The sequence below is a fragment of the Solanum verrucosum genome, unplaced genomic scaffold, assembly GCF_900185275.1.
Source record: "Solanum verrucosum unplaced genomic scaffold, falcon-dt-bn FXZP01000222.1, whole genome shotgun sequence".
Classification (NCBI taxonomy): Eukaryota; Viridiplantae; Streptophyta; class Magnoliopsida; order Solanales; family Solanaceae; genus Solanum; species Solanum verrucosum.
Window position 1 is genome coordinate 293,998 of NW_026020027.1, and position 273,565 is coordinate 567,562.

The following is a 273,565-nucleotide window of genomic DNA, read 5'->3' on the forward strand; positions in this document are numbered from 1 at the left end:
TAAAAGTATATATAATGATATTGAAATAGTTGCTCTGAATTTGATAAGTTGATATAACGATATAAACAACACACAACAGTAGATTTTGCATAATGTAAAAGGTTTTACCGCTTGGTAGACTTTAGAATGTTCAATAACGAGAGAATAAAAATAGAAATGAAAATAAAAACGATAAATCTAAGAATAATAATGTGGGTTCATGAAAATCGTCAAGAAATAAATAAGTCAACAAAATAGATAGTCACCTAAAAAAGAATGCTACAATTAATTTAACACTATATCATTTCTCAATTATTTCAGCAACCTCCATATTAAATTATAAAGTAAACCGTTACTATTATATTTTCCACACAAAAAATTCTTTTCAAATTTATCAATGCATAATTTAGAAAATAAAATATATATTTTCAAACAGTTACCATTATGTATCCTTAGAAAAATTTAGGGTCCCTAAAAAATTTGGGCCCTAAGCAATTGCTTTAGTAGGTATGACAATGGGCAGGACACATTTGGTCACATACGGGGCAGGGCGGGTTTTTAAATATGCGGGTGTGGTACGGGTGCGGGACGGATCTAAATTAAAATATTTAATTTTGTGTGGAGGCGGGGCGGGTTAAGGTATTTTCTTTAATTTTCCTGTAAGGAATTTTATTTATATATGTATAATTGACAATTCAAAATAATTAAAAGATATATAAAAAAATTACGGTCAAAGTTAGACTTGTTTGAGTCTCAAAATCCAAAAAAGTGTCACATAAATTGAGACAGATGATGTATTATAATATTCATATTTTTTTTTTGTTCATGATTATACGTGTTTAAACATCTGGTGAAAAATCAACGTTTTCAAAAATAAAATAAAATAGCGTAATCAACATAGCTCTTCGTGAAATGATTGAGATTTCTCTGCTCTAAATTGAAGTTCTTGAGAATAGAAAGAAATCTTTTTAGGAGTGATCGTTCTCATAGATGAGCCGTGCAATATGCAAATTCAAATTCAGTCAAATTTTAATGTAGCTATCAAACATCGAATAAAAAAAAAGTCAAAAAACAATAGTGTTGGTTTTGTCGATTGTCATCAATCAATGCATGCCTTCTTTATTTTATGATATGATAATATGCTTTGGATTCCAACTTTAAAATTATAAAATACTAATTTAGGTTTTTGGTAAAGGACATATATGAGCAATTCACATCACATAAGTAGTACGACAATTATTTTTATTAAAAGGCATACGAAGTTTCCTCAACTAAAATTGTGATTTAAAAAATATATATTTGTTGCCATGAATTAGCGTTGAATTATAGAAAAAATCTTATTACTTGTGGACTATTTAGTTACAAATTAACATATGTTTTTTTTAATAACCGCCTCTTTACCTTTTTTTAAAATAAATAATCATATGATATTTTGTGTTAAGTCCCCCCATCAGTTGTAGGATGTGAAATTGATTTTTATTTTTTTTTAGAAAATTCCTTAAATAGAGCTATTTGTGGTCAAAATTATGAAAATAGTGAGATTTTGGTTAATTATGAAACATATTAGTATTTTAATTTTAAAATGTAGCAGAATACACAGTATTTGTGCTCATAATAATCGTGAAATACATTATATCCACGCACACAACAATAGTGATAGACATTGTATAAGCGCATGTATAGTGGCGTTAGCCACCTTTATTCGTCGGAAAATTATACCGTATATACAAGTAAAATGATAAACAAAGTGGCTAAATAATATATTTTGGATACCCTTGACACAACAATATGATGTAGCCTAGTGATTTTAGGCGCCTTGAAAGTGCAAAGACACACAAAATTAATGTGTTCGTTTGTTCGAATCTCACTAGTAGCAATTTTTTTCCCACTTTTTAAGAAGAGCAGGGCACATGTAATAAGTATATCTCTTCCTAACTATATCCATACAAATAATAAGTATATTCACAAATATCTGTTATAAAACCCCAAATTATCACTATATTATATAAAATTTTAAAACTACCACTATTTAAGGAAAATATAAGGCCTTAGTTTATTGTGTCATTTAATTTTTATATAAGTTTACCTAATTGTTGGACACTTGGACTCCATATTATGCAATTTGCAAGTCTTGACATACAAAGGAATATCTAATCATAATTAAGTAAATAAGAATATATATTGATCAGAACTTCAAATTTAAAGCGATACTTATTATTAAAAAGAATTTCCACATATCATTGCACACTTAAAAATCACTCGATACAAGGCGGAGCAATTAGTACATGCTCCTTATTTACTAGTAGAAAAAATAAAATAAGAAAAAACATAGCTAGGAATTAGCATTATAAATCAATAAGTCATCATAAGTCCCTAGTCATGTTATACAATTCTTAAAAATCCAACCTGACTTCTAAAACGAAAGTATTGAACATAGGCAAGGAAGAACTCCACAACTTCACTATTTTCACATTATTTCTCTCCTCATGAGTTCAACCTTTCTTTCATTTAGTTTAAACCAACCATGCATCCAAAATGAAAGGAAAATCAGCTTAGGAAATAACTTGTAAGTTGTTCGATTTGAATCCATCCATCATTAATCCAGGACTCAATCTAAACATGAGTGAACAAAACTCCATGTGATTGAGAGCTCCATCTCCATCCAAATCTCCTTCAATCAACATGCAAAGAAGTTCATCATCTTTCAATTCACTCAATCCCATCAATAATGTGTTCCTTTTCAAGCTTTCAAATGTGATGAGCCCTATACTTACATCCATTAGCAAGCAAAAACCATTGTATAGTTCTTCCATGAACCTTTCAACCCCCAATGTGTCAATCATTGAAGGAAAATAATCTTCAAAACCAAAAGGGTCCTCATAATCAACCGCGTCCATGCACGAGATCATTGTTGGTGGAGTTAGAAATTCTGACAAGAGAATGAGTTGAAATTACATAAGAATGTCATGCTTGGCAAAATTAGGTATTCTGACAAGGGAAGCTGAAATAATGCAAGAACGTCACACTAAATAAGATTTGAGCAGAGTTAAAAATTTATGACAAGGGAAGTAAAAATAATGCAAGAACGTCACACTTAAATAAGATTTGAGTAAAATTGAAAATTCTGACAAAGGAAGTTAAAATAATGCAAGAACGCTACACTTAATACGATTTGAGCAGAGTTAAAAATTCTAACAAGGGAAGTTAAAATAATGCAAGAACGCTACACTTAATAAGATTTGAGTAAAGTTGAAAATTCTGACAAAGAAAGTTAAAATAATGCAAGAACGCTACACTTAATACAATTTGAGCAGAGTTAAAAATTCTAACAAGGAAAGTTAAAATAATGCAAGAACGCTACACTTAATAAGATTTGAGTAAAGTTGAAAATTCTGACAAAGGAAGTTAAAATAATGCAAGAACGCTACACTTAATAAGATTTGAGTAAAGTTGAAAATTCTAACAAAGAAAGTTAAAATAATGCAAGAACGCTACACTTTATACGATTTGAGTAAAGTTGAAAATTCTGATAAAGGAAGTTAAAATAATGCAAGAACACACACTTAATACGATTTGAGTAGAGTTGAAATTTTTTACAAAGGAAGTTAAAATAATGCAAGAACGCACACTTAATACGATTTGAGTAGAGTTGAAAATTCTGACAAAAGAAGGTAAAATAATGAAAGAATGTCACCTTTTACCTCTGCAATAAAAGCTTCCCTTATGCCAAACTTGAAATTTGAACTGGTCGAGCTTTCTACAAAAAAAAAAAAAAAAGAAAAGAAAGCTATGCAACCTAACACCTTTTACTATACTGCAAAAGCTTCAATTGAACCTTTTTAATTAAAGGTGTTGCAATCACCTCGATAAATATGAGAGCCAATGTAAAAGTAGTCCTTTGCGCAGCGTAAGAGAATGTGGAAAATATACTATATATTGTGAATGATTAAATTTGTTGTTACCAACCTCAGGATAATAGTAGGGGAATATGATAATTATATTTATATATATAATTATATATGTTATATTTTGTTGGTTATAATTGGTAAAAGTTCACCTTCCTGGAAGTTACATGGAAATTAGAGGAATCATAAATCATTTGAAACAAAAATTGTCTTGTGATAAAAGAAAAATAGTTGTTTTTTAATTTTTAGTGAGTATTTTGTACAGAAACATTCTTTTCTTGTCTTGTTTTTTTCTATTAATTCAAAATGTTAAAGATGTTTGTGGACAAAATTATATTGGTCCCTCACTTATAATGGAAGCAGAACGAATCTGAAAAGATTATATTATTGTGATTTGAATTATTTTGCATCGATATAAAGTTGAAATCTTAGAAATCATGGATCAACATATACATGCATTGATAGTAATGACAGAATTAGAATTTTTTTTATAAAGAATTGTCACAATATAAAAACAGTAGACAAATAAAATAATGAGAGTTAATCTGTAGTATACATACATAAATTAAAAATTTTGCTTAGTTAAATAGTGTAATTTTTTTTTGATTGGTTGACTATACAAAAATTATTTATGTAATTAATCAGGTTAATTCGTTAAGTAGTTAAAGACAATTAATATAGTTGATAACTATAATGTCTTGATCAGCTTGTACGCACGCACACAACTCAACTAATTTCACAAGGCATGCATCTGGTTCCTCCCACTAACATAAATATGAGATAACTCTATCCGGCGAGACTTGGATAAATAAGAAAAAATTAATTACATCGTGTTTAAGTAGATTCATGGTGTCTTCAATTGAACAAAGTGACCATGAAACTAACTGAAATATGAACTCACAAATTAGAAGGCAACTTGTAACACGTAGGATCATTTTTCGATTTGTGCATATTATTCATGTCGATATCTCTTAAAAGACTACTTGTGACACTTAGGGACACGGAGTAAAATAAACATAATTAGTTTTTTCTGTATCGTTTTAATTTTATCGAATGTCTCCGAAGAGACTACCTGTGACATGACGATGTGATCTTTTTTGCCTTTTTTTTGTTTTGAAAGGACAAGTAAATGGAATATCTAAAATAGTAAAGATTCCCTAGCACAAACTTCTAAAAAATGGATTGGACAAGACATCATTATTAATCACTATAGTGTAATTAAACGTTTCGAGTTTGAGTATTGAGAAAAAAATCGTTTTTAATATGCAGTGCTTTAAAATTAGACTTATTTCGTACAATTGATCCTTTGGTAAGGAGTACATTACTTTTAAGGTGAAACTTAATTATTTGGTACAATTAATTAAATTGAATCAGTCAAACTTCAAAATGAATACCGATCACCAGATAGGAACCAGAAAACGATTGAATAAGAGATAGGGTACCACATCAGGGTCAGAATTTCCTTAGTCATAAATGGAAGTTTCATTGAGGCTTCCTCCATGATTCATTTTTCTAAATAAAAAAACATGTGCTTGCTCCTTGTATAAGTGGATGACAAAAATTATTCCGTGATTTTTGTCTCTTCTGAGTTTTAAATATTTTAAATTTTGAAAGATTGAAAAATATTTATTCGTATCGATATTTACATCACATTACTTTACAAGAGTTAAATGATAAGTTAAGCTATAATTACATATTAATTAATCATGATTGAGTCATAAAATTGTATATAAAATATACTTGTCTTGTAAGTGAGTAAATTTATTTCCATATGAAAGGTAGGTAGAATTTTTTTTTCCTTGGCACACGACTGCAACTCTGTTTCTCCAAGACATCGCCTCTAAAAAATGATTAAAAAGAAAAAAAAAACAATTTAATACACTAAGCTCTTACTATGCACATAATCCAAAATAGAATCGAACGTAACACCGAATCATATTAAGTCGAATGCACCTAGTATTACTTTGCATTTCTACAAAAGACTGTTTCCATAATTTTAAATTTTTAATCTTCTAATCACACGACTGCTACTCATACCATTGCTCCAAAAAACCCCTTTTCTAAAAGATAATTATGATGAAAAAGTTAAAAAAAAGGACAAATTTACAGACTCAATTCATATTTCTTAGTAGCACTTGGACTTGGTTGAAGGTAACTAGAATTCGTGGTCTTTCTATAAAACTAGATATTTGTGCAGTTAGTTGAAGGTTGAGTTGTTTAATTACCTAGAGGAGGATCAACTTTTCACTAAGTATATATTTTTTTTTATTGCGATCAACATTTACACACAACTAATTTCATAAATACCACCTCAACTAATTTTTCTTAACTCACTTCATTGATTAGAGCTTTTCTCCCAACATAACTGATAGAATTAATAAAAATATATTCTATTGAACAAAAGTAACCATAAACTAACTGAAATTTTAACTCACATAAATTGGGAATGTAACTTGTGACACTTTCGGAATTGGGACAATGAATAAAATGATTTTTTTTTTTGTTTTCAACAGATAAACACTGAAGATTCCCTGGGACAAACTTTGAAAAAAGGATGTGACAAGACATCATCATAAACCACCCATTAATTAAACGTTTCGAGTTTGAGTTTTCAAAAGAATAATTATTTTTGATACGTTATGTTTTATTCTTAAATAGGGCTTGTCTAGTATGATTGATCATTTAATAGGGAGTACGTTACCTTTTTAAGTCCAATTAGGTAAATACCAAAATAGATATCAACATCAGATAAAAACATAGAAAACGATTGAACAAGAAATACATTTTCTAGGTTCATACATTCCATTAGTAGGGTCTAACTTTCATCATTTAAAAGTTGAAGTTCATTGAGGCTTCCTCCATGATTAATTTACTAGGGTTAAATGATAGGTTAAGATATAACAATATATTAATTAATCATGGTTAAGTTATAAAATTGTATATAAAAGACATTTGTAGAGTACGTAATGTTTGACATAAATATCGAGTGTGAGTAAAAAAGAAAGTCTATATGAAAGGTTAGTTAGAATTTTTTTCCTTGTCACACAACCACCACAACTCTTAACGTTGCTTTAAGATATCGCCTCAAGAATCATAAATCATTTGAAAAATTTGTATGATAATAAAATGTAGGCATAATATATGAATATGCCATTTAATTTAGTTTAAACTGATAGTTATGCATATATAAACATTAAAATTTGTATAAAATTAAATAAATAGACACATCGTCCTATATGACATCATACATGACAATTTTGTGCCCTATGCGGCAATCTATGTATGTTATGTCACGTTGGACGTGTGTGTCTATTTATTCAATTTTGTACAAATTAAGTCTTTATTTATGCACACTCAAAGTTTAAATGTATATATTTAAGTTAAGTCAAGTTAAAAAATATATTTACGTATGATGCCTAAAATATTACTACTAGTTTTTGAGTGACTGGTTTGTGCTGAATTTTTTTTTTTTTTTCCTTTTTCTGTTTCAAATGATAAAGATGTTTGTGGACTGTGGTAGAAGTTATATGGGTCCTTGACAGTATGGTGGGGGCAAATTTGGAAAGATTGTCTCAATTCGAGTTGTAACTCGGGAACGTAAAGTTGGAATTCCTAGTAATCATGAATCAACAAGCACATTCTAGGACAACTCATGTTGCAACCAATAGTTAGATTTTAAATATATTCATTGACGGTATAAATAATATTTGTATAGTCAAATCATTTCTAAATATTTAAAGGCAATTAATATACTTGATTATAGCTATACTAGATATGGGAATTCGTGCTAGCACGGATTCAATATATGTTATTTTTTTAATTTCAATTTATGTAACACAACTAGAATTCAGAGAATCATCCAAATCTTTATATGATTTTTAAATATTGTTAATTGTTAATTATTGTGATTTATAATACTTTCTTTTACATAATTTTCAAATAATTTATATTACTCCTTAGTCCTAACCTAATTTTTATGACACATATGGAATTTCGAAAGTCAACCAAACTTTTATATATTTTCCTTACATCTCAGGTTGTTAGTTATTGTGATTTATAGTGGGATTTACATCATTTTAAATAATATATATGTTACATTTTTCCCCCAATTTATGCGACACCGTTAGAATTTCGAGAGTCGATTGAATTTTTTTTTATGTAATTTAAATATTTTAAGTTGTTAATTATCGTGATTTATCAAACTTTTATGTAATTTCCAAAAGACTAAAAAATAAGATAAATAAATTAAAACGAAAAAATACAAAACTTACATAAATGCCTTGACTAGCAATAGACAGGTCGATCGAGAGGTACCTGCTTCTAGACTTCTCTATATAGTAAAATATTATTTAGATCAACTAGAACGCCTTCGATTAATTTTATGAGCTACTTGCTTAGTTCCACCAATGTAACACAAGTACGGGGTAACTTTTTTTTTTTTGGTAACCAACAAGATTGTATTAATGGTATCCATTACATATCCAATAGCAAAGTCATGACCCAACTTGACTATTCTAATAAAAACAGAGACAACGATAACAAAGGAAAACTAAGCTAGCAATCTAAAAAACGAACTGATGAATGGCTTGCATAGTTTTCTGGTTGGCCCTAACACAACAAATATAAGCAATCTCTTTGGCTACAGATTCCCAAGTTCTGCTTTCCTTCTCAAAGACTCTGTGGTTCCTCTCAATCCAAATCGCATAGACATACTCAGTATACACCAACGTAAAGATTTGGGCAGCTGGAGTTTTCCCTTTTGCAGCATCAATGATTCCCACAGATCTATTGTAATAACTTGCTCCAAATCTGTTGACGGTAAGGACAACTTGTATACATATGATCTCTGGATTCAATATGAAGTTGGCACAGTACACACTTCAACTCAATATCTAGTCCCCATTTTCTGAGTCTATCAGTGGTGCTCAGTCTGTTTTGCAGCTGTAGCCGACTGCCTTTGGCCTGGCAAAGTTTTGAAACATCAAGCACTTCCATTGAACTCTCTGTTGGGGCCGAAACACGTGAAAGTATAGTTGCCTGATCATACTTTTGCTCTGCAAGACTGTAGGTTGAAACTGTGAATAATCTTGTCTAGCCTCCAAAATTTTCTTTACCATCCAACAAGCTTGTTGGGAAATGATCACTTCTTGAAAAGTAGGAGTGCACCCATTTAATCCATAGCTTATCTTGTTTATGCTCTAGGTCCCAACAATGTTTAGCAATAGCAGCCTTATTCCATGAGTGAAGATTAATCAAGTTGAGACCAGGGGTAACTTTATACATGAAGAAAATCACCTTGTGTTTAAGTAGATAATTGTGATGTCTCAGTCATCTTAAACGCGCCTCAACTAATTTTTTAAGATACCTGCTAATCTACTACTGCCTTACCGGATAACTCACTACAACAAGAAAAGTGCTTTAGCGGCAACAACAATTGCAGCTATAATAGCAGGCAAGTAAGCACTCCAACTTTGAGAGTGCATATAGACACATCAACTTGATATCAAGTGACATCTAAAGACTCAAACTCTTCTCCACTGTGTTTCGTGGACATCTGATACTAGCGTGATATATAAATTTTGGAGGTGCCTCGATGATCATTTTGTTGTTGCAATTGAGACAAAATACAGTGTCTCATTTCACCTATTTTCCACTGGAAGTTAAGAAAATTAAGTACTACTATTAGAGTGGCATTCCAAGGTAGATGAAGGGTGATCAAATGTGTATACATGTAATAAGAACAAAAAAGTTTCAAACTCTTGCACAAGAAGATTTATTTCCCAAAGCTCATGAAAGAAAGTAAATGGTGTAAAGGGTTGACATACATTAAAAGAGGCTGCGGACCAAGAAGGAGCCAACGGTATATTGAAAACAATCTCTCTACCTTCCAAGGTAGGGGTAAGGTCTGCATACACTCTATCCTCCTCAGACCCCACTTGGGAGAATATACTAGGTATAGTGTTGTTGTGGGTCGAGAAGGGAAACTAAGAAACTCCGAGGTTTAACTACAATGTAAGTGGGGATCAAAATGTCAAGAATCACAATCATGTCTTAACAAGCAAAGACAGTGCTCTTGACAACTATCACACTGAGCACTTGTAGTTTTTAGCACACACCCGAGATTATATGACATGGAGATTCTAACTTACATTGATTCAACGCGTCCTTCAGATGACATCATGTAAATTTTATACATTCAAACAATACTCTATCATATATATTCAGCAGTATCATATTGTTGGCATGAATGGCGATCTATTCACTGATTGGCTTCTTTTGAGCAATCACAAATATATATGACCACAGAGACACTTACAAAAATTGACACTACAAAGAAGAGAACGTTTGATGGAGAAAGAACAGAAAATGAGCAAAATTATTGACATGCACAAAGAAAATCTAACCAGAAACTACAAGAAAACTGAGATGTCAGTAAATTTTTAGTTTGAATAGGAAAAACAAACACTAAGTTAGCACAACTCAATGAAAATCGAAGAGCAAACCCCCGAAATTTTACTTCAGCAGCAAAGTCACAGATGAAATTCACCAAAAAAGAAAAGGGAAGAAGACAAGAAGAGACCAGCATGCAAGAAAGCTAGAAAAGTAGAGCCCTCATGCATATTTACTGTGATAAGATTTCCCTAAAGCTAGAAAAGGACTTCGTAAATAACGATCAATAAAAAAAACTACAGCTTCTTGATAAGAACTGGAATTTCAGCCACCTAATCAAAGATAAGTCAAACCAGCGAGTTCTATCAAATTCAGTAAAGCAGACCTATGAGGTTCAAAGATCACTAGACACTTCACACTCGTTTTGAACTCGGCAATTTTGAGCTGAGATTCACTTTTGAACATTAAGAATGCAAAGTTTGAAGATCTATATAGTCAGAAACATACCTCCAATTAACGGTCATCTTCATCAAGTAATTTCCTATTGAAGAAAATGATGGAAGGGAAGTCATTGTAACCAGTCATCGCAATACTTCCCTATCATGGATGACGTTGACAGAGCTCAGTTACACTAAAGTAATACAGTTGGAATCATGTCATAGCAAAGAAGACCTCCTAAGCTTTTACTTCTTCCATCCAACTGCAACCAGGCAATTTGTTGTATCCCTTTTCTTCAACACCTTTTCTCAACCTCTCAGCATCATCCCACCTTCCCGAAGAAGCATAAATATTTGCAAGAAGAGAAAGATATCCAGAACTGTCAGGTTCTAACTCAATACAACGTGTCGCTGCAATCTCTCCAAGCTCTAAATTGTTATGCAAACTGCAACCAAGAAGCAATGCACCCCACACACCAGCATGAGGCTGTATTGACATGCTTTTAATCAACCCATGTGCTTCTTCTAACCGCCCTGCCCTACTTAAAAGGTCAACTACTATAGCGTAATGGTCAACTGAGGGAGCAAGACCATACTTCTGTAAGGAAATAAAACAACGGTATGCTTCTTCTACCATTCCAATGTGACTGTAGGCAGTCAATATCCCAGTGATTGTGACTATGTTTGGGTTAATTTCAGCATTCATCATCTCATCAAACAACTTGATGGCATCCTTAGCCCTACCATTTATTCCACATCCCAGTATCATGGCAGTATATGCTACCAAATCTTTCTTTTTCAAGCCGTGGAACAGCTTGTGAGCTTTATCAATACTTCCACATTTTGCATAAAGGTCGATCAAACTAGTGGCCAAGAAGTCATCCATTTGAATTCCAGTTTCATGAATGAACGACTCGATCCAAGAACCAAACTTTAGATCTCCCAGCTGAGAACAAGCTGAAATAGCACTTGCCAAAGTCATTTCATCAGGTTGCAAATCTAATCGAAGCATTGCATTGAACAGCTGCAGAGCCTCTTTTGCCCAGCTGTTTTGAGCATAACAAGCTATCATGGCATTATATACTAGTTGATCTTTCTTATGTAATTTTCCAAAGAGTTCCTCAGCAGATTCAACATCTCCACTTTTTGAGTATGCTGAAATCAATATGATATATGAAACATTGTTCTTTTGGCCCATTGCCTCAAAGAAACTACGTGCTAACTCTATCTTCCCACAATCTACATATCCGCTAATCATTGCATTCCAAGAGGCAGAACTTCTCTCTGGCATCTGTCTAAACAATGCATATGCCCGCTCTATATTCCCCATCCTCGCATACCCATAAACCATGGAGTTCCACGAAATAACATCTTTCTCCGGCATCTCATCAAAAACACTTTGTGCCATTGTTAAGTCACCAGATTTTACATATCCACCTAGCACTGAATTCCACGATACTATATTTTTCTCAACCATCTCATTAAATATGCTTCGGGCAAAATCCATATTACCTACTTTCGAGTAAAAATCTACTAGAGCTGTCTGCACATAAACAACATTACAAAAACCATACTTATAAACTTGTGCGTGAATCGATATCCCACCAGACCTATACAAAATCCTTGCACAAGCCTTTAAAGCAGACGATACAGCAAACGTGCTCGGACTAAGTCCACATCTCTGCAGTTTTCCATATAAATTAACAGCCTCCCTGAACTGACAATGCCTAGAATAGAATCGGATGGTAGACGCCACCGAGAAGACATCTAAATTTTGCACATGATTGAGGACTAGTTTAATATAGTGTGAGGTATAATAAGAGTAACTACTTGCAGAGTTGATTATCTGCTGAACTAGCAAGGACTCAAGATCCAAAAGACCATTAACAAGTATTGCAGCATGGATTTGCTTTGTTTGGTTGATTGTCATATGCTTAGCCAACAATATAGCAACTTTAGACGCCAACATCGCCAAACATTTAGGGTTTTGGGCAATAAATGCCCAAAATCACAACTACGAAAGCAGAAAATTCATAGTAGTAATTACATGTTCCGAATAATGTAAATTACTTACATTTTTAGTTCATCTCTGCCTTGTTGCTTCTTGGAATCTGCAATAAAATTGTCAAATAACATTGTTGCAGATCTTGATTATCAGATCTGTATTTGGAGCTGTCTGTAATGGCGGAAACGTGACGGGTCTGAAATCGGGTCAAAACGACCCGGATAGAGGTTGAAGATGAACTCTGGGTTCCAAAAATCCAAGGCTATAGTTTTGGGCTTAAATTAGGCGAGCAAACATATATTAGTTAATTGTATAACATACTATAGTTTAATAAATTATTTTTCGTCACTAACATATAATCATATTTACGTGGGTCACGTTTAGAATTTGTATAATTTGATTTCTAATTTTATATATTCAGAATTTGTATATGCTTACCCTAGCTATTTGTATACGATTTATTTATCTTGTTTGTATATGATTTGTTGATACATTTGATTTGTATAAGTTCTGAAAAATTCCTAAATGTATAAATATAGAATTTGTATATACTTACCGTGTTTGTACATTGACAGAAATACCCAAGCAAACGAAACTATAACTATGGAGCGTAATTAGACAAATTGTACCTAAGGAGGCTTATTAAGTTTAATCTCTTTGATATTTATGAAAGTTCCTCGACGTATAATGGGCCATAGTAATGACTTTGTGAGGAAGTTTTTGAATTGGTGTTTAATTTTGAAAAAATTACGTGGTGTAACATGTTAGAGTTTCAAAGCGTATGTTGGGATATCGAAGTGGTAGGTATAGTTTCATTCTAAACTGGAGATCTTGGGTCCAAATCTTGGAAATTGAGACACCTTTGGTGGGGAGCTTGTAACCTCCAAAATGGGATTTATCTGATGCGATCAATTCGATTAGCTTCCAAAATAAATACCAAATATCAGATAGAAAATAAAAAAGGATTGGACAAGAGATCCATTTTTTAGGTTCATCATTCAATTTCTTTTGCCATGATTTAAGTGAATTTAAAAAGTATCTAACATTTTTTTTTGGCTTTATTGAACTTTGAATCCTAAGATTGCATCGATGAAACCTCATCTTTCATATACACATCAACTTATCTACTAGTTCATGTCATTCTTGTGCGCGGTGACCATTTCAATCTTTTCTATATCGTTTCAATTCTATCGAATGTCCCAAAGGAACTTTAGAGTAAAGAATGAACTAGAGGAGCCCCAATATGTTCCAACTCCTCAGAATAGGCCATTTATGTACATTACAATATATAAAGAATGATTAAATAAAAAAAGACATTTTGGTGTACTAAGCTCCTGCTATGCGTGAAATCTTAAGAATTGACTTGAACCCTTGACCTCCTGGTCACACGATTGCAAGTTCATAATTTGTCTATCTTGCCTCAAGAATTGTTAGTGAAAGTTCATTGTCAGTAACACATCTTTCATCAGTTGATTCATTTGATTGATTAGTTGAATCCCTCTCTATAAAGAAACCAGGCTGCTTTGGTTGAGGCAATTCCACACCATCATTGCTCAACCAGAACACTACTGATGCCATTGTAGGCCTGTCTTCTGGGAGTTTTTGTACACACAATAAACTTACTTGAATGCATCTCAACACTTGTGATTCAACATATGAGTCTTTTAAACATTCATCCATTAGTTCCAATGCTTTGCCTTCATTCAATAGTAACCATGCCTGAAATATTTTTTACGATAACACAGTTATACAAATGCATTTAGTAAAAAGAGGCTACAACGGTGACTACTACAATGCCTCGGTCATCATGAGTTATACATTTGCATTAGTAAAAGAAAGGCTATGTGGACTAGTACAACGCCTCAGTCCCATCTGCATTATGAGGATTCGTCATGAATTGACTAGTTTTATGCTTGGCTGCTAGCCTATTGTGACCCTTTATAGAGGCTTGGGAATGGAAATGTGAAGCTATAACAACTACTACTACAACACCTCGGCCCCAACTGTATTATGAGGATTCGTCAACTAGTTTTATAATGGCTTCTAGGCTACCGCAATCCTCTTCCTTTATGGGGGTTTGGGACCGGTAATATGAGTAACCTCAGGCAGGTCAAGTTTTTTAATGGAAAACAGGCTATAGCAGCTACTACAACGCCTCAGTTCCGACTGTATTGTGAGGATTCAACATGAACTTACTAGTTTTATACTGGCTGCTACCTTGCTGCAACCCTCTTCCTTTATGGGAGCTTGGGACCGGTGATGTGAGTAAGCTCAGACGGGGTCGAGTGTTTAGTAAAAAAAGAGGCTAAAGGGTAAAAATTTAGTGCTATATGTACTTACATGTCCCAAAAGATTATGATGATGACTCAAATGATGAAACTTCCTGTTCTTTCTGCCACTGACAATTTTGAGTAAAAGCACGCCAAGGCTGAAGACATCAGATTTCACTGAATATTTCCCATCGACAGCATACTCCGGAGACATGTATCCGCTGCACAATGCATCAAATTTAAGTTGATCAACAACAAACAAAAACATCTATCATAGAGGTTGTTTATAAGACCTACTATGTTCCGATTACTCGCTTTGTTTTTCCTTCCATTTGGTCTGCACCAAATATCTTAGCTAGACCAAAGTCAGAAATCTTTGGATTCAAGTCAGTATCCAACAAAATGTTGCTGGCCTTCAGGTCCCTGTGTATTATTCTTAATCTTGAGTCCTGATGAAGATAGAGAAGGCCTCGAGATATTCCCATCGCGATTTCATAGCGATTTCTCCAAGAAAGTGATTCTTTTCTGCTTGGATCTGCAATATGTAAAATGTCAGTGAATCCTCATTCATTCATTTATTAGTTGGTTGCTCAAGTCCTCCAAAAATGCCTCCGCGCCCATGTTGGATCTTCCAGAAGTAGTGCATCTTTTGAGGATCCGACACTGGTGCAACATCATTTTTGGAGGATACGAGCAGCATAGTATAAAGGTGACTAGTCGAGAGAACCGGACCAAAAATGAAATAGTCCAAGCTATTGTTTGGCATATACTCATATATCAGCATCCTCTCTTCTCCTTCAAGGCAACAACCTAAAAGCTTGACAAGATTCCTGTGTTGTAGTTTGGATATCAGTATCAGTTCATTTTTCAACTCTTGAAGACCTTGTCCTGAGTATTCCGAAAGCCTCTTCACCGCTATCTCAGGTCCATTTTGTAGTTGCCCCTGAATTTTTTTTCAAAACAAAGTGTTAAAGATGCCTTTTTTAAGCTAAAATTCGACGATGGGATAGTTATTGTACCTTATAAACAGGTCCAAAGCCACCTTCTCCAATAATATTAGCAGAAGAGAAGTTCTTAGTGGCGTTAGCAACAGTTACTAAATCGAACAATGGTAACTCCATATCGTCTGCTCCAACTTCCCTACCTGTAAAATGAGCAATCAATTGGTATAAATGTATACATTAGCCAGATACAAATAGAACGTTAGCAACACGATCTTTTGATAACGATGAACAATAGTTGTTTACCTTTACTCTTTTTTCTTCTGTGGAATAATGCACACCAAGCTAGAAGGCTGAGGATACAAGTCGCGGCTACTGCTGATACGATTGCAATCAGCCTTGACTTCTTTTTCTTTCGTTTCTTGTCTGTCGATAAGTTAGTACATAATCAATCAGAAAATTCCAACATTGTCATAACAATATGATTCACATTCATGAGTTCCCAACAAAAATTTTAGGCCATAAGAAACAGGCAACGTTCCATCTTTGAGTGAGAGAGAACAATGCACCAACACACATTCATAGATGTTTTTTCTATTGACTGAAGACCCCACGAGCTAACTATCAAGACTTTTGACTATCTAGATACATACTTGCTGAAATTTTACATACATGTTTTTCGCCACGTTCAACAAGATCAAGTTAGAGAAACGAAAAACAGTAAGTAGTTATTACCTACTTCTGAAGCAGCCACTCTCACAAACAGGTCCTGCTGATTTGGACTAAGTTCTCTGATATCGATGAGGTCTCCGAACCAGAGTAAGCATCCACTTCCACCATCTCGAACATCCATATTTGAGTAGGCTGTACAGTTACAATCAGCCAAGCACAACTTTCCGCATTCCTCAAGTCCAATGCTCTCGTTAAACCATGATTTCCGCGTATCAGGCACTTTAATCCCCGTAAACTTCCTAAATCCATCTTGCTGACACACCAACGGAGTCCTCCTAACACATCCACTAGACCAGTCAGCTGCATCCCATTCCTGTGGATACTTTGGCTCGAAACCCCTCAGACAGTCACACGGGGGCGAGTTGTTAATAACACATCTTGCATAAGGACCACACAACGCGAAACGATCACAGTTATCAAACTGTGCTGTCAAATAAAGGAACCAACTCTGCGTACGATCGATCCAGGTATAGTGATTTATCAATCCTCCAGAGGTTAGTACCACCCTGGCGAGCAGTGATCGATTCTTAAGATCATATTTGTAATAAACTTCCTCCTGATTCAGTACAAAACCGAACGTAAAATACGTATTCGGTTGCAAACTAGGACTTGCACTAAATGCTAAACCATTCCAGGGACCTGAACTAAATGCAATTGATGAACCTTTCCATACAAATAACTGTGGATACCCCTGAACATCCATCCTGTCAACAAATTCACCTATAGCAGGATCATCAGGACTCTTCCACGACGATATGTACCAATCCAGGCCTGTTACCAAATTCCGCCCGAGCTTCATTCCAGGCAACAGAGTATCCCCTGGATAATCGAAACTCTGCCAGGCGAAAAACTCAGGCCTGTTTTCATTTTCTTCCCTGATGGCAAGATTACCTGATATCAGATTACATTAGATTAACTCAATATTTTCAAATTAAAATTACAATAGTTCAAAAGTACTACTACTACAACAACAACAACAACATAAACAGAGTTTGTTTCCCATAGACCCTCAGCTCAAGAAAAACGTTTTTAGAAAAGGTTTGAAAGAAAAGCAATAATACAACGTTAAGATGAAAATATTGAACAAAAAAGTATCCACAGTACAAATTTCAAGAATAACCAAAGTAAAAGAAACAACAGCAGTAATAACTATACGAAAAGTACTATAAATTGCAGTTCTTCTCATATCAGTATGGTTAAAAAATGGGATAAGACACTAGTACCCCTAGACTATGACCGAAATTCCATAGACACACCTTAATTATACTAAGGTCCTATTACCCCGAACTCATTTTTTTTTTGTAATAGGACCTTAGTTTAGTTAAGGTGTGTCTCTAAAATTTCGGTCATAGTCTAGGGGGTACTTGTACCTTTTCCCTTAAAAAAAACATGTTAAAATGTTGATCAAAGTTCATTCAGTTTAATTCTCGAGAAACTAAACATGACAAGTATTTCAGGACTGAGCTTCATTCCAGGCAACAGAGTATCCCCTGGATAATCCAAACTCTACCAGGTGAAAATCTCAATTCTATTTTCATTTTCTTCCTTGAAGAAGATTACGAAATCAGATTAAATTAGATTAACTCAATATTTCAGAAACGAAACATGACAAGTATTACCTGAATCTAACAATCTTGCTATTGGATTCTTCAAGATTGTTGATGAATTCGTTGACCAAATCGTCACGTTAGTACTATTAACAAGTACTAAGATTCCATCAGGATTGATCATCAACACACCTGAACTATCACTCAACGGATTATTTCTATTAGCAACCCAAACAATGGTTCCAGTTGATATTTTCTTGTACCATATACCAACATATCGATTTGTCGAATTTCCAGGCCTGAAAAATCCAAGTTCATAAACACCACCTGATGAAACAATTGTGTCACCATCTTTAATAGGTTGATCAATAGTTATGGTGTCTAATGCTAGTACAATTGAAAGAAAATTGAAGTAAATGAATAAAAAAGCTAGAAATTTCATGGATTCAAATTTTTGATGCTAATTCTTCTGGTGTGACTTTTGATGTTATAAAAAAACTTTATAGTATAATAATTGATGGGACAAAAAATGTATAGTATAAAGTGTTAGGTTGAAAAATGTTGAGTTTTTGGCCAAAAACATCCTTTATCTATACTCAAAACTTAATGTACATCCTTCAACTATCATATTGAACAAAAATCATCCTTAATATATTCAAAACTTAGCAATTTTCATCCTTATGTGAAACTTCTGTTAAAAACATTAACTGACCCAATCTCATGTGCAAGTCACATGACTACAAGCATCCTAAAATATGTCCACTGGTTGTATTATGTTCTTCTTCTCAAAGCTGAAGCTTTTTTGAGTTAATTTTTTACCGGCAGAGTTCGTAGGAAAGAATTTAGAATTCTCCGGCCGGCTTAATAAAAATTGTAATATAAGTTGCTTTGTACAATGAAGGTCAATATTGGTTGTTCTTTTGTTGCTATCATGCTTTGTTTTTCATAATTATTTGTGGTAACTTTCTTACGGATGTAATTCAAAGATCCCTTTCATTTATTTCTTTTTCGTGCATTTCTTATCTTTTAAGACTATTTTCTTCGACATGAATTTGTTCTTACTGCTCTCTTCATTTTCACAAGACCCAATAATTTATTCTTAAATTATTGTTAAAAATTTCCGATCACAAGAACATCAACAAATCTCATTGCGCCTTATTTTTATTTAGTCTCACACCTTTCTTTCTTCCTAAAATCAATACCCAAATCAATATAATCACAGTCCAACCATTCTGCAGAAGAAGAGTCGTCCTAACTTTGTTGTTTTTTTCCTTTCTTTTATTGTTCATTTAGAATCAACAAATTGGAATAGCTTTAAGAATTTTAGCAGAACAAAGAAAATGGCTTGTGATGGGTTTGAGGAACTTGATATTTGGGGTGTAAGAGTCATGTGACTTGCACATAGATGGGTCTGTTAATGTTTTTAACAGAAGTTTCATGAAGGACGAATCTTGCTAAGTTTTGAATACATTAAGGATGATTTTTGTTCAATATATTAGTTGAAGGATGTACATTAAGTTTTAGATATAGTTAAAGGATGTTTTTGGCCAAAAACTCAAAAATGTTCATTTCTTGGATGGCAACATGTTTTCATACTAGAAGTAATATGTCATAAGACATGTCCAATTAATATCACTTTTGGTCCCTCTATTATTAATAAATTCTATTTTGGTCTTTGTAGATATAGAACTCGACATATTTAACCTTTAGCTAGTCGAAATGTTTAATGTTGGTCCTTTTATGTAGGAAAGACGTTTACTTGGGTTTGATGTGCATAAGCCAAGGTTTTTTTTTTAGAACAACCGATTTACCTTCACGAGGTAGTGGTAAGGTTTGCGTACACACTACCATTCTCAAACCCCACTTAGTGGATATTTCACGGGAAAGACGTTATATTTGGACTATTTATACAAGTATACTACTCTTAGATATGAAGTAACAATAAAAAGTTTAACATAACGTAAGAGTGATTATCATTGGCGAAATTAGAATTTTCACTAATGGAGTTCAAAGTATGAAATTGTAAACACACAAGGAAATGAAAGGGAATTCAATGTCTACTATATATACTTTAAAAATAATTATAACCATATATAAATACTATAATATTCGTCGAAGGGGATTTGGATGAACCTCTTGGCCCTATGTAGCTCTGCACTTAGTAATTACATGACGAAATGGTTAATAATTTTGAGAATTTGTAAATATTCATAAGTAAAGATCAGAAGTGCATATTTCAAGTAAATCTAAGGTTAAATATGTTTAACAAAATATCACTAGGACAAAAATAGAATTAACTAATAATTAATTCAGGGACCAAATTTGCTATTAATCAATAAAAAATTATACTATATGAATTGAGGTCAATTGCTGCTGCTTTAATTTATTGCACTTCTTTGCACATCTTTTTTTTTCTTTATTTTCTTTGATCAATTTAATAATCTTACTTGTATTAATTGGTCAAATTGCAAGTCTTATTTTGACTTGATATTAATGAATTGTTACTTTTTAAATTTAATTAGTTGAGAAGAATAAAGGCGGCTATGAAGTTAAGAAAATTGATTTAATATTAAGTTTTTCTTATTACTATTAGCATCGTTTAAATTGTGTTTTAATTTCGGCAGAAAAAAGAGAACAACGGATAATTAAGATGTGAAATTTGTAAAAATGTGATAGTTAAGGTGTTTTTTTTTACCATTATCTCTATTCTTAACAATGCATTTTATAGCCACGAATATATTGTGACATATCTGAGACCAGAAATTTCAAAAATCTAATTTTTTTCATCAAAAGAATTCATCTTTCTTTATTTAGTAAGTTTTTAAGTCAATATTTATACCCTAAATTGTCATTCTATAAGGAATTTAAATGACATATTAAAGATCATAAAATTCAAGCATTGTTTTTGATATGTAAATAAACACTCTTTTAAGTTAATACCACAAGTTCTAATATATTTATTACATGGTTAAACTTTGTGCCACGTCAAACTAATATAAATAAATGAAACGAAAGGAGTATTTTCTTTCTTGATTATCATGTTCAGTCAAATCGTGTCTCATAAAATAAAATAGATAGAATAATTAACTAGTAAAAATCACCCCCTTCATTTCATTTTAATTGTCATTTTAGCTTTAAAAAAAATATCTCAAAATAATTGTCACTTTAGAAATTTTAGACTAAAGTTAACAATTATTTTCAGTTATATTCTTGTCAATAAATAGGAATAACTTAATAAATTATATATATTTCATTTTTCTTAATAAACATAAAAATATGTAAAACGACAATTAAAACGGGACATGAAAAGTAGTAATTTTATCATTTCTAGTAGTGATTACCATATGAATGTTTTTGTCTAACCCTAGAAAAATAATTTCCACTAAAAAGAACATGACTTTTTTCTTGCACTCATGTCAAAAATTTATATATATAATCTGTTAATATTTCTTTTCAACTAATAATTCTTGAAATATCTCATATTTGACTCTATCGCTCACCTCCCATCATTACCTCAAAAAATAATTTTCTAATATACATCACCATTTTAAAAATGCTAAAAATCAATTTAGGAAATCGACCTTTCGTTTTTAATTATTTTTTAAAAGAAAAGATTAATTTTTGAAAGTTTTTTTTAATAGTGAATTAACTTAATTATTAAAAAAAACATATTTAATTAGAATAGAATGTGAAGAAAGATGAATTGTTCAAAGTTGTACACCTTTGACTTCCTAGTCTCTACAGAACAAAATCATCCCCTCTAGATCTTCTTCATCCTCCTAGTCTTTTCCTCCTCCCCCAATCATTGACTTTTGATGGATTTTTTTTATTTATGCACTTGTTCTTTTTTAGGTTATTATTTAGATTTTGTCTCTATTTTTAAAAGATTTGCATATATGACGGTAGATATCAAAATTTTGTAGAATTCTATAAGACGAGTTAGATTTATTTCAATTATGATTCTTGAAGGATACTTTACCCTAAACTCAAGCTCATGTCTATATAAAAGTTCCATATGTTTCCTTGAGAGGCATCTCAAAAATTTCATAAATTCATGGATATTGATCAAAATATGGTCTCCCACATTCGAGAAATATGCTACTAACAGCCCTTGAATCACGAAAAATTTCAGAGAGAAGACTCAAGCAAGGAACAAAATTGTACCAATACTAGTTATCAATAAAATATTCTTGTTCCTTCCTATTTTTTTCCTATGCGTGAGTAATAAAGATTATATTCAATATTTGAAATAATTCAACCATACAATTTTCGATATTTTTCCATGTGTGTAGTGCTGTCAATTTCAATTGGGCTAATTTTATTTAGTTGCCTCTTTTTGTTTGTTTTTCACAGTTCTTTTGTCTATATTTGCATTTTTTCTATTTAAAAAAAAAAAATTATTTTCATTTCAATGGCAAGCATGCCAATTGATTGATACTGATTTCAAAGTCTTTTTGTTGACCAAACTGTGACAATAAGTCGATACTGCTTGCATAAAATTCTGCGTACGCTACTATCTCTATCGAGCGTCCAGCAAAGTGATGGTGGATGGAGGATGGCAGTGACACTCTTCATAATAGATGTCATCTGACACTACTTCGTAAAAAAAAAAAAAAACTTTATATAGTGTGTGTAAACAATGTTTCCTTAAAAGTAATATGCATATACATAAATCATAATACACTATAACAACAATTTATCCAGCGTAGTCTCATAAGTGGGGTATGAGGTCATTTACACTAGTATAATACACTGTAAATACTAATTCGTGAGGAAATAAAAGTCGAATTGTGATAGTAGGCCGATACTGGTTATGCAAAATCCTGTGTACGCTACTGTCTATATCGTGTAAAGTAAAAGTTAGGAGCAATTCACAAGGAAGTAAAACTGTGACAATAGGTCGATACTGCTTGCACAAAATTCTGTGTACATGCTATCGAGCATCCAACAAAGTGATGGTTACATCGTTGACAGAACAAGGTGTTTGGTCACTCCATGAATATCCAGTGGCATCATCTATGTTCCTTTCTGTGAAAAAACCTGGTGGTTTTGGTTGTGGCAAAATGCCTTCATTTGTCAACATTAAAACCACAGAAGACATGTTTGGCCTGTCCTCTGGACTTTGTTGAACACATAACAATCCTACGTGTATCGATCGTTGCAATTCAGATGTATGACATGATTCAACCAAGTTAGGATCGACTATTTCCGATGATCTTCCTTCTCTATGAAGCATCCATGCCTGAAAATTTAACATGTTTTAGCTAACAAATTCACATCCAAAACGAGTCTTTGTTTCCACTAATGACGAATAAATCAAGAGTGTGAAAGTTAGTGAAGAGAGAAAGTAGTTCCTCCGAGTTATTCAAAGATCAAATGCTTCCGCTAAACCTCAGTCAAGAAAATATCATTGACTCATGCATACTTTCTTGGCTACGACGAGCAGAGGCGAAGCCAGGATTAAGATTTTGGGGGTTCTAAATTTCCTTTAGAACTGTCAATCAATTTTGTTAGGGGTTCACAGATTAATATACATATATATTTAACTAATTTTCTAGTACAAATACAGGGTCTACAGAAAAAGCTACTGGGTTCGTCCGAAACCACGAACCCCCACCTAGCTTCTCCTCTGGCTACGAGTCAAATAATGTCGAGAATGAAATTTACATATTCTTGGAGTATGGTACTTACATGTCCAATGAGGTTGAGATTGTGGTCCGGATGAATGAATCTTCTGTTCTTCTTTCCGCTTACAATTTCTAGTATCAATACGCCAAAGCTAAAGACGTCTGATTTTACTGAGAAAATCCCATCGACTGCATACTCCGGGGACATGTAACCACTGCATAAAATCATTCACACGATTACATAATCTAGACAACAAAATAGCATGTAATGACACAAAATTTTGACAATCTTACTATGTTCCAACCACTCGATTTGTATTGTCTCCCGTCTCGTTCCCTCCAAAACTTCTGGCCATCCCGAAATCTGATATCTTTGGGTTCATTTCAAAATCAAGTAAGACATTACTAGCTTTAAGGTCTCTGTGGATGATTCTTAGCCTAGAATCTTGATGAAGGTACATAAGTCCTCGAGCAATCCCGTTGATGATGTTGAAACGCTTAGGCCAATCAAGTAATGTGCTCCTTGTTTGATCTGCCAGAAGATTTACACCGTCAGTGTATATAAGTTAAATAAGAGGTCACTGATATCAAAACTAGTTGATGTATTGAATGAACCGGTTTGCGTTTCATGTGCAAAACTAACCAAAGATAAATAAATCCAGGCTTTTGTTGGGCATGTATTCGTACACCAATATCTTCTCTTCTTCTTCGACGCAGCATCCAAGAAGCTTCACAAGATTTCGATGCTGAAGTTCTGCGATGCAGATGACTTCATTCTTGAACTCATCGTTTCCTTGTCTGGACGTTTCAGAGAGCCGCTTGACAGCTACTTCCTGTCCTTCTTCTAGCACTCCCTGAAAACGTGCACTTACCGTTAGAAGTTCCAAAACAGAAATGGAAATACTTTAATCATATCAAAGAGTATCACTTGTGTTCCATTCACTGCTTTTTGTTCACCAATCGACATCAGCAGAATTAGGCTCACAACTTCTTAATCATTCTATTATGGCACTGACATACATATTGATATTCGTAATGATAAAAGAAGTGACATGGATTTTCAAATTTTCAATATCGTCTATGCATTCTCTATATAGAGCACGTTTGATAATGATCAAGTGGCATTGCTTAGCCCAACCAATGACTAATCATGATTCCTTTAATTGAATCGATTCAGTTTTCTCCCATGAACTAATTGTGTCAATGGATTAGTTCGACCCAAAAATTGAGACAACGAGTGTTATTACGTAAATAAAAGTTGCTTCTTTGTGGAAATACTTACCTTGAAAACTTTCCCAAAGCCGCCTGCTCCAATCTTGTTCTCAAGTGAAAAGTTATCGGTAGCCTCCATTATTGTGGACAAGTCAAAGAGTGGTAGCTCCAAAGCTTCACGACGAATTTGATTGTTTTTATCTTTGTTATTGTTGTCATCCAATTTCCCTACAACATTTTTCATACAAGTCGACATTTCAGACAGCAAAGCTGAAAAGAAGAGCAAATCATAGCGAGAAATGACATTATCTACTTCGAATTTGTTATGTTTTAGCTTACTTTTTTCTATGAGCATTGTTTCCGCCCTCTTTTTCTGTCTACGAAGAATCAGGCATACTCCAACCACTAGAAGAACTGTTGCAATCGATAATGGCAAAGCAATTGCAAGTATAACTCTTTTCTTTCGATTTGATCCATCGATAGGACCTGCAAAAGTTCCCATCCGAAATGATTAGATAGTTATTTAGTACCCGTTACTATAGCTTTAAACACTAACATCGATCAATCAATTCAATGGCATCAACGTCTAACTTACTTATCTCAGAAGCAGCCATCCTAATATAGATATCCTGTCCTGATTCCGATAGCTGTCTGAGGTCAACGAGCTCCCCAATCCATAGCAAGCACCCGCTTCCTCCATTACTGATGTCCAGATTAGTATATCCCATACATGAACAATTTCTCAAGCAAACTAACTTACATTCATCGAGTGTCATAGTCTCGTTAAACCAAGAATCCCGAGTATCTGGCAATTTAACACCAGAATACTTTATAAATCCATCTTCTGAACAATTCAATGGATGATTTCGGACACAACCACTTGACCAGTCAGCTCTGTCCCAATCATCCGGATGTTTTGGAATGAATTTATCCAAACAACGACACACAGGATCGCTAAAGATTGTGCAAGTGCCATATGCACCACACAATTTGTAAGTGTCACAATGATCTGCATCCACGGAATGGTAATTAACCCAACCCTCTCTCTTTTCTAACCAAATCATACGCATCGCATCACCATTAGGTGTTAGCACTAAAGTAGTAAGCACGGATTTATTTACTAGTTCGTATTTGTAGTAAATTTCTTGATTGTTCATGACTAGGCCGAAAGAGGTGATCGAGTTGTTCACCATGTTTGGTGCTCCACTCCATCTAAGACCATTCCATGGCCCGGCTCTATAAACTACATTAGGACCTTTTCTCATAAGGTCCTGTGGATAACCTGTAGGATCACAATGATATGTATAATCCCCGGGAGCAGGATCATCGTCGCTTTTCCATGACCTAAGATACCTGTTGTTGCAGACATAATTAAACTAAGTACATAAAAGTGTGTTCTCTCGCTTGACATTTTTAACAATTTTATCTTACCCATTACAACCTCAAACACTGCCCATTATCAAAAAAACACCTTACACATACTCAGACATGTTGAAAATATAATTAAGTAAATAAAGCAGTGCTTGCTCTAACAACTTAATCTTTCATCTTTTAGACGAGATGACTCACACAATTCAAAAAACTTACCTTTCTAAGCCGGTCACCAAACCATAAGCCCCCAAAAGCCTTAAGGTGGCCCATAGGGTCCGGCAAAGCAAACAATACCTTGACAGTTGTATCTTACCAATTACAACCTCAAAGACCACCCATTAAAAAAAAAAAAAAACACCTTACACATACTCAGACATGTTGAAAATACAATTAAGTAAATAAAACGGTGCTCACTCTAACAACTTAATCTTTCATCTTTTAGACGAGACAGTTCACAATTCAAAAACTTACCTCTCCAAGCCATAAGGTGGCCTAGAGGGTCGGGCTAAAGCCGACAATACCTTGATAGTTGTGCCATTACAAACTTCAAAACCACCCATTATCCCCCCCCAAAAAAAAAACTTACACAAAGTGTACTCACTCCAACAACTTCATCTTTTAAACGAGATGATCACACAATTCAGGAACTTACCTTTCCAAGTCGGTCACCCAACAATAAGGTGGCCTAGAGAGTCGGGCCAAGATTGTCTTGACAGTTGTGCCATTACAAACTCAAAGACCACCCATTATCCCAAAAAAAAAACACTTACACAAAGCGTACTCACTCTAACAATTTAATCGTTTAAATGAGACAGTTCACACAATTCAAAAACTTACTTTTCCAAGCCAGTCACCCAACCATAAGAAAACTTACTTTTCCAAGCCGGTCACCCAACCATAAGGTGGCCTAGAGAGTCGGGCCAAAGCAGACAATACCTCGACAGTTGTGCCATTACAAACTCAAAGACCAAAAAAAGAAAAAACACCGACACAAAGCGTACTCACTCTAACAACTTAATCTTTTAAACCAGACGATAACACAATTCAAGAACTTACCTTTCCAACCCAGTCACCAAATCTCTTCCAAGTTTCATACTTGCTAACAAAGTATCACTAGGATAATCAAAACTCTGCCACAACAACAACTCATCATCATTTGCATCTTTAACCACAAAATTCCCTGTATCCAACAACTTAGCAACTGGATTTTTCACACTTATTGAAGAATTAGTACTCCAAATAGTGTCATTAGTAACATTATTAATCAAAACAAGATAACCTGGTTCAACAATTTTCAAGATTCCAGAAATACCCTTTACTGGAATTTGTCTATTTGCAACCCAAATTGGTGTAAAAGCTGAAATCTTTTTGTACCAAATACCAATATAACGATTTATTGATGAACTATTTTTGCCTGCAGAAAAAAATCCCAATTCAAATGTTCCATCTGATGAAATTATTGTTTGACCATCTTTGAGAATTTGTGAAGTTGTTAATGTGTCACTTTGAGAGTTAATTTTTTGGAATAAGGATAAAATTGTAAAGAGAAACAAGAAAATTTTGTTCATTTTTTTTTATGAAAATCAAGATTCAAAATATGAAAATTTTGTTGTATTAGACAGGTGATTTGTAGTGGTAGTACTATTTTTGATCTTGTTGTTGGACCAATTAACAAGTATTATGGTCAAGAGTAGTTAAAAGAAGTTCACACATGGTAGAGGACGGAGCTAGGGGAGTGTTCGTGAGTTCGGATGAACTCAGTAGCTTTTTTGCAAATCTAATAAAATTGATTGACAGTTCAGTGGTAAGGAAGGAATCGTGGACATGTTTTTCACGCTAGATTTAGAGCCTTCAAATTCTTAATCCTGCTTCCGCTTCTGTACATGGGGCACGAATACAATTTATTTCATTAGTTTAAATTTATGCCGAGAAATTTCAATTTTAGAATAACACATTTTTTATATTAAAATATTTTATTTTCAAAATTCGAATATCTTTGTTTGATTTGGAGGGGGTGAGAGTGGGGTTAGAAGGACCGACAAAAGTCAAAATTGCAATATTTTTGTGGGTCCAATTGATAATTAAAAATGATTAAGACTAATTAGGCAATTCACACAACAAAAGACCATTCGTCAAGAAGCTAAAATTTTAAGTTGAAAGATTATTAATTTTAAGAAATATATATATTTTATAAGGTATAAAATAAATTATTTGTATATATTTAATAAATTTCATAAATACAAAATTCATCGAATCTGTAAGTAGAATGGTAACTCTACATATGTCATAAGGGTCGATGATTTCTCTTAGGCTAATTTAGACGTCCAATAGATTTTTTAGAAATATTTGATTGCGAGCTCAACTATTACTGTATATTAACTTTAATTTGTCATAAAATTTATAAACTTTAAGTCACAAATCAAACTCTAAAGAATAAAAGTACAAAAGAACAAACAAAGAAAAGGATTACTATTTAAAATAAATACGTATGTAATTGATTCTGAAATCGTTTTTAAGTCATGCCTACGTTTATAAATCTATCCACATCTAAACGAAATAAGCGCAACGACTAAAGTTAGGCTTTGTCAAAATCACATTTATTCATGCGTTGAATTAGCACTATTTGCACCAAAGGATTTTTTTTTTACTATATAAATTAAGTCATATTCCACTCAGGATAGCAACGTGAATATTAATTAATATCAATACCTTTTTAACCATTTCACACAAATGACAAATATAATATTAATTAATATCAATACTTTTTTAACCATTTCACACAAATAAAAAATATAATTTAAATAAATACGATAATTTTCCTTTTCTATTGAAAAAATCATGACGAACGTGATTACGGGGAATTAAATTAAATAATTAAATAGTGTGCCAGAAGATTTTTGTTGAAAATTATCCACCAAATTACCTTGACTTTGATTTGGTCAGTAAACTTGGAATTAATAAATGCTTTTCATTTTATATATATTTATATTTGTGGAAAACAGTTGATTCAGCATGAAGTAAAAGCTTTCCAATATATATTATAAAATAATCTAATCCAAAAATCCTAATTAAATCCAATGTTGAATTGCAAACTGTAATAAATATTTGGTGATAGTTTAGATAAGAAATTCATATACATATACTTGATAGTTTAGAGATGAAAACTTACAAATTCCGGATACTTGAGATGTGTTATTGATCCTTCACTAAATTTTTTTTTATAATAGTTTGGAAGATTTGTGGGTTTTTTCTTAACAAAAGTAGATATAAACACATCACGACTCGTCTTATCAATTATCGAAAATCTTCATGAAGTGAATGTATTTCCTTTTTCCACAGTTCAAATATTCTTGCATAGCATATTTTGTGCTTAGGATGAGAACATGCTAATAAACTAAGGGAATTTTACACAAATTTCATAGTATTAAGAGCTAATTACATCACATCCTTACTCTTTTTCAAATTACAAAAATTCCTTAAATTTGGTGGAATCCATATACATCCCAAAACATCCTGATACATCGCGTCCTGGTTTCAGATACATCCTTCAACGTCTCTATACATCGCATCTCAGTTTCAGATTCATCACTCAACGTCAAGATACATCGCGTAAAGTGATGTATCCGATCGATACAACGTTCTGATACATCACGTACGTCCCGATACATCGCATAAAGTGATGTATCCGAGGATATGCATTTTTGTAATTTTATAAAATGGTAGGAAATTTTAGAGAATATGATCAAATAAGTTGTTTACTTAGGTAATTTTTCTTTAAATTAACGGACTAATTAACATCTCTTATAGATGAATATGATCCAATAACTATTTCCTACGACCTCGAAAGTGCTAATTAGCCTCTCTTTTCTGAATAACTGATAAAGTGAATTTCGTATATCGAATGACTATATAAAAATAAAAATAAATTAAATTTTTTTCAAAAATAAAATTCAAAAGGACGAAAATACCCCTAATAGTTAGGAAAGGAACAAAATATCGAAATTGGGTGGCAATTTCTTCAAATCAAAAAAGCAACTTCGCGTTAAGCTCACTGTTTCTAGTTGTATTCCTATGGCTTTTCCCCTTCCCAGAAGCCCCTCTTCACCATCCAAATCTCTCCTATATATATATTCTCCAACACCCTTTTCCTCAAACACAATCAATTCTTCATTCATTTCTCCAATTTACACTTTCTTCAATGGCTAATTCTACTTCAAGAAAATCCAATTTCAATGATTGTTTGCCTCTTATGGCTGAAAAACTTGGTGGGGATGGTTTAATAGGTGAGCTATGTAAAGGGTTTCAGCTATTAATGGATAGGGATAAAGGGGTCATCACATTTGAGAGTTTAAAGAAGAATTCAGCTTTGTTAGGGTTGCAAGATTTGAGTGATGATGATCTTAAGGGTATGGTTAAAGAAGGGGATTTTGATGGTGATGGAGCTCTTAATCAGATGGAGTTTTGTGTGTTGATGTTCAGATTGAGTCCTGAGTTGATGGAGCAATCTCAGTTTTTGTTAGAAGAAGCTCTGCATCAAGAGTTTGTTGATTCTGACTTTTCATTCTAACATTTAAATATAAAGATTGTTACTTTATATTGTTACTTTTGTCTTTTATACTTAACTCTAATGTATACATTGCAAAAACATATACAGAAAGTTGAATTAATGGAGAAACAGCTTGTTTAATCAGTTCTCTTCAGAGTACTTTTTCAGTTTTCCTAATTATTGTAATCATGTTAAACTATTTGTTGCCTAATATGGATGAGAAAAACTAAGTGGGGATGGTTTGATTGACGAGCTGTGTAAAAGGTTTCAGTTGTTGATGGATAGGGATAAAGGGGTCATCACATTTGAGAGTCTCAGTTTTTGTTAGAAAGAATCTCATCATCAAGAATTCAACTTTTCGTTTTAACTTTCGTCGTTTTATACTTTTCTCTATGTGAACATGTAATACATTGCAAAAACGTTTACTGAAAGTTGTACTAATGAAGAAACAATAGGTTTAATCAGTTCTCTCAACTGTCTCTACTGATGAGTATTTGTTACCTATTTTGTCTGAGAAATTACGTGGGGTTGGTTTGATAGGCGAGCTGTGTAAAGGGTTTCAGTTATTGATGGATAGGGATATACAAAAAGTTGTGTCTATGGAGAAACAACTTATTTCATCAGTTCTCTGTACTGTCTCTGCCAATGAGTCATGTTACTTGTTTCCTTATGATTTAACCATTCAATATCCGAAGCTCAATTTTCCATAAATTCTAAGCTGGAACTTCTCTTAGAATTTTCTGGTAATGCACATGATGAGGATATGAAAATGAGCTTTAATGAAGAACTGGGGATTCATATAGCTGACCACTTGTTTGGGATTGAGGTGTAGTTGTTGTATCTTTCTCTTTCTTTCTAGTTTTGATGCTTCTTATGAAAAATCACTAGTATTACAAGTCAATGACATTTATTTCTCAGCGTGTGGAATATTGGTATATGTAATTGGAATGAGTTGAGAGGTCAATGAGTCAGTATCTCACTAGTCACTATCCGCAGAAGTAAAGAACAAGCTTACAGTAAAGACCAAGTCAATGGCATTTCATAGTCGTTGCATTGATGAACTAATAGACATGCCGGTCAAGAATAACACTGCTGGTTTGATAAAATGATAGCTGTCAATTTTACACTTCAATCTGATACAGTTCTACTCTAAGTGACAGCAAAATCTTGTGGCTATTATCTCATCGAGATAAGAGCAGAACATCACATTTTATGATAAAATTCTTATAGTTATACACTGAATTATTGTAATCATGTTCAACTATTTGTTGCCTAATATGGATGAGAAAAACTAAGTGGGGATGGTTCGATTGACGAGCTGTGTAAAGGGTTTCAGTTGTTGATGGATAGGGATGAAGGGGTCATCACATTTGAGAGTCTCAGTTTTTGTTAGAAAGAATCTCATCACCAAGAATTCAACTTTTCATTGTAACTTTTGTCGTTTTATACTTTCGTCTATGTAAACATGTAATACATTGCAAAAACATATACAGAAAGTTGTACTAATGGAGAAACAACAGGTTTAATCAGTTGTCTCAACTGTCTCTACGGATGAGTATTTGTTACCTATTTTGTATGAGAAATTACGTGGGGTTGGTTTGATAGACGAGCTGTGTAAAGGGTTTCAGTTATTGATGGATAGGGATATACAGAAAGTTGTATCTATGGAGAAACAACTTATTTCATTAGTTTTCTCTACTGTCTCTGCCAATGAGTCTTGTTACTTGTTTCCTTATAATTTAACTATTCAATATCCAAAGCTCAATTTTCCATAAATTCTAAGCTGAAACTTTTCTTAGAATTTTCTGGTAATGCACACGATGAGGATATGAAAATGAGCTTTAATGAAGAACTGGGGATTCATATAGCTGACCACTTGTTTGGGATTGAGGCGTAGTTGCTGTATGCAAAATCTTTCTCTTTCTTTCGAGTTTCGATGCTTCTTCTTCTTCTTTCTTATGAGAAATCACAAGTATTGCAAGTCAATGACATTTATTTCTCAGCGTGTGGAATATTGGTATAATTGGAATGATTTTAGAGTCAATGCGTCCATATCTCACTAGTCACTATCCGTGGAAGTTAAAGACCAAGTCAATGGCTAGTTGTTGCATTGACGAACTAATAGACATGCCGGTCAAGAATAACACTGTCGTTGAATAAAATGATAGCTGTCAGTTTTACACTTCAATTTGATACAGTTCTACACTAAGTGACAACAAAATCTTGTGGCTATTATCTCACCGAAATAAGAGCATGATCACACATTTTATGATGAAATTTTTATTAGTTATACACTGAAATGTCCTAAAAGTTTGCTCAGCCTTCAATTAGTCTTATATACTAGAATACTTCACTTACTTTCATTGAGTAATCATTAACAATTCTGTTACTAATAGACTTATTTGAATCTGTGTATTGTGATTACATAAAAACTCTTTTAACTTGCTAAATGCATAATCTTATAAAGATTTCAATCCAATTTCGAACTACTATTCTTGTAAGTTGACGTTATAAACCCATGGAAGTTCTTTGGCTTATTTCCTATTGTGCTTGTTCACTCTGTTTACTGGGGAGAATATGTGCAGTGCCCCATTGCATCAGTCGATCTCAAACTCTAATTGATGGCGAGAGTTTGGCTTCTGAAGGGGGAACTTTTGAACTTGGTTTCTTTAGTCCAGGCAGTTCAACACACCGGTACTTGGGCATTTGGTATAAGAATATTCCCATCAGAACTGTTGTTTGGGTGGCAAACAGGAAAACCCCAATTAAAGATGGTACGGAGTATTCACGATAAACAGCAGAGGCAGTATCGTGGTTACCAGTAGGACTAGTGGTGATATTTGGTCAACAAGTTCATTCAAGGATGCTAAATCTCCTGTTTTACAGCTTTTAGATTCAGGGAATCTTATCCTAAGAGATGAGAAGGGCACTAACTCAGATTTCTATCTGTGGCAGAGCTTTGATTACCCTTCTGATACACTGTTACCTGGAATGAAGCTTGGATGGGATAGAGCTTCATGAATTTCCCCAGGCAGTTATATGGAAGGCCTCCAAGAAGTACTTCTGCAGTGGTCCATGGAATGGAGAGCGATTTAGTGGTGCTCCTGCATTGAGGGTGAATCCGGTATACAATTACAGCTTTATATCTAACAAAGATGAAGTGTACTACACCTACCAGCTGAAGAAAAAGTCTGTCATTTCAAGGTTGGTTTTGAATGATACAAGCTCTTCTCGACAGCGGTATGTGTGGGTGGAAGCTGATCAAGCCTGGAAGCTCTATGCATCAGTGCCACGTGATTATTGCGACACTTATGACCCTTGTGGCACTAATGGAGTTTGTGTAATCAGTGACTCACCTGTTTGTCAATGCTTGGAAGGTTTTGAACCAAAATCACCAGATAGCTGGAACTTGATGGACTGGTCGGAGGGATGCATTCTTAGCAAGCCATTTAGCTGTCAGAATAAGGAAGTTTTTTTCGAATTCTCTGAGCTGAAACTACCAAATACCACCAAATCTTGGGTAACTGGTACTATGAATCTTCAAGAGTGCAGGGAAGCATGCTTCAAAAATTGTTCGCGTATGGCTTACTCAAACTCAGATGTTAGAGGACAAGGAAGTGGATGTGTCCTTTGGTTCCACGATCTTCTTGATATTTGGCAGGTTCAAAATGGAGGCCAGGACCTGTATATACGAATCGAAGCTTCAAAACAAGGTACGTGTTGTTAACAAAGTCTTTTTCCTTTTCTTTTTGTGGATCTTGTGTCAATCTATTATTATACTAAACCTATTTTTCTCTTTAACAGCTGGAATACATGTGGTCAATGCAGTCTTAATTAGTCTAATCACCGTGGCTGTTCTTTTTGGGTTGGTTCTCCTCTGCTACTATCTTTCTTGGAGGAAGACGAAGGTTAGAGGTGCGTGCAGTAAAGCTACTTCAGCACAGTTTTTCTTTTAAAATAACAAACTGGTTTACACTAGAGCATTAGTGATGGAACTTACATGCTTGTTTCTTATATTTCTAAGCCAGGATCCTATTCCAAAAATTTGGATGATATTTTTCCAACCACTGTTTTGGTAACAGGGATAAGTGGACAAGTTGATCGGACCAGTGAAGGCCCAAAAGAAGACCTAGAGCTACCCTTTTTTGACTTGGCAACAATGCCTAATGCTACTGATAACTTTTCATTGAACAACAAAGTTGGTGAAGGAGGGTTTGGACCTGTTTACAAGGTAAACTTCCAAATTTTGAGAGTTCTGGTTGGCAGCATTACGGCCTGGACTTCTGGTTTGGAGGCTTGCTTAGATGCCGTGTTTCTTGTTCTCTTGCTCTTTCTGTCTACCTTCTTTTTATCTGTAGAAGAAGGGCTTGGGAGTCTCTATGTGTGAGACATTGGATTGAGAAATTCGTTGGGTTTTTCTAGTTGAAACTTAAATTGGGTTGTCAGTCCTCACTTTGCCAACATATTTGTTGCATTTGACTTTCATATAGGACATTTATTTTGTGTTCTCCAAGGAACAAAGAATTATCAAGAACTTAATATAATCTGATTTTGGACCTTGCCTAGGGAATACTAGTAGATGGACAGGAAATCGCTGTGAAGAGGCTTTCCAAGAGTTCTGGACAGGGATTGAATGAATTCAAAAATGAAGTGAAGCTGATAGCAAAACTTCAGCATCGAAATCTCGTAAAGCTCGTTGGAAGTTGTATTGATGATGAAGAGAAGATGTTGATCTACGAATACATGGCTAATGGGAGCTTGGATTCTTTTGTTTTTGGTTTGTATCTTTAGAGAAGAGTTCCTATATCTATCCCGTTAGCCCTGAATGAGAGTTTTAGTTAGAGAATTGGACTAACTTAACTCTAAACTGCTAGATCAAACAAGGCGGAAACAATTGGGCTGGTCAAAGTTCTTCCAGATCATCGATGGAATTGCACGGGGGCTTCTCTACCTTCATCAGGATTCAAGATTGCGAATTATTCACAGAGATCTGAAAGCAAGTAATGTGTTGCTTGATGCTGAGCTGAACCCAAAGATTTCCGACTTTGGTTTGGCAAGAACCTTTCAAGGAGATCAGTGCGGAGACAACACACAAAGGGTTGTCGGAACTTTGTAAGTTTAAACAGGCCATAAATTACATCCATGACACATCCATATCTGTCATGTAATTTTATTAGCTGATCATTTGCAGTGGCTATATGGCTCCGGAATATGCGCTATATGGTCTATTTTCAGTAAAATCTGATGTCTTCAGTTTCGGTTTGCTATTGTTGGAAATCGTAATCGGAAAGAAGAATAGATGCTTCTATCATCCACATCATCATCACGGTCTTATAGAATATGTAAGATTTGAAGAAGTTGCAGTTTCTTCGTTGTTTGAATAATTCATAAGTGGGAATAAGTACTCCAACTTTGAGAGTATACATCTAGATACCTCAATTTGGTCTCAACTAGCCACTTAACACTCCAACTCGTCCTCACTATGTCTCATGGATACCCGATGTTGCTGACACAATGAACACAAGTTGAAATGTCTAGATGTGCATACACAAAGTAATTGGAATGCTTAATTGCCAGTTGAAGCCAAGTTTGAATGTTTTGTTTTTGTAATATGCCTTTTCTTCTATATTCCCTTTTCAGGCATGGAGAATGTGGACGGAAGGGACACCCCTCGCGTTAGTTGACTCCTCGTTAAAGGACACAAGCTCTATGTTGGAAATATCGTGGTGCATTCATGTAAGTCTGTTATGTGTCCAGCAGATTCCGGGAGACAGACCAAATATGTCGGTCGTGGTTCTAATGTTGAATGGAGAGAGTACACTACCACAGCCAAGACAACCTGGTTTTCTGAGAGATGTGATGCCAACTGATGTTACTTCTATCAGGTCTGATAATGACTCTTGCACTGCAAATGAAATTACATTTTCCTCGTTCGGGGCTCGTTAGAGAACTTCTAACGTTATTAAAACTTGTTTTGGTTTCGTTTTTACTTTATTTGATAACGAAGATGACATGAGTTGAGCTTAAATGAAGCAGTAAAGATTCAGATAGTCGATCCCAAGTGTATTCCAACTCTAAATACAAACTTCCATTTATCTACCACAATTGTTCTTGGTTTTCATTGTGCAATTTTCAATTGTTGTTATAGATTCAAGAAAGTGGAATGAACACTTACCTTTGGGTGAAAGTTATTTTCCTCATCGAACGTTGCTTTAAAAATCAAACTCCCTCTTCGACTTTGAATAATAGGTCATTTCTAATATTGTTTTTTTCTCTTGAATTTTACTTTCTTCATCAAGAAAATCCAATTTCGAGGACTTTATTTGAATGTTTAAATGATCTCGTATGACCACTTACCATTTGAACCGAAGGAAATTACTCTACAAAGATTTCATGTTGTATTTACATTTATGTTGTGTATTTTTTTTTAAAGTAATAATCTCCTAGAAAAAGTCGTATAATTACAATAACATTTGTAATGGATTATAAAATCAAATTTCTCAATCAGATGGAATTTTGTGCCTTCAACATTATAGATTGTGGTGGGATAGATAGGATCCCTCCATGCTACAGAATGTTTTTTTTTTCTTTAATTTAATTTATACGACACAAATTGAAATTAATAAGAACCCCAATACGAATACTACACTCCAACGGAAAAACTCTTTCACAAAGAGTTTCAAAGATGCTGACTTTTCCTTATAAACTTTTGTCAATACTCTTCAACAAGGTTAATGATTTAAAATGCATCTAAAATATCTCGATTTTTTGAGTTTTATACCTAGACATAAGTGTACGAGTTTCCTATCTCAATTAGCATCAACTATAATCAAAACACGTATAAACAATCACTTATTCCCTTTTCTTAATTGAAATATCACCTTTATTTAGTAGTAAAAAGGAATAATTAATAATTAAAATGTAATTGAAATATCACCTTTATTTAGTAGTAAAAAAGAATAATTAATAATTAAAATATATTTAATATATAATTGGTGGTCCGATATGAAACACAAAAAGACTAAAATATAAAAGTAGGAAAAATCTTTTTGGCCAGAAAATTTAGCCAGAATGATATTTTATCTATATTATTTTATCTTTTTAAATATTTTTACTCTTTTAACTTTAATATCTTTTAACTAAAATATTGAAAAAAGATCAATTTATTTTAAAATTAAAAAAATATTATAATTTTTTAAATTTTCTGACCATTTAACACTTCCCATAAAAATATTTGGCCTTTCGAAAGATTGACTTTTCATTGCAACTTTTATTTTTATTACTTCAATGTAAACATGTGCATTGAAGACATACATCTCTTTTGACTTTTCGAATAATATAATAGCTTCACATTATATTTAGGTAATTTCTATTTCGTCAAGTTTAAATATAATTTTCTCCGTCCAATTATATAATAATTTTTAAAAAACAAAATACTTGGTGCTTACCAATTAATATTAAGGAAAAAAAATAATTAAGTTTTTTTTAACAATATTTACTATGACAATAAAAAAGATATCCAAACAAACACGCTATTATATCATTTACAACAATATTTCATTGTAAACCAAGTTTTCTATGAAATCAATTTTTCATTTTATGTTATTATATATTTTCTATAATAAAAGTAAAAAATATCCAAACAAACAACGCTAGATCCTATATTCTTTATGGAGCAACTTTCACATATAGCAAACATAAAAATCATTTTTGTACGTTATAGTTGTAGTTTACATAATTGCGCTCCATAGCAAATTTTATGTTTGTTATGAAGCTTTTGATTTGTATAATTCGCTATTATATTATATGTTCTCTATAAGAATAACTAAAAAAAGGGAATTTTACACAAATCTCATAATGTTAAGAGATAATAAATCTTATCCCTATTTTTTTCAAAACAAAAATCTCTTAAATTTGGTGGAATACGGATATATCCAAAACGTCCCGATACACTGCGTCTCGATTTCAGATACATCCCGATACATCGCGTATCAGTTTCGAATACATCACTCAATATCCCGATACATCGTGTACATCCCGATATATACATCGCGTAAAGTGATGTATCCGAGAATAGGAGATAGTAGGGATTTTTGTAATTTTTTGAATGGTAGGAAATTTTAGAGAAAATGGTAAAATAAGTTCTGTATTTAGGTAATTTTTCCTTAAAAATTATTTGAATAAATGACGCCGTTATAAGGATAATTTCAAAAAGACAAATATACCCCTAATGTGTGACAAGACCAACATTAGAAATTGGGAGGCAATTTCTTCCTCTTACTGTCAGGCTAAGCCAAAGCAAAGGCAATTTCGCGTTAAAGACTCTATCTTTGCTGTATTTTCCATGGCGTTTTCTTCGAAACCCCTCTCTACCGTCCAAATTTCTCCTTTATATACAATTCTCCACAACCCCTTTTCTTCATCAATCAATTTTCTGACCAATTCCAACTTTTATTTCTTCAATGGCTACTTCAAGAAAATCCAATTTTAATGATTTTTTGCCTCTTATGGCTGAAAAACTTGGTGGGGATGGTTTAATTGGTGAGCTGTGTAAAGGGTTTCAGTTATTAATGGATAGGGATAAATGGGTTATCACATTTGAGAGTCTTAAGAAGAATTCAGCTTTGTTAGGGTTACAAGATTTGAGTGATGATGATCTTAAGGGTATGGTTAAAGAAGGGGATTTTGATGGTGATGGAGCTTTGAATCAGATGGAATTTTGTGTTTTGATGTTCAGATTAAGTCCTGAGTTGATGGAGCAGTCTCAGTTTTTGTTAGATGAAGCTCTTCATCAAGAATTCAACTTTTCATTGTAACTTTTAAAGATTGTGACTTTTTCATCTTTTGTTATACTTACACATTGAAAATATATACAGATGATACTATTGTTGTTGTTACTGTTGCTTTTCTGAATGCAATGTCGTTTTTACTTTTTTCATAACTATTTTGATTCGCTATACTTGAGACGAAGGGTCGTTTGAAAACAACCTCTCTATCTCCAGGAGGGTAGGGATAAAGTTTGGGTACACTCCATCTCTGTTCTCAAGATTCCAGAAAACTCGTGGAATTTCACGGAGCATGTTGTTGTAGTATGTGATATTCTTACCTTTCTAGCATGTTTTAGCTATGTTTGAGTAATAATTTTAACTTCTAATTTTTCATCTTACTCTAAATAAGATAAATTTATAGTAAATAACTTGTTCAACAAAATTGTAAAATTAACAGATCATCGATCATATGGTGAAATGTTCAATGTGAATTCACGTTCGAAAGATATCATATTGAAGTCATACAATTATGACTTTGACATGGTTTTATTTTGTTTATCATATTGGATATTTCGTTCTTTTATTTGGAATTCTTCTTTGACACCTTTACTATAGATTAGATGTATTTGGTCCTCAAAATGGATTGCGATTTTTTATTTTTTTTTCTTAATACATTTTCCTTTCTTCTCAAGCTGTCATGATTTGGACTCATCATGCTACTCATTGAAAACATAAATGAGATATATCATCACATAAAATAAAACGAAAGAATATTTTTATTTAATAATAGGGAAAATGCATAAGTACCCCCTAGTCTATGCCCGAAATTCTTGAGACACACTTAACTTTTACTAAGGTCCTATTATCCCCCGAACTTATTTTTTAATTAATTTTTTACCCCTTTTCGGCTTACATGGCATTATCCTTGAAAAAATTGTCAACACGCGCTTGACCCACAAGATAGTGTCACGTAGGCCGAAAAGGGATAGAAAATTATATATAAAATAAGTTCGGAAGGGTAATAGGACCTTAGTAAAAGTTAGATGTGTCTCAGGAATTTTGGGCATAGATTGGGGTTATTTATGCATTTTCCCTTAATAATATTAAAAGTATTTTACAAGTTAAAAAAGTCCAATCAAGAAAAAAAAAAGCTTTAATGAGTGAATAATTGAGAAGTTTGCAAGTGCAAGGCAATAAATCATGGGGCATGTCATATATCCATACCTAAAGAATAGGGAAAAAGTCAATTATTGCCTTGTTTTTCCTCTTTGATCATTTTTAAACTTGGTTGAGCTAGTCAAACTTATTCACTCATCATTCCTTTTCTTGAATTTCCATATTCCAATTTGATCACATTTACTTTAGATTAAGATCTAAATTAAATTAACTAATTAAAGTGGTAAATAAGTACAAGTATTTCCTTCTATTCAATTTTGTTCGTATAATTTTGTCTTCACACGTAATTTAAGAAAGAAAAATACGATAAACAAAGTAAAACATAAAGCATCTGTTGTCCGCTTTGGCCAAAAGTCTACCGGGTTTATGGAGGAAATTATATTCAATGATTTAAAAAAATGAATAATCTTGAACTTTTGATCTTATTTGCTCTATGTGCAATCGTGCAAACCTTCAAGGTCAAAAGTGTTGTCTATGTGGCAAAATTTATTAAATTTGAAGTTTTGTTAACGTGCAAGTAGGATTAAAAGTTCAAGACTATTCACTTTCAAGATTGTTCTTATAAATCACTCCGTTCATGCCATCTTTAAGCTCAAAAGTTCACGTATCACATAAACTTCTATTATCTTTTATAAAGTTTTTCACTTTCCTCTCCTATTTCCATGTGTGATCACCTAATAACTTGTTTGGTTGGTTGTTACATATCGTCCCATAACATATCATGTTTTTTAATTGCATAATATTGTTTTGATAAATACAAGTAAATTATATCATCTTTTATTGTTACATATTATCACACATCACCAATCTAAAAAATAAACTTACAATATCATAAAAACAGGGTACAAAATAAAGTTATTATTAAAATCGTAGAAAAACTAATAAAATAATTAAAAAGTGTGATGAGATGAGTAAGATCTCAAGTTCCAACAATAAGAACAATTTTTATTTTGTTAAAAAAGATGCCCTTAGAAATGAATCCCACAATATGCCAACGTAATTTAGAGGGATAGACTCGAACATTCTTTTATTCCGTCCTAAAATTTAGAATCCCAATTTTTTAATCTGACCTTCCGTGAGACTGCGATAAAAATGGATCCTGCAATGTGCGGAACGGATTTAATTGACGGTCTTTTAGCAACTATAAATATAAATATATAAACTGAAAAGACAGTTGTGGTTCTACAACTCTGCTCTCAAATCTTCCTTCCAAATCGAAAATGGCTACCAAAATTTACATAGTGTAAGTAAATTTGTTAAATTTTCAGCTGTTTATTGAAAAAAAATTGATAATAATTTTGTTTTGCCTGTTGATTTTGCGTTTAAATCGGATGAACTTTAGTGTTTTTAGTTGATTCGTTTTTTGTTGAATTCAATTTAATTACCGATTTAGCGTTAATGATGTTAATTACATGGAAATCATCATTATTTAATTTAGAGTTTTAGTATATTGATTGAAGGATCAGATTTTAGCTTAGCTGCTGCTAAATTTGGGTAAATTATTTGTTAGATACAGTGAGATGATAAATTTGTGCATTGAAAAATTAATAAATTATTATTCCTTATAGTTTGATATTAAGGGCAGATGTAGTAATTGACAAAATTGTGCATTGAATTGATTTAGTTTGATATTAAGGGTGGATGTAGTGTTTGAGTAGCTGATGTGGTTGCACCCTGTGCCTCAGCTTGAAATTATGTGTGAAGTGGCGGATCCGGGATTTTGAAGTTGTGGGTTCTGGAGGATCCGGGATTTAGACAGTGTGGGTTGTGAAAGATCCCGGATTTAGATGTTGTGGTGGGTTCTGAGTTCAGAGTGTGTGTTCTGGAGGATCGAGGATTTAGACGTTGTGGGTTTTGGAGGATCGAGGATTTAGACGTCGTGGGTTCTGAGTTCAGAGTGAGGGTTCTGGAGGATCCGGGATTTAGACGTTGTAGATTGTGAAGGATCCCGGATTTAGACGTAGATTTAAACATTGGGGCTCTGAGTTAAGAGTGGGGGTTTTGAAATATAAATTTAGCTGTTTCCCATGTATACATATTGGGTTTTTAAAAGGCACAGGTTATGCTGAACCTGTATAATCTTTCTGGATCCGCCAATAGATATACGGAGTTGAAATAAAACATTATATATGATAGGCTCCCTCATTGTCACAATGTAATAGCGGGTGTGGTAGTAGTCATATTTGTTTGACATTTGTGATCTAAAGATCAATCTTAGAAAGTCTGGCCGTTATTTTCTCTGGAGTAGTTCCTGGCAATGTTGCTCGGACTTTGCATAAATGTCACTGGGTGCATGTTGGATCCTCCTAAAAGAGTGCATTTCTGGAGGATCTGACATAGGTGCGGCTGTTTTTGTAGAGTCCGAGCAACATAGCTTCCTGGTACGTCAAATTGTTTAATCAGTGCGCTACCCCCATCAACTCTTGGTTCCTTGCTCTGGGTCACCTTGATCTCTAGGTACCAAAGAAAATAAATGGATTGCCACAAAGAAATTACTGTATATTCAACTAGTTCAGTGTAGTATCTATATATTATAGGACTCATCCAAGTAGTGAATTCACAAAAATCTAGAAAACGGAAGAAGAGATTAGAAGTTGTTAAATTTTTAAACGAAGTCATGTGAAGTTAGATTTGTCAGATAGCTACCAGTATATGGGTAATAGGTGTTAATCTGAAATTTAAAACCATCTTGAATCTAATTCCCTTTTAACATTTTTGTTCGTTTATGGATTTGGTTTCATTCACCTTACCTGAGTGTTTAAAATGATTGCATAAACTTAATGAAATGTCTATCCTACAATTCACATGTTTGGGAAAGAAACACTCTTATGTTTTCATGGGGATTTAGTGGTTTTCTATTTGTTGGTCATTGGTTTGATGACAGTCTGCACTATTGTGTCCACAATTCCACATTCAAGATTATCTTCCGACTATGTATCCCAATCTAATGCCAATGGAGTCAGAGTTCTTCAGAAGTTTATTCATGCACTCCCCAAGATTTGCCTTATATCAAAGAGGATCTGGCTATAGTAAATGTTTTTCCGCCACGTGGTACAGCAATAATGTCAATATTTACCGAGTTTAGAACCTAAGGTTGTAGTCTTAGCTAGAGTTGCAGGGAGCATTGACTAAGAAAATAGAGATGAATAGCATTTGGAGTAAAGGGATCATGAACTAATAGATGAAGTCTGAATGAGAGCTTTGATGCAATTCAATTTGGCAACATAACAAGTGTCCGGAGGACAAAACACAGTTTAATCTGATTGGAGGAGGGACAGATTGCTATCTTCTTAAAATTTACAGTAATATGAGTTACTACAAGCCTTTTATTCCTCATCCATTGAATACTGATAGCTGACATTTTATTTCTTCAACAGATATTATTCAATGTATGGGCATGTGGAGAAACTAGCAGAAGAGATAAAGAAAGGGGCAGCATCTGTTGAAGGAGTTGAAGCTAAATTATGGCAAGTAGGTGTTGCTTTGTCTTTTCATATCTTTCCGTTTGGAATGGAAAATACATAAATCTTATCTCGAGAGAGTATCTGCAAGTCTTTGTCATCTACTAATAATGAGCCAGGAAGTACAACAAGTTGGTAGTCTTAGTTATCACTTTGTTTTGATTACCGCCTGACAACTCTATAGAGGTTTTCTTACCAAGGTGGTTCCATGTTGAGAGGAACCATTTTTGTCACTTAGGTCAGTTGGACCATTTTTCCAACAGTTAGTAAGAAGGGTATTTTTTATCCATTTTGCTAGTTGGAGGGAATTTTTGAGCCAAAAACGCAACTGTAGGGGCATTTTTGAGCCAAAAACATAACGGAGGGTAAAACTGAGCCATGTTGATTAGTTTAGGGGTATGTTTGGCCCTTTTCCCTTGATTTAAAAGCTAAAGGGGAAGTATGAGAATCAGTTAAATTTGACTAGCTTTAAATCATCCTTGTTCTTTAGTATAAGTGTTTTGCTATTGGAAGGTGCAATATTGCCGTAGCTTAACTTAGCATGGCTAAGAGTTGTAGCTTAGTTTCTTTTATATATACCTATAAGGGAATAAGCTTTATTGTGTGAAAGTTATTGTAATGGAACTCCATAAAGCTATCGGACTCGTTCTTCTTGAGTGGTTGTGGACAGGCTGTTTTGCCAAACCATGTAAATCTGATCTCTGGAAAGGAAAAGTTTTCTCAACTGTCACGAAACTAAAGTGATGGGCTGAATGTAAGGACCGTATTTGAGTAAACCAAATTGGTGTAAGCTGATGAAGGAACAACTTGGTCTGTGCTAATTTTCAAAATTGTTTCTTCAGACTCTGGTTCATATTTATTTTTGGTTGTTTTCTCCCTTTTTCTCGTCTTTGTCAGTAAGGAACTGAATAAGGAGTAAACAAACATAGAAATTAGGCAAAGCTTAGAAAAGTCCAGTGCCAGTATTAAGGCGACAGAATGAATTGGCCTATGCAAATCTTTTACCAAGTTTATGTGCTAATACGAAGTCAGTCGTCAAGCTTAGAAACTACTTGTTATTGAATTTTGGAGATCGCCCTCTTTCATGTGAATAATAGCAACTGGATCATTTTCTATGCCCTATTCTTACATGTTGGAGTCCCTAGCTTTGCACATTTCTTAATTATATTCTTCTGTTAATGAAACATACCATTTTGTGGTACAGGTACCTGAAACGTTATCAGAAGAGGTGCTAGCGAAAATGAGTGCACCTCCAAAGAGTGATGTGCCTATTATAACACCTCAAGAACTTGCTGAAGCTGATGGTTTCGTTTTTGGATTCCCTACAAGGTTCGGAATGATGTCCGCTCAGTTTAAAGCATTCCTTGATGCAACTGGAGGTCTATGGAGAACACAACAACTAGCTGGCAAGCCTGCAGGCCTATTCTATAGCACTGGATCCCAAGGTGGTGGACAAGAAACAACACCGTATGATCTTATTTCACATAAATCCATATGACTAAACATGATAAACTGTCATTCTCTTCCTTGGTATTGTTTTTAACCCGAGGTATATGATAGGTTGACTGCTATAACTCAGCTTGTTCATCATGGAATGATATTTGTACCCATCGGATACACATTCGGTGCTGGCATGTTTGAAATGGAGAACGTGAAAGGAGGAAGTCCATATGGAGCTGGAACATTCGCTGGTGATGGCTCCAGACAGCCATCTGAGCTTGAATTGCAGCAGGCACATCACCAAGGTAAATACATCGCTGCCATCGCCAAGAAACTCAAGGGTGCACCCTAATTTCTCCTGCAAAGACATTCTTCTAATACAGAATTTATCTCTGTGATTGTCAAAGTCTACTTTTTTTAATTGGGTATGGAATCTGTATGTATCTGATTACTCTGTAATTGTGTGTCAAAAGTACCAAATATATATCTTTAATGGTTGCAAATACAACACAACTTGAATATTGTTTATAGTGAGTGATATATTGAATGTAAAGTCTCGTCTCTCGTGGCGTTTTGGATATGAATGAATAGAAGTTGTATAAGTTCAGAAGATGGAGTTATGTATGGATATGGAAACAAAATTGAAGTTTTGTGAGTGAAAACTCGAAAAGGTAATTGTTTATAGTGATTGATTGATTGAATGTAAAGTCTCGTCTCTCGTGGTGTTTTGGATATGACGAGAAGTAGTATTTGAACTTCAGAAGAAGATGGAGTTATGTTTGATTATGAAAACATAATTGAAGTTTTGTGAGTGAAAACTCGAAAAGTGTTACCTTGTCCACAAGTTATGGTGGCTGGACAATAATAATTTCACCATTTTGCTAAACTGGTTACACCTTACAAGTCTTGGAAGAACTGGAAAAAACTTATTTGTGTTTATTCAATTGTTCACAAGTTTTGTTGGATTGATAAGACTTGGTATTTTTCATTCTACCTATTTTATTAAAGGGAAAAGGCTTAAATATGTCATCAAACTTTGAGAAAAAAAGTTCCATCTATGTCATCCGTTAAAAGTTTGGCTCAACTTATGCCATCCGTTAAAGTTCATTTATGTCATTTTCTTTTGAGAAAAAGGTTTATCGATGTCATTATTTGTTAATCAAAAACAATCGTTTTGCAAAATCATTTTTTACACGTGGTATGATTCGATCACGTTATTAATTAAATTATTTTTTAAAAAGGAAAATACTCAAATATGTTATCGAACTTTGAGGAAAAATTCATCTATGCTATTCGTTAAAAATTTGGCTCTGTGTCATTTCAGTTAAACTTCTCTATGTTGTTCAATGGACAAAACTTGTTTACTATTTTTTTTATCAAAGGGTTACAATTTAATTATCAACCCACAAAAAGCACACTTGATTAAATTGGTATAATATATAAAATGTAGTTTTTAATATAATTTAAACTGAGTCCTTCAACTTTAAATGTGTATATGTAGACACTTAAACTTGTATAAAATTGAATAAATAGACGCATCTTACATGACAATTCGTGTGAGAAACACTCGAACTGATTTGTATTATGTTATGAAGGATGCATATTGTGTCATGTTGAACATGTGTCGACTTGTTTAATTATATACAATTTAAACGTCTTCTTAAGCATATAAAAAATTGAAGGGCATAGATATCTGTTGAGATAAGTTGAAGGGCACGTTTATATATTATTAGGGAAATAGCCACATTTAAATGTTAAAATAAAATGCGGATAAAATACCCTAATATGTGAACCACATGACATGTTTAAGACCACATGATTAAAGGATATTTTGATACATTACATATATGCATAATACATAAAGGTCCCTTTAACTTGGTCTCAACTGATATCTATACCATCTACCGTGGGTGTGTATAAGTAGGTATTTTAACTTGTATAAAGTTGAACAAATAGACACATGTATGTTACGTGGTGTCCTACATGACAATCTGTTTCCTATGTAGAACGTGTATTATGCCAAGTAACTAGGATGCATGTGTCTACTAGTCAGTTTTACACAAATTTAAGTGTCTACTGGTACCGCCAAAATTGAAAGACACTAATGCCAGCTAAAGCTAAATTAAATGATATATTTATATATTATGTGCTATAAAAATCGTTAATTTAAGATTACCGGATTTAAACATCTGAGTAATAACTTTAAAATAGTTAACTAATATTTGATAGCAAAAGTTTAAAAATGGATATTTACCTACTTCAAAAATCAATGATGAAGATTATAGAAAGGGTGGATTTTTGTGGAAAACAGTAGGTCATATATCCCTAGCCTTTTCTATTTTCTACATATATATAATCAACTTTCATCATGATGATAATATATCCCTTTTACTAATATCAAAGTAAAACCCTAAATTAATCATTAAAGAGAAGACCTTAAACAATTGCAAATTTCATAAATATTTATATATTAGAAGAAGCAAATATATATATATATATATATATATATATATATATATATATATATATATATTGTGATGATGTCTGAATGAGGTGATGACCAAAAAATAATAATAAATTTTTTATCGGTATCGATGTTCGACAAAATCTAGATTCACATATGTAAAGCTTTTTTCAGGGGCAACACTTTTAAAAGGAGTTTTTCCATTCGCAAGGGTTCGAACCTAAGACGATATCTACGATTAAAAATAGAGGGATCTTAATCATCTTACCAGAACTCATATTGGTGACCAAAGAGTGTTATAATTCCTTATCTTCTATTTTATATGATACTATATCATTTCTTGGAAAAAAAGAAGAGAAGAAGAAGTCTCTTCTTTTTGTTTATAAATAGTATTTTAATTTTTTAATATCAACTATCATGACTTATAAATTTTTTAATGTATTTTTAAGTATGAGAAATTTATTCAAAAATTTTAAAAGATTTTATGTCTGAATTCGCACCGACTAATTTTACAAATATTAGACAACCCAACCATCTATAAATGGTTGTCTTTGTCATAGGTGAAAGCTAAAATTCTTGAAGTATTTTAGAAATCTTTTTGGGCCACACATGTTCTAAGTCCAAAAATTTCTTTCCACCAATTTTCTTATCATTAATTTCTTGACATATTACACAATTTTCTTTTCTTCTACACAAATTAAGCATGAATATGAATATTGATTGACAAATAAATAGAATTTTGAGAGAAAATTATTTTCTAACTTGACAAAAAAACAATCAATTAGGATGTCTAAAGTACCCTTGAGATATATGTATAGTTTTCTTTTATACATAAACTTATAATATAATTATTATTACGCTATCAGGTCACATAAAAATACAAGTATTATTCATAATAAGCGGAATTTATAACATGAACAATAAGGTAAGTAACACACTCCGCTACAACGAGTAATTCAAAAGAATTCTCCGTCTTTCCCTCAAATTATATTCTATTTTTTCCTAGATATTCAATTGGACATATTACTTCTTTGCTAGTTCAATTTGCATCTATTTTTTTAAATGGAGACTCTTATTCTTATCAAATTCTTTATAATTCAAAAAATAGCTTACTTTACGCACTTTCGCACTAAACATAAAAAAGGTATAATATTCTCTCTTAACTTTTTTGGAAAAAAACATTATTTGCAAAATTCAATTTTAATAAATTTAATTGATAAAATAAGAGTCTCCACTCTCTCCACTATAGTAGATATTGTCAAATCAATTTTGAAGTACTTAATGGTTTGAAAATATCTTGGCCTTCCTTTTACTTAACAAAAGTCAAATAGCTACTCATTTATTTTTAATCAGATCTCTGAGATTAAATTTTGAATATTGAATCATATATGATAAAATGCAATTTATTCTTTTAAGTAAAATTCTCAGCATAAATTTAAGACATAATACATAAGTATATTCGGTAACTTGACGTCGACTGGCATGTATGACTTTCAATTTTGATTGTGCACAAGTAGACATTTAAACTATTCAAAAAGTTGAACAAATAAATATGCACATCCTACGTGACAATGGTGCGTCTACTTGCTTAACTTTTGGATAGTTTAAGTGTCTAATACTTATACACACCTAAAATTGAGAACATAGATATCAGTTGAAGTCAAATTAAAGAATATATTTACGTTCTAGGCCTAAATTTAATTTTTTATTAAAAGAAACAAGAAAAAAAATATTAGGTCTTATAAGGTGTACGTTGAAATCAAGAGCTGCGTGAATGTGATAATAAACAATGAGGTCCTATAATTAATAATTGCCGGTCAACTATATGACGGTAAATTTATTTATGAAAATAGTATGAATCGATCTGTTTGCAACAAATTTTAAATATCTATAAAATTGGTTTATGTTCGAAGTTGTTATCATAAGAAGAAAAGTGCATAACATATATTGAGACAATTATTGAATTTTAGATCATGTTAAAGATAATTTGAAGACACAAAAAAAACAAGGAAATTAAAACTATCTAATTAGACAAATATTCCTATCATATTTATTAATTCTTTATATAATTTGAAATAATTATATATTCTCTCACTAATTAATAAGTTCATACCAGATTTCAAGTTAGATACACATAAATACATGTATTTTTGCTTTCAGATACACTAAAATAGGAAGGGAGGAGAGCGAGACAAAAGGGACACAAACGAGATTCACAGATATATGTGAATCAAGATACATGCATCTGCATGGAGGGAGGGAGAGTTGAGAGCGAGGAATAGCGAGCAACATAGGAGAGAGGCGAGCAAGATAGTCATATACATGTGAATTAACTTGAATAAAGTGTATTTAGATCAAAATACATCTAATTTTTTGAGATATATATTTGAACGTATCAGATAAATGTATCAAAAGTCCGATACGCGCCAAAATTTTTTATAGGAAGAATGTTAGAGTCACTATCAGGCTCTGACTCTTAGGTCTTCAGTGTGGGGCCCAATAAGCGTGCTACCGTGTGGGGTCCATCCTTTTGACTTGCAAATTTCAAATCCTAAAGTCAAAATATGTAATTCTAATATTATTAAAATAAAATAAAAAATAAAAATTAGACATGAGGTATTAATGACGAAATAGGTAGTAACTTTGTTTTTTACCAAGGGTGAGTTGATGAATGATGAGGACGGAACAAACAGAATTAACAGGCTTCTAGATTGATAAGTTTCTGAAGATTTGACGTACATAATAATTTAGACAAATCTAACATTAATTACAACAAAGTAGGAAAATGAAAAGTTTTAGAAGGTAATATGTCACAAATTCTCACGCTTTGAGGGATAAATCTGTATTGCCTAAAGCTCAAAGCGGACAATATTTGAATCAAACAGGATTGATAAACTTCTAGATTGACAAACTTCTGATGCTAGGATGCATAATACCTTAGACAAATCTCATATCAAATTGAAAAGAAAAAGAAGTGTTTTAAAGATATATCACAGTTCACATTCTACATTTAGGCACTTTTGAAGCTCAATATGACGTAGCCTGAATTTGTCTCGTAACCCTACTAATTATTATTGAAGAGTTTGATTTCTACTCCATCCGTTCATTTTAACTTGTCATAATTTGACTTGATATACCCATTAAAAATAATTATTGATATTTTACTCATACTATTCCCTATTAAATGATGTCTTGGAAAATAATTTGGAAAATAAGTATTTAATGCTGAGGGTAAAAATGAAAAAAAAATATTGTCTTTTCTTGATATGTCTAAAAATAAAAATCTATTTTAGGAATAAGTGACAAATAAAAGCAAACGGAGGAAGTAATAGTTTCCTTGATCACAATTTTTTTCATCTCTGATTAAAAATTTCTACTAAATAGTTTTTTCTTTTTCTTTTTACAAATATGGTACAAATTGAATCTTATTGACTTTTTTCATCTATTTGTTTTTATATTTTTAATAAAAATTCTGATTTCACGTTGATATTATTGATGTCAATACATTGTCAGCTTCTTTGAGGACTACTAATATTATGTCTTCTGTGGACTCAAATTTAGTGGCAAAAGATATTTTGCATTGACTTCTTCCACTATCCTCAAAAAGGAATAAATTATTGACTTGTTAATTTATAGTTATTAAGATAAATTTAAAAATTTACAAAAAGTTTTGGCCATAGTATATAGTGGTGAGTTTTAAATTGATCCTTTTGACAAATTATACACTTCTTACTTTTATTTATTCCTTTTGATCCACTTTAAATATAGTTTAAGATTTAAATTTCTATTATATACATTGACAATAATATATAGTTTTATAGTGAATTTTAATCTGTAATAACGAGTTAGTCATCATTTTAAGGGAAATCCAATTATTGTTTATCAAGAATTTAGTTATAGTATATTAACTAATAAATTACCTAATTATTTAAGTATTTTCTGCAATATATATTAATATATATTGACATTGATATTATCAAAAGAATACTTACTATAATTTTAAAAATAAGATAAATTATCAGCTATAATATAATATGTAACTTGACATTGATATTATGTAATATCAGACAAAATGTTTTGTGGATATGACGTGTAAGTTCTTGTCTTCAATTATCAATGGTCTGTTGGAAAGTCTATTTGGAATTGTAATTATTTTTATGATGCGTTCGATGTTTATTTTGAAATTATATCGGAAATTTTTACTTTGAAAGTAAAATTTTCTTATTAACATTGACTTTATATCTCAATTTTAAATTTAAAGTATCTGATTAAGAAAAAGAAGTGATACTTATCACACCATCACAAATATTAGTTAGGTTAAAACTAGGAATAAAACTATTAGCTTTTGAAACTATACCACATTATTCTTGATGTTGGAGAAAATTAATAACAAAAGAGTCCAACTATGGGAAAAGACAAGACTTCTTTTGAACATATACAATTATATATAAAGTAGAGTCGGAATTTAAATTTTAAAACAGTGACTAATAAATAATAATTGCGTTTCAAAGTTAATATATGTATATATTGAATAAAAGAATTTAACATAACTATACTATTTGAATAAACATTACAAGAGTCAGTTGAACCCAATATCTAGACTTCTATCAACTTTTATACGTTGTAATATATAGTCATCTTATTTTTAAGATTATAAATTTTATATTATAAATAAAAATTATATATATTATGCAAAGCAAAGAAACGCCAACAAGTTCATATCTTGCCATAGAAATATATGTATATACAAGGTTAAATTTCATATTATATTTTCTATATGTATATACAAGGTTAAATTTCATATTACATTTTCTTTCTTTTTTTGGTATATTTTCTTTTTTATATTTTGTATATTTTAAATGAAAATTCTGGCTACTACATGCAATGAATATTAACTTTTGAAAAGATAATAGTAAATACCATCAAAAAAGGAAAAAAGAAACAAAGAAGTAATTAATTGATGTATGGCTAAGGATGGAATACAATATTAATTATTTCCTAAGAAAGAAGTCTAATCACTCATCAAAAGTCAATCAAAATTTTGGTCATTTCTCAAAGTCTTAAAAAAATTCAAAATAATTTCATACTATAAATAGCCACATGAATTGAAAAGATAAACAAAAATTCATTTCAACTTTTTTTTTTTTAATATATAAAAATAACCAAAAACCACAAGTGTAAAGCAAAGAAAGAGTTCCAGAATAAGAATCTTGATTCAATACCACAAAGAAAGAAAAAAAAAAGGTAACACAAGAAATTTTCTCCTTTCCTACACTTCTTTTATTGTTCTTTTGTCATTTCTTGAAAATCGCGAAGAGGATTTTTCGATCGGAGGAAAGGGGGAGGAGAGCTGCTATCAGTATTGGAAACATTCTTTTTGCTATGGCGGAAGAATTTCAACTAGGGGGAGGGAATTGGTGGGAAAATAATACGTCCACATCATCAAGAAATAGGTTCGATAGTAGTGGTTCATCCATTACACCTACAACTTCCACATCGGCCACTACTACTAACTATAGTAGTAATTGGCCAATAGAAACTGATCATGTGGACATCAAACCTAGGACTTTCTTGGATTCTGTGTCGGTGTCTCAATCTTCTGGTCATGATGATAGAGGTGGAGGAGAAGGAGGAGTTGGCGGCGTTTTATCTTCTCAAGATTCAAATTTCCAAATTATGGGTTTAGGCCTTACTTCTCAACCACATGATTGGAACCACCAATCTTTATTGTAAGTACGCGTGATCGTCTAATTTAAATAGTATTTTAAATTATTATAAAAAATATATTTTTAATTACTTAATTATATTATGTTTCAATAATTTTCTAGTTTTTTTTTTTTTTCTCCTTTTTAGGAATTATGAGGACTCTTCATCACAAATGAATATTAGGGGTTTTTCATTACCTCAAAATAATTCAATATTTAGTCATTCATTAGTTGATAATCATCAAGTGTTGCATTCGTCTACGACGAATTCTTGGTCTAAATTTCCTCAATTTCTCCGAACACCGCCTTCGTCGGAACAACCTCCACTTCCGCCACCAGCACCGCCGTTGCCGCCACCTCACAGCCAGCTACATTTCTCAAATAATACTCCATTTTGGAATGCAAGTGCAGCTTCCATGACTGATGTTCCATCAAGTTTATTTCCTTCTAATTTGCATAATATTCCACAACTTCCCAATAACACAACAATTGATGAGAAAGCAAAGGTAATTGTAGTTACATTTTTTTGGCTGTGTTCGGTATCTGTTTTGGAGTTTCGTCTAATTTGAATTCACTGCATAATTGTAATTGCATAAAATGCTCCTTATTAGAATTTTTTTTCATTCATATTGTTCGAGTCTGAGAACTCTGATTATATCTCATCATAATCCTATATGATAACTGTAATTACTTAATTATACTTTATCTCAAGACGCCCCTTCATGATATATGTCTAATTCTTTTTCATGAACTAAATATGTAATTTTTTAATTATTTTTTTTAGATTTTTAGGTGGAGTTATTAGATATTGAATCACTTATATGTTCTGATATCATTTTGTTGAATTGTGAAATCATATCACTTACTAATAAACTGACAAATATATAACACACATTCATAATTATGTCTCAACATTAAGTAATTTCATAATCTAAAGTTAACGGATTCAGAATACATAAGTATGATCTATTATATATTTACGTATATTTTAATTTTTATTTTTTTGATATTATAAGTTATTTGACTTGAAAGTAAAGGATTCAGTTGAACTTGTTATAAATTTAATAGTTGTATATAACCATTAAATTTGATTATTTAGGGAATGATTATTATTTTTATGGTTGATTAAATTAATACATGAAATATGATTTTTATTCTTACACTAATTTTGCAACAGAATATGGGAGAGGTTAGAGATATAAATAAAATTATATCAAAGAAAACCACCAGTACTGAAACATCAAATAAAAGACCAAGGAATGAAACTCCAACTCCTTCCCCGGCTTTTAAGGTATATACACTGACAATATAATTTTTATTTTATATTATTGAAAAATTTTAACTTGCAATAACAAGTCACTTATTATTATTTTCATATTATTATTAGTGCGCGTTAGGGTTTAAAATAATTTTATTTTTATTGTACCATATGTTATTTTTCTAAAAAAAATTAATTTATTTTTCAGGTGAGAAAAGAGAAAATGGGAGACAGAATCACTGCACTTCAACAATTAGTCTCACCTTTTGGAAAGGTAAAGCACTGAGATTTATTTTATTTTTCATTTTCTTAGTATTAAATGAACGTTTGGACATAAAAATTATTTAATATTTTTATAAATTTAACATAATAATTAAAATTTGGAGTTAGGTTTAGATATGCATATACAAATTAGAGATGATTTTAAATTTTTATGAGTGATTTGGAGTGAAAAAAATATAAAATCAACTTTTTAATGTTTTTCAAATACTGAAATGTATAATAATTTTATGTCCAAACAGTTTTCTATGATAATATTTTTAAAAAAGCACTTCATTTTAATAAATATTTTTTTTTGTTCTTCCAGACAGATACAGCTTCTGTATTATCAGAAGCAATTGAGTATATAAAGTTCCTTCATGATCAAATTGGTGTAAGTTTCTCAAGAGCCTATTATTTATTTATTTATTCCTTTTAAAGGTGTGTTTGGTACAACGAAAAATATTTTTATTTTTTATTTATTTTATTGTATTTGGTACGTAAATAAAATATGTTTATCTTAAAAGTATTTGTTTATAATCTTGACAAATATTTTAGGACGGAGGGTAGGGTGAGGGGTGATGGCATATATGGGTGGAGCCACCTTAGGCTAAGGATGGTCTGGTGCACACTCTTCACTAGAAATGAAGTGGTCATGTACGAATATTAAATGTTAATTATTACGAGTGTATATTTGATTTTGCACACTCTTAACATAATTGAAAAGAATATTTGAACATTCTTCGTCAAATTATTGACTCTGCCACTAAGTGATGAGATGGGGGCAATGTAGGTGGAGGTAAAGATATATTATGTGTGTTGGAGAGTAGAGAAAATATGATTAATGTAAAATGTTATTTGTAGAACTTATTTTCGCTACATTATTTAGAAAAAATATTTTTAAGGTAATTATTTTTCTATAAAAAATACTTTTTAAAGATTTTGATCAATCAAACATAAATTTAAAAACTCCTCTACTCCAAACACACAAGTTTCTCCCTGTATATATATTTTTTTAAGTTTATTAGTGTAAATTTAATATGTGCGATCACCTCATGTAAAAGCCATAATTATTAGTAAGAGTTAATTTTAATTATTTATTATTATATCAAAACATGAGCCAAACACGTGATTTTTCTCTTTTTATGTAATGCATGAGCGGCAATGATACTCGAATCCAATCCCTCTATTTTATACTATGATATTACATTGAACTATATGATTGTCTCATCTAAAAATCGAAGTAACTAAAAATCTTTTTTTGAAAAAATTATTTAATTATATTATAATCATTGAGTATTCTTGTTAATTTCTTTCTCTCTATTTTTTTTTAATGTAAAATTACAGGCATTAAGCGCCCCTTATATGGAAAGTGGAGCATCCATGCAACATCTTCAGGTACTTAAAAATATATACTTAATCAGATTATTTATAAGATAATTAAAATAAATATATATTATTAACGTTACGATAATGTAAAAAAAATTCAAATACATTATATATGTTCCTGATATATATATAACTTAAATCTTTAATTACCGTTAAGGATTATGATAATTGAATCGATATATAGGATTTTTATTTATTTTTAATCAGATATTTCGAATTATTACAGAGTGATATTAAATCTGAAGATGTTGGAGAAGGAAGAAATAAAGATTTGAGAAGTCGAGGATTATGTTTGGTACCAATTTCAAGTACTTTTCCAGTAACTCATGAGACCAATGTTGATTTATGGACACCTACTTTTGGATCAACTTTTAGATAATTTAATTCCGTCGCAAATAGTTGCGACGAATGAATATTTCCGTTGGAAAATTCAACGGAAATGTTCGTGGAGGGAAATGAATTGACTTACTAGATGGATTCAGAATATGAAATTGGCGATGCATTAGTTGACATCCAATGTTCATGGCATTAATGGACTTGTTGAGGTACTCCTCGAATTGCGGATTCAAAAGCTTTTTAAAAAAAAAATAGTGATTTTTTTCTTGTACGTTGTTTGGACTCTTCAAAAATGTTGTTATATTCATGTTAGATCGAATACATAGTGACAACATTTTTGAAGAGTGCAAACAACATAGATTTTTTTTTTTAGTTTAAGTTGTATATTACACCATCAATATAAGGAATAAATTCTACATTATCGAATCATTTTTATTTGTTAATATATATATATATATATATTAAGAAAAAAGGTTGAAAAAGGGTGATGATGAGAGGAGATTAATTAAAGTAAATGGTGAAAAAAGAATTAAAGAAAAGGAATGACACTTTAAAGTGATTGGACCAATTTCAGGCAAAATGATGCAACTTTTGGCCAATATTAAGGACCATTATAGTTATATATATTATAGTATCACAAAAGTACACGTCAGTCTCAAAAAAGTTAAAAAGAATACTAAAAGATTTTATCGTCAATTGATTAATTTTATGTTGTTTTATCTGTCCATTATAAAAGTGCAATCTTTCGCTTTTGTGGAGAGTATTAGAAAATTCATCACAACTTAGTTGATTCTATGTTGATTTTGTATTTATCTGCTAATTATAATGTGAAATTCTCTTATTTATTTAAACTAAAACCGACGATTTGAGCAAATTCACACCAACAAAATTATAATACTATCTTCTTGTACAACTAATTGAAGAACTATGAATTGATGTGAATTATTTTAGTCGTTTATATATAGAAGAAATTTAATTTGTTGTTTGTAGCTAATACTGTAGTTTGAGATGATTGGCATAATAATGTAAAGTAGCTTTAATTATTTTCCCTTTTTTGCATAAAAGAAATAAAGGAACAATAGAATTTTTCACAGAATAAAGTTGTGTGTGGACTTAAAGATCAATTGATTGGAAATCTACAACTTTTTTATAATTGTTTATATGTTTGGAATATATTAGTGGAAGTCAGAAGATTTGGCTCCATCTCAACCCCCCCCCCCCCCCCTCCACCCTCCTATTAAAATAATATTATTTTAGTTATTTAGTGGGAAAAAAAGCTTTTTTAAAAAACAAACTAATTGTGTAATGATCGATTTGGTGCGACTATATTATTATTAACTAACTTTTTATTTCTCAATTTATCTTGGCTATTAACTAACTTTTTATTTCTCAATTTATCTTGGCCGAGTGTCTAACGATCTTATTTTATCCTATCTTTTTATAATCTTTCTACTTCATATCCTATTTCTATCTTTCTACTTTATATCCTATTTCTATTATTTTTCTTGTAGGTCTGTCCTTCAAATTAATAATGTGCGACTCTTTAACGATGTAAACGATACAATCTATGCCAACATTGAATTCACCAAAACAACACAATATAATACATCATGTGTGACATTCTTTAACAACGTAAACGATACAATCTATGCCGAAATTGAATTCACCAAAACAACACAATATGATAGATTATGAAACGATATGTAACAACCATTTAGTTTCAACCAACACTTCAATTCATGATTTTGTTCCATTGCATGCTTCTAGGAACCCATTTCGGACACACGGACCGAAGTAGCTCAACACAACGATCAAACTTTTATTTAGGTATGTAATATATCGAGCGTAACCCTATTGGTGAAAATTCTGCCTCTGCCACTGTAACTGCATGTACAGTAAGTATCCATGGATAGTTCAATTCGTGTTGTTCCATTGCTTTCTTCCAGGAACCCATTTCGGACACACGGGACTGAAGTAGCTCGACACAACCCTCGAATTCAATAGCTCAACATGTGGTGCAAATTTAACGCACCGTGGCGTCTTGTATTGGTTAATGGAAGCCCCTAATAAGCTAGTACAACAATAGTCCATGAGTTTGTCAAAAGTACCTGTTTCCACTATCCTGATTTCAAGAGGCCCAATGGATTTGTCAGACGTACGACCCTGGCGGTAGACGCTGTTGAGAGATTCTTCAATGGCGAGGCAACACTCTTCAAGGACTGAAGGAGGAATCGGGGAAGAGGCGTTGACGTTTAGCTCCCAGAACAGGACATAATGACCTGGAATAGTAGCAGTATCGACATAGCTGGTGTAGTCCATTACACGTGCATCAAATGGCATCAGATTGTTTGCTGCATTTTTCACTGCATTTTGTAGCTCAATTTCATTAGTCTTATCAGAATCGATGCTCAAGATCACATTTTCCCGGCGTATAAAGTTGAATTGAGGCGCGTTGTTCTTGTATCCAGCAACCCGAAGCACATCACCCACTCTGTATCTATACAGTCCTGAAAGGATACATCCAAGAAAATCTAAACATTAGCAGACATATAAAAAAGAACATTTCATTTGGCAATTGAAAATTACCAGAATATGTGGTAACAACGAGCTCGTACTCCTGGCCAATCTTGACATCAACCAAATCGACCAATTGTTGTTCGTCTTTCTCATTAAACGGTGTGTGAATGGAGATAGAATCGATGACTTCATTGCTCCTGTGAATTGGTAAGAACTCGAAATAGGCTACGATGGGAATGAGTGTGTAAGATACTTCACTGGGCTTACAAAGGGGGTTCAAGTTGATCCCAAAGAAACATTCTGAGGAAGCATACGCAATACTGACAAGAGGGAGGCTATTGCAGTAATAATCGAGCATTGGTAAATATTGAGACATGGCTCCAGTCACGACTACGTCCACGTATGTGGTATTAGGCCACAGCCTAGTGACGATCCCTTCCCATGAATCCTTGCTGCATTCAGCCTCGATGAAATCAGCCAACTCCGAGTCTGGTTTGAGGATTTTCATCACAGCCTCTCTTACTGAAGGATCAGTAATTTTGTTGTTAATGGTTCCTGTTCGGATATCGTTACATAGTAGAGACCAGTGATCCTCCAAGAATCGCATAGCACGGATGAAGGCGTATGCAAAAATAGAGCCAACACGGATGACTTCTCTGTTTTGGCAGAGGCCACAAAGCATTTGGGAGTACATGCTTTGGTAAGAGTCTAGGCAGAGAATGGATTCAATTGGACTCGTATAGGGCGACACATGACTATTGCTGTTTTTGAAATGACTACTCTTGTAGACACTAGTTAAAATAGGACGAGCTAATAATCCTCCGGGGGTCTTGGCTTCAGACTTTATGAACATGAAATACATTCCTTTGCCATTTCCCAAATCTGGAAAAAATTGGCTCACCACAGACATCATAAGGCCGTAAAGTTGGTGTCTCCTCCCGTTCTCTTCCTCTGTTGTTGGTATCAATTTTCTCTCCCCTCCCGACGTCCCAGAACTGCACATTAAAATGCAAATATTAGGAATCATGCAAGAGCCACAAAACCATAATGTGATACTCCCGTTGTTTCACTTTATGTGATACTTCTTCCTTATTAGTCCGTTACAAAATGAATGACAACTTTCCATATTCACAAACAATTCCACTTTAGACTTCTCATTGTACTCTTAATGACAAAATGTCAACGACATGTTTAAAACAACAAGTTCCAAGATGCTTCGTAACTTTTATCAAACATCAGCTGTCAAATACCATCATATAAATCAAAACTGATAGAGGGAATACTAATCTATTAAGATAAGTATGGTCATTTTTCATCTGAAAAGTAAAAAAGGGAGTGACCTTGTAAAGAATTCAGATATGGGCTGGGAGCATAGGATTGGAGATCTATCGCCATTAGCTATACGGTTGATATCGGACTGAATATCTTCGTACGTGATGATAGGCACGACTTTCTTGAATGTTTCTCTATCAGTATGACCATTGAGATTAAGGCGTTGCAAGTACTCAACGTTGGCATTTCGAATGAGGATTTCATGAAGAACTCTCTCTTGTACCTCATCAACATTACTAGTCACCTCTTCAATAAACTCAAGATTCTTCTTGTTTTCCTCTGTCATGCTTCCTTCTATATTGAATAAAGACTTGTAATTGTATCGATCACATTAGCACCTTACGGACTTCTATACGTGAACCCGAATTTAGTCTGGCCCCAATACAGGTACCAGACACCAGATAGGAAACCAAAAAATAGAGTTTGTGCACAAAAAGAGATTAAGCTGATCATTGTGATAACTTGCTATCAAAGATCATGTCAAGTAAATTTTTTGCATCAACTCAAGGATGGCGATCTCAAGTACTAGTAATTAGGTTCAATATTGAATATCCATATCATGGTCCAGTAAATTAGCGACTCAACTAAGATAGATTCAATATCGATAACAACAGAGGCAAATCTAAAATTTGAATTGTGTGTGTTAGATTCTAGTTCATGATTCTTATCACAACTCATTCGATTTACTATGTCCGCAATCAATTGCTTGTGCTTACTTTCAACTCATATACGAGGTCCGAGCTAAAGCTACCTAGTTCACATAAACCCATAAGTCACACTCTAAAAATTACTCCCTCCGTTTCATTTTATATGGCACCATCTAACTTGACACAATGTTTAAGGAAAAAAGGAAAACTCTTGAAATTTATGGTCTAAGATAATCCATATTTGTGTGATTGTTTTATTAAGCATAATAGAAGAATCTTAAAGTTAAATTGTTTCAAATTATACTAAGATGACTTTTTTTTGAGACAGACTAAAAAAGATAGGTGTCACATAAAATGAGACAGTGAGAGTAAATAATAAAATAAAAGCTAAATTCAAGATCTCTTTCTATCTGTCCAAGTCTTGATAGACAGAGTTAGCAGATCCAAACTGGCTTGAACAACACGAATATAAAATAATTTTTTTTAAGAAGAAAAAAGTTAAAAACAGGCTTATATTTCAACAATAACATATATACCATGTAATTTCACGAGTAGAATAAGAGATAGAATATACGCAGACCTTATTCTACCTTCTTCATATCAAATAAAGCATATCAAAAGAAGATCTAAGAAGAAATAATAAATATAATGTACCTAAACACAGAGTTCATATCAAATAAAGCATATCAAAAGCAGATCTAAGAAGAAATAATAAATATAATGTACCTAAACACAGAGTTCACCACTGATCTTCAAATAATGCTGTAGATTTCAAGTTAACAACAAAAATAAACTGAGGATTAGTAGTAATTTTTATGTTTAACTAAGAAATAAGTAAAGAGATTTAGCAGGAAACTCTCTAATGGTTTTGCATTAAACAACTTTTTTTTCTTCTTTGCAATGAAGTGGTTGGTGAAGATGTTATTATATAAGTTTTTCTTGCAACGTGGACTACGACTAAAACATCCACATCTCATTGATTTTTTTAAAAATTATCTTTAATTTCAATGTATTATTTTTAGTCTAATGCATATTGCATTTTGTATTAAAAAATTATCTTTAATTTCAATGTATTATATTAAAAAAACAGTCTAATGCATATTGCATTTTGTATTAATAAGATACGAGGAATGATGGTAAGTAACATAGACGTACAATCTAATATAATGTAAGTATCAATAATTGATTCGAATTCATGATCTATAGATTATACAAAGGTGATTTTACCGTCACTTCAATATTGCAACAACAACATATCTTCCACACGTGAGATTATCTTCCACCCAAGTAAAAGCATATAAAAAAATTAAGTAAAACAAATATAGTAACGAAAAAGTTATGTCCAGAACAATAAATTAAGAAGTAAATAATACCACACCGACAAAAAATATTGATAGAAACAGTAGGTGCACCGCTAAAGGAAAAAAAAATATAATTATGTAAGTGCACCATTAAACAAAAGAAGGAAAATATGTAAAATAATGATCTTGTCTTCTGGTTCAACATGTAACAAAGTGGGCGATCACCGTTTAGTCTTCAGCATAAATTTCACAAATAATATTATACAATCATATATTTATATAAAAGAGAACCTTATGCCTGCCTATGTGGCGCTACCACAAATCAGAATTCCCTTTTAATTTATTTTCCAAAACTAGCCTTCCCTTTTCATGAAAAGTTGTGACTTTTATGAAGTGTTGTGACTTTAATGAAGAGTTGCGACTTTTATGAAAAGTTGTGACTTTTATGAAATGTTGCGACTTTAATGAAGAGTTGCGACTTTTATGAAAAGTTGTGACTTTTATGAAGAGTTGCGACTTTAATGAAGAGTAGCGACTTTTATGAAAAGTTTTGACTTTTATGAAAGGTTGTGACCTTTCTGAAGGGTTGCAACTTTTCCAAATAGTTGTAGCCTTGCTGATAAGGCACCATAAACATTTGTTCACACTACTCTTTGTTGTCTATAAATAGAGAGATTTCTTCTCATTTTAAAACAACGAAAATTTTGAACCTCTTCTTCTTCTTCACAATTAAATATTTGTGTACTTTGCTCATGTTGAGTGGCTTACTGACACCATTGCTTATGTTACAGATCATGATATGTATTTTTACAGTCATTAATTTATGCTTATGTTATTAAGAATAAATTATAAGATGTAATAATTTTCATTTTCCTTTACATTATTAATGTTTGTTACTACGTAATCTTGTATGTAAGATAATAGAGTGTTTTAATTTTAATGATTTGGTAGATTTTATAATTCTGTGATATTAAATACCCGCGCAAAGCGCGGATAATTTTACTAGTTTTAATATAATCTAATAAGTTGATTATTTTTGTTAGTTAATTAGTTCAAACAAAAATCATTCTCTTTATAATTTGAAAAGTTGCTTGAACTCATTTATTAAGCCATAGGAGATTTTAAAGGCATATTTCCGTATTTACGAGCCAGTTTTTAGAAATTATACGATTTTTTTGGTTTTTAGTGTGTATAAGTCCATTGATTTGGCGCCTCAGAGCACCCAAAAATTTTTTCTGAAAAAACTTTATGAGGACCTCCGTAATGAGTTGGGGAAGCATTACGTATAGTTCGACCACTTTTTTCAGGCGTATTTTTGCATTTACGAGCCAACTTTTAGGAATTACACATTTTTCTTGATTTTTCGTGTGTATTAGTCCATGAATCTGGCACCTCAGAACACTCCAAAAAGTTTTCTTAAAAAACTTTATGAGGACCTCTGTAATAAGTTGAGAAAACATTACGTACAGTCCCATCATTTTTTTCAGGCATATTTTCACATTTACGAGCAGATTTTTGAGAATTATGCAACTTTCTTTGTTTTTCGTATGTATTAGCCCATAGATCTAGCGCCTCAGAAGCACCCAATTTTCTTTTCTGAAAAAACATTTTGAGGACCTCGGTAATGAGTTGGAGAAGCATTACGTACAATCCCACCATTTTATTCGGACATAATTTTGCATTTACGAGCCAACTTTAAGGAATTACACGATATTTATTTTATTTGGATTGGTTTTTTGGTTTTTCGGATTGGTTTTGGATTAATAAATTAATGTTTTTGGTTTGGTTTCGGATTTTAAAAAATAAAACCCGAAAAACCAAAAAACCAAATTATATATATATATATATATAGGTTTAGAATTAAGTTGGAATTAACTACTTTTTTCCCTTTTTGGTTATTGCCTTTCATGATGATTACATTTATATTTTATGTTTGAACATCTATAATAGGTATACTTATAAGTATTGTGTTTTAAGTTTTACTTATGATTTATATTAGAAAGAATATTTAAAGGATTTAATATTATTACTTTGGTTATGTTATTAATTAATGACATAACCGAATAACCAAACCGAAAAAAGCCGAACCGAATAGAGAAAAAATCAAACCAAACCAAATTTATTTTGGATCGAATTGAGTTACACTTTTACAAAACCAAAAACCGAAAAATCCAAACCGAAAAACCAAATGCACACCTCTAGTATTAGCCCACGAATCAGGCACCTCGGAACACCCAAAAGAATTTTCTAAAAAACTTTATGAGGACCTCGGTAATGAGTTGGGGAAACATTACGTACAGTCCCACTATTTAAGGAAAGAAGGAAAACTCTTGAAATTTATGGTCTAAGATGATCCATATTTGTGTGATTGTTTTATTAAGGATAATAGAAGAATCTTAAAGTTAAATTGTTTCAAATTATACTAAGATGGTTTTTTTTTTAGACGGACTAAAAAAAATAGGTGTCACATAAAATGGAACAGCGGGAGTAAATAATAAAATAAAAGCTAAATTCAAGATCTCTTTCTATCTGTCCAAGTTTTGATAGACAGAGTTAGCAGATCCAAACTGGCCTGAACAACACAAATATAAATTAATTTTTTTTAAGAAAAAAAAAAGTTAAAAACAGGCTTATATTTCAACAATAACATATATACCATGTAATTTCACGAGTAAAATAAGTGGTAGAATAGACGCAAACCTTATTCTACCTTCTTAATATCAAATAAAGCATTCTAAAGCAAATCTTAGAAGAAATAATAAATATAATGTACCTAAACACAGAGTTCACCACTGATCTTCAAATAATACTGTAGATTTCAAGTTAACAACAAAATTTAATTGAGAATTAGTAGTAATTTTTGTTTTTAACTAAGAATTAAGTAAAGAGATTTACCAGGAAACTCTCTAATGGTTTTGTATTAAACAACTTTTTTTTTCTTTGCAATGAAGTGATTGGTAAAGATGTTATTATTATGTTTTTCTTGCAACGTGGACTAAGACTAAAACATCCACATCTCATTGATTTTTTAAAAAAATTATCTTTAATTTCAATATATTAATATTAAAAAAACAGTTCGATGCATATAGCATTCTGAGTTAGTAAGATATGAGGAATGATTGTATGTAACATAGACAATCTAATCTAATGCGAGTATTAATAATTGATTTTACGGTTTGAATTCATGACCTGTAGATTACACGGAAGCAACTTTACTGTCACTCCAATACTGCAACAACAACATATCTTCCACGCGTGGATTATCTTCCACCCAAGTAAAAGCATATCAAAAAAATTATATAAAACAAATATTGTAGCGAAAAAGTCATGTCCAAAACAATAAATTAAGAAGTAAATAATACCATACCGACAAAAAATAAATAACAAATAATACTAAAATTGATGAATGAAACAGTAGGTGCACCGCTAAAGGAAAAAAAAAATATAATAATATAAGTGCACCATTAAACAAAAGAAGGAAAATATGTATTAGGTGAAAAATGATCTGATCTTCTGGTTCAACATGTAACAAAGTGCACCACCCCCCATTTAGTTTTTTTGTAGCATAAATTTCAGCAAATAATATTATACAATTTTAATATTGTCTAATAAGTTGATTGTTTTTGTTAGTTAATTAGTTCAAACAGAAATCATTCTCTTTATAATTTGAAAAATTGCTTGAACTCATTTATTAAGCCATAGGAGATTTTTAAGGCATATTTTCGTATTTACGAGTTAACTTTTAAGAATTACGCAATTCTTTTGGTTTTTAGTGTGTATAAGCTCATTGATCTAACACCTCAGAGCACCCACATTTTTTTTCTGAAAAAAACTTTATGAGGACCTTCGTAATGAGTTGGGGAAGCATTACGTACAGTTCGACCACTTTTTTCAAGCGTATTTTTGCATTTATGAGCCAACTTTTAGGAATTATGCGTTTTTCTTGATTTTTCATGTGTATTAATTAGCCCATGGATCTAGCGCCTCAGAACACCCAAAAACAATTTCTAAAAAAAATTATGAGGACCTCCGCAATTAGTTGTAGAAGCATTACGTAAAGTCCCACCATTTTTTTCAGGCATTATTTTGCATTTACGAGCCAACTTTTAAAAATTACGCGACTTTCTTGGTTTTTGTGTGTATTAGCCCATTGATCTGGCGCCTCGGAGCACCAAAATCTTTTCCTAAAAAAACTTTATGAGACCTCTGTAATGAGCTAGGAAAGCATTATGTACAGTCCCACTATTTTGTAGCTCGAATTCATTAGTTTTATCTAAATCGATGCTCAAGATCACATTTTCCCTGCGTATAAAGTTGAATTGAGGAGCGTTGTTCTTGTATCCAGCAACCCGAAGCACATGACCTACTCTCTATCTATACAGTCCTGAAAGGATACATCCAAGCATTAGCATACATGTTGGAAAGATATATGGAAAAAAAGACTGTGTCAAAAAACATTTCATTTGGCAATGAAAATTACCAGAATACGTGGTAACAACAAGCTCGTACTCCTGGCCAATCTTGACATCAACCAAATCGACCAATTGTTGTTCGTCTTTCTCATTAAGTGGTGTGGGAATGGAGATAGAATCGATGAATTCATTGCTCCTGTGAATTGGTAAGAACTCGAAATAGTCCAATGCAAGTACCAGACACTGAATGGGAAACCAAAAAATGCATATGATGTACATATCTTTTGCATCATGTCAAGGGCGACGATCTCAAGTTCTAGTAATTATGGTCCGCTAAATTAGCAACTTGACTAAGATAGATTCAATAGTCAATACTGATAACAACATAGACAAATCTAAGATTTCAAATTCGTATGCTAGATTCTAGTTAAAATTCTAATCACAACTCATTTGATTTAATGTGTTCAAAATAAACAAGGTCCGAGCGAAAGCTACTTAGTTAAGATAAACCCATAAGTCACACTCTAAAAATTAAAAAAACAAAAGCGAAGTTCAAGATCTCTTTCTATCTGTCTAAGTCTTGATAGACAGAATTAGCATATCCAAACTGGCTTAAACAAAACGATTAGAAAAAATAAAAAAAATCAATTAAAAACAGGCTTATAATTCAACAACAACAAAAATGACATAGCCAGTGTAATTCCACAAGTAGAATAAGAGGATAGATTATACACAGACTTTAATACCTTCTTCATATCAAAGCATATCTAAAAAGAAATAACAAGACATAAAGGGATTAGATTCCATCAGTTGGTTAAATTAATTTGGAAAAACAAAAAACAATGTACCTAAACACAGATTTCACCGCTGGTCTTCAAATAATGCTGCAAATTTCAAGTCAACAACAAAATTTAATTGAGAATTAGTAGTAATTTTTATTTTTAACTAAGATATAAGCAAAAAGATTTACCAAGAAACTCTCTTTTTAAACTGTTGGGAAAGAGGTTTTGCTTTATTTTTTTTTATTTTGTTTTTTCTTGCAACGTGTACTACGAGGAAAACATGCACACCTCGTGTAGTCACTTGGATAAATATCTTGTAGAAATTAGATATTTTCTTATAGATGTACGAGATAATTAGATATTTGTAGTCCAGATTCTTAGTATCTAGAAACATCCCTACATGATTATAAATACGGTGGCATTAGACATTTGTATTCAACTCAAAACAAAGACATTTCAAAGCATTCAAGAATTGTTCCAAAATCTTTTCTCTGTTCTAGCTTCCTCATCTTTTAGTTGAATTTTCCGATCTTAGTTAATGATCTTGGGCTACCAAAAGGTGTTCCGATTTATACTTTACTTCTGCTATTCTTTACAAGTATTAGTGATCGCTTTAACGGTCCAAATTCATGACCTATAAGTCACAAAAGCAATTTTACTCATATCCTCTCACACCTTCTTACCGGAACATCTGTGAATTTCCTCTTCATCTCAGTCTCATCTCCCTCATTTTGTCTGTCACAAAGGTCACTCTTACCTTATTCCGAATAACTTTGCTTCTAATCCAATCTCACCTAGTAATATTCCCACACATCAAAACTAACAATCATACTAACCATGTAACAACCTATCGTCTACATGTGGGGTTTGAGAGGATGGTGTATATGCAGTCTTTATCTCTACCTTATGAAGGTATAGATGTTGTTTTTGACATATAGATCTTCGACTCAAGTAAAGCATATCATAGAATACATTAAGAAACGTTATATGATATAGTATGATAAATTAAGAAACGTTATGTAAAAACCATCCAATATCTTCAACAGTTCATTTCATGTATTACATTGCTTGCTTCCAGGAACCCATTTCGGACACATGGGACCGAAGTAGCACAAAACGGCAATCAAACTATTATTTAGGTATATAATATATAGTAGTAGATCACGAACGTAACCCTGTTGATGAAAATTCTGCCTCTGCCACTGTCACTGCCTGTGAAGTAAGTATCCACGGATAGTTCAATTGGTGTTGTTCCATTGCTTACTTCCAGGAACCCATTTAGGACACACGGGACTGAAGTAGCTTGACACGACCCTTGAATTTAATAGTTCGACGAGCGGTGCAAATTTAACGCACCTTGGCGTCTTGTATTGGCTGATGGAAGCACCTAAGCTAGTACAGCAATAGTCCATGAGCTTGTCAAAAGTACCTGTTTCCACTATCCTGATTTCAAGAGGCCCAATGGATTTGTCAGATGTACGACCCTGGCGGTAGACGCTATCGAGAGATTCTTCAATGGTGAGGCAACAATCTTGAAGGATTGAAGGAGGAATGGTGGCAGAGGCGTTGATGCTTAGCTCCCAAAACAGGACATAATGGCCTGGAATGGTAGCAGTATCCGCATAGCTGGTGTAATCGACTACACGTGCATCGAATGGCATCAGATTGTTTGCTGCATTATTCACTGCAATTTGTAGATCAAAGTCATTAGTTTTATCAAAATCGATGCTCAAGATCACATTTTCTCGGCGTATAAAGTTGAATTGAGGCGCGTTGTTCTTGTATCCAGCAACCCGAAGCACATCACCCACCCTGTATCTATACAGTCCTGAAAGGATACATCCAAGCATTAGCAGACATGTTGGAAAGATATATGGAAAAAAAGAATGTGTCAAAAAACATTTCATTTGGCAATGAAAATTACCAGAATATGTGGTAACAATGAGCTCGTACTCCTGGCCAATCTTGACATCAACCAAATCGATCAATTGTTGTTCGTCTTTCTCATTAAGCGGTGTGGGAATGGAGATAGAATCGATGAATTCATTGCTCCTGTGAATCGGTAAGAACTCGAAATAGCCCATGGTGGGAATGAGAGTGTAAGATACTTCACTGGGCTTACAAAGGGGGTTCAGGTTGATCCCAAAGAAACATTCGGAGGAAGCATACTTAGTACTAACGAGAGGGAGGCTATTGCAGTAATAATCGAGCATTGGTATATACTGAGACATGGCTCCAGTCACTACTAAGTCCACGTACTTGGTATTAGGCCATAGCCTAGTGATGATCCCTTGCCATGAATCCTTGCTGCATTCAGCCTCGATGAAATCAGCCAACTCCGAGTCTGGTTTGAGGATTTCCATCACAGCGTCTATCACTTTAGGATCAGTAATTTTGTTGTTAATGGTTCCTGTTCGGATATCGTTACATAGTAGAGACCAGTGATCCTCCAAGAATCGCATGGCACGGATGAAGGCAGATGCAAACACTGAGCCAACATGAACGACTACTCTATTATGGCAGAGGCCACAAAGCATTTGGGAGTACATGCTTTGGTAAGAGTCTAGGCAGAGAATGGCTTCAATTGGACTCGTGTATTGCGACACATGATTATAGCTGCTGCTGAAATGACTATTCTTGTAAAAACTAGTTAAATAAGTACGAGCTAATAATCCTCCGGGGGTTTTGGCTTCAGACTTTATGAACATTAAATACATTCCTTTTCCCTGTCCCAAATCTGGAAAAAATTGGCTCACCACAAACATCATAAGGCAGTAAAGCTGTGATCTCCTCCCGTACTCTTCCTCTATTGTTGGTATCAATTTTCTCTCCCCTCCCGACGTCCCAGAACTGGACATTAAAATGCAAATAATAGGATCATGAAAGAACCACAAAACCATAATGTGATACTCCCATTGTTTCACTTTATGTGATACTTCTTCCTTATTAGTCCGTTACAAAATGAATGACAACTTTCCATATTCACAAAACAATTTAACTTTAAAATTTTCATTCTACTCTTAAAGACATGCTTCTATATTCACAAAAATGTCAACGACATATTTAAAACAACAAGTTCCAAGAATCTTTGTAACTTTCATGAGACATCAGCTGTCAAATACCATCATATAAAACGAAACTGAATCGAGAGAATAGTAATGTATTAAGTTAAGTATGGTCATTTTTCATCTAAAAAGTAAAAAAAGGAGGGACCTTGTAAAGAATTCAGATTAAGGCGTTGCAAGTACTCAACGTTGGCATTTCGAGTGAGGATTTCATGAAGAACTCTCGTTTGGACTTCATCAACATTGGTAGTCACCTCTTCAATAAACTCAAGGTTCTTCTTGTTTTCCTCAGCCATGTTTCTTTCCATGTTTTATAAGGACCTGTAAATGTATTACATTAGCGGTTTACGGTCTTCTCTGCGTAAATTCAAATTTAGTCTGGCCCCAATGAAGGTATCAGACACCGGATAGGAAATCAAAAATAGAGTTTGTGCATAAAAAGAGATTAAGCTGATCATTGTGATAACTAGCAATCAAAGAGCATGTGATGCAAAATTCTTGCATCAAGTCAAGGATGGCGATCTCAAGTGCTAGTAATTAGGTTCGAAATTTAGTATCCATATCATGGTCCAGTAAATTAGCGACTCAACTAAGTTAGATTCAATATCGATAACAACAGAGGCGAATCTAAAATTTGAACATTAATTTGTGTGTTAGATTCTAGTTCATGATTCTTATCACAACTCATTCGATTTACTATGTCTGAAATCAATTGCTTGTGCTTACTTATAGTGAAACTTTCAACTCATATACAAGGTCCGAGCTAAAGCTACTTAGTCACACTCTAAAAATTACTCGCTCCATTTCATTTTATATGACACCATTTGACTTGACATAGTATTTAATAAAAAATGGAAGACGCTTGTGTCACGCCCCGAGCCTACACCCTGGACGTGGCCGGCACTCGAAGACCATTGCTGGTCCCAAGTGAACCCTTGGCCTGACTTTCTTAACTCAGCGGAAAGCTAACTCAACAGAATAACTCCATGCAATGCAAGGACATAAAAAAACTTAACTGATAAAAATCTTGCCAAAAAGGCAACTCGAGTCCCAAAATAGCATAGTTACATATATACATAGATGAGAAGCTCAATACTAACTGACTGACTGTCTATGAAGCCTATATAATACTGAGATGGATGTTGAGACAGACCCCGCAACATCCTGACAAAACAAAACTAGAAACACCAAATAACAGAGTCCTCCGGAATGCAAGGAGGCTCACCACTGACTCTGAAATGCTCAACTGGATCAACGGCGTGCCGGGTGCTAATCCTGGGTACTTGCGTCTGCATCGTCATAAGATGCAGGCCAACTGGCATCAGTACATTGAATGTACGAGTATGCAAGCTGGAAAGTTAAGCAACATAGGCTAGAAGGAAAACTGGTAGAAACTGAATAACTTACCTGGCTCAACTCAACTCAACCTGACCGACTCATTTCAATATAATGCAATTTAAAACAAGGGCAATATAAAGAAAAGCTGTTTAAAACCTGTTATAAACTCTGTGTGTATACAAAGATACAATAAGCCTGAGATGTATATAGAAATACAAATGAACTGATGTATATAAAAATACAATACTTTCTATGTATAAAAATACAATAACTGCTGTGGGAGTTTCTCTAACCGACAACTATCACATAAGAGCTATAGTGATGATACAAAGATCGACCTCACGCTGCCAAAGCATCCTATACCCGGCCAAAGGTATAAGACCTGAACTGCCTAATGGATCCACTAGTCTATCTGGAAAAGGATTCATCTAAAAAGTATGATCATTTTCTACCCATGGTGGCTAACATGGTTCAATGGGGGTTGTGGGTTCCTTGAACGCTCCCCCAACTCGATGCTCGATACTACTCCCAAAAATGTACTGGCTCTTTTGTTTTTTTTAAACATATTTCTTCCTGCTGATTTGAGATAATTACTCAAAAACTTAGCTCAAAGACTATCTTGGAAATCTCAGTTTCCTCTTTTGCTTCATTTAGAAAGCGATAACTCTTTTTCTGAAAAACTAGCCCGAAGGCTCTTTGGAAATCTCAGTTTCCAAAGCTTGTTTAAATGTGAAAACATTTATAAACTTATTTGGGAATACATAGTCCCCATATATTTCTTTGAAGAAAAGAACTTCAAACCTTAGCTTTACTTTTAAAACAACTTCTTTCTTTAGTTTGAGATAATTACTCAATGCTTAGCCCAAAGGCTCTTTTGGGATCGATGTTCCCTTTTCTTGCTCAAATGTGTAAAAACATTTATAAACTCTTAGGGAATACTTAGTTCCCTTATAACTTTTGAAAAATGAAATCAACTTTATACTCTTGACTTAACTTGAAACTCGATACTCTTTGCTTGAATTGAAACTCTATACTCTTTGCTTGACTTGAAACTCTATGCTCTTTACTCAACCTAAAACTTGAGCCTTAAAATGAAGTTAAAACGTTCAATGAAGACTCTTGAAAAGTTTGAAGACTTGCTTGACTTACTTCTTAACTTCTAAGCTTGGCTCTAACTTCACTTGACTTTGATCCTAACTCGCCTTGAATTTGATTATGGATTCAAGGTATATGATCACACGTTTATGGATGAGTTCTTGACGTTAAGACGTACTTTGGAGTGTTGGAAACAACTATGAAACATAGGTACAATACCTAGGAACATGTATGAAAAAGTGGGGAAGGAATGGGAAGACTTGGCGCTCTGAGAGGCGCGGAGCGCCAGACCAAAAACTTCAGAAGGGTCTGGTTGGGGCTCTGCTAGGGGCGACGCACCAAGGGCTGGACCTCAGAGTCCCCTTTGGGGCGCGCTGGCTGGCGCGACGCCCCAGCCCTTTTCCCCGAAAATTTGACTTTTCTCCTTCATTTTTCCAACTCTAAACCTCCCTTACCTTCAATGGTTTCAACCCCAAACACTAAGGATCATAAAATACCTCAACATACTAGAGATTCAACTCAAAAACACAACCAAATCATGTCTCAAATCAACAAGTACTTCAACAACACAATCAACAACATCAACAACACCACCAACAACTTCAACAACTTCAACAACTTCAACAACACAACCAATCTTTTTCTCATAAATAAAACGAGCTTGGCGTGTGGGGGAACTACCATGGTGATTAAGTTCCACTTTAGTTGGTGTGAAATGAGCGGATTCTGGGATAGGAGGTCTTGTCGGTATGGAGAGCTAGAATCCTTATGTCAGCTTGGTTGTTCAAAAGACTGTCTCTTTACCCCTTGCATCTTCATCTTTTCGAAAGCCCAGACCCCCGACGATATCCATGACGATCTTTGACGAAACCTTGCTTGATCTTCTCTTTCTCCTCTTCCTCTCCTCTTCTATCAAAATCCCTAATTCTCACTCTCACTCTTTTAAAATGAGAAAATGTGATCAAAATCAGTCTAACACACTAATATATATCCAAAAGAAAAGGCTAGGGAAAAGACCAAAATGCCCTTAAAATTTCCGGACGGATTCCCTGCCAACTGCCCAACTTCCAAAGGGCATAACTCACTGATACGAACTGAGAATCAAGTAAACTCGGTGGAGTTGGAAAGATCATTCCACGAGCTTCGCAAACATAACTGGAACTACACCTAAATCATCTTGAGCTAGAATTTATGGCTGTTAAAAGTTGGCCAAAAACTCACTTTTTCCCATACTCAGCTAAATTTCCAGATTTTTAAATTCTTTCCAAAAATGACTATTTCCAATTCTAAGCCTCTTCATAGTTATTTCAAATTGCCGGATGTTACAGCTTGAAATTTATGTTCTAAAATAGTCCTTAGGTATTTGTGTGGTTGTTTTATAAAAGATAAAAGAAAAAACTTAAAGTTAAATTGTTTCAAATTCAAGATGTATTTATATCTGTCCAAGTCTTGATAGACAGAGTTAACAGATCCAAACTGGCATGAACAACACGATTATAAAGTATATTTTTTTAAAAGAAATATAATTTAAAAACAGACTTATATTTCAACAGCAACATAATACAATGTAATTTCACGAATAGAATAAGAGGGTGGAGTATACACAAACCTTATTCTACCTCTTCATATCAAATAAAGCATATCAAAAGCAGATCTAAGAAGAAATAATAAATATTAAGGGATTAGATTCCATCACTTGATTAAATAAATTTGGAAAGAAAAATAATGTAAACTAAACACAAAGTTCACCACTGGTCTTCAAATAATGATGTAGATTTCAAGTTAACAACAAAATTAAATTGAGAATTAGTAGTAATTTTGTATTTTAAACTAAGAAATAAGTAAAGAGATTTACCAGGAAACTCTCTAATGGCTTTGCATTTAACAACTTTTTTTTCTTTGCAATGAAGTGGTTGGGAAAGAGGTTTTGCTTTATGTTTTTAAAATATTATGTTGGAATACGAGTGAAACATCCACATCTCATTGATTTTTTTAAAAACTATCTTTAATTTCAATATATCATATTTTTTTAAAAAAATAGTTCGATAAATATAGCATTTTGTGTTAGTAAGATGTGAGGAATGATGGTATATCAAAAGGTGTAACATAGACAATTTAATCTAATGCAAGTATTAGTTATTGATTTTACGACTCAAACTCTTGATCAACATATAATATTATACAATTTTAATATTATCTAATTAGTTGATTATTTTTGTTGGTTAATTAGTTCAATCAAAAATCATTCTCTTTATAATTTGAAAAATTGCTTGAACTCATTTATTAAGCCAGAGGAAATAATAATTACTATGACCTAACCCCTCCTTGTTTAGATTTGGATATAGATCTTTGTTTAAATTGAACATAAACCTTTTTAAAAAAAAAATAGTACTACTTTTTATTCTTAATCAGAAGTCTCTAATTTAAATTTTCTTTCGTATGGAGTTGCTTTTATTAGGAAGGGAAGCAGGCCTATTGGACTTGCTTTTCACAATAATGGATTTACTTTAATTCTTTCCCAAGCATCTGGTAATTTAAATTTTATCGGGCCCCAATATGGATACCAATCGTTGAGTGAAAAAAAAAACAGCAAAACATATGAAATTTGAAGAAAAAAACATAACAACACAATATAGTCCCACAAGTGACGCCTGGGAGAAGGTAGGGTGTACATATACCTTACCCCTACTGTTGTTGTGAGGTAGAGAGATTGTTTTTTTTATAAACCCTCGGGGTTTTCAGAACATGATTTGAAAGAAATGCAAGAGTAAAAATATTTAAATTTTTTGAAAAGAAACAATAAAGTTCAAAGTTACGACCAACCTTTTCTTTAGTAATCATACAACGAAGATGACTTTTTCCATTATATTATAAATTTATAAAAACATATGAAACAGATGATTTGATGTCAGGAAAGCAACATATGTATAAAGAATGAAACGCATTTAAGAAACAATACGTAACAACGGGACCGAAGTCACTCAAAACAACAATCAAACTTTTCTTTAGGTATATATAGTAGATCGCGAACGTAATCCTGATGGTGAAAATTCAGTCTCTACCACTGCTAGTAAGTATCCACAGATAGTTCAATCTGTGTTGTTCCATTGCTTACTTCCAGGAGCCCATTTCGGACACACAGGACTGAAGTAGCTCGACACAACTCTCGAATTCAATAGCTCAACATGTGGTGCAAATTTAACGCACCGTGGCGTCTTGTATTGATTAATGGAAGCACCTAATAAGCTAGTACAGCAATAGTCCATGAGCTTGTCAAAAGTACCTGTTTCCATTATCCTGATTTCAAGAGGCCCGATGGATTTGTCAGACGTACGACCCTGGCGGTAGACTCTGTTGAGAGATTCTTCAATGGTGAGGCAACACTCTTCAAGGACTGAAGGAGGAATCAGGGAAGAGTCATTGACGTTTAGCTCCCTGACGTGGAATAGTAGCAGTATCGACATAGCTGGTGTAGTCGATTACACGTGCATCAAATGGCATCAGATTGTTTGCTGCATTTTTCACTGCATTTTGTAGCTCAGTTTCATTAGTCTTATCAGAATCGATGCTCAAGATCACATTTTCCCGGCGTATAAAGTTGAATTGAGGCGCGTTGTTCTTGTATCCAGCAACCCGAAGCACATCATCCACCCTGTATCTATACAGTCCGGAAAGGATACATCCAAGAAAATCTAAACATTAGCAGACATGGAAAAAAGAACATTTCATTTGGCAATAGTAGAGACCAGTGATCCTCCAAGAATCGCATAGCACGGATGAAGGCGGATGCAAAAATAGAGCCAACACGGACGACCTCTCTGTTTTGGCAGAGGCCACAAAGCATTTGGGAGTACATGCTTTGGTAAGAGTCTAGGCAGAGAATGGATTCAATTGGACTCGTATAGGGCGTGCTGTTTTTGAAATGACTGCTCTTGTAGACACTAGTTAAAATAGGACGAGCTAATAATCCTCCGGGGGTCTTGGCTTCAGACTTTATGAACATGAAATACATTCCTTTGCCATTTCCCAAATCTGGAAAAAATTGGAACACCACAGACATCATAAGGCCGTAAAGTTGATGTCTCCTCCCGTTCTCTTCCTCTGTTGTTGGTATCAATTTTCTCTCCCCTCCCGACGTCCCAGAACTGCACATTAAAATGCAAATATTAGGAATCATGCAAGAACCACAAAACCATAATTAGATACTCCCGTTGTTCCACTTTATGGGATACTTCTTCCTTATTAGTCCATTACAAAATGAATGACAACTTTCCATATTCACAAACAATTCCACTTTAGACTTCTCATTGTACTCTTAATGACAAAATGTCAACGAAATGTTTAAAACAACAAGTTCCAAGATGCTTCGTAACTTTTATCGGACATCAGCTGTCAAATACCATCATATAAATCAAAACTGATCGAGGGAATAGTAATCTATTAAGATAAGTATGCTCATTTTTCATCTGAAAAGTAAAAAAAGGAGTGACCTTGTAAAGAATTCAGATATGAGCTGGGAGCATAGGATTGGAGATCTATTGCCATTGGCTATACGGTTGATATCGGACTGAATATCTTCATAGGTGATGATAGGCACGACTTTCTTGAATGTCTCTCTATCAGTGTGACCATTGAGGTTAAGGCGTTGCAAGTACTCTACGCTGGCATTTCGAGTGAGGATTTCATTAAGAACTCTCTTTTGTACATCATCAACATTTCTAGTCACCTCTTCAATAAACTCAAGATTCTTCTTGTTTTCCTCTGTCATGCTTCCTTCCATATTTAATAAAGACCTGTAACTGTATCGATCACATTAGCACCTTACAGACTTCCTGGCGTGAATTCGAATTTAGTTAGACCCTAATGCAAGTACCGAACATCCGGTGGAAACCAAAAAATAGAGTTTGTGCACAAAAGAGATTAAGCTGATCATTGTGATAACTAGCGATCAAAGATCATGCATGTCAAGTAAATTTTTTGCATCAAGTCAAGGATGGCGATCTCAAGTGCTAGTAATAGGTTCGAAATTTAATTAGCGACTCAACTAAGATAGATTCCATATCAATAACAATAGAGGCGAATCTAAAATTTGAACTTTGTGTGTTAGATTCTAGTTCATGATTCTTATCACAACTCATTCGATTTACTATGTTCGAAATCAATTGCTTGTGCTTACTTATAGAGAAACTTTCAACTCATATACAAGGTCCGAGCTAAAGCTACTTAGTTCACATAAACCCATAAGTCACACTCTAAAAATTACTCCCTCTATCTCATTTTATATGACGCCATTTGACTTGACACAGTATTTAAGAAAAAAAAAAGACTCAAATTTAAAGTTAAATTGTTTCAAATTATAGTAATATTGACTTCTTTTATGGGGCGGACCAAAAAAATAGGTGTCACATAAAATGGAACAACGGGAGTAAATAATAAAATAAAAGCTAAGTTCAAGATCTGTTTCTATCTGTCCAAGTCTTGATAGACAGAGTTAGCAGATCCAAGCTGGCCTAAACAACACGATTATAAAAGAATTTTTAGTAAAAAATCAACAACATATATACCTTCTTCATATCAAATAAAGCATATCAGAAGCAACTCTAAGAAGATATAATAAATATAATGTACCTAAACACAGAGTTCACCACTGATCTTCAAATAATGCTGCAAATTTCAAGTTAACAACAAAATTAAATTGAGAATTGGTAGTAAATTTTTATTTTAAACTAAGAAATAATTAGTAAAGAGATTACCAGCAAACTCTCTAATGGTTTTGCATTAAACAACTTTTGTTTTTCTTAGCAATGAAGTTGTTGATAAAGATGTTATTATTATGTTTTTCTTGCAACGTGAACTACGAGTTGTTATCAATCACAATCTGAAAAAACAGAATCAGAAAAAGATCAAGCCCACTGAATGCACAGTGTCCCCTTAAGGAAATTATTCCCCTCTAGTATCCGTGGTTTGATTTGGAATATGTCCTCCCAGGATAGAATGATCTCAATCACCAGTGTATTGATACCCAAAACTCTGGTGTCAGCGAACCACTCAACAACAGTAAAGTACACGAAGAAATTTTGTGCAGAAGTAAAAGAAGAAATCAGAAAAATTTGTAAGGAATAAGTCTGAGGAATCAATGTATTTATAGGCAAGAGGAACTGGTTCCGAAAGGTTGCAATCCTTTCAGAATCCACACGACCATTCATAAAAGTTTGCAACCTTTCAAATGGTCATGGCTGTTTCTGAAAGTTGCAACCCTTTCAGAACAGTCACTTCCCATGGCGGGAAATTCAAATAAAACGGGAAAGATTTAAATAAAACGGGTCGCGCGTGGATCCGAGTCGGGTCGGGCCAATTAACTAATTAATTGAATCGGTTAATTAACTAATTAAAACGTTGGCCATTTAATTAATTAAATAATTAATTAACTAAAATAATTAAAACAAACTTTGTCCAAAAAATAATCTCTCGATCGATCATTTTTCCAAATCCAAATCCAAATCCGAAGCCGAAGACGACGGCGCGAGGGGGGTCCCTCTTTCCAACCCTTTTAACAGTTAATAGTAGTGTTTCTATATTTAAACTCTCATATTTTTCTTTCCACCACCGATGAGGGACAAATGTCTTTTCAATGTCTTTTCAATAAAGCATAAGAGGACTTTTCAAGTTCTCAACTTTCCAAGTTCTCAACTTTTTCAAGTTCCTCTTTCATCTTCCCTCCATTTCCCATTAACTCTTGCTACATACCCAACACGAGTAAAACATCCACATCTCATTGATTTTTTTAAAAAAATTATCTTTAATTTAAATATATTATATTAAAAAAACAGTTCGATGCATATAACATTCTGTATTAGTAAGATACGAGGAATGATTGTATGTAACATAGACAATCTAGTCTAATACAAGTATTAATGATTGATTTTACGGTTCAAATTCATGACCTATAAATTACACGGAGGCAACTTTACCATCACTCCAATACTGCAACAACAACCTATCTTCCACACGTGGGATTATCTTCCACCCAAGTAAAAGCATATCAAAAAGATTATGTAAAATAAATATAGTAGCGAAAAAATCATGTCCAGGACAATAAATTAAGAAGCGAATAATATAATATCGACAAAAAATAATATGATAACTGAAACTGAAAATAACAAATAATACTAAAATTTGATGAATGAAACGGTAGGTGCACCGCTGAAGGAAAAAATATATATAATAATATAAGTGCACCATTAAACAAAAGAAGGAAAATATGTATTAGGTGAAAAATGATCTGGTCTTCTGGTTCAACATGTAACAAAGTGCACCATCACCATTTAGTCTTCAGCATAAATTTCAACAAATAATATTATACAATTTTAATATTGTCTAATAAGTTGATTGTTTTTGTTAGTTAATTAGTTCAAACAGAAATCATTCTCTTTATAATTTGAAAAATTGCTTGAACTCATTTATTAAGCCACGGGAGATTTTTAAGGTATATTTTCTCATTTACGAGTCAACTTTTAGAAATTTCGCGACTTTCTTGGTTTTTAGTGTGTATAAGCCATGGATTTGGTGCCTCTGAACACTCAAAAAAAATTCTCAAAAAACTTTATGAGGACCTCTTATGTGTTAGAGAAGCATTACGTACAGTTCGACCACTTTTTTTCAGGCATATTTTCACATTTACGAGCCAAATTTTAGGAATTACGCGTTTATCTTGGTTTTCGTGTGTATTAGCCATGGATCTGGCGCCTGAGAACACCCAAAATAAATTCAAAATATATGAGAACCTCCGTAATGAGTTGTGGAAGCATTACGTAAAGTCTCACCATTTTTTCCAGGCATATTTTTGCATTTACGAGCCAACTTTTCGGAATTACACCACTTTCTTGATTTTTTTGTGTAGGCGCCTCGGAGCACCAAAATTTTTTTCCTGAAAAAACTTTATGAGACCTCCATAATGAGTTAGGAAAACATTACGTACAGTCCCAACATTTTTTTCAGGCATATTTTTGCATTTACTAGTCAATTTTTAGGAATTACGCGACTTTTTTTTTTCCGTCTATACTAGCTCATGGATCTAGCGCCTCTAAGCACCCAATTTTTTTTCCTAAAAGAACTTTATGAGGACCTCCTTAATAAGTTGGTGAAGAATTACGGGTACAGTCCCACCATTTTACATATTTTCGCATTTTCATGCCAATTCTTAGGAATTTGAAACTTTCTTAGTTTTTTGTGTGTATTAGTCCATGGATCTTTCTCCTCAGAGCACCCCAAATTTTTTTCTAAAAAAACTTTATGAGGACCTTTGTAATAAGTTGGGAAAACATTACATACAATCCCATCATTTTTTTCAGGCATATTTTCGCATTTACGAGCAACTTTTGAGAATTATGCGGCTTTCTTTGTTTTTCATGTGTATTAGCCCATGAATATGGCGCCTCAGAAGCACCCAAAAAAAAATTCTAAAAAAAACTTTTTGAGGACCTCAGTAATGAGTTGGAGAAGCATTACGTACAGTCCCACCATTTTTTTCCAGACATATTTTCGCATTTACAAGCCAACTTTAAAAAATTACACGACATTCTTGATTTTCCGTGTGTATTAGCCCATAAATCTGGCACCTTTGAATTTCCAAAATAATTTTTTGAAAAAACTTTATGAGGACCTCGATAATGAGTTGGAGAAGCATTACGTACAGTCCCACTATTTTTTCCAAGTATATTTCCACATTTACGAGCCAACTTTTAGAAATTATGCGCTATTCTTGGTTTTCGTGTGTATTATTGGCCCATGGATCTGATGCCTCAGAGCATAATGTGTCGTGAACTTATAGCATATTCAACGCCCAAAACAAAAGATTATTGCAAGAAATCAAGCATGTTTTTATAGATATGAAATTGGAGCAGAGTTGTTGAAGAGTGAAAGCTAAACGAATGCACCCGTGAAGTAACTTGGAAGAAGCAAAGCACCAAGTGTGACTGAACATATGAAACACATTAAGAAACAATACGTAACAACCGTCCAATATCTACTAACAGTTCAATTCATGTTACTCCATTGCTTGCTTCCAGGAACCTAAACTTCTCTTTGAACGTAACCCTGTTAGTGAAAATTTGGTCTCTACCACTGCTTGTAAGTATCCGCAGATAGTTCAATCTGTATTGTTCCATTGCTTACTTCCAGGAACCCATTTTGGACACACGGGACTGAAATAGCTCGACACGACTCTCGAATTCAATAGCTCAACATGCGGTGCACTTGTATTGATTAAGTCCATGAACTTGTCAAAAGTACCTCTTTCCACTATCCTGATTTCAAGAGGCCCGATGGATTTGTCAGACGTACGACCCTAGCGGCAGACGTTGTTAGCATGATAGACAACGAAATGATTGTATATATTAATGTAATTATATAGTGATATAAATTAGCATGATCATATACATTTGTTGTAGAATCATATGAATAAATATTGTGATAGAATAGCTGATTTAGAGGGATAGCAAGGCAAATTTAGAGGGATTCAATGGCAGATTTGTATAGATAGAATAGCTGATCTTTAGGGATAGGAATGGCGGATCTTTAGGGATGTGTAATCTTTATTTTCTCTATATAATGGAAAGACTCTCTCACTTTGAGGAGCATTCAGCTGAAAATTGACATGGTATTAGAGCCTTCTCTTGGCTGTCTTGTTTCATAGAGTCATCTGTGGTTCCTTTTTAAAAAAAAATTGAAAATCTTGGTTTTTGGCTACCTCCTGGGAATTTTGTTCTAGGTCATTCTAGTTGCTTTCTTGAGTCTTTGTAGTTTTATAGCTATTCAAAAAACAGACATAGCAGAGTTACTTAGAGGCTTGTCCAAAGGTGCAGCGTAGTGATCAATGAAGTGGGAGTTTGAGTGAAAATCAGCAACAAAGACTCCTTTATTAACAGAACAATTAAACTATATAGGGAATTTAGCCTTCAGGCATTCTTAGTAACCCATAATTCTGTCCAAAAAATAGAAACATACAGAATTCGAAGAAGATATTATTTTCACACAACAAATCTATACCTTACATTAAGAAATACCTAATCTCCAAATCTCTAATTAAATAAACTGCTATTAGCTATACTGCTGTAGTAGAAAATATAGCATTCGCGTCAAGTTAAGCTGTTACAAAATAAAGCTATTGCCATAATATGCCAATAGATTGTCCACCAAGGACTCTTCCGCTTTGAGGTCGAAACGTTTGAAATACTTTTGTTATATGCCAATAGATTGTCCACCAAGGACTCTTCCGTTTTGAGGCCGATACGTTTGCAATACTTCCGTTATAATAATTTGTTACATTTTTATTGATTTCCTTCTATTTGAAATTACGTTTATTATCTCTTCATGTTCTACTACTTTTAACAAGTTTCTTCCTTTCGGCAACACCAAAATTGGTAACATTTCTCCACCTTGGATTAACTTGCTTCATTTAATGTGATATTTATACTAGGCATAATACATATATTGGCCCCTAAACTTGGCTTCAAATTTTAACTTTGACCTCCAACTTTCATAATGCACAAATAGGCACTTTAACTATCCTACCTTTAAATAAATAAACACGCGATTTTTTGAGCCAAAAGCGTGAAAGGCAAGCGCTGCCACGTGTATTAGTGACCCACTCAATGGCTGCCAACTATTCAATGCATGTGGGCCCGTTTTCCTGTCTATTTGACACCTTTTTAATTTGCCATGCATTTATTTTAATGGATATGGACCCCACCTCACTAATTCCATTCCCTTCTCTTTATTTTTGCCTCACAACTTCTTCCTTCACTTTCATTTTGTGGTAAATTAATATTTGAAAATGTCAATTATTCAATTTATAATTTATTTGTCTTATTTCTTTTTTTAATTTATGTGTATTCAAAGATTACATTTAAGATACTATAAATTATTAGACTTAATATTTAAAAAAATTTATTACAAATTTGAAAATTACGTAATATACACTATTAATTACAATAATTACTAATTTAAAATATTTTTTCAATCTAATAAGAGCCTACAAACACACTATACGTTATATTTAAAAGTACTATAAATCATAATTAAAATATATTTTTTTTAGAAAATTTTTTGTTGACTCTTGAAATTCTATCGGTGACACATGAATTTGAATAGATGGAACAATATATATTATTGAAAGTTAACAATACTATAAGTTATTCGAAAATGACGTTAATGATTTTTATAAATTATAACAAATTAGCAACTAAAATATTTTTGAAAAAACATACAAAAAATTAGTTGATGAATCTGCCACCACACCGTGGACATGTATGCTTTTTGTGATTACAATTGAGTTTAAGGGTTATTTGGTCATTTAAGGATTTTTCTTTAAACTTCAAGCTTTATTAATAGTGATGTATTCATTTTAGAGTTAACATGAACATTTACTACCATATAAATATATAAATTTTATTCAAATTTAAAATTTTAAACTATTTATTTAACGTCAATTAAAAATTAACTTTTAAATTAATTATTAGCACGGGCTCTTCATCACTAGTATATAATATAATAAGCGGTAATAGAGAGGACGTTGGGGTCGACACGTGTTCCTTTTTCCTTCTGGACAAAAAAAGACTATACAGGCAGGAGGTCAACCTGTAAAAAAAAAGGGGGACCCATATTTTACTATTGAAGGCTGCGTGTTTCTTTTAAATTTCTTTTACCATACTAAATAATTGTATAAAATATTATAAATCACGATAATTAATTACTTAAATATTTAAAAGATATAAAAATATATAAAAGATCTGATTGACTCTTCAAATTTTACCGGTGACGCATAAATTCGGACAAATGAAATAATATATATTATTTGAAAATTTCTTAGAAAGTACTATAAATTACAGTAATTAACAGCTAGAAATATTTCAAAGACAAAAAAAATTGATTGAATCTCAAAAAAAAAATTTAGTACTACACGTGTTCCTTTTTCCTTCTTGCCAAAAAAAAACTTCATTATAATTTTTTTTCGTAATAACAAAATTTTTTATTAAATGTCACTTGCATTTTGCAGTAAACAACAAATAATGCAAAAAAGAGGGGAAAATTGTTGAAAAAAATATAAAAAGGGTTTAATTGTCCTTTCAGTACTTTTTTTACTGTTGACCCCCTGAATTTTTTCATCTGACGCGCCTAATTTGAGTGTATTTCACGCATTTTGCCAGGTAGGATCCGAGTGTTTTTTTGTTTAAGTTTTGGATAGTTAAAGTGCCTATTTGTGCATTATGAAAGTTGGAGGTCAAAGTTAAAATTTGAAGCCAAGTTTAGGGGTCAATATATGTATTATGCCTTTATACTATTGTTAGTTGTAGTTGCTCGGTTTTAAAATTAAAAAAGAAGAATTAGTTTATGCTTGGTGAATATTATATTCCGAAGCATCTTTATTGTTAGACCAAAAGAACACTAATTATAGAAAAATAAATAGCATCTACGTCACAAATATACATAGTAGTAGTACATCCTAGCTACTACAACAATACAATGACAAGTCTGGAAGAGCTCGAGAATCAGTGCCTACCAATTAGTAAGTTGAAGAAATATGCAACAGAATGGGTGATTAAAGTCTTAGTCATTCGACGGAGTTTAACAAAAGAGTATAAAAATGCAAATGGTGAGGGTATTCGTTGGCAACTGATATTAGTCGACGAAGAGGTAACTCTATTTTAATATTTTATTATATTCATTACTTAATATGTTGACTTCTTTTGCGATTGTAATGATTATGGTCCTTACCACAGGGTACAAAAATACAAACGACTCTTTTCAACAAAGATGTTCATGCATGGAACAAGTCTTTTCAACTTAATCAAAGTTACTACATTATAAATGGAAAATTAAATGGAGCTAAACCAAACTTCTTATATGTGCATTAGGACCTCGAACTAGCATTTATGAACAACACAGATGTCATTGAGGACAAAAGCCAATTTAAGACTGAACAATTTTCGAATGGATTTATTTCATTTGATGAAGCAGAAAAAATCACTAATGGGAGTTTGTTCGGTAAATTTCACTAAATGTTTGTTGTTTGCTCCATACATAAACAAAATCAGTATTTTGTAACACATTGTTTTGTTTAGATGTGGTCTGTATTTTACTCACAGTAACAGCACTAACTGGAGAAGGACGAAACATTAGACGTGAAGTAATCGTTACAAACGAAAGGTAACATATACTTTCTAGGCATCCTACATATAAATATTTCACTTTAATAAACATTTATCATAAAAATATTCTTTGTTACATATATAGGTATGATCGAAAAATCATGACTTTATGGGGAGACTTCGCTCAAATCGAAGGTCAAATGTTACAAAGCCTTGAAAGTGACAAACCAGTGCTTGCCTTTTGTGATGTAAAATCAACCATTTACCAAGGTATAAATCTCCACACTTGATATATTTGAGTCATGTTTCAAACTACATAAAAGTATCACTGAATTAATTACTCCTGTCAAAATAGGGGATTTTGTCCTTTCCACGACTCCTGTTGAATCCTTCAGTGTTCGTTTCACTGGAAAAAATTATTCTTCTTGGGAGTTTCAATTTCAGTTGTTTGTCACTGGCAAAGAACTATGGGGCCATATAGATGGAAGCGATCCTGCTCCTACTGATGCAACAAAGCTAGGTGAATGGAAGATTAAAGATGCTCGGGTGATGACATGGATTCTACGGTCAATTGACCCTCTTATTATTCTTAATCTCAAGCCGTACAAGACAGCTAAGGCCATGTGGGATTACTTACAAAAGGTTTACAACCAAGATAATAGCGCAAGACGCTTTCAGTTGGAGTATGAAATTGCTAATTACTCTCAAGGAGGTCTTTATGTTCAAGATTATTTTTCTGGATTTCAAAACTTATGGGCTGCATTTACAGATATTGTCTATGCCAAAATACCTACTGAATCCCTATCAGTGATTCAAGCAGTTCATGAGCAAAGCAAGCGAGACCAATTTTTGATGAAATTACGCTCCGACTTTGAGAGTGTTCGCTCTAACTTGATGAATCATGACCCGTCTCCCTCTTTGGATGTTTGCTTTAGGGAATTACTTCGTGAAGAGCAACGTTTTGTCACACAAAATGCTTTTAAGAAAGAAAATGATGTCACTGTTGCATTTGTTGCTCAAGGTAAAGGAAAGGGCAGGGATATGAGCAGAACTCAATGCTACAGTTGCAAGGAATATGGTCATATTGCTAGCAATTGTAGCAAGAAGTTCTGTAATTATTGTAAACAACAAGGACACATTATCAAAGAGTGTCCCACGCGCCCTCAAAATCGTAGGATCAATGCTTTTCAAGCTAGGATAAATGGTTCCACTGATGATAACCCATCTTCAGGACAAGTTCTTACTCCTGAAATGGTACAACAAATGATCGTGTCAACCTTTTCAGTATTGGGATTACAAGGTAATGATGTTACATCTAATTTTTGGATTGTTGATTCAGGCGCTTCCAATCATATGACCAACTCAACGAGCATCCTAAAAAATGTTCATAAGTATCAAGGTCCATCACAAATACAGATTGCCAATGGTAGTAATTTACCCATTACCAAGGTTGGGGAAATTACTCCAACTTTCAAGAATGTTTTTGTTTCACCAAAGCTCTCAACTAGTCTTATTTCAGTTGGACAATTGGTAGATAACAATTGTGATGCGAATTTTTCTCGTAATGGTTGTCTTGTGCAGGATCAGGTGTCGGGGACGATAATCGCGAAGGGGCCTAAAGTTGGACGATTGTTTCCTATACACTTTTCCATTCCTCATGTTTTATCTTTTGCTTGTACTTTTACTGCTAGTAAAACTGAGGTTTGGTATAAGCGTCTAGGACATCCAAATTCTGTTGTGTTGTCTCATTTATCAAATTCTGGTTTATTGGGAAATAAAAACAAATTTTCAGTTGCTTCCATTGATTGTTCTACTTGTAAATTAGGCAAAAGTAAAACTCTTCCTTTTCCTAATTTTGGTAGTCGTGCTACAAAGTGTTTTGATGTCATTCATAGTGATGTTTGGGGAATTTCACCAATTATTTCTCATGGTTATTTCAAATACTTTGTGACATTCATAGATGATTATAGTCGGTGTACATGGGTGTATTTTCTTCGATCCAAATCTGAGGTATTTTCCATGTTCAAGACATTTTTGGCTTACATTGAGACTCAATTTTCTACATGCATCAAATTATTAAGATCTGATTCTAGTGGAGAATATATGTCTTATGAATTCAAAAAATTCTTGCTTGACAAAGGGATTGTCTCACAACACTCTTGCCCATATACACCACAACAAAATGGAGTTGTTAAACGAAAAAATCGGCATCTTTTAGATGTCTTTCGTACTTTATTGATTGAGTCATCTGTACCATCTAAATATTGGGTGGAAGCTTTGTCTACTGATGTCTATTTAATTAATAGATTGCCATCTAAAGTGCTAAATCTTGAGTCTCCATATTTTCGTCTTTATCACCAAAATCCTAACTATAGTGATTTTCATACATTTGGTTGTGTTTGTTTTGTGCATTTGCCTCCTTCGCAAAGCAATAAACTTTCTGTACAATCTACTAAATGTGCTTTTATGGGTTATAGTACTTCACAAAAAGGTTTTATTTGTTATGATCCATGTTCTCACAAATTTCGTATTTCTAGAAATGTTGTTTTCTTTGAGAATCACTATTTCTTTCCTACGATTGTAGATTCATCTTTTGTTTCTCCTCTTCTTCCTACTTTTGAGGATTTATCATCTTCTTTTAAGAGGTTTAAACCTGGATTTGTGTATGAACGACGTCGGCCAACTTTACCCTATCCCGACACTGATCTGCTGCCTGAAACTGCACCACAACAAGAATTTGAGAATTCTTCAAGATCTGGTCCTCTTGAGCCTACTCGGCGATCTACAAGAGTATCGCGTACTCCCAATTGGTATGGCTTTTCCTCTACTTTATCCAACATATCTATTCCATCTTGTTACTCACAAGCTTCCAAGCATGAATGTTGGCAGAAAGTAATGGAGGAAGAACTTTTGGCTCTTAAAGAAAATGACACATGGGACATTGTTTCATGTCCGCCCTATTGGATGTAAGTGGGTTTATTCAATCAAACTTCATTCTGATGGAATTCTTGATCGGTACAAAGCTCGATTGGTTGTTCTTGGTAACAGACAAGAGTATGGGGTGGACTATGAGGAGACTTTTGCACCCGTAGCCAAAATGACTACAGTACAAACTATTATTGCCATTACTGCTTCACAAAACTGGTCTCTTTATCAAATGGATGTCAAAAATGCTTTTCTCCATGGTGATCTTAAAGAAGATATTTATATGAAACCTCCACCTGGTTTGTTCTCATCGCCTACATCAGATGTGTGCAAGTTGAAGCGGTCTTTGTGTGGATTAAAACAAGCTCCAAGAGCTTGGTTTGATAAGTTCCGGTCTACTTTGCTACAATTTTCTTTTGAGCAGAGCAAATATGACTCATCTTTGTTTCTTCGGAAAACATCTACAGGTTGTGTTCTTCTTTTGGTGTATGTAGATGACATTATTATCACAGGAACTGATTCTTCACTAATCACTAGCCTCCAACAGCAGCTTAAAGATTCTTTTCATATGAAAGATCTTGGTACTCTTACTTATTTTTTGGGTTTGGAAGTTCATAATGTTGCTTCAGGTGTATTTCTAAACCAACACAAATATACTCAGGATCTGATTTCTTTGGCTGGTCTTCAAGTTTCCTCCTCCGTAGATACTCCACTGGAAATGAATGTCAAGTATCGTCGTGAGGAAGGCGATCTTCTTCCTAATCCAACTATATTTCGACAATTAGTTGGGAGTCTAAATTACCTTACTATTACTCGGCCTGATATATCTTTTGCAGTTCAACAAGTTAGTCAATTTATGCAAGCTCCCCGTCATCTCCACTTGGTGGCTGTTCGTCGCATCATTCGGTACCTTCTAGGAACATCTACTCGTGGATTGTTCTTTCCAAGTGGTTCTCCTATTCGTCTTAATGCTTTTAGTGATTCTGATTGGGCGGGATGTCCTGATACTCGTCGTTCAGTCTCTGGTTGGTGCATGTTTCTTGGAGAGTCATTGATATCTTGGAAGAGTAAAAAGCAAGATCGCGTGTCAAAATCTTCAACAGAGGCTGAATATCGATCCATGTCTACTGCTTGTTCCGAGGTTGTATGGCTTCGTGGATTACTTGCTGAGATTGGATTTCCCCACTCTCATCCTACTCCTCTCCACGCTGACAATACAAGTGCTATTCAGATTGCTACTAATCCAGTTTTTCATGAGAGGACCAAACACATCGAAGTGGATTGTTATTATATACGAGAAGTTGTAGATAAAGGAGTCATTACTCTTCCACATGTGTCCAGTGATCTTCAAATAGCTGATGCGTTTACAAAATCCATGGCACGGCAACGCCATCAGTTTCTAGTAGGCAAATTGATGCTTCTTGATCCACCAGCATCAATTTGAGGGGGGATGTTAGCATGATAGACAACTAAATGATTGTAATATTAATGTAATTATATAGTAATATAAATTAGCATGATCATATACATTTGTTGTAGAATCATATGAATAAATATTGTGATAGAATAGCTGATTTGGAGGGATAGCAAGGCAGATTTAGAGGAATTCAATGGCAGATTTGTATAGATAGAATAGCTGATCTTTAGGGATAGGACTGGCGGATCTTTAGGGATGTGTAATCTTTATTTTCTCTATATAATGGAAAGACTCTCTCACTTTGAGGAGCATTCAGCTGAAAATTGACAGACGCTGTTGAGAGATTCTTCAATGGTGAGGCAACAATCTTCAAGGACTGAAGGAGGAATCGGGGCAGAGCCGTTGACGCTTAGCTCCCAAAACAGGACATAATGGCCTGGAATGGTAGCAGTATCTGCATAGCTGGTGTAGTCGACTACACGTGCATCGAGTAGCATCAGATTGTTTGCTGCATTATTCACTGCATTTTGTAGCTCGAATTCATTAGTTTTATCTAAATCAATGCTCAAGATCACATTTTCCCTGCGTATAAAGTTGAATTGAGGCGCGTTGTTTTTGTATCCAGCAACCCGAAGCACATCACCCACCCTGTATCTATACAGTCCTGAAAGGATACTTCCAAGCATTAGCAGACATGGAAAAAAGAACATTTCAATTGGCAATTGAAAATTACCAGAATATGTGGTAACAATGAGCTCGTACTCCTGGCCAATCTTGACATCAACCAAATCGACCAATTGTTGTTCATCTTTCTCATTAAGCGGTGTGGGAATGGAGATAGAATCGATGAATTCATTGCTCCTGTGAATCGGTAAGAACTCAAAATAGCCCACGGTGGGAATGAGCGTGTAAGATACTTCACTGGGCTTACAAAGGGGGCTCAAGTTGATCCCAAAGAAACATTCTGAGGAAGCATACGTAGTACTGACGAGAGGGAGGCTATTGCAGTAATAATCGAGCATTGGTATATATTGAGACATGGCTCCAGTCACGACTACGTCCACATACTTGGTATTAGGCCACAGCCTAGTGATGATCCCTTCCCATGAGTTCTTGCTGCATTCACCCTCAATGAAATCAGCCAACTCCGAGTCTGGTTTGAGGCTTTTCATCACAGCTTCTCTTACTGAAGGATCAGTAGTTTTGTTGTTAATGGTTCCTGTCCGGATATCGTTACGTAGTAGAGACCAGTGATCCTCCAAGAATCGCATGGCACGGATGAAAGAAGATGCAAGCACAGAGCCGGCTTGAACCAGCTTTAATTTGGCTCCAATGCAGGTACCGGACACTGAATGGGCAATCAAAAAATAGAATTTGCACAGAAAAAGAGATTAAGCTGATCATAGTGATAAGTGGCAATTAAAGTGCATATGTTTTGCATCATGTCAAGGGCAGCAACCTCAAGTTCTAGTAATTATGTTCGAAATTTAATATTCTATACCGATAACAATATAGACGAATCTAAGATTTGAACTTTGTATGCTAGATTCTAGTTCACGATTCTAATCTCACCTCATTTGATTTAATGTGTTCGAAATAAAATTGCTTGCTTATAGTAAAAATTTTAACTCATATACAAGTTCCGAGCTAAAGCTACTTAGTCAAGATCTCTTTCTATATGTCCAAGTCTTGATAGACAGAATTAGCATATCCAAACTGGCTTTGACAACACGATTATAAAAGAACATTTTTTTTATAAAAAAAAATCAGGTAAAAAACAAGCCTATATTTCAACAACAAAAAAACAACATTGCGAGTGTAATTCCACAAGTAGGATAAGAGGGTAGAGTATACACAGACCTTAACCCACCTTCTTCATATCAAATAAAGCAAATCGAAAAAGAAATAACCGACATAAAGGATTAATTCCATCACTTGATGAATAAAATTAGGAAAAAAAATAATGTACCTAAACACAGAGTTCACCACTGGTCTTCAAATAATGCTGCAAATTTCAAGTTAAAAACAAAATTTAATTGAGCTATAGTAGTAATTCTTTATTTTTAACTAAGATATAAGTAAAAAGATTTAGCAAGAAACTCTCTTTTTAAACTGTTGGGAAAGAGGTTTTTCATTATTAATTTTTTTTGTTTTTTCTTATAGATGTTTGAGATAATTAGATATTTGTAGTCCAGATTCTTAGTATCTAGAATCATCCCTACATGACAAAAAATACACTGGCATTAGACATTTGTAATCAACTCAAAACTAAGACATTTCAAAGCATTCAAGAATTGTTCCAAAATCTTCCTTCTCTGTTCTAGCTTCCTCATCTTTTAGTTGAATTTTCCGATTTTATTTAACGATCTTGGGCTAGAAAAAGTTTTTCCGAATTATACTTTTCTTCTGCTATTCTCTCAGTCTCATCTCCCTCATTTTGTCTGTCACAAAGGTCACTCCTACCTTATTCCGAATAACTTTGCTCCTAATCCAATCTCACCTAGTAATATTCCGATACATCAATTTCAACATTTTCATTTCGACTATTATCATCTTGTCTCGAAGCCGATATATACAAAACTAACAATCATACTAACCATGTAATAACCTATCGTCCACATGTGGGGTTTGAGAGGATGGTGTATGCGCAGTCTTTATCTCTACTTTATAAAGGTATAGATGTTGTTTTTGACATATAGATCTTCGACTCAAGTAAAGCATATCATATAATACATTAAGAAACTTTATATGATATAATATGATACATTAAGAAACGTTCCGTACAACCATCCAATATCCACCAACAGTTCAATTCATGTTATTCCATTGCTTGCTTCCAGGAACCCATTTCGGACACATGGGACCGAAGTAGCTCAACACAGCAATCAAACTATTATTTAGGTATATAATATATAGTAGTAGATCACGAATGTAACCCTGTTGATGAAAATTCTGCCTCTGCCACTGTCACTGCCTGTGAAGTAAGTATCCACGGATAGTTCAATTGGTGTTGTTCCATTGCTTACTTCCAGGAACCCATTTAGGACACACGGGACTGAAGTAGCTTGACACGACCCTCGCATTTAATAGTTCGACGAGCGGTGCAAATTTAACGCACCTTGGCGTCTTGTATTGGTTGATGGAAGCACCTAATAAGCTAGAACAACAATAGTCCATGAGCTTGTCAAAAGTACCTGCTTCCACTATCCTGATTTCAAGAGGCCCAATGGATTTGTCAGATGTACGACCCTGGCAGTAGACGCTGTCAAAAGATTCTTCAATGGTGAGGCAACAATCTTCAAGGACTGAATGAGGAATGGGGGGAGAGGCATTGGCTCTTAGCTCCCAAAACAGGACATAATGGCCTGGAATGGTAGCAATATCTGCATAGCTGGTGTAATCGACTACACGTGCATCGAATGGCATCAGATTGTTTGCTACATTATTCACTGCCTTTTGTAGATCAAATTCATTAGTTTTATCAAAATCGATGCTCAAGATCACATTTTCTCGGCGTATAAAGTTGAATTGAGGCGTGTTGTTCTTGTATCCAGCAACCCGAAGCACATCACCCACCCTGTATCTATATAGTCCTGAAAGGATACATCCAAGCATTAGCAGACATGTTGGAAAGATGTATGGAAAAAACGAATGTGTAAAAAAACATTTCATTTGGCAATGAAATTTACCAGAATACGTGGTAACAACGAGCTCGTACTCCTGGCCAATCTTGACATCAACCAAATCGACCACCAATTGTTGTTCGTCTTTCTCATTAAGCGGCGTAGAAATGGAGATAGAATCGATGAATTCATTGCTCCTGTTCATCGGTAAGAACTCAAAATAGCCCATGGTGGGAATAAGCATGTAAGATACTTCACTGGGCTTACAAAGGGGGTTCAAGTTGATCCCAAAGGAACATTCCGAGGAACCATACACAGTACTGACAAGAGGGAGGCTATTGCTGTAATAGTCAAGCATTGGTATATATTGAGACATGGCTCCAGTCACTACTACGTCCACGTACTTGGTATTAGGCCACAACCTAGTGACGATCCCTTCCCATGAATCCTTGCTGCATTCAGCCTCGATGAAATCAGCCAACTCCGAGTCTGGTTTGAGGATTTTCATCACAGCCTCTATCACTTTCGGATCAGTAATTTTGTTGTTAATGGTTCCTGTTCGGATATCGTTACATAGTTGAGACCAGTGATCCTCTAAGAATCGCATGGCACGAATGAAGGCAGATGCAAACAGTGAGCCAACACGAACGACTTCTCTGTTTTGGCAGAGGCCACAAAGCATTTGAGAGTACATGCTTTGGTAAGAGTCTAGGCAGAGAATGGCTTCAATTGGACTCGTGTAGGGCAACACATAACTATTTCTGCTTCTGATAGGACTACTCTTGTAAACACTTGTTAAAAGAGTACGAGCTAATAATCCTCCGGGGGTTTTGACTTCAGACTTTATGAAAAAGAAATACATTCCTTTTCCCTTCTCCAAATCTGGAAAAAATTGGCTCACCACAGACTTCACAAGGCCGTAAAGTTGAAGTCTCCTCCCGTGCTCTTCCTCTGTTGTTGGTATCAATTTCTTCTCCCCTCCCGACGTCCCAGTACTGCACATTAATATTAGGAATCTCACAAGAACTACATATATATAAATCAAAACTAAAACGAGGGAATATTAATCTACTAATTTGATAAGGTAAAAAGGAAGAACCTTGAAATGAATTCAGATACGGGCTGGGAGCATAGGATTGGAGATGTATCGCCATTGGCTATACGATTGATATCGGGCTGAATATCTTCATAGGTGATAACAGGCACAAATTTCTTGAACGTCTCTCTATCAGTATGACCATTCAGATTAAGGCGCTGCAAGTACTCAACGTTGGCATTTCGAGTGAGGATTTCATGAAGAACTCTTTTTTGGACTTCATCAACATTGGTAGTCACCTCTTCAATAAACTCCAGATTCTTCTTGTTTTCCTCAGCCATGTTTCTTTTAAGGACCTGTACTATATCGATCACATTAGCGCCTTACGGACTTTCCAGCGTGAATTCGAATTTAGTCAGCAATTAAAGTGCATATGATGTACATATCTTTTGCATCATGTTACATTTTTATATTTTGTAACAATTTGTCATCCAACTTTGAATATTCATAAGTCGACACTTTAACTTGTATAACATGAGTGCTATATGGCGAGAGGCGAACCCAGAATTTGAAAACTTTGGGTGCACCAAATATGATCTCTAAGTGCTTAAAATAACAATAATGATATAGGCTCTAGCTAGATTCAAACCCTAGTCTTGCAGGTGGCCTCTTTGCCTTGTACCAGCAGCACAAGAGCACTGATATGTTCCTCATAGGTGCACTGTTAATTATATCGATCATAGTTTCTGCCAGTTTCTCAAAATAGATATACATATATACAAATGATTTTTTTCGAACTTAACGGGAGCACGTGCACCCCCACTGATAAAGGTGGGTCTGCTTCTATATGTGGCATAATACATGTGTATTTTTTTATTTTTTTTAAAAAAGTGTCCTTTAATTTTTTTTATGTTATATTTGATTTTCTTCACTTCAAAACTTATTTTAAATACACGACATTTGAAATTAAATTTGAAATCAAATCAAAAGGAAAGACGAAGAATAAATAAATTCAATGGAAAAAAAGAAGAAGAGAAAACAATGAATGAAGGTAAAAAAAAATGAAGAAAAAAAGTTGAAATACAAGGCAAAAATATCTTTAAAAATTACGTGTTTTGACTTAATTTAAATACAAGATAAAGAAAATAAGAAGATTTTTTTAAAAAAATTAAATTTAAATTCTATTAAAAATTTTAAAAAATAACTACACGGAGAGATTTTTTTTAAAAAAATTAAATTTAAATTCTATTAAAAAATTTAAAAAATAACTACACGGAGGACGCGTGTTGTACAAACGTAACTAACTTATTTGGTTGAAGGTGTCACGTCAGCACACAAAAGGTGCACAAAAATACAGAAAAAATGAGTTTAAGGGAGTGGTAGGACCCTCATTAAATTAAGGTGTGTCGTAGGGATTCTGATCAAAACTTAGAGGGTACTATGCATTATCCCCCTTTATCTATCCAAGTCTTGATCAATTAAGTTAGCATATCTAAACTGGCATTGAAAATACAATTATAAAAGTAATATTAAAAAAAAATACTTAGACTTCAATAACAACAAACTCCACATATAGTATCTGAAAAGAATAAAGATTCCTCGACTCAAGTAAAATATTAAAAGAAGGTCGAAAAAAAAATACTATCAGATATAAAGGTATTAGAATTCATGACTTGATTAAATATAAGTAAAGAGATTTACCAGGAATACCTCTAAAGTCTTTTTTTTTTTTTTTGTCCTTTGCTATGGATTGGTTTAAACTCTGGAGAAAAGGCTTTGCTTTATTTATATTACAACATGCACTGCTGGTGAAATATCCACCTCTCGTTGATATTATTTTTTTGGAAAAGACACAAGTACCCCTTACAGTATGATAGAAATTTTAGAAACATAATTTAACTAAACTAAAGTTCTATTACTCCTCTTGAACTCATTTGTTTTGTAATTTTATACACGTTTTGGCTTACGTGGCACATTCCGTGACTCCACACAATTGATGCACGTTGGAGATGTTTGGATGTCACATAAGCTAAAAAGGTGAATGAAATTACAAAAAAAAAATGGGTTCAGGAGGTAAAAGGACTTTAGTTCAGTTAAGGTGTGTCTCTGGAATTTTGGTTATAGTCTAGGGGGTACTTGTGCCTTATCCCTTTTTTAGCCAACAAATAGTAGTATAAACAGGTATTTATTGTGTCTTATTATAAAAGTCACAACCTTTCAGAAAAGCCACTATTCTTCAATGTGAAAAGATGTCTGTTGTTAATATAATATAAATAAATATAAATATAAAATAAAAAGACATACTAAATTGAGTGTTTTTAGTAAGAGGTATTGTAGTAATTTAACATTCAAGTTAGGCGTACATACTTTTAAGATAGTATAGATAGATATAGAATATATATGGATAGACACATAGATATAGATATATATATATATATAATAGATAGAAAAATAGATAAATATATAAATAGATAGACAGATATAAATTATAGTACTCCTTAAGGGTCGTTTGGTAAAGTGTATATAAGTAATGCTCAACGGAGTGTATTATTAATGCTTGCATTAGTTGTGCATAGATTATTTCTTATGCATTGTTGGTTTGATGTATTAAAAATCATATGCATTGTAAAAATATTTATTTACAAAAATATCCTCCATAATTATGATAAAAAAGATGTAATTTCAAACAAAAAATTATTAATATTTATTATAATTATAAATTATATTATTAATTGTAAAATGAAAATTTAAAATAAAATATCATTTTTGTTAAAGAACATGTTACATGTGATAGAAGAAAAGAAAGCATTAATTACTGTTAGGTGTAGGCCAAAGAAAAGAAAGCATTAATTAATTACTCAATTAATTTAAGTCCACTCTATATATAAGGCCAGTAATGAATTAGAATTAATTGTGGAAGCAATATATTTTTAAAGTTTTCTAATTTCAAGATAAACCTTCTTATGTATCACTCTTGTAGCTATCTTAATTTTTATTTCTCGTTTTCTCTTGGCTTATTGTCTAGGAATTCTATTTTATCCAAGGTTTTTATTATATCTATACTTCGTACTCTATTTTTATTTTTATTTTGTAGGTTTATCCTTCAAAGTAATGATGTGTAATATTACATAACAACATAAATCGATATAATGTATTCAAACATTACATTAATCAAAATAACACAATATAATACATATATTATGAAACTATATATAACAGACATCATAAGGCCGTGAAGCAGTGATCTCCTACTGTGCTCTTCCTCTATTGTTGGTATCAAACCTTTAGCAAATATTAAGGACTTAGGACTCACTTACGAGAACTACATAACCACAAGGATAATACATAAATACGTCATTTAATTTGGCCTCAGCTCATATTTATGCACTCCAACTTTAGGTGTGCACAAGTAGACACTTAAACTTGTATAAAGTTGAACAAATAGACACAACATGTACTACATGGCATCCTACATGACAATTTTCATCCTATGTGGTGTCCTGTGTGTATTATGGCACGTAGGACTCATGTGTCTAAGGGCTCATTTATGTAGTATGTCAAACCATAATGAGACACTATTCCTTATTACTTCGTTACAAAATGAATGACAACCTTGAATATTCGGAAATATTTTAACTTTAAACTTTCTATTTCACCATTAGTGACATGCTTTTATATCCACAAAAATGTCAATGACATGTTCAAAACAACAAGTTCCAAGAATCTTTGTACCTTTGATAAGACATCAGTATTGGGTTCGAAAGTGATTAAAGCGTCATGCGGAAGCTTAAGGCTATAAATTAATTGGTAACAACCTATCGTCCACATGTGGGGTTTGAGAGGATGGTGTATGCGCAGTCGTTATCTCTACCTTACGAAGGTATAGAGGTTGTTTTTGACATATAGACCTTCGACTCATGTAAAGCATATCATATGATACATTAAGAAATGTTATATGATATAATATGATACATTAAGAAACATTACGTAACAACCATCCAATATCCACCAACAGTTATTCCATTGCTTGCTTCCAGTAACCCATTTCGGACACACGGGATCGAAGTCGCTCAACACAACAATCAAACTTCTCTTTAGGTATATATAGTAGATCACGAACGTAACCCTGTTAGTGAAAAATCGGTCTCTACCACTGCTTGTAAGTATCCGCAGATAGTTCAATATGTGTTGTTCCAGTGCTTACTTCCAGGAGCCCATTTCGGACACACGAGACTGAAGTAGCTCGACACGACTCTCGAATTCAATAGCTCAACATGTGGTGCAAATTTAACGCACCGTGGCGTCTTGTATTGATTAATGGAAGCAATTAATAAGCTAGTACAGCAATAGTCCATGAGCTTGTCAAAAGTACCTGTTTCCACTAACCTGATTTCTAGAGGCCCGATGGATTTGTCAGACGTACGACCCTGGCGGTAGACGCTGCTGAGAGATTCTTCAATGGTGAGGCAACAGTCTTCAAGGACTGAAGGAGGAATTGGGGCAGAGGCATTGACGCTTAGCTCCCAAAACAGGATATAATAGCCTGGAATGGTAGCAGTATCGGCATAGCTGGTGTAGTCGATTATATGTGCATCGAATGGCATCAGATCGTTTGTTGCATTTTTCACTGCATTTTGTAGCTCAAGTTCATTAGTCTTATCAGAATCGATGCTCAAGATCACATTTTCCCGACATATAAAGTTGAATTAGGCGCGTTGTTCTTGTATCCAGCAACCCGGAGCACATCACCCATCCTGTATCTATACAGTCCTGAAAATCTAAGCATTAGAACACATGTTGGAAAATATATATATGGAAGAAAGAATGTATCAAAGAACATTTCATTTGGCAATTGCAAATTACCAGAATACGTGGTAACAACGAGCTCGTACTCCTGGTCAATTTCAACATCAACCAAATTGACCAATTGTTGTTTGTTTTTCTCATTAAGCGGCGTGGGCGTGGAGATAGACTCCATGATTTCATTGCCCCTGTGAATTGTTAAGAACTCAAAATAACCACTAACGAGAGGGAGGTTATTGCTGTAATAATCCAGTGTTGGTATATATTGAGACATGGCTCCAGTCACGACTACGTCCATGTACTTGGTATTAGGCCACAACCTAGTAACGATCCCTTGCCATGAATCCTTGCTGCATTCAGCCTCGATGAAATCAGCCAACTCCGAGTTTGGTTTGAGGATTTTCATTGCAGCCTCTCTCACTGAAGGATCTGTAATTTTGTTGTTAATGGTTCCCGTTCAGAATCGTTACATATTAGAGACCAGTGATCCTCCAACAATCATATGGCACGGATGAAGGCGGATGCAAACACAGAGCCAACACGGACGACTTCTCTATTTTGGCAGAGGCCACAAAGCATTTGGGAGTACATGCTTTGGTTAGAGTTTAGGCAGAAAATGGCTTCAATTGGACTCGTGTAGGGCGACGCAGGACTATCTCTGCTTCTGAAATGACGACTCTTGTAAATACTAGTTAAAACAGGACGAGCTAATAATCCTCCGGGGGTCTTGGCTTCAGACTTTATGAACATGAATACATTCCTTTGCCCTTGCCCAAATTTGGAAAAAATTGGCTCACCACAGACATTATAAGGCCGTAAAGCTGTGATCTCCTCCTGTTCTCTTCCTCTATTGTTGGTATCAATTTTCTCTCCCCTCCCGACGTCCCAGAACTACACAAAAAAATCACCCTTCAGCAAATAATAAGGACTTCGAACTCAGTTACAAGAACTACAAAACCATAATGAGAAACTTTTTCCTTATTTGTCCGTTACAAAATGAATGACAACTTTCTTTATTCAGAAATGATTTAACTTATAATTTCACCCGTAGTGACACTCTTTTATATCCATAAAAATGTCAACGACATGTTCAAAACAACAAGTTCCACGAATCTTTGCATCTTTCATAAGACATCAGTTGTCAAACACCATCATATAAATCGAAACTGAAACGAGGGAGTAGTAATCTACTAATTAGAAAAGTATGCTCATTTTTCATCTAAAAAGTTAAAAGGTGGGACCTTGTCAAGAATTCAGATACTGGCTGGGAGCATATGATTGGAGATATCGGGCTGAATATCTTCATAGGTGATAATAGGTACGAATTTCTTGAACGTCTCTCTATCAGTATGACCATTCAGATTAAGGCGTTGCAAGTACTCTACGTTGGCATTTTGAGTGAGGATTTCATCAAGAACTCTCTTTGGGCCTCATCAACATTAGTGGTCACCTCTTCAATAAACTGAAGATTCTTCTTGTTTACCTCAGCCATGTTTCTTTCCATGTTTAATAAGGACCTGTAACTGTGGTACCGGACACTGGGTGGAAACTAACAAAATAGAGTTTAGCTGATTGTGATAATAGAAATCAAAGTAAGCCATAGACTTGATCTCTTCATGAACTTGATTAAATAATTTTTTACAGAAATAATGTACCTAAACACAGAGGTCAATAGTTGTACTAACCATTTAACTAATCATATCACTAATATAATACTAACAACTTGTAGAGCAGTTAACCCACACAACTAATACACTACACTAGCTACCAATAACAAAATAATATTTTATCTGAAATATGCCATAAAATTTGTGTGTCTATAAAAACTTGTAGTTAAGGTGAAGAAGTTTAAGTTAAATCAGAAGTCTTAGGTTTGAGCCTTAGAAGGGAAGAAATCTTGTTGGGAGCGCCGCCCCGAGAAATAGGGCCTACAAATTGCAAATCCGGAGCTCCAATATTGGCACAGAACACCAGGTTAGAAGGGGAAAAATAAAGTTAAACACATGTAAATGATTATCTGACCATATCTTTTGTCAAAACTTAACATGTATATTTTTTTAAAAAAAACATGTCAGACAGATGGGAAATATTATTATTATTATTATTGCAACTTTCTGCAATTAAGTAATGATCTGGCCATGTTGTTTTTTATTCTTTGTTGATTTGTACATTTCTTTTCTTTTTGATAATCGAAAAAAAATTCGAGGGTCAATGACGTATGGTTAGAAACTTGGTGATAATAGGCTCACCCCTCTATCTTTCTCCGCTCATGAAAAGGGCAGGTTACCATAGATTAAAAGCATTTCAGAAAGAAGAAAAAAACAGCAACTTTCTGTAAATGGTAACATACTTCTAGTGCCTAAGGCATTAGTCTACTGGTAAGAGCACAACGCGTGGATGTATGAGCACATCGCATCACAAATTCGGATTTGCTAAATAAATTAATGTTATATTAATCAACTAATAGTTCACATTTCAGAATCCAGTTGTACCTGAGAATAAACAAAAAGAAAACAAGATAATTGTGACTTATGAGCACAGATTTAGATTACTTTTGATCCAAATCCAGATCAAAATTATCAAAAGGAAGATTTATACGTAGTGAAACATATTTTTGTACTATCAGAGACAATGCTCAAAAAAGATGGACGTGATATATTTACGAGTAAATACTGGATTCAGTTGAACCTATATATACATTTTGTTCACCTTTTGTAACAAATCATTGACTCAGATAGGTCTTCAGTAATATGGAAAGAATTATACCTGAGGTACCAAACAGCTTGAAGAAGGCCTCTGATTGTAGTATCGTGGAGTTAAACAAGAAGTGTCCTCAGTTCATTGAAGAGGTCACAACCAATGTTGATGAGGTCCAAAGGAGAGTCCTTGCGGAAATCCTCTCTAGAAATGCCAACGTTGAGTACTTGCAGCGCCATGATCTCAATGGTCACACCAATAGAGAGATATTCAAGAAAGTCATGCCTGTAATCACCTACGAAGATATACAGTCTGATATCAACCGAATAGCCAATGGTGATAAATCTCCAATCCTCTGCTCCCAACCCATCTCTGGATTCTTGACAAGGTTTGTCTTTACAAAATGTGCATCTCCGTTTTAATAGTGTACTACTACAGAGATAAAGGTCAAAAACACACATGAAGTATCACATTTTTGCAAGTTTTCTACGCGTTTCCTACCTAAATTATCACCAACAATTTATCAAAACATACCTTGACTAAATATTTGATGTATTAGAACTGAATAAATAATTATTCTATAATAAATACTACATTTAAACATATGGTTAATAGTATATATCCCAACAAGTGGACATTGGGTTCCTGGACACAAGCAATGGAACAACATTCGTAGGTGATATCAGACTGAATATGGGCTGGGAGCATAGGATAGGAGATCTATCGCCATTGGCTATACGGTTGATATCAGACTGAATATCTTCGTAGGTGATGACAAGCACGACTTTCTTGAATGCCTCTCTTTCAGTACGACCATTCAGATTAAGGCATTGCAAGTACTCAACGTTAGCATTTCGAGTGAGGATTTCATGAAGAACTCTGTTTTGGACTTCATCAACATTGGTAGTCACCTCTTCAATAAACACAAGATTCTTCTTGTTTTCCTCAGCCATGTTTCTTTCCATGTTTAATAAGGACCTGTACTGTATCCATCACATTAGCGCCTTACGGACTTCCCAGCGTGAATCCAAATTTAGTCAGCAGTTAAAGTGCATATGATGTACATATCTTTTGCATCATGTCAAGTGCTAGTAATTAGGTTCGAAATTTAATACTCCCTCTAGTCTCTATCCCAATTTATATGATTTACTTTTCTTTTTAGTCCGTCTCAAAAACATTACATCCTATGTGGGATCCTACATGACAATTTTTATCCTACTTGGTGTTTTATCTATATTATGGCTTACAGGACTCATGTGTCTACTTGTTCAACTTTATACAAGTTAAAGTGTCTACCTGTGCACACCCAAAGTTGGAGGGCATAAATGTGAAATAAGGTCAAGTTAAAGAGCACATTTATGTATTATGACTTTTTATATTTAGTAACAATTTTTCATCCAACTTTGAGTGTTCATAAGTCGACACTTAAATTTGTATAAAGTTGAACAAGTAGACACATGAGTGCTATATGGCGAGAGACGAATCCAAAATTTGAAAACTTTGGGTGCACCAAATATGATCTCTAAGTGCTTAAAATAACAATAGTGATATAGGCTCTAGCTAGATTCAAACCCTAGTCTTGCAGGTGGCCTCTCTGCCTTGTACCAACAGCACAAGAACACTTATATACTCCTCATGGGTGCACTGTTAATTATATTGATCCTAGTTTCTACCAGTTTCTCAAGATAGATATACATATATACACATGATTTTTTTCGAACTTAACGGGTGCACGTGCACCCCTACTGATAAAGGTGGGTCCGCCTCTATATGTTGCATAATACATGTGTATTATTTTTTAAAAAAATTAATTAAAAAGTGTCCTTTAATTTTTATCATTTTAATTTTTTTATGTTATATTTGATTTTCTTCACTTTAAAACTTTTTTTAAATACACGACATTTGAAATTAAATTTGAAATCAAATCAAAAGGAAAGACAAAGAATAAATAAATTCAATAGAAAAAAAAAAGAAAAGAAGAGAAAACAATGAATGATGGTAAAAAAAAATGAAGAAAAAAAGTTGAAACACAAGGCAAAAATATCTTTACAAAATTATGTGTTTTGACTAATTTAAATACAAGATAAAGAAACTAAGAAGATTTTTTTAAAAAAAAAATTAAATTTAAATTCTTTTAAAAATTTTAAAAATAACTACACACGTGGAGGACGCGTGTTGTACAAACGCAACTAACTTACTTGGTTGAAGGTGTCACGTCAGAACACAAAAGGTGCACAAAAATACAGAAAAAATGAGTTTGAGGGAATAGTAGAACCTTGATTAAATTAAGGTCTGTCGTAGGGATTCTGATCAAAACTTAGAGGGTACTATGCATTATCCCCCTTTTATCTATCTAAGTCTTGATCGATTAAGTTAGCAGATCCAAACGGGCATTGACAATACAATTATAAAAGAAATATTTAAAAAAAAATACTTAGAATTCAATGACAACAAACTCAGAATAACTCCACAAATAGTATCTGAAAAAAATAAAGCTTCCTCGACTCAAGTAAAATATTAAAAGCAGGTCGAAAAAGAAATACTATCAGATATAAAGGTATTAGAATTCATGACTTGATTAAATAAATATGATGAGAAAATAATTTATGGACCTAAACCACAGAGTTCACCACTGGCCTGCAGATTTCTATAAAAATTTGAGTAATTTTTAATTTAACTAAGAAATATAAGTAAAGAGATTTACCACGAATATCTCTAAGGCCTTTTTTTGTTTTTTTGTCCTTAGCTATGGATTGGTTTAAACTCTGGAGAAAAGGCTTTGCTTTATTTATTTTATTTTACAACATGCACTGCTGGTGAAATATCCCCCTCTCATTGATATTCTTTTTGGAAAAGACACAAGTATCACTTACACTATGATCAAAATTTCACAAACACATTTTAACTAAACTAAGGTCCTATTACTCTTCTTGAACTCATTTGTTTTGTAATTTTATACACTTTTTGGCTTACGTGGCACACTCCGTGACTCCACGCAATTGAGGCACGTTAGAGATTTTTGGATGCTACGTAAGCTAAAAAGGTGTACAAAATTATTTTTTAAAAAATGGATTCAGGGGTAAAAGAATTTTAGTTTAGTTAAGGTGTATCTCTGAAATTTCAGTTATAGTCTACGGGGTACTTGTGACTTATCCCTTTTTTTTGGTATGTTATAGCCAACAAATAGTAGTATAAACAGATATTTATTGTGTCTTATTACAAATGTCACAAACTTTCAGAAAAGTCACTATTCTTCAATTTGAAAAGGTGATGTTGTTAATATAATATAAATAAATATAAATATAAAATAAAAAGACATACTAAATTGAGTGTTTTTAGTAAGGGGTATTGTAGTAATTTAACATTCAAGTTAGAGAGTTCATACTTTTAATATAGTATAGAATAGATATGGATAGACACACACACACACACACATATATATTAATAGAGATAGAAAAATAGATAAATATATAAATAGATAGACAGATAGATAAACAAATATACGGAAAGATATACAAATATAAATTGTAGTACTCCTTAAGGGTCGTTTGGTAAAGTGTATATAAGTAATGCTCAACGGAGTGTATTAGTATTGCTTGCATTAGTTATGCATAGATTATTTTGGCATAATACATATATTGGACCCTAAACTTGGCTTCAAATTTTAACTTTGACCTCCAACTTTCATAGTGCACAAATAGGCACTTTAACTTGTATAAAGTAGAACAAGTAAACACACGAGTCCTACATGGCACAATACACGTAGGACAAAAAATGACATGTAGGATGCCATGTAGGACATGCGTGTCTATTTGTTCTATTTTATACAAGTTAAAGTGCCTATTTGTGCACTATGAAAGTTGGAGGTCAAAGTTAAAATTTGAAGCCAAGTTTAGGGTCCAATATATGTATTATGCCGATTATTTTTTATGCATTGTTGGTTTGATGTATTAAAAATCATATGCATTGTAAAAATATTTATTTACAAAAATATCCTCCATAATTATGATAAAAAAGATGTAATTTCAAAAAAAAATTATAAATATTTATTATAACTATAAATTATATTATTAATTGTAAAATAAAATATCATTTTTGTTAAAGAACATGTTACATGTGATAGAAGAAAAGAAAGCATTAATTAATGTTCGGTGTAGGCCAAAGAAATTAAAGTAGAAATTATCTCATTTAACAGCTGCCCACAGAGGGGAAAAGATATTTACCAGGAAACTCTCAAGTGGCTTTACATTTAACAACTATTTTTTTAGCGTCTCACGGAAGTAACTTTACCGTTACTCCAATCAAATATACACAACCTCCAAATTCTAATAACCTAAACCGCCTAATTTCTTTGCTTCATTAATAGAACATTTTCTAATAACTACAACCAACTAAATTTTTAATAACCAAACCCACATTTCTTGGCTGCATATTTCTCAATTATTGCATACCCAATGGTAGTTACATATACATTTATGATGGTTATTGCAACATATTTTTATTTTCTTCATGAAACGTTTCTTAAGATTAATTAACATATTTGAATATATTTTCAAAAAAATACTATTATATATTTGTCATTTTTTTAGTTTGATTTTATGAAACTTATATCCTTTCATTTATTTATTATTTTTCTCTTTTATTTGCTATAAATATTCACCTTTATATCTCATATCTAACTACCTATTCAATTGCTACTATTAATATATATCTATATTTATAACTCTCATACTTTTCATATTCACAACCTCTAAATATTTAATTTAAGATAACTTTTGGTGCTCCTCCAATTTTATTTATATAAATCATCTTCTTTGTTTCATGAGATCCTTAGGTACCCTTTTCATTCTATAGTTAAAGTAGGAATATTTGACCAAACTAAGCCATTATATATAAAACAATTCACCAAAATATGTTTTTCTAAAATTTTACAAAACTAGTATAAACATATTTCACAGTAACGTTTTAGGGTATATTTTATTTTTTTAAAACTAACGGCGTTAGATTGATATACGTTACTCACAGTAACGTTTTACTCCTAAAACGTTACTCACAATAATGTTTTATAATACATGACTTTTAGTCACGTTTTACTAAAAGAGGATAGTCTTTTATTAGTGCAGTTGTGTTAATTTTCAGTTGTGCGTCGATTTCGTTGCCCTTCTCCACTTAACAATATATATATGGGACTTGGTTCACTGGCAAGTAGGCGAACAACACTGTAAAGCAAATGACTTTACTTCGATTCCCCATGTCAACATAGAAATTAGAATGAAAGGACATGCAAGGTGAAGTTAAAAGAAGAAACAACTTAGAACCGTAACGTATATCAACCTAATGCCGTCAGTTTTAAAAAAATAAAATAGATCCTAAAATGTTACTGTGGAATACGTTTATACTAGTTTTGTAAAGTTTTAGAAAAACATATTATTTTGGTGAATTGCTTTATATAATGACTTAGTTTGGTCAAAAAATCGTTAAAGTAGTGAAACATTTATATCATTTTTGTTCTATTGATTCATTCTTTAGTTTGACTCAAAAAGAAGGATCTTGAATTTTGATTGGCTATGATAGAAGGAGTCGACAAGAACTCGGAAAATTATGTACTATTTTTGTATTTCTATTTACATCTATATATATTGTATGATTAAAGTCTTAACAAAGATGAGTACATTGTATTTTGTTGTGTTTTCTATCTATTAGACTTTTGAAATTTAATTTTCTATGAATGTTTGATTGATTAATCATTTGTGGTATACATAAATACGTCATTTAATTTGGCCTCATCTCATATTTATGAGCTCCAACTTTAGGTGTGCACAAGTAGACATTTAAACTTGTATAAAGTTGAACAAATAGACACACACGTCCTACATGACATCCTACATGACAATTTTCATCCTACGTGGTGTCTTGTGTGTATTATGTCATGTAGGACTCATGAGTCTAAGGGCACATTTATGTATTATGCCAAACCATAATGAGACACTATTCCTTATTACTTCGTTACAAAATGAATGGCAACTTTGAATATTCAGAAATATTTTAACTTTAAACTTTCCATTTCACCATTAGTGACACGTTTTTATATCCACAAAAATGTCAAAGACATTTTCAAAACAACAAGTTCCAAGAATCTTTGTATCTTTGATAAGACATCAGTGTTGGGTTCGAAAATAATTAGGGCATCATGCGAAAACTTTCAATTGCAAATTATAAGGCGATAAATTAGAAGACACATAAAACTATACTTGTCACGCCCCGAGCCTACACCCTGGATGGGACTGACGCTCGAGAACCATCGTTGGCCCCAAGCGAACCCTTAGCATGGCTTAACTTATAGCGGAAGACTTAAAACATTAATACAATGATTCAAATGCACTTTAAAACAACTGTCTCAAATAAACTTAGAATGTTAACGATAAACATTCAAATTACCCAAATTGGCAACTCAAGTCTTTTAGCAAAACATCTTAAATACAAGACTAAAAACCTCACATTTAACTGTCTATGAAGCCTCTAAATACTAAGAGGGGTGTCGGGACAAGACCCCCGATCATCCTAACAACTGACTAATAAAGCAAATAAAGGGAATCCTACGGAAGCAAGAAGGCTCACCAACTGACAATGAGTGCTCAACTGGATCAACGAGGCGCTGGATGTTGATCTTGGTTACCTGTATCTGCATCATTAAAAGATGCAGGACAAATGGCATCAATTTATTAAACGTACGAGCATGCGATGGGAAAACTACACATGACATAAGCTTGAAAGGAATCTAAAAAGAACACTTATCTTAGCTTTACTCAACTCATGAATACTCAACTCAAATGCGAAGTAAAACAACAATAAAAGTGTAGTTTATACAAAGCATTTAAAACAGTAGATGACAACTCAATGTAATTAAGAAATACACTAACAACTCAGTTTACATATAAAGTAATATAATACTGTGGGAGTTTCTCTAACCGACAACCATCACTATTAGCTAAAGTGATGATACAACGTCTCACCCACGCTGCCAGAACTGTCTTATACCATGCAATGATATAGAACGCCTCAACTAAGTGGATCCACTAGTCAATGCTAAAAAGCACTTAGAAATCATCTAAAAAGTATGACCCTTTCTTACCCACAAAGGCTACATGGTTTATGGAGACTTGAGTTATTATGAACTCGTCCCTATATCGGTGCTCAATACTACTCCCAAAATATATTCAGCTCATATGTTTGAATAACAAAAACTCTTTTTGTGATTTGAAAAAATTACTCAAAACTAGCTTAAAGACTCTCTTGGAAATCGGTGTTTCCTTTCTTGTTTAAATGTGAAAACATTTCAACTCTTGGGAATACTTAGTTCCCATATAATCTTTTGAAGAAATGAAACTTTACTTTTACTCTTTACTCAACTCAAAATTCAAGCCTTAAAACAAAGTTAAAACATTTGTAAAAGACTTTTGGAAAACTCTATGAACTTCTCTTGACTTGACTCTTAACTTTCCTTGAATTGAATTATGGATTCAAGGCTCATGATCTCATGTTTGTGGATGATTTCATGATGTTTATGCGTACCTTAGAGTGTAGAAATCAACTAGAAAACTTAGGTACGTTGCTAGGGAACTCAAACGGAAAGAAGTGAGAAAAAGTAGAAGACCTGGCGTCACTGGTGCTCTGAGTGGCGCGGGACGCCAGAGGGCAAACTTCAGGACTGAAGTTGGGGAGCTCTTGCTGGCGCAGCGCCCCAGGAGCAAAATTTCAGAGCCCAAGTTTGGGCGCTCTGGTTGGCACGGCGCCCCAGACCCCTCCCCATAAAATTCCCGAATTTTTTTACTCGTTTTTCAACTCTGAACCCTCTAGATTCGAATGTTTCCTTACCCAAACGCTTAGAATCGAATACACAACCAAAATGTACAAGAAACAACCCATAAACAACCCTAAATCTCATCAAACTACCTCAAGAACTCCTCCAAAACTCAACAATCAAGATTCAAATGAAACTTAAACAAAAATTCATCAAGAACTCATAATCTTTTCTTTCAAGAACACAATTACGCTGAATTGAATCATGATTGGAGCATGGGTGAACTAACCCAATGCTATGTGATCTCGCATACCTCGTAGGGATCACCCCTTGACGAAATCCACAACCTTAGCTTCAAAGAACTTGACGACTCCTTGTCTCTTCTCTCAAAACCCTAACTATTCTTGATGAAACGTAAATTGAACCAAATCAGTTTAGACCCCATCTTAATTACCAAAAACGAAATTAATTAATTGGGTATGGAAAAGACCAAAATACCCTTCTAAAATCCGGTTTTGACTTTCCTTATCTAGACAGCCCAACTTCAATTGGACATATCTCTATCATACAAACTCAGAATCAAGCAAACTCGGCGGCGTTGGAAAGATAATTCAAAGATCTTTCCTACGGTATCTTGTAGCACACCTAACTCATCATGAGCTAGGAGTTATGGTCGTCTGAAGTTAACCAAAACTCATCCTTAGCTTAATTTGTTAAAACTTTCCAAATTATTCATTCTTTCCAAAAATGACTCTTTCTAATTCTAGATCTTTCAAATAGCGAGGTGTTATAATACTACAAGACATAATATTATTATATGAAATGGCCAATTGTCCTACATAATTAAAAACTAATAAAAAAAACATTAAAACTGTAGAGAGTAAAATCTCTCCATAAATAAAAGTCTCTAAATGACTACATTGTAGATTCTATTGTATTTTTCTATGAGAATAGGGATCTTCAATTTATAAATCTCCAAATTTATCATTTAAGGAAAGAATAAACCAAATATGGAAGAAAATTATATTTTCCTTTCAAAAAAAATTCAAGCATTTATGGTAATACTTTGATTTTCTTTTAAGGAAAAATTAAAACTCAAACATGGTAAGAAAATCAAGGCAAAATCCTCCCCATAAACAAAACTCTCTAAATGACTACATTGTGGATTCTATTGTATTCTACTATGAGAATATGAATCTTTAATATAAAGATCTCTAAATTTTTCCAGTAAGGAAAGAATAGACCAAATATGGAAGACAATTATATTTTCCTTTCAATAAAAGTAAAAGCAATTATGGTAATGCTTTAATTTTCTTCAAGGGAAAATTAAAACTCAAATATGGTAAGAAAATGAAAGCAACACCCTAACCATCAGCTGACAAACATCTTCATATAAATCGAAACTAAAACGAGGGAGTAGTAATCTACTAATTAAGGCGTTGCAAGTACTCAACGTTGGCATTTCGAGTGAGGATTTCATGAAGAACTCTCTTTTGGACTTAATCAACATTGGTAGTCACCTCTTCAATAAAGTCAAGATTCTTCTTGTTTTCCACAGACATGTTTCTTTCAAGGACTTGTACTGTATCGATCACATTAGCGCCTTACGGACTTTCCAGCGTGAATCCGAATTTAGTCCGCAATTATGATGTACATATCTTTTGCATCATGTCAAGGGCTAGTAATTAGGTTTGAAATTTAATACTCCCTCTATTCTCTATCCCAATTTATATGATTTACTATTCTTTTTAGTTCGTCTCAAAAACATTACACGTTTTCATATGACATAATACATAAATATGCCTTTTATCTTGGCCTCAACTCACATTTATGTCATCCAACTTTGGGTGAGCACAATTAAACACTTAAACTTATATAAAGTTGAACAAATAGACACACGCATCCTACATGACAATTTTTGTCCGTGGTGTTCTATCTATAATATGTCATATAAGACTCATGTGTCTACTTGTTCAACTTTATACAAGTTAAAGTGTTTACTTGTGCACACCCAAAGTTGGAGGGCATAAATGTGAAATAAGGTCAAGTTAAAGAGCACATTTATGTATTATGCCTTTTTATATTTAGTAACAATTTGTCATCCAACTTTGAGTGTTCATAAGTCGACACTTAAACTTGTATAAAGTTGAACAAGTAGACACATGAGTGCTATATGGCGAGAGGCGAACCCAGAATTTGAAAACTTTGGGTGCACCAAATATGATCTCTAAGTGCTTAAAATAACAATAGTGATATAGGCTCTAGCTAGATTTAAACCCTAGTCTTTCAGGTGGCCTCTCTACCTTGTACCAACAGCACAAGAACACCCATATACTCCTCATGTGTGCACTGTTAATTATATCGATCCTAGTTTCTGCCAGTTTTTCAAGATAGATATACATATATACACATGATTTTTTTCGAACTTAACGGGTGCACGTGCACCCCACTGATAAAGGTGGGTCCGCCTCTATATGTGGCATAATACATGTGTATTTAAAAAAAAGTGTCCTTTAATTTTATCATTTTAATTTTTTTATGTTATATTTGATTTTCTTCACTTTAAAACTTATTTTAAATACACGACATTTAAAATTAAATTTGAAATCAAATCAAAAGGAAAGACAAAGAATAAATAAATTCAATGGGAAAAAAAAGAGAAAACAATGACTGATGGTAAAAAAAATTTGAAATACAAGGCAAAAATATCTTTCAAAAATTACGTGTTTTGACTTAATTTAAATACAAGATAAAGAAAATAAGAAGATTTTTAAAAAAAGAAAAAAATTAAATTCTTTTAAAAAAATTTAAAATTAAAAAAATAACTACACACGTGAATGACACATGTTGTACAAACGCAACTAACCTATTTGGTTGAAGGTGTCACGTCAGCAACAATAGGTGCACAAAAATACAGAAAAAATGAGTTTGAGGGAGTAGTAGGACCCTGGTTAAATTAAAGTGTGTCGTAGGAATTCTGATCAAAACTTAGAGGTACTATGCATTATGCCCCTTTTATCTATCTAAGTCTTGATCGATAAAGTTAGCAGATCCAAACTGGCATTGACAATACAATTATAAAAGAAATATTAAAAAAAAATACTTAGAATTCAATAACAACAAACTCAGGATAACTCCACAAATAGTATCTGAGAAGAATAAAGCTTCCTCGACTCAGGTAAAATATTGAAAGCAGGTCGAAAAAGAAATACTATTAGATATAAAGATATTAGAATTCATGACTTGATTAAATAAATTTGATAAGAAAATAATTTATGGACCTAAACCACAGATTTCACCACTGGCCTGCAGATTTCTATAAAAATTTGAGTAATTATTAATTTAACTAAGAAATAAGTAAAGAGATTTACCAGGAATACCTCTAAAGCCTTTTTTTATTTTTTTGTCCTTTGCTATGGATTGGTTTAAACTCTGGAGAAAATGTTTTGCTCTATTTATTTTATTTTACAACATGCACTGCGGGTGAAATATCCACCTCTCATTGATTATTTTTTTGGAAAAGACACAAGTATCCCTTACACTATGATTGAAATTTCAGAAACATATTTTAATTAAATTAAGGTTCTATTATCCCTCTTGAATTCATTTGTTTTGTAATTTTATACACCTTTTGGCTTACGTGGCATACTCCGTGATTCCACGCAATTGATGCACGTTGAAGATGTTAATGTCACGTAAGCTAACAAGGTGGACGAAATTACAAAAAAAAAATGGGTTCAGGAGGTAAAAGGACTTTAGTTTAGTTAAGGTGTGTCTCTGGAATTTCGGTTATAGTCTAGGGGATACTTGTGCCTTATCCCTTTTTTAGCCAACAAATAGTAGTATAAACAAGTATTTATTGTGTCTTATTATAAAAGTCACAATCTTTCAGAAAAGTCACTATTCTTCAATGTGAAAAGGTGTTTGTTGTTAATATAATATAAATAAATATAAATATAAAATAAAAAGACATACTAAATTGAGTGTTTTTAGTAAGGGGTATTGTAGTAATTTAACATTCAAGTAAGGGCATTCATACTTTTAAAATAGTATAGATAGATATAGAATATATATGGATAGACATAGACATATATATATAGATAGATAGATAGATAGATAGAAAAATAGATAAATATATAAATAGATAGACAGATAGATAAACAAATATACAGAAAGATAGACAGATATAAATTGTAGTACTCCTTAAGGGTCGTTTGGTAAAGTGTATATAAGTAATGCTCAACGGAGTGTATTAGTAATGTTTGCATTAATTATGTATAGATTATTTCTTATGCATTGTTGGTTTGATGTATTAAAAATCATATGCATTGTAAAAATATTTATTTACAAAAATATCCTCCATAATTATGATAAAAAAGATTTAATTTCGAAAAAAATTATAAATATTTATTATAACTATAAATTATATTATTAATTGTAAAATGAAAATTTTAAAATAAAATATCATTTTTGTTAAAGAACATGTTACATGTGATAGAAAAAAAGAAAGCATTAAATTCAAGATCTCTTTCTATTTGTCCAAGTCTTGATAGACAGAGTTAGCCAATCCAAACTAGCATGAACAACATGATTATAAAATAATATTTTTTTATAAAAAAGTATAAAAATAGCTAATGTCATTCTAGATAAAAGGGTAGAGTATACGCAAACCTTATCTTACCTTCTTCATATCAAATAAAGCAGATCTAAGAAGAAACTATAAATATAATGTACCTAAACATAAGGGTGGCTACACCACTGGTTGTACAACTGGAAAGTTGTCCTGTCAGTGGGTTGGTGAAGTCGTCAGCGTACTTAACTAATAGGAATGGACGAGTTTGTTTGTCCATTGGTCAAAGATTATTTTTGGTTGAAATAATCAAAATGACAAACAACAAACAAATTATTCATTCAAAGTGAGAGATATCAAGCATCAAACAAAATATACAGCAAGGGACCTGATCAACGCAAGAAGTGCTTTTTGTGCCAACTGTTTGTTTTGAAAGCTTGTATTGTGCTAAAATTATAGGATTCGTTTCACTATTGTTAGAAACGTTTTAAATCTTTGTGTGAGTCATTGTAAGAATATCGTTAGAGTTAACTTTGTGTCTTACAGTTAAAGTCTATATTAATCAGTGAGGGTTAGTATAGTGGGCAATGGATGCATTGCTTAGGCACAATAAGTAACAGATTGTATTACTTAGTGTTGAGATTAAGGAGTTAATCTCATTGTTTGGTTGTAACCTGTGTTTCACTTTTGCTTGAGAATATTAGTGAAAACAGTTGAAAATCCTGTGTGAGCAAGGAGGTTTCCACGTAAAGTATCGTGTGTTCTCTTTACTTCCAGTATTTACTTTTGTGCTTCTTAACTGTGCCAAAGGACATGGTCCTGTCATAATTAGTGGACGCATACATTCCATCAGCCGATAAAATGTAATCTTGAGCATTGATTCTGACAAGACTGATGAAGCTGAGCTACAAAATGCAGCGCACAATCTGATCTCATTTGATGCAAATGTAACAGAGTACACCAGCTATGCTGACATTGCCACCATTCCAGGCCACTATGTCCTATTCTGGGAGCTCAATGTGAATGTCTCTACCCGAATTCCTCATTTAGTCTTTGAAGATTGTTGCCTCACCATTGAAGAATCTCTAAATAGGCTTTCCGGTGAACTCTTAGGGTTAGCACATCTTAGCACAAGATACCTCAATGCCAAACATACAAGCTTAAAAGATACGTTTTCAGATTTAGAAAGTTGTCTTTCTTTTTAGAAACGAATTAAAATAGAAATATTACCATCTAAATGAAACGAAGGAAGTGTTTAATGTGACAAATTTGTTCATAATAAATATTTTCTTCATAATCCATATACAATCATGTCTGTTCATAACATACATGTTCCAAGTTCAAATTTTAATATTATACATGACCTAACCCTCCTCACTTGGATTTTCACATTGTGGGATCTTTCTAGAAATATAAACGTATTTTGTTGAGGCAATTTCCCTCGTATAAAAAACATATTCAAGATGCACTTGTGGACAATGGGCTATACAGTTTTCACCCCAGGACTTCCTGGTGTGAATCAAATTTTAATTGGGCCCACCAACCGTCGAGTGGGAAACCAAAAAAAAAAGTAAAATATATGAAATTTGAAGAACACAACAACAAAAAAAAAAAAACACCCAACATAGTCCAACAAGTGAGGCTTGAGGGAGGGAAGGGTGTGCTCATACCTTAACCGTAATGTTGTGAGATAAAGAGAATGTTTTCGATAGACCCTAGGTTTTTCAGAACATGGTTTGAAAGAAATGAAAAAATAAAAAGTTATGATGAAAAACATTGAAGAACGAAAGTACTGACAATAATAATATTAGAGAATTTTGAAGAAAACAATAAAGTCCAAAGTTACGACCAACCTTTTCTTTAGTACAACGAACATGACTTTTTCCATTATAAATTTATAAAAACATATGAACCACATGGTGATGATGTCAGGAAATTAAGTAACATATGTATAAAGAATGAAACCACACTAAACAGATAGGAAATATTATAATTGCAACTGTTGGCAATTCTATGATGATCAGGCCATGCTGTTATTTTTTATTCTATGCTGATTTGTTTATTTCTTTTCAAAGGTCAATGTTGTATGGCTTTAGTCTAGTGGTAAGAGCACAACGCGTGGATGTATGAGCTCCTCTGTACTCACAAGTCCACAATTATCAAAAAGAAAATTTATGTGTGGCCTTAAAGTTGTAAGTCTTTGAAGGTCACTGAAACATACTCCATTTGTGAACTATCAGAGACAAGTTTACATACCTAATTCAGTTGAGCCCATAGTCAATACACTCCATCTGTCTCTGCTTTTAACATCGCGCAAAACGTCCTCTATATAAAGCTACTTCAACCTTCCTCAACACACATACTATACATTTTGTTCACCTAGTAACAATATTTTTACTCAGCCAGGTCTTTATTAATATGGAAAGAACCATACCTGAGGCATCAAAGAGTCCGATGAAGGCCACTGAGGGTAATATAGTGGAGGAAAACAAGAAGGCTCTTCAGTTCATTGAAGAGGTCACGACCAATGTTGATGAGGTCCAAAAGAGAGTTCTTGCTGAAATCCTCTCTAGAAATGCCAACGTTGAGTACTTGAAGCGCCATGATCTCAATGGTCACACTGATAGAGAGACATTCAAGAAAGTCATGCCTGTCATCACCTATGAAGATATTCAGCCTGATATTAACCGTATAGCCAATGGTGATAAATCTCCAATCTTCTGCTCCCAACCCATCTCTGAATTCTTGACAAGGTTTGCCTTTTCGAAATGTGCATCTCCATCTCAATAGTGTCCTATTATAAAGTACACAATTCACATTCTCTGTATCTCATAAAGCTCGTTCTGGCGTGTGTATTCTTTGTCTTTAATTTAAGCTGAAGTGCATTCTTTATGTGCAGTTCTGGGACGTCCGGAGGGGAGAGCAAATTGATGCCAACAATTCCAGAAGAGATTGGGAAGAGATTTCAGCTTCGCGGCCTTGTGATGTCTGTGATAAGCCAATTTGTTCCAGATTTGGAAAAGGGCAAAGGAATGTATTTCTGGTCCATAAAGTCCGAAGCCAAGACCCCAGGAGGATTAACAGCTCACCCTGTTTTAACAAGTATGTGCAAGAGTCCTTATTTCAACAACAACCGGTTTAGCCCCTATGCAAACTACACTAGTCCAGCTGAAACCATTCTCTGCCCAGACTCTTACCAAAACATGTACTCCCAAATGCTTTGTGGTCTCTACCAATGCAAAGAAGTCCTCAGCGTTGGCTCACCCTTTGCATCCAGCTTCATCCGTGCCATCCGGTTCCTAGAAAAGCACTGGTCTCTACTTTGTAACGATATTCGAATGGGAACCCTTAACACCCAAATTACAGATCAGTCAGTGAGAGAGTCGGTGATGAAAATCCTCAAACCTGACCCAGAGTTAGCTGATTTCATCGAGGCTGAATGCAGTAGAGATTCATGGCAAGGGATCATCGCTAGATTGTGGCCTAACACAAAGTATGTGGCTGTTGTTGTAACCGGAAACATGTCACAGTATATACCTACCCTTGATTATTACAGCAATGGCCTCCCTCTTGTCTCTACCATGTATGGTTCCTCAGAATGCCACTTTGGAATCAACTTGAACCCCTTTTGTAAGCCCAGTGAAGTCTCTTACACCCTTATTCCCACCATGTGCTATTTTGAGTTCGCACCAATTCACCGAGACAATGGAGTCATTAATTCTATCTCCAAGTCCAAGCTGCTTAATGAGAAAGAACAAAATCAATTAGTTGATTTGGTTGATGTCCAGATTGGCCAGGAGTACGAGCTTGTTGTAACCACATATTCAGGTACTTTCAAATGCCAAACAAAATGCTCGACTCGTTACTTTTTTACAATTTGTCTGTCCAACATGTCTGCTAATGATTATTTTGCTTGGACTTGTGCCATTTCAGGACTCTATAGATACAGGGTCGGTGATGTGCTTCGAGTTGCTGGATACAAGAACAATGCACCTCAATTCTACTTCATATGTCGGGAAAATGTAATCTTGAGCATTGATTCGGACAAGACTGATGAAGCTGAGCTACAAAATGCTGTGAAAAATGCAGTGCACAATCTGATACCATTTGATGCAACTGTAACCGAGTACACCAGCTATGCCGATACCACCACCATTCCAGGCCACTATGTCCTGTTCTGGGAGCTCAATGTGAATGGCTCTACCCAAATTCTTCCTTCTGTCTTTGAAGATTGTTGCCTTACCATTGAAGAATCTCTAAATAGCGTCTACCGCCAGGAACGTGCCTCTGACAAATCCATTGGGCCTCTGGAAATCAGGATAGTGGAAATTGGGACTTTTGACAAGCTCATGGATTACTGTGTTAGCGTAGGTGCTTCCCTTGACCAATACAAGACACCCCGATGTGTGAAATTTGCACCCCTTGTTGAGCTATTGAATTCGAGAGTCATGTCCAGACACTTCAGTCCCACGTGTCCAAACTGGCTTCCTGGTAACAAGCAATGGAACAACATGAATTGAATGGCTAGTTTGGTGTTTCAGACCACAAGAATTATAATAAAGACTTAGCTTCTCTTTATTGATCTTATTTTGTGTCATCGTCTCTTTGCTTTTGCTATAGTCACAATACTCTTGAATGAGAAACATGGTTACTTTGTTTCATCTAATTTTTCTTAGCTTTGTTGTTCAGATGTATGTCTTGCTATCAAAAATGCAATGAAAAATATATATTACAATAAAAATTCTGTTTATCACAAAGTTTTCTTTAAAATAATTCATCATCAATTTAATCCATCTCTTGTGGACTTATGATCAGATGACATAAGTTTGTATGGTTTTCAATATGGTGTCAGGATCCATAGTAGCATCAACCTTAAGTATCCCTTCTGCTTCATCAATCTGAAGCAAATCCAGTTGGGTCTGCAAGGGCTTTGCAGGCATGAAATGCTTTCCCTCAGCTGCTCTCTTGACCAGCCGAGCAGCAAGCACTTCATCCCCAACTTCCAACAACACGAATTTAACAATTCTTGCATAAGAACCTGGTTCATAATTTGGGTCTGCAGATCTAAGGATTTCCCTGTAGTCAGATGCCATTTTCGGAAAACTTATGACACAATTGCAAGTGCTTGATGTTGAAAGCATTAGATGATTATCCCCTTCAGATATGACAAGGTTCTGCGCATCTCTCAGATCCTAAAACACAGGAAATATCAGCAGTACATCAAGAATTAAGATTCAGTTAAGCTCTAGCCTTCTCAAAATTGCCACGAAAATGATGTACTAATATCAGTAAGTCAAAATCACAGTTGTCAAGAATGTTTTGAATCTGATATTTCTAGGAAATAAAAGTAGCATTCTTTCAAGCCACCAAGTTTAGATTGTAGTAACAAACTCGGAAAAAGACAAAAATCCTTCTCCACACTAAGGATTTCATGCATTGCACTCCCACTAATATATGCAACAATGTCACAAACACCTTCTTGATGGAGGTTGAAACAAGAAAATATATGCAATAAATGCTTCTTTATTAATAACCGTGGAGTCCGGACCAGCTTGTCCGCACCTCAGACATATCGAATAACTCTATGAATCCTGAGACCTCATCGTTCTAAACCCACTTAATTGATCACCAAAACCTGTCGATTTTCAGTACCCAAACTTTAATTTTCCACTTGGTCCAGTTCAAAGCTACTAGCAACAACAACATACCCAGTGTAATCCCACAAAGTGGGACTAGAGACGGTAGAGTGTACGCAGACCTTACCCTACCTAAGAAGCAACACATAATAACAAAAACAGCACATAGTAACAAATAATACGATTATCGAGCTACAAGGAATCAACATATAGTAAAAGAAATCTAAGGACAAGAAACTAACTTTGCCAAAATTTCAACTGTTTCAACTTCAATGATCAATGAAATCATGAAAGTTCTATTTTTTATGGTCTTAATTTTTCCGATAAAAAAAATTTCAGAAAACTTGTTAACATGATAAACAGATAATGATGCATATTAACTTGATAAAATCATTAAATTAATCATAAAAATTGAATTTAATGGTTTCTTTATTAAGATAAACTAGCAAAAAGAGCTGAAACAAAATCTATAACTCGTGTAAAGGAACTTACAAACTTAATTTCGCCGGAAAAATGAACAGACATTAGTTCGCCGGAAAAGGAGAAAAGCAAGATAACGTATTTCGCCAGCGAATACAGAAGAAATATGAAATTAATTTGTATTTTTGGGTCCCCTTTCTATCTAACTTGGGCCTACTACTTGAATCCAATTGGAGTCCACCAATTTTAAGACGGTGCTTACAATTCGAGCAATCTCTTTTGTCAAGTTTCACAAAAGGCTTAATATTTTTGTTGTTATAATTAAGGCAAGTGTCTTAATTTGATTGAACACAGAGTTTAAGAAAAGCATAATATATAAATATGTTCTTTAACCAAAAAATAAATATAGAGATTAACCAACCTTTTTTTCTCTTTGAATTGAACAGACTTTGCAATGGTACTAACCATTTAACTAATCATCACTAATCTAATACTAACAACTTGTAGAGCAGTTAACCCACTCAACTAATACACCACACTAGCTACCAATCAGGGGCGGACCCACGTTGGTTCCAGGGGGTTCACCCGAACCCCTTCGGCAAAAAATTACACTGTATATATACGGTAATTTTCTGTATTTATGTTGATATATATATTTTGAACCCCTTCAATGACAAGGAGAAAGAGATAGCCCAGTGGCAAGTAGGGGTGTGCAAAAACCGAACCGACCGATAAACCGAACCGAAAAAAGTGTTATTGGTTTATTGTTATTGGGTTATTGGGATAACGGTTATTTAATGGTTTTACAAAAAAAAATTATTGGGTTATCGGTTCGTTATTGGTTTTTAATATTGGGTTATTGGGTTAACCGATAACCCATTAAGAATATAATAATTTATTATTTTAATTTTTAGTTATACATATATATAATATATTAAAAAAATATTAATATAATTAGTAGTATATTAAACTAAATATATAAAACCCTACGCAATAATTAACACTACTTAACAATTAACTCTCCTCTCTACTTTTAGTTATTTAACCTTTAGGTTTTACTTTTTAGTATTACTTATTTACTTTAGTTAGTTTATAATTGACTAATATTAGGTTTTGCACGATTGTAAATATCTGCAATTTGATTAACATTAGGAATTCAAATTGTGTGTGTGTGTTTTTTTTTAAATAACGTAAGAACTTCATTTAGTTACCATAAGCATGGCCTCATTTGCTACTGTTTTGACTTTTGTCTATGATTTGGTTTTATTTGATTCTCTTTATTGCATAAAGGGGACCTCGTTTTATATATATTATGGTGATCGAAAATTAACTAAGTCTTTGTTGTGATGACCAAAATACAACAAGTTGGTCCTTGTTGTCCCGTTTGGAATGATTATTTCGATGTATGCGTATCGCGTCAAATTATTGGATAAGTCATATATTTGTTTTGAAAGCATTTTCTTATTGGTTAAACCGAAAATCGAACCGTTAAAGACCTAAAACCAATAAACCGAAAACCGGTAACAAATATCTTATTGGTTTGGTTATCGGTTTAGCATATTTAAAAACCGAAAACCGATAAACTGAACCGATAATACTTATAACCGAATCGAACCGACCGATACACACCCCTAGTGGCAAGTTCCTTGAAAATCAAGTCTCATGTTGAGGGTTCGAATCCCTGCATTAGCGTTTTATTTTTTTCTTTTTCACTTTCAGTTTTTTTTTTTTTTTAAGGTTTCAGTTCCGTTTTCACGTTTTTTATAGTTTTTTTTTTTTATAAAACATGCTAAAAGTGTGGTTTTAAACCCAAAAAAATTCAAGAGTCCGCCTCTAAAACTAAATACTACTACTTTCTTGAAATTTTATTTTGTTGGCTTATATATACACATTTATACTTTTATTTTTCGAACCCCATGAATGAAAATCCTGGGTCCGCCACTGCTACCAATAACAAAATAATATTTTATCTGAAACATGCGATAAAATTTGTGTGTCTAATAAAAACTTGTTGTTAAGGTAAAATGTGAAGTTCAAGTTAAATCAGAAGTCTCGGGTTTGAGCCCTAGAAGGGAATTGTTGGGAGCGCCACCCCGATAAATGGGGCCTGCAAATCGCGAATCTGATTTTTTCAGGCTCCAATATTGGTACCGATCACCAGGTTAGAAAAAAAAAAGAAGTTCCACGTGAAATTTGAAGGGGAAAAATAAAGTTAAACACATGTAAATGATTGTCTGACCATATCTTTTGTCATAACTTAACATGTATATTTTTTAAAAAAAACACGTCAGACGGATGGGAAATATTATTATTATTATTGCAACTTTCTGCAATTAAGTAATGATCTGGCCATGTTGTTTTATATTCTTTGTTGATTTGTACATTTCTTTTCTTTTTTGATAATCGAAAAAGTTTCGAGGGTCAATGACGTACGGTTAGAAACTTGGTGGATAATATAGGTTCATCCCTCTATCTTTCTCCGCTCAAAAGCATTTCAGAAAGAAGAAAAAAACAGAAATTTTCTGTAAATGATAGCATACTTCTAGTGCCTAAGGCATTAGTCTACTGGTAAGAGCACAACGCGTGGATGTATGAGCACATTGCATCACGAAGTCGAATTTGCTAAATAAATTAATTTTATATTAATTAACTTATAGTTCACATTTCAGAATCCAGTTGTACCTGAGAATAAACAAAAAGACAAGAAGATATTTGAGACTTATGGGAACAGATTTTTAGGTTACTTTTGATCCAGATCCAGATCACAATAATCAAAAAGAAAATTTATATGTAGTGAAACATATTTTTGTAGAATCAGAGACAAAGTTCAAAAAGGACGGACATGATATATTTACGAGTAAATAATGGATTCAGTTGAACCTATATATACATTTTGTTCACCATTGTAACAAATCATTGACTCAGATAGGTCTTTAGTAATATGGAAAGAATTATACCTGAGGTACCAAACAGCTGGAAGAAGGCCACTGATTGTAGTATCGTGGAGTTAAACAAGAAGTGTCTTCAGTTCATTGAAGAGGTCACAACCAATGTTGATGAGGTCCAAAGGAGAGTCCTTGCGGAAATCCTCTCTAGAAATGCCAACGTTGAGTACTTGCAGCGCCATGATCTCAATGGTCACACTGATAGAGAGATATTCAAAAAAGTCATGCCTGTAATCACCTACGAAGATATACAGTCTGATATCAACCGAATAGCCAATGGTGATAAATCTCCAATCCTCTGCTCCCAACCCATCTCTGGATTCTTGACAAGGTTTGTCTTTACAAAATGTGCATCTCCGTCTTAATAGTGTACTACTACGTATAGAGATAAAGGTCAAAAACACATGAAGTATCACATTTTTGCAAGTTTTCTACGTGTTTCCTACCTAACTATCATCAACAATTTATCAAAACATACCTTGACTAAATATCTGATGGTGCGTGGTGCACTCTTTCTTGGTTAAAAATGGTGCCAAATGGCACTCCACGCGGATAATCAAAGGAATTAATTGGAAAAACAAAAAACAAAAGATAATGGTCAAATCACACTAAAGTGATGTTCGAGAACTTACCATTATCAAAAGAAAACTATCAGATGTTTCGAGTTTCCAACCTAAACTATTGTCAACTATTTATCATAACACGCTTCGATTTTAATGAATTAGTTGCCATATGGATGAAATCTTGTGGGCAAATTAACTTGTCACACACTTTTTGCGATTGTATTCAAACACTTGATCTAGTCAGCTTCGAGATGTGTTTTGATAAATAAATTGTGATAGTTCAGGTAGGGAAACACAAATACTTGATAGTTCAGGTATGAAACTCTCAAAAAAGAGATACGTCAGATGTGGTTGTGACTATTACTCAACTATTATGAAGTACACAATTCACATCATGTGTATCTCCTTTAAGATTTTCTCGTTCTTGAATGTGAATCATTTGTCTTTAGTTTCTGCTAAAGGGCATTGTGTACGTGCAGTTCTGGGACGTCCGGAGGGGAGAGAAAACTAATGCCAACAATTCAAGAAGAACTTGGGAAGAGATTTCAGCAACGCAGCCTTGCGATGTCTGTGATAAGCCAATTTGTTCCAGATTTGGAGAAGGGCAAAGGAATGTATTTCTTGTCCATAAAGTCTGAAGCCAAGACCCCAGGAGGATTACCAGCTCGTCCAGTTTTAACAAGTATTTACAAGAGTCCTTATTTCCACGACAGGCATCGTAACCCTTATACAAACTACACTAGTCCCGCTGAAACCATTCTCTGCCCAGACTCTTACCAAAGCATGTACTCCCAAATGCTATGTGGCCTCTGCCAGCACAAAGAAGTACTCAGGGTTGGCTCATACTTTGCATCCAGCTTTGTCCGTGCCATCCGATTCCTAGAAAAACACTGGTCTCTACTTTGTAACGATATTCGGATGGGAACCATTAACACTCAAATTACAGATCAGTCAGTGAGAGAGTCAGTGATGAACATCCTCAAACCTGACCCAGAGTTAGCTGATTTCATCGAAGCTGAATGCAGTAAGGATTCATGGCAAGGGATCATAGCTAGGTTGTGGACCAATACCAAGTATGTGGATGTTGTTGTAACCGGAAGCATGTCACAGTATATACCTACCCTTGACTACTACACCAATGGCCTCCCTCTTGTCTCTCCCATGTATGGTTCCTCGGAATGCCCCTTTGCAATCAACCTGAACCCGTTTTGTAAGCCCAGCAAAATCTCTTACACCTTTATTCCCACCATGTGTTACTTTGAGTTTGCACCAATTCACAGAGATAATGGAGTAATCAGTTCTACCTCCATGTCCAAGTCGCGTAATGAGAAAGAACAAAATCAATTAGTCGATTTGGTTGACGTCCAAATTGGACAGGAGTACGAGCTTGTTGTTACCACATATTCAGGTAATTTCAAATGCCAAACAAAATGCTCTTCTCCTTTCTTTTTTACAATTTGTCTATCCAACATGTCTGCTAATGATTAGTTTGCTTGGACTTGTACCATTTCAGGACTTTATAGATACAGGGTGGGTGATGTGCTTCGAGTTGCTGGATACAAGAACAATGCACCTCAATTCTACTTTGTATGTCGGGAAAATGTAATCTTGAGCATTGATTCCGACAAGACTGATGAAGCTGAGCTACAAAATGCAGTGAAATATGCAGTGCACAATCTGATACCATTTGATGCAAATGTAGCCGAGTACACCAGCTATGCCGATACCGCCACCATTCCAGGCCACTATGTCCTATTCTGGGAGATCAATGTGCATGGCTCTACCCAAATTCCTCTTTCTGTCTTTGAAGATTGTTGCCTCACCATTGAAGAATCTCTAAATAGCGTCTACCGCCAGGGGCGAACCTCTGACAAATCCATTGGGCCTCTGGAAATCAGGATAGTGGAAATTGGGACTTTTGACAAGCTCATGGATTACTGTGTTAGCTTAGGTGCTTCCCTTGACCAATACAAGACACCCCGATGTGTGAAATTTGCACCCCTTGTTGAGCTATTGAATTCGAGAGTCATATCCAGACACTTCAGTCCCACGTGTCCAAACTGGGTTCCTGGTAACAAGCAATGGAACAACATGAATTGAATGGCTAGTTTGGTGTTACAGACCACAAGAATTATAATAAAGACTTAGCTTCTCTTTATTGATCTTATTTTGTGCCATCGTCTCTTTGCTTTTGCTATAGTCACAACACTCTTGAATGAGAAACATCTTACTTTGTTTCATCTAATTTTTCTTAGCTATGTTGTTCAGATGTATGTCTTGCTATCAAAAATGCAATGAAAAATATATATTACAATAAAAATTCTGTTTATCACAAAGTTTTCTTTAAAATAATTCATCATCAATTTAATCCATCTCTTGTAGACTTGTGATCAGATGACAAAAGTTTGTATGGTTTTCAATATGGTGTCAGGATCCATAGTAGCATCAACCTTAAGTATCCCTTATGCTTCATCAATCTGAAGCAAATCCAGTTGGGTCTGCAAGAGCTTTGCAGGCATGAAATGCTTTCCCTCAGCTGCTCTTTTGACCAGCCGAGCGGCAAGCACTTCATCCCCAACATCCAACAACACGAATTTAACAATACTTGCATAAGAACCTGGTTCATAATTTGGGTCTGCAGATCTAAGGATTTCCCTGTACCGCTTTTGCAGAGCTGAGCAAGCAAGAACCAGTGTTTCATTGTCAACTAATCCTCTTCTCAGTGTATTCCGCAATGCTTCAAGCCATGGAACACGATCTTCCTAGGAAAGAGGTATCCCATTCTTCATCTTCTCTGTTTTGATCAAGCAAATCATTAATAAATGCACCCCTTGGGAATATGCTCTCATTGATCTGCCATGATTTTAATTAAAAAGTCATGATCATAGTCCTTACCTTTGTTAGACTCTTTGAATTGAACAGACTTTGCAATGGTATATACAAGGAAGAGAACTCAACAGCTGAGATGTCAATAGCTGTACTAACCATTGTACTAATCATCACTAATCTAATACTAACAACTTGTAGATTAGTACATTTCTTTTCTTTTTGATAATCGAAAAAATTTCGAGGGTCAATGACGTACGGTTAGAAACTTGGTGGATAATATAGGCTCATCCCTCTATCTTTCTCCGCTCAAAAAGCATTTCAGAAAGAAGAAAAAAACAGAAACTTTCTGTAATTGGTAACATACTTCTAGTGCCTAAGGCATTAGTCTATTGGTAAGAGCACAACACGTGGATGTATGAGCACATCGCATCACGAAGTCGAATCTGCTAAATAAATTAATGTTATATTAATTAACTAATAGTTCACATTTCAGAATCCAGTTGTACCTGAGAATAAACAAAAAGAAAACAAGATAATTGTGACTTGTGAGCACAGATTTAGGTTACTTTTGATCCAGATCCAGGTCACAATTATCGAAAAGAAAATTTATAACATATTTTGTACTATCAGAGACAATGCTCAAAAAGGACGGATGTGATATATTTACGAGTGAATACTGGATTCAGTTGAACCTATATATACATTTTGTTCACCTTTTGTAACAAATCATTGACTCAGATAGGTCTTTAGTAATATGGGAACCATTAACACTCAAATTCCTCAAACCTGACCCAGAGTTAGCTGATTTCACCGAGGCTGAATGCAATAAAGATTCATGGCAAGGGATCATAGCTAGGTTGTGGGAGGGGAGGGTGTACTCATACCTTAACCGAAATGTTGTGAGATAAAGAGAATGTTTCTGATAGACCCTAGGTTTTTCAAAACATGGTTTGAAAGAAATGCAAAAATAAAAAGTTATGATGAAAAACATTGAATAACGAAAGTATTAACAATAATAATATTAGAGAATTTTGAAGAAAACAATAAAGTCCAAAGTTACGACCAACCTTTTCTTTAGTACAACGAACATGACTTTTTCCATTATAAATTTTAAAAACATATGAAACACATGGTGATGATGTCAGGACAGTAACATATGTATAAAGAATGAAACCACACTAAAAAGATGGGAAATATTATAATTGGAACTGTTGGCAATTGTATGATGATCAGGCCATGCTGTTATTTTTTATTCTACTAGTTCTCGAACACGTGCGTTGCACGTGTATTTCAAGCTAAGTAATTTAAAAAAAAAAATATTAGATTAAATGTGCAATGAGTTATATGAATTTTGAAAGGAAAGATTACCTTTTGTTTGATTTAAACTTCTGAGTCATTTCATCTTTGAATTTAACATAAATAATTAGTAAAATTGTATATATCTATCTATATTACCTTAAAAGTATGAACTTCTAACTTGAATGTTAAATTACTATATATAATATCCCTAACTTAGGTTGTGCCTTTTTCGATGAGCTGTGACTTTTCCAATAAGTCATGACTTTTTTCAAAGGATTGTGATTTTTCGATGAGTTGTGACTTTTCCAAAGAGTTGTGACTTTTTCAATAAGTTGTGACTTTTCCAAAGGGTTGTGACTTCTGTAAAAGGTCATGACTTTTTAGATAAGATACAAAAAACACTTGTTCATACTACCATTTGTTTACTATAAATAGAGGGACTTCCTCTCATTTTTCTTTCATCCTCTCCTCACACTTGGTAATCTTCCTCTTCAATCATCATTATTCACATATTTTCTACATTTGAATTTGAATTGTCACATTGAAGTTTCTTCATGTGTTTCTATAGATAAATTTTTTTCTTTTCCATTTTGCATGACTTTGAATTTAAAGTTTCACGATTTGATAAAATTTTCCAGCTAATTAGCATGTGATTTCTCAATTTTAGGTTTGGATATACTTTGTTGATGAACTTTTCTTTAAATTTAAGTATTTTATTTGCATGTGTCTTCAAAAAGAATTGGGAAGCATTGTATTTCTCTCTTCAACATTTGTCTTCAAAAAGAGTTAGGAAGCATTGTATTTCTCTCTTCAATTTCTCTTCTTTTTTTTTAAAATTTAAAAGTTCACTAATCATGATGTGCAAAAAATTACAATTTGAGCTTGACATCCCAAACGTCGTACATGATCATTGTAACATCCGACAATTTGAAATAGCTTTGAAGAGGCTTAGAATTGGAAATTTTCATTTTTGGAAAGAATTTTAAAGTTTTGGAAATTTTGGCTAAGTATGGAAAATGTGAATTTTTGGCCAACTTTGAACAGCCATAAATTCTAGCTCAGGATGAGTTAGGTGGAATTCCAGTTATGGTTGCAAAGTTCGTGGAATTATCTTTCTAACGCCACCGAGTTTGCTCAATTCCGAGTCCGTATGAGCGAGTTATGACCTTTGAAAGTTGGGCAGTTGACAAGGAAATCCGTCCGGGAATCATTAAGGGCATTTTGGTCTTTTCCCTAGCCTTTTATTTTGGTTATATAAATGTGTTAGGCTGATCATTTTGATCAGTTTTACCATTTTAAAAGAAGTGAGAGTGAGGGTTTTGAGAGAAGAAGAAGAGAAGAAGAAGAGAAGAAGAGAAGAAGAGGAGATCAAGCAAGGAGATCATCGTGGATTTTCGTCGGGGGTGATCCCTACCAAGGTATGTGAGCTTTTAGTGTTGGGTGATCCTTTCCCCCACATGCCAAACTCGTTTTATTTTTGAGAAAAGATGGATTGTGTTTGTTGAAGTTGTGAGTTGTTGTGGTTGAAGTTGTTAGAGTTGTTAAAGTTGTTAGGTGTTGAAATTATTGTTGGTATTGTTGTTGGTTGTGATGTTGAGATTCTTGATGATTTGGGACTTGTTTCCGGTTGGGGTTTTGAGTTGAAATCTATTGAATGTTGAGGGATTTCATGTTTCTAAGTGATTGGGGTTGGAACCCTTGAAGTTGGAGAATTTAGAGTTGGAAAAATGAAGGAGAAAAGTCGGGCTTCTTACATGAAACAAGTCCGTGTCGCGAACTTGTTCCCTCTGTGAACAAAATCTGCTCCGCGTCGCGGACAGGACGCGGACTCCACTGTTTTCAGAATTTATTCTCAAAAATTTTCTTAAGTTTGGTTGTTCCAAATCATTCCTAAATCATTCCTAAACATCATGAGGTCCTTCCAAACACCAATCAAGTCCTTGAATCCATAATTCAATTCAAGTGAAGTTAGTTTCCGATTCAAGTGAAGTCAAGCTTAGAAATTAAGTAAGTCCAAGCAAGTCTTTAAAGCTTTTCAAGAGTCTTCATTGAACGTTTTAACTTCATTCTAAGGCTCAAGTTCCAAGTTAAGAGTATAGAGTTTCAAGCTAAGTAAAGAGTTTCAAGTTTCAAGTTTAGTAAAGAGTAAAGAGCATATAGTTTCAAGTCAAGCAAAGAGTATAGAGTTTCAAGCTAAGTAAAGAGTTTCAAGTTTCAAGTTTAGTAAAGAGTAAAGAGCATATAGTTTCAAGTCGAGTAAAGAGTATCGAGTTTCGAGTTAAGTCAAGAGTCAAGAGTTGAGTTCATTTCTCAAAAAGTAATTAGGGAACTAAGTATTTCCCAAGGAAGTTTATAAGTGTTTTCACATTTAAGTTGAGAGGAAACTGAGATTTCCAAAAGAGTTTTGAGAAGTTTGAGTACTATCTCTTTTAAAAAGAAAAGATGAGTTTTTCAAAAGAGTTTCTAAAATATGATTAGATATGACAAATCGAGTATGTCATCAATGTTTAAACAGTATGGTCTCTAGATATACCATCAATGTTTAAGCAGTATGAATATCCCGAGTCATCAATGATCATATAAAAAAAATATGGTTTTGATTTGTCCTTTTTAGAAAGAGTTTTCAAGTGCCTTCGGGCTAAGTTTTGAGTAATTATCTCAACTAAAGAAAGATGTGTTTAAAACACTTATGAGCTAAAGTATTTTTGGGAGTAGTCTTGAGCACCGAGTTGGGGACACGAGTTCATATTAACTCAACTCTCCATAAGAACCATGTAGCCAAACATGGGATTTCTCAGATCATACTTTTTAGATGATCACGAAAGTTAAGCTAGTGGATCCATTAAGCAAAAGTTAAAGTAAGGTCCTATATCGATGGCAAGGTATAGGATGGTCCTTGGGCAACGTGAGGTAAAACGTTGTATCACCACTTAGTTTCATAGTGGTGGTTATCGGTTAGAGAAACTCCCATAGCAGTAAAAAGAGCTTGGTTCCTCGATAAGTTCTGCTTAGTATGGATGGGGGTATGGGACTTCATTCATGCATTGCACAAGTAGACTTTGAGAGGAAGCATGGTATTTTCATGATATTATAAATATGATTTTTACGTCATGTTTTAATAGTTTCAAAGGCTTTATATATTGCATGTGTCTCATTGCTTTATATTAAGTTCAGTTATTCTTGAGTTGTACAGAGCCAAGGTAAGTTCTCTTTTGTATCCCTTTTCAAGCTTAAGTTGTTTTTAGCGGTCCAGCTCGCATACTCGTACATTCCATGTACTGATGCCAGTTGGCCTGCATCGTTTTATGATGCAGACGCAGGTACCCAGGATCAGCATTCTGCACGCCGTTGATCCAGTTGAGCACTCTAGAGTCAGTGGTGAGCCTCCTTGCCTCCAGAGGGCTCAGTTATTTTGTTCTCTTAGTTTTGTTTATCAGGGTGTTGCGGGGTCTGTCCCAACATCCATCTAAGTATTTTAGAGGCTTCATAGACAGTCAGTCAGTTAGTTTTGAGTCTCTTATCTATGTATATATGTAAGTATTCTATTTTGAGACTCGAGTTGCCTCTTTGGCCAGATATGTATCATTTAAGTTGTTTATGTCTCTGCATAGCATTGAGTTATTCTGTTGAGGTTTCCGCTGAGTTAAGAAAGCCAGGCCAAGGGTTCGCTTGGGCCCAGAAATGGTCTCCGGGTGCCGGTCCCGCCCAGGGTGTAGGCTCGGGGCGTGACAATCATAGACATGAAACTAACACTCTGATCCCACGCAAAATAAGTGATAATTGGTATTTTCCCTTATGTATTTGCATTTTCAGAAATTTTTGTTACAGGGATATCTTGCATTTAATTAAGATTTTAGAAGAACAACATGTGAAAATAATTTTCAGTTTGATATAAGTGAAGATTATGGTACTTCTTACTTTAGTCCAATTTGATTTAATTTAATTTTTCTTTCTTAGTCCATATTTGTTCTCCTAAACTATATTGCCCCTTTTTTCTCCTTCCATTTTTCAGGTTTGCTTCTTTATTCTATTAAAATTTGTACTTTTGAATACTTACAGGTGATCATTTTTATTCTTTAAAATAATTTCTTGTCGAACTTTTTATATGTGCAGATACATGTTAGGTTGAATGCCGCTTGTGAAATTTAGGACATTTAATGAACAAATTTTTATTTTTTTGTTTGTTTTTTTTAGTAATAAAACTTGAAAAAAAATTCACAAATTATCTGATTTTTCGTGATGTTCTGGCCAACTTACTTTCTACATGTTCCTGATATTGGTTGAGTCTAAACAGTAACTTGTCTTTTTTGATTAATAAATAAAATGAACATTTTCTAATGGCATCTTTATGTTATGATTTTGAATGGGTTGTGATAAAAATATATAAATATTACCAAAATTTAACATAACTGTTGATATTCGTCCCTTTCTTAATTTACCAAAGTATCTTAATTTCTATTTTTCTGTAGCGCTTTATTTCAATTAGTAGGGAGTCACAAGATAATTAGTAGAAAAAGCATCCTAGATTATATCGAAGATGAACAGAGAGGGTCTCAAGGACTAATCTCTTTTTACCAAGAGATTGGTTAGCCAAATCCCAAATTCCAGCTAATTAAATTTTATAACAATGGGTGGCTATTAGGATGACATTAGATATATGATAGATGTTGATTGATTATAGTGGAAACAATATGTGCTTGATTGTTCATATCGTTATCGTATTGAATCGCACAATAAGAATTTGTGATCCTTTCCTGAGAGTTTCTTGATAGAGATTCATCGTGTTTACTCAAAAGATGTTGATTTGGAAGGAGATAGGCCAATATCGGATGTTGCACTTGAGGAAAGTGAGGTAACTGGAGCGTAAATATATTTGGATTTACAAAACCTTTCAATGAAAAGTTAACTTACAAATCAGAACAAGGGAAGTGGTTAAAATGAAGAAGATAAAGAAATTGTCTACCGAAATCAGAACTTCAAAATTCACCTCGCTTTCTGAATTAACTTTGTTTATATATTATATTATTCAACTTGATAAGAACCATACTTCACTTGGGGAATTACATTGAGTATAATATTATTGTTGTTGTGATTTGATAAGAATCTTTGCTAAACTAAAAATATTTTGACAAGAAAAATGCACAACAAATATTGTCTATAAGGTAATATTCGTAAGATACGACTAATTACATGATTGAACCTCATCAACTTGAAATAAATATATACATTATTACATTTAACTAATAAAATATTTCATTGACCATCTTCATAGGTTCTCGTGAATAAAAGATATATATAGTTATCCGCATTGAACATTCACAAAAGAATCTGCACTATTATTTTGTACAAAACTTATTATTCAAATCTTCGCTTAAATAAGCAATACTATTTACTATAACATATATTTTTTGAATTTGTAATCACGTGCAATGCACGTGTCGAAAACCTAGTATATATATATAATATCAAATGTAACATGACAAACTATTAAAATCAATGTGGTTCATGCATTACAACACCGCATTAGACAAATAACTTCAAATTTTGGATTAAACCTCTAAAGTATATAATCTCATATATAACACCTTTGTTCTATAGTAATCCATGCAATTACATATTAAAGTGTAACACAAATTAAAGATTAACAACATAAAGACACAACAATTTTAACTAATTAATCAACATCACCTGGGAGGTAAACTACCACGAAATGGTTCTTTGATGCAAGTATATGTAGTCGAGTTAGTTAAAATGAATGTAAAGGGATCTGAAAATCTGTTAGAAAGCTGTTAGAACTGTTAGGTAGTTAACATTGTTCAGCTGTCAAGAAATTAGTTAGTTAGTTACTTTTGTTGTATTCTTCTTTAAGTCATTTTACCCATTGATTAGTTGTATAAATACATGGAAATGTACTGATTCACTCATTCATGAATAATATCATTCTACTTTTTCTTCCTTCTTCTACATCTTCTCAGCTAATCTTCTCGGTTGTACCCTGAATTGGTTTTCATCTTCTTCGAGCCACAGCTCCTAGATTAACTACTATCATCACGATTGAGTGTGAGTGCATCAATTGAGTGTGAGTGCATCAATTGGTATCAAAGCTTTCATTCATCGGCATGGCTTTGACTCACAATAAGAACCCAGAAGGATCGACAGAGGACGCAGATAACATTTTTTTGCAGATTCAAGAGCAATTGCAGAAATTGATGGCAACTATGAATGATCGAAATGAGAGGACAGATAAGGAATTGTTGGAAATCAAGCAAGCCATTGGTGGTATGAAGCAGAGAGACAAGGAAGTGGATAATTGCAGAGGTGAATCTTCTGCTGGAGGTGACAATTCTGGAGAATTGAGGCAGTTGAACACAAGTAGAGACATTCAGACTGGAGTAACTGGTAATTTTCTCACTCGATGCTCTAGGTTAGATTTCCCTAGATTTTCTGGGCAAGATCTGAAAACATGGTTGTATAAGGTGGACCAATTCTTTTCTATGGATGAAATTCCTTATAGTCAGAGGGTCAAAGTCACATCAATTCAATTAGATGGGGAAGCAATTGTTAGGCATAGGTCTTATATGAAAGCTAGGAACACTGTTGTAGATCCTACTTGGACAGAGTATATTTTAGCTTTGAATGAAAGGTTTGGGGATGGATATGAAGATTCAATGGAATCCATTAAGCACCTGGAACAAACTAGCAATGTAAGAGCTTACCAAGCTGAGTTTGATAGGCTGCTGACTGGGTGAATTTGTCTAATGAGAATGCCATCAGTTGTTTCTTAGGGGGGGTCAAACCTGAATTGAACAAACCAGTAAGGATGCAGGCACCAAAGACTCTGATGCAAGCTTACAAGTTGGCTAGATTGCAAGAGGAAGTTTTTGAGGCACAAGCTCAGTCCTGGGGAATTAGATCTTCTGGAAAAAATCAGAATCCCATTTTACCAACTCCAAACTTCCATAGAAATCAAAATGTACAGAGGCACATACCAGCTAATACTAGTTACAGGAAACCTTCTGATAATTCTTATAACAAACCTAGTGGATTACAGGGCAATGTTAATGGAAGGAAGCTCTTAACTGCAACAGAGATGGATGAGAAAAGGGCCAAGGGACTGTGCTTCCTTTGTGATGAAAAGTATGTAAGGGGGCATGTGTGTAAGGCCAAGAAGCAGTTGTTCTTAGTAGAATTGTGTGAAGAAGGAGATGTAACTATGGAAGAGGATCTAGAACCAGATCAGTTCCAGGGTCAAGAAGCAATTATCAATCCTGAAGAATGTATGACAATTTCATTGCAAGCCTTCACTGGTGTCACTGGGTACCAGACCATTCGAGTCACTGGGTATCATGAGAAAAGACCATTGCAGATTCTTATTGATACAGGTAGTACCCACAATTTTATTGATGAAGAAATGGCAAAGCAGCTAGGATGCAAGGCCAGCACAATCATAGAACAGTCTATTAGTGTAGCTGATAGGAGGAAGGTACAAACTACTTCCATTTGTAGGAATCTGCAGTGGTTGTTACAGGGGACTACATTTTCTTCTGATTTCCTATTACTGCCATTAGGAAATATTGATATAGTATTGGAGGTCCAATGGTTGAATACATTGGGGAGAATTCTCTTTGATTTTAGCAAAAGGACCATTGAGTTCATGCACCAAGGGAAGAAGCACGTGTTGAGAGGGGCAACCACTCAAGTCAAGACTACTAAGGCTAAAGTGTTGAATAAAAAACATGTAGAACAAGTACAATTTTATATGTTGTCAGTGAACACACTTGTTACCTTCCAATGTAACCACATCCAAGCTATCACAGCCACAGGTGGTGACATTCCAGTTGTTTTGGTTTCTTTAATGGAACAATACAAGTGTATATTTGATATTCCTACTGCATTACCACCTCACAGAGGACCCTATGATCACATAATACCACTCATAGGCAATGCAGCACCTATTAGTAAGAGACCTTACAGGTTTCCTGGAGTAAAGAAGGATATTATTGAGAAGTTGGTACAAGAGATGCTAGATCAAGGGGTTGTACAACATAGTACTAGTCCATATGCATTCCCAGTTGTGTTAGTTGGAAAAAATGATGGTAGCTAGAGACTTTGTATTGATTACAGGGATTTGAATCATTTAACAGTAAAGGATAAATTCCCAATCCCTATTATTGAGGATCTATTGGATGAGTTGAGGGGTGTTGTGGTGTTCTCTAAGATTGATCTTAGAGCTGGCTATCACCAATTGAGAATGGCAGAATCTGACGTGCATAAAACAGCTTTCAAAACTCATGAGGGTCACTATGAGTTCTTGGTAATGCCCTTTGGGCTAACCAATGCTCCTTCATCATTCCAAAGTCTTATGAATTCAGTTTTCAAACCATTACTCAGAAAATCAGTGTTAGTTTTCTTTGATGACATTTTGGTTTATAGCAAAACTATGCCTGCTCATGTGGATCACTTAAGAACGGTGTTTGAGCTGATGAAGCACCATCAGTTGTATGCTAAAGCATCCAAGTGTGCTTTTGGGGTAACAGAAGTGGAGTACTTAGGACATTTTATCATAGCTAAGGGAGTAGCAACTGATCCTAAGAAGGTATCTGCAGTACAAGCCTGGGGACTGCCTACTACCATCAAGCAACTCAGAGGTTTCATTGGTTTAGCAGGGTACTATAGGAGGTTCATCAAAGGATTTGGAGCTATATGCAGACCTCTACATGACTTACTTAAAAAGGACAGTTTTGCTTGGGCTGAAGAAGCTACTGCAGCTTTCCTTACTCTCAAAGAAGCCTTGGTGACTGCTCTTGTCTTGGCTCTGCCAAACTATGTTGAACCTTTTGTTATTGAGACAGATGCAAGTGGTACAGGTATTGGTGTTGTCCTAATGTAGCAGGGGCACCATATTGCTTATATTAGTAAAACACTGGCCCCTAGACATCAGTCCATGTGTGTTTACGATAGAGAATTGTTGGCATTGGTTTTTGTTGTGACTAAGTGGTCACATTATTTGTTAAGTAGACCCTTCATAGTCAGGACCGACCAGAAGGCATTGAAGCATCTGCTGGAACAAACTATACACACTGATTTTCAAGTGGCTGGTATCTCAAAGCTTATGGCTTTTGACTTCACTATTGAATACAAAAAAGGACTGGACAACAAGGTTGCTGATGCTCTCTCTAGAAATCAAGGTGCAGAGTTATTGGCCTTGTCCTTGCTTACACCCCATGATACACTTTTCTGTCAGATTCAACAATCTTGGATTTCTGATACTGATGCTGCTTTACAAACCTTGATCACTAAACTGGTAGTGCAACCTTATAAATCCTTTACTTGGATTAACTCTCAGCTTAGGTGGAAGGGAAGATTGGTGGTAGGGTATGACCATCAGCTGAGAGAACATGTTATTCAGTTGTGGCATTCTACACCTCAGGGTGGCCACTCTGGAATGGATGTTACCATTAGGAGATTGCAGTCTCTATTCTACTGGAAGGCCATGGTTACAGATGTTAGGAGTTTCATTAACAGATGTGATGTGTGCCACAGACACAAGTATGATGCCTCAGCTTATCCTGGCTTAATTCAACCTCTACCTATCCCTGAAGGTGTTTGGACTGACATTAGCTTGGATTTCATTAAGGGTTTACCTAAATCTAAAGGCAAGGATGTCATTTTAGTGGTGGTTGATAAGTTGAGTAAGTATGGCCATTTCATTTGCTTGCAGCATCCTTACACTACTCAGACTGTAGCTCAAAGCTTCTTGGACAATGTGTTTAGGTTGCATGGTATGCCCTCTACTATAGTGAGTGATAGAGACCATGTTTTCTTGGGTTCATTTTGGCAAGAATTGTTCACCTTGCAAGGAGTTCAGTTGCATAAATCTACAGCCTACCATCCTCAAACAGATGGTCAGACTGAGGTCTTGAACAGGACCTTGGAGACTTATCTGAGGTGTTTCTGCTCAGATAAACCCTTGGAGTGGGTTGCTCACTTGCCTCTTGCTGAGTGGTGTACAACACAACCTATCATTCAGCTATCAAATGCTCCCCTTATGAAGTTCTTTATGGTCAAAAGCCACCTATTCATCTTCTCTATTTGGCTGGTGAATCCTCTAAAGAGTTGGTTGACAGGTCCTTGGAGGCTAGGGAAGCTATTATTGCCTTGATGAAGTTCCAATTGTCCAGGGCTCAACAAAGAATGAGAGATCTGGCCAATAAACATAGGTCTGACAAACAGTTTAGTGTGGTGATTGGGTCTATTTAAAGCTACAGTCGTACAGGCAGTTCTCTGTGGCCACTAGACCCTTTAACAAGTTAGCTGCTAAGTACTTTGGTCCCTATCTGATTGATGCTAAGATTGGGGAAGTTGCTTATAAGCTTTTGCTTCCAGCAGATGTATTGATCCATCCTACTTTTCATGTCTCACAGTTGAAAAATGCCATGAATTGCCTGCTGTCATTAACCATCCTCCAGTGTTACATATATCTAGTCCCTACTGCCTCTTGCCTGAGGCTATATTAGAAAGGAGGATGATCAAGAGGGGTAATAAGGCTGTTTGTCAAGTGTTGGTTAAATGGCTGGGCATTGATACAACTCAGGCCACCTGGGAAATTCTCACAAAGTTGCAGCATAGATTTCCTTCATTTCAACCTTGAGGACAAGGTTATTCTTCAATTGGGGGGTATTGATGCAAGTATATGTAGTCGAGTTAGTTAAAATGAATGTAAAGGAATCTGAAAATCTGTTAGAAAGCTGTTAGAACTGTTAGGCAGTTAACACTGTTCAGCTGTCAAGAAATTAGTTAGTTAGTTACTTTTGTTGTATTCTTCTTTAAGTCATTTTACCCATTAATTAGTTGTATAAATACATGGAAATGTACTGATTCACTCATTCATGAATAATATCATTCTACTATTTCTTCCTTCTTCTACATCTTCTCAGTTAATCTTCTCGGTTGTACCCTGAATTAGTTTTCATCTTCTTCGAGCCACAACTCCTAGATTAACTACTATCATCACGATTGAGTGTGAGTGCATCATTCTTTGACAAGAACTGCTTCACTTATTGCTAGCTCAAATCTGCAATCGGCTAGAAGAATCTCTAGCTTTCAATTATATGATATAATTTGAATAACAATACACTTACCTAAATTAATGTGCAAATCAATAGGAACTGCATCCTATACTTTTTCCAAAAATGTTATGTGTATTATATAAAACTTAATAGAGTACATGAAAAGTTTTCTAATGGATGAAAATTAAAAGTATTACTAAAAAATTTAGAATTAATGGGATAACTGCATATAATCTATATATATATATATATATATATATAAAGCTGGATATAAGATTGCTGACGTGTCACCTCTCAAAAGTTAGAATTCTTATTTATCTTTTCTCTTATTTTTTTGAGTTTTTCATAGTTTTAATTTATGTAATATGTTTTTAAAAAGAGGGAACCCATCGGTGGCCCCCTAAACTTGGCACCAACTTTCACTTGGACACTTTAACTAGGCTTTGTTCATTTTAAACACCTCATGTCAAGCCTCATTGTGTCATTTTGACACTTTTTATATTTTCAAAATCGCATTTTAAGTGCGTACATCCAGACGCCTCTTATGTGGAAAAATAAACGAATTGGTATGTGACACGTGGAAATTTTATTTTATTTTTAAAAATCTCAATTTTACTTTCTTTTTTTCTTTCTTCCAGTTCCCAAACCCCATGCCCCCACCTCTTTTCTTCTTCTTCTTGAGCCTCCTTCCCCTTCATCTGTTCTTCTCCATCAAAAAGGCAAGAACATAGGTTAGTTTACAAAGTAAAATACGTTTTGGAGAATAAGGGAAATCATACCAAATCGAAAAGTTTTTATATGACATTTAAAAGAAGATGATTTCTTGTGCTACGACGATTGGGATTTACAATGAAAGATATGTAAAATAAATTTCTTTTTTTTCATTGGAGGTTGTTCTTTATTTCTTTTTTATTCCTTGAAATCAATTTAATTTTCAATGGAGAAGGTAAGAATGTAACTCAGTTTTTCCATTTGAAAGAAGTTGATTTCTTTTTTTGTTCCCTTGAAATCGATTTTGTTTTTGAATATGAATCAAGATGCAAATTCGATTTTCAAAGAAGATGGAAGAATCAAAGAGTGTAACCTAGTAAAATATGGTAGAATTTTTTTAAAAAGTTGTGTGGTGATGGAGGATGGTAGAAGGTGGGGAAGGTGGAAGGGAGAAAGCAAGGAAGAAGAAGGAGAAGAAAATATTTACAAAAAAATTCAGAATATTTACAAAAAAAGTCTCTGACGCGCTCAAAATTCGTGTAGCACATGTACTGTGCTTAGTCAGCAAAAAGTGTCAAAATGACACAATGAGACCCTACATGAGGTGTCTAAAATGAACATCGCCCACTTGAGGTGCCTAAGTGAAACTTCGTGCCAAGTTTAGGGGGTCACCGATGGGTTAGGTCTTTAAAAAATAAAAGTTACCTCATTTATTAATAAAAAGATGAAACTGTCATTTTAAGTGAATTAAAACTAGTACGGTTAGTAATTATTAGCATTGCTCATTCGTATTCCCATCTCTAATGTTACTTTTTCTTCTCATGTCTTTTGATATTTCATATAAATTTGAACATAATTGGGTATATTGTTATACATTTCCCATAATTGTTCATTTTTATTTTTTAAATACACTCTCTATAATTATCATCTATATTTATATATATTTTAAACCTAAACTTAGAAGACATGATGTGGTATGCTTCAAAAGCCAACAAATTTGTAATGCTGCTTTATCTCTGTTTTGGTTATTTTTATTTCATTTTGTTTATTTATTTATTTATCCATTAAATTTCTGAGTATTAAAAACTTGACTCATTGAACTTAATTATCGCTTTATTATGCAACCTTTTGCATTCTCACTTTCAATTTTAAGCTACACATTGAATGGGGCAATAACTAGAAAAGGATAAGCAAAACAAAATTGGCTATATAAGGCTTATGTGCAAAATGTGTGTGTATGAATGGTATGAGGCATACATGTTTAAAGAGAGATCAATTCTTTTGTTTTTCTTTTAATTTTTGGTCTTGCACAGTTCCAAAGAAAAAATTGTGTTTTAGTTTTAAGAAGCTTTAATTTGTTTCATTGTCTCCCCAAAATGTACAGATCAATTTTATGAACGGGGAAGAGATTGATTGGTAAATAACTGCTAACTGATCTTGCAAAGGGTCATTTTGATTTGATTCAATGCATGTTAAAGTAGAATACCAGGACATTAAATTGGTATAAAAAATTGAAAAATAAGTTAAGGAAGTTGAAACGAAACCAAAATATTGAATAGAGGACAGTTTTAGGAAGATGAAAAAGCTAGCAATTCCAAGACATTGATTATAGGCAGCTGTAATTGTGTGATAATTAAAATATTACTCCTATTTAATTAGAGTAGATATTTTATTTATTACATTAGGGTGCAGTAATTGTGTAACAATTTAAATATTGCTACTAATTAGATTAGATATTTTTATTTAGTATAAGGGTAAAAGAGTAATTCAACTTTGAAAATTGAGCCTCCCACTTTTATTTAATATAAAATATAAAATATAAAATATATCATATATAATATAATAATAATAATAATAATAATGATGATAATAATAATAATATATATATATATGATGTTGATTTGTTTATTTCTTTTCAAAGGTCAATATTGTATGGCTTTATTCTAGTGGTAAGAGCACAACTCATGGATGTATGAGCTCCTCTGTGCTCATAAGTCCACAATTATCAAAAAGAAAATTTATGTGTGGCCTTAAAGTTGTATGTTTTTGAAGGTCACTGAAACATACTCCATTTGTGAACTCAGCCAGGTCTTTATTGATATGGAAAGTACCATACCTGAGGCATCAAAGCGCCCGATGAAGGCCACTGAGAGAAGTACAGTGGCGGAAAACAAGAAGGCTCTTCAGTTCATTGAAGAGGTAACGATCAACGTTGATGAGGTCCAAAAGAGAGTTCTTGCTGAAATCCTCTCTCGAAATGCCAACGTTGAGTACTTGCAGCGCCATGATCTCAATGGTCACACTGATAGAGAGACATTCAAGAAAGTCATGCCTGTCATCACCTACGAAGATATTCAGCCTGATATTAACCGTATAGCCAATGGTGATAAATCTCCAATCTTCTGCTCCCAACCCATCTCTGAATTCTTGACAAGGTTTGTCTTCTCGAAATGTGCATCTCCATCTCAATAGTGTCCTATTATAAAGTACACAATTCACATTCTCTGTATCTCATAAAGCTCGTTCTGGCGTGTGTATTCTTTGTCTTTAATTTAAGCTGAAGTGCATTCTTTATGTGCAGTTCTGGGACGTCCGGAGGGGAGAGAAAATTGATACCAACAATTCCAGAAGAGATTGAGAAGAGATTTCAGCTTCGCGGCCTTGTGATGTCTGTGATAAGCCAATTTGTTCCAGATTTGGAAAAGGGCAAAGGAATGTATTTCTGGTCCATAAAGTCCGAAGCCAAGACCCCAGGAGGATTAACAGCTCGCCCTGTTTTAACAAGTATGTGCAAGAGTCCTTATTTCAACAACAACTGGTTTAGCCCTTATGCAAACTACACTAGTCCAGCTGAAACCATTCGCTGCCCAGACTCTTACCAAAACATGTACTCCCAAATGCTTTGTGGTCTCTACCAATGCAAAGAAGTCCTCAGCGTTGGCTCACCCTTTGCATCCAGCTTCATCCGTGCCATCCGGTTCCTAGAAAAGCACTGGTCTCTACTTTGTAACGATATTCGAATGGGAACCCTTAACACCCAAATTACAGATCAGTCAGTGAGAGAGTCGGTGATGAAAATCCTCAAACCTGACCCAGAGTTAGCTGATTTCATCGAGGCTGAATGCAGTAGAGATTCATGGCAAGGGATCATCGCTAGGTTGTGGCCTAACACAAAGTATGTGGCTGTTGTTGTAACCGGAAGCATGTCACAGTATATACCTACCCTTGATTATTACAGCAATGGCCTCCCTCTTGTCTCTACCATGTATGGTTCCTCAGAATGCTACTTTGGAATCAACTTGAACCCCTTTTGTAAGCCCAGTGAAGTCTCTTACACCCTTATTCCCACCATGTGCTATTTTGAGTTCGCACCAATTCACCGAGACAATGGAGTCATTAATTCTATCTCCAAGTCCAAGCTGCTTAATGAGAAAGAACAAAATCAATTAGTTGATTTGGTTGATGTCCAGATTGGCCAGGAGTACGAGCTTGTTGTTACCACATATTCAGGTACTTTCAAATGCCAAACAAAATGCTAGACTCATTACTTTTTTACAATTTGTCTGTCCAACATGTCTGCTAATGATTATTTTGCTTGGACTTGTGCCATTTCAGGACTCTATAGATACAGGGTCGGTAATGTGCTTCGAGTTGCTGGATACAAGAACAATGCACCTCAATTCTACTTCATATGTCGGGAAAATGTAATCTTGAGCATTGATTCGGACAAGACTGATGAAGCTGAGCTACCAAATGCTGTGAAAAATGCAGTGCACAATCTGATACCATTTGATACAAATGTAGCCGAGTAAACCAGCTATGCCGATACCGCCACCATTCCAGGCCACTATGTCCTGTTCTAGGAGCTCAATGTGAATGGCTCTACCCAAATTCTTCCTTCTGTCTTTGAAGATTGTTGCCTCACCATTGAAGAATCTCTAAATAGCGTCTACCGCCAGGGGCGTGCCTCTGACAAATCCATTGGGCCTCTGGAAATCAGGATAGTGGAAATTGGGACTTTTGACAAGCTCATGGATTACTGTGTTAGCTTAGGTGCTTCCCTTGACCAATACAAGACACCCCGATGTGTGAAATTTGCACCCCTTGTTGAGCTATTGAATTCGAGAGTCATGTCCAGACACTTCAGTCCCACGTGTCCAAACTGGCTTCCTGGTAACAAGCAATGGAACAACATGAATTGAATGGCTAGTTTGGTGTTTCAGACCACAAGAATTATAATAAAGACTTAGCTTCTCTTTATTGATCTTATTTTGTGTCATCGTCTCTTTGCTTTTGCTATAGTCACAACACTCTTGAATGAGAAACATCGTTACTTTTGTTTCATCTAATTTTTCTTAGCTTTGTTGTTCAGATGTATGTCTTGCTATCAAAAATGCAATGAAAAATATATATTACAATAAAAATTCTGTTTATCACAAAGTTTTCTTTAAAATAATTCATCATCAATTTAATCCATCTCTTGTGGACTTATGATCAGATGACATAAGTTTGTATGGTTTTCAATATGGGGTCAGGATCCATAGTAGCATCAACCTTAAGTATCCCTTCTGCTTCATCAATCTGAAGTAAATCCAGTTGGGTCTGCAAGAGATTTGCAGGCATGAAATGCTTTCCCTCAGCTGCTCTCTTGACCAGCCGAGCGGCAAGCACTTCAGCCCCAACATCCAACAACACGAATTTAACAATACTTGCATAAGAACCTGGTTCATAATTTGGGTCTGCAGATCTAAGGATTTCCCTGTACCGCTTTTTCAGAGCTGAGCAAGCAAGAACCAGTGTTTCTTTGTCAACTAATCCTCTTCTCAGTGTATTCCGCAATGCTTCAAGCCATGGAACACGATCTTCCTCGGAAAGAGGTATCCCATTCTTCATCTTCTCTGTTTTGATCAAGCAAATCGTCAATAAATGCACCCCTTGGGAATATGCTCTCATTGATCAGCCATGATTTTAATTAAAAAGTCATGATCATAGTCCTTACCTTTGTTAGACTCTGAGTGATAATCATCCGCATCAAGAAAGCGGCCATGAACAGCTCTTCCAAGCATCTCACCAATTGTTCTGAGCCAGTATGCATAAGAATTACTTAAAAGTTAGGAACTTGAAAATTGAACCACAGAGACGTATCAAATAGGAATAGCATGTTCATATAAGCTTCAAGTTTGTTTTTTTTTAGAAAAGGTCTCCTAGGAAGAGTAAACCATTGACTATCATGTATTGCATTACAGTGATTCAAGTCATTTTTCCTTGCCAAGTAACAAGATATTTTTGCTTCTATAATCTTAAGTTCTTTGTTAAGATCTAGTTTGACTATCAAGCAGTTAGAAACTGATCAATGACCTATACAATTTTTTTGGTTAAACCAAATTAGTAAGTAACTTGAAACCTTACGATTTTCCAGCTCCGCTGACACCCATAAGTACAATAGCTTTTCCTGTGAGGTAAGACATTACATGCAAGAGGAAAAAGTTTCATCATATCATTCATAACAAATGAAAGAAGAAAGAAGAACAAGATGGAAGGTGAATACAAACCTTTGTAGTCAGATGCCATTTTCGGAAAACCTATGACACAATTGCAAGTGCTTGATGTTGAAAGCATTAGATGATTAACCCCTTCAGATATTACAAGGTTTTGTGCATCTCTCTGATCCTAAAACACAGGAAATATCAGCAGTACATCAAGAATTAAGATCCAGTTAAGCTCTAGCTTTCTCAAAATTGCCACGAAAACAGCAAGTCGAAATCAAAGCTCTCAAGAACATTTTGGATCTGATCTTTTTAGGAAACTAAAGGAGAATAAAAGCAGCATGCTTTCAAGCCAACAGGTTGTGATAGTAGAAACAAACTCGGTAAAAAAGACAAAAACTCTTCTCCACACTAAGAATTCCATGCATTGTACTCCCACTATATATGCAATAAATGTTTATCTTAGTCACAAACACCTTCTTGATGGAGGTTGAAACAAGAAAAATATGCAATAAATGTTTTTTAATTAATAACTGTGGAGTCCGGACCAGCTTGTCCACACCTCAGACATATCGAATAACTCTATGAATCCTAAGACCTCATAGTTCTAAACCCACTTTATTGATCACCAAAACCGGTCGATTTTCAGTACCCAAACTTTGATTTTCTACCTGGTGCAGTTCAAAGCTACTAGCAACAACAACATACCCCGTGTAATCCCACAAAGTGTGGCTAGAGACGGTAGAGTGTAAGCAGACCTTACCCTACCTAATAGGCAACACATAATAACAAAACCAGCACACAGTAACAAAATAATACGATTATCGAGCTACAAGGAATCAACATATAGTAAAAGAAATCTAAGGACAAGAAACTATGGTTCAAAGATTCTAGCTTTGCAAAAATTTCAACTGTTTCAACTTCAATGATCAATGAAATCATCAAAGTTCCATCTTTTATGGTCTTAATTTTACCGATTAAAAAAATTGTCAGAAAATTTGTTAACATGGTTTGATAAACCGATAATGATGCATTTTAACTTGATAAAATTATAAAATTAATCATAAAAATTGGATTTAAACAAAATCCATAACTCGTGTAAACTAACTTACAAACTGAATTTCGCCGGACAAATGACCGGAGATTAGTTCGCCGGAAAAGGAGAAAAGCAAGATCACGTCTTCGCCGGCGAATACAGAAGAAATATGAAATAAATTGGTATTTTTGGGTCCCCTTTCTATCTAACTTGGGCCTACTACTTAAATCCAATTGGAACCCACCAACCTCAAATGGTTTTTACTGTTCGAGCAATCTCTTTTGTTAAATTTCACGAAAAAGCTTAATATTTTCGATGTTATAAATAAAGTGTCTTAATTTAATTGAATACAAAATTTAAAAAAACATAATATATAAATATCTTCTTTAAATTGATGTTTTCAATTTTTGGTGTCTAGATAGGCACTTAAACTTAGGTCATGGTATTTGAGGAAAATATTTTACTTTATGAAGAAATATAGCATATACTCATAAGTTTTAAAAACGATTAAAGTTTATATTATCATTTCATAATAAACATATTCCGTGAAAATCCATAATAGTGAACATAACTAATATGAATCTGAAAAAAAGAACAAAAAAAATAAAAGAAAAATATCATTAATTTGTATTAAAAAATCTACTATTACTAGTTGTAATTGAAAGTGAACTCGGAGAGCAAGCTCAAATAAAAACAATACAAACTATATATGATAGATATTTTATAAAATATTAAAGTTTGGGATAGTTATATTTTTTTTTAGTATTAAAAATTTCATGATGAAATATCTTACACCATAAAAGATAACAAACCAAAAAATACAAAACTCTCTCTCTCTTTCTCTCTCATCATTTCCATCATTCATGGCTTTTCTTCAATATTATCATCAATTTCAACTTATTTTACTCATTTTCTTCTTGTTGTTCATCTCTTTATCACATTCTTCAACTATGTCCATTCATGATCTTCTAAAATCCAAAGGCTTACCATATGGTCTTCTTCCAAAAGAAGTAAAATCTTATAATTACTCATCAACTAATGGGCTTCTTGAAGTTTATTTATATGGGCCTTGTTTGACTAAGTTTGATACAATAGCCTTTTATGAGAGTTATTTGAAAGCTAATCTTACTTATGGTAGCCTTAATGGTGTTCAAGGACTTTTACAAGAAGAATTATTTGTGTGGCTACCTGTTAAAGGAATTATTGTTGATGATCTTAATTCTGGGATTATACTTTTTGATATTGGATTAGCTCATAAACAACTTTCACTTTCACTTTTTGAAGATCCACCACATTGTAATCCAAATGGTAAAAATTCTTCCTCCCTTTACTCTTTTGTTGTGGTTATAGTTGAATCCGACCTGTTTGGGAATGAGATGCAGTTGTTATTGAAAATAGGTGAGTCTCACATGTAACTTGCTATAATGAGTCAACTGTCAAGTTATGATGATAGTTAAAAACCGATGTGATCTTATGTTCTATGAGTTTGATTGAACCTAGTATTTTTTTTTTATATTGGACAATGCTTCAAATGCCCTCAACTTATTTTCTCCTTTATGAGTCTGGATTTTTTAAGTAATTTCAATCGTGATTAGTCTAGAATTTTAATTTGAACTCAAATTTATATGGTAAATTCACAAAAATTATTACCACCTCTGTAATTGAAAAATAATCACTATTATGAAGTATCGAATTTCATATGTGAAACTCCAACACGTTATCGAGGAATTCCACCTGTAGAATTTGAAACTTCGTAACAATATTCATCTTTCACTTACGTGTCCAAAAAATAGTCGGTGGGCACTATTTTTACTATTATCATTGTTCTGTACAATGATAATGTTAAACACATCAAGTTTAAATTCCGATCCTCTATAATGAAAAATTTTCTTATACAAGTACAAACTGATTTCATCTCATGTGAACTTTGTTTATTCACGTGAAATAATGCTATGTCACTTATTTCGAGTTTTTTTTAAGTCCAATTGGCTAGTCAATTTTGTGTTGTACATTTTGTGTCTTTTTTATGCTACAGACTGAACATTACACTGCATTTTGTTGAATTTACAGGAATTCTGAAAAAGAAAACTGAAACAGGACAGAGATTTGAAGCACAAAGATAGAAAATGTTGTCTTGTGACTTAGATATTTACTTACAATAATAGTAGTTGTGTTTCTCGTCCGTTATTTGGTATCTGTTTTGAAGAAAATTTCATTACAAGGGTAAAATGTTTCCTTCCAAAGATAGACTTCATACCATGACTCATGCTCGAAACTTCTAGTTAAAAATGACGGAGTACTTAACACGCCACTATAACTTTTTGGTAGTGTATTAGTTACATATTAGTTTCTTGAAATCGTAGGATAAGAGTCTCTATTTAGATGGAAGGTTGTAGAGAATTTGGAAATATAAGATCTATTGTTGATTAGATGGAGATATATGCTAATCTTCTAAGTATTAACTTTGTATATCTTTTGTTTATTTGGTTGTTTGGATCTTTTATAGATTGATTAGATAACTCCAAAGCAAAGGATCTCTTAAGATCCTAACTCTCTTAACAATCTTTCCTATCTATAGTTAATTTGAAATTTACCGAACTGATTAATTTGAATTTACATCGAATAAATAGACTAACTTAGGGGGGTAAAATGCTCACCAATAATAAGTTTTTTGTTTTTCCAATTCAAACTTCAGATATTTAATTAAAGATAGAAAGATTTCAACCATTTCACCATACACGGTAGATTGTCAACCACTAGATTAGTATTAATGGATTATTAAAACCTATGGCACTACAAACAATGGGTACATGGGACCATAAGGACCTACACATTCACATATATGACTGCCTTTTATGGAAGTAGTTGATGATTACATTCAATTTTTATTGGACCAACTTATTATGGACCCTCTCACATTGTATTGTTTTTAGTCTTATCTTTGAACTAAGGTACTTCAATAACTACCTGTCTAATTTCGTAAGTGAGATTTTAAAAATAAAGTGTGCGTAAATTTTTTTATATCTTGAGTAAAATAGAGAAGTTGTTTATTATAAGATCTTCAGTTTAAGAAAAACGTTTATAGATTTAAAAATACAAGAGTAAAAACATATAATTAAGAGAAGAGAAAATTAATGACACCAAAATAGTAGGAATAATCGAGTGAAAGAAACAACAGTTGTATAATTAAGGAATACGATAACACTCACACATATAATGAGACTGATAAGGGGAAGGGGAACGAAGTAAAGTGTTCTAAACCAGCGTGAAGCTCTCCCACATAACATAGATAAAACGTACAACTGCCTACTAATTTTCTATCATAATCTTTGACCTTTACGCTCTCTTATCAAGTGTAATGTCCTCAGTAAGTTGAAAATGTGTCATATCATGTCTATTCACCTCCCAATATTATTTCTTCGATCTACCTCTTCTTAAACATATCACTATCAATCTCTTGTACCCAGGGACGGCTGGTAAGTTATAAAAAAAAAGTCTTTGGCCTTAGGCCCCCAATAAATTGAGGGCCCCATTTTAAAGTTAATTAGGTAGGTTTAAACTAAAAAAAAAAAAAATAGAACTAAGACAACAAATGCAAACGACATTAATGAAGGGATAGATATGACAATTACTTTTTCCCTTTCCAATAAAAAGTTGTGTACTTTTTTTTTTAATGTACAAGTTATCTTTTTTTTTTACCTTATTCTTTTTCTAATTTTATTTTTATATATTCTATCCTCCTCTCTTCTTCTCTTCTATTTCTTCTCTCTTTCTCTTTTCTAATCTTGTATCTCTCTCTTATTCAAAACTTAAGAATTTCCTTATTCTATTGATAGTTTATATTTTAAATTTGGAGAAAAATATATTGCAACAACCCAATTCATTTTCGAAAATCAAGTCTTCATCGTTCTTGAATTCGGTAATATCATTCTAATTTTTAATGTTATTTTTGTTTTGTGTCTTATGTTTATTATATTTTTATTTGATATTGTAAATAGTGTTTAAAATATTTGTTAGAATTTAATATGTCAACTAGAAAATATGAATCCGGTCATTCAAAACTTTAAAGAAAAAGAAAAGTCGATAACTTGATAAAATCTCAAAAAGGTGCTCTTGATAAATTTTAGAAGTGGTTTGGCTATATTATCGATTGAAAAAGAATTATTAGAAGAGATTGACTACACAAAAATTATTAACAATTTTGCATCTCAAAAGCTAGAAAAATAGATTTAAAATAAAAATATTTTTAATTTTTTTTTTAAGGCCTCTAGTTTGATTTTGGCCTTAGGCCACCAGCGGGTTTGAGCCGCCCCTGCTTGTACCTCCTCACTAGGACATTTGTATTCTTTCTTTTCACGTGTTTGAACCATCTCAATCTCATTTTCTATCTCTTATCCACCACGAGTCATTCCCATATTGTCATGTATCCTCGTATCTCTTCTAGTATGTCCATTACCTCTCCTTAAACATATCAATCTCTAGTACCACCTCGTTAGGACATTTGTACTTCTCCTTTTTACATGTTCGAACCATCTCAGTCTCATTGTTACATCTAGTCCACCACAAATGTCATTCCCACATTGTCATGTATCCTCATATCTCTTCTAGTATGTCCACACATCCATCTAAGCATTTTTATTTTCGCTACTCTCATCTTTTGAACGTGTGAATTCTTGATTAACCAACACTCTACTCCTTAAAACATATTTGGTCTAAATAAGCACTCTATAAAACTTACCAAGCTACAAGTTTGAATCAAAACTTCAAACAAAAATGTTGAAAAATTGCTTACACAATTAATTTGTCAAACTTCAGACTCATATACAACTTCAGACATGAATAAATTTTAACGTCATTCCCGTAAGTCTTGAACTTGATTATAAAACGGCTAAACTTACAAAAAGTTATATACTTTAGCTATGACTTAAATAACGATTAAATATTCCCGTGACTCTTGAACTTGATTCTAAAACAGTTAAACTTATAAAAAGTTATATACTTTGGCTATGACTTAAATAACGATAAAATATTCCCTTGAGTCTTGAACTTGATTCTAAAACAACTAAACTTACAAAAAGTTATATACTTCAGCTATGAAATTAAATAACGGTTAAATATTCCCGTGAGTTTTGAACTTGATTCAAAACGGCTAAACTTACAAAAAAAAAGTTATATACTTCATCTATGACTTAAATAACGATTAAATATTCCCGTGAGTCTTGAACTTGATTCTTAAAGGGATAAACTTACAAAAAGTTATATACTTTAGTTATGACTTAAATAACGATTAAATATTCCCCGTGAATCTTGAACTTGATTCTAAAATGGTTAAACTTATAAAGAGTTATATACTTCGGCTATGACTTAAATAACGATCCTCAAATCGACTATCGGTCCACTTGCTCCTTATCAAAGTGGAAACTAATATTGGGCCATGATATCCGTATATGGGCTCAAAATCATTCTTGGACCAAATTTCTTAAGCCCAAATCATAACTAGGGCAATCCATTACCCTCTAAAAACCCTAGTATATCATCTTCTTCCTATCATTCTCCTCAAAACCCCTCCGGCGAGAGAGTGTAGAGAGAGAGAAACCGGCGAAATGGGTCGTGTGATCAGAGCACAACGTAAGGGAGCTGGGTCGGTTTTCAAATCCCATACCCACCACAGGAAAGGTCCGGCCCGATTCCGTACCCTCGATTTCGGCGAGAGAAATGGATACCTGAAAGGAGTAATCACAGAGGTGATTCACGATCCAGGGAGAGGTGCACCACTTGCACGCGTGACATTCCGTCATCCTTTCAGGTACAAGCATCAGAAGGAGCTGTTCGTTGCCGCTGAAGGGATGTACACTGGACAGTTTGTGTATTGTGGGAAAAAAGCTACTCTTATGGTTGGTAATGTGTTGCCGCTTAGATCTATTCCCGAAGGAGCTGTTGTTTGTAACGTTGAGCATAAAGTTGGCGACCGTGGTGTTTTTGCTAGGTGTTCTGGTGATTACGCCATTGTTATCAGTCATAATCCTGATAATGGTACCACTAGGTATATATTATTACTCGTTTTGTTTCAATTGTATATTTTTGAACCCCTAATACATGCTTATGCTTTTGTTAGTATGATTGAAAACTAACCTGACTAGTTTAGGATTGATGCAGTGGTGAAGCTAGAAATTTTGTTGCGGTGCTGAACTTAACTATACATACTAAAAAACATAATTTGACTTATATAGTGGCTGGCTACCCTTAACTATACGTGGCTACGCCACTCGATTGATATGGTGTAGTTGGTTTGATTAATTGACTTGATAAATGCTTCTATTTGTATGATTAATTGATGGTTTGATTGCTGGATAAAGTAGCATAGTCAAGATGATGGTTAAGTTTAAACTTGTGGGGAAAATGGTTTGGATTTGACCCTTTTTTTTGGTAATATTGCCTATGAAATATATATCTGCTTAAGAGTACTTTGCTAGTGTAATTGGATGAAGACATGGTTCGTTGAAGTCGGGTTGCTATCCCGATACAATGTTGTGTTTCTATTCAATATGTGGATAGACTAGTTTAATGTGAAGTTCGTGCTGTTGGAGTTGGGGAAGGAGGTTAACTGTATCAGATTATCTTGTCCTATGAATGAAGCTTTGCTATGTGAGAAGTGTCCTTTTTTTCCCCAAATAATATCCATTGTTTTAAACTAGTTTGTAAGTTTGTCATTGAGGTGCATTGTAGTGATGGTGAAGAAAGACTCAGAAGTGTATTGTGAAACCTGATTTTGTATATGTATGATGCTTTATCTGGAAAAAGAATGTACTTTGTAATATGTTTAATGGTGATATTCTTACCTTATAGTTGTTGTGTTCTGTGACTAGTTAGTTCGTAAAACACTTAGCTTAGTTAGATTATTGTGATTGCTGCAATGACAGTTTTTGTTGTCATGCTACATCCAATGTCTTTTATCTATTATTTCTAACAGATGTTAGTTTTACGGAATGTGGTTATACTAAGGCCATACTGTCTGTTAGAAGTATTTCAGATGTTATGGAATGTGATTAATCAAATTTGAACTCTCGACAGGGTTAAGCTCCCATCAGGAGCCAAAAAGATTGTGCCCAGTGGATGTCGTGCTATGATTGGTCAGGTTGCTGGTGGAGGACGTACTGAGAAACCAATGCTTAAAGCTGGTAATGCTTACCATAAGTACCGTGTGAAGAGGAACTGCTGGCCTAAGGTTCGTGGTGTTGCTATGAATCCTGTGGAGCATCCCCATGGTGGTGGTAACCATCAACACATTGGTCATGCCAGTACAGTCCGTCGTGATGCACCTCCTGGACAAAAGGTTGGTCTTATTGCTGCAAGGAGGACTGGTCGTCTTCGTGGTCAAGCTGCTGCTACTGCTGCCAAGGCCGACAAGGCTTAAGCTCTTCACTTGTTACTTTTCTATCTTGTTATTTTATCCTGATCAATTTTTGAGAATTCAGTTAAAAAAAACATTTTGTAGTGAAGTTATAACATGCTAAATTTTGTTGGGATGTTTAGTAAGTTCTGTTTTCATGATCCTTGTTTGGTGCATTTTACTACCTTTTCCCCTCATGTGCTTTATTCTTGGACTGTGACTTTACTCTGGTTTTTCGGAAACGTCTCTACCTTTCATGATGAGGTAGGGATATGGTTTGCGTACACTTGAATCTTTATAGACCTTACTTGTGGAATTAAATTGGGTATGTCGTAATCCATAGAATATGGACTTAGGTATCAGATGGGGGGTGGGGAGGGTTTGTTGAACCTTTATCGTATAGTTTTTGAACGAACAATTATCTCAGACCTGAAATAGGGAACGGATTACCTCCTTGTATTATGAATTCTTTTATTCAGAATCAATCAAATCTCCTCAAATAGACTCTTCCATCTATGTTTCTTATTTATATATTTACTTATTCATTCAGCCTTGTAATTACTTGGACTTATTTAAACAAGTGAATTTATTTATTGTCTAATGTGCAAGCAACGCAGGTTTCCTTATATGAACATTTAAGCATAAACAATATTTTGTAGATGAAATAATTAGCCATGATTCTTTCGGATTTATTGGTGATAATAATGGATATCCACTTACTCAATATAAATTATTATCTTGCACTTTTATTAATTTAATTAATTAGCTTTCTTGACTTTCTGTCGGCCGGCAAAGTTTATAGGAGTAATTAAATTTGATGTTATAATTACATTTAGTTTTTCTTTTCCTTTGTTTCAATAGCTACCTTTAGGTCAGTTTGGGTACATCTCAGCTATTTAATCGGATGTTTGTTATCTCTCATTAGAACAAGCACCAGAAATCACCATGTTTTACTATTTAGTCGGTTAAAAATATCATATATTTTATTTATGTATCTCTATCTAAAAGAATGATATAATCATACAACTAAAAATATTCGCAATAGACCATAAAACATATACCACCTCTAAAAAAATTATTACGATAATAATGCAAGTAATTCGTAAATAATGCATAATTTATCCGCAAATTTGTAGCGAAATCTCTCTTACACGCTAACGTGTGTCAAAACTATGTCTAAAACACTCCATTTTATTACTACATGACACACAAAAGAGACACGAGTGCATACTTAAGTGACGTGTATCAAGGGTAATGTTGCTCGAACTCTTAAAAAGTGTTAGCCCCACACCCATGTTGGAACCTCCAAAATGCATTGCTCATCAAGGATCCAACACACATTGACATTTCTGACGAGTCCAAGCAACACGGCAAACTATGTATTAAGCCAATAATTTTACACCACAATTAATAATATTTGGCTCTAATAGTAGGAAACTCACCAACCATCTTTGTTTATAATGTCTCCACACTTCTCGCAAAACCATTTGAGCCAAACTAACACAAACATTTCCCAAATCCAAACATAGAGAGAAAGAGAAGAGAGCGCGTTGTACAAAGAGAGTCGGAGGGGGGAAAAGAGACGTAAACAAAGAGATCTATAGAAAGTAAGAAAGAAAAATACACACATTTACTTCTATCTTACACATTTTATCAAACACTTTTCCGGCAATCTATCATACACAATTTTATCAAGTATATATCTTTCCTGCAATCTATCATAAGACATTTTATCAAACACCTTTCCGAGGTAATCTATTATACGCGTTTTATCAAACACTTCTCTAACAATCTATCATACACATTTTATCAAGTATATACATCTTCCCCGCAATCTATCATAAGACATTTTATCAAACACCTTTCCGAGGTAATCTATTATACGCATTTTATCAAACACTTTTCCAACAATCTATCATACGCATTTTATCAAACACTTCTCCGACAATCTATCATAAGACATTTTATCAAACACCTTTCCAGGATCATAGGCATTCTCTTTGGCAATCTCAGACGCATTTTATCAAACATCTTTGGGACATTCTATCATGCACATTTTATCAAACATCTTTGGGACATTCTATCATGCACATTTTATCAAACAACTTTAGCATAATTTATATTCGACATTTTATCAAACACCTTGCGTGCAATCATTATTTCTAAGTTTATATACACATACATACCTGGTAAATATGAAGTTTTTCGTTGAACTTGTATCGTGTTGTGGCTGTTCATCAAAACGTACACATCGCACTGAAGAAGAAGAGGAGATCCTTGTACCTACAGCTTCTGTAGCATCGTCCGATATTAACAACATTATTATGTATAAACGGAGGCGACGGAGGAGAAGAGGATCGGCGAGATCAGCTGGTTCATTCCCTGAATGGAAACCGTCTCTTTACTCCATATCGGAAGATGCAGATCATGTTCTACCGCCGAGAATGGCGGTAGCTAATTCCGGCAGGAATTTGAAGAAGAAGGCCGCGGTAGATGCTTCGCGGTCTGTCAATCAACTCCCTCATTATCGTAATTGTAAATCCAGGTATAGAGGAAGTTGATTGAAATTATTTTATACAGAATAGAACGCATTTGATACATATGAATGTTGCAATAGAAAAAGTTATGATCCACAAATTCGTGTAGAGTCAATCAATGAAACTAACAACAACTATTGAAACTCGGAATAATGTGCATATTTCTTTATCTTTCTTCATTTAAATATATCGCCTAGTTTGCACGTGGTGTACAACTTAAGTTACGAGAGGTGAAGGAGAGGCTAAGCTATTGATGGAGTTTGAACCTTTTACCTTTCACCTTTCACCTTAATAGTAGAATATCGAAAAATCACCAAGTGAGCTACCCTCAACCCCATTTTTACGTGTTTGATCTCTAAACATCATGACAAGGATCACTTTATTCTTTTAATTCGTCACTCTGTGAGAATTAATTTCACTTAATGCATCGGACCCAATTGCTCAGTCTATTTGATCGAATTGATAGATACGAAACCCTCCCCATTCTTTGGATTTTATCAATCAGATGAAAAAAAAAAGACTTATCTTTTTTCCTAAGATGATCAAAAGTTATTTTTAACTATCAAATTTTCTTGGAATAATGATGTCGAGAGGGGAACTTTCGAAATTGATTCGAAATTTCGAAAGAGAAATAGTTTAAATCATTCATCTGGCTTATGTTCTTCATGTAGCATTCAGACCGAATGACTCTATGAAATTACGTCGATACTTCCACATATTATGGGTAACGTAGGAGACATCTCTATTTTTCCCCCGGGGAATCTTTAGAATTCCCACTGCTTAACTTTCAATTCGCCTCTGACCATCAAATGAAATGTGAATAACCCGTCCTCCTCTCTTTGAAAGAAGGGGCGCTTCCGGTTCTGTCGGTGCTTGAAACAATTTTGTCTTCTCCATATTACTATATCTCTAGAGTCAATAATTTTATATGAGGAACTACTGAACTCAATCACTTGCTGCCGTTACTCTTCAGTTTTTTTCTATCGTATTTTTCTTTGACCTAATTAATCATCCCCAAAAGAGAATGATGATGGAGATATATTATGGCTTTCTCTTGTTCATCTTATCTTGGATAAATATTATAAATTAGTCAGATGAATAAATTTAGATGATTTTCTAATTTTCATGTGGTTGTTTTTGTTCATTTTAGGTTCTCCAGGATAGCTTGCCTTGCTGCAATGATTCCAGCCCCTTTCTTGATTTGATATTTGGACTAATTAATCCACCTCCGGCTCTCTTTGTTATTGTAAAATTTCATTTTAATTAAAACTCTTGTATAATATTAGGGAAAATGCATAAGTACCCCCAGCCTATGTCCAAAATCTCAGAGACACACCTAATCTTTACTAAGGTCCTATTATCCCCCCGAACTTATTTTATATATAATATTCTACCCCTTTTCGGCCTACGTGGCACTCTCTTGTGGGCCCAACGCGTGTTGACAATTTTTTCAAGAATAGTGTCACGTAGGCTGAAAAGGGGTAGACTATTATATATAAAAGAAGTTCGGGGGTAATAGGACCTTAGTAAATGTTAGGTGTGTCTCTGAAATTTTGGACATAGGCTGGGGGTACTTATGCATTTTCCCATAATATTATGGTGTAAAGTTTGTTTTTTTTTATTTAAAAGAAACCACTCTCTCTATCTATATTAATACTAAGAATGCAATATTTGAAGAAAAACACAAGATACTCCAAAGCTATATTAGTTATATATAAACCTTATTGAGAATATATTAGTTTGATAAGTAGTGAGTTGTGACTACAAAGAATATGGTGTAGTCGATTGGGTTATTTTGTTCATCAGTTAATTAAAGATTTTGGGTTCAAGTTCTGAATATGAAAAAAAAAAAGAAGCTCTTTCCCCACTGAGTGGATGTAACAACTCAAGTTAAATTAAGAAATGAAAACAAGCAACTAACAACTAACAATTTTTAAAACGAAACAAAGAATGTTAACTGAGAAAATACAGAGATAGATAGAGGGGGATGGAAAGTTTAGACTAAGGATGGAAATGAGAGACTCTTTACTCAATAATTTGCATATTCCCTTAATCACATATCACTTAACCACTACCCCTTTTGATGAAACCGTTCTCATGTCCATTACTCAACTCAGATCCTAAATTAATCTGGCCCTATTGCTTGTTCTCGCTCCGATAGCTATTGTCAACCCCATGACTACATGTGTGACCTCGATATCCACATTGTGATGAACTTGGTTTGTAATAGTGAGCCTTACATGGCTTAGATGACTTTAATGTGGGTATCAAATACCATTTAAAAAATTAAAAAGGTTCGTCTGTTATTGATCCATAACTTACACATGGTGACAAAGAAGTAACCCCACACAAAGAAGCCCTTCAATTTTTATTTTTTTTGAATGAACCTCTTGTTTTCACTTAGCTATGCCATTGCACTTATGAGTTATGAAAGATAATAACAACATACCTACGTAATCATGTACTTAACTTTTACCCTTAAAATGTGACTTCATATGTGGATTGATGGAAGAATTATATATACTTGAACATAGCTATTCGATATTTATGTTGGTGGAAGATAATAGATACTCAATGAAATTATCAAAATTAATGCAAGATGGACCGTCCGAGACATATATAAAATGTCAATTACAGATTTACCCAATAACTTTAATTTAAATTACAAATAATTAATTGCATACCCCTTAATCAAATGAATTGTAACAATATCTCAAACTCAATACCATGAATTTCACGTAAAATTATGTGAGATAGTTATTTATTACGAATGTAGTTCAAAATAATTATTTTCAATGCGAAAAATACATTTTAGACAATAACACCCTCTGTTAAAAATGCATCATGCTAGAATTTTCCGCATTTCTATTCAAGATATTTTTATTTAAATGAATTTTAATGAGTTGTATGAAAAAACTATTCGTCAATTTTTTAAAAAGAAGTTGAGAATCTAATAGAAACAATCTCTCAACCTTTAAAAAGTAGAAGTAACTACTCCGAATATGTTGTTGTTATCATCAAAATTTTCAATAAAAAAATTATACTACTAAATAAAAGAAAATTTTACTCATTTCCCAAAAAGGAAGAATATTTTTGGGCCGGGTCAACCCGTTTAAGGTCCAATCCAATAAAAGTGTTGCTTCCAACTCAATCCAAAATTCCCTTCTTTTTGTTTGTTGAAAGATTTGAAGAAATGGTGGCAATGGCAGCTCTTCAGAACTCATTTACTTCTCTTTCCATCTCTTCCAACTCATTTTTGGGCCAACCCTTTTCTCCTCTTCCTCTCTGCTCACCTCTGGTACTCTTTTTTACTTCACTACTCTTTCAAAAACCCATTCTTTTCTTCAATTAATGCTGTTTATTCATAGTTTACTCTTTTAATTTTGTTAACATTTGTAAATGTTTGCTTAATTTTGATCAAGACTTTGTATAATGCACTTAAATGTGTGGCCTACTTGTCAATAAAATGGGTCGAGAATCATGAGGTCTTACGTTCAAATTATAACAAAGGCAATTATTTCTTGATATATGTCCACACCTGGTTGGTGTGAGTAAGTAGGTATCCCGTGGAATTAGCACTAGAGTAGTCAAGATTTTCACTATGAAGTGTGAAAATATGTAGTAGTAAACTCATGAAGAAGCCAAGGGGAGTCAATATATAGTATATACATTTTACTGTTTTTACCTAGCTACACAGTGTAAATTTCCGACAAAGGGGAAATTAGTGGAGTTGTGTGCAAGTTGGCTCGGATACTCACTCGATGACTGAAGAGGCCTCGGGTGGCACCGTGGCAAAAACTCTAAACTCTAAACTCTAAAGGTGCATTTAGTATGGATGGAGGAAGTGTTAGTGTTTGGGGTATAAAAGTATAGGTGACATATACTTATTTTTACATGTTATAGGATAGTATATGTAGATTGTGTTTCCAAGTACTAATTAAGCTTTGAAATTTTATAGAAGGAAAATGATCCCAATGGCATTGGTTCAATCACAAAGTAAGTACAACGTGATGTAAGGTAGGTACGTGTCATGGGTTCAATTCTGACTGATGAATTTAAGTAGAGAAAGGTAGAGAGACAGACGCATTACTCGTTGAGCTTCGAAGCTGAAAATAGCAGATTTCTCCATTATCTAATATGTGTGTTTGTGTAAAAGAATATGACTTCCGCCCATGTGTGACATAAGCTCTGTCCCCATTTCTCTGGGAATAGGAAAATATTAGTCCTACGAGATTTCACCGTAAGGAAACAATTGAAAACATTTTCCTAGAGGAAATGTTTTCTGTAATAGCCAAACACATTTACTACCCCATGGGGAGCGCCGAGTAGTTTACCAGACAAATTGAGTTGTGGGGACTATAACTTTCAACATCGGAAATTCTCTTCACCAACTAGGCTATGGAAGAGATTACTACAAATCTAGATGCAAGATTGTTTAGTCAATGGGTGTGAATGAATTATCACTACACTTGGAACTACTATGTGATAGTGGATATGAACTTAGTGTGTGCGTGTATTTTAAATTGGTCAATTAATGTATAGTTAGTTGAGGGTGGTGCGGCTACCACATGACATCTTACCTGGGGTTAGTGATAGTTTCACGGATTACTTTTAATGTAGTTTGATCTATATGTTCTGATGCTTTGGTTTTGCGAGTTTCAGAATGAACTGTCTTTGTTTCAATTTTACTTCCCTATGATTAATCCTCTTCTTTCGTCTTCAAATATTGATATATTAGGCATGTGTTGACTGTCCTATCATTACGTACTTTTTGTGTTAGAAGATTTAACATTCTTCACCTTTCTGGTTTGCCTCCTGAAATGCGGAAAATTGCTGGTAGATACTTGAACAGAACAGGCTGTGTTATCCTTATAGTTGGTAACAAACAGCATCTCTTGAGCCCACATGCAATATTGCGGAGGTGCTGATAAAGTTGCATTACTACTTGCGTGTATGATCATATTAATAAATCTGAACGTATAGTTGAAGAGAAGGAACACTTTTCTAAGCGAAGAACTTTTTATTTGAAGAGAACAACTTCTATGTGGAAGTCAATAGTCCAGAATGTACATAATAGTAAGTTCTTAAATGAAACTAGTAAACATCATCAGCAATTGAAGCAAAATATAGACTTCTAAATATCTTCGTTGTAATACGAACTTGTTGTTAATAGGTTACCTTGTTGCAATTGCTCACTTGCCCTCTTTTCGTATATTGTTTACATGACCTTTTTTTGTTCATGCGTCAAGCTGCAACAAGATTATTTGCTTGTTCAATTATGACAGTTTTCAAGTGATGCTTAATTTGCAGGTCAAATCAACACAAACTCTAGGATCCATTGTAGCCAAGGTTGGTATCTTTTGATCCGTTTCTGGTCTTTTTAGCTTCCGTCAGGTGATGAATATTCTTATAACCCAAAAATGTTTAATGTTACTCTGCTATGAACATTCCATGTCACTTGCAAGGTAATTATAATATCTAGTAGTTCGACTTCCATTTTCCGTGCCAGGGAAATTTGTTCTGTGTAAAAAGGGTCTTCATTTTCATTGCTTCTGCAGCTCAAGCGATGGGAACGGAAAAAGTGTAAGCCAAACAGCCTTCCTGTGCTACACAAAATGCACGTGAAACTCTGAGATACAGTAAAAGTCATATCTGGCCACGACAAAGGTAAGGTTGGAGAGATCACTGAGATTATCAAGCACAATAGCAAAGTTGTCATAAGAGAGATAAACTTGAAAACCAAGCATGTGAAGAGTAGGAGTGAGGATGAACCTGGCCAAATAGTCAAGGTTTTTTCGATTTCTTTCCTTCTAACTGTTTCCACATTGCCCCAAAGTTAATCTTAAGTCTCTTTTGTTATGGACTATATATGTTGCTCGGACTTCAAAAATGCTGACAGGTGCGTGTGAGATCCTCCAAAAGTATTGCATTTTTGGAGAGTCCGAGCAACATAGGTTATGGATAATGTAAATTAATCAGCCCTTGTGTGAAAGTAACTGTTTGGGTTGTGCTTTCAGATTGAAGCTCCTATTCACAGCTCGAACGTGATGCTTTGCTCGAAAGACCAGAAGGTAGCCAGTCGGGTGGGTCATAAGGCACTTGACAATGGTAAAAGGGTCAGGTACCTCATAAAAACGGGGGAAATTATCGATAGTGCAGAGAACTGGAAGAAAGCTGTCAAAGAGAAGGAGAAAACAACAGAAGCAGTTGCTGTTGCTACTTAGAAGGCTAGCTTGTGAGTTCTAGTTATTGTATTTTCTTTAACTCTCCATTAATTTGATAACAATTTTGTATTTATACCTATTATACAAGTTCCATACCTTTATGAAAAAAACCATTTTTCTTGAGCCGAGAGTCTATCGGAAACAGCCTTTCTATCCACAAAGGTAGGCGTAAGGTCTGTGTACATCCTACCTTCCCCAAAACCGCACTCATTCGACTACAATGAATATTTTTGTTTCAAAGAAAAGCTTGATAGACAGTTGACAGCGGCAAAGTTACGATTTTCACTAAAGAAATTTGAAAAATAAAGTAAACATACGAAGGAATTAATGGGGTTCAACATTTGTTATATGTCAATAAAAACAATTTTGACTCTGTAAGTACTTGTTGAAATGCAATATAAAGTAAAAACTGTGTAATAGATCCTTGTGAGCTAGTTCTTTCTCGTTTTGTTTTTTCTTATTATTGAAATGCAATTTAAAATGGTTAATTATCTATGAAATGAACGTCTAAGAATACACACAAAAAAAATTCCAATTTGTTTAGTCGAAAGTGTCTAATAGTAATATCTCATCATATATTCGATTAGAATATGTCATATTTCAAATATCTAAATAAATTTTACTAACAAACTTAAAGAGTTATCGATCTATTCAACCAATTTTTTTTATCTCAACCAATGCAACAAAAATGGACAACCCACCAAGGCGGTTAATACTACTTCTTCATTTCAAAACAAGTGTCGTTTTAACTTTTTCAACATCTAAAAAAAATAAATACAAAATATCATCATTTACTAAGTATCTAAGTTACTCCTATTAATCACTACTTAATTCTTTAATACAAGAGTATAATTAAAATTATCTTAAATTCCTAAAACGATTGATATTATAAAACATTTATTTTGAGAAGAAAAGAATTTCATTTTAATTAGTATTTAGTAACAATGGCAAACATATCGTAAATACAGTAAACTAATCAGGGTATATCCGTCCCTAAAAAACGCCGGACTCTTCATCCTCGATCCTTCTCATATCACCGTTAATTCCCATCTAATCCAACGGCTTAAAATCACGATCCGCGTGATTTACTCCTATTGGTCCAATTCAAAATTCCTCTTCTATATATAAACTTCACCAAAATCAACAAAATTCTCAGTTCAATCTTTGCTTTCAAAATTCGAAACTCAAAAAAATTCTCCATTAATGGCTGGTAGAGGCAAAACCCTAGGTTCAGGAACAGCAAAAAAGGCTACTTCTCGTAGTAGCAAAGCTGGTCTTCAGTTTCCTGTTGGTCGTATTGCTCGGTTTTTGAAAGCCGGGAAGTATGCTGAACGTGTCGGTGCTGGAGCTCCGGTTTATCTAGCTGCTGTTCTGGAGTACCTTGCTGCTGAGGTTAATTTCGTTGTTTGACTATTTAATTGTGTAGTTTTTGTGTGGATTGATTGTTAGGGTTTGGAATTGTTTTGGGGGTTGTTAGATCTAGTAATTTTAATTTCGGAATTTGCCTGTTTAAATTGATTGCTAGGGTTTGTAATTCGTTTGTTTTTTGGTAGATTTTTCGCTCTGATAGTTTTAATTTTGCTATTTGCCCATTTAATTGTTTAATTTTTGTGTAAATTGACTGCTAGGGTTTGAAATTCTTTCGTTTTAGGTTGAGTTTTAGCTATAGTAACTTTAATTTTGTTATTTGCCTTTTAAATGTTTAATTTTTGTATAAATCAATTGCTAGGGTTTGGAATTCTTATGTTTTAGGTAGATTTTCAGCTTTAATAATTTGGGAGTTGAGCTCAAATTAGCCTAATTTGAGCTCAAAAGAGCTCACTTTAAAGGAACAAATGGTTTCAGAAGCCAAAATATTAAGTGATTGGGGGTTCCAAATGTTTAATATTTGGTTAATTCGGATATTAATTTCCAATTTGTTGAACTTCAAAACAGAAATTGTTTCATCGGGTATGTAGTTGTTGTTGAGATTTCGTTGTATAAAAGATAATCTGTCACTTCATTGTTGCTGCTATACCTAAAAATGGTTAGCTCTGTTTGTCTAGAGCTTGCTATTGGTAGCAATTTGAAGCAAATTCACTGGTATTTGTATGGGGTCGATAGATAATTCAATATACCAATGAGTTTCTTTCTTCATTTTGCGTTTCTGATTTTCCAGTGTTTATTATTTGCAGGTTCTTGAGTTGGCTGGAAATGCAGCAAGGGACAACAAGAAGACTAGGATTGTGCCAAGGCATATTCAATTGGCAGTGAGGAACGATGAGGAACTAAGCAAACTTCTCGGAGATGTAACAATTGCCAATGGTGGTGTGATGCCCAACATTCACAACCTTTTGCTTCCAAAGAAAACTGGTGGTTCAAAGCCATCTGTTGATGAAGATTAAACAAATTCAAGACTTGGTTTTTCTTAGCTATAGCTCTGTTCTTCTTTTTTCTGGAATAGTATTAAGGATTTGCTAGTGTTTCCTTAGCTGTTTAGTAGATTTTGGGGGTTTTTGTGCATACAAATGATTTGAGCAATGAATGAAAACATCAATGTGTTAAGACTCAAATTTCTTATTTCTAATTGGCAAATGTGAACATATGCATCAAATTGTAATCGGGCTTCGTTTGAGTGTGTATCTTGACATGGTTAATGGTTCTTGTGTCGATGGAGATCTCTCATTATCTGGTGTTCACAAGAAAATTTGATTTGAAAGAATGAATGAAATAGAGCTTAGTTCTAGTGTGTATCTTTGACAAGTTTGATGGTTTTTGTGTTGATGGAGATATCTTGTTATTGCGATTTCATTATCCATCAAGTTTTTTGAAATCGTGTGTTAATCCTTGGAGTTTAAAGTCTCTTTGACTATGGAAAAAGGTTTAATATAAATAGTTTACCTCTTAAGGTTTTACTTAAATTCCATTTACAAAATACAAAAAAAATTGTAAAAAGGAAATTGAATATGTCCTCAAAAGTGAACTTACCTTTTAAGTATAAATAAAGTATTAGCTAGATGGAGATTTTTGTGGTGTTAAATGAATTTGTTGTAACATATTGAATAAAAATAACAAAAACATAATGTAGATAGGAATATAGTCTACGTGCATTAAAACATAATAATTATAAGGGAAAAGGGTCAAAAATACTCCTCAACTTTATTTTTTTGGTTGACTATACCCTTACCGTTAAAATGAAGTTATTTTTACCCTTGTCGTTACTAATCTCATCATTTAAGCCCCTCCATTGGATGGAAAGCCCCAAATTGACTTAAATTACCCGAATTATTTTAAATGACCCATTCTCATTTTAAACCCATGCCCGACCCCTTGACCCAAAAAACTTCCTTTATATTATCCTACTTAAATGAACTTGATTTTCAGTTGATCCCACACTCTTTTCCAATCAGAACTAGATTACTTTATCCCTAAAGAATGTCATTTTGAGAATGGGTTAGAAAAATTTGGTCATGAGATTAGAGGGGTTGGCCATGGTTTTTGGGGTTTTAAGTATGAACTCATTTAGTTTAGCGGGTCGGGTTATGATTAAAAGAGAAAATCGGGTTGATGTTCATAATCGTGTTCAACCCCCCATTATTGGACACATATCTTATCCTCATGATCATTTTCAATCCGTAGTTAGATATGTTAGACAAAGAGATGCCCCTAGGTACATTAGTTGGTAATTCCCTTCGTTCGGATACATTAAGATCAACACGGATGGAATTTTTATGCAAAACTCAGGGTTAGCAGGATACGGAGGCATTGTAAGAGACGATAAGGGTAGGTGGTTAGGAGGCTTCGTGAGGTGATTATGAGGCTTCGTGAGGTGATTAGGTGTGGTAACAACGTCATGCCTCACAGCGGAACTGTGGGCCATATATGGCGGGTTGATTGTGGCGAAGAACTTCAACTTGAAGAACGTCATCATCGAGACTGACTCTCATGAAGCATTGATGCTCATGAGTAAGGGAGGCGTTGTCGACAATCACCCCGATCGTTACGTGATAAAAGAGTGCCGATGTATTCTGTCTGAACTTGGGATCTCCATGATGCATACTCTAAGGGAAGGGAATAGTTGTGCGGATCACCTAGCAAAACTAGGAAGAATGCACTAGATGAAGACCTCGTAATACTACATCGTCCGCCACATTTCATGCACCAACTTCTTCTCGCGAACATGGCTCATGTTGCATACCCTAGGTACCGAAAACATGTAAGGTAGTTTAGTATATATAGAACAAAAGAAAAAATATGAAATTGTACGTAAACATTTGTTAATGTTACAAAGAATATAATAAAATATATTTTTGTTAATTCATTGTACGATTTATGTTATGTTTGGTTGTGTATACAAATGATGAGTAACCTAGGGAGTTTATCTGCTTGAAATACGATTTCAAGTAATTTAGAGAGTTTTGTGCTGGGGTGATAAGAGTGTAAGTTGTTTGGTCATAGATTACGTGAGTTGTCTCAATTTTAAATTTTGAAACTAAATCCATAGCTAGAATTGGTAAGCCTAAAATCTATATACATTCTACTGTCCCTAAATTAAACGACTATAAGATTAGACTTGATTTTTGTTGGATACACTAGTGTACTTGACGGTCTCATCAGATTATTAAATTAATGTAATGTTATAACATTATGTATAAAATTATATAAATGAAAAACTTTACGTAAAATAATAAGTGTGTTAACATAAAAATGGATGTATAAAATATTAAGAAAAGATTGAAATGATTTTTTTTATTTCAACGTTCAGGGGAGATAAAGTTGTGTTCATCTTTTTAAGCTCCAAATATCTAAATTATTGAATTTGGAAAAATTACAATACTTATAAAGTCATATTTATGATTTTATAAATGGCAATAGTGGAAATTATGATTTAAATTATGTCTTAATATATATGCATTGTCTCACAATTTTTAATACTTTCTCCATCTCTATTTACTTTTCAAAAATTTCCTAATTTAATTTCCCTTTTTACTTATTTTTTGACAAATCCTCGAATACGTGTACAACTTATGTGCTATCATTATACTCCCTCCGTCTCATTTTATGTGGCACCATTTCCTTTTTGGTCAGTCCCAAAAAGAATGTCACATTTCCTTATATGGTAAGTTTATAAAGGTACAATTCCTCTTTTATCCTTGTTGGTCCTACTTAATCTTCAAATAATACTTCAATACATTTATGAGGATAGAGAAAAAAGAGTTTACTTTTTAAAGGACAATTTGGTAAACATTTCAAAGTCTTCATTTATTTCTTAAACTCCGTGCCCGGTCAAATGTTGCCACATAAAATGGGACGGAGGGAGTAATAATTTCACGAATAAGGTTATAAAGACTATATCAATTTTGTGTCTTATTTGATCAATAAATTGAACATATTTTATTGTTTAGAAGCATAGAGTCGTCCTAGTTCTATTTTAGCAAAAGTAAATCCTAATTTCTAAGTATTCCTATTTCAGTTTGGATTTAGGATTAATTATTTTGTTTAATTTTAGTAACTTAAAATTACCAAAACAAAATCATATCTTACTTCTATTAGGATTAGGCTAAAAAACACATCTATAAATACGTTAATCTACCACTAGATTTTTAATATGCCAAAAAAAGACTTATTACTTCTAACTACTTTTTTTCTTTTCTCATACAAGTGATCTTATTATTAGCTTTTAAAAAAATGGCAATATATGTCCCTACTGCCAATAATTGGCACTATGTCCATTTTCCCGTTATTGGATACGTTACTGATGTTCGTAATCGTGTTCAACCCCCCATTATTGAATACGTATCTTATACTCATGATCATGTTCAATCTGTAGTTAGACATGTTAGACAAAGAGATGCGTCTAGGTACATTAATTGGTCATTCCCTCCGTCCGAATACATTAAGATCAACACAGATGGAACTTTTATGCAGAATTCAGGGTTAGCGAGATACAGGGGTATTGCAAGAGATGATAGGGGTAGGTGGTTAGGAGGATTCATGGGGCGATTAGGTGTGGTAACAACGTCATGCCTCACGGCGGAGCTGTGGGCCAGGCGGGCTGACCGTGGCGAAGAACTTCAACCTAAAGAACGTCATTATCGAGACGGACCACCATGAAGCATTGATGCTCATGAGTAAGGGAGGCCCCGTCGACAATCACCCCGATTGCGACGTGATAGAAGAGTGTCGACACCTCCTTTCTGAACTTGAGATCTCCATGATGAAATAGTTGTGCGGATCACCTGGCGAAATTGGGAAGAATGCAACTAGATGAAGACCTTGTAATACTACATCCACCACATTCCATGAACCAACTTCTTCTCGCGGACATGGCTCACGTTGCATACCCTAGGTACCGAAAACATGTACGGTAGTTTAATAAATGTAGTACAAAAGAAAAAATATGAAAATTTGTATGTAAACATTTGTAAATGTTTATAACAATATTATATTGAAATATATTTTTATTAATTAATCTCGGAAGTTGTTCTGAATATCATTTTGGTAATTTCTTAATCAGTGGACTATGACTGATATTTTCCGTGAATGTTTCTTATTTCAAATGTGAATGTAATACACTTTACAATATGATGCATAACAAAGGTACCATTTCAATTTGGGAACACCATAGATAATAGATAATAATTAATAGAGCTATTTTGTTCAATTACATTTTTTTAATGAAAGAAAATATCAACTAAACTTGAATCTCATTTTCATATCGTTGTTTTTAAGCAACTCTAACCACCTTTGCCGTCTCAAATTAAGATCATTTTGTTCAATTACGTCTTTTTTAAAAAGAAAAAATAATGAACTAAAGTTGAATCTCATTTTCATATAGTTGTTTTTAAGCAACTTCAACCACCTTTACTGTCTCAAATTGAGTTCATTTTGTTCAATTACATTTTTTTTTTCAAAAAAAGAAAAAATTATCAACTAAACTTGAATCTCATTTTCATATCGTCGTCTTTAAGCAACTCCAACCACCTTTGTTGTCTCAAATTGAGATCCCTCTATTTGCATAACTTTCTAAAACTGAATCTCAATTTCTTATATACCATACTTGAGCTCTAAAATGATATTTTTAGAAAACAAAGGAATGTTAAGGCTCCAAATGTAAAGTGCAAGAGAGATTCTCCAGACATACTCTCTCCGTTTCAATTAGTTTGTCTTACTTTTCTTATTAGTCAGTTTCAAAAAGTTAATTAATACTTTCAAATGACATGTTTAACACCACAAGATTAAAGATCGTTTTAGTATATTCTACTATCTTTAGTTTAAAACCACATATCATTGTAATCTTGAGGAAAAAATGAGTATGTAGGAGCAGGGGTAGACTCACTCTTAGCCAAGGGGTGTCAAGCGACACCCCTATGTCGGAAAATAACAATGTATATAGAGGTTAAATTTTCAATTTTGGTTTAATAAATATATATATGAGTATTGACACCTCTTGACACAAGTTAAATATTTAGTCTAGTGGTTAAGATATTGCAAAAATTTAATGAGGTCGTCTATTCTAATCCTCATAATTTATTTATTTTACTAGAACCATTGACACAATAATGAAGAATTAGGAGTTCTTTAGTAGTAAATAAAAAGGATGTATTTGGTCATATTTTGAAAATTCGAGAATTGTTTTGTAGTTAAGTGAAATATTACAGGATGTAACGAAAGTTAAAATAAAATAATAAAAATAATATTTAGTTTAAGTAAAAAATAGATTGGATTACATGCATATATATTTGTCACTTAGTTCTTTATATTACACCTCTTTTTCTCCTTCATTCTCAACAAGCCATTTTCCCCCCTTTCTTCTTCACTTCGTTACAACCAAGAAAGTTGAAACAATCAATTTTCATCTTTCTCCGATCACCCATTTTCATCTTCTCCGATCCCGTCCTCGTTTTCTCCGTTGCTAAAACAGTTACAGAAAGCAGAGAAATCAATCAACAAAATTCATTTTTCTAACTCAAACCCTTGATTTTACTCCCAATTTCAGTTCAATTTCAAATTCTAACTCTACCCGTAGCTCCGGTTCAATGTAGAATCATTTCCATCCCCTGCCATGAATATAAGACGAGGTAGATCAGACAGTAAACAGTCTTTGTAGCAGGTATCCAGTAATTTCAATGAAGAACAGTCTGCATTGCTTTCTTCATGTAAATTTAGCGAAATTCGAGTTAAAAGTTTCAATTTTGCGAACAAAAATGTTGATTTTAAAAGTATAAATTCGAGAAGGTGGGTTGTTTCTGATGGGATTATTTGTATAAACAAAGAGTTAACTTCTGAGGCTTTAATTGGGTTAACGGCTGGATTTATGTCTGACTCGTTAAGGGATGACAGAATTGAAGTTTGGGTTGTTTATATAGTTGGCGGGGTGGAATAGTATAACTACATTTTAATTAGAAATCACATTATTTCCCGATGGCATTAAAATGTGTGGATTAGGGTGACGAAAGATGTATTTATTGATGTTATATGTGAACGTCGTAGTGGGTTATTGAATTCTACATTACTTGTTATGATATGGGTATTTTAATTTTTGGGTGGATTTGACAATTAAGGACAGGATTTCAGCTGAGCCAAGTAAAGGCAGAGTGATTGTTATCGGGGCACGTCTTGCTGGGTCGACGACTGCGAGGAAACTGATATCATTTGGCTTTGAAATTACTGTTTTTCGAGGGACGAAAGCGTGTAGGTGGAAGGGTGTACAAAAAAGATGGAAGGGGGAATAAGGTGACAACTTCTGATTTAGGAGGGATTGTTTCGACAGGTACACTAGGGAATCCGCCTGGTCTATTGGCACGACAATTGTCGTATACACTTCATAAAGTGAGACCAATATTCACTCTATCATGCTGATGGAAAGCCTATACACGAGTATTTGGATAACAAAAGGCGGAGGTAATAATTGTGGGATATTTATCCTTTAGCAACAACAAGAAACCCAATAATCCCACAGGTTGGGTCCGAGGAAGGTAGAATGTACGCATATCTTGAGAAGGTAGAGAGATTGTTTCCAATAGACCTTTGGCTGGGCGAACAATGAAAAAGAGGCAACAATAACATGCCAAAGCAACAAGAAAATAAGATTCACTATTCATCAATTTGAGCTTGTAATATTTTGCCTTGAAGTTTCGTGTTAATCATACAAACATGTTTTGTTTTTACTGTGCCATATATTAGATTTGAGGCTAACATTTCTTATATTTTGTGCTTAACAAGTGTTGTAAAGTCAAGAGTAGCCACTGTCAAGTAAAAAATAGTCGGGTATAAGTCCTTCCCCACCTCTCTTTAGCTTCATCTTTCCTATTTCTTTTTCTTGTTCAGAGTTTCAGCTTCTTCATGAATCCCATTTTTAACTTGTTTCTCAGGATGGCTAAAAACTTTGGCAGAGGCAACGGAACCACTTTATCTGCTGGGGATATTAGAACTAATGTAGTAGCGAGCTGCTTTAACTCTACGCCTCTGGCAAGTAAGAAATTGGCCCTTCTAAAGGGATGTCACTTCCTCCAGGTTTGTATATTTTCATAATGACAACATTGGGTCTAAACCACTGGGTAGTGGTTATGGATCTGTGCTTCTAGTCCTGAGAAAACTTCTTGCTTGAGCTTGCTTCCTTATTCAAAAGTGAGTTATAAGCAACCTCCATTTTTGTATCCAAATACTCGTCTACGGGATTTCCATTAGCACGGTAGAGTGGACATTGGTCTCTCACCTTATGAAGTGTATACAACAACTGTCGTTCCAACAGACCCAGTGGATTCCCTAGTGTACCTGTCAAAATACTTCCTCCTAAATCAGCAGCTGCCACCTTATTCCCTCCTTCCATCTTTTTTTTTGTGTACACCCTTCCACCTACATACTTTCGTCCCTCCAAAACAGTAAACTCAAAATCAAATAACATCAGTTGTCTCACAACCGCCAACCCAGTAAGACCTGCCCCGACAACAGTCTCTTCGCCCTTTTTTGGCTCAGCTGGAATCTTGTCCTTAATTGCCAATGCCACCCCAAAATTAATATATCCATATGATAACATGTAGTTCTACGCAGAATCTAATAGCCCATTATAGTGTTCAGGTATAACATCAACAAACATATCTTCTGTCACCCAAATCGACACATTTTCATGCCATTTGGTAATAATAGGATTTCTGATTAGAATGTAGTTATCATGTTCTATCCCGCCAATATTCAGAAACAACCCTAATTTCACTTCCGTCAGTCGTTAACGACTCGGATGAAAATCCAGCAGTTAATGCAATTAAAGCCTTAAAAGTTGGCTCTTTGTTTATTGAAATATTCTCATCAGCAACAACTCACCTTCTGGAATTTATACTTTTAAGCACCTAAGAATTAACATTTGTGTTTGTGAAATTGGAATTTTTTACTCGGGGTTTGCTAAACTTATCTGAAGAAGATGAAAATAGAAATGCAGACTGTTCTTCATTGGCACTACCGGGAAAATTACTGGATACTTGGCACAAAGGCAGTTTACTGCCTGGCCTACCTTGTCTTCTCCTCATGGGAAGGGATGGAAATGCTTCGGGATTGAACCGGAATTAGGGTTAGGATTAGAATTTTGGAAGTGAATTGAAATTGAGAGTAAAATTGATGTTCTGGTTTGAGTTAGGCAAATGAACTGTGATTGTGATTGCTGCAATGACAGTTTTTGTTGTCATGCTACATCCTATGTCTTTATCTGTTAGTTTTACGGAATGTGGTTATACTACGGCCATACTGTCTGTTAGAAGTATTTCAGATGTTATGGAATGTGATTATGCCATTCACTTGTTACTTTTCTATCTTGTTATTTTATCCTGATCAATTTTTAAGTATTCAGTTAAAAACCATTTTGTAGTAAAGTTATAACATGCTAAATTTTGTTGGGATGTTTAGTAAGTTTTGATTTCATGATCCTTGTTTGGTGAATTTTATTACCTATTCCCCTCATGTGCTTTATTCTTGGACTGTGACTTCACTCTGGTTTTTCGGAAACAACTTCTCTACCTTTCATGAGCGAGCTAATCAGTCTTGATTTGCCAAAAAATCCCTCCTCACTCTTCTATTTATTTACCTTTGTACACTATTCTTTTTAGACGTTGGGAGGTGTCGGGGGAACGGGTTTACCTCCTCATATTGTGAATTTTTTTATTCAGAATCAAATCAGATCTCCTCAAATAGACTCTTCCATCTAAACAAGTGAGTTTATTTACTGTCTAATGTGCAAGCAACGAAGGTTTCTTTATATGAACATCTAAGCATAAACAATATTTTGTAGATGAAAATAATTAGCCATGTTTCTTTCGGATTTATTGGTGATAATAATGGATATCCACTTACTCAATATAAATTATTATCTTGCACTTTAATTAATTAATAATTAATTAGCTTTCTTGACTTTCTGTTGGCCGGCAAAGTTTATATTTAATTAGATTTAATGTTATAATTACATTTTTTTTTCCTTTGTTCCAATAGCGGTATTCAGGTCAGCTTGGGCACATCTCAGCTATTTCATTGGATGTTTGTTATCTCTCATTAGAACAAACACTAGAAATCACCATATTTTCCTTTTTAGTCGGTTAAAAATCTCATATTTTATTTACGTATCTCTAACAAAAAGAATGATTTAATCATATAACTAAAAATATTAGCAATAGACCACAAAACATATACCACCTCTAAAAAAATTATTACGATAATAATGCAAAGTAATTCGTAAATAATACATAATTTATCCGCGAATTTGTAGAGATATCTCTCTTACACGCTACCGTGTGTCAAAACTACGTCTAAAACACTCCATTTTATTACTACATGACACACAAAAGAGACACGAATGCATACTTAAGTGACGTGTATCAAGGGTAATGTTGCTCGAACTCTTAAAAAGTGTTAGCCCCACATCCATGTTGGATCCTCTAAAATGCATTGCTCATTAAGGATCCAACATACATTGACATTTCTGACGAGTCCAAGCAACATGGTAAACTATGTATTAAGCCAATAGTTTTACACCACAATTAATAATATTTGGCTCTAATAGTAGGAAACTCACCAACCATCCTTGTTTATAATGTCTCCACACTTCTCGCAAAACCATTTGAGCCAAACTAACACAAACATTTCCCAAATCCAAACATAGAGAGAAAGAGAAGAGAGCGCGTTGTACAAAGAGAGTCGGAGGGGGAAAAGAGACGTAAACAGAGAGATCTATAGAAAGTAAGAAAGGAAAATACACACATTTACTTCTATCTTACACATTTTATCAAACACTTTTCCGGCAATCTATCATACACAATTTTATCAAGTATATATCTTTCCTGCAATCTATCATAAGCCATTTTATCAAACACCTTTCCAAGGTAATCTATTATACGCGTTTTATCAAACACTTCTCCAACAATCTATCATACACATTTTATCAAGTATACAAATCTTCCCCGCAATCTATCATAAGACATTTTATCAAACACTTTTCCAACAATCTATCATACGCATTTTATCAAACACTTCTCTGACAATCTATCATAAGACATTTTATCAAACACCTTTCCGGGATAATCTATTATACGCGTTTTATCAAACACTTTCCCGGGCAATCTATCATAGGCATTTTATCAAACACCTATCATTCAATCTATCATAGGCATTTTCTTTACGCATTTTATCAAACACCTTTGGGGCATTCTATCATGCACATTTTATTAAACATCTTCTGTGCAGTCCGTCACACACATTTTATCAAACAACTTTAGCACAATTTATCTTCGACATTTTATCAAACACCTTGCGTACAATCATTATTTCTAAGTTTATACACACATACATACCTGGTAAATATGAAGTTTTTCGTTGAACTTGTATCGTGTTGTGGCTGTTCATCGAAACGTGCACATCACACTGAAGAGGAAGAGGAGATCCTTGTACCTACAGCTTCTGTAGCATCGTTCGATATTAACAACATTATTATGTATAAACGGAGGCGACGGAGGAGAAGAGGATCGGCGAGATCAGCTGGTTCATTCCCTGAATGGAAACCGTCTCTTTACTCCATATCGGAAGATGCAGATCATGTTCTACCGCCGAGAATGGTGGTAACTAATTCCGGCAGGAATTTGAAGAAGAAGGCCGCGGTAGATGCTTCGCGGTCTGTCAATCAACTCCCTCATTATCGTAATGGTAAATCCAGGTATAGAGGAAGTTGATTGAAATTATTTTATACATAATAGAAAATATTTGATATATGAAATGTTTGAGTATTTTCGTAATAGTCAACAAACTTGTTTTTTATGACTTCAGTAACCCAAGTGATCCGACCCCTTCGACGCTTTTTCACTGTATACCCCTCCATTTTTCGGAGGTGGAAGAAAGGGTACTCACATTTTAATACATCGTAGGGCCCCAGAATGCTAAAAGGTGGGGAACAAGAGTTGTCACGATAGAAAAGCTAAAAAAAGAAATGACTATAAGGAATCGACGATAAGGCTTATCCCCCATCGTCTCACTAGCCGACCTTGCCCCCCTGTTATTTTGAGGTCATATCTAGTATTCAGAGTTTGCCTCGATTTGGTACCACTCTCGCGGCCCGCACCGAGAAATTCGTCTAGAGCTGATCACTGTGACTAACAACAACTATTGAAAGTCGGAATAATGTGCACATTTCTTTATCCTTCTTTATTTAAATACGTATACATACAACTTAAGTTACGAGAGGGGAAGGAGACACTACGCTATTGATGGAGTTTGAACCTTTCACCTCAACAGTAGAAAATCGAAAACTCACCAAGTGAGCTACCCTCAATGTTGAGAATTAATTTCACTGTATCGGATCAATGATCTTTTCTCGTATTTTTCTTTAACCTAATTAATCACACCCAAAAATGATGATGGAGATGTATTGCGGCTTTCTCTTGTTTATCTTATCTTGGATAAATATTAGTATAAATTAGTCAGATCAGTAAAGTTCGATGATTTTCTAATTTTCATGTTGTTGATTTTTTCATTTTAGGTTCTCCAGGATAGCTTGCCTTGCTGCAATGATTCCGGCCCCTTTCTTGATTTGATATTTGGACTAATTAATCCACCTCCGGCTCTCTTTGTTATTGTAAAATTTCATTTCAATTAAAACTCTTGTATAATATTATGGTGTAAAGTTTTTCTTTTTTCTGCAATAGAAATCACTCTCTCTATCTAATATTAATACTTTTTTTTTTGGTAACAACTGTAAATATATTACCATAACCAACAAAATGTACGAATACGAATGAAGAGCACCTTTCTCTGATAACAAAGAACAGGCCTCCTACCAAATCATAAGAAAACTAAATACACATTAAATGCTGAATAAAATTCTTACATTTCATTGCTTTCTTGGAACTACTAAGTAATTGTAACCTTTCTCTGATTTCCTTCTTTATCTGTGCAATTGCCTCATCCGTCTGTACACATGTGCCTTTGTATCGCCTCCAATTTCTGGCACACCAAGTGTGATAAATGATAGCTCCACATATCGCTGCCATGATCTCTTTTTGAAATAGCTTCCAGTGTTTCCCATCTATACATTCCAGAGCTTTCATTATACCAATATTATGCACAGAAACTTCAGTCCAGTGATTCATTGCTTTTCACACAGTCGATATCCATTTGCATTTCTCAAATAAGTGAACAGTGGTCTCCATTACTTTCTCAGCACATAAACAACATTCAGTATCATCAACGCTTTCTCTCATGTGTAAGTAGTCTTCCCTGGACAGCCAACCACATTAAGAATCTGTGTTTAGGAGGTGCCGTTGACGTCCACACTAGTGCAGCCAACTTCCATGTAGGTTTATATCCTATAATTGCTAAATAACTCTTTGAAATAAAATAGGTGCCATTAAGAGTTAACATATATCTTCCTTGATTGTACCAACTCTGCATTTCCTCTCTAAGTGCAGTAATTTTCCTCCAATACCAACTACTATCAGTGGGAGGTTTGTGGTTCCATATAGAATCAGTCTTCATATATATACCATGGACCCATTTAACCCAAAGTGCCTCTTTGTTCACAATTATTTGCCACAGTAAATGACCCACTGATGCTTTGTTCCAATTGATGCAGCCCTTAATATTCAATCCTCCTTGTCTCTTGGGAAAACACACTGTATCCCATGCAACCAATGCGACTTTCTTATTCTCTGCACTACTACCCCATAAGTAAGCTCGACAAATCTGATCAACTTCCTTTAGAATGCTCTGGGGAAGAATAAACACTGCCCCCCAAAAACTGTGAATTGAGAAAAGCACAGCATTAATCACCTGTAGTCTACCAGCATAGGAAAGTTGCTTAGAGTATGTCATTTTTATTCTGAGTAGTTTACCAGACAAATTGAGTTGTGGGGACTATAACTTTCAACATCGGAAATTCTCTTCACCAATTAGCCTATGGAAGAGATTACTACAAATCTAGATGCAAGATTGTTTAGTCAATGGGTGTGAATGAATTATCACTACACTTGTAACTACTATGTGATAGTGGATATGAACTTAGTGTGTGCGTGTATTTTAAAAGGCATAATACATATATTGGATCCTAAACTTGGCTTCAAATTTTAACTTTGACCTCCAACTTTCATAGTGCACAAATAGGCACTTTAACTTGTATAAAGTAGAACAAGTAAACACACGAGTCCTACATGGCACAATACACGTAGGACACCACGTAGGACAAAAAATGACATGTAGGATGCCATGTAGGACATGTGTGTCTATTTGTTCTATTTTATACAAGTTAAAGTGCCTATTTGTGCACTATGAAAGTTGGAGGTCAAAGTTAAAATTTGAAGCCAAGTTTAGGATCCAATATATGTATTATGCCATTTTAAATTGGTCAATTAATGTATAGTTAGTTGAGGGTGGTGCGGCTGCCACATGACATCTTACCTGGGGTTAGTGATAGTTTCACGGATTACTTTTAATGTAGTTTGATCTATATGTTCTGATGCTTTGGTTTTGCGAGTTTCAGAATGAACTGTCTTTGTTTCAATTTTACTTCCCTATGATTAATCCTCTTCTTTCGTCTTCAAATATTGATATATTAGGCATGTGTTGACTGTCCTATCATTACGTACTTTTTGTGTTAGAAGATTTAACATTCTTCACCTTTCTGGTTTGCCTCCTGAAATGCGGAAAATTGCTGGTAGATACTTGAACAGAACAGGCTGTGTTATCCTTATAGTTGGTAACAAACAGCATCTCTAGCTCACATGCAATATTGCGGAGGTGCTGATAAAGTTGCATTTCTACTTACGTGTATGATCATATAAATAAATCTGAACGTATAGTTGAAGAGAAGGAACACTTTTCTAAGCGAAGAACTTTTTATTTGATAAGAACAACTTCTATGTGGAAGTCAATAGTCTAGAATGTACATAGTAGTAAGTTCTTAAATGAAACTACTAAACATCATCAGCAATTGAAGCAAAATATAAACATCATCTACAATGAATATTTTTGTTCCAAAGTTGATAGACAATTGGTAGTGGCAAAGTTATGATTTTTACTAAAGAGATTTGAAACATAAAGTAAACATACGTGGGGAATTAAAGGGGTTCAACATTTGTTATACGTTAATAAAATTAAAGAGTATTCGATCTATTCAATCTTTTTTTTTTCTAATCTCAACCAATGCAATAAAAATGGACACACCCCACTCATGCGACTACAATGAATATTTTTGTCCCAAAGTTGATAGACAGTTGGTTGTGGCAACGTTACGATTTTCATTAAAGAGATTTGAAACATAAAGTAAACATACGTAAGGAATTAAGGGGGTTCAACATTTGTTATACGTCAATAAAATCATTTTTGACTTTATACGTACTTGTGGAAATGCAATGTAAAAACTGTGTGCAATAGATCCTTGTGGTCTGGTTCTTTCTCATTTCGTTTTTTCTTATTATTGAACTTTGCTCTTTTTTTAGTTTGAGGATAATTGGAACGAAAAAAAACATACACTACAAGCCTTTTTATGACTAATGTTAATTATCTACACAATAGTCGCTTAAAAATACACACACAAAAATCCAATTTGTTTAGTCGAAAGTGTCTAATAGTAATACCTCATCATATGTTCATGTATGTTCAATTAGAATATGTCATATTTCAAATATCTAAATAAATTTTACTAACAAATTTAAAGAGTTATCAATCTATTCCACCAGTGTGTTTTTTATCTCAACCAATGCAACAAAAATGGACAACCCACCATGGTGGGTAATACTACTTCCTTTGTCCCAAAATAAGTGTTGTTTTAACTTTTTCAACGTCCATAAAAAAATACAAAATATCATCATTTACTAAGTATCTAAGTAACTCCTATTAATCACTACTTAATTCTTTAATACAAGAGTATAATTAAGAATAATTACAAATCATTATCTTAAATTCCTAAAATGACTAATATTATAAAATATTTATTTTGAGACTAAAAAAATTTCATTTTAATTATTTAGTAATAATGGCAAACATATCGTAAATACAGTAAACTAATAAGGATATATCCGTCTCTAAAAAACGCCGAACTCTTCATCCCTGATCCTTCTCATCTCACCGTTAATTCCCATCTAATCCAACGGTTTAAAATCACGATCCGCGTGATTTACTCTTATTGGTCCAATTCAAAATCCTCCATCTATATATATACTTACCAAAATCAACATTATTCTCAGTTCAGTTTTTGCTTTCAAAATTCAAAACTCAAAAAAGTTCTCCATTAATGGCTGGTAGAGGCAAAACCCTAGGTTCAGGAACAGCAAAAAAGGCTACTTCTCGTAGTAGCAAAGCTGGTCTTCAGTTTCCGGTTGGTCGTATTGCTCGGTTTTTGAAAGCCGGGAAGTATGCTGAACGTGTCGGTGCTGGAGCTCCGGTTTATCTAGCTGCGGTTCTGGAGTACCTTGCTGCTGAGGTTAATTTCGTTGTTTGACTATTTAATTGTGTAGTTTTTGTGTGAATTGATTGTTAGGGTTTGGAATTGTTTTGGGTAGATTGTCAGATCTAGTAATTTTAATTTCGGAATTTGCCTGTTTAAATTGATTTCTAGGGTTTGTAATTCGTTTGTTTTCGGTAGATTTTTAGCTCTGATAGTTTTAATTTTGCTATTTGCCTATTTAATTGTTTAATTTTTGTGTAAATTGACTGCTAGGGTTTGCAATTCTTTCGTTTTAGGTTGATTTTTAGCTCTAGTAATTTAAGTTTGTTATTTGCCTTTTAAATTGTTTAATATTTGTATAAATCAACTGCTATGGTTTGGAATTCTTATGGTTTAGGTAGATTTTCAGCTTTGATAATTTGGGATTTGAGCTCAAATTAGCCTAATTTGAGCTTAAAAGAGCTCAATTTAAAGAAACAGATGGTTTAGAAGCCAAAAAATTAAGTGATTGGGGTTCCAAATGTCTAATATTTGGTTAATTTGTATATTAATATCTAATTTGTTGAACTTCAATACAGAAATTGTTTCATTGGGTATGTTGTTGTTGAGATTTCGTTGTATGAAGGATAATCGTTTGAATAAGTCATTATCAAAGAGGAAAATTGTATGTCTGTATCTTCATTGTTGCTGCTATACCTAAAAATGGTTAGATCTGTTTGTCTTGAGCTTTCTATTGGTAGCGAATTCACTGATATTCATATGGGATTGATAGATAATTCGATAAACCAATGAGTTTTTCGTCTTTTGTGTTTCTGATTTTCCAGTGTTTGTTATTTGCAGGTTCTTGAATTGGCTGGAAATGCAGCAAGGGACAACAAGAAGACTAGGATCGTTCCAAGGCATATTCAATTGGCAGTGAGGAACGATGAGGAACTAAGCAAACTTCTTGGAGACGTAACAATTGCCAATGGTGGTGTGATGCCCAACATTCACAACCTTTTGCTTCCAAAGAAAACCGGTGGTTCAAAGCCATCTGTTGATGAAGATTAAACAAATTCAAGACTTGGGTTTTCTTAGTTATAGCTCTGTTCTTCTTTTTCTGGAATAGTATTAAGGATTTACTAGTGTTTTCTTAGCTGTTTAGTAGATTTTGGGGTTTATGTTTGTTTTTGTGTATACAAATGATTGAGCAATGAATGAAAACATCAATGTGTTAAAGACTCAAATTTCTTATTTCTAATTGATGAATGTGAACATATGCATCAAATTGTAAGAGTCAATGAAATCGAGCTTCGTTTGAGTGTGTATCTTGACATGCTTAATGGTTCTTGTGTCAATGGAGATCTCTCATTATCTGGTGTTCACAAGAAAAATTGATTCGAAAGTGTGAATGAAATAGAGCTTAGTTCGAGTGTGTATCTTTGACAAGTTTGATGGTTTTTGTGTTGATAGATCTCTTGTTATTGCGATTTCATTATTTATCAAGTTTTTTTGAAATCGCATGTGACTTAACCCTTGAGTTTCAAGTCTCTTTGATTATATTATCCGGTGTTCACAAAAAAAAATTGAATTGAAAGAGTCAATGAGGTAGAGCTTAGTTCGAGTGTGTATCTTTGACAAGTTTGATGGTTTTTGTGTTGATGGAGATATCTTGTTATTGCGATTTCATTATCCATCAAGTTTTTTGAAATTGTGCGTTAATCCTTGAGTTTAAAGTCTCTTTGATTATGGAAAAAGGTTTAATACATAGTTTACCTCTTAAGATTTTACTTAAATTCCATTTACAAAATACAAAAAATTTGTAAAAGGAAATTGAGTACGTCCTCAAAAGTGAACTTACGTTTTAAGCTTATAAATAAAGTATTAACTAGATAGAGATTTTTGTGGTGTTAAATGAATTTGTCGTAACATACTCGATAAATAACAAAAATATAATGTAGATAGGAATATAGTCTACGTACCTTAAAACATAACTAATTCTAATATTATTAACAAAGTTGCCATAGAAATGGGCAAATGGCAACACGGCAAAGAATCATCGCTACAACTCTAAAATTAAAATGAATTCATACTTAAACCAAACTTTCTTGGAATAGTTATTTCATATAGTGTGATATTAAAATAATACTTACCAAAATATGATATAAATAATCATGATATTACCATAAATATTATAGTAACGTAACACTAATTTTAGTAACTTATAACTATAAAAAAAAAAAAAAATTTTTTACTTCAACTAGGATTAGGCTAAAAAAATAATCTATAAATACGTTACTCTACCAGTAGTTTCTAATATGCAAAAACAAACTTATTACTTCTAGCTACTTTTTTTTCTTTTCTCATACAAGTGATTTTATTATGAGCAACTTTCACATATAGCAAACACAAAATTCATATTTGTATGCTTTATCAAACTTTGCATAATTGCGCTCCATAGCAAACATAAATATGTATATTTCGCTATACATATACAAAAGAAAGCAGTTGTATAATCTGGTTTGGTATACATATACAAAAAGATCAATTGTATAAAGTGAGAGAGACGAGTGAGCGAGCGAGATCTGGGAGAGTGGCGAGTGAGATCTGGGAGAGGGGAGAGAGGAGAACGAAAATATATGTATATATACAATTTTCACGCATTTTATACATTTGCGTTTTTGTATAAAGTGAGAGAGCGAGATCTGGGAGAGTGGCGAGCGAGATCTAGGAGAGGGGAGAGAGAGGAACGAAAATATATGTATATATACAATTTTCTCTCGCTTTATACAAACACAAACGCATTTTATACAATTTGCGGTTTTTGTATAAAGTGAGAGAGACGAGTAAGAGAGCGAGATCTGGGAGAGTGGCGAGCGAGATCTGGGAGAGTGGCGAGCGAGATCTGGGAGAGTGGCGAGCGAGATCTGGGAGAGGGGAGAGAGGAGATCGAAAATATATGTATATATACAATTTTCTCTCGCTTTATACAAACACAAACACATTTTATACAATTTGCGGTTTTTGTATAAAGTGAGAGAGACGAGTAAGAGAGCGAGATCTGGGAGAGTAGCGAGCGAGATCTGGGAGAGGGGAGAGAGGAGAACGAAAATATATGTATATATACAATTTTCTCTCGCTTTATACAAACACAAACACACTTTATACACTTGCGTTTGTATAAAAAACGAGAGAGGCGAGGGAGAGAACGAGAGTGGCGAGCGAGATTCACCAGGAGAGAGGTTAAATAGCAATAGTTTGCTATGGGGTACAATTAAATCAAACTATATTTATAGTATTTAATTTGAATTAATAGTTTGCTATTATATACAATTTTCCCTTTTATTATTATCTTTACAAAAATGGCAATATATGTCCCTACTGACAATAATTGGCACTATGTCCATTTTCCCGTTATTGGATACGTTACTGATGTTCATAATCATGTTCAACCCCCCATTATTGGATACACATCTTATCCTCATGATTAGAGCCGTCAAAATGGGCTTAGCCCATGGGGCCTGCCCAATCCTACCAGTTATTGGGGTAGGGTTGGGATAAGATTTTTTCAAACCCATTTAAAACTAGGGCTTATAAGCCCGACCCATATAAGCCTTTGACCCTTGAGGCTTGATCAGGGCTGGGCCGGGGTCAGCCCATGGGCCAAAACTTTTTATTTAAGAGTAGTTTACAATAATCTTACTAGTATATAATCTAATTATTTGAATACATGCTATGTTGTAATATTATAAATCTTCGTACCTAGATAGTATCTCGAAATATATGAACTCAAAATTGGGTTAATTTGTTCTAAATACACTCTATCCAAGTAGATTTGCATGTATCTAGGATACATATACAAATCTCGCGCCCTCGCCTCTCTCCTATCTTGCTTGTCACTATCTTATCTCACTCTCATATCCAGTATGCAAGATACATGCTAATTACACTAGATTTTTGTTAGTGTTATTGAAACAACATCATTGTTTGTCATATTTTATTTGAAAATCTTCTCATTTTTTTGATGTTATCGAATTATAAGTTTGAAAAGAAAAAAATAATAATAAAGAAAAACAGAAGGGCTATCCCGCCCCAGCCCTAGGCCCTTTTAGGGTTGGGTTGGGTTGAGCATTTTCAAGCCCTACCAAATGAAGTACCGACCCGCCCTAGCCCTTCAAATTTCTTGGCCCTCGAGGCTTGGGCCCGGTGGGGCTGGGCGGGCCCTTTTTGACAGCTCTACTCATGATCATGTTCAATCCGTAGTTAGATATGTTAGACAAAGAGATGCCCCTAGGTACATTAGTTGGTCATTCCCTCCGTCCGGATACATTAAGATCAACACGGATGGAACTTTTATGCAGAACTCAGGGTTAGCAGGATACAGATGCATTGTAAGAGACAATAAGGGTAGGTGGTTAGGAAGATTCGTGGGGCGATTAGGTGTGGTAACAACGTCGTGCCTCACGGCGGAACTGTGGGACATACATGGCGGGCTGACCCTGGCGAAGAACTTCAACCTGAAGAACGTCATCATCGAGACTGACTCTCATGAAGCATTGATGCTCAAAAGTAAGGGAGGCGTTGTCGACAATCACCCCGATCATAATGTGATAGAAGAGTACCGACGTCTTTTGTCCGAACTTGGGATCTCCATGATGCATACTCTAAGGGAAGGGAATAGTTATGCGGATCACCTAACGAAACCAGGAAGAATGCAACTAGATGAAGGCCTCATAATACTGCATCGTCCGCCACATTCCATGCACCAACTTCTTCTCGTGGACATGGCTCACGTTGCATACCCTAGGTACCGAAAACATGTACGGTATTTTAGTATATATAGCACAAAAGAAAAAAAATATGAAATTGTACGTAAGCATTTGTTAATATTACAAAGAATATAATGAAATATATTTTTGTTAATTCATTGTAGGATTTATGTTTATGTTTGGTTGTGTATATAAATGATGAAGGACCAATGTCTATTTTCTTGAAATCAATGTTCATGGGAATACCTTGTTTCATACTTGATCAAAATAGTGCTACTTTGATGGTTGACAGTTTGCATCGACACTCTATTGTCCCTAGACGGCTATAAGAATGTAAGTTGTCTGATTCCTAGGATTAGATGAGTTGTCTCGATTTTAAATTTTGGGATTAAATTTGTAGCTAAAACTAATAAGGATAATAAAATCTATATACATTCTATCGTCCCTAGACGGCTATAAGAATGTAAGTTGTCTGATTCATAGGATTAGATGAGTTGTCTCGATTTTAAATTTTGGGACTAAATTCGTAGCTAAAATTAATAAGAATAATAAAATCAATATACATTCTATCGTCCCTAGATAGATATAAGATTAGACTTGATTTTTGTTGACCTCAGTAGCTAGCTAGTGTACTTGACGGTCTCGTCAAAGTATCAAAATAATGTAGTAAGATTTTACATTATATATAAAATATATGAATGAAAAACTTTACATAAATAATAAATCTGTTAACATAAAAATTGATATATAGAAATATTAAGAAAAGAGTGAAATGAATTAAAAAAAATTATCCCAACGTTGAGGGGAGATAAAGTTGCTTTCACCTTTTTAAGCTCCAAATACATATATTAACCGAATATTTGTGGCTTTTTTTATTGTTTAAATAATTTAATTGTTCAAAATTGAAGATATGTATTTGATTATTTTTTTTCATATTTGTCTTTTTATTTATTGAAGTTTTATATTTCTGGAAAATAAATTACACTATTTATAAAGTTATATTTATTATTTCACAAAGGGCAATAGAGAAATTATAATTTAAATTAAGTCTTTAAATGTTAATATTCTCTCCGTCTCTATTTACTTGTCAAATATTTCCTACTTTAATTTCCCTTTGTACTGAAATTTTTGACAAATCCTCGAATACATTTAGGACTTGTATGCTATCATTACCATAAATACGTCCTATACTAACCTAACACTAAATTTAGTAACTTCAAACTACCAAAAAATAATAATCAACTTCTACTAGGATTAGAATTAGGCAAAATAAAACCCTTATAAATATGTACTCTATCGTTATGTTTCTAATATGCAAAAAAAAAAAAAAATTCTTACTTCTACATACTTTTTTTATTTTCTCAAGTTGTTACTTTTAACTACTTTTTCTTTTTGTCATATAAGTGATCTTATTAGCTCAAAAATGGCAATATATGTCCCTACTGCACACTATGTCCATTTTCCTTTTTTTGGATACGCAACTAATGTTCAACCTTGCATCATTGGATATGTATCTAATGTTCATGATCATGATCAATCCGTAGTTAGACATGTTAGACAGAGAGATGCCCCTAGGTACATTAGTTGGTCATTCCCTCCGCCGGGATACATTAAGATCAACACGGATGGATCTTTTATGCAGAATTCAAGGTTAGCGGGATATGGAGGCATTGCAAGAGACGATAGGGGTAGGTGGCTAGGAGGATTCGTGGGGCGATTAGGTATGGTAACAACGTCGTGCCTCACGGCAGAACTGTGGGCCATACATGGCGGACTGACCTTGGCGAAGAACTTCAAGTTGAAGAACGTCATCATCGAGACTGACTCTCGTGAAGCATTGATGCTCATAATGAGTAAGAGAGGCACCGTCGACAATCACCCTGATCATGACGTGATAAAAGAGTGCCGACGTTTGCTGTCCAAACTTGGGATCTCCATGATGCATACTCTAAGGGAAGGAAATAGTTGTGCGGATCACCTGGCGAAACTGGGAAGAAAGCAACTAGATGAAGAACTTGTAATATTACATCATCCGCCACATTCCATGCACCAACTTCTTCTCGCGGACATGGCTCACGTTGCATATCCTAGGTACCGAAAACATGTACGATAGTTTAGTACAAATAGCACAAAAGAAAAAATATATGAAATTGTACGTAAGTATTTGTTAATATTACAAAGAATATAATGAAATATATTTTTGTTAATTCATTGTAGGATTTATGTTTATGTTTGGTTGTGTATATAAATGATGAAGGACCAGTGTCTATTTTCTTGAAATCAATGTTCATGGGAATACCTTGTTTCATATTTGATTGTCTTTTTGTTTTTTCAATCATGTTAGTTGTCTCGATTTTAAATTTTGGGACTAAATTCGTAGCTAGAATTAATAAAAACAATAAAGTCTATATATATTCTATCGTTCCTAGACGGCTATAAGATTAGACTTGATTTTTGTTGAACTCACTACTGTACTTGACGGTCTCGTCAAAGTATCAAAATAAATGTAGTAAGATTTTACATTATGTATAAAAATATATGAATGAAAAACTTTACATAAATAATAACTGTGTTAACATAAAAATTGATATACAGAAATATTAAGAAAAGAGCGAAATGAATTAAATTTTTGTATCCCAACGTTGAGGGGAGATAAAGTTGCTTTTCACCTTTTTAAGCTCCAGATATTTATATTAACTGAATATTTGTGGCTTTTTTTATTGTATAAATAATTTAATTGTTCAAAATTGAAGATATATATTTGAATTTTTTTTCATATTTGCCTTTTTATTTATCGAAGTTTTATATTTCTAGGAAATAAATTACACTGTTTATAAAGTTATATTTATTATTTCACAAATGGCAATAGTGAAATTATAATTTAAATTAAGTCTTTAAATGTTAATATTCCTTCCGTCCCTATTTATTTGTCAAATATTTCCTAATTTAATTTCCCTTTTTACAGGAATTTTTGACAAATCCTCGAATGCATGGAGTCCTATTTCACTTTTAGGTAAAATATCTTAAGTATTCCTATTTTGATTAGAGATTAATTATTTTGTTTAATTTTAGTAACTTAAAATTACCAAAACAAAACCATATTGTGTGAAATTATAATAATACCTCATAAGATTACCATAAATACTTATAGTAACCTAACACTAATTTTAGTAACTTAAAACTACCAAAAATAATAATCATATTTCTACTTCTTCTAGGACTAAGCTAAAACATTTGCAATAAAATGAGACAATGGAGAATTATGATGAATAACAAAGCTACCATTTCAATTAGTCAACACCATAGATAATAATCAACATAGCTACTTTGTTCAATTACATTTTTTTAAAAAAGAATTATCAACTAAACTGGAGAAAAAATGAATAAGAATTTTCCTAACTACTCTTTTAAGTACAAGTGAAAAATATTGAAATAGAGTCATGTACTAGCCATATCGTCGTCTTTGAGCAACTCCAATCACCTCTATTGCCTCGAATTGAGATCCCTCTATTAGCACAACTTTCAAAAACTGAATCTCATTTCCATATTTACCATACTTGAGCTCGAAAATGACTCAGATCCCTGCGCCAACAATAACGAAAACACAAATTTAACAGGCATATACACAACATTTGTCTTTGACATATATAGCAGTTTCATATACAACATATTGTGGTACTAATGACTCAATACAATAAAAATAAAAAAAATTCAATTACTAGGGATGTATTGTTCAGGTCAACTCATAGTCACATCGATTATTCGATTTGTTACCTGTCGGCTGTCACCTCCTACCAACCAACACAAGTACTTGAACATATGTGAGAAATTTTGCAAGCACTTCATTGACTACTAGGTCATACCCTCGGGGTGTGTGCTTGTGTGCTATGATTATGATGTTTTCACCAATTCAATTTCCCAATTAATAATTTGATCAGAGGATTGTCTCAAGTAAATGAAGAAAAACATAGATGCCAGGTTTACCTTACCTTAAGAAGCATCATCATCCGAACTAGAATCATCGATTCTTCTATCTGTGATAGCTGGAAAAAGCTTCTGTCGGAGATCGAGGGGCGGTGGATTGGTGGACTCTGAAGTTTTACTTGCCACATTCTCCTTCTTTGGCGTGCCGTTTAGCTTTCTCTGAGCATTTTTCACCTCTATGCATACCTTATCTAATATTATCAGAAAATCACGAACGATAACAAACAATCGTAAACCTTCATCTTTCCCAGCATTTCCGTGGAAATAATCCCCTGTGCTTTTAACTAAGGCCATAATTCTTTTTTCTTCCTCGAATAACCACATGATGTCAAGCTCAGCATTCTGCACAAAACTCTTCAGGGTCTGGTGAAACCTATTTTCGTCATCTACATTCTTCATTTCTGAATTTAGGAAATCCCGTGATTCTTTTAGTGCACAACCAAGCTTGGATACTGTGCCTGTTAAGCTGTCCGCGTCCAAAATTGCAGCTTTTTTCACATTTTCAAGTTCACTACTCAAACCTGAAACAACCTGTAGACCAGTACTTCGATAATACTCCTCTGCATCTTGAGACTGATCCTCGGGTAGATCATCAGACTTGATGCTAGACACACTCCCTCGATCTCTGGCACGGGCAGCTCGTATACCTTCTGAACGGATTATCTCTTGAACAACAAAATGCAACAACGTAGTCTTTCCGTCTATTCCTTTTACATCTGATAGTTTCAGAAGTGTGTCAAGTTTAAATGCTTGAGCACCACCACGAAATGTTCCATCATTCATACGATTGCCAGTTTTCAAAACCGCCTCAAGGAGCTTGTGAAACAACCTGCTCTTCCGTAGTTCCGTGCAAGCAGCCTGAAGCATAAAATAAGATGCACCAAACACCAATATCAGGATATTTGTAGAAAACAAAGGAATGTCAAGGCTACAAATGTAACGTGCAAGACAGATTCTGCAATGATATACTCCCTCCGTTTCAATTTGTATGGTTACTTTCCTTTCCTGTTTAAAAAAGAATGCCTCTTTCCTTTTTTGGCAATTGTTCAATTATTACTTATCACATGACATGTTTAAAACCACAAGATTAAAGGTCATTTTAGTACATTCTACATATCAGTGTTATCAAAGGCGAAAGCGCAAAAAAAGCTCTATCCGTTGGGGCTTTAAGCCCAAAGCGCAAATAAAGCGTAGGCTTTAATAAAAAAAAGCGCAAAGGGAGAAAAAGTACAAATATATATGTTTAGTCCAAGACTAATAATTATAAACATGATGACAAATATATGAAAAAAGAAATTGAAAAAAGATTAAAATAACGTGAAATATCAATTGTTTAGTGTCACCTCTTCAGAAGAGGCTCATTGGCAAGGGAAAATATGCCTTAGAGCCTTCATGAAGACACTAAAGCGCACATAAAGGCTCTAGGAAAGCTAGGAAGTGCAGTAGTATAATCCAGAAAATTTGTAACTAATTGTTTTACTGTTTCAGAGGCTCGTCGGGGATGACTAACACTTCGGTTATGATTCCTATGAGTGCTTTTTAGTTATAAATATTGGTTGTCTACGGTAATCTCTCACAGTTTACCAACAAAAAAATAATTAAACAGAGGGTAAATAAGTTAGGAATATTTACTCATAATCCAACAGTTCATCACAATCAGGAACATTTATCTCACCTCCAAGGTAGCAAATGATTCTTTAGCCATTGATGCCTCCTCCTCAAGACTGCACATAAAGAGCAAGGATTCAAGTCTTTTGAAGGCAAATGGAATATCAACCAAGACTTTCAGGAATCGTTCCGCAGGCCCAAGCCGAGAGAGATCCCCATTGTAGAGCCTCAGCTTCAATTCTTCATCAGCAGTTGGTGCCATCTTAAGCAAAGTTTGAAGGAGTTCAGATGGAAGCTCATTTCCTGAGTCAGAATAAAATATTAGTCACTGTTGTCATAGATGAAAATATACAACAACCTGATATTTCCATTTCCAAGAAATTGACCCAACCAATATACAAGTATGCTAATGTTTCGCCACTTGACTGTGAGGGAAGTACAAATTCTTGTTACAAGAGTATAATCATTCTGATCATGATAACAGTTACCTGTCCTGAAGCAGTGCTACTTTTTTTATTTCTAAAAGGACGTTTTTAAGATAGTGCACACTTAATGCTTATAAAATTCCATCAACCAGATTGGTCAATGACCATGCAAAGTACGACGCTCAGCAAAGCCTCGACGATAATATGATGTTTCAGATAGATAATGCTCATAGCATGAGTAAAGCTTCTCTTTAAAGTACACGTGGTTGCAGAACAAAAGATGTAGAAAGGCACAAATAGTACACCGAAGGGACGATGGCCTTCTTAATGATAAGATGAACAAAGACATGAAGGGGAAGAAACAGAAAACAGGGAACAAATATATGATAAATGAACATTTATCATCTTTGGAGGATGTTCATCAGTTTGAAAGGGATTAGTTGGGTGAAACCTGGAAGCATTGCAGACATTCTCAGATGATGGAATATGGATGGTAATGTGAGCAAGAAGGAAGAAAAATGGAAGATCGTCGCAGCATGCATTTGGTGGTCAATTTGGATTGAGAGGAACAAAAGGTGCTTTGAGGGGACTCAAAACAACATTCAGAATCTTAAAATGAATTGTTTAGGCCTTTTTTACTTTTGGTGTGAGCAAAAACTATTAAGCTCAAACAGAAGATATTTGTGATGTTTTAAACTTTTTGTAAGGCACAGAATTGAATTACAAGTTGAAAGTTGTAATACTTTTGAAGGGGAACTACACTTTGGTTGTAGTATACCTAAAGTTACCATTATCAAAATAAAATAAAATGAACATTTATCATATATCTTTTAGAAAGAATACATGAGTTGGGTCTTCAAGGGGACATCAGTCGGGCAGTTCTCTAAATGCTTCAGGCAAAAGACAAACCTAACACTACTGCTCAAAGTTACAGGGAAAAGAAGAAACATATAAAATAAAGTGACCAATATCAATTGATACTACATATTCCTCGATTCTCATATTACCTACATTTACCTATCCTAAATTGACGTCAACCCTGCCTGTAAAATGAATAAATTTTCCTTTTCCAAGAATTCAGAACCGTATAAACTCATACTATCTACATTGTCTTTACAATGACAAGAAAACTTTGCAGGAAATCATTTCACTTTTGGAAAATTTATCACTGTTGAGGTCGACCTCAACCCTAGTTAATCACAATAATAACACCCACATGTGCAAGATGACCCTTTTTTAGGGTGGGGGTGAGGTGGGAGGAGCAATAAGGTTATAAAGACGATCAATTTTAGTGTTTCTTTATCTTGATATATTGAAGGGAACAGGAGATCACCTTCTTTAAGGGCATCGCAAACTTCTTCAGTTGTCACGTTTAAGGCTTTAAGAAGAATAGCTAAATTTTGTGCCTTCTTTTGATCAATAATTTGAACATATTGTTTAGAAGCATCTTGGAACATAGAGTCCTTCTTTGGACCATTCTTGTCTTTATCGGCATGAGCATATCCAAAGAGACTCTCTATCATATCTTCATCAAATCTGTCAAACAAAATTCACTGACCATTAAACACCTTACTCAATCAAAAGAATCATAGAGCAACATCACGTAAGAAAAAATACACTTACTGGAATGATCCTGATTTGATTTGATGCCAAACCATTGAATGGTCAGGGTTTGCTAGAACCTTATCCCAGAAGAAAGGTTTTAGCTTCGTTTTAGAAGGATCACTCTCAGATCCCTCAACTGAAGCACTAGAGGATGCATTTGATCCAAGAGGCGAAGGTCGAGGTGGCTTCAAGCCTGTGGGAGGAGGACGAGGTGGAGTAACACCAGGTCCCGGAGGTGGTGGCGGACGAGGACCAGCCTTAGCACGAATTGGTATGGGTGGTGGAGGAGGCGGCCCTGGTGCAGGAGGACGTGGACCGCCAGCTGAAGGCATTGGTGGCGGTGGCGGTGGGGATGGAGCAGCGAGATTAGTTATCTTGGCAGGAGGTAGTGGGGGAGGGACTGGACTAGTAGGATCTTCAAAAGGATTTACCCTACCAGGTGGAGGCTTAAGCGGAGGCTGTCCATTCATCCCCATTCTTCCAGGCGGCATCTGCTCAGAAACCCCTGCTGCAGCCACAGCAATGCCCGTAACAGTTCCCAAAGGGATCTCACTTTTAGAACCATTAAGAGCGCTCGGCTCCATGTAGAAAGTTTTACCCATTTTATTGTGGGAATCATCACTGACTGAATGATTACCAGCACTACCGTGCCTTGAAGCTGAAAGATTGAAGTCTCAGAAACATCAGTATACCAAAAGCCAAAATTAATATATATACTAGAGAGAAACAAGGAATAGAGATGTACCAACAGAATAGTCACTTATGCTTAGGCTAAGAAGAGGCCTCTCATCATTTTTCCCCTTTCTGTATCCAACCCCACAAACCTTGCAATAGCATATAAAAAAGAGTGCAACAACAATAAATGTGACTGCAGCAGTCACAAGAACTGCAACCAAAACTGTTTTAGTGTTGCTTTTTTTCTTATTTGATTGACCATCCGAAGTAGAGTTTTGACTAGTAGAAGACTGATCACTAGGACCAGAGGTTTTGCTAGAATTGTTGTAGTCTCGAGGAAAAAATGGCGTCGTAGGAGGACGGGCAGGTGGCGGAGAATTGGGAGTTTCAGGACTGGAAGTAGCTGGAGCAGGAGCAGGAGCTGGCGCATCTCCAACCTGAAGCAATTCACGCCGTCTAGGTGCACCATACCAGGAAAAGAGGAAGTCCATGCATCTGGTATACCATGTAGGTGAATGCTTCTCCTCTCCCGAAATAAGAAACAGAAGATTTTTCTTCACTAGACAACCCATAAGGGCTTCCTTGGTGAGTTGATTGGCATTTTTCTCTTTATTTTTAGTTAATGATCTTCTGTTAGTAAAGATTCCGTTTGCTTCTTCTCCAGGATCACTAAACTCAAGATCTTCAACAGCTTCATTAGAATGTACCAACTCTAGCCTACAGTTCAACCATAACTCCTCAGCCTGCAGCAGAAGATTATAATCAGAGCTGCTTATGAATAGTTATTCTCAAATATGTACAAATCAAAATACTATGTACAAAAATGCCGTTAAATTTTAGAGACCAACTTTCGATTACTTACACTATTTCAAAAAAAAAAATGGGCATCGAGGCCTACTTGTGCGACCAATTTTAAACTTTGTATACACCAAATCAAAAAGAAAAACTTATTAATGGCGTTTTGGTAACGATTAATAGGTCACTTTGTCAAACTGCAATTGTTGTCTAGTGAGCCCCTCAAAGATCGAGTCAATGGGCGATGAGACACATGCCTTAACACCTTGATGCCTCATGCCCTACACTCTTTATGAATTTGTGTCACTCTCTGCTAAGTTCTCCTCTTTGGATTTTTAGTGTGTAAATAGCACACAGTTGAATCACCTAGTTGATCCGAGGGATTAACTCAAGATCCCATCTAAATGAAGTTATGCATAGATTGTTCACATTCTTTCACAAATGCCGTATCAAATGCTTCATAGACTAAGAGATCATGCTAAAAGCAGGAAAATTACTACACAATACAAAAACTGTGAACATGGACATAAAAACATATGCTCATTACGATGAACTACTCTTACAAATTTCTTAAAAGTGGTGGGATCAAGTAATACTAATTTCTCATCAATCTGCTCCATAGAAGCAATCCATGATGTTCATCTCTATCCTTTTCTCTTTAAGTATAAATTAAGTACAAAAACAACAACATACCCAGTGTAATCCCAAAAGTGGGGTCGGGGGGGTGGTGTGTATACAGACTTACCCCTACCTTGTGAAGGTAGAGCGGTTGTTTCTCAAGTAAAGCATATCAAAATCAATAAGAAAAGAAAATATAGTAGTAAAGAAACCATATGGAAGATAATGGAGAAAAGAACAGTAGCAAACACCAATATTATGATAAATGAAGTAAAGAAACAACACATAATAGTGAAAAGAATACGCCAGTAGGATAGTTGCTAATAATAATAATACTGATAAGGGAAACTAAACAACGCTCGACTACCGGCTAAATAAACAGAGAAAAAAAAAAAAACCTTTACATACAAAATGTTATTCAAGCAGTAAGTAAAAGTAAGTCAGCTAAAGAAGAAAGGATTACCAATTCCTGGTTAATCCCCACAGAACTGATTTGATTGGCCAGTAAATGATCCTCTGGCCTATTTCTCACGGGATTTGCTGCCACTATAGTAAAAAGGATAATGATGAAAACAGACAATTGGGATACTCCTCTCACACCCATTTCCTCTTGAATCAGCATCAACAAAGCAGACAATGCTTCTCATGAATATCTCAAACCTCCCAACAACACCAGTTAACCAAACAGGTGTTCACCCCCTTCAGACAATCCCACAAAGATCAAGTCTTTGCTATATTTACCACCAACCCTGTTGCAGTCTTACCGAAGAACACCTTTCGGATATCGAAATCACAAAATCTCCAAGAAGAATCTTACTGGCCCACTTCTAATTTTCAAGCAAAAAACTCAAGAATCACTTGTATCAAACACCTATAAAACCCAATAGAGCAAAAGAGCTTTCACACCCTTCTTCAACATCCCACAAAAGATCAAGTCTTTGCTGCATTTACCACCAACCCAATTCAGTTTTTCTGAAGAACACCTTTCAAATATCTAAATCACAAACTTCTCTACAACAATCTCACTGACACACTTCAAAATTTCAACCAAAACACTCAACAAACAGTGGCATCAAATACCTGTAAACCCCAATAGAGCAAAAGAGCTTTCACCTCCCTCCTAAAAATCCCTCTAAATCGCAAATTTCCCAACAACAATCTCACTGACCCACCTCAGATAAAAACTCAAGAAACAATAGCATCAAACACCTGGCAAAACCAATATAGCAAAAAGAGCTGAAATCCCACAGAAAGATTAAGTCTTTGCTGCATTTACCACCAACCCCAATTGCAGCCTTCTCAAAAAACACCTCCCAAAATATCTAAATCACAAACTTCACAACAACAATCTCACTGCCCCACCTCAGATTTTTCATCCAAGAACTCAAAAACAGTGGCATCAAACACACACACTGCACAAAACCTTAAAATAGACAAAAAAGAACTCAGCTTTAACACAAAAACCAACTAACCGAATCAAGAAGTAGTCAATTCAAGAAGGCAGCTTTCCAAAAAAAACAAAACAAGAATTAACTCCAAAGAATTAGTCATCAAACCCCAAATTCTTCCAGTTGTACTTTTATCAGATCAAGCTAAAATTGTACTGTAAATACACAAGAGAATTGTAAAGGGTGGGTTTAGAGAAGGCGCGTGAGTTGACCAGAAAGTTAGAACTTTTTTCTCCTATGTGGTGGCGCCGTGTATGAATGCTGACAATGTTTTTTTCCTTTTATCTTTAGCGTTTTTGATACTAGAAGAAAGGTTGCTCGGATGATAAGCATTATCATGTCCAATTTGAAAGTTGTGAGTTTGAGTCAATCAAAAAAAAATAAAAGGTTTTTTTTTATCTCTCTCGATGAAGAAAGTTGTTCGGATGGTAAGCACTATCATGTCTAATTTGAAAGTTGCGAGTTTGAGTCAACCAAGAAAGCAAAAGGGGTTTTTTTTCTTATCTTTAATGCTCTCTCATACGATGAGGGAAGTTGTTCGGATGGTAAGCACTATCATGTCCAATTTGAAAGTTGTAAGTTTGAGTCAATCAAGAAAGCAAAAGGGGTTTTTTTCTTATCTTCAGGGGTCGTTTGGTTGGGAACTAGTTATCTCAGGATTAACTATTATGGGGTTAGTTATCCTGGGATAATTTATCCCACCATGTATATGGGATAACTTATCCCATCATTATACTATAAATGGTGGGATAAGTTATCTCAAACATGTCAACCAAACAAGACATCTAAATTTTATCCTGAAACTATATTTTTATCCCAGGACCATTTATGTTTATCACTCACACCAAACGAGCCCTTAGTGTTTTCTCATACAATGAGAAAAGATGTTCGGATGGTAAGCACTATCATATCCAATCTGAAAGTTGCGAGTTTGAGTCAACCAAGAAAGCAAAAGAGTTTTTTTTCTTATCTTTAATGCTCTCTCATACGATGAGGAAAGTTGTTCGGACGGTAAGCACTATCATTTCTAATGTGAAAGTTGTGAGTTTGAGTCAATCAAGAAAGTAAAAGGTTTTTTTTTTTCTTATTTTTAACGCTCTCTCATACGATGAGGAAAGTTGCTTAGATGGTAAGCACTATCATGTCCAATCTGAAAGTTGCGAGTTTGAGTCAACCAAGAAAACAAATGGGGTTTTTTTTCTTATCTTTAATGCTCTCTCATACGATGATGAGGAAAGTTGCTCGGATTGTAAGCACTATCATGTTCAATCTAAAAGTTGTGACTTTGAGTCAACCAAAAAAACAAAAGGGGGTGGGAGTTATTATGGAGGGGTAAAAAAAATAACCAAAAAATGCTAAAAGATACAAAATTAAAAGGGATAAGGGTTTGAAAAATACCTCAACTTTGGTCGGATTTGTTGTTACGATACTAAACTTTCATAAGGACCTATTACCTCCCTAAACTATTTAATATCGTATTTTTTACCCTCTGAACTATTTAATAGTGTATTTTAAAGGTATATATGTGCCCACGTGGAAACATTACTATTTATAATTTTGCATTATTTTTTATGTCCATGTGGGCAAATATATATATTTAAAATACGGTATTAAATAGTCTAGGGAGGTAATAGGTCCTCATGAAAGTTTAGTATCGCAACAACAAATCCGACCAAAGTTGAAGTATTTTTCAGACCCTTATCTCAAATTAAAAATGTATAAACTTCTAGATATTTTTGTTCACTCCATTTCCTTTTCTTAAATAAAAATAATACAACTAGTAATTGAATTTAGAAAAAGAAAAGCTTAATGGTCAAATATATTTAAAATATCTCAATTTTTCAAGTTTTATATTGAAACTATTAGGTCTACAATTTTTTGTATTTAATTATCATCAATATATATTTCAATTGACAGATGATTTGTTCATGGAATTTTCAAATTTTTTTAAAAGAAATTTATATATTTATAAATTACGTAAAAAATATTATAAGTCACAATAATTAATAATTTAAAATATTTAAAAAATATATAAAAAATTTACTATAAAAGTTAGACTTATTTAATATATGGAACATAGGAGTATATATATGTATGAGGGTCGACTACAAGTTTGTCAGTTTTAACTTTAAATAACATTTCTAATAAAAGAAAATACTTTTAATTATAATATTCTTCTTTTCAAGGGAAGTTTTTGGCCTTTTGCATGAAGCCACCTTATTTTTTGTAGTTTCTTTTAGTAGTGTTTCATAAAGTCAAGTCTTACAAAAGGTAGATTCTTCACATGCCAGGGTGAACCTACAATTTAGACAAAGGTAAATCGAAATGATAGAATTAGAATTTTCACTGAGTTAATAATAATAATAATAATAATAATAATAATAATAATATTATTGTCTCTAGCTTTTTTCTTTCAGTAAAGATTTCTAGTTCTTAATTATAGTCGGTTAATTTTGATGTAACTATCGAATGCAAATAATTTTCATCATAACTTATACCTCAGTGCAAAATTAATTGAAATTTGTATATTTCGAATTGAAACAAGCCAAAATTATCTAAGTGCAATATTAATAACATATATTTTTTTTCTTATTTCATTATACCTACTTTTATTTAAAGTACCTTTTTATATTCAAAATTGAGTGGATTCCAACTGCAATTAGTCACAACCATAAAACACTGCACACCTATCATTTCTCCATGAAGTTCAAACTTATAAATTATTATATACTATTCACAGTAGTGAAGAAATTTTCTAAAGAAAACCAAAGGAAAAAAAATGGTCCTAATCAATGTCAGATTCAGAATTTGAAGGTCGTGAATATACATCTATAAAAATATTATGCGCCTTAACATCTTACGTCTGAGCCAAAACACCAATCAATTTTTTTGTTTAATGAGTGCTTATTTATATCTCATATATGCTTTATAATATTTTCTAATATGGATATAAACGATATACAACCAAAAAAATACAATCAAAAATACTGATTAATTTAACAACTCACCTTATAATATATTCACACGATACTATATGTTAGAAATATGTACCACGATTAGATTGGGTTGGGAAGATGAGTTATGTTAAACTAGTTGCACGTGGTAAATTTAAACAAGAAGGGGATGTAGCTCAGATGGTAGAGCGCTCGCTTAGCATGCGAGAGGTACGGGGATCGATACCCCGCATCTCCATTTCAATTTTTATTTGCCTATTTTTTGTAATGTTTCATTATAGTTGAATATTGCTAAAACGATATAGTTATCTTTGTATGACTTATAGGTCACATGTTCGACCTTGGAATTAGTTTTGGAATGTGGCAATTTTGCTAAAACGGTATAGTTATCTTTGTGTGACTTATAAGTCACATGTTCGATCTTAGAATAAGTCTTGGAATGTGGCCCTTCCCCCGTTCCACCGATCATGTATAGATCGGAGATGCTTCATGCACTGAGCTGACTATTTTTTTATGTGACAATAGATACCAACTTCATGTGTGGAGTATAGACTATTCAAATTGAGTATAATCTCCATCAAAGTGTTATTGACAATTCCAAAATTTACAAAGAAACATTTGTCAAAATGACTAAATAACAGAATATAATTAAACATATGTTTTGTTTATGCCATTCTATCCATGACTTGTTGAAGAATAGTAGTTGTTTCTTGATAACATGATTGTGTTTGAGGCAGGTTCTTTTTCTTCACAGCATCTTCAAGCTGCATAAAAATATTGGAGCAAACACACAAAGGGGTTATCAAAAACTTGCAATTTGCTACCTATATACATCATAAGGCTTGCGTGGTTCAGACTCTTCAAAAATATTGATAGCCACCGACCATATATGTGCGTAATCCTACAAAATCCATGCATTTTTGTAAGGATCCAACAATATTTTTGGAGTGTCTGAGGAACATATAACATCAGACCTATGTTGCTCGGATCATACTGTCAGAGCTTGCGTGTGTAAGATTTTGGAGGATCCAATACAGGCACAACAATATTTTTGGAGGGTCCGACCAACATAGTATCAGACCTATGTTGCTCGGACTCTTCAATAATACCACCAGAGAGTGTGTAAGTAAGATTTTGGAGGATTCGATACGGGCACAACAATATTTTTGGAGGATCCGACCAACATAGTATCAGACCTATGTCTCTCAGACTCTTCAAAAGTACTGCTATATATCTGTCAATCGAGTTTATGTCGAATCCTCCAAAAGCTATGCAATGGATCCAACATAGGTATGACAACATCTTTGGAGGGTCCAATCAACATAACATCAAACCTATCTATGTATATTACTCAGACTCTTCAAAAACACTATTCTCAGCATAGTGTGTTTCGCATCCTCAAAAAAACATGCATTTTCAAGGATCTGACACTGACGCGACCAACCTAACATCAAGCATATATTGCTCAGACTCTTCACCTCTGTATTTTTCAAAGATACAACACAGGTGGGTCAATATTTTTGAAGGGTACGAGCAACATATAACATCAGGCAAACAAAATGAACACACGAATCAAATGTACCTTCTCAACGTTATCGAATAATCGATTAGCAAGATCAGTAAGAGGTTGTTTATCATTCATTTCTGCAGCTGTGATAACTTCATCAAAATCATAATACATAAATGTAGATTTAATCCTCAAATATTTCCTCACATAATTCCAAGCATCTGTTCCAATCAAATCCCCTAATGCCAATAAATCAAATGCATATCTCTTCAACCTATGAATCCTCCCTTTTGTTCCAATATTAGCAATGTACATTCCTTTCTTAAGAAATGATCTTGTACCTGTATCCTTGTTTATGATGTCTACAATCAAACATAACGACTTTTATCAAAATAGTAAAGTTATGAACAATCGACTCAATGACAAAAGTCTCACATTGGTGGTTAATGAATTGGGTGGACTCCTTATAAGGCTTGTGCAATGTGGCGTGAGTTAGGCCCAAGACCTAATTTAACAGACTCGATTCATGATATCTTATATTATATGTAATGAGTTAAAAGGGGCGAAAGGGTCAAATTTGCTCGTGTACTTTTTAAAGTTAATGTAACTTTGCCTTCCTTTAAACTTTTGGTCTAATATTACCCCTTGATTAGGAAAAAAAAAACTATTTTTTTTGCCCCAAACACCTAATAGGGTCTGAGGTAAGGGTAATTTTAAATTCAGACTTTTTTTACTCGAATAATTTGGACAGGTGGGGTTCACCCATTCCATGCTATACAACTTTGTTAATGACAAGGACAAATACGAGATGAAACTAGACACACACACATATATATATATATATACATTCCCAGAAAAGCTAACTAAGTTGTTATTATGTCATCTTTAAGATTAAGTTGTTAAGTTTTAAAAAATGGTTCAAATTGAGGGGAATTTTTTTTTTCTAGAATAACTTAGAATGTGGGGTCCATTCATTTCACGCTAGAATTCCATTAAAGACAAAGGACATATACGAGACGATTTGCTAAGGCAAGAACACAAACAGATCAAAATAGAGCAATTTCATTGGCAAATTTAGATTTTTTTAAAAATAAATGGTAATCTAGTGCATAAAACATTCCGCATTAACAGAGTCAGGGATATTCTATAATGCAAGGATTAATGACTGTTAACGCGCTTGAACCCGTGGCCAAAAAAATGTACAAAATAAAAACTTACTGGTGGATACTGAAGGGTCTTGTAGTGGACCAGTGATAAAAAATCCATTATTATCTTCAGCAAGTGAATTTCCAATTCTTGAATTTGCAAATAAAGCAATTGAACCAATGCTTAATGCTAATCTTCTTGTAGTTTTTGGTGGTGAATTTTCTTGAATTTCTTCTTTTTTTTGGCTTATTGTTTTTGCCTTTTTCTGAATTTTTTCAATATTGTGAATCTTGGGAATGAGTGAAAGAGCTTCAAATATAATGTTCAAATTTGTTGTGTTTGCCATAATTTTTGGTGTTGAAACTAAGAAGAAAAATGATAGCCTATTTTTTGTACTTTTTAAAAAGTTATATTATATCCATTTGATGAATCTTGATGACTATTGGCCACTAGAAGGATATCTCAATTGAGGGTAAGATTGTAATTCTCCCTTCTTATTTTTTTTCCTTTTTTTGGTTTTCCCAAAATTATAAATTCCTACTATATTTTTATTTTTCAAATTTCTTAGTTAAAATTTTAAATCTGAGAAAGAAGTAGGATTTAAGTTAGATAGAGTGTGTCATCAAATATGAGTGAGTTGGATAATTTATCTATTTTACTTGACTCATTTTCAATCTGTTCATATCTAACTCGATTCTCCCGTTTGTTACCCTTACATTTTTCATATGGTCAATGAACTAAGAGATTATTTGACTAGACTTACAACTTATGTCTTATATAAGCCAAGAGACATAAGTAAAGTCTAATATATGAGTTTTTCAACTTATTTTTATTATTTTGTCTTAAAATCAAGTGTCTTAAAATACTTTTTATTTTACCCAAACACTATAAAACTGTTTAAATACACCTAAAATAAGTCAATCCAAACATGCTCTAATAATCATTAGTATCTCATAAAGTCATATTTCTTCTTAATTTCATTTCTATGGCGGAAATATAACTGAAGTCCAACTATTTTTTCTTCGGATGTAACTTCATACACAATGTTTGGAGTTTGATTTGTTAACTGTTTAACTTCAAACACCGCATATATGACATAGGTATATATATATAGTAAAATTTTTAAAAGGTGAATACAAATTAAATGACGTGTCAAAACAGGTTTCCCCGTGAAATTTCTACCAAAAGGACCAAGTGATTCGAATTGCATATAATGGATTATAAGCCCAATGGGCTTCACTTACAGGCCCAAAACTTCCTCTAGAACGGACCCATGCGAACCCAAAAATTTCACACATTTTGGGACCGAAGTTCAAATTACATACTCACCGGCAAGTTCCTCCGGCGAAGTCCTTCTCCGACGAGCTCACTCCGGTCAAATCCTTTACGGCGATTTCACCGCTGTAAGTTCTGTCTTCTCTCACTTTCGATATATATTCCTTCTTCCATTGCTTTGTATTCATATACAGAAATGTTAAATTCGATTTCAGACATAAAATTGACTAATTTAAAGAGTTAATGTTTCACATTAGTAGTTTAAATTAAGTAGAAATGATGTTAAATGAGTGAATTGTGTAAACTTATTGGATTAGTATAGAAATATTATCAAATGGTTAAGCTTTGTAGCAAAGACATTGAATTAGAGTGGAAAATTTTGTGAATGATTGATTAAGCTCTGCAGCAAAAGATTAAGTACATTATAATCATTTTGATGGTCAATTTTTGGAAAAATTGACCTTTAAACTATCTTTGACGGGAGGTGGAGCCAGGATTTGAACTTTATGGGTTCCAGATACGAGAGCATGGCCTCGAGTACTTGTAATTGGGTTATGCGTTTAATTTTTGTACATATGTAGTGATTTTTAACGCATACACAGGGACAGGATTATGAATTTAATTATCGCACTATTTTATTTGTAGTTGATGTTCCTCCTTTTTTTTTCCCAACATGCTTTGTCATGCTTTCTATATTATTTGATTGATATGTTTTCCTTGAGCCGATGATCTATCAAAAAAAATCTCTCTAACTCCTCTCTAACTCCCAAGGTAGGGGTAGAGGTAGGGGTAAAGTTTGTGTACACTCTTCCTTCTCTAGACTCCACTTGTGGGATTTGGGTATGTTGTTGTCGTAAAAAAGGTTTGGATCAAAGCTATTGGGTTCTACCAAATCCACATGTTATATACTACCTCCATTACCTTCTTGGAACAATAACGACTAATATGTTGTTTGTCAAGTCAGTAATTATAAACTGTCTTATGTTTTCAGATTCGGTGTGTGCACATTGGTTGTCCCGTTGGTGCTTGTTCCTGCTATGATGTTGTGTGAATGAGTAGCTGCTTTTATGGTGATGTAAACACACATAATTCTTGGAAAAGATGGATTCTACTTCCAACAACTCTCCCTTTTGCTTAAAATGGCCTTGGGATGTTCATAACCGAAACCCAAAGAACCCTTTGCCTTGTACCTTTGAAACTCCTTGGCTATTCAAACCATTCAAGAATCTTGGCTCTGGAGTGTTTAATTTCATCCAAAATATCTCAAAACCTGAACCTTTATCACCCGAATTTAATTTCCAGTCGAATGGTGGAGTCAACCAAAATAATACCTTGAAGTTGGTGAAGAAGAAATTGACTCCTGCAGAGCAAGCGGAGCTCGAGCAGAGTGCATTAGCGTGTGCCTTGGCCAGTGAAAAAGAGGGTACTGTAATTGAATTTTACTCCCCAAAGTGCCGGCTCTGCAATTTGTTGGTTAATTTCGTTACTGAAGTTGAGAACAGGAACTCTGACTGGCTCAACATTGTTATGGCTGATGCAGAGAATGACCAATGGTTGCCTGAGGTACTCTTAATACTCTATACATTGCATTCTCACATTTTTCAGAAGTCTGTTTTAACTGATAGTCAGTTGATGGACAGATACGTTTAGATTATGCTTACTCCAAGAACTGAGAGGGGCCTCATACTTTTGTTGTTTGGTTGCTGATATAGTTCTTTTCTTCTTGTGTATTTAAAGGTTATTTTTATATCATACTTGATAATCATGGACTGGTTGTATTCTCACATTTTCCGCAAGTCTCTTTTAATTTATTTTCAGTTGTTTGGATGGATGCACGTGGATTTTGCATACTCCAAGAACTGAGAGGGACCTCTCACTTTTGTTGTTTGGTTGTTGACATAGTTCTTTTCTTCTTTCTGTGTTCAAAGTTTATTTTTATATTATTACTATGTTAAGTTACCTTCGTTATTGTTCCTTTTTTGCTGTTGTTAAATATCATGAAAGCCTTTCCCTGTTATTTTCTATGTCTTCTTTAATTTTGCATTTTCTTTTCATACTGCCTTTGATATGTGTTACTTGAGCTGAGGGTCTTTCGGAAACAATCTCTCTACCTCCACGAGGTAGGGATAAGGTCTGCATACACTCTACCCTCCCCAGACCCCACTTGCGGGGGTTTTACTTGGTTATGTTAAGTTACCTTCATGAATCAACTGACTAGGATAGAGTGCATTTTGGCCATAGGATTCGTTTGATAAATTGTTTATGACAACATATCTTTTCAATATGTTATGTAAAACTGCAAACTATTGTCAGCAATATATTCAAGTTAAATGTCATCCTTCCGAAGTCTTTTTACATTATAGCTAAGTTTCTTTATACTTAAATTATTTTAGATCCTGTCGTTGAAGTTCTTCCAATGCAACAACTCTAGCATTCATTCTAGGTGGAGCGGAAAAGCACTACACATGCATAGCACTGCCAAGTTGACTAATATAATTGAAAGTTACTCTGTGGTGATAGCTATGTTAAACTATACATTTGAAAATTGGGAAAGTCGAAACAAAGTAATTAGACCAAAGAACAATTCTTTCTGTTGTTTTTTTTGAGAATAAAAAAAAAAAAAAAAAAAAAAAACAACAACAATTCTTTCTGTTGTTTGAGTGGTCCGGTCACTTTGTGTATTGCCTTTGGAGTAATCCATCTACTTCATGTTGGAAATGATTGACTTTTCACTCTTTTGGTTTTAGCTGATTGATCTCTTTCTATTTGTAAATCCAGCTTCTCCATTATGACATTAAGTATGTTCCTTGCTTTGTTCTTCTGGACAAATACGGGAGGGCACTTGCAAAGACGGGTGTTCCAAGTAGCCGACTGCATGTTGTGGCTGGTGTTTCTCATCTCCTCAAAATGAGACGTCCACAACACAAATAGTTCATCTTTAGTTGATGCAGCAGCAGGTGAGATTGTTGGCTTGTTGCGGTGAGTTGCATGTAACGGCTTTTAGTTGTACGTATCGACAGGATTGAGCTAGTAATATAGTACTTAGTAGTTATCAAATGCAATATCTGTACTTGAACTAGTCTGTAGCTTTGTAATCCATTTTGGAGATGCTGTTATATGAATCCCCTAAAAATGAGGACACTTTTATCTGACAAATAATTTAGAGATAGAGATCCAGTTATGTGTCAATTGTCCCTCATCGGATAAAAATAGGAGTACTCTTCAAAATTATTGACGCACTCATGTCAGATCCTCTGAGAAAACACTACTTTTGAAGAATTCAATGTGTACTCATCGACATTTTTGAAGAGTTAGAGCGAATATAGATAGCCCTTGAGTTGTTGTTGAGTAGGGGCAGAGCTAGTATATAGTTTGCGTGTTAGGCCAAACCCAGTACTTTTAATCTAAATCTTATGTTTATTTTAAGAATTTCATTTAATATTTATAAATTATTTCATTTATAACTGAAATTTTCAACTTATAAGCTTCAAATACTGATTCTGCTTTTTTCCTTGAGAAAATAATCATTTATTAAATATTTATCCCAAAAAGGGATAATCAATCAAAAATTCTAATTAACGCGCCTTGAATGATCATATGGATGGGACCATCTCTCATCTTCAGGCACTAATAAATACATTGAACTATCCATGCAATAGAAAACCTTTACAGTCGAGACATGACAACTTAATTATCAATGGCGCACTCTACCACTGAGTTAATAGGCCATCGTGCTTGTAGGAGAAGAAGCAGGGGAAGGAAGCTTCCTAAAATTGGGAAGTGAATAAGCAAAGGGCACTTAACATTTTATATTCAATGGGTCCAAACATGACAATATAGGTCCCAAAAACTTGTTTTAATTCTTTGCACTTATAAACTTTTTCTTTCAAGCCAATTATACACAAGGAAAATTCTCAATAATATACTATATTTCATGACTTTATTAAATTTTAAAACAAGAAGCACATGGCAACCTAACTTCAATTATTTAGCCTCAATGCACATTTTGTCATCAAGTTTGGACATGTTCCCTTGTTTTATTAGCTTATGAAGCTTCCATACAAATATCGATATTTATCAAAAAGACAACTCCAAGAATTTGAGATCGAGGTTCTATAATTAAAAAAAAACTTTTATATGGTCTGGGATTGAGACATTGTAAATTGATATGTAGGTGTTGCACTAGATAAAGCTATTCAAAATCAATTGACAAGAGGTTCACAATTACTCCCTCTCTATTCTGGAGGTCAAAATTTCTCTCTTGCGTTATCTACTAATAAGAATGAATCGACTCAAATCGGCTGATGTGATAGGAATAACAGTAGTTTTTTCATTTCCAACGAATCTCAAGGAGAATATGTTGAATAAATTATAATGACAATACTAAATATGACATGTTCAATGAACTATTAACTTAATTAGGAAATGAATGAGTAGTTAATTAATCCTTGTTTAATTTAGTGGCTTACCTCTAACCTGGACAACTAAACTTAGAATATCTTAACTGTCAATCTGTCATCACTATACTCTATTGTTGAGTTTGAAGTTTTAACCAACTCTCCCCATTTATTAATCAAGGAAAAAAAATTCAAACATTTGTTTAATCCCATTATCTAACTTCTTAATATTATACTAAAGTCTTATGTATATTCGGTGCTTATATCAATTCAATAAATACATGATACATGTCTTAAAAATGGTGAAATAAGAATTTTCATTAAGTGAAGTTAAGATATAAAGAAGTAAACTCAGGAAGAAGCCTAGGAGACTGAACATACATATAATGTATATACATAAAAAAATTTTTATCTATCTACATAGCTTAATTCGATTAGGCTAACTCCAAAACTACATTAATTTTTTAGGTAATTTTTTTAATAAACGTGTCATCATAATTTGTTAGGTCAAAAAACTTTATAAACGTGTCACTAAATTTGATTAGACGAACTCTAAAATTACCTCAATTTCTCAGGCCAAATTTTTTTATAAATGTGTCATCGCAATTTGTTTAAACTTTATAAACGTGTGACTTCAATATTTTAGGGAAAAAAACTTTATAAATGTGTCACTAAATTCAGTTAGGCTATTTCCAAAGTTACATAATTTTTCATGTCAGAAAATTTATAAATGTGTCATCACAACTTTTTAGATCTGAGAACTTTATAAATGTGTCACTATATTTAGTTTGAGTAACTTCAAAATTCTATCAATTCATCAGGTCAGAAAATTTTATAAATGTGTCACTAAATTCAGTTAGACTAACTCCAAACTTACATTAATTTTTTCGGTTAGATTATTTAATAAACGCGTCATCACAATTTTATAGATCAAAGAACTTTATAAACGTGTCATTGAATTCTGTTACATTAACTCCAAAATTACATTAATTTTTCTAGTCAAGAAACCTTATAAACGTGTCATCACAACTTTCTAGGTCAAATTTTTTTATAAATGTATCACTAAATTTGATTAGGCTAACTTCACAAGCGATAGTCAAAAACCTAAAAACATTATTTTATAACTCAAAACTCACTAAAATATCATTTGATCTATAACAATAATTAAAAAAGTAGAGTAATAAATATTAAAAATACTCTATAATAGAGGGAACACAATTTTTTAATTTATTTTTTACAAATAAAAAAAAAAAGAAAAAAAAAAGGGGGCCAATTTGTAGCATATTAAAAAAATACCCCCTGAGGTTTGTGTAATTGTCAAATTCTCAATATATAGTTTCATAAACAAACAAGAATCACCAATTGTCTCCAAATTCCAAATTCCAAATTCCAATCTCTAATCTTTGGTTATTGAAAACCCCTTTGTTTAAATTCTTCCCCTTTTCACTTTCCCATTTCCAATTTTTTTTTCTGGTCACCGGAAATATTTTCTTGAAATTCCGGCGGTTGATCGGAGATGGTTCTACCGGAAAACACCAACTGGTTGTATGACTATAATTATGAAGATATAGTCACCCCTGATGTCAATTTCTCAGTTTCTGGGTATTCTTGGTCTATGCAGGGGTTCAATGGTTCAACTAATGCTAGGTAACTATTTAGTGTGTCGAATTTGACTTACTGATTCTGTGCTGTATTTGCTAAATTGGGTGTTTTTTCTTTTAGCTGATTGATGAGTTTTTTTTTTGGTTTCTTAACTAAGCAAAATGGATATACAAGATTCATGTAAAAAAGTTGGGGTATTTTAGCTGATTGATGAGTTTTGTTTCTTTGAATAAAGTTGGAATGCTGATAAAGGGCTCATATAGCTGATCTCAATCAAAATTTGGGATCTTTTAGCTGATTAATGAGTCTTTGTTACTTCTCGATAGAGCGGAATATATATAGAGGATTCATATAGTTGACTTCAACTAAAAGTTGAGATCTTTTTGCTGATTGATGAGGTTTTTTTTGCTTCCTAATCAAGCAGAACTGATAAAGAAGATTCGTATAACCGTTACTGAAAGTTGAGCTCTTTTAGCTGATTGATGAGTCTTGTTTCTTTGAATAAAGTTGGAATGCTGATAAAGGGTTCATATAACTGATCTCAACTAAAATTTGGCATCTTTTAGCTGATTAATGAGTCTTTGTTACTTCTCAATAAAGAGGAATAGATATAAGATTCATATAGTTGACTCTACCTTTTAGCTTATTGATGATTAGTCTTTTTGCTTCTGAAGAAAGCAAAATGGATATAGAAGATTGATATAACTGTTACTAAAAGTTAGGGGTTTCTTTTAATTGATTGATGAGTCTTGTTTCTTTGAATTAAGTTCGAACGTCGATAAATGATTCACATGCTGACCTCAACTAAAAGTTAGGGGAATAGATAGAGGATTTGTGTAGTTGATTCTGAATAAAAGTAGGGATCTTTTAGCTGATTGATGAGTTTTATTGTTTCTGAATAGATAGAATCATATAATTGACTCCAACTAAGAGTTGGGATCTTTTAGCTGATTGATGAGTTTTTTTGCTTCTCAGTAGAGCAGAAGGGATACAGAAGATTCATAAAACCGTCACTAATAGTTGGGCTCTTTCAGCTGATCGATGAGTCTTGTTTCTTTGAAAAAAAAATTTGGAATTTATATAGAGGATTCATATAGCTGACCAGCTAAAAGTTGGGATCTTTTATTGATTGATGAGTTCTGTTGCTTCTGCATAGAGCAGAGTGGATACAGAAGAGTCATACAAAGAGTTGGGCTATTTTAGCTGATTAATGAGTCTTGTTTCTTTAAATAAAGTTGGACTGTCTAGAAAAGATTCATATAGCCAACACCAACTAAAAGTTAGGATATTAGCTGATTAATGAGTCTTGTTACTTTTCAATATGTCGGAATAGGCTATAGAGGATTCATATTGTTGACTCCAACTAAAAGTTGAGATCTTTTAGCGGATTTATGAGTTGTTGCTTCCTAATAGAGCAAAGGGATATAGAAAATTCATATAACTGTTACTAAAAGTTGGGTTCTTTTAGCTGATTGATGAGTCTTGTTACGTTGAATAAAGTTAAAATGTATAAAGGATTCATATAGCCAACCCCAACTGAAAGTTGGAATGTTTTAGCTGATTGATGAGTTTATTGCTTTCGAATAAAGCAAAATGGATAGAGGACTCATATAACCGTTGCTGAAAATTGGGCTCTTTTCGCTGATTGATAGTTTTGTTTCTTTGAATAAAGTTGGAATGTTGATAAAGGATTCATATAACCGACCCCAATTAAAAGTTGTTATCTTTTAGCTGATTGACGAGTTTTGTTGTTTCCGAATAAAGCAAAATGTTGTATACAGAAGATACATATAGCTGTTCCTGAAAGTTGAGCTCTTTTAGCTGATTGATGAGTCTTGTTTGTTTGAATAAAGCTGGAATGTAAATAAAGGATTCATATTGCAGAGCCTAACTAAAAGTTGGGATCTTTTGCTGATTCAATCCCTTTTCTCCAGCATATACAATATATATTCAATGCCTTTTCGATTGTGTTCTGACTACTTTGCTTTTTATGTCTATTTTAGTGTTGATATTGATGGCTCACTTGGTGAATCAGACTGCCTGAAGGAAAGCGATTGTAAGAAAAGGTAAAAACTTTTGAGTTTAGGGACATTTTTTGTGTATTTCCTAAGCATAGAGATCTGATGTTGCACTAACTCGTCACTATTATCTATCAGGTTTGATTTGATTAGCTACTTGGTGCTTACCATTGTTGCAGAAAAGTGACAAATTCTACCCTCCCTTTGTTTCATTTCCAGAGTATTACTCTATTATCTCGAAGGCTCAGGGTTGAGAAAATAACGATCTCATTATGCTTTTAATGAGGATAGTTTTAAAGATTTTGACTTGTTCTGTCCTCTTGTTCTAACGGCCTATATGGAGGACTTATACTCCCTAAACAGCCTTCTGAAGATTTCATAGAGATATAGTACCCTTCCCTCTATTTGGAAGTACTTACTATGCTGCAGCAATTCCACAAATTTAGTTTAGATTGAAATTCTTGTGATGTAATGATGATACACAAAGTCCCCCTTATGTTATATTCTTAGTTTCATAATTATGCTATTAGCCTTCGAGCTTTTTTTCCTCGTAGTATTGGTTTTGAGAGGAAAGCCAGATGCCCTCTTAATGTACCTACATAACATTGTTTACTCATGTTTCCGACAATTGTTACAGGACAAGAGCTGAATCATGCACCTCGTCAAGTTCCAAAGCTTGCAGGGAGAAATTAAGGAGAGAGAAACTGAATGACAAGTGGGCTCACTATTCATACCTTTTAGAACCATTTCACCCTTTATTTCATTTTATATATTGCTAAATTAAAATATGGTCTCAGGTTCATGGAATTGGCGGTGCTTCTTGAGCCCAGCAGGCCTCCAAAAACAGACAAGAGTGGCATTCTTGTTGATGCTGTTCGCGTGGTGACACAGTTACGTGGTGAGGCTCAAAAATTGAAAGACTCAAATTTGGATCTACAAGAAAAGATAAAGGAGTTGAAGGCAAGTATTTGTTACGTTCTTTCCATTGGCTACTAGATTGTTGACAAGTTTTGTCAATTTGGCAAAACAATCTGATGACAAGAAAAGCTAAAACATCGCTTTACTATGCTTCTCCTGACTTCAAGTATGTTTGACTTGTGTAGGTTGAGAAAAATGAGCTTCGAGATGAAAAACAGAGGCTGAAGTCCCAGAAAGAGAAGTTAGAGCAACAACTAAAGACTATGACTGCACAACCTAGCTTCTTTCCTCCTGCCATGCCCGGTGCTTTTGCTTCTCCAGTTCAAGCTGCAGGAACCAAGCTGGTGCCAATCATAAGTTACCCTGGAGTTGCCATGTGGCAATTCATGCCTCCTGCTGCAATAGATACCTCGCAGGATCACGTGCTCCGCCCTCCAGTTGCTTAAGTTTGCTGCTAAACCTATGATAATTGACTTAACTCCGATATGTTGTTCTAGTTAAACGCTCTTTAGCTGTGTTAGTTTATTCGTCGAGTCCTTTTGGTGTATTTGGTGGATAATAGTAGTTCTCTTGTAATCTTTGCACTTTTAATGTGTTAAATGCTGGTTTTATCAACTGTAAATTTTAGCAGGTTCAACCTGGCATTTACGTATACATTCTTTTCTCTCCTGATTAAATTCTTTGTTATTTCTTCCTTTTGTTTGGCATGAATTCAGTGTGTGTGTATTGGGGTGGGGGGTAACTAAGCTGTGATGAGCCGGTGACAGTGCTGTCAAAATTTTCCATCCCAAAAGAGTTGGAAGAAGTGAGCAGCTTTGATTAGCTGTGTGGTATTATGGTTTTGAGGAGCAAAGAAAAGGTGTGATCTCTAAATGTGTGATAGATGGGGGTTTTAGTGGTGAAATGGAATGTATTAGAGACTGAAAGTATAGCGCTATTAGCGCCTGATATTCGAATATTGGCTCAAGACATTTTTTCCTACCTTGAATAAACAGGGATACTACTTGTGTTCTTGAATCAATAACCATCGAAAGACTAAGCTAGTCTCCTGTCTCTCTGGACCAACAAGGGATATATAGGTAATGTTTCGAGTGTTTGACATTTTCCAATCACAAAGATCAGTGAGTTCTTGAAAGTTTAAAGGTTGAAATGTCTTGTATCACTGCATTAGCCTTGAGTTTGCTAATTGCAAAATCCACAGGATTATTGGAGGACTTGGTGTCAAATGTAACAGGAAAAAGGTGCATGCCAACAATTCAACTGAATGTACTTACATTTGCTTTTATCTATATTGTGTAATTAATGAGAACTCTCTGAGAAGTTTTTTGCTTGCGTAGCTCCCAGGGATTTGGTACGTGTTATATGTGGATTAAGTGCACATCACGGTCATTCATGGATTCGAACCTGTTACCAACAAAAGCCACCTAGTATTAAAGTGGAGAAGGGTGGAAGGGTGGGTAAAGTTCATTTACTGCACTCGTTCTTTCCTTTCGTCTGTTTGGTAATTTCATTCTCTTTTAGGACCTTCTGTTCCTTACATACTCTGAATGATTATACCTCAAAGACACAATTAGCATGGAATGGAAGATTGAGACTCCCTCCATTCCATTTATGTGGCTTTATTTCTTAATTAGTCTGTCATTAAAAGAATGACATCTTTCTATATTTTTGAAAACAATTTAACGTCAATCTTTTTATTTTACCCTTAATGGCATGCTTCTAGATACCCAAACTAAATTGAATTGGAGGAGTATCCTTTTTTATCATCTTTGCAAGTATTATTTTGGTGAAAAAAATCCACCATGTACATTGTATAATATCTAACTACAGTATAAAATACATTTGGGGAACCAGAAATTATAGTAGTTTTGAGGTGTTCAAGAATGTCAGGCCGGGAGTTGTTGCCAATCTCGCTTCAGGGAGTGGAGAGACCTTCTATACATGGGTCACCTCTCTCAAAATTTGGTTTCTTGGTTACAAGCAACATGGTTAACAAATCCCTTGCTCATTTCAAGTTGCTCTAATATGACATGTTCTGATAAATTTATCAGAGAAGTTAACGTACTTTGTCCAGAGGGATCGAAGTTGAGGGAACGCTATATCTAGCCAAGGTTTTGCTCGACCGTTGAAGTGGATCACACCAGCACTCTTAGCATCCGGGATGCTCGTGTTATCTTGGTACCCGAGTCCTAGCATGTGCCAAAAGGGATCGATAGGATGGACATGACCATGAAATGCAATTAGTCCCGGAGGTAATGTACCTAGCTGCCACAAACTTAGATCTGACTTCAAATTCTGCACAAGAAAAGGAAAACTATATCATCATCAAGTTTTTCAGTAAGTACTTTCAAGCAATTGCAAAAGATTACTTCCCCTTTCTATATTTAGAGGCAATTTAACTTTAAGCATTCCATTTTAACCTTAAGTGAGATGATCTGTAGCTATGCAAATATCTTTGACTTGTTTTAAATCATAAATTTCAAGAGTCTTTCTATGTTTCTTGAACTCCATGACCTATCAAAGTTCATCACATAAATTGGGACATAAATTGGGACATAAATTGGGACAGAGGGAGTACTCGTTAAAACAAAATGCTTGAATGTTGCATAATGTTCAAAATGCATTTCATTGAATTAACAGTTGATGTCACTTGTAGAGTTGTAGTAAACCTGTTCGAGCCAGTAGTGGTATGCCTCACTTATATTTGTTTCTCTCCATGCTTCCAGATCAAAAATGTTCATGCCATAGGCCCATGCACATTCATTAGGATCAAAGTTGTTCGATATGAGAGGATGAGAAAAATTCAAATAGCTTTTAAAGCGCTTTGCCATAACAAACTTGTCCTCTCCCCTGCATGTCTCTACCGCTCCATTCACCTTCCCGTTCATGTCAATGTCCCATAGAGATGAAAGATCGGTTTGAATGACAATGTCATCGTCCAGGAAGACTACCTTATCAAGACTGGGAAACAACTGCAAAGACATTTCTACTTCTCAGCATTAAAATTTAAAGTGCTTCGGAGAAGGACAGATGGACGTTACATGCAATTTAAGTGAGCTTCTAAAACTTTCGTTACCTCTGGCAAGTATATCCTTATGTGGTTCATCAGAGAATTGTATTTGGGACTGAGTGCTTGCAACTTTGCTGCAATGATATGAGGCTTTTCAGTTGTATTCGCTACAATTGCTGATGACCCTCCCCTGAATTGTGATCTTGCTTTTTGGTCTTTCTCCATTGCTTCCAGAACCGGGACCTTTCCCTTTGTTAACCAATCGAAATGGTGCAACGCTTTAACCTCAATGATTGCAGGTGTCAAAGAATGTAACGAAAACCAAGCTTGCATCGGTGAGAAGGTTTTGCTATCCGTGATTATGTGAAGGACAACTTTCTCAGGCCGGAAAGAGTTCTGGACAAGCGATGATGCAACAACAGAAGCAGCAAGAATATTGTCAGAGGCTAGGACAAAATGGAAGTATGAATTATCAACAAGGGCGGGAACAAGTTCCGGTGATGGTAACTGGAGACGGGCATTGGCGTTGATGGAATGCTCATGTGCTAGCTTGAGATCAAGGCAGTGCAGCTGTTTCGGGATGCCACTAGATGCTACATGCCGATAAAGGTATTCTTGAATCTTGGCAGTTCTTGTTCTTTGTTCAAGGAGGGTTACCTGCAACAAATAGACATTAATTGTTGAAAACATAATTTGGTAAATAAGAACGTGCTATCTCTAATAGTTTAAGCCTTCCGATGAGATGGTCATACAATTCAACACTATTCAAGCCTTGAGTGGTTAATATGATTACATTGTGAATATCTCATGACTTTTGCTTCATAATCAACTGGTCTGCCTTCTAGTTAATTGTTTAGCAGCCAGGAAAGTTTTAACAAAAAAAAGGGCAGCCTGGTGTACTGAGCTCCCGCTATGCACTGGATCTAGGAAGGTCAGGACGATATTGGGTCTACTATAAGCGATGTTGCTCGGACTTCCTAAAAATGTTGTCGCACCCATGTCGGATTCTCCAAATATGAACTACTTTTCAAGGATCCGGCACACACCCCCATTGCCAATTTTGAAGAGTCCGAGCAACATAAACTATAAGATTCTTACATTTCCACGACTTGAACCAGTGACCTCCTGACAGTAGTCAAGAAATTAACCAAGGAAAGTTCTTTATCCACATGTAATTTGTTGTCTACGACAAAATATGGTACCTTAAGTTAACTTTATCTCTATACATGATGGAAAAGGCATGATAAGTACATAATACCATAGCTTTAAGCTTGACAGCAAAGGTTTCTGCATCTGGCCTTGTGTCCTTCATTTCTTCCATAAACTCTTCCAACGATTGAGGAGTTTCCGGCCCTTCTTCGATTTCAATCTGGTCCGTAGGTTCCTCCAATACTTGATATATCACCTCAGGTACCTAACAGAATACGGGAGAATAGATATTTTGAGCTTGTGATTTTAAATAGAAGAAAATGGCTCTACAAAGATCTCCTGTCTTTCATATACTGTTTGCCCATAAAACCAATCTCCTCTTAGATGAGCACGGCTCAAAAGGGATTTCAAAAATAATATGCACAAAAAGGATAAAAATAAAAGGCGTAGAAGCATACAGTTGATTCGAGCTGTGTCCCCAAAATCCTTGGTCCAATTTTTCTCCCCAAGCACCCTGCCTTGGAATGAAATTTAGAGTTTCTTCAATGGGCAAACAGTGAAAATGGCTCTCACATCAAGTGACAAAAAGAAAGAAAAGAAAACTGGAAAATAAATGGTGGTATAAGTGCTATATTGATACTCTTTTTTCTGCAGAAATTGAAGACATAATACATAGATAGACACCTTAACTTGGTCTCAACTGACAACTATACACCTTGACTTTGAAAATGAACATCTAAACACCTTAACTTGGTTTAAGTTGACCCTCGTGAAACACCCCAACTTTGAGAATGCACATCTAGAATGCACCCCCTAATTAAAGTCTAGAAATGCATTTGCGAAGTTAAGGTGTTCGTGAGACGCACTTGGGTCAAGTTGTAGTATGTAGACAGTCACAATGAAAGTTGGTGTGTTCAATTGCCAGTGGAGGCCAAGGTATAGTGTCTACCTATGTATTATGCCAAAATAGAACTAGTAACTCGTTTATTCACTTCTATAAGCTTGCTGTCTTAGTATGTTCAATCAATGAATCTGTAGATATTTTGGTTCATCTACATGTTGTAAGAGTTCTCTAGTAAACGTATGAACACAAAGATGATCAGCATAATTTAGTTTGTGTAAGTTACATCTATTTGAGCAGTAAGAAAAAAGGCAGACCGGTGCACTGAGCACCCCGCGTTCATGCAGGATTCGGGGAAGAGCCACACCCTTAAGGTGTGATGTAGGCAACCTACCTGATGATTGCATCAGTGGCTGATTCCACAGCTCGAACCCGTGACCTATAGGTCACACAAAAACAACTTTACCGTTGTCACAACGCTCCCCTTCAACAACTTGAACAATAGTGTTCTTGAATATTTTTATGTATTGTGAAGATTCTTTAGTTTCCTGATGTATCTACAGACTGCTATTATATCATGCTGAAATATTTACATACCATTCTATTATTAATGTTTCTAATATCTGCAATAAATCAAGTACTATATCATAAAGATCACATATTACCACAATCATTTTTTTCCTAATGCTGCTTAATACAATTTCTTATACATGCCTCTTGGTAATGGCGAATTCCACTTCTTTTTCAGAGAGAGAGAGGGAGAGAGAAACGTACCTAGCGTTGAACATTTTCGTTCTCCATCTATGGTGTCTTCAGCCGTTAACATGAAGACAAACCTGAGAAGAAACGTAAAAAGCAGGAGCGAATAGAAGACCATGAGGTACGATATTCTCCTCGAACCAACTTTTACTTTGACAAACTCCTTGAATCCTTTAGCTGGGAGGACAGTAACATGCCTCAAACTCGGCGATATGAGGAGTTGCATTGTATGTGTCAAAGAAAAATGAGATAAAAGAACACAAAATGTTGGTACTATTTGTGTTCTTGTTCTAGTTTTTCATTTGGCAATCAATAACTCTATACTATATTAAGTTGATTGAGTTAGGATTTGAAAAGGAACGACTATGCAAAGGTTGTTGATGTTCAAAGTTGCTGTCATTCACCTAACCTTGCTTAGCATGAAGGTTAAACATGCATTTTTTCCCAAGTTTTAACATGTTTGCATCAATTTTTGACTGAGAAAGAAGACTCTTGGATTGTAGTTGTTGGTTCATTTCAGAGTTTAACTACTATACATTGACAGCGTAGAATGAATTTTTACTTTTAAATCTACAATTAATCTCGGTATAAAGTCCCGCATAAATAATCATTGCATGATAAATCTCACATAACTAGTGAGTGAACCAAACGACCCCTTAAAACATAGTAATTATGGGTGATTGTCCCAAAAAAAGGTGAGATTTTAAGTTGAAAAACAAAGTAGATTACCTACCAAAATGGGTTCGTAAGAAAAAATTATATTGTCAATGTATATAAGTGAAATCTTCTTAAGAAAGAGATATAAGACTAGTAAAGGCGGCAGCTGATTAGTGGATTTAATTTGCTTTGATTATTGTATTATTTGTTGTTGGTATTGCTTTTTCTCTATTATTTTCGATATGACTTCTTCACTACTGTATTTCCTATTTAAACTTACTTTAAATTGTTTTACTTGTGCCGAGGATCTATCAGAACAACCTCTTTAAGTTCATAAGGTATGGGTAAAGTCTGCGTACATACCACCCTCCCTAGACCACATTTGTGGAACTACACTGTATATGTTGTTGTTGGTTTTGATTTTTGAAGGTGGGACTGAAGAAAGGTTTTTTTTTTTTAAGTGTTTAGATTACATTGGAGATAAAAGTTTGGTGTTGTTTCACTTTGCCTTCATATGAAGTTATGAAATATTGTAAGATTGAAAAACATGAGGGAATTTTGGTTTTTTTTTTTTAATGATTTGAACAGAGTTTCTAAATGGACAATGACCTACTGTCTTCTTTACTTTCTTTCTTTCTTGGACTGTCTTAATCTGCAAATCATGGTGTGGTTGGGTCTAATAAACTACTTTAACGTTATATATACTGACAATATGAATATTTTTTGGGGGATGTTTACGCGATTTGCTCAAGCGGGTAAAAAGTATTTCCGCAATAATGAAATATCCAATAGGTATGTACGTTGTGTACTTTCGGGGCGTACAATTCACTTGTGATATGTGATTTATTTGTTCTTATTATATTGTATACTATGTAGGTATACAAAATTACTTGAGTATTGCATCTTTCCCGTGAATAGAGTTACTCGCTACCTGTGAACTGTTGTGTTGATGGAAGGTACAAGGTACTCAGTGAAATAGTTGAGATGCACACAAGTCAGTCTTATTATAGAAAAAATATCGTGAATTTTACGTTACCACGAATTTTCCTGCTAATAAATTCTCTTAAAACTTGATGTAATTATAGAGATATGTGATGTTTATCTGCTTAATGAAATCACTGAGATAAAAATAATCTGTCAAAGGAGACCAGATTCTCAACTTCAATGAGTCCTTTCTTTTCATATGAAATGTAATTTTTCTAACTGTACCAAAAAATATATTTATAAATATACCGAGTGGTTTCATTTTGCTTGTGCACACCTCAATAAATTCCACAAGATATTGACCAATTCCCACCCATCAACAACATGTTTCAAGTAACTTTGTTCATCAAGACTAGAACATATGAGAAAAATGAAAGTCGAACCAACAAAAAGAAAAGCAAAAAAAAAAAGAATTTAGAACACATGCAAGAGATGGCAAAATAATTCAAGGTAGCAGCTAATCATTAACATTGTAAGTAAACACTGTTTTATCACAATGGAGGAGAGTAAAGGGAGCTTAATATTTCCAGATCACACAACACAGTGCTTTAAGATCGAACGAGAAGAAGCAATACAAAATTCATAAGTTTCAGCTGTTACTCGTCGTCTTTGTAAGGATACTCCTCAGGAACCTGTTTCAGAAGTTTCAACTGCAGCTCGAATGCATCATCTCCTCTAAGCATATCACGAATCCATGTGACTTCAGTCTTCATTGACACCTGAACATAGGGTAAACACAGATAAATTTGGTGCTCCAACAATAGCTAAAATAAACGCAACACTCTCAATTCACCCTTACTGCAGAAGATTATACAGTATTGAGTATAGTATATTTTGGCTTCTCATATCCTGTGGCAACTCGCCTACTGAAACCTAACAATTACTAATGGACCAAGGGGAGGCGATTAAGATAGATTATAAAGATCTCTATCTTACAATTCTCTAGTTAGGGAGGCTGCAAGATTGGAAAATGAACTCATCTGACTTTAGTATGACATGAAATAGACAAGGAAATGCAATGCACTGCTAGATTGCCACTTTGAGAGCGAAGTAAAATGACAACAATGTAACATAGTTCATAACGTTTTGATTTAGTAAAAACACCCTTTCAATTGCACACTATTCGCCATTTCAGTAGGGAAGACAAGTCACATTAGTGACTCCGATTAAAACTTGGCAGTAAATGAGGACGTCGTATGCTGATATCTATAAGAGGTGTCTTCTTCTCGGAGAGAGAGAAAAGATGTAATCAAAAAGCATGTATGTTGTGTGAGACCAATTGCAAAGTAAAAATTGGTAACAAGCAGATGCTATAGAATGGGGAAGCTCACCATCTCTAATGCCCCCCTGATTACTCCACTTAAGATGTTACAATAATATAGACCTTGACATGTATCAGGGAGCTCAACAAAGTCTACCAAGGGGTTGTCCTCCAGAATTAAACTGCACGTTGTTCCCTCAGCATTCCAATTTCCCACAGTTGCTGTGACACCTAGGAACATTTTGAGGCCAACCTGTTCATATGAGCAGCAAGAAATCATGTTTCCTAAAACAAAAAGTTCAGCATAATTTTTGAAAGGGTGATCAACTACGTCTAAGTGTATGTTATAAATAAAATGAACTTGAGAATATGAAGGGTAGTAAGAAGGATGCTCAGCTCAAATATGACACATAAACAACAATATATTCTGCTCACTATCAATGAATGCTGGCAGAGAAACAACAATATATACTGATCAACCCATAAAATCAACTAGGAGATTCGTTCCCAACTTTTTTTACTCAACATCCGAAAGACATAAATGAAGGAAACATGAGCTAGAGATGGAAGCATTTAATACATCCTTCTGCATACTTTTGTGTATATGTGTGTTTGTTGAGATGCACACCATCAATCTTCCATTAAAGAGCAAAGTGTGAAAGGAACATTGGTGGTTATATTCATAGTAAGACATCTGGAATGTAAATTAAGGTCCAGAAAACTTATCCATCCTTATTGTGTTCACTATATTTAAATTTTGAGGATTTTCTAGGAATAAAAATAGGGAAAAGGGTCAAAATTACCCCTCAACTTTGTCTTATTGGTTGACTTTACCCCTGCCATTAAAAGCAAGTTATTTTTACCCATGCCGTCAATAAACTTAACAAATATACCCCTCCTTGGATGGAAAGCCCCAAATCAATTAAAATTACCCGATTTTACTTAAATTACCCAATTTAAACCCGACCCGACCCGACCCACTTAATAATATAACCCATTTCTTTTACCCAAATCAACTTTGTTTTCCCCACCACCACCTTCTTTGAGATCTCCTTCACCACCACCGCCGAAACCACCACCTCTCCCCTACTCTACCTCCGCCAAGTCGGCAGCCCTATCAAAAGTCAATTTCTGGCTGTCTAAGACCAAATCCCTTCTGGGTTTCCCAGCAAAAAACCAAAATTGTAATCCCCAAGAATAACACAATTATCAAGAGTAGAACCAAAATCAGCTCTCCACTTGAGCAAAGCACCCTCATCAATACCCAATTCCCCACTAGGCAACTCGATCCTAAGCAACTTAATTTCATCAAAATTCTTCAAAAGTTGTGTAGGGGAGTGATGGGTAACAAAATTTTGCTCAAAATCATCATCGACAAGAGACGATGAAGCAGTACATCGCCTGGAAGAAATGGAGATCAACTAAGGGATTGAAAGGGTTTAACAAGACCAAGGAATACAAGTCGAAAAAGGGAAGAAATGGGGTGACGTGACTTATTAGAAGAGTCATCATCAGAGATAACACAATCAACATGAACAACAACGTTATCAACTCGAGGAACAAGTGAATGAAACCTCGTACAAACTCCACAACACCTTCCTAGAGTTTTAACACCATCGATCTTGTTGAAAATCAAGAGAAGAACTGGATAAGGTTGCTGGTTGAAGTGGTCAACAGGTTCTGGGTAGATCGTTGACCTCAGATCTGACTTGGAAAATCAGGTATATTATTAAGTGGGTCGAGTCGGGTTAAAATTGGGTAATTTAAGTAAAATCGAGTAATTTTAATTGATTTGGGGCTTTCCATCCAAGGAGGGGTATATTTGTTAAGTTTATTGACAGCAGGGTAAAAATAACTTGCTTTTAACGGCAGGGATAAAGTCAACCAATAAAACAAAGTTGAGGGGTAATTTTGACCCTTTTCCCATAAAAATATCGAAGAATCATCATTATCATATCCTAGGGGTGACAACAATCCCTCTAAAAAAGGGGCAAAGAATGACCAGCCACACTCTCATTCTCTATTTTCCTTTTCTTCATCTTTTTCTCTTTTGCTTCCTTAGAAACCTAGGGCAAATGCGTGACCATACACCCTCTAGGAAACCATCCACGTGGCTCTTCTACCCTCCCCCCCCCCCCACCCCACACACACTCACACAAATCTCTCATAATTTCTAACTTTTTTAGTGGTTAACTATATTTCTCAACTTTGAAATGATTGAAGAAAAATGGTGGCATGAATCTCTGTTAAAAAAATAAAGAAGTTATGTTCTTGTATACATTTTCTTCTCGAATTTGATCATCGCTTTGTTTATGTACTATAAAGAGACTTGAAAAATGAAGAGCTAATTCTGTAAAATTTATATGTTCTGTTATGCATTTTCTCTTCACTTAACGTACTATTTACATGACCCCCTTTATAGAGGAAATGAAGAAGTAGTTATTCAGTTATATAGAGAAACCGAGGATTACAACCAAATGACCAAAATTGCTCTTTACTTTGTTGTTCAAGTCAGACTGCTAAAAGACTATTTGAGAATAAGGCTTTGGCAGTCAGCATAACAGTACAACTTCCAGAGCAAGATACTTGTTTCAAACTTTTGCCTCAATTCTCACTTCAGTTTCAAATCTACTGCCACATTAACAACAACAACAACGCCTCAATCCAAGTAAGTTGGGGTTGACTATATGAAATTTCACAGTCCATGCCATTCCATTTAATCACATCTCGGTGATTAACCTCCATAACATTGATTAAAATTTATACTTCCATAGTATTCCTGCTGATACTTTTGAACGACTCTGTTTTGTATTGGCTACTGGCATGTGTGGGATATCAGAATTCAGAACTACTATTCCAAAATAAAACTGAAACTTCATAATAAACCAACACACATTTAAATATAATGCAACTTGGAGGGGGAAGAGAGACCTTGGCAATGACTTCAGCTGTTTCCTTGAAATCAATACACCTAGAAACGTTAGATTTTGCCAGAAACTCATCAATGAGCCGAATTCCAATGTTATAACCCCTGCAATCAGTTAAACTTCTCAAATTTTGTGTACTTCTGAGCCAATACAGTTAAATTAAATTGCCACAGACAATTACATTAAATATCAATCAACTATGCCTCAATCCTAACTAAAGTCAGCTATATATGCATCCTCCGGATCCATTCCATGATTCATCAATACAACAACTACAATAAGCCTCAATTCTAAACGAGTTGGGGTTGGCCTATATGAACCCAACTTCTTCATTTAAGCTCAATTCATATGATACATCATTAATAGACTCTTCTCACTCAAACCTTAACTCTCCTCCTTTTTCTGGATTTCGGATCACATAGATAGAGTTCAATTGGAAGTTCAATTGGACTAACAAAACAACTATTACCAGCCCACAACCTAGAAAACAAATAAGTACATTTTAACCCCAGTTTTTGATGGGGGAAAACTAGATAAAGGATTTACATTTGATCAAGACGTATGGTCAGCTCTTCAACCTCCTTTATATCTGCTTCAAATCACATAGAATGGAGTTCAACTGAAAGTTCTATAACACTAACGAAACAACGAATACCAGCCAACAACCTAGAAAACAAATTAGTACATTACCTAGTTTTATCTCCCTCAAATACTATAGTAAACACAATCGAGACAAAATCACTAGGTGATTTCCTTCCTCTTTATCTAGGTATCGAATCACATAAACAAAGTTAAATTTGAAGTTCTATAACACTAACAAAACAACTAAAACAAACCCACAACCTAGAAAATAAATTAGCACATTACCTAGTTTTCTCTCCCTCAAATACTATAGTAAACACAATCGAGACAAAAACACTAGGTGGTTTCCTTCCTCTTTATCTAGGCATCGAATCACATAGACGAAGTTCAATTTGATGTTCTATAACACTAACAAAACAACTAAAACAAACCCACAACCTAGAAAACAAATCAGCACATTACCTAGTTTTCTCTCCCTCAAATACTATAGTAAACACAATCGAGACAAAAATACTAGGTGATTTCCTTCCACTTTATCTAGGCATCAAATCACATAGACGAAGTTCAATTTGAAGTTCTATAACACTAACAAAACAACTAAAACAAACCCACAACCTAGAAAACAAATTAGCACATTACCTAGTTTTCTCTCCCTCAAATACTATAGTTAACACAACTGAGAGTCAAAAACACTAGGTGATTTCTTTCCCTTTTATGTATGCTTCAGATCACATAGACGGAGTTCAATTCGAAGTTCTATAAGGCTAACAAAACAACTAACTACTCCCTTTGTCCCAATTTATACTACACACTCTTCTATTTTAAAATTATTTATTTTGAGTATAGTTGCAACATTACAAAGTCTTGCCATTTCTCTTACTATTAAACTTCGTGTCCGATAAAACTACATCACATAAATTGGGACGCAAGGGTACAAATTTTGATGTAAAAAAAATACAAGTAAAGGATTTACATTTGATCAAGCTGTTTGTTGACTTCCTCAACCTCCTCCAGATCAGTAAGCAGTTGTCGCACGATCGCACCGTACGTTAGGGTGAAAAGTTCAGCATTCTACAGAAAACCCACAAAATTAATCCAACATTTAGTACCACTCGTTCCAATTTAATCGAAAAAATCTCAAATTTAACCGGAAAAATCTCAAATTAAGTCTAAAAATCCCAAATTGAATGAAAACTTACCACTCGTTCAACGTTGGCGAAAATGGCGTCGCCGGATCTGGGAGCAACGGGAGCCATTATCAGAGCTCTGAGAATTTGCTGCTGATTTTTTCCGATCAATTATGAGTGAGCTACTTTACATAGATGGATTTTGTAGAAATAGAGAGAATATTGCATAAGATAGCCACTTATGTTTGTTTATGTTTTAAGCAAATTATTTGAGATTTAGCCAAATTTAATAGATGACCACATATTGCTTCTTTGTCTCTCTTTTTTTTTTTTTTTTTTTTTTTTTTGTATTTTTTATATTTCTTTGATTAATTCAGATTCGTACCACGTAAAGATCATTTATGAAAAATGCTATACATCAAGTATTTTTCTCAAATACAACATTCGAAACCAAGGCCTCTTTTGCGATTTAGGTGTAATATATAAGGTGGTTAATGTCACTATCCAAAAATGGACGTAACGATACTTGTCTTATTCCACCACAACAAGTCAACCTGAAATCCAATTTAACAGGTAAAATGTGCAAACAAAGTCACAATAAGATAAATTTGGATAAGTTAATCATACTCATAATACCCAAAAAACTGGTTGTCACGTGATAAGCCTCTAATGTATTACAATTGTTTTGAAAGAAAATACAAGTCTCAAATGATATGTCTCTAAAATAGAACAAGGTCATAAATAAGAGTAATAGAGTCAACTGAGATGACAACAACTACCTCACAAATCTCCACAGGCAGCCTCAGAAATGAAGAGAAGAGAGGGGTATCACGAAGATTCGAGCTTGTAAGTTGTAACCTACACAAATGTAGAAGCAAAGGTGAGTACCAAACAACACGATACTCAACAAACAAACTCTTCAACACAAAGTCAAGTAATATAGATATTTTGTTTTTGGTTTTTCTTACCGTGAATGATAATCGTGTTAGAGTTCAATTAATTTGTATTCGTGATGTATAAAGCTCATTCATGGGAAATGTCACCTATCAAGAGTTTTTTCATACACAACACGTTAGGCTCAAAATCGAGATTTGTGATTAAGCGAATAAGAGTCTTGTCTACTGCACGACATCATTTAGTGGTCAAATGTTGCTTCTTCTTATCAATTTAAGTTAAATTTTTCAGTTCAAAACTTCAGAAGACCGTGCAATTAAGTTCAATCTATTCAATTCAAATTTTAAAATTTTGACTTTAGTATCGTAAAGTTTAATTTTTTAAGTTTATGAGATATTGTATCCTAAAATCGAGTTGTGTGATTCAAACTTCTGGTCATTCGATTGATTTACTATTGGTAGAATAATTATTTTGATTAACCATCAAACAAATTAAGTTGCCCGTTTCATAACTCACATCACAATTAAGTATGAAAAACTTCCTAGCATAATTTGAATTAGTCGTATTCTAACGAATAGTCGAATATCACACTTGAATAGATCCTACACGATAGAAATTTGAATTAGTCAGACTCCAATATTCGATCATTGAAAAATTAAAATAAAATAAAATAGATTGATAATTATGTCTCAACTACTTTAGTTGGATTTGAATATTTTTCTTGTTGGATTATTATATAGGAAGTTGCCATCCAAACGGTACCTAATTTTTCTCCACCGATCAAAGAAAAGGACACGTGTCATACTATTATAGGTTACTTCATTAGGCAATTTCTTCTCAAATTGGCCATTAACACCTATAAAAGGAGGGTTTCTGTAACCCCAATTCATTCATTGATTTCTCATCTCCTCAGATTCCTCAAAAAAAACCTCTCAAGGTATTATAGTTTTCCTTCTTTTAGTTTTTTGTTTAATTTTTCTATATTTTGTGCTATTTGTTTTACTGTGTCTGTGTTTATAATAAGAAAGGGTGTTTGATTCTGTTTTAAAAATTCAATCTTTATGTTGTTTGAGTGTTCTGTATGCTTTAATTTTCTGTATTTTGTGCTATTTGGTTTATTGGGTATCTAAAAAAATTGGATCTTGATTTTGTTTCAATATTCTGTATGCTTAGTTTTCTGTAATTTGTGCTATTTGTCGTGTTTGGGTTTGGTTTAGAATTAGAAAGGGCTTTTAATTCTGTTCTAAAAATTCAATCTTGATTTTGTTTCAACCTTGTGTGTGCCTTAATTTTCTGTATTTATGAGGTGAGAAAAAACCTTTTAATTCTGATCTAAAAAGATTGGATTTTAATTTTGTTTCGATGTTCTGTATTTGGTGCTATTTGTTTTATTGCTCATGTGAGAGCTGAAAAACATTAATTCTGATTTAAAAAAATTGGATCTTGATTTTGTTTCAATGTTCAGTATTTTGTGCTATTTGTTTTAATGCTCATGTGTTTATGAGCTGAAAAACCATTTAATTATGATCTAAAAAGTCGATCTTGAGTTTGTTTCAACTTCTGTATGTGTTATTTTGGTTGTATGATAGGTGCTGCTTCGTTTTATTTTCTGATTTTTTTTTTGTTTGTGTGAGGTAAGTTTGTTGTTGAAATAGCATGCACCCTCTCCAGACTCCACTTGTGGGATTTGTATTTTTTGCCTGTGTGTTTCTGTTGGATCTTTGTTTAGGATATGAAGAACCTTCCTATTTCTATTTGTAAAAACTCAATCTTGATTTTGGTTTCAATGTTTTTGGTTATGCACCAAGTTGAATTTTGTGTTCTCATCACATTAAAATAGCTGCTGCTTACCTTTAAATTTCTGTTATTTGTGCAGTTTGGTCTGTGTTTATGATCTAAAGCCTGTTAATTATTTTATTTTGAAAAAATTGGAAGCCTTCTTATTGGATGATGATTATGATACTTTTCAAAAATTGGAATTATTGATCAATGGGTGAAAAATATCACCATTTTGTTCCAATAAGATACCAAAAGTGGATGATTGACTCCATTCCGTATTAGAAATAAGGAAAGCTTTTGCTAACCTGGATTCCTATTTTTCAATGATAATCGACAATCAAGACAATTGGCTGAGTCCTGTGATAGTGGCTGTTGATTCATTTTATTTCTATATTTTGTGCTGTGTTCTGTTAGGTTTTGGTTTGTGATCTGAAATATCTGTTAATTCTATTTTCAGAAACTCAAATCTGTCCTCTCATTTTGTAGCTTCGTGTCTGTGCCTATTCGAGTATATGTGCTTAATTTTGTTGAATTTTGTGTACAGATGCAGATCTTTGTCAAAACCCTCACTGGAAAGACTATCACCCTTGAGGTGGAAAGCTCAGACACCATTGACAACGTTAAAGCCAAGATCCAGGACAAGGAAGGCATTCCCCCGGACCAGCAGAGGCTGATCTTTGCAGGCAAGCAGCTTGAAGACGGCCGTACTCTAGCCGATTACAATATTCAGAAGGAGTCAACTCTCCACTTGGTGCTCCGTCTTCGTGGTGGGATGCAGATCTTTGTCAAAACCCTCACTGGAAAGACGATCACCCTCGAGGTGGAAAGCTCAGACACCATTGACAATGTTAAGGCTAAGATTCAGGACAAGGAAGGCATCCCCCCAGACCAGCAAAGGCTGATCTTTGCCGGCAAGCAACTTGAAGACGGCCGGACCCTCGCTGATTACAACATTCAAAAAGAGTCCACTCTTCACTTGGTGCTCCGTCTTCGTGGTGGAATGCAAATTTTCGTGAAGACTTTGACAGGAAAGACCATCACCCTTGAGGTTGAAAGCTCCGACACCATTGACAATGTTAAGGCTAAGATCCAGGACAAGGAAGGCATTCCCCCAGACCAGCAAAGGCTGATCTTTGCTGGCAAGCAGCTTGAGGACGGCCGGACCCTTGCTGATTACAACATCCAGAAGGAATCAACCCTTCACTTGGTGCTCCGTCTTCGTGGTGGAATGCAAATTTTCGTGAAGACTTTGACCGGAAAGACCATCACCCTTGAGGTTGAAAGCTCCGACACTATTGACAACGTTAAAGCCAAGATCCAGGACAAGGAAGGCATTCCCCCAGACCAGCAAAGATTGATCTTTGCCGGAAAGCAGCTTGAGGACGGCCGGACCCTTGCTGATTACAACATCCAGAAGGAGTCAACCCTTCACTTGGTCCTTCGTCTTCGCGGTGGGATGCAAATCTTTGTGAAGACCTTGACTGGCAAGACTATTACACTTGAGGTGGAAAGTTCTGACACCATTGACAATGTTAAGGCCAAAATTCAGGACAAAGAAGGTATTCCACCAGACCAGCAGAGGTTGATCTTTGCCGGAAAGCAGCTTGAGGATGGCCGGACCCTTGCTGATTACAACATCCAGAAGGAGTCAACCCTTCACTTGGTCCTGCGTCTCCGTGGTGGGATGCAAATCTTCGTGAAGACCTTGACTGGCAAGACTATTACCCTTGAGGTGGAAAGCTCCGACACCATTGACAACGTTAAGGCAAAGATTCAGGACAAAGAGGGTATCCCACCAGATCAGCAAAGGTTGATTTTTGCTGGCAAGCAGTTGGAAGATGGAAGGACATTAGCCGATTACAATATTCAGAAGGAATCGACCCTTCATCTTGTGTTGAGGCTCAGGGGAGGTATGCAGATTTTTGTGAAGACCTTGACTGGGAAAACCATCACTTTGGAGGTGGAGAGTTCTGATACCATTGACAATGTGAAGGCTAAGATTCAGGACAAGGAGGGAATCCCACCGGACCAGCAGAGGCTGATCTTTGCAGGGAAGCAGCTTGAAGATGGAAGGACTCTGGCGGACTACAACATCCAAAAGGAGTCTACTCTGCACCTTGTCCTCCGTCTCCGTGGTGGTTTTTGAAGGGGTCTGTTGCTGTTGGTGTCTTGGGTCTGTTTGTTGCTGTGTTTCGTTCATGAACTATTCTGTTTACTTGTGACCTTGTGATGTGTCCCAAGAGAGTCGAGAAGACTTGTGAAGTCTCATGTTTTTCTTATAGTGAATAATAAGGAACTAGTCTGGTTTAATTATGTTTGGTATTGAGTCTTTTTCTTTTTGCAATCTCAGAGAAGAATAGTATAATCTCAAAGTTTGGTCTTTCAAGCTCTTGTGTTGTTGATGATCTTTAATGTTGTGGCATATTTCTCTTTTCTTACTTCGTTTGAAGTTCAGTTTATATATCTGACATTCTCTGTGTTGTCAAACATGGTAAACCTTTTTATTACACTGCTATCCTGTTGAATTGTCTACTATATCTTGTTACTGGGATAGAAAGAGATCTCTCTACTAGTGTATCATGTGAGAAAAATTAGATCAGTCATCATCTCTCTTGTAGCTTAATTTCTTTGTACACCCAACTCTTATTATGTAATCCTTTTGTAAGATTGGATACTTTGCTGGTTTAACCTGATTTTGGCCTTTGTTGAACTTACATTCAGTTTAAGCTTTTAATGTTGGAACTTACAACCAGTTGCAAATTCTTTCCTAATTCCATCAACATATGAGAAGGGGAGGTTTTGGTCCTGAATTATCTTATCTTTTGCAATCAGTGAGAAGTATATATCTCGAACTTTGATATTAAGCTCTTAGATATCTCTGTGTGTTCTGCATAATTGACATCTGCAATTGTGCAGTTGGTGATTACTGGACAGAGAATTTGTTCTGTCCAACGATATCTGCAATTGCGCAGTCGTCTTTGCAACTGCATTCTTCTTGAAATCCCCTGAATACTGATCCTTTTTTTTTATGATGCAATGTTAAGATCCACCAATTTAACTTGCATAAAATCAGCCCACTCTAAGAATGAGGAATACTATGCTGCTATGGTTGCCTACTCTTCTCTCTGTTGGCCTGAAGGTGCATCTTGTAAGTTGATTCTGGCTTCATAAGCTTGAAACTCTGGGATACCATGATTCAGGGCAAGAGGAACACCCATCAATGTTCACTATGAATCTCAGGTACTCCTTATTTTGATACATGCCAAAGCCTTCTATTTCGCTGGATTGAAAGAGTCATCAATCAATATGATCTCTTTCTTAGAAATTAATAACTTGGCGTCTTCTATTTGTATATGCTCCACTTGTGTTATGCCTAGTTTGTTCTTATGTTCTGGATTTGCTGGTAATAGCCTTTTTACTTTTGGTCCATGAGTAAATGCTCAGTGTTCATAGTGTTATATACACCACTCTCTTCAAACCCCATTCATCAAACTATACTCGGTATATTGTTGTCGTTGGCATTGTCTTCTGGCCATCAGAAGGTCATCTTATAAGCCAATTCATAATAGTACTGGTACATACCAAAGATAATAGAGCTAGCAACAATAACACTACTGTAACAAACTATAAACAATTGGGAAGACTGGAAACTGGGACTTTTGACAAGCTCATGGACTAATGTGTTAACTTAGGTTCTTCCCTAGACCAATACAAGACACATCGATGCATGAAATTTGCACCCCTTGTTGAGCTATTGAATTCGAGGTCATGTCCAGACACTTCAGTCTCACGTGTCCAAACAAGCTTCCTGGCCACTAGCAACGGAACAACATGAATTGGATGGTGTTAGTTTCGGGTTCCTGACCACAAGCAATATAAAAAAGACTTAGCTTTTCTTTAGTTGATCTTCCCGGTACCTAAGTCCATCAAAGCTTTAGTTTCATCGTCTCTTTGCTTTCGCTATATTCACATATGAAATTTGAAGAAAACAATAAAATCCATATTTATGACCAATCTTTCCTTCAGTAATCTTACAACAAACAGGACTTCTTCCATTATAAATTCGTAACATATTAAACACATGGTGATGATGATCTGATAGGAAATTAACATATGTATAAAGAAAGAAACACGTTCAACAATTGCAACTCTTGGTAACTGTGTGATGATCTGGTCATGTTTTTTTTTTTAAATTCTGTGTTGATTTGTGCATTTCTTTTCTTTTTGATAATTGAGCGATTTTCGAGGGTAAATCCCGTATTCTTTAGTCTACTGGTAAGAGCACAGCGCGTGAATGTATGAGCACATTGCATCGCGGATTCAGATCTGTTAAATAAATTAATCAAGGATCCAGATCTGCCAACCCCTAATACCAATTGATATCCACATTTCATAAATGTCATGGCTCAAGAAGGGTGAAAAGGGAGGGAAAAAAATGATAGTTTAAGTTACATAGGAGCCCGACTAATTTGGATTCAAACAGTATAGAGATCATTCGTGAGAAACGGTTTCTACTAAGAATTTTGCCAACACAAGGCTCGAAATCAATACCTCATTTGCGATTTAGCTGTAATATGAAAAAGGTGGTTAGATTTTGTGTTTTTCTTCATTCGGTGAACGGTTTGAGCCCGAAAAATTCGAAATCTCACTGGTAAGCCCCACTCCTGGAAATACTCCCTGCCAAGAATTTTTCCATACACAACACACAAGACTCGAAAATCGAGACCTTAGTTATAATTAAGGGATGAACAACCTCATCCGCTGCAGTGCATCATTTGGTAGTCAAATGTTAGTTCTTCTTCTTATCCATTCAAGTTAAAATTTTTCAGTTCAAAACTATTGTGTCCTTGTATTGATTTTTCAGTTTGAAAATTTTGTGTCCTTAAATTCAGTTTATTTATTTTATTAAGTAAACTAATGGGGTTGCTTCTCCCTTATCTAGATTTCAAATCTTAAAGTATGAATTTTTTTGATAGGGAACACTTCTCCCGCAATGCGAATCTGGATTAGTTGACTCCAATATAAGTACCATACCCTAATGAACACGAATTCAAATTAGTCGAGCTTCCATACTCGAACACCTAATGGAAAATATATAGAGCAGATTGAAATTATGGCAACCACGTTTGTTGGATTTGAATATTCTTCATGTTATATTTGTTAATTATATATTAGCGCATATAAAGGGGCCTCTCTGTAACCCCATAGCATTCATCCATTGATCTCTCATCTCCTCAGATTCTTCAAAGAAACCTCTCAAGGTATTATAGCTTTTCTTCTTATTATTTTAATTTTTCTGTATTTTGTGCTGTTTGTTTCATTGGTTCTGTGTTTATGAGCTGAGAAACCATTTAATTCTGATCTAAAAATTCAATCTTGACTTTGTTTCAACCTTCTGTATGCATTACTTTTGTTGTATGATAACTGCTGCTTCGTTTTATTTTCTGTATGCATTACTCTTGTGTTTGTGTGTGCTGAGTTTATACTATTTTGATGTTATTGTTTCTTTCTTGTAGACTTCCACACTGATTTTTCTTATTGAACGCCTATGCTTCTTCAGTGTTTTCTTCTTTTTACTTGGATTGATGCACTTGAGCCGAGGGTCTTCTGAAAACAGCCTCTCTACCTCCACACTTAGTGGATTTCAATGGATATGTTGTTGTTGTTGAGCTGAGTTTCTTTAGGAGATTTCGCGAACACCCTGTCCTCCCCAGACTCTACTTGTGGGATTACACTTGTATTTTTTGCCGTGTGTTTCAGTTGGATATGTGTTGTGTTTAGGATATGAAGAACCTTCTATTTCTATTTGTAAAAACTCAATCTTGATTTTGTTTCAATGTTTTCGTTTATGCACCAAGTTGAATTTTATGTGCTCATTAATGAATATCTGCTGCTCCTCCCTCAAATTTTATGTAATTTGTGTTCTCTGTGTTGTTGTGTTGTGTCTGTGTTTATGATCTGAAATACCTTATGACTTATTTTGTTTTGAAAAAATTGCGATCTCGATGTGGACGTCAGCGACACCATTGACAATGTAAAGGCTAAGATCCAGGAAAAGGAAGGCATTCCCCCAGACAAGCCGAGGTTGATCTTTGAAGGCAAGCAGCTTGAAGATGGTCATCCCCTCTTTGAGTACAACATCAAAAACGGGTCCACTCTCACCTTGGTGCTCCCTCGTCATGGTGGAATGCAGATTTCCGTGAAGACTTTGACTGGAAAGACGATCACCCTTGAAGTTGAAAGCTCCATAGCATTGACAATGTTAAGGCCAAGATCCAGGATAAGGAAGGCATTCCCCCAGACCAGCAGGGATTGATCTTTCTCTGGAAAGCAGCTTGAGGATGGCTGGACCCTTGCGGATTACAACATCCAGAAGGAGTCTACTTTGCACCTTGTCCTCCGACTCCGTGGTGGTTTTTGATGGAGTCTGTTGCTGTTGGTGTCTTGGGTCTGTTTGTTGCTATGTTTCGTTCATGAACTAGTCTGTTTACTTGTATGTGTCCCTAAAGACTCGTGAACTCTCATGATTTTATTGGGAATAATAATGAACTAGCCTGTTTAATTATGTTTGGCATTGGAACTTTTCCTTTTTTTGCAATGTATGAGAAGACTTATGATATCAAAGTTTTGTCTTTTAAGCTCTTGTGTTGATGATCTCTCATACTTGCCTTTTCTTACTTTGTTGAAGTTCAGTTTTATATAGAGGAAAATATAACATTTTGATTACACTAATTTTCTATTGGATGTCTATAATACTATCTTCTTACTGAAACAGAAGAGAACTTTCTGCTGTGATTCAGCTTAATTTCTTCTTACTGGAACAGAAGCTATCTTCTCTTGTAGCTTAATTTCTTTGTAACAATGCTTAAATTTTTGGTCCTGAATTGTCTGATCTTTGCAATCAGTGATATAACTTTGATCTTAAGCTCTTAGACATATTGATGCAAGTTAAGATCCATCAGTTTAACTATATATCAAAACAGCCGTTCATTATTGAAGAACGAGGACAACCATATATGGTCGGCTATTCTTCTGTCTGTTTTCTTAGCTCTGTTGGCCTGATGGGTAAGTTGATTATGGCTTCACAAGCGCGAAACACTAGGATATCATGATTCTGGCTTGGCTTATTCTATTTACTCCACTTGTGTTTGCCTTGTGTTCTTCAACTAGATGATGATAGCCTTGAGTTACAAGCTTCTGTTTTACCATCTTAATTATACAACTGACTTTTCTTGTTTTTCAACAGGCTTTTTATTAGGAGCGTAGCATAGAAATGGGTTCTTCCATTACTTCATAATTTGATGAATTTTGATGAGAGACTTTGGTTCCTGTCAACCTAACAACATCAATATCTCTAACCCTGAACTTCATCACAACTTCACAAGCAGAGGCGCGGATAGTAGGTAAGAAATTCATCTTTTTTCATACTTATGTAGCCAATACTCATGAAAAGGAGCAACCTATTTCCCATGGCGAATCCAGATATATTTTTTTAAGTCATGAATGCTCGACTCATTTCGATATAAAACTACTTCCTAGGATTGAGTGCTCAATCAATAATAGAAGCAACCTTTCTTAGCACGCTTTTCAAGTGCTTAGCTTTGGTTAGTCACAGGGAAGACAAGGCCATGTTGTTTGGTTGGAAACCTAAGCTAAGAAGGTACGAACAATGTCTCTTCAGAAGTCAATATTTTAGCAATAAATTCAATAAAGCAAAGTGTATTAGTTAGTGGGGTTAGACTCATAGAAAGGATGGATCTATCATGCATGGTATTTCTCGACTCTATCTCTAAGGGACGGAATATTGCCGGTAAAACTTGTTACACCCAAAATAGAAGAAGTGCAATAGCACCTAAAGTTAAATTAATGGAATAAGTAAATTTCAACCCCAAATTAAACAACAAGAAAGTCATGTTCTTCAAGTTTTTGGATTGATAAATTATATAGGAAGTTGCACCTAATTGTTCTCCACTTATCAAAGAAAAGGACAAAAAAGAGGTAAACTTGGGTTCAAATAATTGGATACAAAACTCAACAGGACACGTGTCATCCTATTATAGGTTACTATATTATGCAATTTCTTCTCAAGTTGGCCATTAGAAGCTATAAAAGGAGCCTCTTTGTGTAACCCAATAGTATTCATCCTTTGATTTCTCAATCTCCTCAGATTCTTCACAAAAAAAAAAAAAAACTAAGGTATTATTGTTTTCCTTTTTCTTAATGTTCTTGGTTTGATTTTTCTGTGATTTATGCTATTTGTTTTATTTGGGTGTGGTGTTTATGATCTGAAAGTTTAAAAACTTGATCTTGATTCTGTTTCAATGCTTTGTATGTGAAACAAGTTGAATGTTCTATATTTTCTGTTATCTGTTTTGTTGATTCTGGTGTTTAGAATCAGAAAGTTAAAAACTTTATCTTGATTATGTTTCAGTGTTTGGTGTATGTACCAAGTTGATTTTTGTGCTTAATTCTATTAAATCTGTGTTTATGATCTGAAAAACCTTCTAAATCTATTATAAAAACTCAATCTTGATTATGTTTCAGTGTTTTGTATATGTACCAAATTGATTTTTGAGCTTAATACTATTGGATTTGTGTTTATGATTTCAAAAAACCTTCTAAATATATTATAAAAACTCAATCTTGATTTTGTTTTATAGCTTTTTGTATATGGCTTGGGTAAAGTTGTCTCCGTGTTGACTTGTGGGTCACATGTTTGAGATGTGGAAACAGTTGCTAATGCTTGCATAACCCTAATTGGGTGCGTCCCTTTCCCAGACCGGATCCTGCTCAGCATGGGATACTTTGTGTATCGGGCTATCTTGCCTGTTGGATTTGTCTTCCTAATTTGGTTGTATGAATTTTTCTTCGTTTAGTTTTATGATTTATTCTATCTGTTTTGTGGGTTTAAAATCAGAAAGGTTTTAAAAATTCAATCTTGATTTTGTTCCAGTACTTTTTTTATACTCACATGTTGAATTTTCTGTCTTTTGTGCTATCTGGCTCTGTGTTTATAATTAGAAAGGTCGTTCAACTCAAAAACACAAAATCCTGCTTTCGTTTACTAGCTTTGTGTATGCAGAAAGACAAATTTGTGTGCTTACTGCTTCTTCGTTTTATTTTCTGTATTTTGTGCTGTCTGTGTGTTGGTTTGTGTTTAGGATCTGAAAAACCTTTCAATTATGTTTTAAAAAACTCAAATCTTTATCAGCAGTTTGAGTTTGTGTGCTAATTTTGGTTAAATTTTGTATCATGCAGATGCAGATCTTCGTGAAAACCCTCACAGGAAAGACCATCACCCTTGAGGTGGAAAGTTCAGACACCATTGACAACGTTAAGGCTAAGATCCAGGACAAGGAGGGCATCCCTCCAGACCAGCAGAGACTGATCTTTGCCGGAAAACAGCTTGAAGATGGCCGTACTCTCGCTGATTACAATATCCAGAAGGAGTCCACTCTTCACTTGGTGCTCCGTCTTCGCGGTGGGATGCAGATATTTGTTAAAACCCTCACTGGAAAGACAATTACCCTTGAGGTTGAAAGCTCCGACACCATTGACAACGTTAAAGCCAAGATTCAGGACAAGGAAGGCATTCCCCCAGACCAGCAAAGGTTGATCTTTGCTGGAAAGCAGCTTGAGGATGGCCGGACCCTTGCTGATTACAATATCCAGAAGGAGTCAACTCTTCACTTGGTCCTCCGTCTCCGTGGTGGAATGCAGATCTTTGTCAAAACCTTGACTGGCAAGACTATTACACTTGAGGTTGAGAGCTCCGACACCATCGACAATGTTAAGGCCAAGATTCAGGACAAAGAGGGTATCCCACCAGACCAGCAGAGGTTGATCTTTGCCGGAAAGCAGCTTGAGGACGGTCGTACCCTTGCTGATTACAACATCCAGAAGGAATCCACCCTTCACTTGGTCCTCCGTCTTCGCGGTGGGATGCAAATCTTTGTCAAAACCTTGACTGGCAAGACTATTACCCTGGAGGTGGAAAGCTCTGACACCATCGACAATGTTAAGGCCAAGATTCAGGACAAAGAGGGCATCCCTCCAGACCAGCAAAGGTTGATTTTTGCTGGCAAGCAGTTGGAAGATGGAAGGACACTGGCCGATTACAATATTCAGAAGGAATCGACCCTTCATCTTGTGTTGAGGCTCAGGGGAGGTATGCAGATTTTTGTGAAGACCTTGACTGGGAAAACCATCACTTTGGAGGTGGAGAGTTCTGATACTATTGACAACGTGAAGGCCAAGATTCAGGACAAGGAGGGAATCCCACCAGACCAGCAGAGGCTGATCTTTGCAGGGAAACAGCTCGAAGATGGTAGGACTTTGGCTGACTACAACATCCAAAAGGAGTCTACTCTGCACCTTGTCCTCCGTCTCCGTGGTGGTTTTTAGAGGGTCTGTTCTCAATGGTAGTGCCTGTGTCTTTGGTCAGTTTGCAGCAGTGTTTTGTTCATGAACTAGCTTGTTTCCTTTTGTGATCTTGTGATGTTTCCCAACAGATCATAAACTTTCATGTTTCTCTTTTTGTGAATAATAATGTCAACATTTTGATGTTAAAAATGTGGGATTTATCCTATGTTTGCTACCAATCCTGTGACCTTGCTAAAGTACCTAATTGTTTCCATCAGTCTAGCTATTGATTTAACATCAAGTCATCACCAAACACCAAGTGAGTCAACTTGGTGTTATACACATTGGGTAAAATTTAAAATCTGGTAATTCATCCATATATCTGTTGTTTCACTTTGTTTGTCTGGTTTTAACTTGACATGGAGTTTAAGAAAGTAAGAAAGACTTTTGAATCTTGTGGTCTTAAACTAAAGATGTGTGGACGTATTATCGAAGGTGTGATCAAAATGCGCTTAAGCCCTAAAGCGAGGCTCAACACGGTGCGATTCAGTGTCGTCATCAAGGTTCTAAGGCATATTTTTCCTTGCCAATGAGCCTCTTCTAACGAGGTGACACTTAAAAATTGATATTTCACTTTATCTTAAATCTTTTTTCAATTTATTTGTTCATATATTTGTCATTCATGTTTATAATGGACTAAAGTCTATACATACAGATTTGGATTTTTTTCTCCCTTTGCACTACCTTTTTTTTATTAAAAGCCTACACTTTATTTGCGCTTTGGGCTTAAAACCCCAATGGATAGAGTTTTTTTGCGCTTTTTGCCTTTGATAACACTGATATGTAAAATGTGCTAAAACGACCTTTAATCTTGTGGTTATAAACATATCACGTGGAAAGTAATAATTGAACAATTGCCAAAAAAGGAAAGATACATTCTTTTTTAAATAGAAAAAGAAAGTAATACAAACAAATTGAAATCGAATGTAATTGAATAAAATAGCTTTTACCATGCCAACTAACTATCAACTTATCACGAGTGTCTAAACAGTGATAGTCCATTCATTAACAAACCACCAAAATTATATTCATAACATCATCTTCCCACATTATAATTAATAAAAATACATTTCATTATATTCTTGGTAACATTAACAAATGTTTACATACAATTTCATATTTTTTTTCTTTTGTGCTATATATACTAAAACTATCGTACATGTTTTGGGTACCTAGGGTATGCAACGTGAGCCATGTCCGCGAGAATAAGTTGGTGCATGGAATGTGGGGGACGATGTAGTATTACTAGGTCTTCACCTTGTTGCATCCTTCCCAGTTTCGCCAGGTGATCCGCACAATTGTTTCCTTGCCTTAGAGTATGCATTATGGAGACTCCAAGCTCTAACATGAGACGCCGACACTCTTTTATCACGTTGTAGTCAGGGTGATTGTCGACGGCTTCTCTCTTAATCATCAGCATCAATGCTTCATTCGAGTCAGTCTCGATGATGACGTTCGTCAAGTTGAAGTTCTTCGCCACCGTCAGTCCACCGTGTATGGCCCACAATTCTGCCCTGAGGCACGACTTTGTTACCACACCTAATCGCCCCACAAATCCTCCTAGCCACCTACCCCTATCGTCTCTTGCAATGCCTCCATATCCCGCTAATCCTGAATTTGGCATAAAACTTCCATCTACGTTGATCTTAATATATCCGAAAGGAGGAAATGACCAACTAATGTACCTAGGGGCATCTATTTGTCTGACATGGTGAACATTAGTCACGTACTGCCAATTATTGGCATTTTGGACATAATATATCGCCATTTTTTTTGCTAATAACAAGATCACTAACTAATATGAGTGAAAAAAAAGTTTTTTTTTTTTTTGCTAATAACAAGATCACTAACTAATATGAGTAAAGAAAAGTTTTTTTTTGCTAGTAACAAGATCACTAATATTTTTTTGTATAATAGAAACAAATGGAGGGTATCTATTTATAGGCATCCGTAACCTAAACCTAGTTGATTAGGAAAGTATTTGTTTATCTTCCTAAAAATGGTAAGTTTCTAAAAATGATTTTATAGGTATAAGTATGAAATATAATATTTTTTTAGAAAAAGAATAATCCGTAACCTAAACCTAGTTGATTAGGAAAAGATTTATTTATCTTCCCAAAAATGGTAAGTTTTGTAATATTATTAAAAGAATAATTAATGTGAAATATTATTAACTAATACGTTATTCCTAAATGCAAATATGCATTTCAGATTATCATGACATTTCTTTTATCAACAAAGATAATGTATTAAAAAAAAATTTAAATTTGTCATCAAACTTTTTAAAAAAACTTATTTATGTCATATGTTAAAAGTTTTGACTCACTTATGCCAACTTCAACATACAAAAATTGAATGCAACTTTTAATACACAAGGAGTACAAGCATTTTTTCATCGTTAAATAAAATTTAAATTTTTCATTGAACACTCGACGAGATTTTTCATTGTTTGACTTAAAGGAATGACAAGAACATTTTTTGACCAAACTATTGACGGCTTAGACTAAACTATTGACTGAAAATATTTTTGTTCAATTTCACATAATTTAAAGACACTCCGACCTTTTTCAATTAAATAACTCATAATTTCTCAAGATATAATTATAACTTTTTTTCGAAATTAACAGGTTCACGAGCATTCCCATTGTTCAACGTCGGTCCGCCTATGCCCCCGACTCAACGTCCTCACTCCCTATATAAATAAATTTTTTTTACCTAAATACACAATTTATTTTATCACAGTCTCTAAAATTTCCTACTATTTAAATTTTTAAAAATCTCTATTTTCCTCACTCTCTCCTATTTTCGGATACATCACTCTTATGCGATGTCTATGGACATATATGTATTGTATCAACTATAGTAATGTATCTGGACACGATGTAACATGACGTTGAACGATGTATCAAGACATATATCTTGTATCAACAAAGATAATATATCGAAACGCGATGTATCGAGACGTTGATGATGTGTCTGTTATCCTTATATTTTAGGAAAAGTTATATATAATAACAAACTATTAATTCAAATTGAATGTCATAACGACAATTTGATTTAATTGTACTCCGTAGTAAACTATTGCTATTTCGCCTCTCCCTGGTGAATCTCGCTCGCCACTCTCGACAGTCTCTCCCTCGCCTCTCTCGCTTTTATACAAACGCAAATGTATAAAATGTGTTTGTGTTTGTATAGAGCGAGAGTAAATTGTATATATACATATATTTTCGTTCCCCTCTCTCCCCAGATCTCGCTCTCCACTCTCCCAGATCTAGCTCGCCAATCTCTCCCTCGCCTCTCTCGCTTATACAAACATAAATGTATAAATTACGTTTCTATTTGTATAAAGCGAGAGAAAATTGTATATACACATGCAAATACATATATCTTCGTCCTATACACTTATAATTATACAATACAAATATTCCCATGTCTAGTTCTCTTTTGCCTTTCTTTCTTTCTCGCTTTATACAAACACAAATTATACAAAATACAATGTATAATTTATGTTTGTATAAAGCGAGAGAGAGAGATTTGATATACAAACGTTTTATTTCGATTCAATTGTATACAAATTCAAATTTTATGTAGATATACAAACACATAAAATTGAATTGAGAGGCTACCAACGATTTATACAAACGAAAGGCTGACAACAATTTATACAAATGACTGTCAGCGAAATTATACAAATCTGAAGAGGAGCCAACAAGTTATACAATCTGATAAGTTTGCTATGGAGCGCAATTATACAAATTATAGTTATAGCATACAAATTTGATTTTTATGTTTGTTATATGTGAAAGTTGCTCAAAGGGATTTTTGGAAAAAAATAGGGATAACTATGGGTGAGTAAGGCCCAATTGAATATAAATGAGGCCCAAGTCCTCAACCGACATAAGCCCAAAACCCGAAAGGCCTATTAATTTTCCCTGTAATTTACTTCTCTCTATTTTGCTCGAGACTTATCCGAATCTGTAAAGGGTCTCTCTCAAAACCCTAATTTTTCAGGTAATTTCTAATTGCAAATTGTTTGTTAATCTTGATAATCCTTAGATCTGCTTAAAAAAACTAATTTATAGTCTTTACATGTGATAAAAATCTGATTTTTATGTATTTTTTGGGTAATTTTGATCAACAGTGATTCGATTTCTAAAGGGTAGACTTTGGATGTGCTAAATTAAACTGTATATAAAAAAAAAACTGAATTTTTGTTTGAAAGATGGTTTGTTTTTGGGAATTTTGATCTTAGCAAACATATGTGTCTGTATTTTTGATGATCTGCTAAACTAACTGTTTTTGTAGTTTTCTGTTTGGGAATTTTCATTTAGCAGTGATATGATTTTAATAGATTTAGTTAAGTGTTCGTTAAATTTTAGATGTAATGTAAATCTGATTTTTATTTGAAAATTGGCTTCTTTTTTTGTGAATTTTATTAGTGATTTGATTTCTATGGCTTTAGCTTAGTGTGTGTTAATCTTGATTATCTTTGGATCCCCAAAATTAATAGAGAATCTGATTTTTTATTTGAAATAGCTATCTTTTTGGGAATTTTATTTAACAATTCGATTTGTATTTAGCCTAGCGTTTGTAATCTTAACGAAGGGCATATCAGTTCAATTTCACATACTTTAAGGGCATGTTTAGGCTTTTCTGCTTATTAATCATTTAATCAATTGCATAGTTGGACTAACTATTGAGCAATAAGGGCATATGTGAACTAAACTATTAACGGAGGGCATATCTGATCAAGTTTACATACTTTTAAGTGCATATTCAACCTGTTTTCATTGCTTCATTTATTATGAAACTTTATTTGAGGAACTATTATCTTTGTCTAGTTGTTTTCAATTTTAAAGCAAAAGATACGTCCTTGGGGGTCTTCATTTTTTTGTGTATAGTTGGTTATTTTAACACCTTTGATTTGCTGTTGTCATCATGCTTTGAAAGATCAGATTTTCTTTGAAGAACTGTTTTCTTGTTGATATTTTGGCGTCACAATATAGAGCTTAGCAGATCTTTTTTTTTGGCTGTTTTGTTGGCCTTATTTTAGTTGTTTGATGTGGTTTTTTCATGCCTGATATTGGTGTCTCTGTCCTGCAATCTTACTTGATGCCATCTCTTTGATATGCCCCTCTTTGTGGGGAAGTTTGCTTATGATTTCTGTTTGTATAATTGATGAAGCCTTCTCTTCTACCCTAGATCTGAGCATCCAAGTTTGGTGATTTGAGCAAGGTTGTCTTTTTCTCAGCAAAGTTTCATGTCTGATCTCGACCTCCAAGTTCCCGCTGCTTTTGGTATGCCACTTGTCTGATGTATTATTAATTCTCGGTTGAATTGGTATTATATTTTTTGTAAGATTACTTTAAAAATTTGGAAGTGACAATTTTTAGTTCAAATGGAGTGACATGGCTATTGTGAACTATATAGCTGTGTCAACTTGCTTTGGAATAGTGGTGGTTGTTGGATTAGATGCAAATGAAGCAAAATAAATAAATTATCTTGCTAGTTTTGGTTGTGGGTGGGTTTTTCCAATTATGATTCGTAAATGATTCATTTGTCCTTGTTTTGATGTTTTCATTAGATCCCTTTGCTGAGGCAAATGCTGATAATTCTGGAGCTGGGACAAAAGATTATGTACACATTCGCATACAACAAAGAAATGGTCGGAAAAGCCTGACAACTGTGCAAGGATTGAAGAAAGAATTCAGCTACAATAAAATACTAAAGGACCTTAAGAAAGAGTTTTGCTGCAATGGTACTGTTGTCCAGGATCCAGAACTAGGGCAGGTTTGTATTGGCGAGATTGATATCTGTCTATCAATGTGTTACAACATTATACCGACTTTAAATGTTGTGTATTAACATATATATATACTTGTGATTGTACTTTGACAGGTTATTCAACTCCAGGGTGATCAGAGGAAGAACGTTTCTACATTTCTTGTCCAGGTGATTGTTCTTTGCATCAATAACTCACTCTCACTTGTGTTCATATTAGTATATGCTCTACCATAGGTGTGCTAAATACGTTATCATTGCATCCACGGCTGATACTGGAAAATATGTTTTGATCGTTGCTAATTATCTTTGTCTTTTTAACTTTTGGAAACAGGCTGGAATCGTGAAGAAAGAATACATCAAAATTCATGGTTTCTGATTCCCTTCATCAATCATCGTGCAGTTCTTATATTTGTCGTGTCAGTGCAGAAAATGCTATTCCAAGTAAAGTTATAATAAAGTTTACTAGTGATTTATCCATCTCAAAGAAAAAAGAAGAACTGACTTACTAGTGTTAGCTTTCTGCTGGTTTGATTTATAGTAACGCAGCATAGTAGCTATGGATGGTGTTATATTTTCTGGAACAATCGTTGTGTGTGCAAATAGAACTTTGTGCTTTATTATCTTTCAGTTGTTGCTTAGCATTTTGTGTATGTTTGATTTTCTTTTAGGTTGTATGGTTTTAGCTTCTTTTTTTCCTTATGCTCGGAGTGGCGTGAATGGGTCACAGCCTTTTAGCATAAGTAGCATGCATGAACGTACCGACATCGTAGCCTTGTAACCTTTTTTTTACCAGACCTGTTTATATATCGAAAGCAGTCTATCAAAAATCATGAACCAAAAATGTTTGGAAAAAGAGATGTCTGGTATCTTCATGGCGAATGCTCTTGGAATTCGAAAAATGTCCACTCTTATTTTGATTTTTAGAGTTCTATATTGACATAATAGGTGTGTGAGTTTTCTATTTAATTATTACCAAATATTTATCGGGCATAATACATATATTAGCCCCTAAACTTGGCTTCAAATTTTAAGTTTGACCTCCAACTTTCACAGTGCACAAATAGACACTTTAACTATCCAGACTTTTAATAAATAAACCCGCGAGTCCTACCTGGCAAAATGCGTGATATGCACGAATTCTGCGCGAGTTGGGAGTTATTTTCGAGGCCCACAACGGTAAAAAAATGCTGAAATGACAATCCTACCCTTAATGAATCCCTTTTATATATATTTCTTTATATTTCCAAATCAAAATCTCATTTCTCTTTTCCTCCTCTTTCAAACCAAGTTTTTTCCTCTCTTTAAAACGATTTGTGCTCATATTTAGTGCAAATGGATTCTAATTTTTTTTGTCATTGTGGAAAAAGAGCTATAATGAAGATTTTTTGGTCTGCAAACAATCCAGGTAGTTGGTTTCTTGGATGTGAAGATGGTCGGGTATGGTTTCATTTAAAACATCTTTTTTGGTTTAAATTTTAGTTCTCAAGATTCAATTTTGATAGTGAATTTGTTCTTCTTAAACAGGTTGGATGCAAATTTTTTAGGTGGTGTGAACTTGATTATACTGAACACGCTAGAATTGCTATTTCGGGATTGCAAAAGAGGATAAAAAAACATGATGAAGAAAAGGAAAAGATTAGGAGGAAATATCGAGTTTTGTTGATCATTGTGATACTATCTTGGATTTATAGAGAGTTCTTTATGTAGTAAATGTTATGTAGATTGGTTGAAAAAGTTATGCCAGAATCGTTTTGTTCGTAAAGTAGTTTTCTTTATGGGTTAGTGGCTACCGCTATCTATTGTAAGCAATCAAAATAATGGATGTGAAATGCACTATTTTAGAGTTGGCAGCAGTTTGCCTCTCAACATTAGTTTTAATATTCATCACTTTTACAACTTACAAGGACATTACTTAGCATGATTCATACACTTTCATACTAGCATGATTCACACACTTTCATACATAGTAAACACCTAACATCAAGGCAGCCTAACATCAATCATAACAAACACCAAAAGACTTCACAAAACATAACTTAATATCCATTAAACTGGGACAACTAAATACCCTCCAAAGATTTGTCTATGCAAACATACATCAAAATAACCCAAAATACATCAAAATGATTAGTAATTGGAGTATGCCTTTACAAACATTTATCAAAATAAACAAAAACAAAGACCTCCTAGATCAACATTTATACACATCATTAACACTTTAAACTCTTATGGAACCCACTTGCCCTTGGATTTGCTTTGCACCTTTTTCTTTGACAATTGTTGAAGTTGATTTCTAGTCATTGCATCTTTTCCTTTCCATTTCAAACCAGGTGGCTTGAATCCAAGATCAACATTTGTTTGTGATGCATCTTTAAATGCTATCCCTGTTCCACTTGAGATAACCCTTTCACTTGATCTTCCTGGCTACATAATTCATAGGGCATTATTTAGTATACCTTAATAAAGATGTAAGAAAATAAATTAAAGAAGGCAATATACATACATTAATCACTTCTCTTCCAGTTTGTATGTCTGTGTAAACACCAAATCCCACATCTCTTGTTCTTTTTCTTCCAACTGAAGGAGCTGGTGGCATTCCAACTGAAGACGGTGGTGGCATTCCAACTGAAGAAGATATTGCACTTGCAATTGGCTCCTTTTTTTTCCTTCCTTTAACCTTTGAAGTATCTGCACATAAAGAAGAGGCATTTCTAGTGCTAGGCTGCCTCAATGGTGGTTGTGAAGGCTGCCTCACTGGTGGTTGTTGGAAAGGCCTTGCAGGCTGTTGTGTGGGCTGTTGAGAGGGCTATAAAGACACAAAATTAGAAGTATAAAACTAATTAAAACTTACAAGAAATACAGAAATTCTTACCACTGATTTACAAGTTCTTTTGTTATGCCCAACTTGATGGCATTTGGAACATGACATCTTCACTCCATTCTTTGATGCTTTCCCCCACTTCTTTTTTCTCGGTTCATCTTTATCTTTTCTTCTACATCTACCTGGTCTTCCAGGCATCGGCTTCACTTCAGGAGGCTCAATTGGTGGGTTATTGGTGTCAGGCCACATTATCATATTGGAGATGGGTTGTAAGAAGTACTTATAAGCTCTTAGGAATGTATCTTTTTTGTACCAATGTTCCACATAATCTTCTGGTTCTTGCCCAATGTGATATAAGGCACAAACTGCATGTTGGCAAGGTATGCCCCTCAACTGCCACAACCTACAACTACATGTCTTTCTAGTCATGTCAATTATGTGTCTATACTCTTCTTCTTGAATTTCAAATCCAATGTCATGATTCCAATTCACCCTTAGTGTCCTACCAATCTCTTTGTTTTCTTCTAAAATCAATCTTGCCATAGGTGAAATGTCACCGATCCAAGTATCTACAAACTTAATCATATCTCCATGCCTATCCATCATTTTATGTCTAATATCTTCAAGCATACTAATCACAGATTTATGTCTAGGACCAACAATCCATGAATTAAATGTTTCACACATTATTTTCCATCACATCACACTTTGATCTTTCACTAAATAAAGCTCTACACCAATATTCTTTGTTATATCCAAGCAATGCCTCACATATTCTATCACCCAATTTTCCCAAATATTCAAATTCATCTCTCAATTTAACCTCAAAGCTAGCTTTGGCACACCTCCAAAATGCTTTTCTCCTTTCCTCACCTCTCCATCTTTTTTGCCAATTTGCCCAAATATGTCTTGCACACATTCTTCTTTCAGCATTAGGAAGTAAGACTTCAACTGCTACCTCAAGACCCTAAGAAATATTAAATCAATAACTTTAAGGCACACTTCACTTACTTCACACACTAAGTGAATAGCTGCATGTTTTGCAACCTTTTAGACAGAATATTTTGCAACTTTTTATTACAAAGTGATTCAACAAACTACCCACAAACAAATAGCACAAGATCAAGATGCAAAAAATAGAATGAATCAGCTCATCATACTTAATTATCCCTTTACAGTGACATAAAGTCATTCTACATGATAAAATTGTGAGTTTGCAACATCATTCCCATACAGACCAATTGCACCAAAAACAGAATGCCAATCCTGCGCAAATGACTGATTGCAAAAACAGTTGACAAAATTAATCATGTCTTCATGATGTTAAATCTTTTGCAGTAACACAGGGCAGTAACACAAAACAGTAACACAGGGCAGTAATACAGGACAGTAAAACAGGGCAGTAACACAAAACAGTAACACAAGGCAGTAATGCAGAACAGTAACACAGGGCAGTAACACAAGACAGTAAGCTGCAATAAATAAACAAAGGCAGAATAAATACCTTTTGCATGTCAGACATGACTGTTATGCCACTTCCATCACCAAGTTGCAAGTCTTCAATGAGATAGTTTAAGAACCAACTCCAAGAGTGTTTAGTTTCTTGATCAACCACTGCCCAAGCTATTGGATACATTTGATTGTTTCCATTTTTTCCAACAGCCACTAATAATTCTCCTCTACAAGCACCCTTCAGAAAGCATCCATCCAATCCTATAATCTTCCTACAACCTTCCAGCCATCCATTTTTCAATGCAGCAAAGCAAACATAGAAATATTTGAACAAGTGTAAGCCATTGACTGTTTCATTATCAGTTCTAACCCAACAAGAACTCCCAGGATTTGTACTCTTAATCATGTCAGCATAGTCTAACAACCTTGAAAACTCAAGCTTCCAATCACCCAAGAACTTGGCAATAACATTCATTTTTGCCCTGAAACATATTGATCTTCCCACTTTTAAGCCCCATTCTTTTTTTAGTATCTCTTGAAGCTTATGAACTCTCATGTCAGGTTGAGATATTATTCTATCCCTCATCTTCATTTCCACATATTTGGCTGTGCACAACCTGTTCTTATTCTTTGAAATACATCTATGAGCAGGATAGTATTTCTTCACAAAAAAATTTCCAGAATCTTTATCCAAGCTTGCAAAGATTTCCCATTTACACTTCCCTTCACATTTTACCCTAACTCTATGAGGTTCATTGGGCTTAAGCCTTAACTGAACCTTATGTTGAACAGCATAATCAGCAACAGCCTTTCTAAATTGAGTTGCACTCTCAAATATCATACCCAACTCAAAGAAAGAAACGGATGAAGAAGAATCATACCTCAATTTGTTGCTTTTTCTTCTTGAAGGTAAATCAACACCTGGTTGTGCTAGAACATCTAGCTCCTCATCACTATCTTCACTTGGTTCATCTGATGAATCAATAAACACTTCATCACCTCCCAATTTCCCATTAAATTTGGCTGCCTTATTGGTGAAGATATTCTCAAATCCCTTATCTATGCCAACTTCTCCAAGCTCAACACCTTGATCCTTTGAGAGTTTTTTAGTTCTCTTTTTTTGCTTTGCAGCTTCATTTTGTTTGTCTTCCCTAAGTTTTTCTCTAAAAGCTCTCAATTCTTCATCAACTTCACTATCATCCTGATCTGGAACATCATCTAAGTTATCCTCTTCAAAGTTAAGAGAATCATCATTTTCTTCATCTAATGGTTGTTCAACTTCACCTTCCCCATTTATACCATGTTCAGTGTGTGAAACCCTAGAGCAATTTCCCAATTCTTGATTATTATTTTCAACAGAAAATGGTCCCAAAGTAGGTGTAGCAGTGGACCCCCCCTTTTTAACAGTCACATGCTTCAAAAACAACTTAAAAAATGACCCACTCCACAAATCTTTAACAAAGTTATATAGTTGGCTGTCACTTTCTATCTTGACAAAATTATGGGTAATAGGGTCTTCAGTAAAAAAAGCATCAACTTCATCATATCCAATGTCTTTTGCATACGATTTCAGTTCGGTCAAAGAGAAATGGTCCTTATCTATGCTAAATACGATGTTTCCCAATTTCGACACATATTGACCTTTATAAATGCGACCTCCATGGTGAAAAATAGCTATAATATGACCCATATGTATAAAGCTGTAAGAAAATAACTATTTTACATTAATGGTGATAACTTTGTATCAAAGATAAACTTTCAAAAGGGCAAATTTAGGCATACCTGAACAGATGAACATCAACTTCCCTAAAAATCTTGAACGATTTTCCCCCTTTGATTCCCAAATTTTGATTCACTTGCTGACCTAGGGTTTTCACTTTCACTTTGAGATGATTTTGAATTGTGTACGTGAAATGAACAGATGGAATGTTTTAACCCTTCTTTATTAATTGAAATTAATTAATTTATTTTTTAGTTCTAAAATTGACATGTAAAATGTTTAATTAGTTGGCAGTCATTGATTGGCTCACTTAAACACGTGGAAGCGTTTGCATTTCACGCACTTTGGTCCAAAAATCGCGGGTTTATTTATTAAAAGTCTGGATAGTTAAAGTGTCTATTTGTGCACTGTGAAAGTTGGAGGTCAAACTTAAAATTTGAAGCCAAGTTTAGGGGCTAATATATGTATTATGCCTATTTATCGCAATTTAACTCATCCATTCATTGTTCATTTCTCCTACTTGACTAATGCTGCTGATATATCAAGTAGGAAAAGTGATCAATAGCTAATGATAATTTAAATAGAAATTCACACCCCTAATAGTTCTGGTATGGTATGAAACTCAACAAAAGAAGATACAAGAGTTCATAGAGTATACCGGGAACATCGATCCGCGATAACCCAAAAAGAAGAAAAAATCTAGCCATATCGAATTTATTTCTGTATGGCATTGGTATAACATTTTAAAAAAACAAAATCTTTCTGCATTGAAAACAAAATAAAAAATATCAAACTAACCGACAAACATCCCTAGAAAGGAAAGGTGATGGAAATACATGTAAATTAGGGTAAAGCAAGTCTATTAACCTTTGATTTTCCATAAAATTAATCATACAACAAGTTCATTAAGCTCAAGCAACAACTGTCTTCTCCTCGATGCTGCCTATATCCTCAACTAACTCAACTTTTGGTTCCAAATCAATGAATTGATTAGACTTGCTAGCTAAGTGTGAGATACTCACCCTACCTTCACGTCTAATATAGTCGGCCACAGCTCTCATTTCTTCTAGTGAGATGTATATGTATTTCCCTCTATCATCCATAACACCAGAAAGTCTCCCTGATCAAAAGCACATCGAAATATTCTATCGTTCAGTCAATGTGGAAAGAACAAGAATTCATGGCTTCAAGACAGTAAAATTTGATCGAAATTTTAAGAGAAGGTAAGGGGATACCCATTTCTTCAAGTGAGCTGATACGATTGATACACTCCTGCATTTTAAGAAGTAAACAGTAATGGGCAATGAGAGGGTGATTCAAGAATAATGGATAGCTTATCGTGAGAACATTACGGGTGTGTTGGTATGGAGGAAAATGTTTTCCTAGAATTATATAAGTGGTTTTATTACTTATTTTATGCTGTTCAGTAAGCAAATGAACAATACTGTTTCAAAAGCATTTACGTATAATCTAGGTAAACACTACGAGAGGTGGGGCTGGGGGTAAAGAGGTGGGGCTGGGGGTAAAGGTGTGGGGTGGGAGGGGTGAGGGTGGGGAGGAGACAATCAATGTGAAACGTCGCTTATGGAACTTGTGCTCCTTACTTCTAAAATAGAAGTCATTTTCCTCATTTTTAAGAAACTTATTTTTCTACAACCAACCATGGGAAAATTGGAAAATATTTTCCATTCCAAACACATCCTATATACCCTGTTTTAAGTGTAGGAAGATGACCAACTTTACTCAACAATTCACTACAGCAAAAGAACTAGCTTCCTTTTTAGAGAACCAAAAATGCCGAGCACTATTCTACACGATTAAAAAAAGTGATATGGTGACCAACATCCAGAAATGGGTAACAGAAAAAATGTGATTACCTGAGTCCTTAACTTGAATTCTGCCGCAAGATCCTCCAATGGCACACATTTGTGTTTCTGCATATGAAAAGATTTGACCTACTCATGTCAATATATTTCACCAAATCTTGAATATCTTCTGACCATAATTTTATTGTACAAGCTTAAGTACGTTTAAACAAATGTTAATAATTCTAGTGCGAATTAGAGGAATGTTTTTTTTTTTAGAATTAGTACTGTTAGAGGAAAATGTACTTATCAAGAAAGAGAAGATCTCAGCAGTCACCACAACCATAAGCGAAAAGAAAAAGAAAAAGAAAGAGGAAAAATGTAGATATAGCATATGAATCTTTGGTGTGTCATTAGTTAACTAGCATGAATTGAAATTACCTTAATGTATTCCACAAAATCAAAAAGTAGACCCTGGCTTCCATCTTGAACTTCGTTTTCAGTTGTTCCCTCAGCATCAACTGAAATTTCACCTTTCCATTTTTCAAACTCTAATGCAGCAGCTTCTTCCTCTTTGGCCTGCCGAGCCTTGGCTTCTTCTTCCTACACAAATTATTCCAGTTCTCTCATAAGAATTCTGCAACACATAAAGTGATTCCACGCAGACAGATATTTACCAGTGCACGCTCTTGAGCTTCACGCTCCTCCTCCTTCCTCCTCCTGATATCATCATAGTGGCTTTGCTTTGTCTGTTTTGATTCCCGAGTAGCTTCTTCAGTCTATATAGTCAATGAGAAGGATTATGATCAACCCTGATTTTTTTCAATTTCTAAAAGTTGCAATATGCGATAGAAATGCACATTTCCTAGAAAATATAATAGTGTGGTTCCCACAGCCTTACTTATATCCAATTCTAAATCTAAAAGACGAAGTCATGTGCGGTATAACTTAAGGTCATGAAGATGGTATTCGTGACTCTTGAAGGGAGTCTTAATTCTATGGTGAATCCCATTATTAACACACTGCAAAATGTGTTAAATCATGCCACTCTTTAGCGTTGCACCCTCAAGATGTGAGATAAATTACCCCAACCACAAAGTGACGGGAAGCAACCAGGTAAGAATTGAAAATTTGCACACTAAGCAGATTCAGTTCCATATTATTAATTCTCTTCAAAGTATACTACTGTTCCATTTCTATCTTAGTAATTGTTAAACTATCTATAATTTTTTCCTAATCTTCTTAGTTGCGTCAAGGACCTAACTAACAAACTTGAGTACGTAAAATGTTGTGTCTTATGTTGGAAAAGCTTGTACTCTTTCTATTTCTATCATTTGAGAGGACTTGTTGCAAATGCCTGTACTCTTAAAAGGCAAATGCTTTAAAGTCTGAGATACCTGTCTTTGTGCTTCCCGCTCTTGACGCTTCTTTTCCTTTTTCCTTGATGACTTTGCAGTATAATATCCATCTCCAGGCTCTTCATCATCACTGTCAACCGGTTCTGCACATATTTGAAAAAATATATAAACATGATACAGTCATTATGAATCATCAACTCAATCTAGTGCACCTAAAGCAGGGAAAGCAGTTTGGAGATAATAACCAAGAAGAGCTAGGCCACCTAAACTCAAAAATACATCTCTGAACCAAGAAACATAACAATAAGCATGATTTTGTCCACGAATGTTAACCCTTCACTTCTCGTTTGATGCAATAACTTTACAAATGAAGTTGTCACAATGAGGATGAACATAAAGAAACAAAGTTATAGCCGATTAAATAAGCCACAGCTAATTAGGCTCATTTTGAATGAATGGAAGGAGACTCCTCCTGTAGTTTTATCTTGCATATTTTGAAGCAGGGGCTCAAGGTGAGAAACAGTGGCCTATTTCTTTTTACCTCCAACTTGAAATTGAACCAAAAAATTACAGGGAAAAATCATGGAAAAAGTGATATAGTCTTTGAATTTCAAAAATAAATAAGCTATACAGATATGGAAAGAAAAAAATAATTAGACATTACCAGAAGAAAATTAGACAAACAGTTACAACAGAGCAAGAGATGAAGGAAAGAATACCATCTATAGTGGCCGCAGCTGAAGATGTGCTAGCAGCTGAAGAAGCTGGTCTTCGACGCATTCGACGCGTTCCAGTGGCTCTTACTACAGTGTCCCTCTGCTCAACCTGATATTTAGCCAATAACAGTTTCAGTTTTTGCTAAATTTGAATATGAGTTAATTTCTTTCTTTTTTTTGGTTAATTTCTTATTTCTCCAAATACAATGACGATTAAACAACATTGCGGCACTTTTTACAAGTCCCTCCATTAATGTCACCATAGTGAGTATATTAAAGCCGGAAGGAGCTCTTTTTGTATTGAAAGTATTTTCAAATAGCAATCCATCGCGTCGGTAATAAGACTTAGAGTAAACGAACATGCTGATGTATTGCACTCCCTCCCTCCGTCCCGATTTATAAAATACTCTTTCCACATTTCGGGACATCCCAAGATATTCAGCATATTACATTTCTATACAATTTTCACACCTTTAAGAACTCAAATCATTAAACTATTCAAACTTAACTTTATCAAACTACTTATAACCATTACTGATATTTTCTTTCATTGTCATTACTATAAAATTAGTTTCATATTAACATCTTAAGCTCATCATATCCAGTCACATATTGTTATATAAAATGGGCCAAGGACTACTAATTATTATGGTTATACCAAAACTTTAATGCTAACATCAATTCATAATCTTCTCAAACCCTAATGATGGTGTGATACCCACTTGCAGATCACTCTCTAGTTAGGAGGGTTAAAGAATCAATCCCATATTCCTGTCACCTTGTACCGGAGAACTTTCAAGGATAATCCTCTTACCTCACCACGTTTGTAACAGAAAACAAGCTGCAAGAAACCATAGACCAAAAGGAAAAGCATATCAACCTGAGGTTCATCTTCATGTTCTCTGGAAGACTGAGAATTTTGTCGGCGCTTCCACAGATAAAGCGGAACTAATAGTAGAGCCAGAAGCATCGAGAGAATCACTACCAACATGTCCTCCATTTTTCAATACTCAGTGCAGTATCCTGTCTGATAGATCAATACACAAGGTATGATAAGTACAAATACTATGCCTCAATCCCAAACAAGTTAGAGTCAACATGATAAGTGAGCTACGAAAAAACCTTTATACGCAATTAAGCAAATTCCTCAATGTAGACCAGAAAAACTTTGACATTATACAATTAGGATAGAGTGATTTGGATATAGACGGTCATTCAGATCAGCTGACTAAACATGATTGAATTTTTAATCGATTAGAAATTGAACTCCATCAAAAGAAGTTTCACAAGGCATATCCAGTCCGAGGCCGGATAAAGGAAGAGGGTCGCCATAGGTTGATGACTCTTTGAAATTGAGACCATATAGGCTTGAAGAGTGGAATGTAAGCAGATCATTCATATATCCAAACTCAACTAGTTAGAATTGAGGCATAATTGAGCAAATTAACTTGTCAAAATCACAAGGAAGTTCAAGAACTAAAATTTCAGTTTCTATACATAGACAGACAGACAGAAATCACTGTAACTGAATTGCAAATTCCTTAATGTATCCCAGAAAACATCGACAATAAACTATTATTTTTTTGATAACCGTGGTGTATGGACCAGCACGCACGCACCTCAACTAATTCCACAGGATACCTGTCACCTTCCACCAACACAACAGGTATCAGGTAATTCTGTCCACCAAGAATAGAAACAAATGGAAAGAAATCACCTAGTATTTTGCCTCTATCTGAAATTAAACTTGAGAGCTCATAGTGCTCAATCCACTTCACTAACCACTAGGTCACACTCTCGACTCTCGGGTGCTACATTAAACACTTAGGATAGAGTGATTTGGATATCTGGCCTCTTTTCACAAAAGTTGACTTCACATGATTGAAACCTCTAAATTTAAAACGATTAGAAACTGAACTCCATCAAAGTAAGTTTCACAAGACATAACCAGTCCGAGGCCAGCTAAAGAAACAGATTTGCGACAAATCATTTGCCACAGGCTAATAGCTTAAATAAATGTAATCTATTCAAAATTAGAATCATATAAGCAGATGATTCATACAGAAAAAACTCAAAAGTAGTTGGAAATGAGGCATAATTGAGCAAATTAACTTGTTAAAATCACAACCACAAAGCTTAACAATCCGTATTCAACAAATTATACAGGATTATAAAGTTGGATTAGGGTTTATGCCTAATTGAAAAATACAAAAAAGGATAGTTGAGTGGGAGAGGGAGGCCGAAACCTACCTTAGAAGGAGATCGCCGGCGGTCACCGGAGAAAGAGACGCAGAGAAGCAATTTCCGATACGATAATCCGGTTAAATGGACGTGAGGTGAAAGAGGAACTGGCGGGTCGAAAATAATAAAAACTCGGGTCTAAATTTCTTATTTAAATTAAGAAATTAATTAATATAATTCAATTAGTTTATCATATATTCAATTATTTGATTTAAAATTTGATTTAGCGTAAATATGAATATTTTTTTTGCACAATTATCAACTTCAGACATATATACGGTGTTTGAAATTAGGTGTAATTATATGAAATGTATGAGGTTTTATATGGATGATGATTTCTGAATCTTTCCATCATTAAAAAAGTCTTATATTTGAGTTCTGAAATATCGAAATGAAAAATTTCTTGACAAAAAATGTTTTACCCCTTGATTATCCTACTCGACGTATATATATGTGGGATGGTATCAAAATTTTATAAATTTATTGATTTTCATGTTGTCAACTTTTGTCAATTTAGATTGATGTGATGAGTTTATTAATATCTAATATTTTTCAACGCGAGACATAAAAGAATTTTGTGGACCACAACTTAGTGCAATAAAGAAATTGGCATAATACGTTACTATAAATGATTTTTTTTTTAATATCTAAAGTAATTTGACTTCAACTAACATCTATGTCATTGACGTGCACAAGTAGTCATTTATATTTGTATAAAATTGAACAACTAGACATACAAGTCATACGTGACATAATACACATCGGACACAAAAATGCCATATAGAACGCTGCATAGGATAAATGTGTCTATTTATTCAATCTTAAATTTAAGCATCTACTTACACGTATCCAGAATTGGAAGACATAGACATCATATGTATATGTCAAAAAGAAAATTGGTAGATTTTGAACACTTAACCCGTGGATGTTCAAGATAAGGGTACATATAGCTAGAGGTATATAGTATGTTTATATTTTGTTGATTGGTTTGGTCCGGTTTGATTCAATTTGAAATGAGCAACTTTCATATATAGCAAACAAAAAAAATCATAATTGTATATTATAGCAAAGTTTGCATAATTGCGCTGCATAACAAACATATATATGTATAATTCGCTATACATATACAATTGAAAGCTATGTCTATTTCGCTATACATATATACAAAAAGAAGCAATTGAAGATAATGATTAAACATTCATATGAATTGAAGTATTATTTTATTTTTTTTCTATTTCCTATTTGAATTATCATCAATTACATCAAAATACATCTTAATTAGTATATGATGATATCTAATATTCCTATTTGTTTATTTCTCGTTTGCATCGACAAATCATTTAAAAAAACATCAAACTAAATTAGTTTAATATTCGATACACACTTTTCCAAAATCAAAAAGTCAAATCAAAATTTAATAAAATCGAACCAAACATTCACCCTTACCTATAACACATTTTCTTTTCTTTTCTATTTCCTCCTAAAAATTAGCAAAAAAAAAAAATCCTCTAGAGCATTAGTCATAACTCCATTTCTAACCATCCAAAAAAAATAAATTAATTCAAACATATATAGTAAAAACATACCATTTTGTGTCTTCTCCTTAAATATCGCCATAAACTTGAGGAACAATATTGCACGTTGAACAAGTCATTCAAAATTCGTTTTAATTGTTTGATTCATAATGTTTCATCTTTGTGTATCGTTCATTTTTTCTCTCTCCATATTCAACATTAATCAACTTATTTGGAATTGAGACGTAGTTGATCGATTTGATTGCCGTGTGTTTTTTTCACGCGGCATCAGTTCATCATCGTCCTCTTCCTCTTCCGCCGGTAAAAAAAAACAAAAATTGAACTGAGATACACCTGAAAAAAAAACAGGAAATAAAATAAATAAAGATCAACTAATTTCCGCCATTGAAATTCCTTCAAATGATCGTAAGAAGTGAAGGAATGAAAATACCATGGATGAATTTGATCAATTGCATTGTGCTAGTTGTGTTTTGTTATAGCATTGAGGTATGTAATGGTCAGGATTACGGCGGCGAGGAGGTGGTTAAGGCGGCGCCGCCGCCGGCGCAAGAGAATTGCGACGGTGTATTCGTGACGTACGCGTTTGATAATCGGGAAAGGGAATATCCTTTTGTGAAAAACGTAACGGCACAGGCATGGGCTTTTACGTCGATGTTGACGGTGATAAATACAGGTCTATTTGAGCTGAAATCATGGAAAGTTCAGGTAGGGTTTCAGCATAATGAGGTTTTGATTTCTACTGATGGAGCTGTGGCTATGGGCGGCGACGGATTTCCGGTTAAAACCGGGAAAAACGGTACCGTTTTGGCTGGGTTCCCGCAGGCTGATCTGAAAACGGCGATTGATACCGCCGGAGATTTTACTCAGATGGCCGCGCAGGTGAAGATAAAAGGGACGCAATTTGGAGTTCCGACGAAATCAACTCCAATGCCGAAGTCAATTAATCTCCTCAATGAAGGATACAAATGCCCTGCTCCTAAGAAATTCAGTACGTATATATATACTTAGTTTCATTTACGGTTTTTACAACAATCTCAAATTAATATTACAATAATAACTGGATTCACTATGCATGCATGACTATAGAGAATGCGATAAAGGGTAAACCGAGATGTTTAACCTTAAAAAGAGCTTTTAAAATATAGAAATGTGTCTTTTTTTTTCTTGGAATGGACTAGGTGATTTGAGTTATTCGAAATCTGTGCTGGAACTATTCGAGATCAACCCAATCTGACACAAACACTACATATTTTTGATTACTATAATTGTGTTTGAATCTGAAAATGTTGTATTTGTTGTGAAATTTGCAGAAACTTTTATGCAGATGTGCTGCAAAAAGGATCCAAAGTTCAAGCCAAAAAATACTTCCATCAAGTTTATGGAACGTCAAAACGGAGACCTTTCGTTCACATATGATGTTCTATCCGCGTTTGAGAACAAGTATCAAGCTCAGGTCACCATCGACAACATCAGTCCATTAGGACGTCTTGATCGTTGGAATTTGACGTGGGAGTGGATGAGGAATGAGTTCATTTATAGCATGAAAGGTGCCTACACTCATAAAAAAGACCCTTCTGAATGCATTTACGGACCTCAAGGACAATACTACAAGGATTTCGATTTCAGTGTTGTCATGAATTGCCAAAAGAAGCCAGTCATATCCGATTTGCCACCTGAAATGGAAAATAATGACAAACTTGGCAAGTTACCATTTTGTTGCAAAAATGGAGCTCTCTTGCCAACTACTATGAACGGGACTAAGGCTCGATCTATTTTCCAGATGGAAGTTTTCAAACTTCCTCCTGATATGAACAGAACTGCCCTGTATCCGCCTCAGAACTGGAAAATCGAGGGTAGAGTTAATCCGTCCTACAAATGTGGCCCGCCTATTAGAGTTGATCCAACAGGATTCCCTGATCCTAGTAAAATCGGAATTACTCTTAATGCTGTTGCTAGTTGGCAAATCACTTGCAACATTTCGCGTCCACAGCCAAAACAGGCGAAATGCTGTGTTTCTTTCTCAGCTTTCTATACTGACTCTGTTGTCCCCTGCAACACTTGTGCCTGTGGCTGTGAACAGACGTCTAAATGTGACGGGAATGCAAAGCCGTTGCCTCTCCCTGCACAAGCCCTTCTAGTCCCTTTCCAAGACAGGGAAAAATTAGCTAAAGAATGGAACAGGATCAAGCGTTTAGGCGCAATGCCAAATAAACTCCCCTGTCCTGATAACTGTGGAGTTAGTATCAATTGGCACTTGGAAAGCAATTACAAAACTGGATGGACGGCTCGTATGACTCTCTTTAACTGGGGAAACGACCCGTTTGTAGACTGGTTCACAGCTGTTCAGATGAAGAAGAATATTGGTGATGGCTACGAAAACGTTTACTCATTCAATGGGACTAAGTTACCTCAACGAACCAATACGATTTTTATGCAAGGCTTGAAAGGATTGACCTATTTGGTTGGACAAGTGAATGGAACTAATCCTAATAAGGATCCAAAAGTACCTGGAAAACAACAATCAGTGATCTCATTCTTGAAGAAAAATACACCAAATGTTAACATTGAAGGTGGAGATGGATTCCCTTCTAAGGTGATTTTCAACGGTGAAGAATGCGCGTTACCACCAAATTTTCCCAAAAGTCATGCAGCATTCAAATCCCAAGTTGGTTTATTGCCTGCAGTTTTGCTTGCTCTCCTCACTTTTCTTCTGTTGACAGACCAATTCCACTGATTTCCCATCCTATCAACTGGTATACTCACATCTTCTTTTTTGTGATAAAAGTGAACTCATTTACGATGTGTTTGGTATGACAGAAGTCATTTACTCGAGAAAAAAAAATGTTTTCTGGGGTTCCATTGGATTGTAGAACATGTATTCCTATTAAAAGATCGATGATAATATTAGCAAATTAACCAGATAGCATTTAGATGAAAGTTTCAAGTTTAAGATTGATAGTAATGTTTACTGATGTGTTTGGTATGACATAAGTCATTTTCTTGGATTTCACAAGAATCCAATAGCTTTCGTCTTGGCTCTGTATATGTATTAAGAGATTCACTACAAATATTTGACTCTGTACTGTAGAAATCCGTTAACTTCAAATCCTGGATCCACCTCTGATGATCCGTGCTTATTTATTGCAGGGTTTCTGTTTCAAGATTTTCTCTAGAGGCAAAATGGAACTGAAGTTGGGAGTTGTAAAAGACATGATATGGAAATTACAAGACTTTGTAAACAAAGTTTTTAAGACAAGAAAAAAATAATGTATACTTGTTTGATTGATGTATCTATTTTTTTAAGAAAAAAACCTTACAACACAAATGAAACATGAAACTTTTTTTTTCTTTCTTGTGTAGTGGAGTTTGGTGGTGAGAGTAAGTGGATATTGTTGAATTTTTTTTTATGTTACTTCAATAGGAAGTACATAGAATGGATTATTTATAGGGTTTTAGATACACTATTTGTTCTAGTACTTCTCACAAGGAGTACTATTTTTAATATTTCTTCAAATTTCTACTTTAGTACTCTTCTTCAACTGATTTTTTTTTGTTCATAAAATTGGGGTAAGGAAGGGGAAATAGGGGAGGGATTATAATGTGAGAAATCGAATCAGAATCGTGGATTTCTGAGTGTGAGGTTGCATATGAAATTAGAACAACCTCTCCTTCCTGATATTCAAATGAGGGTAGAGGTTCAGTTGGCTGATCAACACTATCTCGATCCTGAACATACCACAATATTATAAATATTCGATATTTTGCTCGGAGAAAACGGTGCATTAGTATTGGACCTATGTTTGCACGAAAGATGTGAATGAAAGACAAATATCTTTCACACATACATTTATCATTTAATTATGGTTGATATGTATTCTCACTTAATTATTTATTACTAAATATTTATTATCTTATACAATATAAACATCGAATATGGGTAAATTTTTACCTTGTGTCATATTAAGAACCTCGGTAGGTGTAAACAATACAACATACTCTGTATAATCCTATGTTATTCAAACACTTGACATCAATGACTTGCCAATTTTGATATAAATTTTGAATATATATCCTTTCGTCTTCATAAAAATGAGCATGTACTAATACATATAAAATCCGCGAAATGCTAAAATAAACAATGTTAGACATGGCAAAGCAATGATTATTGATCAACAAACAATTTTTTATGAACCTACTAAATATTAGGTCAATCAAATATAAAAAATCAAACTTTGTCTTATCATGACCCCATTTGTCTTATCAGATAGTTCAAGTAAAATGTATCTCCAAGACTCCAAATACAAATTCAACCTCCAAATATATTTTCTCAACCTTTACTCTTTAAAAATATATATATTTTTCATTCATAGTTGAAATAAATCAAATATCCTTTTTCGACTTCAACTTTAAAAAAAACTCTTATGGAGTCTTTTGCAAATAAATAGCCATACCATCTATAGTTCTTCTAATTTGTCCAAAATACTGTACCATCATACTTTTCTATAATAATCATTTTTTATAACAAACAAATTTTCTTTAATATCAATCTTTATTTTATATTTTACCTCTATTATAGCTTTATACTTATAAACAACAATATCCATCATTGCAACAATACACTCTTTCTAAAATTACCTCTATAACATCCATGTCATTTCTTGGGTAATTTTTATCTAGAATAATCATATAAAATATGAATGTCAACTATTGTTACAAGTGTATAACAACCAATTACTGTTATAGAAAGGTTTGACTATATCTATTCTTTTTTTCTCATATATAAGTAAATAGCAGCATTAATGTTAAACATGGCTCTCTAAAAGTAAAATTAATTACATGCTTTGGAAAAGTGTTTTTGTATACATCAACCCTGAAGGCACATTTTTACTACTTGGAAAAAAATTTACATGTACATGATGATAGTTCCAAATATGGAACCACAAAGAATGACAATTTACATATTTCTCTTTACTAAATCAGTATCACAGTATACAAAAGCAGCCATTGTCCCTTGACTTGGCCGAAAAATCGAAGTATCAAACTTGTTAGAGCCTTCTTGGTCTGCATAAAAAATGGTGTTCATTTAGAAAGTCGGAATACACCAGAAGCGAATCCAGACCACAATAACAACATATCCAGTGAAATCTCACAAAATGGGGTGTGGACCTTACCCCTTCCTCGTAGAGGTAGAGAGGTTGTTTTCAAAAGATTATCGGCTCAACTGAATCCAGAACTCAGAGTAAGTACAAATCAGATTGATCTTATTATATACTTACTTCATTCCAATTTATATGACATAATTTGAATCAAAATGGTGTTTAAGAAAGAACTAAAGACTTTTAAACTTGTGGTCTAAGACGTGCCATAAAATTTGTGTGGATATAAAGCTTTTGAAACATGTGGCCTTAAACGTGCCATAACATCTATGTGGTTATGAAAAAAAATCATTAACAAGTCTGTTGGAACGGACTAAAAAGGAAGTGTCACATAAACTGGAGCAGAGGAAGTACATTTTATAGCCGAAAGCAATGTGCTCAGAAAGAGAGCCACAAGGTTAAAGGAAGAGGGTAACAAAGGCTACTTACATGAGCTCCATGGTTTATGAATCACCTAGCAGTTTCTTCTGGCCCGGCTACCTGTGGGTGTTCGCCGCCTGTTTTAACCAGCATTAGTATTTCAAGAGGTAATAACTTCTTGCAGAATCAATCTTGCATATATTGTTAATATAATATGTTCCGTAATATGCTAATACTAATAAATGACAGTTTCTGATATATAGATATTTGCATGCACCCATGGTGAAGCCAAAATTCTCACGAAGAAGCTAAGGGATTTAACATATACTATAAGTACATACAAGATAATTTTGACATTTTATATATGTACAGTATAATATTTTTGCAAAGGGAAGTTCGGATGAACCCCTTGCGCCCTTAGCTCTGCCCCTGGCCTACACCGCACTGCTATGTATTGCTTTAGAATTGTTGTTGGAATGGCATTTGCATGTAGTCATCAACAGGATTCAGAGATTACCTTTTTAAGATACTTCCTGTGAAGTTTCATTGCACCGGTGCAAGCCTTTTTAGCGTCCAGGTTTCCGTTAACATCATTGAGTATCTGGAAATAATAAGCAGACGATTAAAATATGAATCCATGAAGGGAAAACAATGAACCTTACCAAGAATGAGTACAAATACAATTGTATTTAGTCCATGTCATTTCTAATTAAAATGACTACCGTTCATATGTTTTTCTTGAATTTTTAGTGTTTGAAAGTGACTTTCCATGGACTTCTTGTTGTTTCACTGAAATCAATTTAAAGTCCCCTCTAGATTAGTACTACAAGAAAAGATGCATGGGTATTTTCAAGATTTTCATGACACGTGAATATTGCCAACGTTGACCCCGTTGCTTATGAAGTTTCCTACAAAAAGACATTAGAAAGAAGTGTAACTAATATCCGCTGACGGTAAGGAATTTTAACACTATCAGATCACCTTTACCTGCTGTAGCAGCATGTATCCTTTAGGCAACTTGACAGTGTAAAAATTTCTTCACATTGTCAATGTATATTAGTTAAACTTCGAAATAGTACTTAAATTATGTAGTTAAAAACCTTAACAACGTCGTCCAGTCCTCTTGCTTCTGTCAGCAATTTATCACTCTTGTCTTTCAGGACACTGGCTACTAGGAAAACGGAAATGGGGAGGGGGGCTTCTGCAGCTTTGCCTGCATTTTTCATGTTTTCTCGCTCAAATTTCCCAACCTGGCGTGACTTTGCTTTTGATTTAGATTCTTCAGATTTGTCCGCAGCTAATTCAGGGTCTTCATATGTAAGAAACAAGTCTGGATCATATTCCAGCGCCCACATCATCTGTTCAAAAAAGGTCAAGACGGAGCAAAGAAAATTTAGGAACAATAAGAACATGATTTGATCGTCGAATAAACAAACACTGGATAGTTTTTTCAGTAGAGAAACCTTACCTCCCAAAGATATAATGAATCACAAAAAGAAAACTCTCGACGGAACAAAACCATGAGCATCCGGACAGCAAACAGGTAATCACCTCCACCTAATTTATCTGTCAATCCAAGTTCAGAAGGAATTTTATTCACAAGGAGATACGAGGAAGTATTTTTTAAAAAAGAGAGAGATAATGGTCAAAAACACACATGAACTATCACTTTCTTGCAAGTTTCACACCTCAACTATCATTTGTTCTCTTTTCCTAGGTGAACTATCATTTGTTCTCTTTTCCTAGGTGAACTACCACCGGTTGTTCCATTTTCCTACATGAACTATCACAACAGATATTTGGCCTAATCTGCTTCGAGGTGTGTTTTAATACATAGTTGGTGATAGTTCAGATAGGAAAAGAGAACAACTTATAGTTGGAGTGCGGAACTTGCGAACAAGAGATAGCTCAAGTGTGTTTTGACCATTAACTTAAAAAGGAAAGGAAAGAGGGCATCATATTAACAACTTATACCAGAGCATCATGTCTTGATAGAAAGGAAGTTATAACTGTCTGCTTAGTGCATAGTATTTAAACATTAAAGTAAACAGAATTACCTAAGTGTTGGTGAAGTTTGGGATCAATAACTTGAGTTACTGAAGCTAGATTATTTAGCTGCGATTCTACTCCGACAGAACTCTCAGTGTACCTGAAATTTCCTCTCTTTGAAGACACAATAGTTGGTATCAGTCACAATAATTGCAAAAGTATATAACATACAGTAACACAAATAACTGAAGATATGGCTCAAAATATGGTGAGTGTAGTAAGAACAAAAGTTTATAACCAAAATAAAATAACAGACAGTAAATCTGCTAGACAAGAAACTTATTAGCTTATGATTGTTCCTGCTACATCATTCCGACTAATATTCTGGTCTCCAGACCTCACTGTGATATTACACTGGGTATGTTGTTGTCGGTATCATAAATATACTCCACTTCAACTAGAAAGGGTGAAGAATTTTCCTACATGTACCATCTCATATGCAGCTTTTCTCACGATAGCATAACATGAGATTATGGTTGCATGACAATCTTAACATCTCAACATCAGTTTAAATTAGGATGCCAATTAAGGTAACTCTGCTTTAACATGGAAAGCAAAGCATATGCACAAACAGGACAACTGCGGGAAGATATTAATAGCGGTTGGATGGTCATATTTGGGATGGCTAGCAAATATCTATTGCTGGTCCATTCACATGCTCGGTATAGTCCATGTTGTTGCAATCTATGTGTGTGTTGCATCGTAGCAAACACTATGGGATGCAATTTCTTGAACTACTAAATCCATTTATGATGACATGTCTAAAGTATAGTCCTATATTCTTATAGTTAACGCTCTTTTCATGGTAAACGTGACCCAATCTTTTAGAGAGAGGTTGGTAGGTAGTCAAATGTTGTCTACTTCCCTTGTTAGCATTGTTAAAATTACTCTCCTGCTATCTTTTTTTTTTTATGAAGAATTACTCTCCTGCTATCTTACTGTTTAATTTTAGTATTATCCATTATTTTCTTTGTTTTAGTTATAGTATTATTTGTCCTTTCTACTGTTCTCTTCTTCATTGTTTTCAGCATGATTTCTTCGCTAATGTATTTGTTTTACACACTTGATTTTGATATGTGTTACGTCTATCAGGAACAGTCTCTCTACCTTCATAATGTAGGGGTAAGGTTGCGTACACACCACCCTCCCCATACCCCACTTGTGAGGTTACACTGGTCATTGGGTATGTCATTGTATCTTGAGAAAGCGCACATATCTGGATGGTACTAAAATTCAGGTAAAGATGAGACCAAAAGAGATGCTCTGCAGAATGATAATGTTGGTATCCAGGAAAATTTGGGGAACAAGGAGCATCACAATTCACAGTCAATAAGTAATACTTGGAAAGCACATAATTAGGAAGTACTTTACATCATCAGATATGATGTAAGAATGTTGTTTGAGTAAAGATTATGAATATATACCAGTCTTCTCATTAAACGTTCAAAGCACCAAAATGCATCTGCTTCATCATCGAGAAGAATAATCATTGGAGAGCAAAGATCACTCATCCCTGTTCAGCAAAGTCAAGATCTTTATAGATTTAGAACAAACAAGAAGCAAAAAGTAATAGATAAGCATATCATCACATCGTTTAAAAGATTTCAATAGATACGCATATATCAAAACAAGTATGTCACACATCGCATTGGATGCGGTGGTTGAAATGGAGGCTAGCATCTGGTGTCTTATGTGATTAAAAAGGTGAGCATTAGTTAGACCGTTGCATAGGGCGGAATGTTGGCCAGTCCAGAACTCTCATGCCCAAAAGATGAAAGTTGCGCAAATGAAGACGTTAAGATGGATGTGTAGGTTTACTAGAAGAGATATGGTCAGAAATGAAGATATTTGGGGCAAGGTAGAAGTGACCTCCATGGCAGACAAGATTTGAGAGGCTAGGCAGAGATGGTTTGGCATGGAAAGAGGAGATGCACTAGTAAGGAGGTGTGGGAGGTTGACTCTGGAGGACTTGAGGAGAGGTAGAGGTAGGCTGAAGAAGTATTAGGAAGAAGTGATTAGGCAGGACATAGCAAGCCTGCAACTTATCGAGGACATGACCCTTGATAGGACGGTGTGGAGGTCAAGAATTCGGGTAGAAGGCTAGTAAATAGTTTTGCATCGGGTCTCTCCGACCAATGGTATTAGTATTGTTTTCCGTATTTTTACTACTGCCATGTTTCTCACTCTCAGTTTCCTATTACTACTTGTTGCTTCATATGCCTCTATTTTCTTACTATCTAGCTATTGCGTATGTCTTCATTACTGTTGTGTTTTTTCTTTCTTTGAACCGAGGGTCTTTCGGAAACAACCTCTCTACCTGAAAAGGTAGAGGTAAGGTTTGCATACACTCTACCTTCCCCAGACCCCACTTGTGGGACTATACTAGGCATATTGTTGTAGTTGTATACCATCACGTTACCTAAAAATATATCAACCGATCTTTATAGTTTTGGAACAAACAAGAAGAAAAAGTAATCAATAATTCATTGTGGCTCAGTAATTGTAGAACCGAAGAGAAACCAAGATAGTGAAAAAAATTAATTTCAAGAAGATATTGTGATAACCCACCTTGACAATAATTAACATCTTTGTCAAACCAAGCATAAACAGAAAGGATATCCCAAAGCTTCGATAGATTCTCTTGTTTCTCATAAAAGACCAGTGACCTGTCGGTTCGAGCCACATCGAGTCCTAGAATAAGCACGAACCCAAGAAATGAAAGGTTACAAGACATAAACAAAGAAAATATCAATATGAAGAGAAAGGAAACCGACAAGTACTCTCATATTGATAAGATAAATCTCTAATGGATCTGTCAAATCCATACTTCGGCAGATTGACTAGGAAAATAGATCAAGTGAAATCTACATTTATAATAACCAACCTATCTGGTGTAACGAGAGTTTCCACTCTATTACTCTTTTGTCATCCTCCTTTACCATTTCATAATCATCGGAAGCACCTGTTACTGCACGGAAAGTAGAGGATTAAATCTCAACGTCATGAAGCATTCAACGACTGGACAGCCATACACAAGAAAAAAGAGAGAAGAGAATGGAAAGGACACAAGTTGAGAACTCTACATCTTCATGATTACCATTTCCTTGACTACATGAAGTAGCTTCTTTTGCCTCTTTTGCTGCTTTTGCCTCTTGAAGTACTAAAGGATCTAGAATAGGATCGCCGTCTTCTGTTATTACAGGTGCAGTAATATATCGACCACTTCCAATCACCGGAAACATTGTGCGGCATTCTTCTTTTAGTATAGCATATTGTGTCCTGAAAGTACACAAGAAATGCATGTCCAGATTACCATTTAGAACATGGATAAGTTTCATTTTGACAGCGGAATGTCAAATTCTAATCAGATTTGCATATGAAGATAATTTGAGGGTAGTTATTTCATAGTAGTAAAGAAAGATGAGAACTATAGGACTTGCATCTTCAAAAACCGAAGAGCTTCGAATCCCATGCAAGATAGACTAAAGGGTCATTTAGTAGGATGTATTAGAAGAAATGATACATGTATTAGCTGTGGTATTATTTAATCCTTCGTTTGATAGGATTTTCAGCCTATATACAACTAATACATGTATTAGTTATACACCCTATTCAGTATTATAGGGTGTATAACTAATACATAGAGTTACAAGGTTATTAATACATGGTTAAAGACAGAACTACATTTAATACACCAAACTAAACATTGGATAAGAAATAGTCTTAGCATAACTAATCTCATCCGCGCATAAGTAATACACCCTTTCCAATATTATTCTTATACACTCTACCGAACGACCCTTAAATGTCTCCCGGAAATGCAACAAGTAGAACATTTTCTAGACACTAGCAATAAAGATGAGATAGCATTGTGCATCCTTTGTGATGAGAATGGCATTCCTACTCGTGAAGAAATGGACCTTGCGCGTAACTCAACCACAAAAACAAGCTCATGATACGAGGATTGCTTACAGACCATTTAAGGAGACCACAACCAATGTGGGACTAGACATTCACAAAAATCACCCAGGATTGGACAACTGGAGTGTGGATAAAATGACACGGGAAGCAATTTTGAGAAACATAACAACAACAAGAACCAGTAGGCCTAGCTATGATACCATAAAAAGAAATGAACCTTCAGCTTAATACCAAAAGCTAGTCCAAGATTGTATCAGAAGGATCACAACAAATTCTCTCAACCAATGTGGGACTTCACACTCTGAATATTTAGGCAACATATAATCAATCTATACTTTTTTTCTTTTTGACAAGAAAATAAGCAATTTATGCTTTTGTTGGAAAAGAAAGTAAAGTACCTCCGTTGTTTTCGTATATCCTCTCGTTCTGCATGTGAGCTTTTTGGATCATAGCAACCAAGTAAGAATTCCCAAACTTCACCTCTAATTGATGGATGAATTCCCTAAAATGTCATGGATACGTGATGGTTACTATATTACTATAATAATCATCTCACATTGAATTATTTATAAAAAGAGCAATAGCCAAAAGCCAACATGACAAAAATGTTGAATAGAAATATTCATGAATCATATGCTACATAAACCTTCAGTCAAGCTTACCCCTCTATGAATTCGACCAAGTGTTTTGCCTATATCAAGATAACCTTCTGGAGAAAATGCAGCGCGCCATTTTCTTTCACTTAGGGTCTTTCCATTCTGAATAAGTAGATCATTAGATAGTAAACATGAGTAGAACTTGAGTTGTAGTGGAAAACAGACAAATTAGAGCAATTTCTTGAGAGCTAAACAACAACAGAGATAGTCAATAGTTATCATCTCCTCTGTGTCCTCAATGCTCGTCCAGCCTCCAGACAACACAGAATGAGGAGATACATACCTACCTACGAGGCTACAACCAGAACAAGAGGCCACTTTTACCTCTTTCGCTGTAGTATTTCTTGCAGCACAGTTGTCTATGAATTCCTACTACTATAGTACTATATATAACCAGGATATGAAAGGGGTTTATGGTTCACTCTTGCATCTCCATCCCAACCTCCATAATATACCAAAACCCGTCTTTTTATCCCCAACAAGCACATCATTCTTCCAAGCGTCAATGTATCTATACTACATGAGGCATAAGCTACTCCGTGAATCATTTTATAAAGCCTAGAATGCATACCAATAATCCAAGGGGGCCGTGCAATCAAACTACATGATCCTAAAAAAAGAAGGAAGTACATCATTCTTCAATAACCTCAAGAGCGTTGACAATTCAAGCTTTTGACGGCTCAATAAGTATGTGCTACAAGCGGAAACATCACGCTTAAATCTCAACACAAAAAGAAGAAAAAGAAAGGGAAAAAAGGGGAAATAAAACGAATATTTCCACACTTCACACTATGTCTTTGTTAATCTGCTTTATATTTAGAAATAATTTTACTTTAAACTCCCCATGGTACCTAATCAGAAGCTTTTGTAGTCCCACAAATGTTATAACATATTTTATGCCACAAGTTTCAAAACTATTTTAGGCACACAACTGTTATGTCACTGAAAACAAGTTTCAAAAGTCTGTCTTTCTTACTTAAAACTGCATACCAAATCAAACAACATCAGATAAATTAGAACAAAGGGAAATACGAACCTTGATTCTAAATTTGGACTTGGGAACATCCTTACATTCCGGCCGAACCAGATAGAATGAATCAGCTGGAGCACCAGGATCCCTCCACATTTTTGTAATATCTAAACTTGCCATCTTTGATATAATATAAATCCACCTAAATCAATCTCAAAAAACCCAGCACCGCACCCCACCAACAAGAAATAAATATGACCCAGACAACCCTTTGCTCTGCTGGTGGCTTCAAAACAACAAAAACCAAAAAAAAAAAATCAATTATTCAAAAATTCAATCTCAAATAACCAGCACCTATTATCAGCTGCATCAAAATTTCAACAAGAAACAAATATGAAGCAAATAACCTTTGCTCTGCTGGTGGCTTAACTTTCTACTTATGATCGTCACGAATTGAATTATAATCAAATCGCTTTGGGTCGCTTACCAATGTCAGTAATTGATGATTACACAATTCGAACAATTTTGAATTTACCTCAAATAAACAATGAATAAACCCTTAACTCGATTCAAAAAAATTACGAATTAAGCAACAAAAACCACCAAAAAAAACAAATTTTTTTTAATGAACTAAATTAATCCAAAATTCAATCTCAAAAAAACCAGCAGTAGCTCCTTGTCAAGATCAAACTTTTAACACGAAAAAAATGTACAACAATATACCCAATGCAATCCCAAAAGTGGGGTCTGGGGAGGCTAGAGTATACGCATGTCTTACCCCTACCTCGTGGAGATAGAGAAGCCGTTTCTGAAACACCCTCGGCTCAAGTAACACAAAACAAGACAATTCGAAAAAAGACAATACAAAGGTAGAACAAAACATAAGAAACAACAGGCAATAGCATTAATCGAAGAACAAGAAACTACGAGAATAATGCTAATACCATCTACCCACCAAGCCTACCCATATATTCTTTTGCTCTGCTCGTAGCTTCAAAACAACAACCATCATAAAATCAATCCAAATTCAATCTCAAAAAACCAGCTACAGCTCCTTACAAAGATCAAACTTTTAACAAAAACAAATGTGACCCAAATAACCCTTTGCTCTATTAGTGACTTCAAAACAACAAAAACCATAAAAT

The 273,565-nt window shown here is 34.3% G+C and overlaps 33 protein-coding genes, 2 long non-coding RNA genes, 1 other non-coding gene and 4 pseudogenes across 65 annotated transcripts in view; 21 read left to right on the forward strand and 19 right to left on the reverse strand.

Moving 5' to 3' along the window:
- Positions 1–2,195: 2,195 nt before the first annotated feature.
- Positions 2,196–8,879, reverse strand: LOC125821103 (uncharacterized). Its single transcript, XM_049500515.1, has 4 exons — positions 8,764–8,879; positions 8,503–8,693; positions 3,674–3,775; positions 2,196–2,908 (listed from the first exon to the last, which is right to left on the reverse strand). The coding sequence occupies exons 1-4, from the start codon at positions 8,877–8,879 to the stop codon at positions 2,532–2,534; spliced, it is 786 nt and encodes a 261-aa protein (XP_049356472.1). The 3' UTR covers positions 2,196–2,531.
- Positions 8,880–10,793: 1,914 nt separating this feature from the next.
- LOC125821342 (pentatricopeptide repeat-containing protein At4g22760) lies at positions 10,794–12,956 on the reverse strand. The gene has a single exon (XM_049500777.1). It carries the CDS (start codon positions 12,678–12,680, stop codon positions 10,950–10,952), a length of 1,731 nt encoding a protein of 576 aa, XP_049356734.1. The 5' UTR covers positions 12,681–12,956; the 3' UTR covers positions 10,794–10,949.
- A 1,127-nt stretch (positions 12,957–14,083) lies between these two features.
- Positions 14,084–16,349, reverse strand: LOC125821343 (G-type lectin S-receptor-like serine/threonine-protein kinase SD1-1). Its single transcript, XM_049500779.1, has 6 exons — positions 16,234–16,349; positions 16,006–16,130; positions 15,719–15,929; positions 15,284–15,521; positions 15,057–15,207; positions 14,084–14,435 (listed from the first exon to the last, which is right to left on the reverse strand). The coding sequence occupies exons 2-6, from the start codon at positions 16,105–16,107 to the stop codon at positions 14,127–14,129; spliced, it is 1,011 nt and encodes a 336-aa protein (XP_049356736.1). The 5' UTR covers positions 16,108–16,130; positions 16,234–16,349; the 3' UTR covers positions 14,084–14,126.
- Positions 16,350–16,624: 275 nt separating this feature from the next.
- Positions 16,625–18,663, reverse strand: LOC125821104 (G-type lectin S-receptor-like serine/threonine-protein kinase At4g27290). Its single transcript, XM_049500516.1, has 2 exons — positions 18,279–18,663; positions 16,625–17,550 (listed from the first exon to the last, which is right to left on the reverse strand). The coding sequence occupies exons 1-2, from the start codon at positions 18,646–18,648 to the stop codon at positions 16,625–16,627; spliced, it is 1,296 nt and encodes a 431-aa protein (XP_049356473.1). The 5' UTR covers positions 18,649–18,663.
- Positions 18,664–22,901: 4,238 nt separating this feature from the next.
- Positions 22,902–27,986, reverse strand: LOC125821341 (G-type lectin S-receptor-like serine/threonine-protein kinase At4g27290). Its single transcript, XM_049500776.1, has 8 exons — positions 27,473–27,986; positions 25,641–26,398; positions 25,385–25,531; positions 25,116–25,273; positions 24,477–24,687; positions 24,128–24,365; positions 23,898–24,048; positions 22,902–23,448 (listed from the first exon to the last, which is right to left on the reverse strand). Exons 1-8 carry the CDS (start codon positions 27,982–27,984, stop codon positions 23,140–23,142), a joined length of 2,484 nt encoding a protein of 827 aa, XP_049356733.1. The 5' UTR covers positions 27,985–27,986; the 3' UTR covers positions 22,902–23,139.
- A 2,586-nt stretch (positions 27,987–30,572) lies between these two features.
- On the forward strand, positions 30,573–31,101 carry LOC125821255 (calcium-binding protein KRP1-like). Its single transcript, XM_049500673.1, has one exon. It carries the CDS (start codon positions 30,615–30,617, stop codon positions 30,981–30,983), a length of 369 nt encoding a protein of 122 aa, XP_049356630.1. The 5' UTR covers positions 30,573–30,614; the 3' UTR covers positions 30,984–31,101.
- Positions 31,102–33,480: 2,379 nt separating this feature from the next.
- Positions 33,481–36,932, forward strand: LOC125821105 (G-type lectin S-receptor-like serine/threonine-protein kinase At4g27290; annotated as a pseudogene).
- Positions 36,933–39,250: 2,318 nt separating this feature from the next.
- Positions 39,251–39,782, forward strand: LOC125821160 (calcium-binding protein KRP1-like). Its single transcript, XM_049500571.1, has one exon. It carries the CDS (start codon positions 39,425–39,427, stop codon positions 39,776–39,778), a length of 354 nt encoding a protein of 117 aa, XP_049356528.1. The 5' UTR covers positions 39,251–39,424; the 3' UTR covers positions 39,779–39,782.
- A 2,266-nt stretch (positions 39,783–42,048) lies between these two features.
- LOC125821189 (probable NAD(P)H dehydrogenase (quinone) FQR1-like 1) lies at positions 42,049–46,372 on the forward strand. The gene is made up of 4 exons (XM_049500602.1): positions 42,049–42,149; positions 44,284–44,377; positions 45,572–45,834; positions 45,928–46,372. Exons 1-4 carry the CDS (start codon positions 42,127–42,129, stop codon positions 46,157–46,159), a joined length of 612 nt encoding a protein of 203 aa, XP_049356559.1. The 5' UTR covers positions 42,049–42,126; the 3' UTR covers positions 46,160–46,372.
- A 7,046-nt stretch (positions 46,373–53,418) lies between these two features.
- Positions 53,419–57,373, forward strand: LOC125821171 (transcription factor bHLH123-like). Its single transcript, XM_049500583.1, has 7 exons — positions 53,419–54,000; positions 54,125–54,482; positions 55,154–55,267; positions 55,443–55,508; positions 55,821–55,886; positions 56,840–56,890; positions 57,108–57,373. The coding sequence occupies exons 1-7, from the start codon at positions 53,654–53,656 to the stop codon at positions 57,258–57,260; spliced, it is 1,155 nt and encodes a 384-aa protein (XP_049356540.1). The 5' UTR covers positions 53,419–53,653; the 3' UTR covers positions 57,261–57,373.
- Positions 57,374–59,131: 1,758 nt separating this feature from the next.
- Positions 59,132–64,673, reverse strand: LOC125821106 (indole-3-acetic acid-amido synthetase GH3.6-like). Its single transcript, XM_049500518.1, has 4 exons — positions 64,482–64,673; positions 61,075–61,376; positions 59,804–60,729; positions 59,132–59,724 (listed from the first exon to the last, which is right to left on the reverse strand). Exons 1-4 carry the CDS (start codon positions 64,671–64,673, stop codon positions 59,132–59,134), a joined length of 2,013 nt encoding a protein of 670 aa, XP_049356475.1.
- Positions 64,674–69,446: 4,773 nt separating this feature from the next.
- On the reverse strand, positions 69,447–71,569 carry LOC125821325 (indole-3-acetic acid-amido synthetase GH3.6-like). Its single transcript, XM_049500737.1, has 3 exons — positions 71,430–71,569; positions 70,133–71,163; positions 69,447–70,036 (listed from the first exon to the last, which is right to left on the reverse strand). The coding sequence occupies exons 1-3, from the start codon at positions 71,567–71,569 to the stop codon at positions 69,447–69,449; spliced, it is 1,761 nt and encodes a 586-aa protein (XP_049356694.1).
- Positions 71,570–76,795: 5,226 nt separating this feature from the next.
- On the reverse strand, positions 76,796–104,320 carry LOC125821107 (indole-3-acetic acid-amido synthetase GH3.6-like; annotated as a pseudogene).
- On the reverse strand, positions 94,197–96,196 carry LOC125821324 (indole-3-acetic acid-amido synthetase GH3.6-like). Its single transcript, XM_049500736.1, has 3 exons — positions 95,919–96,196; positions 94,886–95,814; positions 94,197–94,789 (listed from the first exon to the last, which is right to left on the reverse strand). Exons 1-3 carry the CDS (start codon positions 96,194–96,196, stop codon positions 94,197–94,199), a joined length of 1,800 nt encoding a protein of 599 aa, XP_049356693.1.
- A 13,812-nt stretch (positions 104,321–118,132) lies between the features above and the next one.
- Positions 118,133–120,246, forward strand: LOC125821321 (indole-3-acetic acid-amido synthetase GH3.6-like). Its single transcript, XM_049500734.1, has 3 exons — positions 118,133–118,479; positions 118,626–119,554; positions 119,660–120,246. The coding sequence occupies exons 1-3, from the start codon at positions 118,145–118,147 to the stop codon at positions 120,244–120,246; spliced, it is 1,851 nt and encodes a 616-aa protein (XP_049356691.1). The 5' UTR covers positions 118,133–118,144.
- Positions 120,247–120,531: 285 nt separating this feature from the next.
- On the reverse strand, positions 120,532–147,868 carry LOC125821327 (gluconokinase). 5 transcript variants are annotated; one of them, XM_049500742.1, is made up of 6 exons: positions 147,797–147,868; positions 146,751–146,868; positions 146,608–146,650; positions 146,198–146,277; positions 145,753–146,096; positions 120,532–120,597 (listed from the first exon to the last, which is right to left on the reverse strand). In XM_049500742.1, exons 2-6 carry the CDS (start codon positions 146,815–146,817, stop codon positions 120,538–120,540), a joined length of 594 nt encoding a protein of 197 aa, XP_049356699.1. In that variant the 5' UTR covers positions 146,818–146,868; positions 147,797–147,868; the 3' UTR covers positions 120,532–120,537. The 5 variants fall into 5 exon arrangements, with proteins under 5 accessions (XP_049356699.1, XP_049356698.1, XP_049356701.1 ...); XM_049500741.1 differs by lacking the exon at positions 120,532–120,597 and adding an exon at positions 127,628–127,740; XM_049500744.1 differs by lacking the exon at positions 120,532–120,597 and adding an exon at positions 145,078–145,368.
- LOC125821323 (indole-3-acetic acid-amido synthetase GH3.6-like) lies at positions 124,724–127,390 on the forward strand. The gene is made up of 3 exons (XM_049500735.1): positions 124,724–125,058; positions 125,770–126,698; positions 126,804–127,390. The coding sequence occupies exons 1-3, from the start codon at positions 124,724–124,726 to the stop codon at positions 127,388–127,390; spliced, it is 1,851 nt and encodes a 616-aa protein (XP_049356692.1).
- Positions 143,299–145,400, forward strand: LOC125821322 (indole-3-acetic acid-amido synthetase GH3.6-like; annotated as a pseudogene).
- Positions 147,869–148,595: 727 nt separating the features above from the next.
- LOC125821328 (uncharacterized) lies at positions 148,596–149,911 on the forward strand. The gene is made up of 2 exons (XM_049500745.1): positions 148,596–149,028; positions 149,791–149,911. The coding sequence occupies exons 1-2, from the start codon at positions 148,671–148,673 to the stop codon at positions 149,841–149,843; spliced, it is 411 nt and encodes a 136-aa protein (XP_049356702.1). The 5' UTR covers positions 148,596–148,670; the 3' UTR covers positions 149,844–149,911.
- A 3,298-nt stretch (positions 149,912–153,209) lies between these two features.
- Positions 153,210–155,307, forward strand: LOC125821326 (60S ribosomal protein L8). Its single transcript, XM_049500739.1, has 2 exons — positions 153,210–153,763; positions 154,792–155,307. Exons 1-2 carry the CDS (start codon positions 153,324–153,326, stop codon positions 155,132–155,134), a joined length of 783 nt encoding a protein of 260 aa, XP_049356696.1. The 5' UTR covers positions 153,210–153,323; the 3' UTR covers positions 155,135–155,307.
- A 1,985-nt stretch (positions 155,308–157,292) lies between these two features.
- Positions 157,293–158,893, forward strand: LOC125821333 (uncharacterized). The gene is made up of 2 exons (XM_049500749.1): positions 157,293–157,655; positions 158,798–158,893. The coding sequence occupies exons 1-2, from the start codon at positions 157,306–157,308 to the stop codon at positions 158,850–158,852; spliced, it is 405 nt and encodes a 134-aa protein (XP_049356706.1). The 5' UTR covers positions 157,293–157,305; the 3' UTR covers positions 158,853–158,893.
- Positions 158,894–160,840: 1,947 nt separating this feature from the next.
- On the forward strand, positions 160,841–163,994 carry LOC125821108 (50S ribosomal protein L24, chloroplastic-like; annotated as a pseudogene).
- A 1,018-nt stretch (positions 163,995–165,012) lies between these two features.
- LOC125821329 (probable histone H2A.1) lies at positions 165,013–166,423 on the forward strand. The gene is made up of 2 exons (XM_049500746.1): positions 165,013–165,263; positions 166,046–166,423. The coding sequence occupies exons 1-2, from the start codon at positions 165,075–165,077 to the stop codon at positions 166,253–166,255; spliced, it is 399 nt and encodes a 132-aa protein (XP_049356703.1). The 5' UTR covers positions 165,013–165,074; the 3' UTR covers positions 166,256–166,423.
- On the reverse strand, positions 166,122–182,915 carry LOC125821334 (uncharacterized). The gene is made up of 2 exons (XR_007442577.1): positions 182,758–182,915; positions 166,122–166,201 (listed from the first exon to the last, which is right to left on the reverse strand). It is a non-coding gene; the product is annotated as an uncharacterized LOC125821334 (long non-coding RNA).
- Positions 176,595–177,916, forward strand: LOC125821332 (uncharacterized). The gene is made up of 2 exons (XM_049500748.1): positions 176,595–177,042; positions 177,862–177,916. The coding sequence occupies exons 1-2, from the start codon at positions 176,693–176,695 to the stop codon at positions 177,914–177,916; spliced, it is 405 nt and encodes a 134-aa protein (XP_049356705.1). The 5' UTR covers positions 176,595–176,692.
- On the forward strand, positions 181,570–182,978 carry LOC125821331 (probable histone H2A.1). The gene is made up of 2 exons (XM_049500747.1): positions 181,570–181,797; positions 182,602–182,978. The coding sequence occupies exons 1-2, from the start codon at positions 181,609–181,611 to the stop codon at positions 182,809–182,811; spliced, it is 399 nt and encodes a 132-aa protein (XP_049356704.1). The 5' UTR covers positions 181,570–181,608; the 3' UTR covers positions 182,812–182,978.
- Positions 182,979–189,769: 6,791 nt separating this feature from the next.
- On the reverse strand, positions 189,770–197,239 carry LOC125821128 (formin-like protein 5). Of its 2 annotated transcripts, none has more exons than XM_049500536.1 (7): positions 196,683–197,239; positions 194,877–195,549; positions 194,150–194,789; positions 193,860–194,062; positions 192,169–192,404; positions 190,499–191,351; positions 189,770–190,091 (listed from the first exon to the last, which is right to left on the reverse strand). In XM_049500536.1, exons 1-6 carry the CDS (start codon positions 196,839–196,841, stop codon positions 190,500–190,502), a joined length of 2,763 nt encoding a protein of 920 aa, XP_049356493.1. In that variant the 5' UTR covers positions 196,842–197,239; the 3' UTR covers positions 189,770–190,091; position 190,499. The 2 variants fall into 2 exon arrangements, with proteins under 2 accessions (XP_049356493.1, XP_049356492.1); XM_049500535.1 differs by having other exon boundaries at positions 190,494–191,351.
- A 3,547-nt stretch (positions 197,240–200,786) lies between these two features.
- Positions 200,787–200,859, forward strand: TRNAA-AGC (transfer RNA alanine (anticodon AGC)). Its single transcript has one exon. It is a non-coding gene; the product is annotated as a tRNA-Ala (tRNA).
- A 382-nt stretch (positions 200,860–201,241) lies between these two features.
- LOC125821168 (photosynthetic NDH subunit of lumenal location 3, chloroplastic) lies at positions 201,242–203,660 on the reverse strand. Its single transcript, XM_049500580.1, has 3 exons — positions 203,347–203,660; positions 202,204–202,490; positions 201,242–201,385 (listed from the first exon to the last, which is right to left on the reverse strand). Exons 1-3 carry the CDS (start codon positions 203,618–203,620, stop codon positions 201,287–201,289), a joined length of 660 nt encoding a protein of 219 aa, XP_049356537.1. The 5' UTR covers positions 203,621–203,660; the 3' UTR covers positions 201,242–201,286.
- A 1,880-nt stretch (positions 203,661–205,540) lies between these two features.
- On the forward strand, positions 205,541–207,601 carry LOC125821167 (uncharacterized). The gene is made up of 2 exons (XM_049500579.1): positions 205,541–206,112; positions 207,328–207,601. The coding sequence occupies exons 1-2, from the start codon at positions 205,651–205,653 to the stop codon at positions 207,478–207,480; spliced, it is 615 nt and encodes a 204-aa protein (XP_049356536.1). The 5' UTR covers positions 205,541–205,650; the 3' UTR covers positions 207,481–207,601.
- Positions 207,602–210,306: 2,705 nt separating this feature from the next.
- On the forward strand, positions 210,307–214,140 carry LOC125821252 (transcription factor ILR3-like). The gene is made up of 5 exons (XM_049500670.1): positions 210,307–210,593; positions 212,552–212,614; positions 213,204–213,281; positions 213,364–213,526; positions 213,670–214,140. The coding sequence occupies exons 1-5, from the start codon at positions 210,463–210,465 to the stop codon at positions 213,928–213,930; spliced, it is 696 nt and encodes a 231-aa protein (XP_049356627.1). The 5' UTR covers positions 210,307–210,462; the 3' UTR covers positions 213,931–214,140.
- A 1,022-nt stretch (positions 214,141–215,162) lies between these two features.
- LOC125821257 (probable galacturonosyltransferase 12) lies at positions 215,163–219,486 on the reverse strand. The gene is made up of 6 exons (XM_049500674.1): positions 219,259–219,486; positions 218,102–218,157; positions 217,753–217,908; positions 216,561–217,151; positions 216,154–216,456; positions 215,163–215,779 (listed from the first exon to the last, which is right to left on the reverse strand). The coding sequence occupies exons 1-6, from the start codon at positions 219,467–219,469 to the stop codon at positions 215,495–215,497; spliced, it is 1,602 nt and encodes a 533-aa protein (XP_049356631.1). The 5' UTR covers positions 219,470–219,486; the 3' UTR covers positions 215,163–215,494.
- A 1,883-nt stretch (positions 219,487–221,369) lies between these two features.
- On the reverse strand, positions 221,370–227,008 carry LOC125821253 (uncharacterized). The gene is made up of 5 exons (XM_049500671.1): positions 226,854–227,008; positions 226,628–226,725; positions 225,077–225,176; positions 222,216–222,398; positions 221,370–221,603 (listed from the first exon to the last, which is right to left on the reverse strand). Exons 1-5 carry the CDS (start codon positions 226,908–226,910, stop codon positions 221,481–221,483), a joined length of 561 nt encoding a protein of 186 aa, XP_049356628.1. The 5' UTR covers positions 226,911–227,008; the 3' UTR covers positions 221,370–221,480.
- Positions 227,009–228,518: 1,510 nt separating this feature from the next.
- LOC125821335 (polyubiquitin 11) lies at positions 228,519–240,026 on the forward strand. 20 transcript variants are annotated; one of them, XM_049500763.1, is made up of 5 exons: positions 228,522–228,612; positions 229,999–230,274; positions 230,503–230,730; positions 238,989–239,065; positions 239,294–240,026. In XM_049500763.1, the coding sequence occupies exons 2-5, from the start codon at positions 229,999–230,001 to the stop codon at positions 239,856–239,858; spliced, it is 1,146 nt and encodes a 381-aa protein (XP_049356720.1). In that variant the 5' UTR covers positions 228,522–228,612; the 3' UTR covers positions 239,859–240,026. The 20 variants fall into 20 exon arrangements, with proteins under 20 accessions (XP_049356724.1, XP_049356709.1, XP_049356719.1 ...); XM_049500760.1 differs by lacking the exon at positions 238,989–239,065 and adding an exon at positions 238,961–238,988 and having other exon boundaries at positions 228,523–228,612; positions 230,503–230,930; positions 239,217–240,026; XM_049500758.1 differs by lacking the exon at positions 238,989–239,065 and adding an exon at positions 239,217–239,293 and having other exon boundaries at positions 228,526–228,612; positions 230,503–231,186; positions 239,522–240,026.
- Positions 230,598–231,364, reverse strand: LOC125821339 (uncharacterized). The gene is made up of 2 exons (XR_007442578.1): positions 231,159–231,364; positions 230,598–230,930 (listed from the first exon to the last, which is right to left on the reverse strand). It is a non-coding gene; the product is annotated as an uncharacterized LOC125821339 (long non-coding RNA).
- A 3,788-nt stretch (positions 240,027–243,814) lies between the features above and the next one.
- On the forward strand, positions 243,815–246,287 carry LOC125821337 (protein translation factor SUI1 homolog). Of its 3 annotated transcripts, none has more exons than XM_049500772.1 (5): positions 243,815–243,887; positions 245,079–245,173; positions 245,461–245,666; positions 245,775–245,828; positions 245,992–246,287. In XM_049500772.1, the coding sequence occupies exons 2-5, from the start codon at positions 245,137–245,139 to the stop codon at positions 246,034–246,036; spliced, it is 342 nt and encodes a 113-aa protein (XP_049356729.1). In that variant the 5' UTR covers positions 243,815–243,887; positions 245,079–245,136; the 3' UTR covers positions 246,037–246,287. The 3 variants fall into 3 exon arrangements, with proteins under 3 accessions (XP_049356729.1, XP_049356731.1, XP_049356730.1); XM_049500774.1 differs by having other exon boundaries at positions 245,128–245,173; XM_049500773.1 differs by lacking the exon at positions 243,815–243,887 and having other exon boundaries at positions 245,061–245,173.
- Positions 246,288–249,160: 2,873 nt separating this feature from the next.
- LOC125821110 (uncharacterized) lies at positions 249,161–251,623 on the reverse strand. The gene is made up of 2 exons (XM_049500519.1): positions 249,986–251,623; positions 249,161–249,448 (listed from the first exon to the last, which is right to left on the reverse strand). Exons 1-2 carry the CDS (start codon positions 251,621–251,623, stop codon positions 249,161–249,163), a joined length of 1,926 nt encoding a protein of 641 aa, XP_049356476.1.
- Positions 251,624–252,548: 925 nt separating this feature from the next.
- Positions 252,549–257,907, reverse strand: LOC125821188 (DDRGK domain-containing protein 1). Its single transcript, XM_049500601.1, has 9 exons — positions 257,783–257,907; positions 256,413–256,559; positions 255,536–255,641; positions 254,856–254,959; positions 254,136–254,237; positions 253,900–254,061; positions 253,531–253,587; positions 252,889–252,925; positions 252,549–252,773 (listed from the first exon to the last, which is right to left on the reverse strand). The coding sequence occupies exons 2-9, from the start codon at positions 256,530–256,532 to the stop codon at positions 252,565–252,567; spliced, it is 897 nt and encodes a 298-aa protein (XP_049356558.1). The 5' UTR covers positions 256,533–256,559; positions 257,783–257,907; the 3' UTR covers positions 252,549–252,564.
- Positions 257,908–259,468: 1,561 nt separating this feature from the next.
- Positions 259,469–262,655, forward strand: LOC125821179 (COBRA-like protein 10). The gene is made up of 3 exons (XM_049500591.1): positions 259,469–260,296; positions 260,619–262,061; positions 262,456–262,655. Exons 1-2 carry the CDS (start codon positions 259,708–259,710, stop codon positions 262,040–262,042), a joined length of 2,013 nt encoding a protein of 670 aa, XP_049356548.1. The 5' UTR covers positions 259,469–259,707; the 3' UTR covers positions 262,043–262,061; positions 262,456–262,655.
- A 1,536-nt stretch (positions 262,656–264,191) lies between these two features.
- The window catches only part of LOC125821184 (rab GTPase-activating protein 22-like), a 9,830-nt gene continuing 456 nt past the window's right edge, over positions 264,192–273,565 (reverse strand). Inside the window, exons 2-14 of one of the 4 annotated variants that reach the window (XM_049500598.1) lie at positions 272,487–272,706; positions 271,457–271,552; positions 271,193–271,296; positions 269,986–270,152; positions 269,758–269,835; positions 269,442–269,564; positions 268,298–268,386; positions 266,882–266,987; positions 266,293–266,390; positions 265,925–266,182; positions 265,342–265,425; positions 264,894–264,961; positions 264,192–264,369 (exon numbers count right to left, since the gene is read on the reverse strand). In XM_049500598.1, the coding sequence (XP_049356555.1) occupies positions 264,941–264,961; positions 265,342–265,425; positions 265,925–266,182; positions 266,293–266,390; positions 266,882–266,987; positions 268,298–268,386; positions 269,442–269,564; positions 269,758–269,835; positions 269,986–270,152; positions 271,193–271,296; positions 271,457–271,552; positions 272,487–272,600 (1,338 nt within the window). In that variant the 5' untranslated portion in view covers positions 272,601–272,706 and the 3' untranslated portion in view covers positions 264,192–264,369; positions 264,894–264,940. Of the gene's footprint in view, positions 264,370–264,893; positions 264,962–265,341; positions 265,426–265,924; positions 266,183–266,292; positions 266,391–266,881; positions 266,988–268,297; positions 268,387–269,441; positions 269,565–269,757; positions 269,842–269,970; positions 270,153–271,192; positions 271,297–271,456; positions 271,553–272,486; positions 272,707–273,565 lie in introns of all 4 variants that reach the window. The other 3 variants (XM_049500596.1, XM_049500595.1, XM_049500597.1) reach the window with 3 other exon arrangements.

What these genes read in the sequence shown, in the direction of transcription:
- LOC125821103 (XM_049500515.1), bottom strand. Translation starts at nt 8,879, where the DNA reads ATGGAAGTGCTTGATGTTTCAAAACTTTGCCAGGCCAAAGGCAGTCGG. An exon ending in GGACTAGATATTGAGTTGAA is followed by an intron (nt 8,694 to 8,763) that starts GTGTGTACTGTG and finishes TACCGTCAACAG; the next exon opens with ATTTGGAGCAAGTTATTACA. An exon ending in TTTTATTGCAGAGGTAAAAG is followed by an intron (nt 2,909 to 3,673) that starts GTGACATTCTTT and finishes TTCTCTTGTCAG; the next exon opens with AATTTCTAACTCCACCAACA.
- LOC125821342 (XM_049500777.1), bottom strand. Translation starts at nt 12,680, where the DNA reads ATGTTGGCGTCTAAAGTTGCTATATTGTTGGCTAAGCATATGACAATC.
- LOC125821343 (XM_049500779.1), bottom strand. Translation starts at nt 16,107, where the DNA reads ATGGAGTTACCATTGTTCGATTTAGTAACTGTTGCTAACGCCACTAAG. An exon ending in CTTGGACTATTTCATTTTTG is followed by an intron (nt 15,522 to 15,718) that starts GTCCGGTTCTCT and finishes TACATATTGCAG; the next exon opens with ATCCAAGCAGAAAAGAATCA. An exon ending in ATCATAATCTTTTGGGACAT is followed by an intron (nt 14,436 to 15,056) that starts GTAAGTACATAT and finishes AAAATATTTCAG; the next exon opens with GCATGGTTACTATTGAATGA.
- LOC125821104 (XM_049500516.1), bottom strand. Translation starts at nt 18,648, where the DNA reads ATGAAATTTCTAGCTTTTTTATTCATTTACTTCAATTTTCTTTCAATT. An exon ending in AGCAAGATTGTTAGATTCAG is followed by an intron (nt 17,551 to 18,278) that starts GTAATACTTGTC and finishes ATCTGATATCAG; the next exon opens with GTAATCTTGCCATCAGGGAA.
- LOC125821341 (XM_049500776.1), bottom strand. Translation starts at nt 27,984, where the DNA reads ATGAACAAAATTTTCTTGTTTCTCTTTACAATTTTATCCTTATTCCAA. An exon ending in CCTGGATTTATTTATCTTTG is followed by an intron (nt 24,366 to 24,476) that starts GTTAGTTTTGCA and finishes ATCTTCTGGCAG; the next exon opens with ATCAAACAAGGAGCACATTA. An exon ending in AATCGAGTGGTTGGAACATA is followed by an intron (nt 24,049 to 24,127) that starts GTAAGATTGTCA and finishes GATTTTATGCAG; the next exon opens with TGGTTACATGTCCCCGGAGT.
- LOC125821255 (XM_049500673.1), top strand. Translation starts at nt 30,615, where the DNA reads ATGGCTAATTCTACTTCAAGAAAATCCAATTTCAATGATTGTTTGCCT.
- LOC125821160 (XM_049500571.1), top strand. Translation starts at nt 39,425, where the DNA reads ATGGCTACTTCAAGAAAATCCAATTTTAATGATTTTTTGCCTCTTATG.
- LOC125821189 (XM_049500602.1), top strand. Translation starts at nt 42,127, where the DNA reads ATGGCTACCAAAATTTACATAGT. An exon ending in TTGAAGCTAAATTATGGCAA is followed by an intron (nt 44,378 to 45,571) that starts GTAGGTGTTGCT and finishes TTTGTGGTACAG; the next exon opens with GTACCTGAAACGTTATCAGA. An exon ending in GGTGGACAAGAAACAACACC is followed by an intron (nt 45,835 to 45,927) that starts GTATGATCTTAT and finishes GGTATATGATAG; the next exon opens with GTTGACTGCTATAACTCAGC.
- LOC125821171 (XM_049500583.1), top strand. Translation starts at nt 53,654, where the DNA reads ATGGCGGAAGAATTTCAACTAGGGGGAGGGAATTGGTGGGAAAATAAT. An exon ending in CTCCTTCCCCGGCTTTTAAG is followed by an intron (nt 55,268 to 55,442) that starts GTATATACACTG and finishes TTTATTTTTCAG; the next exon opens with GTGAGAAAAGAGAAAATGGG. An exon ending in CATCCATGCAACATCTTCAG is followed by an intron (nt 56,891 to 57,107) that starts GTACTTAAAAAT and finishes GAATTATTACAG; the next exon opens with AGTGATATTAAATCTGAAGA.
- LOC125821106 (XM_049500518.1), bottom strand. Translation starts at nt 64,673, where the DNA reads ATGGTGGGATTGTACGTAATGCTTCTCCAACTCATTACCGAGGTCCTC. An exon ending in ATATCTGAATTCTTTACAAG is followed by an intron (nt 60,730 to 61,074) that starts GTCACTCCCTTT and finishes TTTAATGTGCAG; the next exon opens with TTCTGGGACGTCGGGAGGGG. An exon ending in CGTTGTTACCACATATTCTG is followed by an intron (nt 59,725 to 59,803) that starts GTAATTTTCAAT and finishes GTATCCTTTCAG; the next exon opens with GACTGTATAGATACAGAGTG.
- LOC125821325 (XM_049500737.1), bottom strand. Translation starts at nt 71,569, where the DNA reads ATGGCTGAGGAAAACAAGAAGAACCTTGAGTTTATTGAAGAGGTGACT. An exon ending in CAACGCCTTAATCTGAATTC is followed by an intron (nt 71,164 to 71,429) that starts TTTACAAGGTCC and finishes ATTCATTTTGTA; the next exon opens with ACGGACTAATAAGGAAGAAG. An exon ending in CATTGTTACCACATATTCTG is followed by an intron (nt 70,037 to 70,132) that starts GTAATTTTCATT and finishes GTATCCTTTCAG; the next exon opens with GACTGTATAGATACAGGGTG.
- LOC125821324 (XM_049500736.1), bottom strand. Translation starts at nt 96,196, where the DNA reads ATGGCTGAGGAAAACAAGAAGAATCTGGAGTTTATTGAAGAGGTGACT. An exon ending in GTATCTGAATTCATTTCAAG is followed by an intron (nt 95,815 to 95,918) that starts GTTCTTCCTTTT and finishes ATTAATGTGCAG; the next exon opens with TACTGGGACGTCGGGAGGGG. An exon ending in CGTTGTTACCACGTATTCTG is followed by an intron (nt 94,790 to 94,885) that starts GTAAATTTCATT and finishes GTATCCTTTCAG; the next exon opens with GACTATATAGATACAGGGTG.
- LOC125821321 (XM_049500734.1), top strand. Translation starts at nt 118,145, where the DNA reads ATGGAAAGAACCATACCTGAGGCATCAAAGAGTCCGATGAAGGCCACT. An exon ending in ATCTCTGAATTCTTGACAAG is followed by an intron (nt 118,480 to 118,625) that starts GTTTGCCTTTTC and finishes CTTTATGTGCAG; the next exon opens with TTCTGGGACGTCCGGAGGGG. An exon ending in TGTTGTAACCACATATTCAG is followed by an intron (nt 119,555 to 119,659) that starts GTACTTTCAAAT and finishes GTGCCATTTCAG; the next exon opens with GACTCTATAGATACAGGGTC.
- LOC125821323 (XM_049500735.1), top strand. Translation starts at nt 124,724, where the DNA reads ATGGAAAGAATTATACCTGAGGTACCAAACAGCTGGAAGAAGGCCACT. An exon ending in ATCTCTGGATTCTTGACAAG is followed by an intron (nt 125,059 to 125,769) that starts GTTTGTCTTTAC and finishes GTGTACGTGCAG; the next exon opens with TTCTGGGACGTCCGGAGGGG. An exon ending in TGTTGTTACCACATATTCAG is followed by an intron (nt 126,699 to 126,803) that starts GTAATTTCAAAT and finishes GTACCATTTCAG; the next exon opens with GACTTTATAGATACAGGGTG.
- LOC125821327 (XM_049500742.1), bottom strand. Translation starts at nt 146,817, where the DNA reads ATGCTTTCAACATCAAGCACTTGCAATTGTGTCATAGGTTTTCCGAAA. An exon ending in AATGGCATCTGACTACAAAG is followed by an intron (nt 146,651 to 146,750) that starts GTTTGTATTCAC and finishes CTTACCTCACAG; the next exon opens with GAAAAGCTATTGTACTTATG. An exon ending in AAGCAGAAGGGATACTTAAG is followed by an intron (nt 120,598 to 145,752) that starts GTTGATGCTACT and finishes GGGATACTTAAG; the next exon opens with GTTGATGCTACTATGGATCC.
- LOC125821328 (XM_049500745.1), top strand. Translation starts at nt 148,671, where the DNA reads ATGTCCATTCATGATCTTCTAAAATCCAAAGGCTTACCATATGGTCTT. An exon ending in ACCACATTGTAATCCAAATG is followed by an intron (nt 149,029 to 149,790) that starts GTAAAAATTCTT and finishes TTGAATTTACAG; the next exon opens with GAATTCTGAAAAAGAAAACT.
- LOC125821326 (XM_049500739.1), top strand. Translation starts at nt 153,324, where the DNA reads ATGGGTCGTGTGATCAGAGCACAACGTAAGGGAGCTGGGTCGGTTTTC. An exon ending in CCTGATAATGGTACCACTAG is followed by an intron (nt 153,764 to 154,791) that starts GTATATATTATT and finishes AACTCTCGACAG; the next exon opens with GGTTAAGCTCCCATCAGGAG.
- LOC125821333 (XM_049500749.1), top strand. Translation starts at nt 157,306, where the DNA reads ATGAAGTTTTTCGTTGAACTTGTATCGTGTTGTGGCTGTTCATCAAAA. An exon ending in TATCGTAATTGTAAATCCAG is followed by an intron (nt 157,656 to 158,797) that starts GTATAGAGGAAG and finishes TGTTCATTTTAG; the next exon opens with GTTCTCCAGGATAGCTTGCC.
- LOC125821329 (XM_049500746.1), top strand. Translation starts at nt 165,075, where the DNA reads ATGGCTGGTAGAGGCAAAACCCTAGGTTCAGGAACAGCAAAAAAGGCT. An exon ending in TGGAGTACCTTGCTGCTGAG is followed by an intron (nt 165,264 to 166,045) that starts GTTAATTTCGTT and finishes TATTATTTGCAG; the next exon opens with GTTCTTGAGTTGGCTGGAAA.
- LOC125821332 (XM_049500748.1), top strand. Translation starts at nt 176,693, where the DNA reads ATGAAGTTTTTCGTTGAACTTGTATCGTGTTGTGGCTGTTCATCGAAA. An exon ending in TATCGTAATGGTAAATCCAG is followed by an intron (nt 177,043 to 177,861) that starts GTATAGAGGAAG and finishes TTTTCATTTTAG; the next exon opens with GTTCTCCAGGATAGCTTGCC.
- LOC125821331 (XM_049500747.1), top strand. Translation starts at nt 181,609, where the DNA reads ATGGCTGGTAGAGGCAAAACCCTAGGTTCAGGAACAGCAAAAAAGGCT. An exon ending in TGGAGTACCTTGCTGCTGAG is followed by an intron (nt 181,798 to 182,601) that starts GTTAATTTCGTT and finishes TGTTATTTGCAG; the next exon opens with GTTCTTGAATTGGCTGGAAA.
- LOC125821128 (XM_049500536.1), bottom strand. Translation starts at nt 196,841, where the DNA reads ATGCTGATTCAAGAGGAAATGGGTGTGAGAGGAGTATCCCAATTGTCT. An exon ending in TGGGGATTAACCAGGAATTG is followed by an intron (nt 195,550 to 196,682) that starts GTAATCCTTTCT and finishes CTTCTGCTGCAG; the next exon opens with GCTGAGGAGTTATGGTTGAA. An exon ending in ATCAAATCAGGATCATTCCA is followed by an intron (nt 194,063 to 194,149) that starts GTAAGTGTATTT and finishes TTTGTTTGACAG; the next exon opens with ATTTGATGAAGATATGATAG.
- LOC125821168 (XM_049500580.1), bottom strand. Translation starts at nt 203,620, where the DNA reads ATGGCAAACACAACAAATTTGAACATTATATTTGAAGCTCTTTCACTC. An exon ending in AGACCCTTCAGTATCCACCA is followed by an intron (nt 202,491 to 203,346) that starts GTAAGTTTTTAT and finishes GTTTGATTGTAG; the next exon opens with ACATCATAAACAAGGATACA. An exon ending in TATTCGATAACGTTGAGAAG is followed by an intron (nt 201,386 to 202,203) that starts GTACATTTGATT and finishes ATTTTTATGCAG; the next exon opens with CTTGAAGATGCTGTGAAGAA.
- LOC125821167 (XM_049500579.1), top strand. Translation starts at nt 205,651, where the DNA reads ATGGATTCTACTTCCAACAACTCTCCCTTTTGCTTAAAATGGCCTTGG. An exon ending in ATGACCAATGGTTGCCTGAG is followed by an intron (nt 206,113 to 207,327) that starts GTACTCTTAATA and finishes TTGTAAATCCAG; the next exon opens with CTTCTCCATTATGACATTAA.
- LOC125821252 (XM_049500670.1), top strand. Translation starts at nt 210,463, where the DNA reads ATGGTTCTACCGGAAAACACCAACTGGTTGTATGACTATAATTATGAA. An exon ending in GAAAGCGATTGTAAGAAAAG is followed by an intron (nt 212,615 to 213,203) that starts GTAAAAACTTTT and finishes CAATTGTTACAG; the next exon opens with GACAAGAGCTGAATCATGCA. An exon ending in AAAAGATAAAGGAGTTGAAG is followed by an intron (nt 213,527 to 213,669) that starts GCAAGTATTTGT and finishes TGACTTGTGTAG; the next exon opens with GTTGAGAAAAATGAGCTTCG.
- LOC125821257 (XM_049500674.1), bottom strand. Translation starts at nt 219,469, where the DNA reads ATGCAACTCCTCATATCGCCGAGTTTGAGGCATGTTACTGTCCTCCCA. An exon ending in CTGTCAAGCTTAAAGCTATG is followed by an intron (nt 217,152 to 217,752) that starts GTATTATGTACT and finishes TATTTGTTGCAG; the next exon opens with GTAACCCTCCTTGAACAAAG. An exon ending in TAAGGATATACTTGCCAGAG is followed by an intron (nt 216,457 to 216,560) that starts GTAACGAAAGTT and finishes ATGTCTTTGCAG; the next exon opens with TTGTTTCCCAGTCTTGATAA.
- LOC125821253 (XM_049500671.1), bottom strand. Translation starts at nt 226,910, where the DNA reads ATGGCTCCCGTTGCTCCCAGATCCGGCGACGCCATTTTCGCCAACGTT. An exon ending in TCGCCAACGTTGAACGAGTG is followed by an intron (nt 226,726 to 226,853) that starts GTAAGTTTTCAT and finishes GGTTTTCTGTAG; the next exon opens with AATGCTGAACTTTTCACCCT. An exon ending in TCAGGGGGGCATTAGAGATG is followed by an intron (nt 221,604 to 222,215) that starts GTGAGCTTCCCC and finishes CCCTATGTTCAG; the next exon opens with GTGTCAATGAAGACTGAAGT.
- LOC125821335 (XM_049500751.1), top strand. Translation starts at nt 229,999, where the DNA reads ATGCAGATCTTTGTCAAAACCCTCACTGGAAAGACTATCACCCTTGAG. An exon ending in GAAAGACGATCACCCTCGAG is followed by an intron (nt 230,275 to 230,502) that starts GTGGAAAGCTCA and finishes ATCACCCTTGAG; the next exon opens with GTTGAAAGCTCCGACACCAT. An exon ending in GCAAGACTATTACCCTTGAG is followed by an intron (nt 231,187 to 238,760) that starts GTGGAAAGCTCC and finishes ATCACCCTTGAG; the next exon opens with GTGGAAAGTTCAGACACCAT.
- LOC125821337 (XM_049500772.1), top strand. Translation starts at nt 245,137, where the DNA reads ATGTCTGATCTCGACCTCCAAGTTCCCGCTGCTTTTG. An exon ending in CCAAGTTCCCGCTGCTTTTG is followed by an intron (nt 245,174 to 245,460) that starts GTATGCCACTTG and finishes TGTTTTCATTAG; the next exon opens with ATCCCTTTGCTGAGGCAAAT. An exon ending in TTTCTACATTTCTTGTCCAG is followed by an intron (nt 245,829 to 245,991) that starts GTGATTGTTCTT and finishes TTTTGGAAACAG; the next exon opens with GCTGGAATCGTGAAGAAAGA.
- LOC125821110 (XM_049500519.1), bottom strand. Translation starts at nt 251,623, where the DNA reads ATGGGTCATATTATAGCTATTTTTCACCATGGAGGTCGCATTTATAAA. An exon ending in TCATGTCTGACATGCAAAAG is followed by an intron (nt 249,449 to 249,985) that starts GTATTTATTCTG and finishes AATATTTCTTAG; the next exon opens with GGTCTTGAGGTAGCAGTTGA.
- LOC125821188 (XM_049500601.1), bottom strand. Translation starts at nt 256,532, where the DNA reads ATGGAGGACATGTTGGTAGTGATTCTCTCGATGCTTCTGGCTCTACTA. An exon ending in AGCGGGAAGCACAAAGACAG is followed by an intron (nt 254,238 to 254,855) that starts GTATCTCAGACT and finishes TTGACTATATAG; the next exon opens with ACTGAAGAAGCTACTCGGGA. An exon ending in AAGCTCAAGAGCGTGCACTG is followed by an intron (nt 254,062 to 254,135) that starts GTAAATATCTGT and finishes TAATTTGTGTAG; the next exon opens with GAAGAAGAAGCCAAGGCTCG.
- LOC125821179 (XM_049500591.1), top strand. Translation starts at nt 259,708, where the DNA reads ATGATCGTAAGAAGTGAAGGAATGAAAATACCATGGATGAATTTGATC. An exon ending in CCCTGCTCCTAAGAAATTCA is followed by an intron (nt 260,297 to 260,618) that starts GTACGTATATAT and finishes TGAAATTTGCAG; the next exon opens with AAACTTTTATGCAGATGTGC.